Source organism: Bubalus bubalis, chromosome 16 (genome assembly GCF_019923935.1).
Source record: "Bubalus bubalis isolate 160015118507 breed Murrah chromosome 16, NDDB_SH_1, whole genome shotgun sequence".
Classification (NCBI taxonomy): domain Eukaryota; kingdom Metazoa; phylum Chordata; class Mammalia; order Artiodactyla; family Bovidae; genus Bubalus; species Bubalus bubalis.
Window position 1 is genome coordinate 24,141,763 of NC_059172.1, and position 288,358 is coordinate 24,430,120.

The 288,358-nt window shown below is 39.1% G+C and overlaps 1 protein-coding gene, 2 long non-coding RNA genes and 1 pseudogene across 9 annotated transcripts; all 4 read left to right on the forward strand.

Moving 5' to 3' along the window:
* The first annotated feature begins 5,056 nt into the window (after nt 1-5,056).
* On the forward strand, nt 5,057-13,028 carry KCNA4 (potassium voltage-gated channel subfamily A member 4). The gene is made up of 2 exons (XM_006055627.4): nt 5,057-5,503; nt 8,610-13,028. The coding sequence occupies exon 2, from the start codon at nt 9,371-9,373 to the stop codon at nt 11,336-11,338; it is 1,968 nt and encodes a 655-aa protein (XP_006055689.1). The 5' UTR covers nt 5,057-5,503; nt 8,610-9,370; the 3' UTR covers nt 11,339-13,028.
* An 18,077-nt stretch (nt 13,029-31,105) lies between these two features.
* Nucleotides 31,106-238,997, forward strand: LOC112579592. 7 transcript variants are annotated; one of them, XR_006640087.1, is made up of 4 exons: nt 31,106-38,249; nt 231,867-231,957; nt 233,138-233,217; nt 238,260-238,997. It is a non-coding gene; the product is annotated as an uncharacterized LOC112579592 (long non-coding RNA). The 7 variants fall into 7 exon arrangements; XR_006640084.1 differs by lacking the exon at nt 238,260-238,997 and adding an exon at nt 236,726-237,986 and having other exon boundaries at nt 31,114-38,249; nt 231,867-231,936; XR_006545280.2 differs by having other exon boundaries at nt 31,115-38,249; nt 231,867-231,936.
* Nucleotides 106,503-106,619, forward strand: LOC112579738 (annotated as a pseudogene).
* Nucleotides 124,001-169,222, forward strand: LOC123329736. The gene is made up of 3 exons (XR_006545283.1): nt 124,001-124,210; nt 167,152-167,218; nt 168,944-169,222. It is a non-coding gene; the product is annotated as an uncharacterized LOC123329736 (long non-coding RNA).
* Nucleotides 238,998-288,358: the final 49,361 nt, after the last annotated feature.

The window sequence follows — 288,358 nt, forward strand, 5'->3', positions numbered from 1 at the left end:
ATGGAAGAAAAAGATGCTACTGTAGCCAGGAAGCCTGGAAATGTCTGTGACACAGTTTATTTAGTGGATTCTGCAGCTGCTAATCTGGGTTTGCCCAGGGGAGTGTGTCATCCATGTGAACCACATCTGCCCTGTGTGTAAAAGTGGAAAAAGGGTTGAGAATTCAACTATGCAGTATTTTATCATAGATCCTAGTTCAAACTCTTGAATAGAGAGGCATATCTAAGTGTACACTCACTACTTCCTTTTGCCATCCCAATTGGATCCTCTGCCTATCTTTGCTTATTTTTACACTCATTCTTTCTTTTTTTTTTTTAATTATTTATTTGGCTGAGTCGGGTCCCAGTTGTGGCATGCAGAGTCTTTCATTGTTGTGCTCAGGCTTAATTGCTCCAAGGCCTGTGGGTTGTTAGTTTCCTGATGAGGGATTGAACCCATGTCGCCTGCATTGCAAGACAGATACTTTTTTTCTTTAAATTATTTTTAATTTAAGGATAATTGCTTTCCAATATTGTGTTGCTTTCTGCTATACATCAGCGTGAATCAGCTGTAGGTATACATATGTCCCCTCCTTCTTGAACCCCCTTCCACTTCTCAGCCCCTTTCACCATTCTAGGTTGTTACAGAGCCCCAGTTTGAGTTCCCTGAGTCATATAGCAAATTCCCATTGCTTATCTATTTTACATATGGTAATCTATATGTTTCCTTGCTACTTTCTCCATTTGTCCCACCCTCTTTGTCCTCCCTCCTCCTCTGCCTATGTCCATAAGTCTGTTTTCTATGTCTGCGTCTCCATTGCTGCCCTGCAAATAGGTTTATCAGTACCATCTTTGTAGATTCCATATATATGCATTAATATATGATATTTGTTTTTCTCTTTCTGACTTACTTCTCTCTGTATAATAGGCTCTGGTTTTATCCATCTCATTAGCATTGACTCAAATGCTTTCATTTTTATGACTGAGCAATATTCCATTGTATTTATGTACCTCAGCTTCTTTATCCATTCATCTGTCAAAGGACATCTAGGTTGCTTCCATGTCTTGGCTATTGTAAACAGTGCTGCAATGAACGTTGGGGTACATGTGTCTTTTTCAATTTTGGTTTCCTCAGGGTATATGCCTATTAGTGGGAATGCTGGGTCATATGGTTCCAGTTTTTTAAGGAATCTCCATACTAGGAAGATGGATTCTTAACCCCTGGACCAAAAAGGAAGTCCCCTTACAGTTATTCTTGCCATTCTTATCTCATAAGCCTTTGTCCCGTGGCTCCTTCCGCCTTGAGGACCTTTCTAACCTCAGTTAGTGCTGCTTCTCTCTGCTCCTTGTGTGACTTCTATCAGACCCTGACCACATGGGTGCACGGATGCATCTCTCACCCTTTAGAGATGCACAGGTGTCCATCCAGGGCAGAAAGCAGGTATCTGCTTGCTCTACCTGACATTGAGCTGTGCTCAGAGAGTCAGGAAGTGAGTAGTTAGTCTTTCTCTTCAGGACAGATGTTTCCTCACTTTAATGAGAAGTGGTTATGCCTGTTCTGAGGTCTTGAGACCTGACCAGTAGTGGTATGCCTGCAATGGAATGGAAGGTGGTGTGATGAAGTCATTGAAACATCCATCTATAAGGAAAACCTGGCTGAATGATTCATCTTTCATTAGGAATTATGGGCTGCTCAGAACATCTGCATCCATACATTAGGGAAGCATGGAATCAAGTCGATCCCCAGAATTCTTTCCCTATCACATCCCTTCAGAACTTTAAAAAGGCTAATAGCTGCGAGGCTGGGGTAAGCAGGTAAAAAAGCAATCTTCTTTGGGTTTTCTCCCAACACATTCACTGAGCTTTCTTGGCAAATGAAAGCCTCTTCCATTATTCATTCATTTTAGTACATTCTTATCGAGTGCCTACTCTGAGTCAGGTATTGCGCTGGTTGCTTGGGATACAGTGCCTGTATTCAGGGAGGTGTTGTGGGCTTCTTGGGGACAGAGAGGAGGAGTGAACAGAACACTGCAATTCTCTGGAGACCATGGTCCCCAAAGAGAACAAAAGCTTTTATAATGGAGGTAGTTTGTCTGCTTTGTACAAAGGAAAATCTGCTGCCCTTTGCCCTTTTTTTTTTTTTAATATAAGCATAGGCTTCATAGTGTGATCTGGAATATCTGTATTACCACTGAGAGAATTCAAAGCCAGGAAGAAATTATTTGTGGTAATAGGTATATTTGGATGTGTTTGAAGAATTTTGACTAGCTGATGACTAAAAAAGGCAAGAAAATAATTTTCTCCTCTCCAAAGAAAATACAGTTTTGAAACTGAGACAAGGTCAATTTTTGTTGGTCACAGCAAAGAATCTTTCTGCTACTATTTATCTGTGGGAGTTTCTAGGAATCTTTAAGAGAATTTCAGGAAGACAAATGGAATGTTTCTTGTTTTCTTTATCAAGAAATTCTTTTAAAGTTCAAGGAGGGGTGTGTGTGTGTGTGTGTTTGGAAATGGGGGGGATGCCAGGGTAAGGAGAATGCTCTTCTCAATTGGGCCCCAACTACCTCTTAGGTTCCAGTTACTCCGTCCACCTCAGTGCCACATGCCCGTGTATTCTGTATGGCAAGCACTCCAATTCTCACCATTCTTCAGACACATTTCCCCTTTCTTTGTCAGTCCTTGCTTGCTGCCCCCAAATTATATACTACTCCATTGGGGCTTCCCTGGTGGCTCAGATGGTAAAGAATCTGCTTGAAATTCAGGAGACCGGGGTTCCATCCCTGGGTTGGGAAGATTCTCTGGAGAAGGAAGTGGCAACCCACTCTAGTAAGTATTCTTGCCTGGAGAATTCCATGGACAGAGGAGGCTGACAGCCTATAGTCTATGGGGTCACAAAGAGTTGGACACGACTGAGCAACTAACACACACACACACACACACACACACCATTTGCTGCATCTCAGGAACACCATTCTCATATTCCATGGACAGAGGAGCCTGGTGGTCACGGTCCATGGGGCTGCAAAAAGTTGGACAGGACTAAGCAACTATTGGGCATTTTAAACTTTAAAATTCTCTGGGCAGTGATAGGAACGAACAGTAAATGGCATGTGGAAGCATGATACATAAGTTTTAATATGATCCAATTAAAATGTCCAAGCTTCAGTATACATGTTCTCTTTTGTGTATTGTTCAACCTCAGTTTTCATCTCCCTGAAAATATTCCACAGTTGCTTTTTTTGATCTCAAGATCCTATGCTCTCAACCCTGCCTTTACCATCCCAAGAAATATCCTTTTGATGAGATGATAAACTTAATCAGGTGCTTTTGGCACAGTGACTACCCCACATTGTGGAGTAGAGATGGGATCTGGGGCCGGTACCCTGGATGGTTTTGAGCTTTTGGAGGAATCCACCTTCCCTACTTTCTGAAACGGATGATAGTGGGGCATGAATGGAGACAGAGCCTCTCTATCGGGGGAGGAAGCACCATTCTCTCAATTCTCCCACCTGTGGTTGAGGCCAGAGGATCACAGTACATGTGTTCACAACATAGGTTCTAACTTTTGTCACTAACTGGAAGAAGTTAGGAAAATCAGACCTCATATCAGTTAAATTCATTTTTTTCCCTTTTCACCAAATACAATGTGAATTTTTTTAGTTATTTAAAAAGATCCAAAAAATTAAACAGCAAGGAAATGCAGTCCTGATAGTGTCCTTCGCCAAGCCAGCAGCGGTTAGGTGAGTGAGCAGAGGGCATATCTATAATTCAGCTCGGGAATATTTCTCTTAATAATTAATAGAGTGCCACAAAAGGAGGCCCAATAGGGCCCTCGAACAAAGCTGCCAGCTGAGGACGACAGTGGTCGCCTCGGAGCCAACTGACCCGCCCAAGGTCGGATTTGCTCCAGCAGTCCGGGCGCGCGCCGCCACTGCCAGCTTGGCCACAGGGGGAGCCGGGAGAGGCGCCCGGAGCCCCGCCGCCAGTGAGCGCGCGCGCGTGTCTGTGTGTGTCATCTCTCACTTCCCACCGCTAATCTTTCTTTTGGCATATTTATGAGAATTGCGTGTTAACATCCACGTCCTGGGGCACTTCACAAGGAAGCCACCAAATAAGCAATCTGGAGTCCATCGGGGGTGAGGAGACGCTGCCGGCGCACTCGCCCGTCCAAGGGGTGTCGGGGTATGTGGGGGGAGTGCGTTTTTTGTTGTTCAATGGAGGTGGGTGGCATTGGAGATCCGACCACTAGGACAGAGACCTCCCGGGAGCCAAACTTCTCGCCAACGTATTTCTTTTTGCAGCAACAGGTTCCCCGAGGGCTGTCCCCCGCCGCCTGGGCGGACTGGCAACCTGTTCCTAGCCCTTTGACTCTTATAACTCGGACCTCAGCCTCCCTTTCGTAGCCCTTAGCCTGGGCCCGATTCTAATTTCAGTAATCCTTCTCTTCTCCGAGTACAACACCTGTGTAAAGTCGGTCTCCTCCGCTCCGGAGACGTCCGACCCCAGAGCTGAGGCCAACAAACTCTCCACAAGGGAGACGGAGACCGAGGGGTCTGGGCGCGCTGGAGGGCGACCGGACAGCTCCCGGCTGGAGGCCTCGCCAGGGATGCCATCGGGGTTCCCAACCCCACAAACTCGTTATGATGTCGGGGGAAGGGGGGCTGTGTGTGTGTGGTGGAGTGGGGTGGTGGGTGGGGTGCCGGGGGAGATGCAGAGAAAACGCGTCAGGAAGAGGAGGAGAAGACACCCAGAAGCACCTTGCTGTCGAGCTTGGACCTGCCGTCGAAGTCACCTCTTCCAGCGTCTCCTGACGTTTCTGCCCTGCCGTCGGGACCAAAGCTTCAAAGGGGACACCTCTCCCTCTGCGATTAGCTCCTCGCCTCTGGGGGCGCCAGCTAGGGGACCCTGGAATGCTGCCTAGCGGTTCCCGGGAGCTTCGGCGTCTGGGGGCCGGGCCGGGGGGCGGGCAGCCGCGGCTTCGTGACTGCGCCCGCCCCGCCGCTCCTGGAGGCGCCCCTGGCGACCGCGGTGAACGCCCCACCCTCGGACGGCCCTGGCCCCGCCCCCGGCCGGCGCGCGCTCCCGGCCAGGGGAGGCGTGTGCTGCTTCTGCAGCCAGCGAGAGAGCGAGAGGGATGGATATTGGAGGAGGAATTCGGGCTTAACAAGTGATCGCTGCTGTCTAGGATTTTTTTTTTTTTCTGGGGAACCTTGACTTATTTTCCCCGTCGAGCCCTTCTGTGCTGAACTCCAGAGGAAGCAGGAGTCTTGGGGTCTTCCCTGGGGCAGCCCTGATTCTCACCCCCCGGCTCCAGCAGCTAGGACTCTGTGTCCCCCATCCCCCCGCCCCCGACCAGGCAGTAGAACTTGTTCCGTGGATATTTGGGAGCTCCCACCTGCCACACCGGAGCGATTCCTTCCACCCCCAAGATCCTTCTTCCCCTCCTCCAGCTGTTGCAGCTTGAGGGGGAAAAAAAGCCAACCGGGGATTTTCTTTATTTTTATTTTGCACCCCGCCTGGGAATGGTAAGTATGACACCTCTCTTACCCTTCCTCTCCTCTCCTCTTTGGCTATTAAGAAACAGTGGACATTTGAGGGATAAATAATATCGAGAATGTGACAGAAGGGCATGAATGGAAGACGGTTAAAAATAAAACAGGAGGTGGGAGAAGGGAGGTGCAGATGCTGCGCGGCGCTCCGGGGGGCCAACAGTTGTTATTTTTCCAACCCCGGGGATGGGGTGCGTGCGCCCTGGTTAATGTGCCCGAGCGGGAACCTAGGTCTGGAGGCGAGGGCGCGATTAAAGATGTCGTTTCCCAACGAGGTGGGGTTTAGATTTAGCATCGTTTTGTCTCATCTCAGACTCACCGGTTCTATTTCTTTGAGAACAGCTGGTGAAGGGGTTTGAATTGTTGCTTCTCCCAACATTTGGGGTTGAGTGCATTTTCTGAGCATTTGAGCAATACATAGAGACTGTATAAATGGCGTGCGTTGAAGTGTGTATTTCTCACGGTACTGGCCCTTGGAATTCTCTCAATCTCTTTCTCCTTTTCTCTCTCTGATAAGGTTCAGGTACCACCCTACAGTTGCAGGAATTAGCACTGAGTGAGGAAAACAGCCTTGTTATTGGGGGTAGGGTGGGAGGAGGAGGGGCGCGATGCTTGACTCTTGTTTGGGGGCGCAGGGATTGGGGAATAGGTAGTCAGCAAAATTCTATTAGTTCCTGGTGTTAAAGAGGAAAGGATATTCCCCTGCAAGATCTCTTCCTAAAGTCTCCTGCAAGGTCTCCCCCATAAAGTCTCCTGAGAGTCAGCTTCAATAGATTCTCCTAACATGAATACCTTGAGTGGAGAAGGAAGAAAGATTTTAAACTAGTCTGATTTGCTGGTTGGAAGGATTTTTTCCTCTTTTTTCTTTTTCTTTCTTTTTTCTCCCCATTCTCTCCCTTTTTATAGACTCTTCCTCCTTTTCTTCTAAGATGAGAATAGTGAGGTAACTGGTAACAAATTAGAAGGAAGATAATTTGCTCTGTGTACAGTGGGGGAGGGAGTTGGGTAAACAAAAATTAACAAACCCAGGTAAAGAAGTAAGTAAATAAGAAACTATTTGGTGCAAGTCTAGCTCTCCTGCAGAGTTGATTGTGAACTAGAAGACCCTCTAACTCATGACGTTCCCGGAGTCTGTTTGGCGAAAGAGGGGGTGTGCGTAGTATAAGAATTCACAGGCACTTTGGTTACACTGGGGCTGTATTTAACTAGTATATTATAACTGCTTTGAGGGGGTTGGGGAAGAAACTGAGGAAACTCTCAGGCTGTTTGGCTTGTGGAAGTCTTTAAAGGATGTTGGCCTGACCCTCCACAGAGAAGATAGATATTTGGAGACCTTGTGAGAGTGAACATTTCAGAGTAGAAAATGATCTTGGGAGTCAGGCAAAGGAGGATACCATTCCAGAAAGCTTCAGAGGTGTATTTTCTGGGTTCTGTGTCCCAGTCAATCTCACCTCTTGTCCTGGGAGAATGTGACTGATCCAGAAGGGATGTGTGATCCGGAAGACCTTTGCTACTTCCCCGACTGTCACTTGATAAAACCTGGGTGTGTTTAGTCTTCTGGGCCGACAGGATTCAGCAGCAGGTGGTCAAGAGGTGGGTCCTGTTAATGGCGCCAGGAAGCCATTTCTCTTATGCTCCCCAAGAGCTTCCAGTAACTGAGGTTGGTAGCTGCCTGGAATCCTGGCTGTTGTTATCCTCCCCAATTCTCTGGGTCACTCTGCATTCTTGGAAGTCTTATTGGACTCAGGGAAGGGAAGACACAAGAGGAGACAAGGAAGCGAGATTAGGACAGGAACATTTACAGGTTCTGGCAGAGGAGATGAGTTAGTTGGACCTACGGAGAACAAACTAAGGAAGAATGAAGGTCAGGAATACCAGGTGTCGGGGGAACAGAAGAGGGCTGCAGGGAAGATGTGATCAGGAAGTGGCAAATTGGAAATAAAGGGAAGGAGAGAGGGAGGGAAAAGAGAGGGGGATTTGGGCCATGGAAGCTATGGTTAAATTATAGGGAAGAAAGTATCATAGGCTGAAAACAAAGTGCAGACAAACTGGGATTTGAAACATAAGGAGACAGTCCTTGAGCAAAGTGTAGGAGGAAGCATCAAGGTGAACATGGGGGAACTGCAAGGAGAGTAGATGATTATTAGAGAAGTGGAAACTGGGATTAGCTCCTAGGCTGTGGGTGGTAGGGAGTGTTCTGGAGTCTGGGGAACAGAAAAACAACAACAGGGACATGCTTCAGGAGTCAGGGAATGCCAACTTAATACAGACCACTTGCGAGCCTCAAAATGTCCGGAATGACTTCACGTTCTGTCCTTCCCCTGCTTAGACAGTGGTATAAGGACATATGCATTTGGGGGTGGGGAGATTGACCATAAAGTATTATTATGTTATTAATAACTGCAAGCCTTTATTGATATTCCTCATGTACAAGGCACTGTGGTGTTCTGTCAACATCAATTATCTCATTTAATCCTTATACAAGTGGGATGGGAGAGGTTGTATTATTATCTGCACTTTGTAGATGAGGTGACTGATGCTTGTTCGAGTGGTGGAACCTGGATTAAAGAAAACTGGTTTTTCCAACTCCTCTAATCCTGAATCAAGTCAGAGGGGTGGAAGGCCACTGAATTCAGAAATACTTAATGAGTGGAAATTTGAAAAAAATGCCTTGAGATCAATGAATGATGGAAGCAGCTGTAAAGCGACAACACTGTTTATTGTGGAATGAAGAGGGTGACAGTGAGAATTAAGACCTAGCATTAGGGAAAAGGTGGACTGAAAGAAGAACCATATGGGTCGAGAGTGGAGAGAGGAAAAATAATTAAGTTACGATGAAAGTAGACAGTGCTGAAATGATAGCCAAAGAAAAAGGATAGAAGGATATTTAGTGAGAAGGAGATTTAACAACCTGCCCCATTACTACTCCTTGGAAATTTATAGTCGCTTTGGTGCTTTATATAATGGCTTGCTTGCTTGAGGAGAAGAGAAAGAAGTGTATGTAAAGGAAATACTCAGTTTGCTCTTTATTATTTGATTCTTTTTATTTTTCTCCCATGCTTGTTTCCCTTCCTTTTTCCAGGTGAAGTGGCTTCTTCTGCATGATTTTAGATGAAGGATGCTCTTCATTTCCTTGATTTCTATGGAGACCTCAGAGCTGGGCTTGCCCCCCACTGACACCTCATCTTGCATCTACTCTACCTCCCAAGGTCTTTGCCTCTACAGCTAGCTCAACATTGCCCCTAGGTCCAGGAAGCCTGTGATGAACTTAAGGGGAGAGCCGGGAGAATCATCCTGCTAGGCTTTGAGTGGCAATGCCTGGACATACTTCAAATCACATGTTAACATGGGTCAGGCTGTCACTAGAAGGCAAGTGTTAAGACTTAAAGGCTTATTTGCATTTTATTTAAATTTCATGGACTGAGCTTTGGACAATTTCCATGGCAGAAAAAATATATTCCATTCTCTAGGCACAACTGCCTGCAGTCGGCTACTTGCTGTCGTTGAAACTTTCAGCATCAAGACCAATGACATCCTAGTTGTATTTCCAGATTTGAACATCCACCCCAAAACAGGCGTTTGGGAGACCCCGACATTTTCTGACTTTTACTTGAAAGTGCCAGGCCATCTCTCTGGAGAGCAACGTTGAATCCCTGAGAAGAGAGAGCATGGGGCGTGCTGATTTAAAAACAGAAAATGCAAAGTTGGACTGAAAATATCCTTCGTCTTCCAAGCAATCTGCTTAAGGGTTCCAAACTTACCTTAATTTGGTGAGAAAAGAATCTGCCCTATTTTTCTTTCTTCTTCTCCAACTGGAACCAGCCATTTCCCCAAACTGCCACCATGGAGGTTGCAATGGTGAGTGCTGAGAGCTCAGGGTGCAACAGTCACATGCCTTATGGTTACGCGGCTCAGGCCCGGGCGCGGGAGCGCGAGAGGCTGGCTCACTCGAGGGCGGCTGCGGCTGCCGCGGTTGCCGCGGCCACTGCTGCGGTGGAAGGCGGCGGGGGCTCTGGAGGGGGTGCCCACCACCACCACCCATCGCGCGGGGCCTGCACCTCCCACGACCCCCAGAGCGGCGGGGGAAGTCGGAGGAAGCGGCGACAGCGCCCGGAGAAGAAGAAAGTCCACCACCGGCAGAGCAGCTTCCCTCACTGCTCCGACCTGATGCCCAGTGGCTCGGAGGAGAAGATCCTGCGGGATCTGAGTGAGGAGGACGAAGAGGAGGACGACGAAGAGGACGAGGAAGAGGAGGGAAGGTTTTATTACAGCGAGGAGGACCATGGCGAGGAGTGTTCCTACACCGACCTGCTGGCGCAGGACGATGGGGGCGGCGGCGGCGGCGGCTACAGCTCCGTGCGCTACAGCGACTGCTGTGAACGCGTGGTGATCAATGTCTCGGGTCTGCGCTTCGAGACTCAGATGAAAACCCTGGCCCAGTTTCCCGAGACTTTGCTGGGCGACCCTGAGAAGAGGACTCAGTATTTCGACCCTCTGCGCAACGAGTATTTTTTCGACAGGAACAGGCCTAGCTTTGATGCCATCTTATATTATTACCAGTCAGGGGGCCGCCTGAAGAGGCCAGTCAACGTCCCCTTTGATATCTTCACTGAGGAGGTGAAGTTCTACCAGTTGGGGGAGGAGGCCCTGCTCAAGTTTCGGGAGGACGAGGGCTTTGTGAGAGAGGAGGAGGACAGGGCCTTGCCGGAGAATGAATTTAAGAAGCAGATCTGGCTGCTCTTTGAGTATCCGGAGAGCTCCAGTCCAGCGAGGGGCATAGCCATTGTCTCCGTCCTGGTTATCCTCATCTCCATCGTCATCTTCTGCTTGGAAACCTTGCCGGAGTTTCGGGACGACAGGGATCTCATCATGGCCCTGAGCACGGGCGGGCACGGTGGGTTGTTGAACGACACGTCGGCTCCGCACCCGGAGAACTCAGGGCACACGATCTTCAACGACCCCTTCTTCATCGTGGAGACAGTGTGCATCGTGTGGTTTTCTTTCGAGTTTGTGGTTCGCTGCTTTGCTTGTCCCAGCCAAGCCCTCTTCTTCAAAAACATCATGAACATCATTGACATCGTCTCCATTTTGCCTTACTTCATCACGTTGGGCACGGATCTGGCCCAGCAGCAGGGGGGTGGCAACGGGCAGCAGCAGCAGGCCATGTCCTTTGCCATTCTCAGGATCATCCGTCTGGTCCGAGTATTCCGGATCTTCAAGCTCTCCAGACACTCCAAAGGCCTGCAGATCCTGGGCCACACACTCCGAGCCAGCATGCGCGAACTAGGCCTCCTGATCTTCTTCCTCTTCATCGGGGTCATCCTCTTCTCCAGCGCTGTGTATTTCGCGGAGGCAGATGAGCCGACCACCCACTTCCAAAGCATCCCCGATGCATTTTGGTGGGCCGTGGTGACCATGACAACCGTGGGCTACGGGGACATGAAGCCCATCACGGTGGGGGGCAAGATTGTGGGGTCTCTGTGTGCCATTGCAGGTGTCTTAACCATCGCTCTGCCCGTGCCAGTGATTGTCTCTAACTTTAACTATTTCTACCACAGAGAGACTGAAAATGAGGAACAGACACAGCTCACACAGAATGCAGTCAGTTGCCCATACCTCCCTTCTAATTTGCTGAAGAAATTTCGGAGCTCTACTTCTTCTTCCCTGGGGGACAAGTCAGAGTATCTAGAGATGGAAGAAGGAGTTAAGGAATCTCTCTGTGCAAAGGAGAAGTGTCAGGGAAAGGGGGATGACAGTGAGACAGATAAAAACAACTGTTCTAATGCGAAGGCTGTGGAGACCGACGTGTGACTCTCGCTCTCCACCCGACGCCGCCCGCTCCCCCAATCCCAGCATCTCCAAATATATTTATGCATAGAGAGTGCAGTTATGAAAATGATATATGCAAATGAATCCAATGCATACAGTAGTACACCATTTAATGGTTATACATGGCATAATTGTTACTAAACTTGTATTACATATCAAATAAATGATACATCTTGGAGAGGAGGGAGGCTTAAGTAGGAGCAAATCTATCTTTATATTTTTATTAGAATGCAAGAATTTTGCACATTAACTGGAAGAGATGTTAAAAGTAAACACAGTTCCCTGGAGAGAATGTGTGTGTGTGTGTGTGTGTGTGTGTGTGTGTGTGTGCTGTGCGCGCGCATACGTGTGTATGTACAAGTAAATTGTCAACGTTGTTAGTAATCGTGCAGTGATGGGAAAAGTTGGCATTTTGAAGTATTTACTATGTAAGAACTAATGAATTTGAGCAGTTGTTTATTCAGTGCTTTAATAGCATTTCATGTCTTTGGATTCCATAGCTGTTGTTTTTTAAAAATTGTAAGAAATATTATGTAGAAAAAAGAAAGTGAATTATTTAATAGAATATAGGTCACAATTTTATCTTGGATTTAATTAAAGTTTATTTTTAACTGGAAATTAACTTTTAAAAAGGCTGCAGGGGCCTTTAGAAATTGATTATATTTTATTATTAATTTTGGGAAGATGTGACATCAAATGCCTAACAATAATGGAAGAAATGAAATCAGAGAAACTGTAACAAATTTTGTTCACAGATAACAGGACTGAAATTTTCTTTACTTTTTTTTTTCCTTTGCACTACTTTATATGCTGGAGATTGAGAAAGACTTCATACTGTGAATGTTTACAAATGTAACAGTTCAATGACAATCATTGGAAGAATGATTTCTTAGTCTTATTTTATTGTTCTCTTATTTTCTTTGTGTAAGACAGATGGCCACACAGATAGTAGCACATGATTCCCTTCTTTTTTAAAATCTCAATAATTGATCTGCAAAGGGACTATGAAGTCAAATTTAGCAAATGAATATTTTGAAATTGGTCTGTTAACAATGATGCTTCTGAAACCATACTATTTTATATATTCTTCTGCCTTTAAAGCCAGAATAATTTAACCAAAGTTAATGCATGCACTGAAAGAATTCTTGAAGAAATAAGATGCCCAGCAGCTACAGTGATTATGGCTTAAGAGCTTTCTATTAAATGTGCAACATAAATGCTAGATTTACTAAGTTTATTTATTTGTGCAGCGACTTAAGGGCAGAATGTGGGGATTCACCTCAGAATTCAGCATTCTATTTGCTCAGATTGATAGAACTGGTGTCAAAACATTGGGTTTCCACATCACCATCATTATCATTTTTATGAAAGGAATTTATGACACTTAAAACTGAATTTAACTCATGACAAGGTGTTCTAGAATGTGAGGTAACAGCTAGTGATGTGACTTACATTGTTAAGTCATCAAGAGATGTAGGTTAGCAAACTCAGAATGCATAAGAGGCCTTATTCTCCAATATTTTAACTTCTGTTCTTTATAAAATGGTTGTTCTGAGGTCTGGGGGGAAAATGCTATGGAAGGTATCTCAGCACATAATGAACTCTGACAACTGTGAACTTTAAAAAAAAAAAAAAAAAGAGCTACAGTAGCTTTTCTCAAGACTTATAACACCAGGTCATCATTTGGTAATAACATAAATCTTATCTCTCCTTTAATGATACTTAAAATTCAAAGTAAATTCAATGTTGGATTTAAAACCCAAGTTTTATCCCCTTCTCCACCACTATAGAGGTACACCTTTCAAGAACACCTTTTGGAGAATGAAAAACAGCAGCGGTGGGGGAGTATGGGGGTCAGTTGAGTGTGCAGACCAAAAATCTCTAGTGGACAACAGAGAGTTACAGAACAAGGAAATGCCATCTTGTAACAAGACTTCCAAGGTGGCATTTTAATATATTTTGGATTTAGAGCAAAAAATGTAGCAAACATTAGACTAGGGTAACACTCTTCAGGTTGGTCACCGTTCATTTGGAAAGGTTTCTCTGTTCATCTCTGCCCCTGCAGTTTCCTCTTACTGAAAAAGAGGACACATGGTGCATTTGTTATGTCAGAGTTTTTACAGAAGGCAAATGAGAACATGTGAAAACTCTGAAATGCAGAGTTCCGTATAAGTGCCTGATGTTACGTCTGCAGTGCTTCATGCTCCTCTGGGAGAAAAAGAGGTTTAGAACCCTTGAGTTACATGGTTTATTAGGATATTGTAAAAATCATGGATAGTTTCTTTAATTTTGAGCTCCTTACAAGCAGAGGGTTTGCAGACACAAGATAGCCTGTCATTGAATGATTACTTCAGTTTCTTCTCTTGGGGGAGGATCCCAGGCATGTTGTAGTATAAAAAATTGGCTCTGTGGACAAGATACCATGTATCTTTTGCTGTACCCAACTAGGTCAGATTATATCTTAAAATAGTTTAAATGTCACTGTGGCATTGGTTGTTTACTGACCATGCTATAATAGCAATAGCAATGATTTGGCTGTTGAGAAAATGTATTTTGTTGGTTCTACAGCATCTCCTTTTTAAATCTGAAAAGTTACATTAAATTGTATTGATATGTATTGGAATTGGTAATTCTGAGAATCCAGAATTTAGGAAATTCTGTAATATAGTCATTTAGGGACCCTAAGGGTTGTTTCTTTATCTTACATGGTTTTCTTAAGGGTCACGAAGTGACAGCAGCAGCTTCCAAACCAAATATTACTAGGTTATCACTAAATGTTTGTTTGTGCTTTTCTTCCTGCAAGACACATTTATTTTAGGATGTCTGGATCTTGATTCCACACTAGGAAGGAAGCATTTAAGCCCTCAAAACTTGTATAGGAACACTTTGGTGTGGAACATTTCCCTTATAGAGAATGTGTGAAGGTAGATTCCTCAGTGCAGCTGAGTTTTTTCTTTCCAAATAACAGCTAGACAAAGTTCTTTAGTACCGTTTGTGAATGTTTTATACTAAAATATGCTTCTAGGGGTTATTTGTAACTGATTTAGCAAACGGTATTTTCTTCAAGGCCACCATACACATTTGATTGTAACATAAAAGAAAGATGACCCCATTTAGAGATTTGAATTCTTGGGATCTGGGATCCTTTTGTTGCTTTTTAGATGATAATAAATGTTACCAAAAGTACAATGTTTGAGGGTTATCCTAATCAGAGTCTTTTCAAGGGTAGATGCATTGTTCTCTTTTGCAAATCCTTGGGAAGGAAACAGTTATGCATAACAGTTATGGGAGAGACAGGGGATTTAAATACTCCTTTGATTTTCTGTGAAAAGGGAGCTTGTGGGTTCCTGAGGTGTGACAGCTGGTTTAGGGGTCCAGAGTCAACTTGTTGACTGTGGGCACATCATTTCTAGTCCCTGATTCTCAGGTTTTTGTTTTTAAATGTACAGTCAGGTGCCTAGGCTACATATCAAGCTAATTTAGTGTTTTCTTCAATTCCACAGAATGTTGGTGCTGGAAGGAATTAAATGATAATGTAGCCCAATCAAATGATAATGTATCCCTCAACTCATATCAGCCTTGGTTTTATAGTTAAGTAGTAAGAACAAAACAGGTTTTAAATCTCCCTGTTAGGTTAAATGCAGAACCAGGAGTTTCAAATTTAGCTTTAGAGTGTGAACTAAACCAAATAAATTGGGTTTATGTTGAAGCTATTTATTCTAGCAACTTCTAAAGCAAAGAGATTCACTTATTAAAAAATAACTCCTCAGTCTCCAGTTGAATACACATGGTGAAAGTTGGTAAGTAAACATTTTGATTTCTTGCTTTGTTACAGTACAGTCTTGTCAGTAGACAGTGTGCCAACCTGTGCTGGGGAACTCATTTGATGCTTAGACACATGCAGAGTTTCACAAGTGCTGCTGCTTTCCTTGTCAAATTTGTTTGAAACAGGATCGCCGAAGCTCTGAAAATCTTCATTAAGCATGTGTTGAAATAGAATTCAATATATGGAATAAGAAATATCTAAGGAAAATACTCTGAGTTACATACATACATATATACTTTTTCCCCCATTTTTTTTGGAAGTCAATATTAACCAGTGGAAAATTCTTTTTAATTGCATCGGAATCATAAACATTAGCACCTCCATGTCCGAAGAGAATCAGGCAAGGTTGTTGATTTTCAGATTGTGATACATCTTCAGCACTAACATTGCAGCTATTCCTTGGTAAAGTGGGAAATAAATACACCTCGGTTCAGTTTACGTTTTTAAGTGAACGTGTGATGTTCTTATGCACACGATGCAGAGTGTAACATCCCTCTCTATTTTTTTTTTTTTTTTATTGATACAGTTTAGAATGATTACGGGTTGTCATTCAGTGACAAAGGGGCCTGTTCCAGGAAATCTTCCTGACCCAAAAGCCATTTTGAATTCTGCAAGGGACATTTGGTGTGAACAAAAGGTACCTCTTGGTTTTCCTGCCTGAAAAGAAGCTTGACTCAAAACACAGAGTTGCTTAGGCCAATGTTAGAAGGCTATCCTATTTTCTAGGATGGAGATCAAAAAGATCTGTTTGAAAGAAGGTTGATGGAGTGGTTTAAGTTTAAGATTGAAGGGACCAGACCTGTTTATTCAGTAAGTGGGAATATGTACTTTTGAACTGTGGATTAAGATTAAGACTGTGATATAAGTGTTATTTCTGACTTAGTTTTCTGTTTCCATAGCATCCCTAATTTCTCATTAGTGTCTTCCCAAAGTATGCTAATACATATTAGACCATATGGCCCAACTGGAGGTTCAGAAAATATGGTTACTTTATGGTAAATAAATTAATCCCAGAGTATGAGTTAGGTGATTTGAAAAACAGCACGTACGGAATGAGCTGCAGCTCTGAGTGAGACCCTAGCACATCCCCTTTCAGGCCTGTAGGTAATACTACGTGGAATTGGTGTATAAAGCAAGTGATGTGCTAAATAAGAAGTTAAAATCCTATGGATGGAGGAGCCTGGTAGGCTGCATGGGGTCGCTGAGGGTCGGACATGACTGAGCGACTTCACTTTCACTTTTCACTTTCATGCATTGGAGAAAGAAATGGCAACCCACTCCAGTGTTCTTGCCTGGAGAATCCCAGGGACGGGGGAGCCTGGTGGGCTGCCGTCTATGGGGTTGCACAGAGTCGAACATGACTGAGGCGACTTAGCAGCAACAGCAGCAGTAAAGAATAGTTCCACATTCCTTTGTCATGGTGTTGCTGATCTGCAATTCAGTTTTTAATCCATTTGCTATCATTGGTATCTGTGAAGGAGAATTTGTATCTTGAGTACTAGGAACTAAGTGATAGTTGACCCACAGATATTCAACTTTTGTTTCCTGACCTGCAAATTATCTATTGTACAGATTTTCCATAGCTAGTTTCTCATTTGAGGCTGGCTTTACTCAAACTCAGAACCATTGTCTCCCATTAAACAGCCAGTCTAGAAATGCAATATCATAAAAAGAAAACAATCCAGTACAAAGAATCAAAAAATATACAGAAATCAGAAAGCCAAGAAAACCCTATCTGGGAAGCCAAGTCTATTGTTCAGATCAGTGTGTCACTTAGGTTAGAGTGAAGTATGGAGGATTTAGGGGTATCCTTTGTCATGGCTTCTCACCAGTAGCAGAGATAACTAAGTGGTGACTGTCATGGTGGATGACATAAAGCAGAGATAAGTCACTGGAAGAATATACATTGTGAACATTTTCTGTGAAGACAGTGGAAATCCCAACATACTTTTGTTGTTCTGTCACTAAGTCATGTCTGACTCTTTGCCACCTTATGGACTGCAGCCCGCCAGGCTTCTCTGTCCCTTACTACTCCCAAAGTTTGCCCAACTTCATGTCTACTGAATTGGTGATACTATCCAACCATCTCACCCTTTGCTGCCCTCTTCTCCTTTTGCTTTCAGTCTTTCTCAGCATCAGGGTCTTTTCCAATGAGTCAGCTGTTTGCATCAGGTGGCCAAAGTATTGGAGCTTCTTTAACAACTTACTTTAACAATGATCTTAACAGGAATTTGTAGGAATAATTAATAAACATGGAAAATATGCTGTCTTTCTCCAGTTTTTGGTATTATGTGGAAATGCACTTGGATTGTTTTTGATGATTCTGTAGACCAGAGACATATGTTTAAAGCCAAAGAGCATGAAGGCATTTTTATCCACAGTAAGCTACTTGCTGTTGAGGGGTTGATCAGTCACCTCTTAAATCAAAGTACTTAAATAAATAGCCCCTGTGGATATCACCTAAAGTTGTGTCAATGCTGAGCCAAAGAATTATGTTTGTTTTAGCATAATTAGATTAATATATTCATATGTTTATATATCATATGTGTCATTTTCTGCCTTTATTCTGGCAAAGATATATAAGCAAATGAACGGTCTGAGGCACTAAAAGAAACTTCTTAAAGTGAAATGACAATGTGTAAATATCATGTGTTTGGGGAAATGGTAACACTTAAGGATGGAAGAGTCTTCATACTCTACGTTGGATTTTTATGCCATACAGCCACTGTGGTATTAGGGTTAAGCTCTGAGCCATTCCACTGGGTAAGAAGATGTGGAGTTCATTGTCAGGCAAGGTGTTTATATTTTATGGAACATTGTAAAATGTCTATTTTACTCTTCATGGACATTATATGAAGGATGTATATCAACTGGACTATATGGAAACTGGACTATACGGCTCCGCGGATCTACTCTGTGCTCTCTAGAAGTAGATTGACTTGAACCCATATCTTTCTGCATTTTTGTTGTACCTGTTGTTTGTCCTTAATTCTCTTAGGTTCAGTTATAGGATTAAAAGTGTCAGGTTATTTTTTGTTTTTGCTTTGGTGAATGTTCTAGTATCTTTCAGCCTCTGAGGGCACTCACATACAAAACTGGAAAGTGGAAAGTTCTGTATCTTTCAGAGACCAGGCCTGTATTCTCTGAACTCTCTCAGTGATAGATGCCACATTTGTAACATGGACGATGCAAGCTATTCTGTTTATAAACTTAATTCACTCATACCTGAATAGACTGGTGATTCTCCTCCCTGGAGAGCGCTAGCGGTGTTGATGGCACCTGAGCGAGTCTTTTTTTTCTCCTTCAATTGGTAGGGATCATGAGCCAAATGAGGCTTTCATTTGCTATCAGGCAGGGTAGGAAATAATTAATGAAGCTCCTTCTGGACTGAAATCTATCGAAAGGTGATGGAATCTCTAGGGATGTAGTAAGATTTTTATATTTGTGTGTTTTTTTTTTTTTTTTTTCAATTTCTTGTCAGTGTCTTATTGGCATTACTATTGGAAGATAGATTTTAGTTTTTGGATAGTTTACCTAATATTAACAGGACTTTTGATAAGAAAATAGAGACTGTGAGTTCTACATTATCTTATTAGCTTTAAGAGTATCTCTGATTAAATACTTTTAGAAATTAATTTGAGATTTGGAGATTGCAGTATCTATCTAGAGCCATTTATTTGGAGGGAGAGTTATCCCATAAATAATGATTCATTTATTCAGATTTTGTGAGACGATAATGTTTTTCTTCTCTTTATTGTGTCTTCCACATTTTATTTAAATTTATGATTATATTTAAATTGGTGGATATAAATGTTTATCTTCCAGCAGACCAGGTGAAATAGTTGGTTATGAATGACTAGAGAATGACAAGAATGTTTGATGATCTGTTTTGCAGCTTTGGCTGTTAAATGATCTAGAAACTGATTTCAGTATATTTGAAACGTGACATAGGGAAATACATATATAACATAATACCATCTAGATGACAGAGAAGGAGTGCTAGGAATAAATTTTCCTTCTGGGTTTAGAAATCTTAGAGTTCTTGACCTGTTTCTTCCAGACCTGATGCAGCCAATGAGAAGCTAGTAAACTGCTTTTTTTTTTTTTTTTTTTTTTTCTTGCAGTAGCAGCAGGATATAAGAAGGATAGGAACTAAGTGGGAGATAAGGGAGTAAGAGAGAGGGGGTAAGGGACAAAGAGTTATGCCTAAATGAAGTCCTTAACTGGATGGCAAAAATAGCTAGGTCAGTCTAAACAGTACTTTGTTTGATAGTGCTGCCTACTAATATGTGTTAACCCAATAAATACAGAAAAGTGAGTTTATCACTTGGTATTGGTACCAGACTTAGTAGGCCTGTGTTTGTACAGGTCGCAATACCCTAATTCCCTTTGCTCCTAGTCTTTGAGAGCACTCACATTCAAAACCATAAATCTGTTGCTGAGAATTAAAGCTATCTGTCTTATTAAACTCACCTTTCCCTTCAGAGCAAGGGATTCTTTCACGTCCTCAGACGATTACCACTTGGGCAATTACTATATTTCACAGGGAATAATTCCCTCCTCTCACCTCACTCCCTCATCCTAATACAGAATGTTATTGTGGTAGGGTATTAAAACCAGTACAGAATTAAGCAACCAACTGAAGCCCTGGGAGTGAATGTCACTAATACAGAGCTGAATGATGTGTTTATGTTGGTTAACGCCGGTGTGCAATTCTTAGAGGAATGAAAAAAAAATCATAAAATCTGTGCAGCAACAAAATTAGAACTCCTTGCTGCTGTCATATGCTCCTTGCTGATTTAGCTGCTGCTCATCCACAGAGAAGAGGTGTTAATTTCACTACTAGAATTCACATACTTCACAAGCTGCAAGGCAGTGTGACAAACAGCGGAGAAAGGGTTAGATTGGACAGATGAAGATAAAGTAATGTACAGTATTTTAAGGGGAGAATCGTCTTGTGTCTCCAGAGTATATTTACCCATTCAAGGGACTAAATTGACTCTTTGGAGGGGAAAGGTTACTTAGGAATTACTGTTTCTTTTTTGTTTGTCCATGGTATCACTGTTGGAGATCAGTCTAGCATGGGATAAATCCTGCTGTCATTGCTAAAATAAGCTGAAAATAATATGCTGGAAACACTTTTTTTTGGTTTGTTTGTTTCTGTTATGTAAAGCTGTAGTTACGTTATAAGCTTTGCAAGAGAGATTAGAGAGTCATTCGACTTTCAAAAATTTTACTGCATCCCTAAAGAATTTGAAAAGGAAAAAGAAGATTCTAATATAAGTTCCAACCAAGTATAAACTGGTTCCAGGTAAACTGTTCAAAGCTTTCCTTTTTAGTTTCCTCTTTGAGTTCCCCCCCTCAGTTATTAGGCCTGTTGCTTTTAAACAGCAGAGATCGACATGTGAAATGCTTGGCACCCCCTCACTTTTGATTCAACAAAAGCCCAAATTGGGAATGCTTCTGCCATCCCAGGTTCACAGATTTCTCAGGGAAAGCTTTTTTTGTATGATCTAGGTAGATGTCTTCCCATTTTATAAATCAGGTCATGCCAGTGCATACCCAGAAAGCTTCTATGATCACCTGAAATGTGAGGCTGTTAGGTTCAGTTATTATGGTTAGGTTATTTTCTGCCTATTACGGAACAGCTGGGATTTTAGAAACAGCTGGATGATTAGTTGTGTATTTCCCTTTTTTTTTCACACAGATGCTTTATTACTGTGTAGAAACAACCCCAGTGTGGAATGAGCTGGGAGTATAATAGCAAAAATCTTGCTTTGATGCCACTGTTGTTATTAGGAACATAATGAAGAAAATTAAGGGCAAACAGTTTTGACTGTAGTTTACTTTAAATGCATGTTGTTAGAGGCAATGCACTCATTTCCATTCCTGGACAAAGCAACTGATTTACCAACTTTTTAAATGGCTCTCGCGATAGTCCTCAGGCTGCTGAAGTTCTGCTTTGGCTGTTACATTTTACTTGCTTAAGGGGAAATGTCTACACAGGAGGAGACATCACCTGAGTTTTCCATTCACTGTTGGCAAGGGGAGCTGACAGAGCAGGCAGGCTCCGGTCCTCTCACTCACCAGGGTCTATTTTTAGATTGGTCCCTTTGTGACTAACTTCAGCCCTAACTAGAGGGGTTGAAATTCGAAGACAACACCATGTTTTATTATGAACATTTGCAGGTTTATAAAACTGTTTGGAATTGTGAAAGGGACACATTTAATTCAGGCGCTGTTTGTTGGTTCCTCATCCAGGGCTAAAATTAGAATAACTTCTTTTCTTTCACCAATTATTTTTTTCAAAAGAGGTTTGTTAAGCTCACATTAAGTGGCTGGGCTGTGCTTGCATTCCAGTCTCTAAATGGACTAACACTTCAGAGAATAACAGTCTACCTAGAAGGATTTTTGAATTAAGGAAAGATTGATTCTTGTTTATTATTACTATTACCCCCTCTCTTCCCACTAGAATCTATATGTGTGACTGGGTCTGATTTCTCTTTAGAGAATAAATTGCCAAGGTATCATGCTTTATTAATATTTTTTATAAATTCTATCTTGCGTCTGTAAAGTGCTTCCATTTCTGTAATAGCTTCTATTTAAACTGCATAGTAAATGGGACCAGATTCAACTTGCCAATTTTTCAGGATTCTTGCTCATATAATAATAATTTTCAGTGCTTTCAAACAGTAATCACCTCTACAAAGAGTATTTACTTATTTTAATTCCCAGAATTTATATTTCTTCTATTTGATAACATGTGATTATAACTCAGGAGGAGAGAGGCAAAGATTTGACGGAAATAATAAACATCTGTGAAACAGTAAACAATAATTGTATTTTTTAATGCCAAAGTAGATTTTTTTCTAGGACCATGGTCTTTTGTTCCACAAAAAACAGTTGTTAAGCACATCTGTATGTTCCTTTTTCCTTGGGAATAATATGAGTGTCACTGATGGTGCATTTTCAGATTTTGACTTGAGTAAAGACCGGAGTTCTTTGAATAAATGTAAAAAAGATTGTGCTTCTTATGGACTAGCTACCTAGGCAAGCCAGATGAGACTGCGTCAATTACATATCTAAATCAGGGCAGTTGAGGCCGCTGTTCGGAATTTTTCTGAGATGCCTTCTGTCTGCATTGCTTACATCACATAAGTGTTTGCTCAAATGTCTATTTGCTTTCAAGATGCTGTCTTGATTTCTTTCTCTTGGAATTAAGGCTGTCACACTTGAAGTTCGGTTGTAGTAACATGTTTAGCTTTCTACATCTAGCTTTAACTTCTTCAGAACAACTTAAACTTCTATGAGATTTATCTTCAGGAACATCATTTTTTATTTTCTGAGTGTTTCAGAACATACGTTAGAGACCTTGGATTTTAGTCTTCATTCAAGTCAAAAAACCATTATCTTTAGTTGAAGCTGCTTCTGATTTGAAGCCAAAACAATTGGTCGTGTCAGTGAAAGGAAGAAAAAAAAGCCAAGTTGATGTCTGGCATTGTGAGATCACTGATTCAATTCTGCTTCTTAAAAGTCATTAGTATGAAACGCATAATAGATTCTTTTTAAATTTGGGGAGTTTTCAAGTACTATCTGTCCTGTCAGGGAAATACCTTTCATTATAAAACCATTATTTTGTGGGATTTTCTTCTTTTTTTTTTCTCTTTTTACTTGAGCAAATTGCAGCTATTCCTGTCCCTTAGCAATAGGACATTCTGCACACTTAAAAGCAAACAAAGCCATGGTTTATGTGATTTCTTAAAACTAACATGGTTTTCCCTTCACAATTTTTCCTGAAAGTATTTGAAACTTTTAAAAGGTATAGTTTAGCCTAAATTAGCAAAATACATAGTTAATACTTGACGATTTTTAGCCAAATAGCTGAGTTGCTCATTATTTACTGTGAAGAAGGAGAGGACTCTTACAATTTTTTTTACCACATTAGATATTGGAAATGAAAATACATATATTTATTTATAATTTCTGAAAGAGACTGAAGGTAACAGCAAAATGTTTTGTGTGGTTCATTCAGAAGTCCTTAAACAGAAGCCAATTGCACTGAAAATATATCCGATTTATCTATACCTAACAAGAGAATGTAATTTAGAAACGTGATATTACATTAAGTAGGTTGTATTTCTGAAGTTTTAAAATAAATTCATATTATATAACATTACCTATATTTAGAGCCTTTAAAAATACACACTAAATAGTCTAATGGGTGTGTGTGAATGTTCTCAGAATAGAGTTTGACAATTTAAAAACCTATTTCCCTGGAAGAGCTATATGTTTGCAGAAGAAAAGTTACTTTATGTACACATTTGAATATAAATATATGACTCAAATTGTAACTTTTATTTTGGATCTTGATCTTAAATTTGGTTTAAGGTATCAACTGGATAGTTTCTGTGACATTAAATAATCATTAATTATTTGTTTCTATTAGAATAAAACTTTACCTTAAAAATAAGAGGGACTAATAATTTGTACAGATTGACCCCTACAGAATTAGTACATAAAACAAACATTTCTTTTTTCACTGCTCATGTAGAGCCATTTCTCAGTAATTATGTTTTTCTGCTTTTTAAAAATTCGAAACTAACATTATTTAACTAAGTATTTATTGCAATCTACTCATGCTCTTTGTCAAAACCTGACTATTTGCCATAGGAGAAATAAACCTCTTGGCCCCCACAGAGTAGTTTTAAAAGCATCTTGTAATAAAACTCTCACCAGAAAGATGGTTCCATGGTAGATATTCAAGGACAGTATTATAGGCAGCTCTAGGGTCATTTAATGGAAAGTACAACTTAAGTGATTCAATTTCACTTAAAAAAGGAAAAGAAGCCTATATTCTTATCAAGTCGAATGTTACCATAGGTCCAATCTTTTAAATCAGTGGATGGTCAAATGAAAAATTGGGGGTGAGGTATAGATAGTTTTGCTATTAAATAAAATAACATTTTAATTTTAGTTCCATTCTTACCTCAAAACAAATTCTAATTATAGGAGATGCTTAGTTTTCTAACTGGCAGAGAACGAGAGCAAGAAGTTCAAGTCAGATTAATCAGAATAAGCAGAATTTGCTTTTTGTGGTGTTTATGCTTGTGGCTATAACACAAACTGATTATCTTATAATTTGTATCATTTGCATTTTAATATCATATTTTAATAACTTCCAGTGGAAGTTATAACTAATAATTTCCAGGGAAGCCTAGGTGGTAAATTTAGGCTGTGTGCATTGCAGCCAGCTACCATTTAGCAGATGCATAGACATGGTCATAGAGTTTGCCACTGTCTACATCACTATTAGTACTGTAAACCTATTTGTGCTGAAAGCTTATTTTTCATTTCTTCCTTAGGTTCTCTGAGAACAGTGTTTATTTTTTATTTAATTTAAGAAAATCATTATTTTTTTAGGAGAATGTATTGACTCTGTCTGTGAAATGGAGATCATGTGGCAATAGAGTGTGGGAGAAGTAGTTGTGTATTTTTCATAGTTTTGGCCACTTAGGTTGTCTGTTTATTTCCAAATCAAAACTTACATATGTTTTTCCTTGATTGGATAAAGTGGTTGATGTCTGCTTCTTATCCGTGTGAAGTGGTTTAAAAGAAAGTCATACACAGCTGAGAAAAGAGTCATCATTTGTATTCATACTAGGGGAAGATAAGCTTCATACTTAAGCCTGGCTTGTGCTACTACTTAATGACATGGGAAACTCAAGGGGGTGTGGTGTGCCCCCTGCATTCCAGCAAATTGTAAGAGGTTCTGGAATCATTTGAATTGTGCCTTTATCTTGATGAGGTTGACCAAAGTATTTATTCATTGCTTTTGTAGAGGCTGCACAGATGCTTTCATATATTTTTTAAAAGTACTATTGAAGTCTGTTTATTTCATGCTTATATTTCAGAGTATAATATAATGATCACATGTAACCATGAGGGCATATGATCAATAACAAAAAGAATAATAGTTACATAGTTAAGGCCCAAGGAGTTATTTAAAATATTTTTTAAACTAAAATAATATTACCCTGTTTTATTCTCAATATATAGAATAGAGAAAAGGTGAGGGGGTGTTTTGTTATTCTAACTCCTTTTTTCTTATGCATTGTTATCCTACCTCATTATAATTATAATATATTTATAATCTGAGTTGTGTTTTTTCTTGATCATAATATCATTAGCTTTTCCTTAGTGTCACTACTTAGTTTTTTATTATTCTTTTACATTTTGCATGATTTTGTGTCTGCACCATAAGCTGTCAAATCATTGTGCATAGTTTTCTTGTTCATTTCAGTATGAGGTCTATTTTTTAGATTGCTTTATTTATTTAATTTTAAATAAAACGAATATCTTCCTGAATATAATATTTTAAAAAAAGTTACTATTTTTTTAAAACTAGCTTCACAATAGTAGTTGTTTTTAAATAAAGAGATTTTAATTTTAAATGCTATTGCAGTCTTTTCCAATATAATATGTTAAAAATAAATCTAGTGGGGTAAGAAATAAGTTTTGAAAATAATTTATTTGCTGTTCCCTGCAGTTTAGCAAACATTAGTCATTTTACTATTATCAATAATGTAGTGGCTATATACTGACCTTAGCTTTGCCTATTCATATAGCAAATTGTTTTAGATGATAAATATTGCTTGAGCAGCTCATGACAAAGTGGTGCACATTAGTTCTCTGCTCTCCTATTGTAATCAGACTCCTGTACCTTTTCATTTGGTTTTTGGTGATCAAGATAATTATATATTTAGCCCCTAGTATCCACAAGAGATTGGTTCCAGGACTCCCATCAGACACCAAATCCAATTCTTAAGTCCTTTTTATAAAATGGTGTAGTATTTGCATATAATCTACACACACCCTCTTATATACTTTAAATCATTCCTTGATTACTTATAATACCTAATACAAGGTAAGTGTTGCGGACAGAGTTGTACATACAATAGAAGTGCTACGTTAATAGTTGCCAGCATGTGGCGAATTCAAGTTTTGCTTCTTTTGGAATTTGCTAGAATTTTTTTTCTCCAAATATTTTTGATCCATGGTTGGTTGAATCCAAGGATGTGGAATCCATGGATATGGAGGCCCAACTGTACCTCTTTCTGTTTATTACCTGAAGGGCTTGCCTTCAGCTCTCTAATCTCTCTTAACCCTATCATCACTCAAGCCTTTCATCTGTCCTTAAGACAACATACTCTCCTGAACTCCTGATCTCTGTGTGGCTTGTGAATGATTTCATGGTAATTGCATCATGGGATATTTAATAACAGGGGATAGGTTTTATCTCCCTCCATTTCTCCTCTTTCTCTTCTCTTTTTTCTTCTTTTCCTTCAATTCCTTTTCTTCTCTTTCTCTCTTTCTCCATTGAATATCTAGCTTTTCAGATGAAAACAGTTTGAAAACTGTTGAGATTCAAGCCAAGCAGTCTGTCTCTGTAAGAGAACTGAGCTATGTATACTATTGAATTCTACAGAGATTAAATGTTATATTCTTATGGTAGTTGTCTCTGGAAATAATACAGGTTATTCCTGGGAATATTAATTCCTGCTCTTGAGGAATAATCTCTGTTTGATGAACTTCTTGAATTCAGTATTTTAATGAAAAAAACTAGGGGTGGGGAATAGGAATGGATAATTTTTTTTCTTCTTTTCCTTGGCAGTTAAAAGCACATTTTTAGCTACTTTTTCCAGGACTCCTAAATGGATTTATGAAATTTTTGAAAAACTGCTGATTTTAAACTCTGAGCTCATAACGCTTGTTTCTTATTATCTGCTTATCTTTGGAAATACTGGTTTTGGAGAATTTAGCTGTTTCCACTTATTCCTGGAGCCCTCTCTTGCTTTAGGAAGAAATAGTAGAAATAAGCAAGTTTTTTTTTTTTTTTTTTAAGGTTCGAAACAACTTGTAGTATCTCATGGACAGCTTGCTTACTACATTTCTTCTATTGTACCTTTCAGAGAGAGAAGTCTTGGTATCTTAAGCCATAACTATGGGGTTTAAGGGTCAATTGTTCCAATAAAAAGGCAGCAAAGCCAGGAAACAAATCTCGGTTTCTAGAACAAACAAGTAAACAAAGAAATTAGAACATTTTAATTTACTAAGTGAAACAGTGAGATTATGAATAATGCTTACATTTTTGAACATTTACTAGTTGTGTTTGGGGATAATTTCTGTGCACTGGCATGGTTGTACCAATTATTTAAATGCCGAAATGTTGTTTGTACTGATTGGTACCCAGCAGACTCTCTGGAGCTTACCAAGTGCCCCAAAGTCTTGGCTCCTCCCTTAAAATCTCTTCAAGATCCATGAATTAAACTCCTGGCATGTCAGGGGCCCTCTAAAACTCAGCCCCACTGCTAAGGCTATGATTTATCTTAATTGTTCATGCTTTATCAGTTGTAAGTATATTTAAATATCATTCCTGATGTGAGACCAGTCTTCAGGTGATCCAGTAGTTCTAGCATTTCTGGATTTTGTTTCTAGTTCTGACACCAACTTTAGCTTCAGGTATTGTAGATCTACTTCTTCTATGCCTTAGTCTATCCATTTGCACCAGGGTCTGAGGAAACCAGACTCACAGAAACAGGAAACAGGAAATCAATCGCTCAGTCGTGTCCTAGTCTTTGCGACCCCGTAGACTGTAGCCCACCAGGCTCCTCTGTCCATGGGATTCTCCAGGCAAGAATACTGGAGTGGGTTGCCATTTCCTTCTCCAGGGGAATCTTTCTGACCCAGGGATTGAACCCAGGTCTCTCACATTGCAGGCAGACGCTTTAACCTCTGAGCCACCAGGGAAGTCCCAGGGAAGACTCATAGAAAGGATGGACAAATACCAATTGGAATTTGTCTAGTGATCAAAGGTTTTAATTATACCTTGGTTTACATGTTAGTATGTAGATCAATTAGCATTTTCTGTGTATCAGGCCAAAACCTAGTGGCTTAAAACAACAGACAGTTATTAGGCATCATTTTGTAGGGTGACAATTTGGATTAAGTTCCGCTGGTTGGTTTTTATTCTGGTCTTACCCAAGATCCTACATATGAGTACAGTTAGCTGAGTGGACTACTTCTGGCCGATTGATCCCAGATGGCCTCAAACACATATTTTAAATTAATGGGGGTGATCAATCCATGTGCCTCCAGCATTTATTAGTAGCAGGACAATCTGTGCTTCTTCACATGGCAGATGGGTTCCAAAAGCAGCAAAAGAAGGCAAACATGAGGTAAGCACTTCTCAAAGCTCTGCTTACATCTTCTTTGCCAACATCCCATTATCCAAACAAGATACATGGCCAAGCCCAGATTCAAGGGAGTGGAGAAACAGAGTTCTCTTTGTGATTAGAGAAGTTTTGGCCATTTTTCAGTTGATGACAACATGACCAAATTTCTTCTGATAGAGAATCTATCCCAGAACATGGGAATTCCCTGGCGGTCCAGTTAGGATTCCACACGTTCACTGCTGGGGTGCCGGTTCAATCCCTGGTTGGGGAACTAAGATCCTGCAAGCCATGTGGCCCAGCCGCCCACCCCCCAAAACAACAACAATGACAAAAATTTATCCCAGAACAAATAGCTGTCCTTGTCTATAGAGAGAATGCATGGGAAAAAGAATATTTTAATTTAGCTCACTTTTGAAACTCTCTTCTGCCTAGTGTACTTTGGGACATTTATGGACTCTGGGTGATATGTGCTTGTGAAGGAAGTAGATTATAACAAGTGCTTTAAAGTTATTTTTTATCACTTACTTCAAAAAAATTTCTTTCTGAGAAAATTATAAGCTTTAAGAGATAAAGGATTGATTGCTTCTTTTGGTATTCTTTCCCAGTCTGGTAGCCTGCACATAACGTTATTCTCTAATCCATAGTCTCCACTGACTAGACATAGACAAGAATTTCATGTTAAGTGTAATTATATCATTTTATTATGTTTACTTGTGGCTCAGTGCTTTTTAGCAGTTCTTTGAAAGAATTATTTGAAAAATTAATCTTTGCATTAGCTTGAGCTACTTATTTGTGCCTTGAATTTTGAGCCAAGAACACTGGTTTCTACTGTGAATGTAAAGTTTATTTCTTGTGAAATCTGATAAGGAGTGTCCAACTTTGGATCTGTTGTTCTACATGCAGCACACATGAATTTCAATTCTGTCAGCTGCCAATGAAACATCTGGTATTAAAATGTGTTCAATTTGATATCTCTTGAGTGAAGTATTAATCTTGCAATACGTTTTCAAGTGATTTCAGAGTATTCTTTCTGGCTACTTACTGATACCAATAATAGTTATGTTAAACTTGGTACTTTTCTTGCCATGTTATAGTAGATGTCTAGCAGTCACAGAACAAGGAAGCTAATATTTTTTCTAATGTGCCTGTGAGAAAATGACTTAAGAATGACTATATTTTTTGCCCTTCCCTATGGTATTAAGATGCTTTTCCATATGTGTTTGATAATCTTTCTATCAGCAAATCATATAATGTTACAGAGACTTTGGAAAGTACTGTTGGTGGAACAGATAAATCTATGTATTTAGAAAAGTTCTCATCACTACCCATAGTCATATAATAATCAGTTCTGTTCAGTTGCCCCATCGTGTCTACTCTTTGTGACCCCATGGACTACAGCATGGGGAACATCACAAAAATTATAAGTGTGTATTTAATGAAAGAAGATAGTAGTAGTCAAAACCTAAATTTATATTCTGTTTCATTTTATAACATTTATCTTGCTTTTCATAAAAGGAACACATATTATTTTTATAGGTCATTTTTTGTGTATGCTCTTTGCCCAGTGATGTGATGGCTAATATTTCAAAGCAAAAGAAAAAATATTCAGGATCCAGAGGTGACAGGGACCAGGATTGAAAGATCTGGAAGAACTTTCAATTTGGCATATTTGTCAAAAATAGCTGGACAGACTTAGACTTCTGTATCCTTTAACATGCTGCTGGTACTTTCAGACATCTTTTAATATCACTATAAAATGTGAAAAGTCGCAATCCAAAAGCAAGAGTGGGGTAAGAAGCTGTTTTATCGGACCACCTATTGCTGCAGTGCAGTCGTCTACACTGACTGCCCAATTCATGTCCATGCCTCAGTCTTTTCCCTTCTGATGGAGGAAACTGTTGAATTTTGGACCTCTCACTTATCCAATAGTTGTGAAAGAGCTGAACCAATCAATAGGTGAAGCACCCAGGAAATAGGCCCCACCATGCAACTCCACTTCATTAATTCTGTTATGGCAAATGTTAAATGCTTGCTAACTTATCTTGGAAAATATGGCAAAATTAAACCCATATCTATTTTTTCTATTATTTTTAAAAAATCATCTCTACTGAGGTATATATAGCATTTGTAAAATAAGTAGTGCCCACTTAAATGTAGAAGTCAATGAATTTTGACAAATGTATATACCTGTGAATCCACCACTACAGTCAAGATGCAGACATCTGATCCTTGACTCCAGCACCAATGAAATATGCATTTTGTCAGTATAGATTAGTTTTGCAATTTCTAGAACTTTGTATCAATGGAATCATACACTATGGACTCCTATTTTTGGTTACTTTTACTTAGCCTCATGTTTGTGATTCATCCGTGTTGTTGCATGTATCAGTCAGCAGTTGGTTTCTTTTTATTGCTGAGTACAATTTCATTGTATGGACGTACCACATTTTGTTTAATCCATTCACCTCTTGAAGGATATTTAGGTTTTTTAAACTGTGTTTTGTTGACTTTTTTCCACCAAGTCTTGTTCTTGGTGTCATCTGCTAATAGTTTCATGTCCTTAAACCTAAATCTATTCATCCTTTGTTAATTTACTCTACTAATTAGATATATACTTTAGACACTATAAGAAACCAATCTAGGATTAAAATTTTATATAGGATATGTAAGTGGAATTGCTTAATATTTTTTAAAAAATAGTTCTTAATGATTTCTTTCCTGAATGAATTTGCTTCTAATCAAGAATGTATAGTCATTTTTTCCAGGGGTCACTTTTATCTCTGGGCCCTTTCTGTCACTTTGTTGGCAGCAGTGGTGAGGATTTCCCTAGAAATATATGCTGACATATAGGTAGACCAGAAGTGTGCTGACAGAGCCCTTCCTTGCGTCAAAGAAACAGTATATGGCAATTAGAGTGATTTCAGTTATAAAAGTTGATTAATGAAATGTAGTGTTTTCTATATTCCCCACTTGAAATACAAACTCTGAGCTTTTCATAAGTTTTCATTTTTTTTTTAAAGTAACAGCCTTCTTCTAGAAGTTACACTCATGAACTGTAGCCTCTCCACTAAGAATTTAAATTTTTAAATTCACATTTTAATTCCTATTCTCTCTTTCTCTCCAGTTCTCTTTCTTCTGTATTTTCCATCTGCATTTATAGTTCTCTCTTTTTCTTCCCTTTTCCCTCTAGCCACAGATTCTCCAAGGAAGGACTGAGCACCACAAGAGAAACTCTGCTTTGTTTTGCCCATCTTGCCTATGAAATTTTGCTTTCCTAACTCAGAATTCTCAAAGATGTTGCTGGAGTGAGCTCAGTATCTTATACCCTGGCAAAGCTCCTAGAACTGGTCGCAGTGGGATTTCTGTTTTAGAAACTGCCTTAAGATCTTTGTAGCATCATTCAGTTTGCTTTCCTAAAAGAATTTCAGCCAAATTCATTTCCTTGAAATGTTTTGCTGAAGTACATGACCACTTCATCAGTGTAAAGATTATGTATATAAAATGCAAATGTGTGTATGTATATACTTGAATATATATATATATATGTATATACACTTACACAAACTAATTAAGCCACTGAAGCACCTTCCTCTTATACCCCCAAAGCACTTCCTTTTTCCCACTCAGTTGCTTTGACAGCACTGACTGTGTAAGGCTCCTGGGACTCTCATTACATTTCATGTTCAAATAATCATGTATTTTTTACCTTAGTCATAATGATATAACATTTAGGCAGTTGTACTTCTGTTTTAAAAATTTTAATTTATTGTATTGAAATATAGTTGATTTGCAGTGTTGTGTTCAAGCGGAACATAATTGCTTTACAATGTTACATTAATTTCTTCTGTACAACAGGCAGCTGCACTTTTGATTTCAACTGCAGATCAGAACTGTGGTGAACCAGTTGGTTAAGTGGATGGAGGGGTGAATGGAGTGGTGGGAGAGGTATGGGAAAGACGTTCTTATAGGTCAGGGTGGGTTGTCTATGAGCATTAATAAAAGAAAATTGCCAGTTTTAATTTGATTTACAACCATGTTAGCAATCGCTCTTACAGCGGGGAGAAAATATATCAGACTTTGCATGTGGACATTTAAGGGTCTTATAATATTGTTATAATTTGACAAGTCTCACTGATTTTAAAATTTAAGAAGACCACTCATAGTATATCGTATAATCGTTCATTATTCCAGTCGTCAGCTAATATTTAGTGAGTATTTACTATATGAAGACTCCTGTGCTGGATCAGTGGCATGGATGAAACATACTCTTCTTTTTTGATATTAAAAAAAGATGTATACAGAAGTAGCACCACAACACTTGACTTTCTTCAAAAGAAAGAAAATTGACTTTCTTCAAAAGGTCACATCTGACATCCATTTAAATCTTTGTTTTTCTCATCATCTTCTGCAAGTCTTTATTATTAATAGACTGGGGCTTAAGTTTCAATGAAGCATACACTTGACTTCAATGTATATTCAGATCAAAGTCTTTGTCATTAATTCATTAATTTATCATTAAAAAAAAACTCTTAGTGAGTACCTATAGGCACTCATTACTTGCCAACAAATATTTGATGTTCTGGAGATGCACAGAGATCAGGAAGATACTCATTCTTACCCTTGAGCTTACAGTCTTGTGAGAGAGGCAGATGTGGGAACAAATCATGTTGGTCACTGTGAGACATGTAAATGGGAGTATATATCAGTGCTGTGGAAATCTTAAATTTGTCGTTGACTTTGTTGACTTGACATTTCTTTTATACCAGATCTTTATGAAAACGAATTGGGGGAGGAAAACTGATTTTGTCAGCTAAACACAGTCTGCTGCTTTAGGAACATTTCTGTTCAGAGGAAAGCACAAACTTTGCTATTTTTATTTTAGACTGCTGCATATATGTATTTGGATTTAATAATTGTTAAATTTTGTAGATTTAATATTTTTTAAATTTTGTAGCTTATTTTTGAAATAATGGTCCTATTGAAAAGAAGCATTTTATATTTCATAGTTAGAGAGATGATGCAAGAAATTGATTGGAATCAAGTGAAAGCAGGGATATTCTCACATAGGATGAAATATTTTCTTTGCAGAAGATTCTAAAATTGGATATTGACATTTACAATGGAGGGGTCATCTTTTTCCATGACTTCTTCATGTCTCTCTAACTTGATATTTTGTTAGCTGATTATTATATTGCTCCTAGAGATATAACTTTGGTTGTCTCTCAGCATCTATTAGCATCTGTCTCTTGCAACAGTTAGAATTTCACTTATGGCCTTTTGCTCTTCTAAGTAATTGAATTAAATGAGGAAGCATCTAATCAATTGCTGTGCCTTATTTCCCTTCTCTGTCTCTCTTTCTCACACCCACACCCCACCCCCACACGCACAAAATATAATATGAGCTTCAGCCAAGTAATAGTAATACAATTCTTTCCGTAGGAAATATCTAGGTAAATGGATCAATTAAGCGTTTGTTTTCAAGTTGCTGCTCTTGGCTTCTGGGTGATGGCTTTAATACAAAGTATTGTCTGTTTGAGTCTCAAATGGAACAGAGGTTGTCTGATACATTGTAGACTGTGGCTGACTGCTCTGATGTGGAGTCTAATGAGAAGGCTGACCTCATATTTCATGATTGTAGCATGAATTTGTCTCTGAATTAAATCAGAAAAATGGTTTCAGTTCCTCTTTCTGAAGAACAGTATGTAATACTAACTAATCTTGTCTTGCCTTCCTCCTCCATGGCTTCCCACCTTTGGGAAGGAGGTAAGAAGGCAGAAGACAGAGTCATTGAAATCAGAATATGCCTCAACCAAGATAACACACACAAAGTGACTAAATTCTCAGTATTTGTTTATTGTTGTGATTATTATTTTCATTACTCCACTTTTACATGAACATCTCATGATTATAGGATTGAGTAATTTAAGTATTGATACTAATATATCAATTGACAAATGTAAGAAAGATAACATAATATTTCCATATTTTTGTGGTATATCTGATACAAATGGTACTGAAGCATATTCAGGTCTGTGTTAGTTTTCTGTTACCACAGATTTGTGTCTTGAAACAACACAAATTTATTATCTTATAATTATGGAGATCAGAGTTTCTACAATCAAGAAATCAGCAGAGTTGCATTCCTTCTAGAGGCTCCGGTGGAGGACCTACTTCCTTGCATCTTTCAGCTTTTAGGGGCTTCCCACATCCCTAGGCTCCTGGCCCTCTTTCATCTTCACAGCCAGCAGTTGCATCACTCCAGCCTCCACTTCACCTCTTCTCTGACTCTGACCCTTTCAACTCATGCTTACGTGGATCCTGTGATTGCATTGGGCCCATCTGGATAATCTCCCATCTCAAAATCTTTTACTGCATTGCATCTACAAAATTTCTCACACATTCTGGGAATCAGGATGTGAATATATTGGGGGTTCATGATTGTTCCTGAGAGGTCTTCCCTGGTGGCTCAGATGATAAAGAATCTGCCTGCAATGCAGGAGACCCAAGTTCAGTCCATGGGTCAGGATGATCCCCCGGAGAATGGAATGGCAACCCACTCCAGTATTGCCTGGAGAATTCCATGGACAGAGGAGCCTGGGTGGGCTACAGTCCCTGGAGTTGCAAAGAATCAGACATGACTGAGTGACTAAACTTCACACTTATTTTCCCTGATCGAAGTTCTGGTGAAAACCATGACTATTACTTGTTGAGCAGAATCACGGGACTTTAGATCTAAAAGTTACATTAGATCAGTCATTTTAGAGATGAGGTAACTAAAACTTAGTAGATAAGGATTATACTACCTGGGGCTAAACCTAGGTCTTATATCTCTAATCAGATGACTTTTCCAGTTTGTATGTAGCATTTCTTAGCACTGTGCCCATTGTCCAATTAATTACTTTTTTAAAATTAAGAAGCCATATTATAAAATTCTAAATAATTTTAGACTGAATTTGAAGCCACTTTCAAATCTGAAGGCAGTTTATCCTCTTGGACTTCATTTTGACACAGTTAACAAAAGAGCTGGCTATTTCAAAATTAGTGTAGAGACTTGTTTATTAAAGGGAAAAATACTTAAGGCACTCCCAAGAAGCTTATCAAATTTATAACTGTGGGTCCAGCTGGAATAGTGAAACTCAGAATTCTTCCTCTTTAGAGGGGAAAAATATGATCTTTGTGAATGATTCTCCCCATTCAGGCCACAATTAAGAAGCTTCCATATAAAAAAGATAAACAATTGATTTTTATGAAAAGTGGGCCCGATTAGAGCAACGTTATTGCTTATTTTGATAGACTATTTAATGGACTGTTGAGAAAACTCCCAGTACCATTTAATTTCCTATGTTTCATCTGAGTAGTGTGTCAGGATGCTATAGTCAATCAGAACAGTGTGTTCTTATGTACAACATACATGGTTTTTATGGAGCTTATCCAAGGATAAATTAGAAACTGGCTTGCTGCCTCTATTTTATTTTTCTTTTTTACTCTTTTTGAAGTTTGAATTTTTACAGTCTACAGAGGATACATTTAGTCATTTTGATGCTGTTTTATTTTCTGGGCAGGATTTTAGAAGATGCCCTGAAAGATAGACAATTAATCTTGTCGTTTATATTCAGTAGACATTACCTAACCAAATAAGCAAGGGTGTATTGAGCATCTCCTATGTTCAGATAACCATGCTGGGGTTGGTTATCAAGATGAGTTAGATATAATTCTTTATAATGGGATAGCCATCAACTTAAGATTCAACCTAAGTTCCTATCTTCTATCTGTTGTTTAGACACCAAGTCATATCTGACTCTTTTGTGACCTCATGATCTGTAGCCCACCAGGCATCTCTGTCCAGGGGATTTCCCAGGCAAGAATTCTGGAGTAGGTTGCCATTTCCTCTCTGGGGGGATCTTCTCAATCCAGAGGTCCAACCTGCATCTCATGCTTGGCAGGCAGATTCTTTACCACTGAGCCACCACAGCCCTTAGTAAAAGTAAGACTGTGAGCAAAGGCTTCTTTGAACTTCCAGAAATGTGAAAATGAGACCTATCTCCCAGAGGGGTTTATAAGGATTAATTGTGGTAATGCATGTGAAAACACCAAATACAGTACCTTGGGCAGAGCAAGTGATTTACCAAATGTTAGTTTCCATCTTCAAAGAGCTCACAGCCTAGTAGAAAAGATGAGCTATCTATAAATAACTGTAATATAAGGCAGAAGTGAGAAGTGGCACGAGAGAGGTCCAGCCAGATAAGGAGCTGTTGGAGGTCAGACATGAATTTTGTTATGGGGATGAGAGAAGGTTTCTTGGAGTATTTTCATGGCATCTTAGCTAGCCCTTAAAAAGGGAAGAAAATTTAGACACGTCAAGATACAGGCCCTGTGATTTGTGCTTTTATCTCCTGGTTGATCTTCCACTAGCTTGCTTTCTGTGCATTATCCGGTGCTCGGGTTTTCTCTGACTTCTGGCTGTGCTCGTGTATCATTCAGGATTAATATATTTTCCTGCAATGGCACGCTGTCTGGTCTGATGCTTTTACACTTTTTAGAATTTTATCTCATGTAAATAAAATAACTTTATCTGTTTCTAGGAGTCATTTTTTCCCCTGAAATAATTTCTGATAGCAAGATGGATCCAATTAGAGTAATTTCCTGTGGTTGGTGGGCAAAGATCTATGCTAGTTTTGGGGGAAGCTCTTGAAGGGAATTGTTCATGACCCTTGCAATCCAAGTTTTCTTTCAGAGAAAAAGCAACTGTCAGATTTGTTTTTCTTTTCGGTGTGTGATCCTGGATATCCTCGCCATTGTCGCCCACACAACTCGTTTCATTTATGATGCTGCATCGTAGTCCCTTATGATAGCACTGCAGCCTGCATTGACCTCTGCACTTCACCGAAGACCGGATTTAGAAAATTGCATAAGCCGTGGATCAGCTGTTTGGAGTTACTCCTTTCTAGTGACTTACAAATTTGTACTAGATTAAGAGTCCCAGATGTGGCTTTTCCTTCTTCTTTACCTCCAAAGTCATGTAGCCTCTACCAAAATTGATTCAAGATCTCTCACATACCTTTACTCTTGTGAATGTTTGAGTGATCATATTTTCTGAATCCAAAGTTGGAATATATTACATAGAATCCAATTTAAGGGCTGATTTTATCATATATGTGTGTGTGTGTGTGTGTGTTGTGTGCATAGCTCAAACCTGGTTGGTTGCTATATCATTTTTTTACTATTAAGGACCCTTTTCTCCTTTTCAGATGTCAGTTAAAAAAAATTAGTTTCCTTTAAATTGCAACATTGAATTTTGGCCCTAAAGTGGATAACTTTGATTAGAATATAAGGTATTAAGAGTTCTTAATTATTAATAGCTGTTAATAATAATCATGATATAAGAGGATGTATTTAGATTTGGGGGAATGTTCAGATAAGTGACTGTATGGTTGTTTATTCCTGGTTCATAACAAGGCATATCTGAGGGCTGTATTCCTTTTGATTTGGGATCAAACAATTGTTTGCTGATGGGCTTGGCCTTCCTTTCTTGGCTGGCAATTCTCTGCCATTAAAAAGAATCAGTCTCTGAGATCTTAGTGGTAAGGATTCAGAGGGGCAACATCTGCCTCCCTAGATGGGAGCCTGTCATTTTATTTTGTTCTTTTCACGTTTGGGATCCAACAAGTAGGGTTTTGTGGACAGAGAAGGGACTCTACCTTTAATCCTAACATCAGGTGTTGCTTATATGAGTGAGTAGATTAGTGGTGTCTGGGTTATAGAGTAGGTTTCTCTGAAGGACCTGGCTGCTCTCAACTACTGGTTGAAGTTTTGCCTTCGGCTAACTGTCCAGAAGGTAAAAGTAAAAATAAGTGAAAGGTTGGGGCTTTGTGAAATTTTTAGAACCCGCTAGAAATGTCTTTTGGGAGAGACGGAAATTTGGAAACTTGCTAAGAAAATGTGTGAATCCATATAACCAGGTTGTGACACGTGCGAGGGTGGAAGACTTGGGTGGTGAGTACAAGGGCTGGAAGTGGTTTTCTTCATCCTGTTACCACCCTGCTTTCTCATTCAGGTGTTATTTTGCCCTGTCTCAAGTTCTGTCTGCTTTCTTTAAATATACAGATTTGGGTGGTACTGAATCATTAGTCCATTTGAGTATTGGGTCGTACCCTACATTTGAGTAGCTTCCTGATCACAGTTTTCAGGGAGCAATGATGTTTTGATTGTGAACCTGGAAAGATACTCATAAAGATAAGGACAAAACTCAGTATTTGTGAATCATCTTGAGCAGTAAGATCACCCTGAGAACTAATTCTAAAGCATGGAGCAGAGAACATCAAAATCTTTTATTATTATGTTTTTAGGATGTGGCTACTTTTTTGACATGGTTCAGTTTCCAACTCTAGATCTTTATCTGTACTTAGATTCCAGACAAATATATACGAGCTTGTGAATACAGTCTTATATAGCAAAAATTCACTTTGATACAGGTTATTCTGGGGCCTTAGATTTTCATTTTTATTTTATTTTAAGCTTTCAGATATACCAAAAAGACTTCACTATACCTTTGTCTTTGAATAATATAGATCCCAAAGATGAAGTAGGAGGCTTTCATGTGCTGCAGAGTTTTGTGTGCTGCAGGAAATTAGTTTTTAGCAGTTTTCCCACAGGGGCTCATAAACAGTTAATAGTCATTTTTTTGAAAGAGTAAGTTAAACAAAGAGAAACTAGTTTCTTTGTGATGGTACTTTTTAGAGCCTATACTATGCTAATGTATATAGTGAATTTCCAAAAGGTTCATGTATGGGCTTTCATGTTTTTAAACATAACTGTCCCCCTTTCTATCTCTTATTTCTTTTCAGAGAATCTCATTGGGTTTTTTTGTTCCACAGAGCAGAATTTGGTCTACACTGTTTGTAGAATCTAGAAAAGGAAATTTTTGAAAATTTGTATTAAAATTCTGTAACATCTCTCTTGGGTCTGGGCATCTGCAAGTCTAGATAAGTGCTTCTAAAACTTTAATGTGCATACAAATTTGTTCAATAGCCTGTTAATATGCAGAATTTGATTCAGTTGGTCTCAATGAGGGCAGTGATTTTTGCATTTCTAACAAGCTCCCAGGTGATACTAATGCTACTGATCTCTGAAATACAGTTTGATTCAGGGCATTCCCAGGTGAAAAAAGTTAAAATGGTCTTTGCTACCTGGGGCTCCAGAGGTGAGCTGTTTAGAAAGGCATTTCCTCTATGGGACTCGAAGTTTGAACTAAGTAGTTATCGTGCAAGTCAGATAATGCACTTATATATGACTTACATGCTCTTTATTTTTTCTTATAATTTTTTTTTCTGGCTATGAGGGGATATACACATTCATAGATTTACAATGAAGTGGCAAGCAGCTCTGTGCTTTGACACTTGTGTCTAAAGTATTCCATGGCATATTTGAGAAGTCCAGAGTGGGAGAGTTTGAATCTCTGTTCTGTAAATAATAGCTTTGACTGGTAAAGACACATCTAGAGTTCTTAGTTAGACCTACTCACATAAACCCCATCCCATTTCAACACTCATGCACCCTGCCTGGAACAGAGTTTACTGAATCTCATGACAGTTTATCAGCAATTCAGAAAGGATTATCATGATTTAATCTTAAGATGGAAGTAGCAAATAAGGTTCATCTCTTCGACTAACTCCATTCTTTTCTTCTTCAACAGATGTCTATAGAAAGCTTCAGAGACTATAGTCTGAGCTTGATGGAAAAGAGTGGCACAATTGATTAGTGATGTGTATATATGCTGGGCATGGGAAGGGAAATACCCTTACAGTAGTGGAGCTGATAAGGCATTGGGTTATGCTGGAGCCATGTTGTCACCAGATGGTCTTTGCTCCCCACTGTGGTCTGGTTAGCATTCACTGTCAAATACTTAAATACTGGTTAAAGCTATTATAAAAATGATCTGCCTCAAATGCCATTTTATTATTATTTTTCTAAGTACTAAAATTGATTTTTAGGCTTTGTACTCAGAGTAACTGGGCCGAGATTCCAGCAAAATATCTAGATTGTGCTAAAAATAAATGCAATGTTGTTCCTTTAGTTCCCCTCTCAGTGCTTAGCTTGACGACTACTCACATTCCTTGCTAACAAATTCTTTGTAGTAGAGGGCCTATTACAGAATTATTTCAGATTTATTTGTAATTAGAAACTCCTATTTGCAAACAAATGATGGAGTCACTAAAAGTTTCAGTAGATTAGACATATTTTTTGCAGTTTTGATTACAAACACTTTCTTCATGATTGTGACAAAGTTTATCTTTAGTCTACTCCTTAGTCATGTCAAAAAATTTAAATTATTTTAGTTTTATTATATTCCTAGAATAATATAATAAAGCACTAATAATAATAACAATCAAGATGCTTTTTTCATGTATTGCTCTCAGTTTGTTGGAGCAGAAGAGATTCAACATAATATAGGCATCCACTGTGGGGGGAAAAACAGATGCAAAATTATCTAGTGATTTATTCAACTATAAACTACAATTTTTAAGTGACATAAAATATCCTGGGTACTTGTGCATATTCTAGGACATATGTTCTTGTGTTGGTGGTAGCGTATATTATTGTTTTACTTTGTTTAGTTTTCTTGTTCCCCATATAAATCCAAATAAGAGCTTTTCTGACTTGGTAGTAAAAAGTCGGGATAGAGAGCTGGATGAGCTGTCTCCAATTTCTGAGTTGTATATAATCTGTTGGGCTACTCTGTGTCCACCTCTTCAAAAGTTTAGATGGCTGGCTCTGGCTGCTCTAAGAAGGTATGTATCATAGCTCTATAATATAAGAATGCAAAATTTATCATAGTTGTACTACTGTAAGTTCAGCGCCTGTTGCTGTATGATTACCACACTGCTTTTGAAGAAAATAAAAAAAGCTAATTCAAATGTGTGTACAGAATATTGTTTTCTCATTTATATATCACAAAAGATGAGAATGTAGGTTACCAGGCAGAAAAAATAGAGAAATTTATTTCATGTAGCTTTATACAAAGCTTCCCTGATGGTTCAGATGGTAAAGCGTCTGCCGGCAATGCAGGAGACCAGGGTTCGATCCCTGGGTTGGGAAGATCCCCTGGGGAAGGAAATGGCAACCCACTCCAGTACTCTTGCCTGTAAAATCCCATGGACAGAGAAGCCTGGTAGGTTACAGTCCATGGCGTTGCAAACAGTTGGACACGACTGAGCAGCTTCACATAGTCAATGCATAGGGGAGAAGAGATCATAGCATGATGGATAATCTTCTTGGAGAGCAGGACCATGTCTTTCATATTTCTCTTTCTGAATACCCCACATGGGGCTCTCTGCAGAGCAAGTGTATTAATTGTGGAATCCCCAATCATGTCTATTTTTCTTCAGGCTGTAAGGAGGCATAAAATCTGACAAAGGCCATAAGCAGAGTCTAGAACATAAAACAATTCAAGGGAATATTTCAATCAAAATTATATATGGGGAGGAGAGGGAGAAGAAAGAATCAAAAGCTTCAACTCAGTCAAAACAAGTTTTAAATCAATTATTGAAATAAAACTCAAATGGTTATTTGAGTTTGCTCAAATTTTTAAATCTTTTAAAATGTAAATACAATTCCATTCTTCTTTAATTTGTCAGATACAGATACATAATTTCCTTGAGTATGCTTTCTCAGCAGCACTGAGAATGAAAGTTAAGACAAATGCATTATTCACATTTAGAAATCAGCTTTCAGTTATCCAGAAGCCATTACCACTCGTGAACAAAAGGGGAGTGTTGTGCTTTAAAGAGAAATAAAAATTTAAGTATCATTATATAATACTTTACATAAACAGGAAAATGTTTTCACAATACAACCTGATACCAGGCAGTTTATCATGCATGTGTAATTGGTGTCTGTGGTCAACCCATAATATGATAGTCTTCTGTTTGCTGAAAAAGTATGATGGGAAGTAGCTTTAGAGTATGGAACTTTAGCCATAATCCTAATTGAGTTTGCTAAAGTGCTAGTTTAAAAAAATGCAGTAGATTTGAATCAGTGCCACTGTGTTAATTGAAACACAAAACTCAGTCAAGCAAAAATCTTTTACCAAGGTCAGAGAAGGGCTTTAACAAGTTAAAGTATGCTATGATTCCTCAGCAAGGATTATGTATTTTGCTCTACACACAAAATAAAGATAATGGATATTGTGATTAAGTGCCATAAGATAAGAGTCCTGGACATTTATGATGGACCTAAATTCATCTAATGTAGATTTTTCTTCTTGGTTAGCCATTCAACTCCATTTTGTAGGGTGAGAAATAAGGGTATTAGGAGACTTCATTAATTGTTCAAACTCAGCGAGTGGATCCACATTCTGAGTTCTGTGCTTGGATCAAGCTTCTCCTAATGTGTGGTTCTCAACTTCCTAAAAATAGTTTATGTATATTAGTGCTTATAATGCCAGACACTCTGTCAAGCACTTTATGTACCTTACATCATTTTATTCTCAGAACAATATGATGAGGAATATATTATCATTATCTGCATTTAAATAATATCATAGACTGAGGTTCAGAACTTATTTAAGTTTATATGGGTGGGAAATGGTGAAGATGAGATATGACCCCAGTTATCTGGGCTTTCAGGGTCTTTTCCCCTAAGTGACATGTTATACTTCCTCCAGTGTATTAATATGAAACCAGTCAAAAAATGAGACATTCTAAATGGAAGCAAAAGTCTTCATTTCAACTGCATTGGGATTCAGTTCTTTCATAAGGTAATACATGGGACGCAAAATAGAAAATATTGCATCTATTAGTACATTAGATTAGACAGTTTTTCAATTACTTTTAGTCCCGAAAGTCTATGAATCAGTAAAAACAGTTTAGTTGAAACTATTTCCTCTTAGAGCACATTTCAAAACACTTTTCACATAGAGAAGCAAATTCAGCTCCAAATTCAATTCATATCCAAATTTATCTTTTAAGAGCAATACCTAATTTTCTCTCCAAATGAGCTTATAGAGTATTTACTCAAAAAGAACAGATACTGTCTTTTAAAAAATTTTCATATATTCTCCTGAAGTCCTAAAAATGACTACATTTGTGGGGCTTTTTCCTCCATTTTCTTTTTCTTGTGTAAGCAGAAGTCCTTGGTGGGAAAGGGGGGCCTAATTAATTTGGGAAAACATGCTGCAGCACGGTTCCTGAGATGCTATCATAAGCAATTAAAACAAAATTGCTCTTGTCAAAATAAATGAATAAATTTGACGAGATGTTTTCCTTTATTTTACAGATTTGTTCCACTTTATCACTAATTCATAAAATCCACAAAGGCTCTCCAGTCATCAGTGTGATTGGTTAAACTCTGTTGTTGTTGCCCTGTTATGAATGGGAAGTAAAAGTCAGAAGTGTATACCAGGCCAAGTGAATAGAGTGAGAGCACATTCTTGCAAATGAGGATGTATAAGTCCATGGACCATCCCAGGCCAGGGAAGGGGTCACCACCGATGTTCAACATTTGTGGGTACACACTGACTGTAATATTCTTCCCTGGTAGCTCCATCAGTAAAGAATCCGCCTGCAATGCTGGCGACCGGGGTTTGATATCTTGGTTGAGAAAATCCCCTGGAGGAGGATATGTCAACCCACTCCAGTATTCTTGCCTAGAAAATCCCATGGACAGGGGAGCCTGGCAGGCTGCAGTCTGTGGGATTGCAAGAGTCAGACACGACTTCGCAACTAAACCACTAACTGTAATGGAGGCTTCCCAGGTACCGTGGTGGTAAAATATCCGTCTGCCAATCCAGGAGGCACAAGAGATACAAATTCAATCCCTGGGTCAGGAAGATCCCCTGGTGTAGGAAATGGCAACCCACTCCAGTATCCTTGCTTAAAAAGTTACATGGATAGAGGAGCTTGGCAGGCCACAGTCCATGGGGTTGCAGAGTGGATTGCAACTCAGCACACATACACTGACTGTAATAGCAATTTTTCAACATAAGGGACGTTCAGAAAGTACTGAAAATAATACTTTCATAATTGGGAGACAAAACTAAGTTGTGTCATATAATACAAAGTATAGAAATTAAAACTTAATCCTATGTTCTATTCTTGGGTATTGAGAGGTGTTAGAATACTATGGTAAGTGTTGAGTAAAGGAATATCATATTGCATGTGACATATCAGATTTGCACCTATCAAAGAGGGCTTAGGTTAAGAATGATTGAGAAACACAGAAGTGTGATTCATCCAAAAATGATGTTGATGTTCCTGGATATGTAAAGCGAAGAAGGTAATTTTGGGAGAGGTCACACTGTAGCTTGGGTTTCTCTTAGAGGAGCCGGATGGGCTATAGTCCATGGGGTCACAAAGAGTTTGACACGACTGAGCCACTAAGCATGGATGCATAAATACTGTAGCTAGTATTCCTAATTTAAGCCACTCAAAAATTGAAGTTGTCAGTTTGTTGAGTACATACTATTTTCAAGACAGTTTTAAATAGTATGAAAAAGTGTAGTTGCTCAGTTGTGTCTGACTCTCTATGACTCCATGGACTGTAGCCCTCCAGGCTCCTCTGTCCATGGAATTCTCCAGGCAAGAATACTAGAGTGGGTAGCCATTCCTTTCTCCAGGGGATCTTCCCAACCCAGGGATCAAACCCAGGTCTCTTTCATTGCACACAAATTCTTTACTGTCTGAGCCACCAGGGAAGCCCTTTAGATAGTATGGGGGTACCAAAATGAAACATTCATGAGCCTACCTTATAGGCTCTTGTATCCTCATATGGGAGAAAAACAGGTTTGAGTAATTATAATAGCATAAAGCAATATCTGTTGTGGGAGGTTAGAATAAGAAGAGTTTATCTCTGGCTTTGAAGATCAGGGTGGTACTAGGCTGGACCACGAGTAATTGTTAGGTTTTAGATATATGGGCATATAATTATAGGCTGAGGGAATTATAAAAATCCAGAGGTGCAGAACCATTCCTAAGTTTGTGGGACATTATATTCTTTCTTTTGTCTGAAGAATAGTTACAAGATAGAGTATAAACTAGAATACAGGCTTAGAACCTGAACTTGGGAGATCTTAGACCCAGGATAGGAATTCTAATTTGTAAGACAGCTGGCAGGGAGAAGGGAGAGGTTGTTATTGAACAGACGAGGGACATTATAACTTTAGTACTTCAAAAAGAACAATTGGACAGTGAAATAAAATGCAGGAATTTAGAGTTGGGGAGAGTGGGGAAAAGCTATGGCAATAGTTCAGGCAAAAAGCATTGAAGTTCTAAAATAAAGTAGTGAGATAGGAATGATGAGGTGGTGGGGTAGATGGGAGAGAGATCAGGAAACAAAATTGATAAGATTTTACATATGACTTGTTGGGCCTGCTGGCTGAGGGATCGCTTAAAATTTCAGATTCAAATCAGAATTATTAGGAGCACATTCAGGCTACTGGCAAGAGGAGGAAACGGAGGGAAATATAATGTGTGAGGAGGAAGGAAACTGGTGAATGTCTTTTGAACATACTGAATTTGAGGTACCTGGGGATATTTGGTGGCTCAAACGGTAAAGAATCTGCCTGTAATGCAGGAGGTTCTACGCTGGGTGGGGAAGATCTCCTGGAGAAGGAAATGGCAACCCACTCCAGTATTCTTGCCTAGAGAATTCCATGGACAGAGGATTCTAGCAGGCTACAGTTCATGGGACATGACTGAGTAACTAACTTTCACTTTCACTTTGGGCTTCCCAGGTGAGCCAGCAGTTAAGAACCCTCCTGCCAATGCAGGAGACCTAAGAGATGCAGGTTCGATCCCTGGATGGGGAAGATCCCCTGGAGGAGGAAATGGCAACCCACTTCAGTACCCTAGTCTGGAGAATCCCATGGACAGAGAAGCCTATAGTACATAGGGTTGCAAGGGTCAGACACACTGAAATGACTTAGCACACAGCGCTAGCACAGGTGCGGATCTTCGGTTCCAGTTCGTAGGGAAGTTTTTGGAGTCCAATAACACAGCAAAGATTTTATAAATATTATGCATCATTTTAGAGTCTTTAAACAGAAAGATTTAGTCTCTCTAACCTAGAATCTCTTTGGTGAAAGTCAGAACCTGCTCCTTAAATATAGGGGATGTGTCTGTTGAATTAAAGAGATCCACATTACAATGAAGTCAGGGAAAGAAGGTTTTAATAAACAGTCAGGATATCTCCAAACGTTTAACAGCATTTAGGCCGCGTAGAATACAATAATGACAATGATAACTATATTAGTAGTAAAATACTTTCATTAATAATATTAAGAGCTATTTGTTTGCAGCACATGGGTGGACCTAGAGATTTTCATACTGAGTGAAGTAAGTCAGACTAATATCAGATGATATCATTTATATGTGGAATCTAACAAAAAGCCTATAAATGAACTTATCTACAAAACTGAAATAGAGTTACAGATGTAGAACATAAATGTATGGTTATGGGGCAGGGGAGAGGTTAAGGAGGGAGGGATCAATTAGAAGATTGGGATTGACACAAAAACACTATATATAAATATAAATAGATAACTAATAAATATAACTAATAAGTTATAATAGATCACTAAATAAACATAAATAGATAACTAATAAGGACCGGCTACATGGCACAGAGAATTGTATTCAATACTCTGTAATGACCTACATGTTTCCCATGTAGAATCTGAAAATGAGTGAATATATGTATATGTATTATATAGCCTAATTCATTTTGCTGTACACCTGAACCTAACAGAACATTGTAGATCAATTATACTCCAATAAAAATGTAAGCAATCATAAGAGCTAGTAACACAGCTGCTGAGTTGGCGTGTGATATCTCTCTCTGCTGTATGAGCATCATGATCTGTCTCATCTATTCCTCACAGCACCTCATGAAATGGGCTTTTTCCTCTCCTCATTTAACAGATGAGAAAATGGAGAAGTAAAGGATGACCCTTGCTCAAGTTAAACAGCCAGTATGTAATGGGGCTGGAATTGGCTATTTAGAGGCATGGATTCATTTACTCAACTGCACAGACACAAACAGAGGCAGCAAAAGTGAATCCGTATCTCCTATAAAAACTAATTTTTGCCCAGAGCAAATGTGCCATTTTAAGGCTCCCAGTGAAAGGAAGGAAGGAAAGAAAGAAGGAAGGAAGGAAGGGAAGAATCTCTCAATTGCCCACAAAACATCACCTTAATCATTTTCTGAACTTACTCACTTTAAAAGGATATTATTTTCTCTGAAAGCAGAACTTTTTGGTGGGAGGCAGTGTTGATGGAACGTTCATTTCATCGTTCCTAGAACTGATAGTAAGCATAACTGGCAGTGCTCTTGCTATGAGTTGAGTACTTGAGTAAAAAGCCATGTTTTCCCCTCAGTTGACCAGTGTGGACTGGCTTTTGCAGGCTGTCTGTTGGTTGGGATCCTGACGCAGCTGTTGCTAATAAAGATCCTGCCATTTTGGACTACACAGGACACCTCCGAGAGGCCTGGGTTGCCTTGTAGGTTTATAGAAGGTTCAGAGCCTCAGCTTCAGCCAGACTATCAGAGATTTCTAACAGAAACCTGTGATCTTGGGCAAATCACCACTCTTTGTGGGTTTATTGTCATGTAGTCGCTAAGTCCTGTTTGATTTTTTTTGCGATCGCCTGGACTGTAGCCTGTCAGGCTCCTCTGTCTATGGGAGTATCCTGGCAAGAATACTGGAGTGGGTTGCCACTCCCTTCTCCAGGGGATCTGTCCAACCCAATGAATTGAATCCATATCTCTTGTATTGTCAGTCGGATTCTTTACCACTGAGCCGCCAGGGAAGTCCTTCCTAGGTTTATCCTCATCCATAAGAGGGCTGATAGCACCTGTTCTACCTTCCCTGGAGGCTGGTTGGAAAGTTGAAGTCACATGATAGATGGCAATATGTGGCCTAAACTGTGAAGCAAAAATAAGGAGAGGTTGCTTTTATGCTTTCTAAGACTTTTAATTACAATTTGTTTTTTGCAGAGGTAATACATGTTAATGGTTAAAAATCTAAATCACAAAAATATATACTATAAGTATAAGGTTCTTCCTCATCTATTCCAGCTTAATTCCAATTCATTTTCCCGGAGCTATCTGCCATTAACGTTTGGTGTGTGTTCCTTTAGGTTGTGCACGCAGGCATATGAGTTTGTGTTGTGTGAGTGTGATTATGTGTATTTGTATGCATATGTGTGTGTATCATATTAAGCATTTGTTCTAAAATTATTTTCCTCATTAATACATTTTCTTCATTCCATGTTAGTGCCACATTTCCACTTTATATTTTACATGGCTCTATACTATTCCATCGGAGAAGGCAATGGCACCCCACTCTAGTACTCTTGCTTGGAAAATCCCATGGACGGAGGAGCCTGTTAGGCTGCAATCCATGGGGTCGCTAAGAGTCGGACACGACTGAGCGACTTCACTTTGACTTTTGACTTTCATGCATTGGAGAAGGAAATGGCAGCCCACTCCAGTGTTCTTGCCTGGAGAATCCCAGGGACGGGGGAGCCTGGTGGGCTGCTGTCTATGGGGTCGCACAGAGTCGGACACGACTGAAGTGACTTAGCGTACTATTCCATAATATGAGTGCTTTGTGATATCTTTCACCAGTCTTCTATTAATGGATGTTTTGGATATTTCTGTTTTCTCATTATTACAAATAGTGCCCCAGCAAACATTCTTGCACGTAAGCTTTTGAGAATGTGTTCAAACATTTCTGTTGGAAAGATTCTGAAGACTGGAATGGGTAGTCAAAGACTCTACCCGTTTGAAGTTTGATGAGTACTGTCAGATCATCCTCCAAAAGTGTTAGAATGATTTATTCACACTAAAAAAGTGTAAGAGTATATTTCCCTTTATAACTTCTCTAACACTAGATATCAATCTTTTAAAATTTTGCCTGTGTGAAAACTGAAAATCTTTCTTACACATTATTTTAATTTGCTTGAATCCCTTTTCACATCTATTAGTACTCTGTAGTTTTTTCATTGGATGTTAGAAAAGAGACTTTGTCTTCATTTTTTCTAGGACTGCTGTCGTTTTCATTGTTTGTTGATTGGGTACATGGGAGCCCGAGCAGCACAGAAACAGATCTTTGAATCTGGTGGCAATAACAGTGATGCTGTCTAGCAATAATAATTCCCTCAATAATAGTAGTGATTTCTGGCTGGTAGTTTATGATGTTGGGTTAAAGTCTAGGTTCCACAATTTTCTGGAGGAAAACCTTGGACAACAATAGCCTTAGCTTTTGAATATCAGTTTACACATTTTTATTTTCTGAGAAGGCAATGGCACCCCACTCCAGTACTCTTGCCTGGAAAATCCCATGGACGGAGGAGCCTGGTAGGCTGTAGTCCATGGGGTCGTGAAGAGTCAGACACGACTGAGTGACTTCAGTTTCACTTTTCACTTTCATGCATTGGAGAAGGAAATGGCAACCCACTCCAGTGTTCTTGCTTGGAGAATCCCAGGGACGGGGAGCCTGTTGGGCTGCCATCTATGGGGTCGCACAGAGTCGGACACGACTGAAGCGACTTAGCAGCAGCAGCATCTTTATTTTAATAATTTATGTTCAACCATACCACATGGTATGTGGGATCTTAGTTCCTCCACCAAGGATCGAACCTGTGCCCCTTGTAGTGGAAGCACAGAGTCCTAATCACTGGACTGCCAGGGAAATTCCTCATCTTTAAAGATGATGCTCTAACCCTTTCACAGAATTGTGAATAATAAACTTCAACAATATAGTGCATCATGCGAGGTTCTCATTAAATGTGTCAAGGCCATTGGGAATGACTGTCAAGCTGAAGGATGCTTTATGTTGAAATTATTTGAAATGGAACTTGAGACTTTCTGTGATGCCTTCATTGTGGCTGGCAGTGTTCCCTCTTACTGTCACCAACCTTCATGAGTACAGGCCCAGTATAGTGATGTCTCATGAATTCAGAGGCAATATTCTAGAATCATTTATCTCTGCTCATCACAAAGTCGAATGACCCTGGAATGATATGGCCAAAAAGATACAGAAAGTGCAAACAATTCACAAACCAGTAAACATCTAAAAGAATAGGTTTTTTGAAAAGAGGCTTGTGTTTCAAGGGGGACACTAATCTTCCGAGCTAAACATAATTTTTTTCAAGTACAGAAACTCATCCATCAGTTCTCAGGATTACTTGTTGCGGTTATCAGTCACAAGAAATTGGTCATTTTGATCTGGGTTCCTCATAGCCAATACAATATTTTAGAAACCCCATCAAGTGATGTCTTTAAACTCTTTAGGTTTAAGCTTATAATGTGAGCATTAGGAAACATGAGAAAAACAAAGATGGTGAAAACCCAGTATCATATACTGTGAATTAAGCAATTATTTATTCAATCAAATCATGGTTTGAACACCCTGCTAGGTGGTAGGTGCACTGTTGAGTATTAATAGTCTGAAGATAAAGAAGGCCACTCACTTGAGACCTAAGGAACAAGAAGGCAAATGATTAAACATAGTTGATAAGTGATAAAATAGAGGTGTTAAATATCATGGAAGTGGCAAGGAGTGACTGTTGAATAAAACTTCCTGCAAGTTATAGTGATTTAGGTTTAATGGGCAGGCAGTTCACCAAGGAGTGAAGAAGGCAGGGGACGGGTTCAGATGAAGGGCGTAACTGGGATAAAAGCATGAGGAAGCCCAGCATGTTCAGGGAAAATGGATAACAGAAATGAGATAAGTGTTTTGAAGATAGCTCTGTAATTAATCTCATCTCTGCTTCTCTTTCCAAACCATAATCATTGTAGTTCAGATACTATTCACTCCAAAAGACAACGTTATATAGAAGAGCATGCTGCTGCTGCTGCTAAGTCGCTTCAGTCATGTCCGACCCTGTGCGACCCCATAGACGGCAGCCCACCAGGCTCCTCCATCCCTGGGATTCTGTAAGCAAGAACACTGGAGTGGGTTGCCATTTCCTTCTCCAATAGTTTACTCCAAAAGCTGACACGATCTCAGTGAATATAAACTACTCTTTCCTTTTAACTTTCTACACTCAGGATTGATTTTAGTTTGGGCCTATTTTCTTCTTCACTGTGCCTAAAGTCTGGCTTGATAATTTGATCAGGTCAAATGGTTGAATATGAGATGCGGAAGAGCAAATAAAAACAGCAAAATACAGGATGAAGATTCAAACTTCACATTTCATTCAGTGAGATTGGCAGTGGCTTTTTAGAATATTGTGTTGAGATGGCATTTTGGAATCATGCAGAAAAAGTGGGGATGGACTCTAGTGATTAATTATGGAATTCTTCCTTGGACAAGGAAGGAGGGAAAGCCATCCTGTGCTATTCTTTTCAACACTTCCCATCCCACCCCTTCCTCCCCACCAGGCTCTAGTAGATTTATAGTCAGTGATTTTCTGCCAGGTGTATGCTGGAAACAACGACAGTGGTACCCCATTGCCCATCGCTATTGATCATAGTCCTGACACACAGAAATGCTCAGGAGGTATTTGTTGGATGAATGAATCCATGAATAGTTTTTAGTACTTTTGTTTCTTTCCATTATGCATAAAATTTTAAGTTATGTCTGCTTTGTTGACATCTTATATTTTTTTCTATGTGGGTAAAAAGTTTTTTGTTTATACAAATTAAAATACCTGAGATGTTTTTCTCAGAAAAAGCAATACTACTTTTTACTCAGGATGTGAGAATTCCTGTCATATGATGATAATGAACTGGGTTTTTCCTCCCTCATTTTAAAAGTTAGATTCTAATTAACCCAATTCATCTATTTGATCTTTTAAGAGCCTGATTTAATTTTAAAATATGCATTATATTTACTTTAAGATACTGGGTATATTTTAAATTTTAATACTTGTCTTCATTAATTCAACTATTTTTCAAAATCTTGATTTTCCTGGCAGCCTGTTAACAAAGAGAAATGTATTTTTGAAGGGATAATTCCAGCAGAGTTTTCAGATTTATGAACACAATTTCATAAAAAGGGAAGTTTCTGAGCATAACCTGCCTCCTAGCAATTATTGATACTGTTGTCCATCTTCCTTTATCTTCCCTTATCTTTCAGTGTTTAATACTTATCCCAGCTCACCATCACTATTGTGATGGTCATTTGGGTTTAGGCAAAGCCTGACATTATAATCCCACTACCTTTGCTCATTCTTCTAAGCCAGAGTCATTTATTCCCTTTTATTTTCCATTGTTGTCATTGTGTCCATCATAAAAGAGGACTCTATTTCCTTCAAATGTAACTTTTCAATTACATTCTAAACCTGTTCCCATTCAAATGCACTGTTTGGTCATCATAATAGAAACAATTATCCTTTACTTTTTATTCCGAGATATTACTACATGCTGCTGCTGAGTCACTTCAGTCGTGTCTGACTCTGTGTGACCCCATAGACGGCAGCCTACCAGTCTCCCCCGTCCCTGGGATTCTCCAGGCAGGAGTACTGGAGTGGGGTGCCATTGCCTTCTCCGATATTACTACATATCAGATCAGATCAGATCAGTCGCTCAGTCGTGTCCGACTCTTTGCGACCCCATGAATCGCAGCACGCCAGGCCTCCCTGTCCGTCACCAACTCCTGGAGTTCACTGAGACCCACGTCCATTGAGTCAGCGATGCCATCCAGCCATCTCATCCTCTGTCGTCCCCTTCTCCTCCTGCCCCCAATCCCTCCCAGCATCAGAGTCTTTGCCAATGAGTCAACTCTTTGCATGAGGTGGCCAAAGTACTGGAGTTTCAGCTTTAGCATCATTCCTTCCAAAGAAATCCCAGGGCTGATCTCCTTCAGAATAGATTGGTTGGATCTCCTTGCAGTCCAAGGGACTCTCAAAAGTCTTCTCCAACACCACAGTTCAAAAGCATCAATTCTTCGGGGCTCAGCCTTCTTCACAGTCCAACTCTCACATCCATACATGACCACAGGAAAAACCATAGCCTTGACTAGACGGACCTTTGTTGGCAAAGTAATGTCTCTGCTTTTGAATATGCTATCTAGGTTGGTCATAACTTTCCTTCCAAGGAGTAAGCGTCTTTTAATTTCATGGCTGCAGTCACCATCTGCAGTGATTTTGGAGCCCAGAAAAATAAAGTCTGACACTGTTTCCACTGTTTCCCCATCTATTTCCCATGAAGTGATGGGACCAGATGCCATGATCTTCATTTTCTGAATGTTGAGCTTTAAGCCAACTTTTTCACTCTCCACTTTCACTTTCATCAAGAGGCTTTTTAGTTCCTCTTCACTTTCTGCCATAAAAAATCCCAAACCTTACCATTTTATGGGGAAAAAAATAATCAGGCTTTTAGTAAGTATGCTTTGATTTATATAATAAAATAGGGATGCATTGAAATTATATATTTTGCTTTCAGTTTAGTCTACTGTTTGCTCACTGTTTGTTGTTTAGTCGCTAAGTCATGTTTAACTCTTTGGTGACTGCATAGACTGTAGCCCATCAGGCTACTTCTGTCCATGGGATTTCCCAGGCAAGAACACTGGAGCGGATTGCCATTTCCTACTCCAGGTGATCTTCCTGACCCAAGAATTGGGCCCGCATCTCCTGCATTGCAGCTGGATTCTTATGGTCTTATAATTAGATTAGAGTCCCTTTGAGGGCAGGGATGATGTTTTCTTATTTTGTATAACTTTCTCTGCCCATGCTGAGATGAAGTCCATATGAAATGCCAAATAAGTACTTATGAAATTCAGAATCACAAGTACTGAGGCCCTGAGATGATATAACAGACTATTGGCTTCAATTCCTTCATTGTATGGGTGAGAAATCTGTCATTCTCGTATTCTTCCCAAATAGCCATAGCTTTCTGTTGAATGTAGAAATATGCCAGAATTAATTTTTTTAATATGTTAACTTTATTTTTGATGATGTTATATTACATTTTTTTTTCTAATTAAGGTGTGAGAAACAAAACACAGATCACTCTTGGTATTCAAATTGAATTTGAATTCAATTCTTTTTCACTCAGTTCTCTATTAACTCAAATATATTCCTGAATCTTTCTATCTCAACCCTACCACTACTGCTTTAATATGAGCTAGTAACTCCTCTTGTCTGTCAGCATTAATTTTAAATTCCCTACACTCAAAACACAATATTGTGATCTCTTATTATCTATCAAGGAAAGTTTTCAGAAAGCGCAGTTCCTGGCAATCAGTATCATGCCAAAACATATTTTGTTTTTTTTTTTCTGTTTTTATTGAAGTTTAGTGAGTGAGTGAGTGAAGTCGCCCAGTCGTGTCTGACTCTTTGTGACCCCATGGACCATAGCCTGTCAGGCTCCTCCGTCCATGGGATTTTCCAGGCAAGAGTGCTGGAGTGGATTGCCATTTCCTTCTCCAGGGGATGTTCCCGACCCAGGAATCGAACCTAGGTCTCCCACATTGCAGGCAGACGCTTTACCGTCTGAGCCACCAGGGAAGTTTAGTGGACTTAAAATATTATTTTAGTTTCAGGTGTACAACATAACAATTTGATATTTTTATAGATTACATTCCATATGAAGTTATTATAAAATCTATGTGTAAGACTTGAAACCATAAAACTTGTAGAAGAAAATATAGGCAGAATACTCTTTGACTTTGGTTTTAGTAATATTTTTTGGATCTGTCTCCTCAGGCAAGGGAAACAAAAGCAAAAAAAAATAAATGGGATCTAATCAAACTTAAAAGTTTTGCACTGCAAAAGAAACCCTCAACCAAACCAAAAGGCAGCCTGTTGAATAGGAGAGGATATTTGCCAAAGGGATATATCAGATAAGGGTTTAATATTAAAATATATAAAGAACTCATATTAGTGTTAAAGAACAGCCTGATTAAAATATGGGCAGAGGCCCTGAACAGGCATTTCTCCAAAGAAGATATACAGATGACTAACAAACATAAGGAAAGTTGCCCAACACCACCAATCATTAGACAAATGCAAATTAAAACCATGATGCACTATTACCTCACACCAGTCAAAATGGCTATCGTCAAAAAGAAAAGAATAGCAAGTGTTGACCAGAATATTTGTTCTATGAGGCCTTTTCTTAAACCTGATGGCAGATCTCTAGGTTTTATATATCTCCACATTGCACATCTAGTCCCAACTCCTCCTTGGACAGGTGAAGCATCTCAGATCATGTAAGAGAGAGATTTTATCACCATCATAGTAGTGAAGAGAAGGGGTCTGATTCTAGTGTCCTTGATTCTGCCCCTTTCTTTCCAGGCTATCATGGCTGTTTCTCAGGAATGACCTCCAGAGAGCATATCTGAATCACACTGGTTACTTGGAATGTTGAAAAAGATATTTGAAAATCATCTATCATAACATTTCCAGAACTTGCCATTTTAAAACACTTTTCTCCATTGGAATAACTAAATCCATCAAATACTCATTTTATTCAGTTGTAAAATAGGGCTGATACTAATCTATTGGGATTTTGTGAGGTTGAAAACCACACCTACACATGTCTAGACACAGCAAGTTGGTGTTCAAATAAGCTTCGGTGATTATTACCTATAAATTAGACTGCCACAAAATTTCATATGCTTTTGACTTGAAGGTCCTGGAGGTAAGATTGAAGAGATTTATAGGCTAGAGACAAAATAAAAGCTTTCTCCAGAGCTGCCATTCATTTATTCCTTAAATATTTATAGAATATTCATTGTATGGTTGCCACTGTAGTAGGCCCTGGAGATATACCTGTGACCAAAATTGAGATAGTTTTTGCTTTTACAAGACTCATATCCCAGTATAGTAGCTAAGCACAGAACAGACAAATTGGGGTATAAATAAAATGGATGCAACTATAAAGTTCAAAAACACTAAGGTAACAAACATAAGGAACAGAGCTAAAAAATAACAGAAGGGACCTACTTTAAATAAAGTTTTCAGGGAAAGTCTTTATGTAAGCCTATCTCTAAAGGATGGGTAAGAACGACTCATGAGGCAGGTTGGGTGGCAGCATTCCAGACAGAGAGTCATGTGTGGGGGTCCTGAGGCAGAAACGAGTGTGGACTAGCCAAAGAACTGCACGTAGACCAGGGGGCTGCAGTGTGGTGACAAGGGCGAGAGAGGCCAGGAACTAGATGGGCGAAAGGCAGTGAGTTGACCAGGGGGGGATTTTGTTGTTCCTGGTAAGGAGTTTGTTTTTCAGTCTGCAAGTTTCATGGAAAGGCATTGGATGATTTCTAAATACCCTGAGCTAATCAAGTGTGACATAAGAGAGAATTTCTGTTCCGTGTTTCACAGTCCCTTAACATCAGTTTTGTTTTCTGAGCAAAGTTCATACTCTGTCCTTTCCCTCCCCATTCTCTTCCTTTTGTCTCTGTTTACATCTTTTTTCTTCTTTGCTGGGAGGGAGAATAGCTTCTTGAATAAAAGTTCTTCTCACAGGTTGCTTGCAGAATATATCCCTGTATGACACAAAGAGAATGTTAAGATGTCCATCCAACAGATATTTTAAAGTATTTTCATTGTGAAATTATATCCATTTTGTAACAACTTACAACTATCTACCTCATATTGCACATTTTCAGATTTAACTAAGATTTATTCCCTTGAGCAAAGAGGTATTTTGTTTTAGCGTGTATTTTTTTTTTCCTTGCCTGTTGTAAAAGTGACTCATTTCAGATATGAGTTCTTTAAAAATGGCATTCAATGTGTTGGGCCATCCAGGCTTATGTTCTTAGATTCTCACAGACTTTTTCTATATTTTTCTTCTTCACTATATAGAGAAATATGGGCCTCTTCTCATGTGCTAACTGATCATTTGGAAGTTGTTGACTATGCTGAGAGGGAGCCAGTTAGTATATGTTCTTAGCAAGAAAAAGAACCATTGGGTTAAGCAAGTGGGGTCCCCTGTATTGCCAAACATTCTTTAAAATGTGAAACATTTCATAGGGTGAAGATGAACTGACACACAGCAGGTATATGAACTGAAATACCGTAGTTAAGTGTTTATTAAAAGACCGAGTCTCTATGCTAACCTAGATTTATATTAAGAAAACATGATTAAAGTTGTCTGAGAAGTTAGAAATACTGCTGAATACTTGGAGGGGTCATTCTCAATTAAATTATAGAATGATCAGAGACAAGACATATGTTTGTGGTATAATAGAGAAGAAATCATAGTCAGTGCTAACTTTGTCACCGAAGAGTTTATGGTTAAAAAACAAACAAACCCTGGAATGTGAAACACATCATGATCAAGAACATAGATTTTGCCATCAGGTATCTGGATAATTCTGTCTCTGGCACCAGTTAACTGTGGCAGACAACTTCAGTTTGTTCCTTCAGATCCACACTCTGCTCTTCTCCATCCTACTGTTTGCTCCAGGAGTCTAATCTAAATGGAATACTTGGATAGGCCCTCTATTGTTTGATTTCTAGTTAGTTCAGCCAGTGGTAGCCCTAGCAGGAGATCAGGAAGAAAGAAGAGAATGAAGATGGTATAATGTGTTCCTCTAGTTTTGTCCTCAAAGAGTTGCCTAAGGCTAACTCTGCCTTTCAAATATAAATTGCATCTCTTCTTAGGTGACCTTTTCTACATGATTCTCTCCTTACAACTTCACGTAACTATTTCCTCTCCTTCCCTTTTCAGGCCTAAATTACCAACTCCATGAGACTGCAGCATCTCTTGTCTGTTTGGAAACCCTGCCTGTACCTTTGTAATAGTCCCTGTATTAACTCCTCTTTAATTATCCGAAGGTGGCTGTGCCATCTGTTTCCTAAAGGAACTTGGACGCACTGTGTGTATAATCCTTACAAGTGATTTTAAACTGTGCTTCAGTATCCTCATCTATAAAGTAGAGGGCAAGTCATTTCTCTCCTCATAGACCATTTGTATATGTAAAATCAGGAAGTAGATTAGAATCGTTGTATTCCAATACTACATTATGAAGCTTTTAAGATTCTGCCTCAATTGCCTTCCATATGCTTTCCCCAGCAATAACTTTTACTTCCTCAGTTATACTAAAGGTCTGAACAATTTTATCTGAAGCAAGGACTTCATGACTAAAACAGCTTGAACACGGCTGTCCTTAGATGATTGTAGGGCTCTTTCCAGTCCTAAAAATCCAATACGTTTTTTTCCTGGCGGTTATTTTATGGAGAGAAACTACCATTCTTTACATCACAGCCTCTGACTAGGGCTGGAAATTCAGTAGGCTGTAGGCTGTCTAGTCTCATGATTTACTATCTGGGCAGAGGGAAGAGTCTAGTTAATTCCCCAGGATCATATTCTCTTTTACAAAATGTTTTCATGGCTTAGGATAGAAAGCCATGGGGGCCAATAAATAGAGAGCCAGTAGGAAATCAGAAAGCTCCGCAGTGGTTTCATTGTGGCCTTCTTGGCACTTAGAGCTTCAGGCAGTAATTGCTTGGCCGTGTTCTGAGCACTGAACCCAGCCTATAGTGGCTGTTAAACTTTGTAAGTTGTACAAGGCCAGGCATACTTTTGGAACACTCCATCCCTTGGCTTGTTGCTTCAAACCCCATCATTAACATCTTTTACTTCCTTTTCTGTGTGAAGGAGTAGAGGAAAGGTGTGAGCAATTTTCTTGGGAGTACTGTAAACTCGACATGTCCAGAGATTTATTGCAGCATTGACTGGGATGATGAAGTACTCAGAATCACTGCCAATACTTCCTGTCAAAGAAAAGCTCTAGAAAACTATTGATGACAATGAGTTAGATTTGCTCTTGAAAGCCATGTTAGTGCCTGTTTGTTCTTTTAGTTAACATGTATTCAGAAAATATATCTGAGGACCTCCAAGGAGTGTGTTAGATATTGTGTAAGATGAAATGAATTTGATAAGGCCCCTGGGCTCAAGAAGCCTAAGTCTGGGATGTATTCAGATACCTGCGATAGGACTGGCTGGCTAGAGGCAGCCTCCTAATCATCTTGTCCCCTAGAGCAGGGGTCTCCAACCCCCTGTAAGGAAGCAGGCTGCACAGCAGGAGGTGAACAGCGGGTGAGCAAAGCTTAATCTGTCATTCCCTATCACTCCCATTGGTCCCTATTGTTCTCCATTGCTCACATTACTGCCTAACCATCACCCCTTTTCCCCACCCCCCAGAGTCCGTGGAAGAATTGTCTTCCAAGGAACCAGTCACTGATGCCGAAAAGGTTGGAAACCGCTGCCCCATGGACTACAGCCCACCAAGCTCCTCTGTTCATGGGATTATCCTGGCAAGAATACTGGAGTGCGTTGCCATTTCCTCCTGCAGGGGATCTTCTCAACCCAGAGATTGAACCAGTGTCTCTTGCACCTTCTGTATTGGCAGTGGGATTCTTTACCACTACACTACCTAGGAAGCCCTTCAGTACATCCCTGGCTATATCTTAAGGCAGGGGTTTACCCTCGTGAGCCTTCTTTTTCCTGTACCTTTCATTGCTACAGTCCAGTTTCTTTCACTTCAGGCAGCTTTGTTGTCACAACACACACATATCCCTTTTAGTGCTTTTTCCTCTGCTGTTCATACCAAGACATCTTCATGGCCTTTCCCCCTTCTCCTTCCATTTGTGAGCCAATGAAACACCCTAGTCCTAGACAAGTGTATATGAGGAAAGGAAAGTCAGTAAAATTAGTTAGAAAGAATCATAGCTGCAACCACTTGGGCTCTTGTAAATCACCATCAGAATTTTGGCAAATTTATTTTCTGATTCTCTTACCTTCCTGAGCATGGACATTCAAGATGTTAAAACAAAAAGTGAAATATATATTTTTGATTTATTTATTAGGAATTTTCACTACAATTTTGGAGGGGGCACTCACCAAAGAGGGGAAGAAACATATCCAGATGATTATGAGCAAGATTTCATGAAGGAAATGGCGTTTGAACTTGATTCTCTGGGATATATTGGTTTGGCCAAAAAGTTTGTTTGGGTTTTCTCCATAACATCTGACAGAAAAATCCAAATGAACTTTTTGGCCAATAAAAATAGTTATAGGAAGATGAAAGTACAGGTTGTGGGAGGCATATCAGCAAAAAGGCAAACAAAAAAACCCAATTATAAACTGAAAACTCAGAGCTTGTCTTGGTTCCCACTGTACTTTGACCAGCCTTAGTTAGGCAATCCATTTCCTTGACTGAAATCACTTGTTTGCATGTCTGTATGTCTAAGCTTCTTTAAAAAAACAGAGAGTCTCTTTCATGCTTGTATTTTCAGTGTTTAACACAATGTCAGGTACTCATTAAGTACTCATTAAGTACTCATAGGTACTCAGTAAGTGGTGAAGAATGAAGTATAAATGGCAACGTGTATATTGAGGACAGGAAGTTATCTAGTTTGACAGGAGCAAGGATTTGTGAGAAAAGAACTGGGATCTTATGTTAGGAAGGTATATTAGAACAGATTATGGAGGGTTTATGTACCAAGGCATTAAACAGACTGTGGGGAGTCACAGGAGGTTGTGGAGTGAGGTCAAAGCACAAAGCAATTAGTCTTCAGGAAGGTGAATGTGGTAGCAGTGAGCAGTATAGGTTGGTGAAAGGAATAGGGAGACAGGAAACGTGGAGACCAGAGATGGTGAATAAAGCAGAACATGTGTCAGAATGATCCAAAGGATATAAAAAAGTTACTTGGCAGTTTAATACCCTAAACAACTTGCTTCAGTCTTCTCCCTCCAGAGTACTGTCAGTCTCCTCAGGCCTGAATCCTAGTCTGACAGTGGTCACGTGACCTTGACAAGTTACCTAAGTTCTTAAACTCATTTCTAATGTGAATTTACTATGTAGATCAATGAGAAAACACACACACACACACACACACAAACTATAAAATATCTGGCATTGTGCTTGATAAATGGGAAATAGTCAATACATGATAATTATTAGTATTATTACTATTATTATTTGTGAAGCCTTTAGCTAACAGTTTAATGCTGTAGGAGGAAATGAATCTTCTGTATGAGTTTTTTCCTTGTGCATTATAAGTAAAAAAATTGTGATTCACAAGATTTGATTGATTTGATGAAAATGATTCCTTCCTTTTTGCCTATTAGCAAAAGAAGAATAAGCTTTCAAGCAATTAGTACTCATGAAGGAATTATAGGTGACAGGGTGTCATGGAAAATTCTAGTCCAAAATTTGTCTCAGAGGAGCAATGTGACCTTGGGCAAGTCTCTTCATCAATCTATATCTCCATTTTTCAAGCTAGAAAAATGAAGGGATTGGATTAAATGATCTTTAAGTTCCTTCCCAGCCAAATATTAAATGATTTTTCAAGTTGCTCATTACATTTCCAAGCTCCATCAAACAGCTCATTATGCCTACTTGCTCATATGATGCCTTTGTATATATTTCATCCCATTTTTCAGTCTGGATTTCAATTTGGTACTTTTTCCTTGATACAACAGTTTTTTGAACAGTGCTTTCTATAGGTATAGTTGTGTGAGTTTGTATGAAGTTGTGTGCATGTGTTTTAGTGCATATTGCCTAGGTCTAGGGCTCAAATTGTATGTGAGATGATTGCTTTATCAGTTTTCTCAAACCGATTTGAGAAATATCTATTAACTTGCAGCTTGGAGGCTGTAGGGTGAAGTAGGCAGCATCACTTTTACTTGAATTTATTTGCATCTACTAATTTACATGAGAAGGAAGGGCTTCTAGAGAAGAGATTTGGCCTGGCTCCTCTTTCTTTAAGGCTGAAAGATATCGAAATATGGCTGATGGATTAGGATGACCTTAATAAAGGCCAAATTATGGGAAAGAGCAATGAAGTGCTTGAGAGGCAACTCATCCTGCAGGCATAAAAAATTGAGGGAGCCTTTCTTTCATCAGTGGGTTAAACTATGGAGGGGAAGGAGTCCTGATTCCATGCCCAGGAATGAATATTCCATGCCTTCAATATCTTGGATATGCCTTGGGAAAAACATTTGTATATGTTTGAATTGAAAGGACTTCTCTACTTAAACATGGAAACTCTTAGGCCTCAGCCAGCTTTTCTTTGAGACTCTTGACTAAGTGTAGCTGAAAGCTAGCAACACTATTCCTCTACCACACATCATGGAACCATCTTTGTCTGGGAAATCTGTGGAACTCTCTATTAAAAGCAATGTGAGAATATATGCAGCACCACCACAATGAGGGATGGAAGCCCAGCCTCTTCACCAGATACTCGGTGACAGTCATGGTAATTCAAATTAACAAGGAGACCTGTAGGGGGCCAGCAAATATCAATGCTAATTTCAGTGGGTATCAAGTTTAATATTATCAGTTGTGTTCTCTTCAGATAGGAAGCAGCAAACAAGCAATGGCTCTTGGACCCATGAGCATGCCTGAAGATCCTTAGAGATCTTTGGGTGAGGATACTTATGAATGTATTAGAATTATTACTCAAAGAATAAGTTAGAATGCAGTGCAACTGAAAATACTGTATAAAATGTGTGACTACTTCATTCAAATACAGACCCATATTAATATACATGCACTCACCAAGCACAGAGAAATGTTTTGAGAGTGAGGTATACTTACTAATTAATGTAAAATAGAAACAGGGCAATCAGTCAATTCTAAAGGAAATCAACCCTGAATATTCACTGGAAGGACTGATGCTGAAGATTAAGCTCCAATACTTTGACCACCTGATGCGAATAGCCAAGTCATTGGAAAAGACTCTGATGCTGAGAATGATTTAGGCAAGGAGGAGAAGTGGGTGACAGAGGATGAGATGGTTGAATGGCATCATCGACTCAATGGACATGAGTTTGAGCAAACTCCAGGAGATTGTGCAGGACAGGGAAGCCTGTCATGGTGTGCTGCAGTCCATTTGGTCGCAAAGGTCTGACATGATTTAGCGACTGAACAACAACAAGTCTAGAATTACCTAATGGTTAATATGAAGCTACAAAGGATAGATCCCCTTTTAGTATACTAACAGGCCAGATTTTTAGTATAGACTTTTGAGTAAGGCTGAGCAAAATACCTTACAGATCTGTCCAAGTGGCTAGCCTATCTCTATCAGGTGATAGCCCAAATCCCTGTATACTTTTTATTTTTTATCTGTGTACCAATGGTCATCTAAAAATCTTTGTGAGTTGGAAGTATATGTAATATTATTTTTAAATGGACTTGAACAAGTGGTCAGTAAAGACCTAGAGTTTGCCCAAAGTCACCTTGGGATTAATGGTGGAATGTGGACTCAAATTTGATCTTCAGACTCTAAGCACTGTGCTTTTTGATCTCATCTTCTTCGAGCCTGAAGCCTGGAAGTATAACTGAAAAGTGTGGAGGGAAGTCTCTCTTTTCATTGGAAAAGGGGCAGTAATTCTAGACACACTGTTGAAACTAGAGTTAAGCCTTTAAAACAAATCCCCTTTTTTTCATCATCCTGGAAGTCTGGTTGTGTGTGTGTGTGTGTGTCTGTGTGTGTGTGTTGGGATGTGCAAGGGATTCTGGGATTGTTTCTGTGATTAACTCACTGTATTTTACAAGTAGCTCTGGCAAGCATGGTGGGATAATAATAATTTGTCCCTTGTTGATTTCAGTCACAAAGGAGAATTAATAAAAGTCTGGGTCATTTAGTTTTCTCCTGAAGCTTGGAAATTTATTTATCTTATTTTTTCCCTTTCTGTTTTAATCCAAGTAATCCAAGTAGTCTATTATTAATTTTCCAATGTATTTACTTTTTTCTTTTTGCAACATTTTTGGGTTACATATGAATTTAACCATCAGACTGGAATCAAATTATGGCTAAATTTGGATGTTCTCTGCCCCAGTGCCTGAGAAACAATATTTGGATCAACATCTTTGACAATAAGAAATGTAGAATTTCTCTCTCTCTCTCTCTCACACACACACACAAACACACACATGTGTCTTCTTAAATTTTATTTATTTTAATGAGTCCTTTTGTGGTTAAGGGAGTATATGCTTGTTTGACTTTCTGTTGAAAATAAATACCTCAGAGAAGGAAAATGCATGGATTCTCTATCACTCTTGTATTCCATGGGAGTTGGCTTTTTGAATTAGTGATTATTTTAGGAGACTTTGAGGAATCAGACATAAAAAAAAACACATTTCCCTGGGAGGGTTAGATCCAGAATATAGGTAATAGCTCAAGCAAGAGTCAGCATGGCAGATGAAAGAGAGTGTGCTGAGGTCAGAAGAACTGGGTTTAAATTGTGATGCCGTATTATATACTGAATATTATACTTTGAATGATAGAATTAAATAATCTGAGCCTTCATTCTCTGTAAAATGAGATTGATGTTATTTCTCCACCCAACTTCAAAGGATTTTTCTGGAGTCAAGTAAAAGAAATGAATCTGAAACTGCTTTATAAAAGCTTGTATCGTTTAGGATTCTTTAGATATAAGCAGCAGATTCTAACTTAAGTTAAAAAAAAATTATTCTAAGGCCCTAAAGTAAGTCACGGGCTCCCCAGGGTGGTGTTGGTGGTAAAGAACCTGCCTGCCAATGCAAGCGACCTAAAAGACATAGGTTCGATCACTGGGTCAGGCAGATTCCCTGGAGCAGGGCATGGCAACTTACTCCAGTATTCCTGCTTGGAGAATCCCATGGACAGAGGAACTTGGAGGGCTACAGTCCATAGGGTTGCAAAGAGTCAGACACAACTGAAGCAACTTAGCACGCACACAAAAGATAAGTCACTAAGTGAAAAGACACAACTGGGGTACCGGGTGCAGAAGCACAGTAACCCCGGTGCTGGACCAGGGATCTAAATTACAGCAGCTAATGGGTGGTCCTGCCGGGATACTTTCACCAGGAGGAATCAGTTCTGCCTTTCTCTCTTTGAGTTCTTCTGCTCAAGATTTAGAATCTCTGGAGAGAGAGAGACCAAGAGGGCACCTTGATTAACAGACCATGAAGACTGCCAACACTGAAGGACAGGAAATGCTATCAGGAGAAAGCCGGGAATAGAGGCTGGGTGGCAAAACCACAATAGTCACTGGCATGACTATACAAGTATTTGTTCCAGTGGGAGGGCAGGATGCTGAGAGGATGCAGTGATGACAGTAGGGCAAAGGGGTGGAAGGGGAGCTCTGGCTAGCTAAGGCCTCCCTTATAGGGGTGCTCACTTTGGTGAAAAGGGGGAGGGTGTATTAAGGAAGGGGGAGGGTGTATTAAGGAAGGGGGAGGGTGAGTGGTTAAGGAAATAGAGGTGGGAGGACACTTTCCCTTATACCATTTGTTTGTGCCCAAATGGATTTCATATAACATTGCAAGGTAAACATAGACGTCATCAGTTCATGTTTTGGAATTGGTTTTCCTAGTTTCTCAAAAATGGAAAAGCGTATCTTGCTCGCATCCTAGGGTTGCAGGAAGGAAAGTGCCTGAGAGGACTCAGAAGGGGTATTTGGAATGGCTTGGCCCCTGCCACATGTCAGACAGAAATGCTTCTATTTATATCTTTTATGAATTGGGTTTTCATGTGTGAATCTCTTCAGGGTAGGGTAAAAAAAAAAAAAAAAAAAAAGAGTTCGCTGCTAAAAATAGCACCAGAAAACCAGTGTGTGCTAAAGGAAAATATGAAGAATGTTTTTGAATAACCCGTTTAGGCTCTTCAAACTGTCTCAGTCTCTATCGACAGCTGGGCAGCTGGGTACACAAACACAATATTGCTTTATTGTTTGATTCATATCAATATTACTTCAGCATTGTTCATACAATTTATTTTGCAATAGCCAGAAAGAGCTGCAGTCTGCAGAAAATGTTTACCTGCCAAGAGGGTTTATTGAAATAAGCCTGAATTGTGCTTGAACTGTTTGGTCAACGGGGAAATTAATAGGTTCAGACAGATTGGGCTTCTTTGTTGAAAAAAAATCTTCTTGCTTAGCGTGTACCCAGAAAAGTTGGAGCTCAGCTGCCCTGGAATTTTCAGTCCTCCTTGAAATCTGGGAATTCTTTTTGCTCATTCATTTGCCCTCAATAGCCACTAGCACTTTGCAGAGTGAATGAATCTGTCTGGTGAGCTAAGGTGAGTTTGAGAAGTATGTACTGGAGGGAAGGATGGCTGACTTTAGGAAATGCATATTCTTAGCTTTGCCCCCAAGCAAAACAAATTGTGTGAATATTCTTAGATTGCTCAAAATAAACTGAGCAGAGAATTTCATGTAAGGTCAAACCAGTGACTCAAACAATGATACCTTAGACATACCTTAGACATACAACAACCATTTGGCTTTCAAGATGTTACATAACATACTTTTGAATTGTACATTTACTTTAATTATATAACTACATTCTCAGGATCAGAGTGGAAGTAATGTTATATCTGTCTATCTCCCTGACTATTGTATCTACCTATCATAGCTGTCTACTATCTACCTACCTCTTTCCCAAATATACCACTATAGTTGTTTTAGTCTATTAGCCTTACAGAATTCTTTCTTTGAATTTTAACTAAGAATATCCAAAACAGTATATGCAGATGCCTCTGGAAGGGGGTTAAAAAGGTCTGTGCCTTATGATTTCTAATTGCTTGATAGAGGTTGTCTAGTGAAGAGGAGAGACCAAACAAATTAACAGAGGCGGATATGAAAAAGGGAAGACTAGGAAAATTTTAGAAAGAAGATTATAGGATATAGAATACTACTTATATTAAATATTTTTCTTCTTTTTTAAATATGTTAAATCTTAAATACATGCTCATTTTTTAAAAATGTTGAAAATATTAAAAAACATGAAAATATTAAAGGAGCAGAAAAATACGGCACGAATCCCACCAACCTCAAGACAACTGATGGCATTTCTGTATATTTCTTTCCAGACTTTTATCTCTTTTTTCTTTAATGTTCACATAATTGTGTTTATTCAACATATGCACTTTTGTTGTTTGCTTTGTCCAATAAATACTATAACATGGAATCAGTGTCTTTGTGAATAAATATTTGTTTAGTATTTTAGATTATCTTGAAATCTAGATTTTTCAGTAGTGAAGTTAATAGGTTAAATATGTAGGCATTTTTAGGTTCTTAACCTCTAGAAGATTCTGCTAATTTACATTTCCATTTTATATTTCAATTTACACCCATTTGCAAGTTCTAAAGCCCCAGTGGGACTTTGTGTCCTAGGGTAGCATAATTGACTTTCATCAACACTGAATTGATCACTTTTATTTAATTTGTGGATTTAATGTAAATTGATAAAAATTTATGCTTTGCTTTTCAGTTGTGCGTTTTTTTGATTATTAGTAATGCTTTTTTGCTTTTTATGTGATTGTTGGCCATCAATATTATACTTTTTGTGAATTTTCTAAGCATATGGTTGTATCTTTTAATTCTCATATTTTAATATTTGAATTCATATATTTTAATTTTTTTTATGGATTATAAAGATTTTTACACTTTGTTAAATTAATTGTATATTTTTTCAAAGCTTGTCACAGGCTTTTTAATTTTATTGTTAAAGTTTATTTATCATTATTTTTGTTTTTTAAGAATTATTTTATTGAAATATAGTTGATTTATTATGTTGTAATGTGCTTTTTAATGCATGAGCATTTTAACGTGCCGTGTGTTCACATGCATCTACCTATTCCTTTATTCTTTTTTGCCTTTAATTTTATGCTTAAGAAGCTTTTCATCATTCCTGAATCAGATAATTCCCCACGTTATCTTGTGTGTTTCATGTTTTATATTCAACCCTTTGATCTCTCTGGAACTTATCTGGGTGTATGGCCATGATGCAGGGATTTGCTTTGATTTATTCCCCTCTGAACTCCTTGTCCTAGCCCTTAAGGCCCCACATGACCTGGTCCCTGCCTATCTCACTAACTCCATTATCTCTGTCGTGGTCTGGGTGTAGGTTGGAAAATAATTTCCAGACATGGGACAGAATAAGAGGGAAATAAAATTTATTAGAGTGGGAGACGCTGTTAGAACAGTGGGCCAGCTCAAGGGAGAACTGACATTGAATAGGGGTATTTAGTCCACTTTTATACCCAGGGTACAAGGAGTGGGATAGGGGTCTTGCGGATCATTTGCTGATTGGATGAGGCATGTATACTGGGTGGGGAAGAGTAGGGCAAATACCTTCTCCCTGTGGGGTAGGAGGGGAGACAGGTTATACTGTTCCATTAATAGTTACAACATGGGGGAGGGAAGGATGATAAGGGTCTGGTTTTTCTGATTCCAAGACCCTCCTTGGTTTTATCTGCTCTTTTGTCCTTGGGTCACCACATTCCTCCCTCTCTTTATTTTTAGGGCCAATTCTTTGGCCCCTTTTGATACCCTGCTTGTGTCTAACTATCTACCTATTTGCCTTCTCAGGCATTTAGGAACCCAGTTTCAGGGGGAAAAGGGGCGATGACCACTCTGGCTTCTTCAGGCTGTACAGGGGCATCATGGGGCTCTGGGTTTCCTTTGCCTGCTCTCTGTCAGGGTGCATTTACGGAGGGAGAGGAGAGTCCATGGAATGATAAGGTGGCTTGTTTCAGCATCCTCTGGGTGTTGGCCAGGAAATATTCTTGTCAAACTATCACTTGGAGATTTGTTGTATTCTAGAAGAAACAAACTTAACAAGAAATTTAAAGATACATGGCCCAAAGATTAATAGAAGCAGAAAAGCTGCTGAGGAGCTAGCCAGGAGAATCAGGACTAGACATTGGTTTGTGATGGTAGTGTTTCTCCCAGGGATGGGGGAGCCTGGTGGGCTGACATCTATGGGGTCGCACAGAGTCGGACATGACTGACGTGACTTAGCAGCAGCAGCAGCAGGTACGAGAAGATGCAAGGATTTGGGCTCATTAAATCTTTACCTGAAAACATCTGACTCTCTGAAGGCTGGTTCTTCCGTTTTTGTTTTTGTTTTTTTTTTCCCCCAGAGCACAGAGCGCCTTATTTCTGCTCTCCATCCTAAACTCTGTTCAGGGAGTGTTGAAGGTCAGCAGCTTGCAGTGGTCATGATGTAATCTTTGTAGAGGCAGCTGGCAAGTGCCAGCTTCCAATCAGTAAGGTCCCTTCATAGACACATATTTTACCGTGCTTTGGGGGCATTTCATGGCCGTTGTGTCCCGCAGTGCTGGGAAGGCTCATTCCCAGGTCTAATGAAGATTCCATTGACAGGCCACACATTGAGCTGTTACTAAACCAGACCTTGCAAATAGCAAAAGTCTCTGGACCATACCTGTCTTACTAGCCTCTTGGCCCAGGAAAATATTCCCTCTTTTTGCTTCTTCCCATATCTGCTGCTGCTGCTGCTAAGTCTCTTTAGTCGTTTCCGACTCTGTGCGACCCCATAGACGACAGCCCACCAGGCTCCCCCGTCCCTGGGATTCTCCAGGCAAGAACACTGGAGTGGGTTGCCATTTCCTTCTCCAATGCATGAAAGTGAAAAGTGAAAGTGAAGTCGCTCAGTCATGTCCGACTCTTAGCGACCCCATGGACTGCAACCTACCAGGCTCCTCCATCCATGGGATTTTCCAGGCAAGAGTACTGGAGTGGGTGCCATTGCCTTCTCTGCTTCCCATATCTAGAGTTACATTATTACAATCATTGATCGCATATGGAACTGCGTATCAGTATTTTATTACAGGTTCAGTCACACATTTACTAACGTAAGAAACAATCTTCTGAAACTAGCAGCATAAAAAGTAATATAACTAGCAGTTACTAGTAAGATCACAAGCAAGAATTTAAGTCAAGAACTTTCATTAGATAAATAGCCCAGTATACCCAGGTCATCTGACTTAGTTAAATGATTACAGCCAGGTGTTAATCTCCTGGTTGTACATCATGGAGCATCTGACCTTTATCCAAAGATTGGTTACTGAGACAAGCTTTGGAAACAAACTTAGAGTGTCCTTTTTAATAACTTAATTAAATCTTTTAGCAATATTACATAACAGCAAGGAGCTATCTCAAAAGTGACTCTTAAGTAAACACTAGACCTTAATTAACAAAACTAGAAACTTAGTTTAACAATTAACAAAACTTAATATCCAGTGAAACATAATTTTTTTCATTATGAGGGTATTAACCTGTAGCCAGGGAAGGCTTTAACCCATCAAAAAAAAAAAAAAAAATGAGGTTTGTCAGGGAGCTGGGAAAATCCAAGTGGCCGTCTTTGGATTTCCCATAGCCATGACTCTGATTTACAGCTATCGTTCACCCATTTTTAATTCCCTGATTTAGAAGTAGACTGTTGCCATGTTTTAAGGACCTCAGGATAGCAAAAGTCTACCCATGAGGGCTTAATTTTTATAGAAACAGAATGAGCTTTGTCTACATGTACCATAATCTTAAATAATGTTTACTTTACCAAAGTAACAAAAGATTTTACAAACAAATATAAATCACTTAAAGGCCAAGAAATTCATAATCTGTTATCAAAAGCTTCATCCTAAGAAAGCTTTGTTCTCTTAACATAGAGAGTAGACTGAATTCCAGTTTGGTACCAGTTTACCAGATAACAAACAAAATTTGTTTATCAGTTAATCTTAGAAAAACCTTTTTAATAAATCTTGAACTAGCAGTATTTTTCTAAAGGCGTGAGAGTGAAACCATAGAAGGCATGTTTAAAATCTAATGAAATTGCAGTTGACAAAGTAGCCTGGTTACTGCTGTGACTTGTAACACTTTAACATGATAACTAGAATTATAACTGAAAACATTTTATCAGAATGTTAGGTAGGTAGAAGGGGGAAAAGGAGTCCAAAATGGCGGTGGCTGAAAGACAAGGAAGGGAAAAGCCCACGAAAATAAAACAAAAGGAAGGTCCGAGGACCAGAGTGAGGACCTCAGGTAAAACAAACAACACTCCTGGCTGGCCCAATTTACACAGGACAGGCCCAGGGAGAGAAAAACATATAAAAAGAAGAGCCAAAGCTCGCTCGCTCTCTCTTCTGCGTGCTGGGGTGCTCTTCTCTTCGCGTCTTTGGATCGACATGCCCTCACGCCTTGAAGATGGATTTTCCTGCTATCTTCTAAATAAAATAGAGCTGTAACACTGAGCTGTAACACTGATTGTCTAAGAGCTATAACACGGTCCGTTCGAGACCTGAGAGCTGTAACACAGTCTGTCCAAGACCCCAGAGCTGTGACACGCTGAGGGGGCTTTAATGTCCGTCACTTCAAATCTTTGCTTTGACAAGACAAAAACCGAGGAGCATACACTCGCATGACATCTATGGTGCCGTGACTCGGATCAGATTTTCATGAAATTCACACAATTTCTAAGATATCTATATTAGTAATATCAACCATAATATTTAACCTGAGAAGATTCATCACTCCTCTAACAATACTTCCCATGCAATTTAACATGTTAAATGAACTCAGGCAGTTAAAAAGCTCTTTGGGATGTCTCAGGGGCCCTCTGAAGCATCCCAAAGTTAGCTAGAAGTTGTTATTTAGGAATTTTTGTCAGTAAATATCAAAAGGGTTTATAACACTCAGAATCTTATAGATCACTGTGAAACAATATATTCACTTAGCCAAAGTAAGAAAGAAGATTTCAAAGGTAAACATAGAACAGATCACTTCAGAGGTAAAGAAACTTAAAATCCATTATCAAAGGCAGTTCAACATCTCAAGAAAACTTGTATTTATACATAAAACTCTTCCGCTGGGGTGCACTTTTCATCAAACCTTCTTATCACTCTCTGTACCCATTACTTTGTTCTCCCATCCTGAAAGAGCCACCTATAAGTCAGACCTATTTCCTTTTCCTTTCATAAAATGTAATTTCATTCTTCATACCTTCTTTACTGAAAACACACATCCTACTTTCCTTAAGCAACCAAGAACTGATCTTTATATTAGCATTCCATAGACTGGTGAACATAAATACCAGTGATAATTAAAAAAAAAATTCTAGAGAACATCTCAGGATGCGACCAAACATTATTCATTAATAGTCCAAAATCTCTTTAGTTTCTGTGTAAGAGGAAGTTAGTGTTAAGTAGCAAATGCTTCAGAATCTTATTTTACTTGGAAATGACCTAGCTATTCAATAAACTTCTGTCACTTAGTTTAGCACAACCCTAGAAATTCAGGTTACCAAAATCTAGAGAGACTATTTTAGACAGACATTTCTAAAGTATAATTATTCTTAATAGTTTATCTAAAAGCTCTTGTCTCATTTATATTTTTCTTTTTTAAAAAAGTTTCTTCACTTGAGTTACTTTCCTTGCTGACAAACTTATACCAGATACAACAATATAACACTATCTAACTTATAATAAACCTAGGCACAATGAAAATATTACGCTTAATGTTAATGACTCTTAGACATGTCTATATTAGATTAGCAAACAAACAGTAATACCAGATATTTAATATTGATTATTTCCCAGTTCATGTGAATCTGATATTCAATTAGGTTAATTATTTCTTGTATTTAGAATTGTCTGATTTGTAAGCACTTACTTTTCTTTAGGTCAATTAAACTAGAACTCATTTACAACTTCAGCAATATTATCAGAAAGACCAAATGACACACACTGAGACATACATAAATCCAAACAGACAGACAGAGATCTCATAGTTTTCTGCTTGGGATTTAAAATGTCTCTTTGCCCCCCTTTTTTTTTTTTGGCTTGGAGTTCTAATTTGTCCAAGGATGAGGTCTCAGACAAAGTGGGCTGTGTATTTCAAGGACATGGAAAGGGTTAATTTCAAGCTTTCCCCTAGGCAGGCCTTTAAACAAGCTAGTTGTTTTTAATTGCATATGCAAAAAGAACTGGTTTTGCAGTTTCCAAGAAAAAAAAAATCATTTTAACCAGTTTTCTCTAGAGTCTAAAGAATATCATGGCCACCCTGTGTCAAAAAGTCATCTTTCCTTTCTGTAGTCATAGTTTTATAGTTAAAATATAGACCAAATAGTGCTCAAATTGACTCTGATATCAGGGGCAGATCAGCTGATCAAAATCTTAGATTGTCCCTCTGGTGTGAAGGGAGGTCTCTGTCCCATCAGAAGAATCTGAAGGGTTAAGGGAATTTGCAGGAGTGGAGAAGCTTGGTCCTTCCCTACCCTGAGAAACAGGAGTAGGTAGAAGGGAATTCTTTAGGATGCTCAGGAAGGGGAGAAACTTAGTTCCCTCTCCACCTGAGAGAGAAGCATAGTTAGAAGGGGAGTCTTTAGAATGTTAAGGGAGTTGTTTCCTTCAGGCTTTTGAATATAGGAGAAAGACTTGGACCAAAGGGAACCTCAGAATCCTTTCCTAGTGATCATTTGGATATGAAAGGTTGAGTAGGGGTCATCTAGAAAATCTGATGAAGAGAGACAGAGGGGGAGAGGAGATAGGGAAGCAACAGAACATAAGGAAATTCTGAGTCCTTTCCCTCTTTTGGCAAAAGCTAGTGTGCCATTCAGAGGCCATTTTTGGTGGGGGGTGTCTCCCAGTTTGTGTTGCGGCCAGGCCTTTTACAGGTTCAAAATTTCCAGTTTCTGAGAATGTGGCTAAGGGATGAGTCTGAGAGAGGCCCCTGAGACATATCAGAACCCATCCTTAGCCTGTGTACTGTAGAATGGGGTACTGAGAGTCACCGACTGGCAAAAAGTCACCCCTTTTTGTCTCAGTGATGTCTCCATGTAACTAATGGCACAAAATGGCCAACCGTCCCAAAAGTCGTGTCCGACAGTGAGAGGTGACCCCTGAGAACCAAGCAGCTAAGGTACCTTGTGACCGGGCAGAGAAAGACAGAGATTCCTGGGAGCACCCAGGTGACTCGCCTTTTGGTGATTCCCTGGAACGTGGAAGGTACTCTTGGGATGGCTCAAAGGCAACATTGGGCTCCTGTAAATCAATCCAGACCAAAACGAAAAGAAATGAAAGTGACAGGGAAGAAGACTGAGGAATCCGCCTTACAATCCCATCGGGGAGGTGGTGGCCAGGGGACGATGGTCTCCGGTTTCCTTCAACCACTCGGGGCCTGACACGGTGCATGGAAGTTGTCTTGCTGGGGGCAGATGCCTTGTGGAATGACCTGTTCCATGTCCCCCTTATCCTTAACACGGGAGTCTTCATGCGGCAAGAGCCCTAATGGCTGTCAAGTGCCTGACACGTGCCCACACAATATTGCTTGGCCTAGTCCTCAGTTGGAAAGGAGACAAAGGAGAGACCCTCACCCATTTGGGCGGCAGCTACTGGGGCTCAGTGAGCAGTGGGGCCTTTGGGACACACCAGAGGATAACCCTGGCCAGAGTTCCTCAGCTGCTTCCACAGCACTTGCCTATTTGCAGAGGGTCCCTATGAAAAAGGAAAAGGGAGGAGGTGGGGGAAAAGACCCCAGATTCCCTGTACAGGCCACCAAAGATGTCGTGGTCTGGGCACGGGTTGGAAAAGAATTTCCAGACATGAGACAGAATGAGAGGGAAATAAAATTTATTAGAGTGGGAGACGCTGTTAGAACAGTGGACCAGCTCAAGGGAGAACTGACATTGAATAGGGGTATTTGGTCCACTTTTATACCCAGGGTACAAGGAGTGGGATAGGGGTCTTGCGGATCATTTGCTGATTGGATGAGGCATGTATACTGGGTGGGGAAGAGTAGGGCAAATACCTTCTCCCTGTGGGGTAGGAGGGGAGACAGGTTATAGTCTTCCATTAATAGTTACAACATGGGGGAGGGAAGGATGATAAGGGTCTGGTTTTTCTGTTCCTGCATTCCAAGACCCTCCTTGGTTTTATCTGCTCTTTCGTCCTTGGGTCACCAATCTCCACTCTTCCCTGATCACTTCTCTTCATCCACACTGTCCTTTTTACTCTTCCTTTACACCCCAAGTTGGTTCCTCCTTCAGTTTTGATTCCTTTGCTTGGAAAGCCCCTCCCTCAATCACTATATGGCTTTTTCCTCATCTCTTTCAAAGAGCCTTACTGACCCCTATGTCTTTTATGAAATGAATTTTTATTGGAGTATAGTTGCTTTAAAATGTTGTGTTAGTTTCTACTGTACAGCAATATACATATATATATATCCCCTCTTTTTTGAATTTCCTTTCTATTTAGGTCACCACAGAGCCTTGAGTAGAGTTCTTGTGCTATACAGGTTCTCATTATTAGTTATTTATTTTATACATAGTATCAACAGTGTGGGGCTTCCCTGGCACCTCAGCTGGTAAAGAATCTGCCTGCAACGTGGGAGATCTGGGTTCGATCTCTGGGTTAGAAAGATCCCCTGGTGAAGGGAAAGGCTACCCACTCCAGTATCCTGGTCTGGAGAATTCTGTGGACTGTATAGTCCATGGGGTTGCAAAGAGTTGGAAACGACTGAGCGACTTTCACTTGACTTGATCAATAGTGTATATATGTCAATCCCAATCTCCCAGTTCATTCCATTGCCTCCTTTCCCCCTTGGTATTCATATATTTGATCTCTACATCTGTGTCTCTATTTCTGCTTTGCAGATAAGATCATCTATATCATTTTTTCTAGATTCCACATATATGCATTAATATACAATATTTATTTTTATCAAAAAATATACAAACAATAAATGCTGGAGAGGATGTGGGAAAAAAAGGAATTCTTTTGCACTGTTGGTAGGAATGTAAATTGTTACAACACTATGGAGAACACTATGGAGATTCCTTAAAAAACTAAAAACAGAACTACCTTATGACCCAGCAATCCGCCTATGGGGCATATATTCAGAGAAAAACATAATTCAAAAAGATGCATGCACCCCAGTGTTCATTGACCACTCTGTCTTAAAGACTGCTCCCCTACCACTACTAGGCTTCCCTGGTGGCTCAGCTGGTAAAGTATCTGCCTGCAATGTGGGAGACCTGGGTTTGATCCCTGGGTTGGGAAGATCCCCTGGAGAAGGGAAAGGCTACCCACTCCAGTATTCTGACCTAGAGAATTCCATGGACCATATAGTTCATGGGGTTGCAAAGAGTCAGACACAACTGAATGACTTTCACTTTCACTTTCTATTGCTACTGGGCCTGTGACTTTATTGTATTTTCTCCCCAGGACTTAGTCATGCCCGAAATTACTTGTCTGTTTGCTTTCTGAAATGAAAATATCCCCTGACATATTAATAAACAAGAAATGTCACAGCCACTAGCGATTTCTGGCCTCCAAACGTGAATGAAAGTGAAAGTGTTAGTAGCTCAGTTCGACTCTTTGCGACCCCATGGAATGTAGCCTGCCAGGCTCCTCCGTCCATGGGATTTCCCAGGCAAGAAATGCGAACGGGGGCTCCCAAAACTGTGATCCATTCAGTGGATTGCTGAGGTGCAGGGGGAGTCCAAGAAGCAAGATGAACAAGGAAACAGGATTGGCTCCAGATAGGTGAGGTGCATATGAAAGGAATGAATTCAGTGAGCCCGGAAGCTTGCATCTTTCCATATGAAGAATGCTAAATTCCTTAACTTGATGATCTTTGACATTCAGACTGCCTGCTCCCTTTGTAGCAAACTTGTGTACAGCCTCACTTTCCCCTCTGCCTCCTTGGAGCAGTTTTCTCAGACCTACTGAGATGATGTCTCCCTGGCTTGAAGTTCTAAACATTCCCACCAAATAAAATAACTCTGTACTTTTAGATTGTGAACTATATTTTTTAGTGGGCAGTTTGTATACTTGTTAATTGTCTCCCACACTAGAATGTAAGTTCTGTGTAAGCCTTGTCTCTGCTTCACTACCATTTCCCCAACATTTAGAATTAGATTGGGCTGTTATGCCGTACCTATTCAATTAACATTTTCCTTGATCAAATGAATGAATAGATTTGCTATGTGTTATTAGCAACTATCATAATATAAAAATTATGACAATAGCAGCTAACATTTACTGAGTGCTTATTCTGTGATAGTCAAACTGTTAAGTGCTTTACAAGTGTTTTTGCACATAATCCACTAAATGTGCATGCTTGATAAATTGCTTCAGTCGTGTCTGACTCTGTGCAACCCCATGGACTGTAACCTGCCAGGCTCCTCTGTCCATGAGATTCTCCAGGCAAGAATACTAGAGTGGGTCCTCCTCCAGGGGGTCTTCCTGACCCAGGGATTGAACCTGTGTCTCTTAATGCTGCATTGGCAATCAGCTTCTTTACCACTAGCGCCTCCTGAAGAGCCCAATCCACCAAATGGAATTCGCTTATTGAGGACATACTGTTCTTTATTACTGCAAATAACACTTAATAATAGTGGGTGCCATTATATCACCCACTTACAGGTAAGAAAACCAGAGGCACTGAGAGTTTAAGTAAATGCTTAAGGTTAAACAGGTAGCAAGGGAGTATGTTGAAGCCTTTTGTTTTGCCTATTTCTCTGGCCAATTCCTCTGGGGAAATTTTATAATTTTGTTTTTATTAGTTTATTCTACCAGATGAACTCCTGGATCTTTCTTTTAGCCTATTTTAGGGGCTTTTTGGATAATCTTACTGGACTTTTGATTACAATTTCATGAAATCTCTTCATTAATTTGGAAAGAGCGTAATCGTTTCAAAATGAAGTCACTCTCTTCTAGGAACATAGTCTCTATCTCTGTTATGTTATGACCTTTGAGAAAAGAAGAAGGCTGAGTGCCAAAGAATTGATGCTTTTGAACTGTGGTGTTGGAGTAGACTCTTGAGAGTCCCTTGGACTGCAAGGAGATCAAACCAGTCCATTCTGAAGGAGATCAGCCCTGGGATTTCTTTGGAAGGAATGATGCTGAAGCTGAAACTCCAGTACTTTGGCCACCTCATGCGAAGAGTTGACTCATTGGAAAAGACTCTGATGCTGGGAGGGATTGGGAGCAGGAGGAGAAGGGGACGACAGAGGATGAGATGGCTGGATGGCATCTCTGACTCAATGGACGTGGGTCTGAGTGAACTCCGGGAGTTGGTGATGGACAGGGAGGCCTGGCATGCTGTGATTCATGGGGTCGCAAAGAGTCGGACACGACTGAGCAACTGATTTGATCTGATCTGATTGGGAAAAGAAAGTTTGGGAATTTTTTTTAACAGATCTTCCTTATTTAAACTTAATTTTATAATTAGCCATTTATATTTTTGGTCACTCTTACAAATAGGATATTTTATGTCACATTTTGAATTATTTATTGTAAATTCTTATCATTAAGTGATTGTGCAAAGCCCTATATTTGAAAGGATTGGGTATTTGTTTTAGAGTCATTGTGTGCTCTGTTGGCATCTTTGGAGAAAAATACTCACTGCCCTGACAGATGGGTAAAAACAAATATTAAAATCAGAAAACTACCAATAGAATGACTGCTAAAAGTATGGGATTAGAGCAGGGCAGACCTGGGCTCAAGTCCTAGCTTTTGACTCTGAATAAGTTACTTAGCCTCCCTAAACTTACTTTCATTTGTAAAGTAGGTGTAATGATACCTTCCACCCGCAAGATTGTTGTAATACTCTGTCAAAGATTTAGCATGCTGAAAGATACACACTAAATGTTTAATAAGCATTGGCTATTGTTAATAGGGCTACCAGTTCATAAGTGATTTCCAAAGCTGTTCCTCCAGATTAATTAAACTATGAAGGGATCATCATATTATGAAGTTTCACATTCCCTGGTGGAAGATGATGCAGAGAAGCCTCATAAAGAAACCAGTGTTGCTAAACTCACTTTTACTGTGATGTCTTTGGTTGTAAAAATGAATGGAGATATAAGACTTCGTTTGCATTTTCAGCTCCTTCTGTGTTTATGACCATAAATATGTAGATACACATACATCATTCATTTAACTATTTTTTTGATAAAGTATTACATGGCAGAATTTTTTCATCTCATAAAATTTCTGTTGCTCCCTATTGACCATTCACCTCTTCATGATAATTATCCATGTCTCCTTATGCTAACTCTGAGAAATGTACCCAGTGCTACTCCATGCAAAAAAAGAAAAAAAAAACAAGAAAGAATGGGATGTCAAAAACTTTTCCTATTTAATTTGAATCTGACCCTGTTTCATCTCACTGGGTATATCTTGGTTCTTTTCAAACCTCTATTACTGTGGCCATAAGCACTTTCCTGTTGGTGGGGAGGGCTGTCTTGGGGTTTAGACTATGGTTCACTTAGTCTAAACCAAAATTCCTTCCTCTGGTTTTGATCTTTTTGTTGTAGCTTTCATTAGAATATTATTCTATTTTCCAAATTAGATGGGTCAGTCTACCCTTTTCTCTGAGTAAATAATATATAGTGGCCATAGTTTACTCTTGGAATGTTGAAGTTATTGCTATGCCTGGAAAGGTCCTCTCCAATATATATTATATATGTATATATAATATATATACTTTTTTTTTGCTCCTCTAAGGGCTCATTTTTATTTTTAAAATTATTTATTTTAATTGGTGGCTAATTGCTTTATAATATTGCAGTGGTTTTTGCCATACATTGACTTGAATCAGCCACAGGTGTACATGTGTTCCCCATCCTGAACCCCACCCACCCTGCCCCCACCTCCCTCCCCATCCCATCCCTCAGGTCATCCCAGTGCACCAGCTTTGAGTGTCCTGTTTCATGCATTGAACTTAGACTGGTGATCTATTTTACATATGGTAATATACATGTTTCAATGCTATTCTCTCAGATTATCCCATCCTCGCCTTCTCCCACAGAGTCCAAAAGTCTGTTCTTTATATCTGTGTCTCTTTTGCTGCCTCTCATATGGGGTCATCATTACCATCTTTCTAAATTCCACGTGATGGTGATCTAGTTGCTAAGTTGTATCCGACTCTTTCGACCCCATGGACTGTAGCCTGCCAGGCTCCTCTGTCCTTGGGATTCTTCAGGAAAGAATACTGGAGTGTGTTGCCATTTCCTTCTCTAGGGAAATTCCATATATATGTGTTAATATACTGTATTGGTGTTTTTCTTTCTGACTTACTTCACTCTGTATAATAGGCTCCAGTTTCATCTACCTCATTAGAACTGATTCAAATGTGTTCTTTTTAATAGCTGAGTAATATGCCATTGTGTATATGTACCACAACTTTCTTATCCATTTGTTTGCTGATGGACATTTAGGTTGCTTCTGTGTCCTGGCTATTATAAACAGTGCTGCGATGAACATTGGGGTACACGTGTCTCTTTCAATTCTGGTTTCCACAGGGTGTATGCCCAGCAGTGGGATTGCTGGGTCATAAGGCAGTTCTATTTCCAGTTTTTTAAGGAATCTCCACACTGTTCTCCATAGTGGCTGTACTAGTTTGCATTCCCACCAACAGTGTAAGGGGGTTCCCTTTTCTCCACACCCTCTCCAGCATATATTGTTTGTAGACTTTTCGATAGCAGTCATTCTGACTGGCATGAGATGGTACCTCGCTGTGGTTTTGATTTGCATTTCCCTGATAACGAGTGATGTTGAGCATCTTTTCGTGTGTTTGTTAGCTATCTGTATGTCTTCTTTGGAGAAATGTCTGTTAGTTCTTTGGCCCATTTTTTGATTGGGTCGTTTATTTTTCTGGAATTGAGCTGCATGAGCTGCTTGTATATTTTTGAGATTAATTATTTGTCAGTTGCTTCGTTTGCTATTATTTTCTCCCATTCCAAAGGCTGCCTTTTCACCTTGCTTACGGGTTCCTTCATTGTGCAAAAACTTTTAAGTTTAATTAGGTCCCATTTGTTTATATTTGCTTCTATTTCTGTCACTCTGGGGGTGGGTCATAGAGAATCCTGCTGTGTCTTTTTGTTACGCAGCCACAACTCAGACTTAGAGAAGCTGATAGGGTAGGGCTGTACTATTTGTGAGGACAAGTCCTAGGAGAGCCCTGCATTCAGGTGAAGTAGATTCTAGTGAATGGATGATCAGCTTAGCCCCAAGGAACAAGCATAGATTTTAGAGTCAGACAGCCCTTGACATAAATTCTGTCACTAGCACTTATCAGCTCTGTTATCTTAAGTAACTGAACTTTCCTAAGCTTTAATTTCTATAGCTACTATTTGGGAGAGAATAGTACTCACCCATGTGCTTGCCCTAGGGATTAAACAAGCCTTTGCATGTAAATGTAAAGTGCTTAGCATAGCACCTGACACTTGCAATGTCAAAGACATCATGACGCTGAGAATTATCATACACATTCAGGTCAGGTACAGGGAAGGAAATTATCAGGGTCTGATGAAGAGATGTAGTTTGGTAGTAAAATGTGCTTCGTAGTAGAACCATTTTCCTCAAAGAGAGATCAATCTCTCCAAATTGTGAATCTACAGTGTGTGGAAAAGGCAAGGTGACTTTCAGCCTCCCTATATTTTGATAGCTTTGCTTATGAATGGTGACTGGTAAATGTTTTCTAGAATTTGCTTTCACACTGACATTTGATGGTTTCTTAATAATTTTCCATTTCTTCATCGTGTTAAATCATAAACTATAGCTATTTTGTTGGTCCGTGGCAGGCCTATCTGTGATGTTGAGTAATTGCTTGGCACACAGGAAAGATTGCCTTCTATATTTAAACATGTTTATCAATCATGCCTTCCAGACACCATCTGCCCAAGGAGGGACACAACAAGTGGAGGTCCAGAGAAGGATGACTTTGGAAGGAAGCCTTTCCCAGGAGCTTAGAACAGAACCCGTCTGGCTCTAATGATTGTTCAAGGTGGATAAGGAGAGGGGAAGGGGAATGTGCGCTCAGATGAAACCCTTACTTGCTTATTAATCGAACAAGGCAGGTGCCAGGCTGCCTTGAATTCTGCTGGCAGGCTGCAAAATATGCCATTTTCCCTGCTAATAAATCCTTCAACACAGGAGACATCTCTAGCAATCTTTACAGCAAGCAATAAAGGAAAAATTCAATTAATATGAACCCTGAGGTTAACTTTTAAAATCTCATAGCCTGTTCTCCTATAGGGCAGAAGGCCGAAAGGAAAGATAAGAAAAGGAAAGGGAAGGGAGAAATGGAGCCCACTGTTATTAGGGGTTAATTCAAGAGCGCATTGGCAAGATTTAGTCCAGATCCATCTGCCTGGCCTTCAAGGTCACTTTTATGTCCATAGTACCCTACCTTGCACACTACGACCTCTGAAGCCTTGGTACCAAAGGCATCTGGGCCCTGAGAGTGAGACTGGAGGAGGAAAGAAGCTCACTTTCCATTTATTTTATGACACTTTCCACATTCACCCTCAGAGATTTTCTCATTTCTATTTATTAGCTAAGATTCAAAGAAAGTTTAGGGAACTTGCTCAAGGAATACAGGTGGTGAATGATTGAAGTGGGACTTAATCTACTAACATCATCACTATTTGCTTTCATGTCTTCTCCCTTCTAATTATCTGAAGGTTCCTTGAGGCCAAGGTTGATTATATAACATTTTCAGCTTATTCTTTAATATTACTAATAATATATGCTCTACTCGGAAAACTTGGTAACAACGAAAAGCCAAAGAGAGTTAAGCACTTAAACTTGAATGGATTTTTATTAATAATTTGATTTGCATGCTTTCATTCATTCATCCGTGTGTGCATGTATGTGTAAGTGCTTGTACATAATGCCACCATTTAGAAACTTGCATAATGGCTAAGAGTGAATAGAATAAATTCACACAAATCTAGACTGGGGTCTGAATCCTTTACTGTTATATTACATTGGGTAAATTTCATTACCTTTTTGACCTTCAGTTTTCTCATCTGGGGAAAATAAAAGCCTTTCTAAATTTCCATTTCCTCATTTCTAAAGTGGGCGTAATAACACCTCATAAGTCCTTTTTGAGAATTAAACCACATTGTTTATGTTAAAGCACATAACATGGGGCTTATTTGATTAGCTATTTTTATAAAAACAGCACCAAAGATTACTGTGGTTATTATAATTATTTATCAGGAATATTTTCTTTGTCAATAGATTTTCTTCCACAGTATCATTTCGCAAGCTTTGGTCCATTATTGTTCTGCAAAGAAGCTTTTTAAGACATTTCCCCTACAAATTTCTCCCCCCATATGATTTTAATACCACAGATGTACTGCATATCTGTTTATGTACTATATATACACTTGTGTTTTATACAAAGAACAAGATTTTTTTCACCCCTGCAAAGCAGCAATTTTAAGCCCCATTGAAAATGCGTATGTATTTCTGTGCTGTGCTCAGTTGCTCTGTTGTGTCTGACTCTTTGCAACACTTTGGATTGTAGCCCACCAGGTTCCTCTGTCCGTGGGATTTTCCAGCCAAGAATACTGGAGTGAGTTGCCATTTCCTCCTCCGGGGGATCTTCCCAACCAGGGATTGAACTCTCATCTCTTGCATCTCCTGTATTGGCAGGCGAATCTTTATCACTGGGCCACCTGGAAAGCCCCTTATAATAGCACATCACATTCTATTACATAGATAAATTGTAATTTAGATCTTTAAGACGGTTAATAAATATTTTGGTTATTTTGAATGTTTCCCTATTTTTAGCTACATTATAATGAATACATTGTACATACATAGATCCTTGTATATATTAACAGATCTTTCTGTATATATCTACAGTTTTTTCTCAGAATACATACCTCATAATGAAATATCTTGACCAAAGGTTATGGATTGTTAAAGTAATTTTGATATATTTTGTTGAGTGACTCTTCAGAAATCTTGATACCATACCGTACTTTGAGTAGCAGTGTCTGAATGTGCCTATCTTGCTAAATCTTAACTAAATTGGGAATTAAAATGTAAAAGTCTTGGAGAAGGTTTAGTTTTGAGTCAGTTTTGCATCCGCACTACACCTAGGGCTGAGCCTAACTCCATGGCGTGTCTCACATGGCCCAACAGCTTCAACTGCAGGCTTTCCCTTCAGACTTTCATTGCCTACCTCGTACATAACCCTCCACATCCCAGCATAATGAATGCTATGCAGCGCTGAACCAATCCATGTGTTTCTTTTCTTTCCTGTTCTTGTATATTTCACTCAGTAGTGGGTTGTCAACAGGGTGAGGTTAAGTCAGATACTAAGAATTCTAACTGCTTCAATATAAGTATCCATATTTCTGCACAATGGTGGAGAAGTTTTTAGTTTGGCCTCTAATTCAGAAGCACTTCTTCCAGCTCTACTGAAAGTACATTAAAGAGGCACAAACTAGGAAGACTATATAGACATAGAAATAAATTTGGGGAAAAGGATCTGGTTTGTTTTTTTTGAGGGAAAGTATATGGTTTCTTTAAGGGCTTCTCTGGTGGCTCAGATGGTAAAGAATCTGCCTGCAAGGCAGGAGACCCAGGTTCAGAAAAATTTCCTAGAGAAGTGAATGGCTACCCACTCCAGTATTTTTGCCTGAAGAATTGCATGGACAGAGGAGCCTGGCATTCTACAATATATGGGGTCGCAAAGAGTCAGACATGACTGAGCTCCTAACACACACTTATAGTTTGTTTATAAATCAAATGTTTATTGAGAGCCTACTATGTGCCAAGCACATTAAAGTTTTAGTTTCTGCAAGTATGACAGTGAACAAGACAAATGGTGTCATGGTCACAGAGATGGAAAGTATCCGGAAATAGTAGGAACAATCCCAGTTCAAGAAAGTAATATCACCTTAGTCTGGCAAACCAAAAGAACAGTATGCAACAGAAAAACGTGGAAAATGCAAGAAGAGAAATCAAAACAGTGCTAAAACATTGGCCTGCTAAAGATTTTAATCAGTTTCTTAGAGAGGAGAGAAGTGAAACTTCTTGGAATCACACTGTTAATCTTTCATAGTTTGTTTTATTAGTTTTCCTAGTTCAGCTCTTGAGTGAAATGTAGGTCATTCTCATTTCATAGGGAGAGCTCACTCATTCTTAGAGAAACCTTTTGTGAATTTTATAAAGCTCTAAATTAAACAACTTTTTTTTTTTGAGTTGAGGACTAACTTGAGAATCTGACTTTGAAAATTCTTGTGCTTCATGGGCCAGTTTAGGAAAGTATTTCCTCATGTACAAATGGCTTTAGAAAGGCTTATTTAAGACTGAAGGTGTTATGTTTTGTATTTGCACACTCTTTGAATATCCATGTATTTTGCACGGGCTTGCTATATCCATCACTGCTCACAAGACTATCCTCAGCCTCCTATTCTGATTCAGCAATAACTTAGAAAACACATGTCATAAGCTGATTTCCCAGTTCACAACTGATATTTTACTTCTCTCTTTTCTGCAGTAGACTCTGACTATGACTTTCCTGAAGCATGAACTGTGTTTTACTTTCTTTACCACAAACACATGACGTAGCCTAATCACAGCATAGCTGCTCAATGTAGATCTGTTAGGAAAGAAGAAAGGAGGGAATGAGGGAAAGAAGAAACAGCAGTGGTTCTGACTACATGTCCAGTCCAGTGTCTAATCCTTTGATACTTATAGTTCTGGCTTGGTTTGATAACTCTGAGAACTTGCTAGATCACAAATCACTACTTGCTAAGGCTGAAGAGGGAATGAACAGATTTTAGAAATCTTTTCCATATTATATTTGCTCAATTATTTCCTTTCAAAAAATCAACACTTTTTGAGCACTTATTGCATACTAAGCACCAGACCCTAGATGCTATGATATCACCATCTCAGCTTAACTCATAATAATTCTGTAAGGTATTATCATCTTTGTTTTAGTCGAGAGAAATTGGAGGCTTATAGAAGAGAAATAGGTAGCGTAAGTGCATGTGGCTATTAAGTATTAGGGTAGAAATGTAACAGCTGTCCTGATTTGAAAGTTCCCTTATACACTAAATGTGAGGCTCTATTTCTTTTCCCATAGACATTCCATTCAATCAATGTTTCATGAGCTTTGCAAAAACAAGGGCTTTGGGAGCATCATACAGGTATATGACTTCTAGACAAGCAGCTTAAGGTCTTGTCTCACCTTGAGACCTTTTGGGTAGCTGTATATGACTTTTATTCTTTGTTCTCAGGAAAATACATATATGAAGTAAGTATGCAGTCTGTGTGTCTGAGACAGAGAAATGAAGGAGGGAGAAAGAGAGGGAGAGAAAAAGATAGATGGGGGATGGGACATCTCACTTTTCTCTCTGGAAACATTTACTTAAAATGAGCTGTAAAAACTCCTTTCCTACCTTTCCTCCTGCTGCATTTACAGTAAATATAATGGATTATGGCTTTGAACAAATGAGTCAGCAGTAGGAGTCCGACCGGCACTGGATCACTGCAGTAGAAGACCTCCTGGCCCCTAAGGGGAGGATAGCCACCCTGTGGGAGTGTCTGTGCTCCATGCATTGTCTTACTCTCAGTGGGGATAATGCTGTCCTCAACATTTTCCTGTCTCATAAGATCACAGACGTGGGGGTCAGATATTTTAAAACCCTGTGTTCTACTCAAAGGTACTGTACTTTTCCTTTACTACCAAATTCCTTTGTGGATAGATACAGTCTCTCTTGTACTTTTAATGGAAATTCTGCAGGAAAATGTAATGGAATATATTTAGCCTGCTTTTGGTTGGTACCCAGTGTATTATTTCATCATTTATAAGGGTGGTAAAATTGACTTAACCTTTCTGCCTTTCCCAGAAGCTACCTTGTATATATATATTGTGTGTAGTTCTTCCAACTGGGAATTCAATCAATGAAGAAACAGAATTCTAAAATACAAGTTTATGGCTTCTCTTCTTCCACTCTGGTTTTATGTACAGTTCTTTGTATGCAGAGCCCATGTTCAAATTTGAATTTCTCATACAACTTACAAGGTCCTTTCTCACAGTAAGTGCTCATATGTTTTTAAAAAATAATTTAGAATGATGATTTATTAAAAAATTTAAATGATGTGGCAATTAGAGAAAATGTATATATCTATTAGAACGAAGGATGCCATGAAAGGAATTATTTCATTTTATAATATGTGATGTTTATTTCCTCCAAATTGAAATGATTTGGGCCTCTATAGCTAGGTCTAAATTTTCTAGAATTTTATATTATGTATGTTTTTGTATAACATACTTTTTCTGTAATATAAATAGAATATTCTTCAAATGGAGAAAAAAAAGAAGGATTTGCTATCCTGCAAAGATTTATCATCATATCAATATTAAGCCCTGAGTTTTTCTTTCTCCAGTGGAGAAAAGGAGGGAGAGTTTTATGTGATCCAGCATTTTAGTCTGTTGGCAAAATGCGGTGATAAACTCTCCTGTGTTCCTGTGACGACACTGAAGCCTTGAGGGGTACTTTCCTTGGGGATGATGGTCACACTGGGTAACAGGAAATAGAGCCACTAGATAAAATCCTGTTTAGAAACAAAGTTTTAGTACTGGGCCAACTGAACAATTAATTCAATTCAGAAAAGTGCATGAAAAGAGCATTAGGCATATGAGTCAATCAAGTGAAGCTGAAGAAGGTCAAAGTATGACACAGAATCTTCTGCTAATCTGTAAAAGTAGAATTCCTCAGGTATCAGGAAGCATTTTTGTCAGTGAAAGACTTTCTGGGCTGGAGTGTGGCGGAGAATCAAATGATTAGCTTCAAGTCCCCGTTTTACTCCTTGGAAGAAAAGCTATGACAAAACGAGACGGCGTATTAAAAGGTAGAGGTATCACTTTGCTGACAAAGGTCCGTATAGGCAAAGCTATCATTTTTCCAATAGTCATATACAGATGTGAGTGTTGGACCATAAAGAAGGCTGAGAGCCGAAGAATTGATACTTTCAAATTGTGGTGTTGGAGAAGACTCTTCAAAGTCTCTTGGACTGCAAGGAGATCAAACCAGTCAATCCTAAAGGAAATCAACCCCGAATATTCATTGGAGGGACTAACGCTGAAGCTGGCACTGCAATATTTTGGCCACCTGATGCAGAGCTGATTCATTGGCAAAGACCCTGATGTTGGGAAAGATTGAGGGCAGGAAGAGAAGTGGGCAACAGAGGATGAAATGGTTGGATGGTATCACCAACTCAATGAATATGAATTTGAGCAAACATCAGGAGATAGTGAAGGACAGGGGAACCTGGTGTGCTGCAGTCCATGGGGTTGCAAAGAGTTGGACATGACTTAGTGACTGGAAAACAACAGGTAACATTATTTTGGTGATTGATTTAAGACTCATTCTCCCTGCACCTTTTCCTTTTAATAAAATTATATATTTAGGGTGTACAACTGGAGAAGGAAATGGCAACCTACTCCAGTGTTCTTGCCTGGAGAATCCCAGGGATGGGGGAGCCTGGTGGGCTGCCGTCTATGGGGTCGCACAGAGTCGGACACGACTGAAGCGACTTAGCAGCAGGGTGTACAACATGATGATTTAACACATATGTGTACTGAAATGGTTACTACTATAGTCAAACTAATTAACATACCCATCTCCTTATGTAGTTATCTTTTTCTTTTTTGTTTATGAGAGTAATCTAATCTCAACAAATTTCCATAGTTTATTAACTCTATTTATCATGCTGTGCATTATACCTCTAGATTTATTTATTGTACATAACTTTAACTTTGTAACATTTACCAACATCTCACTGTGCCCCTCCCCACCTCCATTACCAAGGTTCTACTTTTTGCTTCTACACATTTGACCTTTTTAGATGTCACATATAAGTGAGATTGCATGCACCTGTTTTGATTCATATATTCTGTGTGTGTCTCTGTGTGTGTATATGTGTGTGTGAGACCTACAGATACTCAGGATCAGAGGTGTTTGCATATTTCATTTTTATTCTGATAGCTAAGTTGATGTGACAATGAAGACTGCTTTAGTGAGGATAACATAAAACTCAACTCACAGCAGCGGAGCCTTGAAATGAATTAAGAAAATGTGTATCATTAAAATAATTAAAGAAGCAAACCCCAAATTCTAACCCAGAGAGTTTCTGTTTTGAAGTGCAGAATTTTATGTTTGTATATTTCCCAAGAAGAGTACCATTGTTTCACTGTTTGACTGCAAAAGAAGACAAAGTTTTATTTTTTCTTAGGAAAGGAGCTGTAGCATTGTGGACCACCTAGTGAAGCTTAAAAGCAAAACAAAACAGAGAACTTATTCCCTTAAAGTATCATTTGTCACTAGAGATGATTTTTCTATAGTGTTCATTTATAGGAAACCTGTTTGAAATATGATATCTGTTTTCATATGAGGAAATAAATATCTTATGTATCCTCCCTAATTAGACAAGAAACTGAAGACTGTGAATTATAAGGAAGGTTTTTATTAAAGAAAATCCCAAGAAATTAGATGAAGTAGCCTAAGCAAATGAAAGAAAAATTATTATTGTAGGGCTGGGGACAAAATTAAACCTCTTGGATGAACCCTACTGGGAATGAACTGGGATGTATTATTGCTGTTTTCTGTGTTGGCCTTTCAGGTCTGTATATGATAGTCCTACAAAGTGGGATGTGTAATTGAGACAGGAGGGAATGATTCAATCCTCCCCAATCTGACATGTATAGAGTTTGATCAGAATTGACAACCCTTTATTCAACATCTGCCACTAGCTTTGTGCCATGATAGACATTGCAAAGGCTTAGAAAGGAGGATGAGACTTGGTCTTTGCTTTTTATAATTTATAAAATTGGAGGTGAAAAAAGAAAACAATGGTTATTATGTAACCTGTATTCAGTAGACTGAAGATATATATATATATATACATATATATCCTAATCCCCAGAATCTATGCATATATTACCTTACATGGTAGAAGAGACTGTGTGGATATCACATAAAGAAGCATTTAGAGCTAAGGAAATTTTCCTGGAATATCAGGAGGGTTCAGTGTGTTCACAAGGGTTCTTATCAGTGATAGCAGGATTCAGGAGAGTCAGAGTGGAAACATGACCATAAAAGCAGAGGTTGGAATGATATGAGGTCATAAGCTAAGGAAATAGGCAGCTTATAGAGGCTAAAAAAGGAAAAGAAAAGGTTTCCATTTTAGACCCTTCACAAGAAACACAGGTCTGCCTGCCTACTCTAAATCTCTAATTTCCTAAACTGTAAGATAATATATTTGTATTATTTAAAACACTAAGCTCAAGGCAGTTTGTTGTTTCATCAATAATAAACTAATATACTATTAAGTTCTCTACCATTTCTATTAACACCATGAATATGTTATTGATATTCCTCTGAAGTAACTCAAACTGTGCTCATCAGTTCAGATAAGTTCAGTCACTCAGTCATGTCCAACTCTTTGGGACCCAGTGAACTGCAGCACGCCAGGCCTCCCTGTCCATCACCAACTTCCGGAGTCCACCCAAACCCATGTCCATTGATTCGGAGATGCCATCCAACCGTCTCATCCTCTGTCGTCCCCTTCTCCTCGTGCCCTCAATCTTTCCCAGCATCAGGGTCTTTTCAAATGAGTCAGCTCTTTGCATCAGGTGGCCAAGGTATTGGAGTTTCAGCTTCAGCATCAGTCCTTCCAATGGACACCCAGGACTAACCTCCTTTAGGATGGACTGGTTGGATCTCCTTGAAGTCCAAGGGACTCTCAAGAATCTTCTCCAACACCACAGTTCAAAAGCATCAATTCTTTGGCGCTCAGCTTTCTTCACAGTCCAACTCTCACATCCATACATGACCACTGGAAAAACCATAGCCTTGACTAGACGGACCTTTGTTGGCAAGGTAATATCTCTGCTTTTGAATATGCTGTCTAGGTTGGTCATAACTTTCCTTCCAAGGAGTAAGCGTCTTTTAATTACATGGCTGCAATCACCATCTGCAGTGATTTTGGAGCCCCCCAAAATAGTCAGTCACTGTTTCCACTGTTTCCCCATCTATTTGCCATGAAGTGATGGGACCAGATGCCATGACCTTCATTTTCTGAATGTTGAGCTTTAAGCCAACTCTTCACTCTCCTCTTTCACTTTCATCAAGAGGCTCTTTAATTCTTCTTCACTTTCTGCCATAAGGGTGATGTCATCTGCATATTTGAGATTATTGATATTTCTCCTGGCAATCTTAACTCCAGCTTGTGCTTCCTCCAGCCTAGCTGTGCTCATATATGTGTATAAATTTTTGCAAGCTATACATCGTAGTAGGTAGCAAGGCAAACATTTGAGGTCTAGTTAGACAATTTCCAAACTGTGTCAAAATGGAGATTATTGAATTAAGGACAAATAATTTTAGACTACATCATTAAGTGCTGAATTACATCATAAAGGCAAAAGAGTGAGATAAACTAATGTGTATATGGACTGGAATATTGATTTGGATGTTTCACAGAAGAGATTGCTTTTGGCAGGGTCTAGAAGGATGGTAAAATTTCATTAGGCAGAGGGAGAGAACAGGAGATTAATAGGCAAAGTGAGTATGGCCAAGTAAGTGGACAATGAGGTGATTCACTGGGTAGTGGAATGTAAAGTACACCCTATGAAACAGTAACTTAACTAGGAATGAAACCCAGAAGGACTCTGTGAGGCCTCCTTAGCTCACCAGAGATTTATGACTCAGATAATGTTCCAACCACAAGTGAGATCTGATAGCCTCTTGGAACTGTGTGATTGAGACAATCATCTCTCAAAATAGAAGATTACCTTCTCCCTAGCACATAGAACTTCCTCTTTTCCCTATATAACCTTCGAGCAAAACCTGGAGAGTTGAGTGTTGGTTCTTTGGCACACGAGTCCATCTTCTCCCCAGGATGACCAGCTTCCTCAAAAAAGCTATATTTCCTTTTACGCAACACCTGTCTCTCAGTATCGAGGGAGGAGCAGCCAAACCTGAGTTCGGTAATAGGAAGAGTGGATTCAAATTACACCGTATCTCAAATCCAGATACAAAAAATTTAGATTTGATTTAGTAAGCAGTAAGGAATAATGGATTTACTTGAGTTTTCATGAAAGATTTCTGCTGTTCATTTCCAATAATAATTTTATTTTAAAATAGGGCTTATAGATTTCAAGCACTACACTATTAAAGGTTGATCTTCCAGCAATTTTTAAGAAAGACTGAAATCAGGGAAACTAAACTAAGACCATTCAGGTAATCCAACAGTGACATGGTGAGGACCCACGTGAGGGTGATGTCAGTTCAAACTTAGGGGAAGTTTATGGATGTCATATTGAAAGGACAAACAACATATAAATCAGAGATGAATCAGCGATATTGAGCCTAATTTCTTAGGCAAATAGTTGGGTCAGTGAAAATGTTACAGAGATGAAGGGAAGCCTGATGAATCATATTTGAAAATGCTGAGTTTTTAATGAAAGCAAGACATGTGAATGAAAATTTTCACTAGGTTTCTAGGTAAGACATTTTAAGACTCAGCTCAAAGCATATAAGTGGAAGTATAATTTGGAAGGTCATAGGTAAGCTGGCTTTTCAGGAGCAGGACTGTAAATGGACAAGGAATAGGATAATGTGTTAAGTCTTAGGAAACACCACAGTTTAGATGTAGAAGAAGAAAGTGGAGTGATTTACAGAGGAGCTGATTAAGGTAAAGAGTAGGAATCAGATTGTATGTGGCATAGACACCAAGTGTGAGGAGTTTCAAAAACAATGGGTTAAGTAGTATCATCAACTATAGCAGAAGCTTCTTGACAAAGAGGTTTGAAAAATACCACTGGACTTTGGGATTCTGTACAAATGGATTGAATAATATATGAAAAATTTGAGAAAATTAGTATATTTTTCACTTTGCAGGTGAAACAAAGACAACAGTAACAGTAATCAGAAAGGGTAGTTGGGGTAATCCCAAGGCGTCTCTCTCCTCCTCCTTTCTCCCCACCCTCTCTTTCTCTGTGTGTGTGTACTTGTGTGTATATATATATACATAAACATATGTATATGCAGATATGCATTTGTCTGTGGGTGTTTATGTGTACAGATATACATACATGAAGACATTCATACGTATATATACACACACACATAACCACTCATAGACATACCAAGGAACAGTTAGGGCTATAGAAGAAGTCGGAGAAGAAAGGTAACTGGAAATGAGTTTAAGCAACAATAGAAACAGCAAAAATGCCTATTAGAGCATGGGAATCCTTTGGAGAATACATTCCTAAGGAACTTTCATGCTCCAGAAGGCAATCTGTTAGATTCATCTCTCTCTCTCTCTCTCTCTTTCTTTTTCACTGCATTTCCTGGGGGTAGGGACTTAGGTAGGTAATTCTAGGGGTCTCCTGCAGTGCTTTGTACATTTAATGCTCATTAAAAATTAGTGATCTACATGAATAAGTGAATCCTATTTATTTCAAGTATTGCTCCAAAGGGATAATAAAAACACATTTTCTGAAAAAGAAGAAAACCTTAACTGGTGCTCACATAGTTTCATAAAAGAACACTGAGAAGTTGGAGAGTGCTTTTAATTTAATGAAAAGGCCCATAAACAGTCCAGGAGTTCTCTAGTTGAAAGATTTGGATTTATTTCTCATCAAGACAATAAACTTTGATACTCATGATTCCTCTAACCTTCTTTTTTTCCAATGTGAATTAACACAGAAATGACTTAAAAATATGTGTACCAGTCTCTAAAATATCAGGGAAAAAGAGTTGAGGTGAGTTCACAGTTGCATTTGTCAGATGCTTTTTTGGTGCTTGATAATTTTATCTAATTAAATCTTTAAGATTTTGTGTATGTGTGTGTATGTGTGTGTTATATAATGAAATTTACGATTTAAATCATTTTGAGTATACAATTCAATGGTATTAGATATATTTGCAGTGTTATACAAACATTACCATTATTCATTTCCAGAACTTTTCCATCATCCCAAACAAAACTTCTGTACCCACTAAACAAGAACGCCCCATGCAGCCCTCCCTCCCTCTTTCAGCCCCTGTTCTACTCTCTGTCTCTATGGATCTGCCCATTCTAGGTACCTCATAAAAGTGGAATTGTGCAATATTTGTCCTTTTGTGTTTGACTTATTTCACTTTGCATGTTTTCAAGTTTCACTCAAGCTGTAACTTGTATCAAAATTTCATTCATTTTACGGTTGAATAATATCTATTGTCTGTGTATACTACATTTTGTTAACCTGTTCATCTATTGATAGATACTTGGCTTGTTTCCACCTTCTGTTTATTTGAATTACCTTGGTATGAACAATATTGCACAAGTATCTGAGTCCCTGCTTTAAACTCTTTTGGGTATATGCCTAGAAATGGAACTTCTGGAAGCAAATGCTTTTATATATATTTTTTTCTGATAAAAAATTGGGACTCAAAAATATTAATTTTCTCAAAGTCGTATATAAGTGGCTGAGCTGGGATTCCAACCTGACAGGTATGTCTGATTCTAAAACACGTATGCTCTTTTTTTAATATCGTGTTGACTTATGAGTTTTAATATACTTTCACTCTGATATTATGAAAAGCTTTTATTTTCCCATAGGGCACTTCTGCTTTTCAAATAACCAAGAATATGTTGGTATGAAAAAATGATTTTATTAAAGTGGTAGTTATTGATGTTGTCATCATTGTTTTTATCCTGTTTAGAAAGTATCATGTATTCCAAAAGTAGAAAGGAAATATAAAACTATGAAGAGCAACATTTCAGGAATCTGGTTCTTTTAAGATTTATGTAAATGAAAATTTAGGCTAGATTTATTCCCAACTCATTCAGATTTCATATTGTACTTTCCTGAGGGAGATTGCTTGACAATACTGTTTTTCCGTACATATATAAATAATTAAATAGGATTACCTTTTAATCCTATAATTTGCATTTCTTAGTATTAATCACTGAATTATTTATATGTAAGAAGAAACTTAGACAAGGAAAACAAATAGTGGTGAATGAAATGGAAAAGGACAAAAATGAATATTGCCCAGGAGACCAGTCAAACATCAAAGTATATTATCACATACAATGATACCTGCTCTCATGAAATGCATTTTTTTTTTCAAATACTCCTACAGTCTTCCAACAGTGACAGTAAGTTGATGGGTGTCATGCTTGTACAGGACGTGTACTAATGCTTAGAACAGAAAATGACATTCACTCCCACTATTCTGAATTACAAGAAGTCAAATTTGGAAATCTGCCCCCCACCCTCCCATAAAGTAAACTTTCTCTCTGCTAATCCTGGGCTTAATTTCCTTCCATAAACTGCTGGAAAAACATATATTTATTTTCTTAATAACAACCCTCGTGGATTATGTATTTTCAAAGTACAGATTACATGAACCTAATCCAGGCAAATCCAAAAGATGTGAACATAATGGAGAATTGAATTTTGATTGTGGAATTAGTATCCTATTGTACAGTATTCTTTTGTAAAGTATAATAATTCTGACCAACTTTTGAATGGTCGTAACATTTTTATTTTATTGTTCCTATTGTTTTCCAAAGACATAGGAAATTTAAGTGTCTTTGGCAATACATCCTATCACATTTGGAGCTCAGAAATTGATAAAGCATAAGGGAGACTTATCTCCAGTCACAGTAACTTTGTTGTAAGTAAAAACAGTTACTGGTCAGTCTGAGATGCTTCAGGGACAGTTGTCAGTACTTTCACAAATTGTCAATAATTTCACATTTTCTTTTTGGCTTGATTTCAAGGCTTCTTGTTCCATATGGAGTGATTGGTGATAATATATTTTATCTGAGTGTTTTTGCCTAAATTTTGAGCAGTCTCATTTTTGCAATCTTTCTGTAGAAACACTAAAGATAAAGATTTATCCTCAACTTAGCTGTGATTCTCTCTCTTTCATATTGTACTCAGAGAGGGTACCAGCTGATTCTATTTTATTTAAACATATTTCTCACATCCTGGGATAAAGCTTTCTGGAACCCTTAAGTACACTTATATGAAAAAAGCATTTTGTCTCTCCCTATGGGATGCGTCAAGCATCTTCACATTAAATATGAAATATATTCCTCTATTTTTTTTTACTTAATTTAACTTCCCTGCAATAGTGGCTTGCGTCTTCTGTATTTTATATATCATAATATTTCTAGTGCTTTTTTATAGACTTTAGCTCACAAAATTCTTTATGTTATGTATATTATATAAAATGGGTTTTATTTATGATTACAGTCTTTAAATGTTTATCACAGAATTATAGTAGGGGCCAGTCCTACTCTCCTCCTAATTAAATAATACTTGCTGAGCATCAGGATGGTCAAAGGAAATCTGTTCTATGAGTTTTTTTTTGGTGAATGTACACATGACAAGGTAAGACAAATGTGCTATATTTAGGTCATTAGCATCACCCTTACATTAACATATACTGGGTTCCTTCTGTGTCTTGGTACCAGAATGTTATGAGTATCATATTTTTCATTATTCTTCTTGCCAACAAAGTTGGCAAGAAATTTGTTACTATCCTGATTTTATAAATAAGAAAAAATGAGGCTTAGAAAGATTCAGTAACTTGCTCAAAGATCTTACACCTAATAACAGAAACAGGATTTGAAACTATATAACTGTATGTTTTTTTACTTTAAAGAATGATGTTAACCATTAGATTCCTCTCCCTAAAGTTCTAATGGACATTGAAAAATGTAGGATGGTTGGTCAGGTTAAAGCCCAGTGATTAGTCTCAGGACTGAGACATAAACATTTCAGGTTAAAAACTTCTGTGTTTGCATAATATGCCAAGAAGGAGGGAAATGTTCTTTGCTAGAACAGAGTCCATTATCAGTAGAGACATAAACTGGATTTTGAGATTGGAGGAAGATCATTTTGAGTATCTCTCTTTTAGAGTCTTACTGGCTTTGTCTTTCGGAGAAGGCAGTGGCACCCCACTCCAGTACTCTTGCCTGGAAAATCCCATGGGTGGAGGAGCCTGGTAGGCTGCAGTCCATTGGGTCGGGAAAAGTCGGATACAACTGAACGACTTCCCTTTCACTTTTCACTTTTATGCATTGGAGAAGGAAATGGCAACCCACTCCATTGTTCTTGCCTGGAGAATCCCAGGGACGGGGGAGCCTGGTGGGCTGCCGTCTATGGGGTCGCGCAGAATCAGACACAACTGAAGTGACTTAGTAGTAGTAGTAGTAGGCTTTGTCTTTGACCTCATTCATCAGGAAACAGCCCTCTCTTCATGAGAGAAACAAATAACTGAGAAATGACAAGGTCAAAGCAATTAGCTAACTTGCAACACCAGGGACAGAATCTAAAAGACGGAAACTTTTTTGTTTGGGATCTCATATGAGTCACAGAAATGTTGGGGAAACCCTTTCCTTTCTCATGGAGATAAGAATTGGTTGCTTTGGGGATGATGACTTCAGTATCAGAACCACAGGAGCCATGGGTTTAGTGCAGGGGATGAAAGAAGTAATACCTCGAGGGGACACAAAGCTCCAAAGTCCTGACAAAGGGCAACTGGTGCCATAAAGAGAGAAGCAAGGTGGTTGTTAATTCTCAAAATGTGTCTCAGTCTGCCTGGGCTGCTATAACAAAATACCATGTACTAGCTGGCTAACAAACAATAGAAGTTTATTTCTTGTGGTTCTGGAGGCTGGAATCCTGAATTTAGGGTACTGGTATGGTTGAGTGACAGCTTCCAAGGAGCACAGTAGTAAAGAATCCACTTCCAATGCAGGAGATGCAAGAGGTGTGAGTTTGATCCCTGGCTCCGGAAGATCCCGTGGAGTAGCAAATGGCAACCTGCTCTAATATTCTTGCCTGGAAAATTCCATGGACTGATGAGACTGGCAGGCTATAGTCCCTGTAGTAGCAAGAGTCGGACTTGACTGAGTGAGTGCATGCCTGTGCACGTACCTGCGTGTGGGCGCGTGCGCGCGTGCGCTTGGGCACACACACACACACACACACACACACACACACACAGAGACACACACACACGATTGAATGAAGGCCTGATTCTGGGTTGCAGACTTCTCATTGTGTTCTCACATACTATAAGAGGCTAGGAATCTCAGTGAAACCTCTTTAATAAGAGCACTAATCCCATTCAAGAGGGCTCCACTCTCATGATCTAATACCCTCCCAAATGGCCCACTTCCTAATACTATCACATTGTGTACTAAGATTTAACATATGAATTTTTGGAGTAATAGGCATTCAGACCATAGCCAGGAGGAATGCAAAGAGAGACAACTTCATCTCCAGAGGTCTACCTTATTAAGTTGTCTTGGGGTCCTATCAGGGGAAAGCCTGGACTTGAAAGAATTTGAGTTTAAAGTTTATATTGCTGGAAACAGTAAAACAGAAACTGCTTTTATATTCTCTCTTGTTATAATCACATTATAATCATACATGGCAAATGTTAATATTGTTATCCTGGTATATAACTCTAATATCTCCTTTTCTGTTTAATATGCATTATTCATCTTAATTTAATAGTTAAACTTTCCCTCAATTTTGATACTTGATGGATTGCCATTTAGTGGGTGGAATTCATTAATTTCTTCAGTATCTCTCCAAGTTTTGCTTTCAAATTAACTGGGTCTGTTCTGGAACAAATCAAGTCAGAAATACTTGTACACCTTTCCCTGATGCCCACTGGACCACCTAATGGATATTACTTGCTTATTTTATGATCTGAGTTGAAGCCACTTTTCTGAGTACTATCTAGGTGTAGATACTTTGTGCATTCTTCATGATTCTGTTTAATTATGTCTTCCAAAGCTGGATGATTTTAGAGCATGATATTACTTTGCCAAATTTTCTATTCTTTCCTTAGCCACCATCCCCCATCCCCCGCCCCATTACATCAAGTAACAAGTTTGTTCTGAGTCTTCTGTATTTACATATTGCTATTATCATTACCGCCCTTCATCCTTCATATTTACTCCTTCAGCTCACACATAACCACAGAATGATTGATTGATCATTGTAAATGCTCACACAGCTGCATTTTCCTTGATTAACCACCTAGTAAACTTTATACATGGCACTGTAACTTTTATTTTGATTGTAAAGTCTTGTGCTTAAAATCTGAGACTTCTGAGACTCAGGTTTCAGCAATGTTTTGATAAAAATTTCTTCAGGTTCGTCAGGAAAGAAATGACTATGACTGATTCCTTCAATCCTGATACAAGTAGCTGAAAAGAGACAGTTTAAAACGTGAGTGTGCATGAATGTACAAGGGAACAATGCCAGGAAGGGGGATTGTCTGATTAACTTCAGTTTTCAGCATTCCAATCTTATTTCTCTCTTAGTCAACTCAGGATCTCATGACAAAATACCATATACTGAGCAGATTAAATGACAGAAACCTATTTTCTCACAGTTCTGGAGGCTACAAGTCCAAGAGCAAGGTCAAGATCAAGACCAAGATCATAGTCAGTTTTTGGCAAGAGTTCTCTTCCTGGCTCTGCTTCCACCAGATGGCTGTCCACCTTCCATGTGGGGACGGAGGTAGAGAAAACTGTTTGATGTCTCTTTTCATAAGGACATTAATCTCATCCTGAGGGTCCTACCTCATGATATCATCTAAACCTGACTGTCTTCCAAAGGCTCCATCTCCAGTTGCCAGCATATTGAGATACAGGGTTTCAACACATGAATTTTGGAGGTACACACTTGAATCTATAGTACCTCTTTGCAGTATAGAATGACTCAAAATGATCAATAAATATTCACTGAGAGACTGAAATGAGCCCAGGACTATGCCGATTTTGCGGGCACTGTATGGCAAAACCAATACAATATTGTAAAGTTAAATAAAATAAAAGAAAAGAAAAGGAAGAAGAGAGGGTTAAACAATTGATTTAGGTTTTTATAAGTTTGGGTATCTTTCAGTAAGAAAACATAGACACAGAGACAGAACTTCTTTTCCAGGATTTTTTAAAATAGAATGCTTTTTAACATTATTGATTGAGAAAGGAAACTTTGAGTCTCAGGTGTGTAAGAAAACATGATGGGAAAATACAAGAGTTCTTCATGTAAGACATTTTCTTTATGATTGTTTAGAATTATCAGAACATGGACCAGAGCAGCTTTGAGAAGTATACGCATCTTCCTTTTACTCTGTGCTCTTTAAGATACTTACATAGCTGTATAGTCAGAGTGCCTGGAATTTAAGTTCATATGTTCTTGTCCAGTTCATAATCCATAACAATACAAAATTGTTTAAGTGATGAGTTAGAGTAACTTAACCAGAAAGGAAACGTATTTAGTTATTTTGTGTCTGTAATGTGTTAGGCACTATACCTGATTTCACTCTCAAAACCTCTCCTACAAGGTATTAATAGCTATTTTTATCCCTATTTTACATACAAAGACACTTTTTGCATTGCTCACAACTGAGACCCAGGAAGATGAAGTAGTTTTCTTTAAACCAGTTTTAGAAAGAAGCACTTGTTCTGTTAAAGTGGTAGAAATAGAATTTTAGTCATACCCTGTTTTCTCTGAAGCTCATAATCTTTTTATCATATCGTACTATTTCCCAGAAGTAACTACACTGAATTTGTATTTGGTAACTGAATATTTGTCCAACTCTGTATGTTTTCTCTGCAAACTCTTCTGCATACTGATAACACTTAATTTCCTCCATCATTCCTCCTCTCCAGTGATCAGGCTTAAACAAGATATTTAAGCATGTTGAAAAGGCTCAAAACATCCTTCCATTATTCTACCAATTGATCTAAATCAATAATTCTATGCAAAGAAATAAGAATGGTGTTTGCTCTCATATGTTGCTTGAAGGACAATGTTCTACAAGAAATATAATAGATACTGTACGAAGATAAGGACTTGAGGTAAAATAATTTGGAAAATTCTTGTTTAAGCAGTTAAGCAGATTTGTACTTTGTAAGATTTTCTACATCATTCAATACTAATGTGCAGTGTAGATTTCCAAGAGAGTAAAATAAGTGGCTGTGTTTTCCTAAATTATTTGACCACAAAACCCTAATCTTATTGAATAACTATTAGTCTTATGGAACTTAGAATTCTCTAGAGCATAGTTTGAAGCACCGGCTTCTGGTAATGAATGACCCCTGTTTCATCGAAGTGGCTTTTCCCATGGTCTCTAGGAGAGGGTGCATTTATCTTGGGAGTTAATATTCAGAAGCCCAGGATGCATATGTGGGTAAGCTAGTTCTCTTATTTCAATTGGTAAAGCAGTTTGGGGAAGATGATAAACAAACCACACAAACACATGCACTGAATTCCACTTGTCTGTGTAGTTTAGAGCAAGGTGACTTTAAGATTTGATTGCACTGATGGAGTGTGACTGTGGGTGGGGCGGGGGTGTGGGTGGGTGGCATTCATTTTCAGCCGCCATTATGAAAGTAGAACTTGCTTGCTTTTACTATCAGTACAATATGTGCCTTTGTAAACAGGACACAATCTGGAACCCGATTCCCATATTAAATACACTTTTCTGTAGTTCATTTTTAGAATTTTGAGCTTAGCTTCCTCATGCTGTTATAGAGCAGACTTAATTTGTACCTACAGAAGGCTATTCTCTTGGAGTCTGGGGTTACTGTGGGGAAATCATAAATGAATTGGCATTGGTGGGGAGAGAGAAAAACTGACTGTCACAGATCACTCTTTTGAGTTTCCAACCATCTAGAGGATGCCACATGGAAGAAGGAAGAGTTCAGAGAGGACCAGCATTTAAACCAGAACGCATTTTAGTCTCTACTGGACTAGCTTTGATCATGAAGAACTGTCTCCCTTACGGCTAGTGGTCTCACACAACACTAGGTTATAAAATAATAGATTCACATTTTACTAGCTGTATGCCTATTTTCAAATTATTTAATTTTTCTAAATATTAATCATCAGTAACATGAGGCTACTACTCACTGAATGAATCTTTTGTTATTTTTAATATTATTAATTAAAATAAAACCACCTATATTTTGTCTTACTCATAACTGATAAAAAAAGAGTGCCATTTTCCTTTTGATCTCATATTTTTGGGTAGGTTGGGAGAACAGAAACTTGATAATTGGGACAAGAAGTATCCAGGTAGAGGGAATATATGCTGATTCTTTCCTATATTTGACACTGCTTTTGTTTTAAGAAAGTTAATCAGTTTTACATCCTAGACAAGAAAAGACAAATGCATTTAATTTCCAGTAGCCTTTTTTTAATACTCATTCTACATTTCCTCTACAGCCCTTGGTAATGGTGAATTCTTTTTCTTTCTTGAATTTCTTCCTTTGGCTTCCACAAGACTCTACCATCTTAGTTTTGCCTAATCACGTGACTGCACTACTTCCTCTAACATTAGGGGGAAAAAATGTGCTCTGGTTATTCATTGCCACAAAATAGACTACCTCCGAACTTCTTGGCTTAAAATGAGAAGTATCATTTTATTTTTATTCCCTATGGTTCTGGATGTTGATTGCTTAATTGGTGGTTCTCACTTATGTTCTCTCATGCAGGTACAATCAGGAATGCAGGGCTGGAATCTTCTGAGAACTTATTCAGGCATGTCTGGCTCCTGAGAAGAGAGGAGGAGATTTGAATAGTTGGGGGTGGGGCTGCAGCAGCTAGGGATCTTTGGATATCTCACTGTATCTGTGTAAGTCCTATTCATAGTCTTTTTAGTGTACAGCTTGCAGGGTAACCATGCTTACATGGTGGCTCAAGGCTTCAAAGATATATTTCTGAGAAAGAGAAAGAAAGCGATAATGTTTCATGATCTCACCTCAAAAATCATGAATTATCACTTCTGAAACATTTTACCCATAAAGAAGATGTGGTAAACATACACAATGGAATATTACTCAGTCATAAAGGAACAGAATTGGGTAATTTGTAGTGATGTGGATGGATGAACCTAGAGCCTGTTATACAGAGTGAAGTCAGAAAGAGGAAAACAAATATCCCATGTTAATACATATATATCAGTTCAGTCAGTTCGGTTCAGTCACTCAGTCATGTCTGACTCTTTGTGACCCCATGGATTGCAGCACGCCAGGCCTCCCTGTCCATCTCCAACTCCTGGAGTTCACTCAAACTCATGTCCATCGAGTCGGTGATGCCATCCAGCCATCTCATCCTCTGTCATCCCCTTCTCCTCCTGCCCCCAATCCCTCCCAGCATCAGAGTCTTTTCCAATGAGTCAACTCGTGGCATCAGGTGGCCAAAGTATTAGAGTTTCAACTTTAGCATCAGTCCTTCCAAAGAACACCCAGGACTGATCTCCTTGAGAATGGACTGGTTGGATCTCCTTGCAGTCCAAGGGACTCTCAAGAGTCTTCTCCAACACCATATATATGCTAAAAAATGGTACTGATGAGCCTATTTTCAGGGCAGGGATAGAGATTCAGACATAGAGAATGGACTAGCGAACCCAGGGAGAAGATGAATTGAAAGAGTAGCACTGATGTATATACACTACTATGTGTAAAATACGTAATTAGCGGGCAGCTGCTATGTAACACAGGGAGCTCAGCCCAGTACTCTGGGAAGACCTAAAGTGGGTAGGATGGGGGACCTGGGAGGCAGGCTCAAGAGGGAGGTAATATATATATACTTATAGCTGATTAATGTTGTTGTAGGGCAGAAACTAACACAATTACACTCCAATTTAAAAAAATCCAAAAAAAATAAAAAAAGTTACAAGGGCTTGTGTAGGTTTGAGGGGAGGAGAAATAGACTCCACTATTGATAAGGATGAGATAAGATTCTGAAAGAGCATGTGGAACCAGAAATATTTTTGTGGCCACGTTGAGACAATGAAATGTACCACAGTCTGTTCTCTGGTGCCGTGATATGTCATTGGGGCAGGGCAGGCACACAGATTGAGTGTGAGACCCTGATGCTGGGGGAAGAGGTCCCACTCCATCAATGGTCAGCCTGCAGTGATCCTCTCAGAAGAGAAAGTGGTGAGAGCGGATCCAGCCTTCTGTCGGGGCCGTCTGGTCTTGGGGCCAGTGTGTGAGCTGGAGACCGGGACTAGCCTGAGGGCTGTGCCCTGCAGAGCTCCCACAGCCCTCACAGTGGCCACCCACTGGTCAGGCCCAGACCTTGAAGATCTCCTTGAATCTCCAGGGTTACAGTCCTTGGAGACCTCTCAGCAACTGGACTATACAGCCACGGACATTAAGATAAGAGCTTCAACCAGCCTCAGTCTTTCTGTTCAAGTTTCAAAAAATGGTCCAGGTAAGATCAGTTGTCTATCCCTAGGAGGTGGTAGGAGGTCAAATTAAGTCACAGGGATGTTGCACAGCATTATTTCAGGTCCAGCTCTGTGGTTGAGGATGTTCTCAGGAGAGGGGCAATTGTTGTAAGCTGGGGATTAACCTGATTGGTATTTCCTACAACGTGTATTCCTCATGCTGCTAATTGTTCAGTTGCTAAGTCGTGTGGGACTCTTTGCAACTTAATGGACTGCAGCATGCCAGGCTTCCCTGGCCTTCATTGTCTCCCAGAGTTTGGTCAGATTCATTTTCATTGAGTCGGTGCTGCTATCTATTCCTTCTCTCCAGTTTAAATGAAAAGTGTGATGATGGTCTTGGTTCTGGGTGCCTGGTTTCCTCAATGATGATGGCTGGGCAGGGTCTGGGGACCTGGCCCTGTGGGCACCTCCAGCTGAGATCTCCCTCTTCAGCTGGGGTGGGACAGTGGAGGGAAGAGCTAGGCTGGGTGCCGGATGAACGTTTGCTCCCAGGTTGGATTACTGGTCCTTGCAGGAATCCCCTCCTCTTAGTCAGGACCTAGACCTCAGAGGGCAAAAGTTGAGCCTTGGGACCTTGCCCATTCTTCTCAGAAGAGAGAATAACATTTGTTTTGGTGAAAGTTTACAGGAAAATTGTGACCTGACCTTAGGAAGAAATGATCTGACACCAAGAAGTTAGCAACAACTAACCATGTCCTTCCCTTCCCTTTGCTATAAAAGTGTTTTGCTGAAAACTTTCAGAATGTTCAGGTTTTTAAGACATGAGTCGGTCTGCTTGCATGGCCCTGCAGTAAACCTTCCTCTGCTCCAAACTCTGACTTCTTGCTAATGTTTGCACCCACTGTGTATTGAGCACACGGACTTGTTTGGTAACAAATCTCTTCTACATGCACAATAGCCTCACTCTGTCCCTAAGACGACCCCCTCCAAAAGTTTCATTCCTTTGTGACAATGGGCCAGGATCTCAGCATATATGTCAGTCAGGTCTAGGTGTGGATGAGCAGTGTGGATCCTTGGGAATAGGTTTTTGAGTATCTTTCTTTTTGATCTAAGACCTGTAAAGGAAAGTGGAATAACCACAGTAAATAATCCTATTTTAAAAGGGGGAAACTGGAAGCACAAAAGTCATTGGTCCATAGCATTGAAAAAAAATAGCCCAGCATATATTGCCAATTCCCTGATGAAGGTTTAATCATACTGTCTGGGAATGATTTTTCACAGCTCTTGGCTTTGCCTTTCCCATAAAATGCAGACTGTGTTTGCAGCTCAATAATTTTTTCAGTCTGTTTCCTGCTAGTAGAAGCTCTATTTGGTATTTTTATTTGGTACTTTTTTGGGGGTATTTTATTTGGTATATTTTAATTTTTTTTATTTTTTGGTCCTTTTCAGTTTAAGCTGATACAATTCCTTAAAAAAAAACTCTGTATTTTTTTTTTAAACTCTGTGTTTTTAAAAGTTTTCATATTTCATATTGGTTGGTGTATAGTTGATTTACAATGTTGTGTTAGTTTCAAGTATACAGCACAGTGATTCAATTACACATATGCATCTATCCTTTTTCAGATTCTTTTCTCATATAGTTATTATAGAGTACTGAGTAGTTCTGTGTGCTATGCAATAGGTTCTTATTGACTATCACATTTATGTATAGAGATGTATGTATAAAATTTGGATTTTTTAATGTACCAATCTCTAATCCATCACATTAGACAAAAGCCACAACCATGGATCTCTTCAGGGCAAACTCTGGGCTACACTGAGCTTCCTTTGCAATTGTTATGGGACAAATGCACTTCCAATACTTAGAAGCCCCATTGTATAAAAGAATCAGTAATATTCCTACAGGTTTTTTGTCTGTTTAAGGTACCTCTTACATGGGTTTTTGCAATGATACTCCTAGCTTTATCTTTAGACCATGTTTCCTGATTGTAGGCTAGACTTTGTCTTTATCCTGAAGTCATTTCTTAATTGTAAAATGATTTTTCTTTCAGAGAGGCTGGGAATAAAAATGGTTTATTTACTCAGTGAATTCTGACTCCTTTATATTTGACACTTCTTTCTTTCGTTTTTCTCCCTCCTGTTGCTCTTTCCTATAGGCAGCTAGAAGGCAGGCACTGACTTCAGTGCTTTGTCTGGAAATCTCATTACTTATATCATCTGGTTTACTACATACATTTTTCTTATTATCCAGATTATAGTAGGCAATAATGTTGTTAACACTTCCTTCAGGACTGCCAGACTTTTTATCAGGCAATTCATGGAACCAAGATACCTGTCTCAAGATAGAGGACCAGGCTTTTATGACTTTTCTTGGAAATCATATATCCTTATGCATACCACCCTGAATGCACCGAATCTTGTCTGATCTCGGGAGTTAAGCAGGGTTTGGCCTGGTTAGTACTTGGATGGGAGACTGCCTGGGAATACCAGGTGCTGTAGGCTTTTGGGAGGGCCTTTTCTGGTGGTTCATCTGGTAAAGAATCTGCCTGCAATGCGGGAGACCTGGGTTTGATCCCTGGGTCAGGAAGATCCCCTTGAGAAGGGAATGGCTACCCACTCCAGTATTTTTGCCTGGAGAATCCCAAGGACAGAGGAGACTGGCAGGCTACAGTCCTTGGGGTCGCAAAGAGTCAGACACAACTGAGCAACTAATGCTTTCACTTTGTTATTTTTCCTCTCACTTCAACTGATCACAAAGACCCACTCAATTTGAGGAGGAAGGGGAATAGTCTCTACTTCTTAATAAGGGGAAGTGGTAAGGATCATAAAAGCATGTAGGAGCAGAAATATTGTTCTGGCCATTTATGTAGAATATAACCTAACACATTCAGAATATAATTGTTTCCAAAGGTTCTGTTCTTCTCCTGCTCCATTTTTATTTTACTAATCTTTCTTTTGTGATGTATTCTATACTCATGGACTGGTTGGACTGCAAGGAGATCCAACCAGTCCATCCTTAAGGAGATCAGTCCTGGGTGTTCACTGGAGGGACTGATGTTGAAGCTGAAACTCCAATACTTTGGTCACCTGATGAGAAGAACTGACTCATTTGAAAAGACCCTGCTGCTGGGAAAGATTGGGGGCAGGAGGAGAAGGGGACCACAGAGGTTGAGATGGTTGGATGGCATCACTGACTTGATAGACATGGGTTTGGGTGGACTCCAGGAGTTGGTGATGGACAGGGAGGCCTGGCGTGCTGCGGTTCATGAGGTTGCAGAGTCGGATCTGACTGAGCGACTGAAATGAACCAATGGCATCCCACTCCAGTACTCTTGCCTGGAAAATCCTATGGATGGAGGAGCCTGGTGGGCTGCAGTCCATGGGGTTCGCTAAGGGTCAGACCCGACTGAGCGACTTCACTTTCACTTTTCACTTTCCTACATTGGAGGAGGAAATGGCAACCCACTCCAGTGTTCTTGCCTGGAGAATCCCAGGGATGGGGGAGCCTGGTGGGCTGCCATCTATGGGGTCGCACAGAGTCGGACACGACTGAAGCGACTTAGCAGCAACAGCAGAACTAAACTCATGGCTTCAAAAAACATATTATGTATATGACTCCCTAAATTAGCTTCATTATTCTAGTCATCATTATCACCCAATAGCTAAAACATGTAAAACACCTATAGTGATCCAGATACTGTATTAAGGGTTTCACATGAACTGTCTTATTAATATATAGTGCCTGCATGACTCTATGATATTGTTTTTGTTTTATAGAGGAGTTTTGGGTGCCTATGTACTTAACCACAGGCATACAGTTCTTAGGTAGAGCAATGTACATTTTATTTAGTTTCTCAAGTCTGACGGTCTAAAAATGACAAATCAATATTTCATACTTAAAAGTTTGGTTTCAGGACATTTAATTTTTGCTCTGGATTAGGCAGTGAAACACATAAGTAGTTTTCTTTGCCCTAAAGAAAAAAGTATTAAAATTAGAAAATTGTGCCTTTTAAGCAAAATCAATACAGTTGTTAGAATGTTTTACCCTTTCCCCTCAAAAACACTATTAGAACCGCAACACTTATAAATTATAAAACTTCAAAGTGATAATTTTGCTAAGTATTAAATATATAAGAAATTGAGGTCCAGAAATTAGGTGGCCTGTAGGAGCTGTACATTCTGTTCTGGAAGAAATGAAACTGGAGCCCAGATGGTTTGAGGGAAGAGTGTATGTAGAGCTGATTTTGTAAAAAAATTTAATTATATTGAAGTATAGATGATTTACAACATTGTGTTAGTTTCAGGTATTCAGCAAAGTGATTCAGTTATACATATATGTGTGTGTATATGTGTATATATATATATATATATATATACATATTTAGATTCTCTTTTCATATAGGTCATCACAGAATTTTTTTTAATTTACTTTTAATTGGAGGATATTGTGTTACAATGTTGTGTTGTTTTCTGCTGTACCACAATGTGAATCAACCATAAGTATACCAACATCTCCTCCCTCTTGAGCTTCCCTTGCACCTCCCCATCCCACCCCTCTAGGTGGTCCCAGAGCACCAGACTGAGCTCTCTGTGTTATACAGCAACCTCTTCCCACTAGCTAGCTATTTTACACATGGCAGTGTATCTGCACTACTGAGTAGGTTCTTGGTTATCTATCTTTTATGTAATAGTGTGTAAATATTCATCCTAAGTTCCTGATTTATCCCTCCCTGCCACATTTTCCCTTTGGTAACCATAAGCTTGCTCTTGATATCTATAAATCTGTTTCTGTTTTACAAACAAATTCATTTGTATCATTAAAAAAATTAGATTCCACATATGAATAATATCATATGATATTTGTCTTTCTTTGTTTGACTTACTTCACTTGGTATGATAATTTCGAGGTACATCCATATTGCTAAAATGTATTTCATTATTTTTATGGCTGAGTAATATTCCACTGTATATATGTGCCACATCTGTATCTGTTCCTCTTAGGTTGCTTCCTTGTCCTGGCTATTATAAATAGTGCTTCAGTGAACACTGGGATGCATGAATCATTTCAAATTATGATTTTCTCCAGATATATGCCTAGGATTGGGATTGATGGATAATATGGCAGTTTCATTTTTAGTGTTTCAAGGAACCCACATTAGATCAGATCAGATCAGATCAGGTCAGTTGCTCAGTCGTGTCCGACTCTTTGCGACCCCATGAATCGCACCATGCCAGTCCTCCCTGTCCTTCATCAACTCCCGGAGTTCACTCAGACTCATGTCCATCGAGTCAGTGATGCCATCCAGCCATCTCATCCTCTGTCGTCCCCTTCTCCTCTTGCCCCCAATCCCTCCCAGCATCAGAGTCTTTTCCAATGAGTCATCTCTTCGCATGAGGTGGCCAAAGTACTGGAGTTTCAGCTTTAGCATCATTCCTTCCAAAGAAATCCCAGGGCTGATCTCCTTTACAATGGACAGGTTGGATCTCCTTGCAGTCCAAGGGACTCTCAAGAGTCTTCTCCACCACAGTTCAAAAGCATCAATCTTCGGCACTCAGCCTTCTTCACAATCCAACTCTCATATCCATATATGACCACAGGAAAAACCATAGCCTTGACTAGACGAACCTTTGTTGGCAAAGTAATGTCTCTGCTTTTGAATATGCTATCTAGGTTGGTCATAACTTTCCTTCCAAGGAGTAAGCGTCTTTTAATTTCATGGCTGCACTCACCATCTGCAGTGATTTTGGAGCCCAGAAAAAGTCTGACACTGTTTCCATTGTTTCCCCATCTATTTCCCATGAAGTGATGGGACCGGATGCCATGATCTTCGTTTTCTGAATGTTGAGCTTTAAGCCAACTTTTTCACTCTCCACTTTCACCTTCATCAAGAAGCTTTTGAGTTCCTCTTCACTTTCTGCCATAAGGGTGGTGTCATCTGCATATCTGAGGTTATTGATATTTCTCCCGGCAATCTTGATTCCAGCTTGTGTTTCTTCCAGTCCAGCGTTTCTCATGATGTACTCTGCATATAAGTTAAATAAGCAGGGTGACAATATACAGCCTTGATGTACTCCTTTTCCGATTTGGAACCAGTCTGTTGTTCCATGTCCAGCCCATACTGTTCTCCATAGTGGTTGTACCAATTTACATTCCCACCAAAGTAAGAGTGTGTAAGTTCCCTTTTCTCTATACTCTCCAGCATTTATTATTATAGACCTTTTGATTATGGGATGAAGTGATACTTCTTTGATTTGTATTTCTCTGATAATTATGCAAGCAAATTTGGAAAATTCAACAGTGGCCACAGGACTGGAAAAGGTCAGTTTTCATTCTAATCTCAAAGAAAGACAATGTCAAAAAATGTTCAAACTACTGCACAATTGCACACATCTTACATGCTAGCAAAGTAATACTCAAAATTCTCCAAGCCTGTCTTCAACAGTACGTGAACTGTGAACTTCCGGATGTTCATGTTGGATTTAGAATAGGCAGCAAAATCAGAGATCAAATTGCCAACATCCGCTGGATCATCGAAAAAGCAAGAGAGTTCCAGAAAAACATCTATTTCTGCTTTATTGACTATGCCAAAGCCTTTGACTGTGTGGATCACAATAAACTGTGGAAAATTCTGAGAGAGATGGGAATACCAGACCGTCTGACCTGCCTCTTGATAAACCTATATGCAGGTCAGGAAGCAACAGTTAGAACTGGACATGGAACAACAGACTGGTTCCAAATCGGAAAAGGAGTATGTCAAGGCTGTATATTGTCACCCTGCTTATTTAACTTATATGCAGAGTACATCATGAGAAATGCTGGGCTGGAAGAAGCACAAGCTGGAATCAAGATTGCTGGGAGAAATATCAATAACCTTAGATAAGAAGATGATACCACTCTTATGGCAGAAAGTGAAGAAGAACTAAAGAGCCTCTTGATGAAAGTGAAAGAGGAGAGTGAAAAAGTTGGCTTAAAACTCAACATTCAGAAAACTAAGATCATGGCATCTGGTCCCATCACTTCATGGCAAATAAATGGGGAAACAATGGAACCAGTGACAGACTTTATTTCTTTGGGCTCCAGTATCACTGCAGATGGTGGCTGCAGCCATGAAAAAGATACTTACTCCTTGGAAGAAAAGTTATGACTAACCTAGACAGCATATTAAAAAGCAGAGACATTACTTTGCCAACTAAGGTCCATCTAGTCAAGGCTATGGTTTTTCCAGTAGTCATGTATGGATGTGAGAGTTGGACTATAAAGAAAGCTGAGCACTGAAGAATTGATGCTTTTGAACTGTGGTGTTGGAGAAAACTCTTGAGAGTCCCTTGGACTGCAAGGAGATCCAACCAGTCCTTCTTAAAGGAAATCAGTCCTAAATATTCACTGGAAGAACTGATACTGAAGCTGAAACTCCAGTACTTTGGCTGCCTGATGAGAAGAACTGACTCATTGGAAAAGACCCTGATACTGGGAAAGATTGAGGGCAGGAGGAGAAGGGGACCACAGAGGATGAGATGGTTGGATGGCATCACCGACTCAATGGACATGTATTTGAGTAAACTCCGGGAGTTGGTGATGCACAGGGAAGCCTGGCATGCTGCAGTCCATGGGGTCACAGATTCGGACATGACTGAGAGACTGAGCTGAACTGAAACATCTTTTTATGTATTTTTTGTCCATCTGTATATCTATTTGGAGAAATGTCTATTTAGATTTTCTGCCCATTTTTTGATTGACTGTGAGGTGATTTTTGGTCGTAGCTCTTTTACCTCCAAAGTCCACTTAGTTAACCACCAAATCAGGTTATCTACTAGGCTTATATCTCTGGTTCTGAGTCCTTTTCCAAGATTGTCCAAATGCTTCCTGGATAATGTCACCTTTTTGAATCTTCTCTCTGGAAAAGAAGATGGCTACAGACGGAGGCCTACAGACTTAGCTGGTGTATACTGAACAGACAGTAGTGAAAGCAACACCCTTCACCTATAGCTGTGAACTTAAAAGACGAGGCAGCATGAGACTCACTCTGGTAGCTGAGCAGAGGATACTGTGTTTTATAAATTAGAGAAGCAGGTTCCAATGTCTTATAAAATGAAAGTGTTCTGGGACAGATTATCAGGAATGATAGTCAAGCATTTGAATAGGGAATTATTGAGCTGGCAAATGGGAGAGAATCTCAGGAAAACATTGCTTATTCATAATAACTGGCCAAATTCACTCAATTTATGTGTTTAGCCATGGAGTAGATGGGCTTTCCTGGTGGCTCAGATGGTAAAGAATCTGCCTGCAATGTGGGAGATCTGGGTTCGATCCCTGAGTTGGGAAGACACCCTGGAGGAGGGCATGGCAACCCACTCCAGTAGACTTGTGTGGAGAATCCCCATGGACAGAGGAGCCTGGCAGGCTATAAGTCCATGGGGTTGCAAAGAGCTGGACATGACTGAGAGACTAAGCACACACACAGATGCTATTATATTTCTCATCATCCCATTATTGTCTCAAATATATTATCTTTTCCATATAAAGACTTAAAAAGTTACTTTCAAAATTGAGAACTTGTTTAAAAGCAATTTGTGCTTCCCAGGTGGAGAAGGAAATGGCAACTCACTCCAGTACTCTTGCCTGGAAACTCCCATGGACAGAGGAGCCTGGTAGGCTGCATTCCATGGGGTTGCTAAGGGTCAGACATGACTGAGCGACTTCACTTTCACTTTTCACTTTCATGCATTGGAGAAGGAAATGGCAACCCACTCCAGTGTTCTTGCCTGGAGAATCCCAGGGATGGGGGAGCCTGGTGGGCTGCCATCTATGGGGTCGCATAGAGTCAGACATGACTGAAGTGACTTAGCAGCAACAGCAGTGCTTCCCGGGTGGCACAGTGTTAAAGAATCTGTCTGCCAGTGCAGGAGATGAAGAGACTTGGGTTCAATCCCTGGGTTAGGAAGATCCTCGAGAGTAGGAAATGGCAACCAGCTCCAGCATTGGTGCCTGGAAAATTCCATGAACAAAGGAGTCTGGCAGTTTATAGTTCATGGGGTCATAGTCAGACATGACTGAGCACACACATCAGAACATTAAAAGCAATTTATGTGAAAAGAGAGTGGAGGTTTTAGTTGACTAATACCTCAGTATGAATCTCCATTGTCCTAACTTTTTTCTTTTACTGCTGAGGTGAAAATAGGTTGCCTTCAAAGATTCTGCAGTGAAAGAAGTGATAATTCCATGCTGCTCTGAATATGTACAACCACTGCTAAAGCTTATACTGTCTTTTGATCAAGGGATTCTCTTGGAGATCAAATCAGTCAATCCTAAAGGAAATCAATCCTGAATATTCATTGGAAAGATTAATGCTGAAGCTCCAATACCATGGCTACCTAATGTGAAGAGCCTATTGATTAAAAAAGGCCCTGATCACTTCATGGGAAATAGATGGGGAAACAGTGGAAACAGTGTCAGACTTTATTTTTTGGGGCTCCAAAATCACTGCAGATGGTGACTGCAGCCATGAAATTAAAAGACACTTACTCCTTGGAAGAAAAGTTATGACCAACCTAGATAGCATATTCAAAAGCAGAGATACTACTTTGCCAACAAAGGTCCATCTAGTCAAGGCTATGGTTTTTCCAGTAGTCATGTATGGATGCGAGAGTTAGACTGTGAAGAAAGCTGAGTGCCGAAGAATTGATGCTTTTGAACTGTGGTGTTGGAGAAGACTCTTGAGAGTCCCTTGGACTGTAAGGAGATCTAACCAGTCCATTCTAAAGGAGATCAGCCCTGGGTGTTCTTTGGAAGGAATGATGCTAAAGCTGAAACTCCAGTACTTTGGCCACCTCATGCGAAGAGTTGACTTATTGGAAAAGACTCTGATGCTGAGAGGGATTGGGGGCAGGAGTAAAAGGGGACGACAGAGGATGAGATGGCTGGATAGCATCACCAACTCGATGGATGTGAGTCTGAGTGAACTCTGGGAGTTGGTGATGGACAGGGAGGCCGGGTGTGCTGCGATTCATGGGGTTGCAAAGAGTCAGACATGACTGAGTGACTGAACTGAACTGAACTGAACTGATGCTGTGAAAGATCGAAGGCAGGAGGAGAAGGGGATGACAGAGTACTAGATGGTTGGATGGCATCACTGACTCAATGGACATGAGTTTGAGCAGGCTCCGCCAGTCCATTGGGTCACAAAGGATCAGACATGACTGAAATAATAAGAACAAATTTTGCCTACCAAAATATATAATCTAACTAGGTGGCTATATGCATAATTTTATATATTTTATAACCACAATGCCATGTGTAACAAAATAAAGATTTATATATAAAATTATAGGTGTGCACACACATATATACAATATAGAAGGGTGGTATGATTTTTATGCATTTGAATGGCCATCCACATCTGGATATCTTCAATGAGCAAAAATAGGACCAGTGATTAGAAAAACCAGGATGCAATGATCATTTAGTTTTTTTTTTTTTTTAATTTCTTGCTACATACCATATTCTTCCCTTAGAGTTTTATTAATCATCTTATAGGAAGGTATAATCCCACTTATAGATGAGAAAATAGAGAATCAGAGAGTTGTGTCTTTAGGTAGTAGTAGAATTGGGATGTAAACATAGGGATAACTGGCTCTTTCTCTGAAAACATCCAATTTTAGAGGGTGGGTTAACTCCACCCGCTGAATTTTGACTTAACATAAAGATGGTGAGATGGAATAGGCATAAACTTTGAAGCCCTTGGAAGGAGTTCCTTCAGACATCAGCTGCTATTGTTGGAGGGACATAAGCACTGAATGGGGTGGGGTATATGAGGTGGAGTTGAATAAAAGTCAAATCTCTATTCTAGTATGAAATTCTATTATGTATTGCTGGAATTTTATAATAATTTCCTAAGCAGTTTCCATCCACCATCTCTAGTTCTTGTAAGAGACCTGAGACAAAATGGCTTAAGTTTAAATTCCAGCTTCTCTACTTCCTAACCCTGAAGCCACTGGGATACTGTGTGTATTCTCTCTTAACTTTGGACTTCTCAACTGTAAGAGAAGCAAAATAATAATTCCAATTTTTAAAGGTGAAATGGAGATTAAATTAACTAATGCAAGTAAAAACCTCATCATAGTATCTGGGCATACATAAACAGCAATTTTTGTCAATTTTTATTGTTGCTGGGTTATTTTACATAAAATATGCATCTCTAAAGCATAGCTCCACCATGTGATTTTCCTAAACATTAAGATTTAGTGTGTGCATGCTAAGTCACTCCAGTCATGTCTGACTCTTTGTGACCCTATGGACTATAGCCTGCCAGGGTCCTCTATCCATGGGATTGTCTAGGCAAGAATACAGGAGTGGGTTGCCGTGCCTTCCTCTGTGGGATCTTCCCAACCCAGAGATTGAACCCTGCATCTCTTATGTTTCCTGCATTTTCAGGTGGGTTCTTGACACTAGTGCCACCTGGGAACCCCAACACTTCGTGCCCCTCACTCCAAGTACTTAAGGAATAAAAGGCAAGAAGCCTTCATTTGACCTGCAGGATCTTCTAGATATGTCTTCAACTAGCATAATCTCCCCTTTGCTTTCAAACCCATACAGTCCAGACTTACTCATTTTCCTTGTACCTGAATATGTATTAATACATGCCACTAGTTTTCCTGTTTAATATCCTTATGTCACAATTCACTTATTCTAGAATGCCCCTCAATCAGACTTCCAAAATCTAAGCCATTCTTTAAGAATAAGCACAAAAATTGTCATCACCATGACTCTTCTGTAGTCCCCAACAAGAAGTGAATTCTTTTTCCTGTTATTACATATACATATAAGTAAGGTGAGATTTTATATATGGCATCTGGTCCCATCACTTCATGGGAAATAGATGGGGAAACAGTGGAAACAGTGTCAGACTTTATTTTTCTGGGCTCCAAAATCACTGCAGATGGTGACTGCAGCCATGAAATTAAAAGACGCTTACTCTTTGGAAGGAAAGTTATGACCAACCTAGACAGAATATTCAAAAGCAGAGACATTACTTTGCCAACAAAGGTCTGTCTAGTCAAGGCTATGGTTTTCCCAGTGGTCATGTATGGATGTGAGAGTTGGACTGTGAAGAAAGCTGAGTGCCGAAGAATTGATGCTTTTGAACTGTGGTGTTGGAGAAGACTCTTGAGAGTCCCTTGTACTGCAAGGAGATCCAACCAGTCCATTCTAAAGGAGATCAGTCCTGGGTGTTCTTTGGAAGGAATGATGCTAAAGCTGAAACCCCAGTACTTTGGCCACCTCATGTGAAGAGTTGACTCACTGGAAAATACTCCGATGCTGGGAGAGATTGGGGGCAGGAGGAGAAGGGGACAACAGAGGATGAGATGGCTGGATGGCATCACTGACTCAATGGACATGAGTCTGAGTGAACTCTGGGAGTTGGCGATGGACAGGGAGGCCTGGCGTGCTGCAATTCATGGGGTTGCAAAGAGTCGGATATGACTGAGCAACTGAACTGAACTGAACTGATAGTAGAGTAAGTATATATTTGCCTTATATTTCCTCTTATACATAATTTAGAACAGAGTTGTGTCTTAATTATAGTTTTATCCTTAATATGCTTTATATGTTTGGCTCAATGGCTACATAAAAAAAGTATATCCCAGAAACAGCTGAATAAATGAGTGAGTTGAAAATTACTTACTTTTTAATCTAATTCCCAGTTACAACATTTGTATATGACTTCCAGCACTGAAATCAATAATAATCACGAATGTTCTCACTTGTCTTGGTTCTTCCTTTCAGGCAAAAATTCGATATGTGAAGTTTAATAAATCAATGGATATTAAGTTCCTAATATGTGGTCAATTGACTCCTTTAGCCTCTTATGTTGACAATCATTGGGTCTGACAATTCTAAGACTTTGAAGGTTGATTGTGTAAACAAATTGTGTTGTAAAACATTCACATTTAACGGAAGATGCAATAGTAAATGGTGTGGCATGATGGACTCAAGACCCAGAAAGACTGGGCTTGAGTCCTGGTTCTACTACTTACTTGCTGTGGACCTTGGGCAAGACTCTGTCCCTCTCTGATTCTCATTTTTTCACCTGTAAAACAATAATGATGATAATAATAAGATAATAATAATGAAAGCAACAATAATATCTATCTCATGTAGTCGTGAAGATTTAGAAAGAAATGGTCATGGCAAAAAGAAGTTAGTCACCCCCAAATCTCTCTCCCCATCTTGAGGTCAGTGCAAATAGGTTGTGCAGACTAAATAAAATTAATCACCGCTTTATTATGCAAACACAGTTTTAAGAACCCTGGCACCACTACAAGGTATACTCTGACTTTATTGCCAATCACTATTCCCACATATATAAATGCTTGAGCCTTCAATAGACAGATTATATGTATAGTATCAATCAAGATGTCTAGTGCATGATGAGTGTTTAGTGAATACTCAGTATGTTTCTTTCCCTGGCAAGGATCCAGGTTTATACCAAGCATCATAGAACATTAAAGGGGGAGAGAATGCAGTGATACCAGGGGGATATTAGATACCATCCAGTGGTGCAGAGTGTTTTACTTGTTGCTCTCTAGAAACTTTTTGAAAGAGGAGAGTGAAAAAGTTGGCTTAAAACTCAACATTCAGAAAACTAAGATCATGGTATCCGGTCCCATCACTTCTTGGCAAATACATGGGGAAACAGTGGCTGACTTTATTTTTTGGGGCTCCAAAATCACTGCAGATGGTGACTACAGTCATGAAATTAAAAGATGCTTCCTCCTTGGAAGAAAAGTTATGACCAACTTAGACAGCATATTAAAAAGCAGAGACATTACTTTGACAACAAAGGTCCATCTAGTCAAGGCTATGGTTTCTCCAGTAGTCATGTATGGGTGTGAGAGTTGGACTATAAAGAAAGCTGAGTGATGAAGAATTGATGCTTTTGAACTGTGGTGTTGGAGAAGACTCTTAAAGACTCCCTTGGACTGCAAGGCTATCCAAACAGTCCATCCTAAAGGAAATCAGCAGTCCTGAATGTTCATTGGAAGGACTGATGTTGAAGCTGAAACTCCAATACTTTGGCCACCTGATGCAAAGAACTGATGCAGTTGAAAAGACCTTGATGCTGGAAAAGATTGAAGGCAGGTAGAGAAGGGGGTGCAGAGGATGAAGATGGTTGCATGGCATCACCGACTCAATGGACATGAGATTGGGTAGACTCCTGGAGTTGGTGATGGACAGGGAGGCATGGTGTTCTGCAGTCCATGGGGTCACACAGAGTCAGACACAACTGAGTGACTGAACTGAACTGAACTGAGAAACTTTAGGTCTCCAGATAGATGTCTCATCTGAGACACCCTGCCAAAACTTCAACCCGAACAAGTCTCCTTTTGCTTATTTTACAAGCAAGAATTCTTGTCCAGATTTTCTTTTGTGATATGTGGCTTTGCTATTAAAAAAATAATAAATGGAAAAATCACAAATAATATCCCCTTCTTTTAAAGATGAAGAAACTGAGACACAGAAAATTGACCTTCTCATGGGCACATACATAATAAGAAACAATAAGCAACACCATTATTAAAGCTCATATCTGATTTGTGTAGAGTATTATCTTGGTACTGGATCATATTCTCCTGCCCTCACCAAATCAGGGTTCCAAGAACAGACTCCCAATTACCTGAATGGGTATCTCTTTGCATGCAGATTTTCCACTCAGAGGCTGCTCCGCCATCTTGAAGGGGCTGAGGAACTAATACCCCTCAAGTTTCAACCAATGAGTAACAGAAGTTGGTATATAAATACCTTAACTCTCTTGTTCCTCACAAGAGATAAGTCTGAGGTATATGTTCTATATTGTTTTTCTAGGATTGCCTTCTGGAATTAAGTTGTGGTTATCCATAGGGATTTACTTGATGATATGCCCCTTATATAATATAATCACTTCTTTCTGTATATAATATACCCTCTTTAAGAGCTTCTTGCTTTCACTGGATCCTTGTCTCAGGATCTGTGTCTGGGAAACACATTGTCTGCCGACTCACCATACAGTGTTGGGACTTGAGTTAACCATTGAGAGATACATCAATTGTACAAAGACAAACTGAGTGAAGGACTGGGTGGAAGGTGGAAAGTGAACAGCTCCATATTTCCTATAGATCATAGAGGACTCTGCCATGTTGGTGTGGGTGGTGGTGGCTTAGTCACTAAGGTTTGTCTGATTCTTGCAACCCTATAGACTGTAGCCTGCCAGGCTACTCTGTCCATGGAATTCTCCAGGCAAGAATATTGAAGTGGGTTGACATTTCCTTTTTCAACCACATTGGTATAAGATCTTTCTAACCCGTGCAACCTTCTTTGCTAGCATCCTGATTTATACTCCTATTGCAGTTTAAGTTCACTTAAGGATCACAATTCCACATCAATAGTCTGATTGTGTTCTGTCTTCTCTGGTTGATCATGACATCCATAAAACCAGTGGCCTTTCACACAAGGAACCTATTGTACAGTGTTTGGCACAGAGAGTTGACTTTGTTCCTGGGAGCTAAGTGAATCCCCTTTCTTGTGTATTGGTGAAATGGGTCAGAAGCTCATCAAACTGGAAAAACAAGTGGAAAATAAAGTGCCTACATGGGATCAGAGAGAAGAGTTTAGTTGTGAAGTTGTAAGAACTCACAAACTACAAAAGGTTTTTGAGTAAGGAGCAACCATATAAAGTTCTATTTAAGGAAGAAATGATTTGAAGCTACACTTAAAATAGATCAGATCAAGCAAGCTGAAAGTCAAGGAGGCTGACAAGAGACCTCTTCTGTAATCTGGCAGGGAGGGAATAGTTTAGGGGTAGGAGGCAGTCTGTGTCCAGGAGAATGGACAGAAAGAGACAGATAAGAAGAAAACTACTGTGCCCAAAATTTTGACAGGAATTGCTAAATGTTTGCAGGTTGAAATATACTCAGTTATAACTATGCAGTTCTTTATTTATTTTTTTTTATAATACTTGACTCAAAAGTTTAGAGCCCCTGGATATTTGATGTTTTTATTGACAAAGGCAAGGATTTTGAGAGCAGGGACCACTGTTGGAGGAGGTTAACAAGTTCAGGTTAGTGACTTTAAATCTGTGGTGACAGCAAATTCTTCAGGTAAGAATATGCTATTCAAATTCAGAGGAAACCAGGACTCCTTAGCTGCTGAAAGCTCCACTAGTTACTGTTTTAGAAACATATAGGGACTTCCCTTGAAGTCCAGTGGTTACAACTCCTTGCTTCCATTTTAGGGGGCACGAGTTCAGTCCCTGGTCAGGGAACTAAGACCCCACAAGCTGCAAGGCAAAGAGAAAAGAGAAGCCAAAACCCACAAGCCAAAAGAGAAAAAAAGAAACATATAGATATGTCAGCTAATTTTAATGAGAAAACAAATATATAAAAATGACTATATTAAAATATTTCTTATTTTCTTTTTATAGTATTCATTAAAAATTCAGTGCTATTATCAGTTTATCCAAAAGTAAGCTTTCACATAAAATACTAATTTTTAAAATCCATGAAAATCATTTAAAAGTTATTGTCAATATTCCCAATTTTTACTTATCATGTGAGGTAGCAAGCATATCATTGTAAAGTCTAGATTGAAGGGTGAGATATAGTTTATGCTTTCATTTCACTTTATTGTATATTAGGCATTCACTGTGTACGTTACTTTGGGGAAATACAAAATAAATAACATTTGTGCTCTCAACAAATTATGATCTAAAGCAGTTTTTGTTGAGACCAAGTGAAAATGGTCACATTGAAATGTCGAGTGTGCATACACAAAATTGATGGGCTTGTAGTGTTTTGTGGGACTGGAGGTTAATGAGAAGAGTCATTTGTATCTGAGTAGGGTCATCTGGAAAGACTCTGCTGGGAAGGTGGCATTTGAGCTGGTCCTGGGATGGCTGGGCTGTCAGTAGTCAGGAGAGGATGTTGCAGGTGGTGGGTAAGTTGGATTGTCTCACTGCAGTAAAAAGTATCAAGATGTCTTTGAGCCGAGCGGTGGACATATGGGTGTGGAGTTTGAAGGCGCTTCAAACATCGGTGAACATCAGTGCTTGCAGGCTGCAGCACTGCCATGACTCAGACCCCGGAGTTTCACAGCTTCCCCTAGCACGCACCCATTCTGTTTCAGAGCAACGTGTGAGTCATCACAGGGAACAGTTGGCCATGTTGTCACCAGTACACTCCAAAGCAATTACAGAATATTTATGCCTTTTAGCAAAGGCAGATCAGTAGTGGGGGCTCAGGATCCACTCCCGTGAAAAGGAATGAGCCTGAAGTCTGTTGGCCCCTTGAGCCTTTCTTACCAGGAAGGTAGCAAACTTGAGAGATGAGAATTGATATAAGAGTATTAACAGGTCATCAGTGCTTCCCTTTATGGAATGTCCTGTGCCCTTTTCAAAGAGTGAAGACATGTTGACTCATTGAAGTAAGTCTTTCACAGCCACCCTGCTGTCAGGAGTCCCAGTTTATGGGACAAAGACTTAGGAAGTTGAATTAGCCTTCCCGTGGTCATACAGCCCCATTATCAGTTGGAATTTGAATCTAGCTGATTCTGACTCAAATGTCATTCTTGTTAAACATCACTGCTTCTCACGAGTAGCTAAGAGCCATAAGTATTCTTGTACGTAGGTCATGGGAGAAATTGCTCATATTGGTACAGTTCTTTAATGTTTTTAATGTGCCAAAATTATTATCATTAATAGTGAGTTAAAAGAGCTTCTCCTAAGTGCCAGGTTTGTTTCTTATAATAACCCTGTCAGGCTGGGTTGAAGTTAACATGCAGAGAAAGCACTGGGCATGACCAAGTATGCAAGGTAATCCTATGAGGTTATTGGTGTCTTGGATCCTAAACAGATACTCAGTCTACAAGTGGTTTTCAAATTTTTCAAAACAAGAAATCTAATCCTTCAAATGAAATATTATGGAGATGCCCAATATGTGATGAAACCAAAGAGAATGAGGCGGCTGAGGCTGAGTTTGGGTTTTAGAAACTTGGAGACCCTGTCTATACAGATTCATCCTCCTCTACTTACTGACTGCTCCAAGGTGCCTCTGTAGAAATCTAGGGCTTCAAAGGCTGAAGTTATAGATATCATGGGGCTTCCCTGGTAGCGGTAAAGAATCTGCCATCAACATAGGAGACCTGGGTTCTATCCCTGGGTGGGAAAGATCCCCTGGAGAAGAGAATGGCTACCCACCTCAGTATTCTTACCTGGAGAATCCTATGGATAGAGGAGCCTGGCAACCTATGGTCCATGGGTCTCAAAGAGTTAGACATGACTGAGCAACTAAGCACACACACATATAGATATCATATCAGGAGCAAGAACTTCTGTCTCTTTCCTAAGGAGATAGAAGGCATCTTCATCTTGCATTTTAATTATTGTTACCAAGAAGACACAGATTCTTGTATCATATTTCACAGACTGAGATTCTAGCTACTTTTTTTTTTTTTTTAAAGATTCTAGCTCTTTGAACAGACTCTGTATGACTTCAATAACTTTGGATCATGAAATTTTTGCACCTTGTTTTATGTCCCTGAATTTGTTCCAGTGTCTCCTATTTTATAGTCTATGGGAACTTGAATAGAATTTATATCCTACTGCTGTGTGAAAATTGTATAAATCTTAGTTATGTCTCATAGTGATCTTCAGGTCTACTATATCCTACTTTTCAATATACTCATTCTATTAATTTTTGAGAGTTCAATATTATAACTCCAACTGAAAACCTAAATTTATCTACTTAAAAATTAATTATATTGTGGAATTATATGTAATTTTGTTCTGTATTTTCCAAGTCTCCTGAAAATGTGTTATCATGATTTCATAATTTAAAAAAAAAGAAAGAAAAAAAGTTGAAAAGATTCTAGCTCTTTAACTTAAGTTGAAAAATAGCCTCCCTCTGTGTTAACCTTTTTATCCCTAAAATGGGAATAACAATGGTAACTGCCACTTTGGACTGCTTTAATAATTAAATTAATACTTCATATAGAAGACTGCTGCTGCTGCTGCCAAGTCGCTTCAGTCGTGTCCAACTCTGTGCGACCCCATAGATGGCAGCCACCAGGCTCCCCCATCCCTGGCATTCTCCAGGCAAGAACACTGGAGTGGGTTGCCATTTCCTTCTCCAGTGCATGAAAGGGAAAAGTGAAAGTGAAGTTGCTCAGTCGTGTCTGACTCTTAGCGACCCCATGGACTGCAGCCTACCAGGCTTCTCTGGCCATGGGATGTTCCAGGCAAGAGTATTGGAGTGGATTGCCAGTGCCTTCTCAAGGACTAAGAACAGTGAATGACACATAAAAAGTGCTTGATAAATACTAGATAATATCATGCATTAAAAAGTCCCAGAGGTTGTTTTTTTGTCTCAGTGAGTCAGTGTGACTCAGTGGACACACACATACAATACCTGTTGATCTGACGCTACACTGATCTAAAACATTATATTAAAAATGAATCTTAGTCTTTCCTTTTCAGGAGCAACCATGCTTGAGTATGGAGATGAGTATTTGCTGCCACACTTTAGGATGGTCATTGAAAAATTAGAATGTATCTATAGGGGACATAGTATACCATGGGATAATGAGCAGGCTTCAGAACAGGAGTGAAAAATGTTTGAGATAGAATGGTTGAACTGGAGAGGAGAGCAGATACTTAATTGGGGGTTATAATGAAATTTAAGTGACACCAGGACCAATAGGTGGAGAGTAGAAGGAAGGCAGGAAATACTTATTTAGTACCTATGATATGTTAATGGAATAGGGAATGGCAACTTACTCCAATATTCTCGCCTGGAAAATCCCATAGACAGAAGAGCCTGGTGGACTGCAGTCCATGGGTTCTCAGAGAATTGGACATGACTGAGAGACTGAGCATAATGTATTAAGCATATGCTTTCACTTATGGCATTTAACTTTTATAACTATCTAATAAAATAAGAATTATTGTCCTTATTTTACGTAGAAGGGAAGCTGGAGTTAAGGACCATCGCCTGCTCAAGTCAGTTGGAGAAGCTAGGATTTCAACCTAGGTCCCTTGGACTGCAAATTCCTGATTTTCTCTGCTGTATCCTTTTCTGTAAGTTGGAAATATCCAATAAAAGATAGGCTGCATATGTGTCTTGTGTACACAGAATGTTGTGGGTAGGTTTCTTCTCTTGATTTGAGTCCTCAGTACATGTCAAGACATTTCACTATCAGTTTTCTTTAAAGTTACATTTCATTGTCCATAATGACTTTTCTTCTACTTTTCTTTCTTGTTTTATTTGAGGTTTTCATTTTCAGGAAATCTGTCAGATTGCCATTGAGTTCCACTTAGATGTCTGTATTAATTTCATTGCAGGGCAAATTTGAAGACAGGGCAGTTACTAAGAGTTTTGTCTTTCTAGCCACTGACTTCACAGATGACAATGAAGCATTTAATGATGGCTTTGGCCATTAGGGCAACCATAATATATTGGTGGAAATCCTCCAGGCCTCCTAGCAGTGAATAAAGACTACAAAATAAGCCCAGAATTTTGCCAGCCTTTCTAAGTGACCCCTTCTGTATTTGTTCCTTTGTTACCTGAATCTGCAACTTGCCAAAATACCAGGGGCTTTCTTCTTCGTTCCGACTTCAGTTTTCTCATCTATATGATGAGGTCAAGCTAAACATCCTTGAAAATTAATCCCCATAGCATTATTTGTGATCTGAGGATTAAACTAAAGTGAATTTCCTGTGTTTTCTTTCTTCCCTCCTTTCTTGTTTTCTTTTTCTTTGGTTCATTTATGTATTGACTTGGCAACTTATTTGATAAGACTTTAGTTTAAATTTAGAGGCGTAATTTTTTAGTTGATAACCTCTAAGTGTGTAGTTCCTAAAACAAGCTGATGCTCTACAAAGAAGAGAGACAATTCTCACTTAAGCAAAACAGCAAAGTTACAGATTGCAGCGATCATCACTAATTAGCTGTCCCAGATGGAGATCTGCCCCGCCCCAAAGTAAGAGCTGGATGGCTTCCTACAGATAACTGGGACATAAATAACTTGCTCCACTGTCTGTCTATAAGAACTTTACTGTAGCTCTTCTCTTGTGAGAGATGTACAGTTGGTTCATTTTAGAACTGGGGAAAAGAGACTTGTTTTGTAATTAGTTTAAATAGCATTTTTAGGTATCAAAAATGTGTAGGTATTTTTTAGGCATATAAATACTATTGTAGAATGTTTAGATGATGTAAAAGACACAAATAAGAAATCACCTGTCATTCTACTATTCAACTATGACTGCTGTTAACATATTGGTATATATCTTTCCACTCCTACTTTGATACCTATATATGAAGTGTAAGTCTACACTGTTCATACTCTTTTGCAAGGTTTTTAACTTAACACTCATCATAAAATTTTCTATGTCATTAATGTTCTTTCACCATGTCATTTTTGACTCATGGGTAGTATTCTGCTATTTGGATATTTCTTACTTTAATCACTTTTAATTTTTGATTTTTAAGTTGTTTTCATTTTTCACTGTTATAAGCAATGTTATAATTATTTTTCTTATAGGTAAATCTTAGTATACATTCACAATTATTCTTTTGGGATAAAATCTTAGTTCTAAAGTTGCTGGGAAAAAAGATAGGCAATTTTTAAGAACAAATCTCTTCAAAAAACAAGGAACACTTTGCATCCTCATGGATTATGAAATGTTGACATTTTCCTTACCCTCTGGCCAACACTATATTATTGTTTGTAAAAATTTTGCCAATATGCTTGGTAAAACATATATATCTTTCTCTCTGTATATACACACATACACATGCACACACACATATATACACACATATAAAAATGTATATACATATATATTAAAATCTCTTTACTCATTTAAGAGGAAATGTTGTATATGCTTTTATTTTGTATTGGAAAATAGCCATACATACACATGTATCCATTCTCCCCCAAACTCTCCTCCCATCCAGGCTGTCACATAAGATTGAGCAGTGTTCTCTTTGTTATATTTATTAGCTTTTACAATTCTGTCATAAATTGCCTCTTGCCCATCTTTTTATCTCTATAAACTCAGACATAATATAGTGAAAATATTGTTTCCCAATTTGTTATTGCCTTTTAATTGTACCTATTATATACTTAGCATAGCATTTAAGAGCACAGACTCTGTATTCATACTGTCTGGGAGCAAATCTGGAACCCAGCCCTTTTGGCTGCTGCTGCTGCTAAGTCGCTTCAGTCGTGTCCGACTCTGTGCGACCCCATAGACGGCAGCCCATCAGGCTCCTCTGTCTCTGGGATTCTCCAGGCAAGAATACTGGAGTGGGTTGCCATTTCCTTCTCCAGCCCTTTTGACTATATGACCTCAAATGAGTTCCTGAATGCCTCAGGTCACTCGCCTATAAAATGGAGGTTATAATAGTATGTATCTTATATGGGTGTAGAATTAAATGGAATGACACTTGAAGAGTGCTTAACATAATCTCTGGAAAGTCATGAGTACCAATAATTATGAAAAAAATATTGCCATTAGCCATATTTGTGTTATTGGTTAGTCGATCAAACTCGCATCTCTTATGTCTCTTGCATTGGCACTCGAGTTCTTTACCGCTAACACTAGCTGGGAAGTCCATTGGTTAGTGAGGAGGGTACAAAATAAGACAGAAGCTTCACTTTATGACTTTCTTGGATTGACATTGAGATCGAAAATCTCAAGTGGATGGGAGGATGGATGTGTATTGCCAGAAAGCTCAGCAAGATGTGCTTGTATCCTTCTTAGCCTTAAGTCAGTGTTAAAAATAGGTGAAGCGTACCTGTACTGTGTGTGTTCAATTGTGTCCAGATCTTTTGCAACCCCGTGGACTGTGGCCTGCCAAGCCCCTCTGTCCATGGGATTTCCCAGGCAAGAATACTGGAGTGGGTTGCCATTTCCTTCTGCAGGGGATCTTCCTAATCCAGGGATTAAACCAGTGTCTCTTGGGTCTCCTGACAGGTGGATTCTTTACCAACTGTGCCACCTGGGAAACTGTATGTTACTGCAAAAGATCCCTGCTGCAGAAGAGGTCAGAAAGGCTGTGAGATGAGGTCCTAGAGAAGCAGATGAATCTAACAAGTTCTTTGACTTCTCTATGCTGCCAACTGTTGAAGCTTAATCAGTTTGCATGTTTTATGATAAAAGATGTTGGCCCTGAGTGGAGAGACAGTCAGCCAAGATTTGGAAATTACTGTGACAGTTAAAAGAGGAAAGTGGATTAGCAATAAAACAATAAATGGTCTAAATAGTAAAAAGTCACTGATGCATAGATATCAAGTCAAGGCAGGGCAATTCTATAAAAGAGGGAATTAGCACAATTTAGAGTGTGTTGCATAGAGTGGCATTTGAGTTTTCAGAAGCATTTTAAAGTTCCCAGAGATGATAATGATACACCAATAGAGTTGCTTTTAAAAAGCCATGAATTCTGAATTGTCTTTAATCAGTTTTAGGGATTAGATCACAAAAATGATCAAAATGGCTGAATTGTTAGGCTGAATAAAAGGCTAATTTATTCATAGGAATGCCTATTGGTATTTGAAACTTGATTTAATAGTATTGGTTCCTTATATTTGAATAGCATCTGTATCTGAAAAACTCAGGGTCATATTAATGCTAGTTTATGCTTCCACTCTATGCAAGAAGTCAGAAAGTTCTTATTTCTTAGATAAAGCTGTAGGAATGCAGAAATTATGTCATTTAGATTTAGATAATGGATGTGTCCATGGTGTTACCAGCAAGAACACTCACAATATTGCTTTAAACATAAAGAATTTGGCAGTAGCAGGTATGCTGGCTAGCTTTCTAACGATAGAACCAAACCAGTGTGGCAATTTTTTTTTTCTGGAAATCTTTTTATTAATAGAGTTGCCAGTAAAGACATGCACATTTCCTACAATGTGTAACGTACAGAGCACAGGAAGCATGATCTTTTTTTTAGCTGGCTGGAAGGCAGATGCTATGTGAGTACAAAAAAATCCAAACTAGCTAGTTTTAAAAAATAATTAAAGAGCTCTTCTAAATCAGCTAAAAACATGAGTTTTCCAATTAAAATATGCACTACAAATATGAACAGTCAAGTCATAAATGAAGCAACGTAAATGAATATAGTCATATGAAAAGGAGAAGTCTCATTATTAATAAAATTATTTTAATATAAAACAAATTCCTTTTATAACTTTAAAAATTGGCATTAAAATGATACAGTTACCTTTTGGCAAGATCGTGATGAAAATAATGTAAATTTTAGAAAGTAAAGCATTTAAAGAGGGCAACATAGTAATATTATGTGAAAGATCTTAAAATAGATTTTCCTTTTAATTTAGCAATTTCATTTCTTGGAGTCTATTCTAGTTTTTTTTTTTTTTTTTTAATTATAGTTTCTTAGGTTCACACAGAAACAATCTCAAAGACAAAAATTCTCAAGTACAGTCATTTATAAGATAGCCAATAAAGGATACATTAGCTACAGTGGGCTGCTGGAGCTTTATCCTGTGGGGAAACTCTTGGAAATTGTATAATATATGCCTCAGAACTATCTCACCTAAGGGGAGAGGGAGTTGGTGTGTTTATACATACACCAACTCTCAAAAGTCATTGGTGGAGAGCTGCTTCTGAGAAAGTTAATTCCCTAGATTTCCAGCCTGCTGTGGACTTGAGTTGAAGGCCTTCCAGAGTTCTGCAGAGAGCATTTATCCATAAAATGCAGAGAGTAATGGTTGGAAACAGGTTATATGCTCCTAAGATATGGACAAGCCAGTGATGATGTCTGCTATATTAAGAAAACAACCAAATGATTTGCAAATACATAGATGCAAGTCTATTTATTATTTGTTGTTGTTGTTCAGTCTCTAAGTCATGTCTGACTCTTCGTGACCCCATGGACTGCAGCATGCCAGGCTTCCCTGTCCTTCACTATATCTTGGAGTTTGCTTTTAAATTTATGTCCATTGAGTTCGTGATGCTTTCTGACCATCTCATCCTCTGCTGCTCCGCCCCTTTCTCCTTTTGCCTTCAATCTTTCCCAGCATGGGGGCCTTTTCCAGTGGTTGGTCCTTTATGGTCCAACTCTCATATCCATACATGACTACTGGAAAAACCATAGGTTTGACTATCTGGGCCTTTGTTAAAAAGTGATGTCTCCGCTTTTTAATATGCTATCTAAGTTTGTCATAGCTTTCCTTCCAAGGAGCCAAGTGTCTTTTAATTCCATGGCTGCAGTCATTTTGGAGCCCAAGAAAATAAAATCTGTCACTGTTATTTACTCTTTTATTATACAGACATATATTTAATCACTAAAACATATGTTGTAGAATAGTTATTGACATGACAGTGCCTTATTCAGGGAAGTAGACAGGTTACAAAGCTGCATTTGTAGAATGTGCATATTTTAGTTTGAAAAAGGAACCCATCATTTAAAAAAAAATTTGCAAGGATACAAAGTAAGAAATTAATAGTAACTTCTCTGGTTACTGTGATAGTGAATGTACTTTTCTCCATCTTCCTCTTCTTCCTTTTTTAAAAAATAATTATACTATGAAACATATATTGCTTCTCCAATAACAAAAGAATAACTTGTAAATTTAGAATTGAGTCATGAATGAGTTAAAAAAATGATGGAAAGCCATTCACTAAGTTCAGAAAATCAAATTTTAAAGGAATTAATTACTGTTTACTTTCTTGAACACAGTTACGATTATTTCCACAAATGTAATCATTTTTTCTTTTGCAGTTTGGCTGGTCATGCCTATCAATTAACAGATATGGTGCATGAAAACAGGCTGGATTTCATCTTGTGCACTTCAAAATCAGCATTGCTTATTTAATTTATTATGTTGACAATACAAAATTTGAATTCTACTTACAGATGTTCAAATCTGGGTACAGAGAATAATATTAAAAACAAAAGTACTTTGACAAGAAATAACTAAGAATAAAAGATAATGTTGAGGAGTGAAAAATCTCTCAGTGTACTTCAAAAGATAGAGATGCTGGACTGTAAAATTCTTTCTTGGGAGGAATTTATATCCTTCCAGTCTGAGGTACTAATAAGTAAGTTCTTATTTGCCCTTTACTATTAAGACTAGTTTAGGGCAAATTTTTCCTTTTCCACAGCCTGAGAGTGCTAGTCAAGAGATGCTAGTATAAATCTAATTAAATGTCAAGTAAGTCAGTTGTCTGTTCTGTGCTTAACTGCTCAGCCGTGTCCGACTTTTTGTGAATCCATGGACTGTAGCCTGCCATGCGCATCTGCCCATGGGGATTCTCCAGGCAAGAATGCTGAAGTGGGTTGCCATGTCCTCCAAGGTATCTTCCCACCCCAGGGATCGAACCTGTGTCTCCTGCATTGCAGGCGGATTCTTTACCATCTAAGCCACCAGGGAAAACCAATTGTCTAGCATACTGCTATATATACAATAGGCCCTCATGTACACTTATCTAATAAACTAATATTGGTTTTAGCAGAAGTCTGCCATAAGTAGGATTTACTGATTTGTTGGATGGTTCATGTTAGTCAAAATTACCAGTTCATTTTTGTGTCAAAGTTTTTTTTTTTTTTTTTCCCAGAGAGTGGGAGATTGTTCTAATCTCTTTTAAGAGCTCATCAATAATGCACCAGATCAAAATTTAGAACAGGCTGTGTAACGATTGGCATATGGGGGATGAAGAAAATTAATTTGATACAAGAGAACAACCAGACAACTTTCCCTCCATAATCCTTCTACTTCTGTGAAGGGAAGATTTGGAAGGTGGTGAGAAGTGGTAAAAGCAGATTTTTAAAACCTGCCTTAATTTTTTAACCGCATAAAGAGGAAATTGCTATAAATAAAATGTATGTTTTCTATCTTCCTCCATTTTTATAGTGATGGATGTCACATTTTATCTTGATGTCAGCGTTTCAATTTTACTATATTTATCCTCTCTCCTCCATTTTGGTGACTCTCTCATGTTCAGATTTTCTTCATCTCTCTGTGGTTATTCAAGTGGACCATATCAAGTGCCCCAGTCACTCCCTAATTCAAATCTATTTTTCTTAATATCATTGTCAAGTTAATCTTGAACAGCACAATTTTTCAGCCTATTGTTTGGTAACACTTCACATTTCATTTTGTATTGAAATCATTTGCAATCATTGTGTTTGTTCTATATTTCAGAGATCAAGGCTAAATTTATGGGCATCTGTGTTCAGAATATTAAGGCTGGAAGGACAGGGCTAGTACTGCAAAAACCCACTTAAATGAAATGTCTAGTATCCTTTGGGCAGTACCTTAAAACATCAGGGTACGTGAGATGAGATCCTTAAGGAAAAGCCCCACTGTTTTGTAGACTTTCTCTTGCTTGACCTAAGTTTCACAATCAGTTCAGTTTAGTCGCTTAGCCATGTCTGATTCTTTGTGACTCCATGACTGCCGCACATGAGGCTTCCGTGTCCATCATAGTATGACCATGCTAACCGCAGAGAGACCTCAAGTACTGGTAACAGACTAAGAATCTTGGGTTTTACTGCCAATCTCTTTTCACAGTAACCACAAGAGCTTGGGAGATGAAAGAATTCATTCAGTAATTCATTTGTCCTAGTGCTCAGGACTGAGCGACTGAGCACAGCACCACACTGCTCACTAGCGTTAGTCACTCAGTCGTGCCTGACTCTTTGCAACGGTATGCACTGTAACCCAGCAGACTTTGTCCATGGAATTCTCCAGACCAGAAGACTGGAATGAGTAGCCATGCCCTTCTCCAGGGGATCTTTCCAGTCCAGGGATCGAACTCAGGTCTCTAGCATTGCAGGCAGATTCTTTACCATCTGAGGTACCAGGGAAGCCTATGAGTCTACTGACTAGCTCCCTGTTCCAGCAATCTTGTTAGGATTTAATAGACTTTTAATAAAGATTAAACAGAGAGTTTAAAGCTTATTTTTCCACTTCCTTCATTTTAGAAGGAGATCAATTTTGTGAACTTATTAAGATCATATAACAACTACTAAAATAATTTTTATTTATAGAGAACATAGAAGGTTCCTTCAATTCTCTGTCATAGGACTATTGTAATCTGTGATTATCTTTCCTTTAGAGCCCTGTGCATGCATGCTTAATCGTTCAGTCATGTTTGACTCTGTGACCCCGTAGACTGTAGCTTGCCAGGCTCCTCTGTCCTTGGGATTCTCCAGGTAAGAATACAGGAGTAGGTAGCCATTTCCCTTCAGGAACTAGAACTCCTGCCTAACTTACCTGTTCCATTTCAACACTGAAAAAATTAAGGTTCAGAGAGATAAAGTAATTTGTTCAAGATTATGCAGCTAGTAAGAAGCCTAGTTAGAATGTAAATTAAAATGTTTGGGGATTCAACACTGTGTTAGTCCCCTGAGGTTGCTATAACAAAATAACATGAATTGTGCAATGTAAACAACAGGCATTATTTATCATAGTCCTGGAGGCTGGAGAGTCCAATATCAAGGTTTCAGCCAGTGTGGTTCCTAGTGAGGACCCTCTTCCTGACTTGCAGATGGCTGTTTTCTAATGTGTTCTGATATAATGGAGCAGGGTGGAGGGGTCGGGGAGAGAATGAATCTGAGTCTCTTATAATAGCATCGATCCTTTCACGAGGGCTCGTCTTATAAATTACCGCCCAATGGCTCCATCTCCAGATACTGTCACATTTAACGTTAGGGCATTAATGTGAATTTTGGGGATGTGCAAATCAATCCATAGCAAATGCCACTGCTGTTTTTATGAGGTTGCCTTCTATGAGGTTAAGTTGCAGGGAAGAACACGCCTGCTTTAATATTTTGCCAATACTAGGCCCTGGATGAACTACCTGTGAGTCTAGGCCTAGATTCATTCCCTTCAATTAAGTCAGTTCCTAAAGTCTTTAGTTAAGACCTAGGAATTTTCTTTAACGTACTTCTGTGAAAGAAGTTTTGATAAAGTCTGAATGAGTCCTTTTTCTTTCAGTTCTCTGAAAAGTTAAAGGTTGTCCTAATGCAATTTTTTTTTCTTCCAGCTAGTTATAACAGGAATATCCAAATGCCAAACTCCTCTATTTGAGTTTTTGGTATAGCTTTTGTGTCTAATAACAAAAGCCAAGATTTATACTGTTGAGTAGAGACATCGGCCATTGCCCCCATACATCAAATGGACCAAGAGGGCATTTTCTATTAAATAAAGACTATGTTGGTTACAGTTTCCATTTCTTCCACACAGAGGTACAGGTAAAGGATAATTTAGATTTTTTTTAAAGCTCCTGATGAGAGAATCATGAGTCTAATCTATTCCCAAAATATTGATCATGAATCTAAGTAAGGGACTCAGTTTTTTAAAAGAAAAGTCCCTTTTCCTCCCCAGATTTCCTTTGGAGGGCTTAGATTTCCCATTAATTTGTTTTAATTGTGAAAACATCTCTTTCTCTTAGGGTGTATGAAGTTTATCTATCAGTACAGATAACATGAAGTGACAGTTTATTTGCAATTGAAATGTTCTTACCCCAAAATTCTTGTAGCTTATGGCAGTGTGTGTATATATATATATATATAGGAAAAGGAAATGGCAACCCACTCCAGTATTCTTGCCTAGAGAATCCTGTGGACAGTATTCTTGCCTAGAGAATCCTGTGGACAGAGGAGCCTGGTGGGCTGCTGTCCATAGGGTTGCACAGCGTCGGACTGAAGCGACTTAGCATGCATGCATGTATGTATATTTACTTTCTAGTGGCGTTTTAATTTATCTGTTTTTGGCTGTGTTGGACCTTTGTTGCTTTGCGCAGGCTTTCTCTGTTTGAGCTGAGCAGGGGCTCTCTTCGGTGTGGAGCACTGGCTTTCTGGGGTGGCTTCTGTTGCACAGCACAGGCTCTCGGTGCACAGGCTTCAGCAGCCACAGGTCACAGGCTCAGTGGTTGTGGCCCTCGGGCTCTAGAGTGCCGGGTCAGTGCTGGCACATGCGATTAGTTGCTTCACAGCATGTGGAATCTTCCCAGACCTGGGATCGTACCTGTGTCCCCTCAACTGGCAGACAGATTCTAATCCACTGTGCCATCAGGGAAGTCCTAGTGACTCTATTTTTTTGTATTTTTGGAAAAAGATTTAGTTTCTATTGGAGTGTAGTTGATTAACAGTGTTGTGTTGTACAGCAAAGTGATTCAGTTATACATATACATGTATCTATTCGTTTTCAAAGTCTTTTCCCATTTAGATTATTATAAAATATTGAGCAGAGTACTCTACAGTAGGTCCTTGTTGGTTATCTTGTTTAAATATAACAATGTGTATGTGTCAACCCCCAGCTCTCATACTTTAAAGTAAAGAAGCACATATTAAAGTCAGTTTAAGGAGGTATCCCTTCCCCCAGATTCTATTTTATTTGTCAGGGCACCTAGGATCCAGTTGGGAAAAACTGTTACCTGTCTATGGATGTGCTAAGTCAGGCTTATAATTTTTTTGGTTTTTTTTTGGGAAAAATCAATTTATGTTGGGTAACATTCTAGAGTCCCTCATCAAAAGTCTACATTTTCCAGCCCTTGAATGAGATAATGTTATACAGAATCCCACTGCTTATATAATATTATATTTGAGAATGCTGTCTTCTTGTCCTGAAAAGATGAGTAGTATGTCACATGTGAGAATGTAGAGCCATTCAGAATTGTTAGAGTTAATGCATTGTTGGAAATAGTTGTCTTTGTTTTTGTGCCAATTTTAATTGCCTATTTGAGCACAAATGCACTTTGAGTTATTTTTAGTCCTGTACGTTGGATTTAGAATGCAATGGATTTACTTTTCACCAATACAAATAAAAAGCCTGTAATACTGGCAGCAAGTAGAGGGTGCAACTCTCTATTTTTAACCCTATATATTCCTCAAAATGATTCATGGAGCTGATTTAAGAGCAACCAGTCAAGGAAACACAGTCTATGAAAAAACACTCCAAGGAAACACATTCCACTTCCTTAAGAAATCATCTGAACCCGGCACTTGTAAAATTTTGGCTTGATAAATATTTTCATTATTGTTAAATCTGGGAGGAGTTAAATACCTTGTTTTGGAAAATGGCTATTGTCAGATTAGCCAGAAAATGGCTAATCTCAGTATTTCTTTGCATAATAAAGGCTTCCCTTCCTGTGGATGTCATAGTCTTTGCCTGTCAGATAGGTTTAGACAGTTGTGGGTTGTAGTTAAAGACTGCCACCCTGCAGGATATTTTTTAGTACTTCATTTATATAATTCTCTTTTGTTTAAAAAAAATAAGAAAATGACTGGTCAGAGCAGATTGTCTCCCAACTGCTTCAATTCAACATTTATGCTCCAAGGAATTCTATTTTGTTGTTATTATTGTTGTGTTTTTTTGTTTGCTTGTTTGTTTTTGTTAAAAAAAAGGGGGGCTTAGCTACAAATCTTGGGCACCTGGGAAGTTACTATGAGTGTGATTCAGTAATACAGTTGAGTGGCTAGACCATCACTATGCCATTGGAAATGGGTGGATTTGATTACACATATGGAACAAACACCAAAAGCTGTTGGAAATTTTTCTTCTGGAATGGTGCCATGAAGAGCTCCATAGACTTGCTCTCACATGAGACAACCGCAACTGGTGAAAATTATTTTAAAAACAGCCACTTATTCAAGAAAATTTTGTAGGGACAGTCATAGTCTGTGGCACTTGAGCCATGGGATGCTTCCTCTCACACATTCCCCCAGCTGAGCTTGATGGCAGCTTCACTGGAACAGGTATGACCAAGGAGATGAGACTAACAGGTTGCAGACCCCCTTACTCCACCTAGTTCTTGTTCATAAGGCAGAGGTTCTAACTCAGGGGGCAGGCTGAGACTACTAGAGCCTGAGCACCTGTACCCAGCTTGCTCGTAGAGCAGAGGTTCCACACTAGGAGAATCAATACAGAGGCTGCTTTCTCCACCTAAAACTCTGTGGTGAAGCACAGATGCCACTTAGGAGTGGGTGGTCATTGTTCCTCTTCCTAGCTCCAGAGCAATGGCTCAGAGATTTTGCCCAGTTGGAGACAAAGACCATAAGAATAGACAGCTAACTCTAAAACTCTCCCTAAAAGAGCTGACTTTATTTGGAGCAGAAATTTGGGAATATGCTGAAGGATAGGGAAGCCTGGCATGCTGCATTCCATGGGGTTGCAAAGAGTCAGACACAACTGAGTGACTGAACAACAAAAGCCTAAATTTACTCTAGAAAACAATGGATATTTTGATGATAAACTGTTAGAAAGTGGGTGGTTTCACAAAGTCAAAAAGCTACACTATGGTCCGACTAATTTATCAGAGAGAACTGAGAAGAGCTATAACTGCCTCAAAAACTGTGGCTGAAAAATGCTCCAAATTTAATCAGATTAGACTGTAGACCAAGTTATACCCAGGGCATTGTTGAAAGCAATAAAGTAATCATTTGGCAACTAGCAGGGCCAAAGAGCTGGATATGATGCCATTGGAGGCAAACAGCTTCACAAAGAGGTCAGGAAAAGAGACAGTCAAAGAAGACTTGATAAAACCACTGTTAACCTAGGGCAACTGTATTCATGCTCAAGGCTGTGTTCTCTGAGCAGTGACAGGGAGTCTTCAAACTGTGGAGGAAATAGACATCACTCAATTAACTAGTTCAGTGAACTCATTAAATAAGAAATGAGAAAATAACAAATCCTGGAAGCATGTGCTTGTGTATGGGGATATATTCAGTTTGTGCAATATTACTTAAAATGTCCAATGTTTAACCAAAAATTATAAGACATGCAATGAAATAGGACTAAGAACAAAAGAAAACAAAAAGTAAAATGGCAGATGTAATTCCAACTATATCAATGACAACAATAATAGTGAATGGATTAAATAATACAATCATAAAAGCAGAGATTGTCAGACTTTGAAAAAAAATTGTCAGTATTTGAAAGTATTTGAAGAAAAAGATGCTACGTGTGTGGTCTACAGAATACAGACTTAATCACAAAGGTATAAATTAATTGTAATTAACAGGATAGAAAAGATATATTGGGCAAATAGCAACCATCGAAATCTGGAGTGATGATTATATTAGAATGAGATAAAATAGACTGTAGAACACAAATGTCCCCAGAGACAAAGAAGGATATAATACTAAATCTATATTTTATGTCGATACATCAGGAGAATATACAACTATATACACCTGTGTACAACATAGCTCCAAAATACCTAAAGTAAAAACCGACAGAGTTAAAGGGGGAAATAATAATTACATATGCACATTTAATAAGAATTTATAAATTAACTATAATAATAATATTTGGAGACTTCAGTGACTCCCTTTCAATAATGCCTGAAAGAACTACAGTCAAGATAAGTAAGGAATCAGAATGAGAAAACTCGAGAGTCACACTATGTAGAAACCTGTTTTATAGTTTCTGAAATTAAGGTTGTCTGGTACTGGCATAAGATCAGTGGAACAGAGTTAATAATACACAAATAGATCCTCACATATATAGTCAACTGATTTTTGACAATGTTGCCAGGATGAATCAATAGAGAAAGACTAGTCTTTTCAGCAAATGGTGTTGGGACAGTTGGATCTTCACATACAAAGAATGACATTGGACCCTTTCCATGTGCCATTTAAAAAATTAACTCAAAATAGATTATAGACTTAAGTAAAAGCTAAAAGTGAAATTAAATGAAATTATAGGACTAAATATTCATGATCTTGGGTTAGGCAAAGCTTTCTTAGATATATCACTAAAGCCTGAGACAAAAGAAAAACATAGATAAGTCATACTTCATTATGTTTTGATATTTTGAAGGATATCATCAAGTAATCAAAAAGACAACTCACAGAATGGGACAAAAATGTTCAAATCATATCTTAGATAAGAGATATGTATCTTGAATAAAGAAATTTTACATCTCAATAGTAAAAGGGCAATCCAATAAAAAATTAACAAATAACATTTGTTCAGAGAAGATATTCAAGTGACCAACAAGCACATGAAAAGATGCACGATGTCATTAATCCATTGGAGAAATTCCAGTCAAAAGCACAATAGGATATCATTTGACATCCAGTGAGGTGACTATAATAAAAAAGATGGGCAATAAGAAATATCGGTGAAAATGTAGAGAAATTTAACCCTTATTCACCCAATAAAACAAGGAAAGGAATGAATGTTGCAAAATGGGAGAAATGACAACAGTATTCCAAGACATCATTCGTGAAAGATGACATATTGTATGATTCTGTCTGTATGAAATGTCCAGAATAGGCAAGTGCTGTGCTGTGCTGTTGCTTCAGTTGTATCTGACTCTTTGTGACCCTATGGACAATAGCCCCAGCAGGGAATTCTCCAGGCAAGAATACTGGAGTGGGTTGCCATGACTTCCTCGAGGGGGTCTTCCCCACCCAGGGATGGAACCTGCATCTCCTGCTGCTTCTGCTATGCAGGCAGATTCTTTTCCACTGAGCCAATTGGGAAGCCCAGAACAGATAAGTATAGAGACAATAAGAAGTAGATTATTGTTTCGCCAGACCTGAGGGAATTGAAAGGAATGGGAATGATCCCTAATTTGTACAAGGTTTCTTTTCTGAAATTTTGAAAGTGTAAAATTGATTGTGTCTATGGTTGCACAATAGTGAATATTCTGAAAACCATTGAATACCTTAAGTGAATGAATTGTATTGTATGTGAATTATATTTCAACAAAGCATACCATTTTATGGATTGGTTGGCCAAAAAGTTCATTCAGGTTTTCCCATAACATTGCCTGAATGAACTTCTTGACCAACTCAATATCTATATGTTTTATATCACCTTTCAGTTTAAATTTACTTCCACACCCACAGATTTCCATAGAATAAAAAATTATACCTTATAAAGTATTTTATCCCTTTAGCCTAATTCCCAATAAACTATTTTTATTTTTTCTTTGTTTTAGTTGCTGATTCCAAAATTCTGCATGGTAAAAAATTAGTTTATGATTACTGATTTATTCCTCAAAGATGAATATGATGAAGCCAAAATTCCCTAGTAGAACACATTAATTGCACATCTTTTATTAGCACTTCGAGGAAGGGGTTTAAATAATTTGTTAATTAAATCAATTGTTTAATTTGTATAAAAGGCACATTTCATAATTGTTTATTAATGATGATGGCAAGGTTATATTGCTATAAACTTTACTTTTGAGATGTGGTATATTATTTTTATGGAGTTCTTTCTCTTTCTCACTCTCTCTATCTCACACACACGCACACACCCCATACATGTTGTTGTTAGCAATTTTAGAACCCTAATATTTGAAGTCAGAATTGTCAAGGTTCTTGAGCCCCAACTCTATGAAACATTAGCTCATTAGCTGTCCATCCAAGTAAGAGAGGTATAAGATTCCAGTTTCTAGATGAAATTCAATTTAGAAATACATTTGGAGAACAGGTCCAATTGCATTACAGTAATTAAATCTGTTAAATGTTTGAAAAATAGCTATGTACCATATGTATATCAAAATTCCATTCAACCTAAATGATAGACACGCAATAAAAGTCTCAACTGCATCAGAAAAGTCATCAAGATTTGAGATACCAGCAACCTCATTTTTCAGAATAATAGATTATCTCAGCTCAAGAATTATCTCTTAACATGGAATATTTGCAGTATCATAAGTGCACTGACTATATAGAGCTATTGGGAATGTCGGCATAGAAGCGATGTATTATTTCCATCAAAGGAAAGAAAGGAAAATTGTACTTGTTAATAATGCTGTAATGGCTTGGGAGTTTCCTATACCTAGATTTTCTTTGCTTTAGCTTTGTATTTTCTCTGAAAATCACCAGACTATGTGAAATTTCTGTAAATAATAGTAGACAACTCAGGAACACAGCAAATAATAGAAACTCTGTTAACATATTCTTGAGACTAAGATATATCTTTTAAATATAGTGAACAACACTTGGGCAAAAGCAAGTAAAATTGAAAATTACATCATGTAACAATTTCTTTTTGAAAAATGAGTTCACAAAACTTGTTTTTGTTTGTGTCTTATTCTTGTAACTACTGAGGTCCTACTAAGAGGCTAGCAAATTTTGATTTATAAGAACCTAGGGCAATCCCATAGATCATTCAGACCACATTTATATCTGTCACTTGTAAAGATTACTGTCAATCAGAATGCATTTAAGGAATGAATTTTGCATTAATACACTAGAGTGTATAAGTAAACTTGAAAGACTGTTTGAATATATAGTCTCCAACTTAGTTATTTTCCACCAAATACCGACTTCTAAACACAGCTTTAATATTGCTAGCTTTTATTTCTTGATCCCTCATTGAGTATAATGAGTTACACTGTAATGCATCCTGCTTAGACTTGCTAATGTAGAGCACATAGTATTTAAAATCACTCAGCAGTGATTTCACATTGGCAACAGAAGTAGTCCATTCTTCATGCTTGCCTTTTTTGACATTGAAGATTGAAGACTGAAGACATTTAGTATTGTTTTAGAGTCAAATAGAAAATGTAATGCTCAAGGCAGTAAGACAAAAATGGGGAAATCAGTATTGGTTATTTTGCAGAACATTTAGAATCACAGTAAAAGAATGAACCCAAATTGATTACTGCATCTATCAGGACTATTTCTGAATGAGGCTTTAGGTATATCAGGAATAATTTTTTATGCATTCTTTTTTTCTTTATTTTCAATTGAAGGATAATTACAATATTGTGTTTGTTTCTGCCATACATCAACATGGATCAGCCATAGGTATACTTATGTTCCCTTCCTCTTGAGCCTCCCTCTCACCTCCCACCCTATCCCACTCCTCTAGGGTGTCACAGACTGCTGATTTGAGATCCCTGAATCATACACCAATAGTTTTAATTGAAACTCTGCACCCTCTTCAGAATAGTGACATCTACGGAAACTGTCTGTGCCACATGTGCAAAGTACTCACAGCTGTATGATGTCTTTTCTGATGATTTATACCTACAAAATTATCAGTTCAATTCAGTCACTCAGTTGTGTCCTACTCTTTGTGACCCCATGGAGAGCAGCACAACAGGCTTCCCTGTCCTTCACCAACTCCCAGAGCTTGCTCAAACTCATGTCCATTGAGTCGGTGATGCCATCCAAACATCCCATCCTCTGTCGTCCCCTTCTTCTCCTGCCTTCAATCTTTCCCAGCATCAGCGTCTTTTCAAATGAGTCAGTTCTCATCAGGTGGCCAAAGTGGCAAAGTATTGGAGCTTCAGCTTTAGCATTGGTCCTTCCAATGAATATTCAGGGCTGATTTCCTTTAGAATTGACTGGTTTGATCTCCTGGCAGTCCAAGGGACTCTCAAGTGTCTTCTCTAACACCACAGTTCAAAATCATCAATTTTTCAGCACTCAGTTTTCTTTATGGTCTAACTCTCACATCCATATATGACTAATGGAAAAACCATATCTTTGACTAGATGGACCTTTGTTGTCAAAGTAATGTCTCTGCTTTTAATTATGCTATCTAGGTTGGTCATAGTTTTTCTTCTAAGGAGCAGGAGTCTTTTACTATCATGGATAAAGTTACCATCTGCAGTGATTGTGGAGCTCAAGAAAGTCTATCACTATTTCCATTGTTTCCCCATCTATTTGTCATGAAGTTATGGGACCTGGTGCCATGATCTCCATTTTTTGACTGTTGAGTTTTAAGCCAGCTTTTTCACTCTCTTCTTTCACTTTCATCAAGAGAGTCTTTAGTTCCTCTTTGCTTTCTGCCACAAGGGTGGTGTCATCTGCATATCTGAGATTACTGATATTTCTCCTATCAGTCTTCATTCCAGGATGGGCTTCATCCAGCCTGGCATGGATGTGCTCTGCATATAAGTTAAATAAGCAGGGTAACAATATACAGCCTTGACGTACTCCTTTCCCAGTTTGGAATTAGGCCATCGTTCCAAAGCAATGGTTCTAACTGTTGCTTCTTGACCCGCGTACAGATTTCTTAGGAGGCAGGTCCGGTGGTCTGGTATTCCCATCTCTTGAAGAATTTTCCACAGTTTGTTGTGATCCACATAATCAGAGGCTTTCGCATAGTCAATGAAGCAGAAGTAGATGTTTTCCTGGAACTCTCTTGCTTTTTCGATGATCCAGTGCATGTTGGCAATTTGATCTCTGGTTCCTCTGCCTTTTCTAAATCTAGCTTAAACATCGAAAGTTCTCAATTCACGGATTGTTGAAGCCTCACTTGGAGAATTTTGAGCATTACTTTCCTAGCGTGTGAGATAAATGCAACTGTGCAGTACTCTTGCCTGGAAAATCCCATGGTCGGAGGAGCCTGGTGGGCTGCAGTCCACGGGGTCGCTAAGAGTCGGACACAACTGAGCGACTTCACTTTCACTTTTCACTTTCATACATTGGAGAAGGAAATGGCAACCCACTCCAGTGTTCTTGCCTGGAGAATCCCAGGGATGGGGGAGCCTGGTGGGCTGCTGTCTCTGGGGTCGCACAGAGTCGGACACGACTGAAGCGACTTAGCAGCAGCAGCAGCAGTGCAGTAGTTTGAGCATTCTTTGGCATTGCCTTTCTTTGAGATTGAAATGAAAACTGACCTTTTCCAGTCCTGTGGCCACTGCTGAGTTTTCCAAATTTGCTGGCATATTGAGTGCAACACTTTCACAGCATCATCCTTTAGGATTTCAAATAGCTCAACTGGAGTTGAGCCTCTTGATGAAAATGAAAGAGGAGAGTGTAAAAGTTGGCTTAAAATTCAACATTCAGAAAACTAAGATCATGGCATCCAACTCCATCACTTTATGGCAAATAGATGGGGAAACAGGGGAAACAGTGGCAGACTTTATTTTTTGGGGCTCCAAAATCACAGCAGATGGTGACTGCAGCCATGAAATTAAAAGGTGCTTATTCCTTGGCAGGAAAGTTACGACCAAACTAGACAGCATATTGAAAAGCAGAGACATTACTTTGCCAACAAAGGTCTATCTAATCAAGGCTATGGCTTTTCCAGTAGCCATGTATGGATGTGAGACTTGGACTCTAAAGAAAGCTGAATGCCAAAGAATTGATACTTTTGAACTATGGTGTTGGAGAAGACCCTTGAGAGTCTGTAAGGAGATCCAACCAGTCCATCCTAAAGGAAATCAGTCCTGAGTGTTCATTGGAAGTACTGATGCTGAAGCTGAAACTTCAGTACTTTGGGCACCTGATGCGCAAAGCTGACTCATTGGAAAAGACCCTGATTCTGGGAAAGATTGAAGGTGTGAAAAGAAGAAGACGACAGAGGATGAGATGTTTGGATGACATCACCGACTCAATGGAGATGAGTTTGGGTAAACTCTGGGAGTTGGTGATGGACAGGGAGGCCTGGGCATGCTGCAGTCCATGGAGGTGCAGAGTCGGACACAACTGAGTGACTGAACTGAACTGAACTGAACTGGAATTCCATCACCTCTACTAACTTGGTTCATAGTGATGCTTCCTAAGGCCCACCTTACTTTGCATTCCAAGATTCTGGCTCTAGGTGAGTGATCACACCATCGTGGTTATCTGGGTCTTTAAGATCTTTTTTCAGAGAAGGCAATGGCACCCCACTCCAGTACTCTTGCCTGGAAAATCCCATGGATGGAGGGGCCTGGTAGGCTGCAGTCCATGGGGTCGCTAGTAGTCGGACATGACTGAGAGACTTCACTTTCACTTTTCACTTTCATACGCTGGAGAAGGAAATGGCAACCCACTCCAGTGTTCTTGCCTGGAGAATCCCAGGGACAGGGGAGCCTGGTGGGCTGCCGTCTCTGGGGTCGCACAGAGTCGGACCCTACTGAAGCAACTTAGCAGCAGCAGCAGCAGCAAAATCTTTTTTGTGTAGCTCAAAATTCTACATTCTATTATTTAATTAACAAGACTTATTACCTTTCCAGTTTATTTACAAAGCATAACTGCTCATATAATCAAGTGTTCTATGAACTGTTATACATTAAAAATGATATTTTATTATAGGCAATTTCAGTGTCATTCTTTAAGCTTAGCAAACTTCTATAATGAAAACCATCAACTGTTCTTTCCTGTAATAAAATTTGAGATTCTCAAAATGAAATATTTCAGTTTTGTATAGCTAGCTAACACCTTTCATGTTTTAATTTTAGTTATTTGGCTCAAAATATAAAGAATTCATTAAAATTAATTTGTCATTTACATGTGGAACATTAAAAATGAGACCAAAGGGAACCTGTCTGAATCAATTTTCTGAAGTAAAATGTGCTTACACAGAAACCATAACAAAATCTGTTATTTTTGCAAAGGAACATATATTCTATTTTCTTTTTTTACATTCTGTTTTTTCCTTCTTTGATCTGTCTTGCAGACAAAGGGAAACTAATATTTATTGAATGCCTTCTTTATGCCAGTATTTCATAAAACACACCAGAAAAGCTTGATTATCAATCATATCTACTTTACTTAAAATAGTGACCAAAATCTAAATGAGATTAAATAAAACCTAAATTGAATCTCCAAAAATTTTACATAATAAGATTAAATGGCTCTCACTACCATCAACCTATGTTTAAAATTATTTAATAAATAAAAAGTGAGAATACAAAACATGAGAAAAGGAAAAGGTGGTATTTTACAGGAAACTCATATTTGAACAAAAATCCTAGTAGAATTTTTAAAATGTAAATTTATTTAAATTTAAAATGTGAAGAATGGAAAATAAATTAATTAAAAACAGTAAAAAAAGTGAAGAATGAATTACATAGTATATAAGACACTGTTGAAGAGAGATTGATTAGACTTTAAGAAAATGACAAAAAATGAATAGTGACATAAATGAAAATTATAAATTAATTGTTGAAAAATATTCAGCACTTATTACCTTCATATTCATTTTTAAAAAATATTTAAAAATTGTTGAAAATGAAGATTAAAAGGTAAAATATGTTAAACAGGAGTTCCAGGAGAAGAGAATAGAGAATGAAAGAGAAAATACGGGCAAAGACATCAGCTAGTATTCTAAAACTATGAATACTTAGCCCCAGAAATTATAATAATTTTTCACCAATTACATTTTAAACACTCTTCAGGCACTTTTCACAGCAGGAAGGAAAAATAAACCTCAAATATTCCTGCAATTGCAGACCTTGCATTTCAGTGAGTGGAGGCAGAAAATAAATATATTTTTAAAAGTAGCATATATTTTTATCTTTATTGGTGGTAAGTTCTCCCAGAAAAAAAGAGTGATTGTAAGTGCAAGAGGTGTACTATTAGAACTATAACTTTGGGTAATGTGATTAGGCAAGGTGTCAATAATGAGGTGACATTTAAGCAAACACATTTGTCTTGATGTGTTTTCTGATCTCCTCTTTCACTGACCCATTTTTGTGTGTGTGACAAGTGTGTGTAGTCTCTATGTATTTGTGTTTTGCCTATTTTTCTTTCTGTAATTAATTTCATTCATTGTTGTCAAACAGATTATTGATATAGTTTCTATCCTCTTAAGTTAGTTGAGGCCTGTTTTGTAGTCTAGCATGTGATGTGTCCTAAAGGATATTTCCTGAGCACTTGAGAGGAATGTGTATTCTGCTATTTGGGGATGGAAAGTCCTGTAGGTATCTATTATGTCCAACTGGACTAATGTGTCATTTAAAATCACTTTCTTTATTGATTTTCTGTCTGGACTATCTGCCCATTGATGGAAGTGGGATGATGGTGTCCCCCAGTAATTTTATATTATTGTCAATTTCTCCATGTCTGTTAATATTTGCTTTATATATTTAGGTGCTCCTATATTGGGAGCATATACGTTAATGGATTCTTTATCTGGTAAATGATTTATTTTTGTTTCATTAGTTTTTTTTTTTTTTTTTCAGGAGGTTTCTCTTATTCTGTCAATTGAAACAAAATCCCTATTATGCTTAGCTCTCTCTGTCTCTATGAAACTGGGTAAGACAATTACCTTTTGTAGCCCTGAAGGGATATTCTTGTGCAGAATCATTCTTATAAAGTCTGTCTGTGCTCAGTGGCTTTAGTGAGAAAGCTAGATATGATGTGGGCATGATTCATCTTTCCCCAGGATATCCTGGCAGCTATCACCTTGGTAGTAGGTGGGGCTAGAGATAGAGGGGCTAGGGCCAGAGTTAGGTGTGACCTGGGGCTTCTCCCTGCTTAGTGGCTAGCACTGCTGTGTTGGGGGCAGGTCCCAATTTGTTGGAGCAGAACAAATTAGGTGGGGTCTGAGTTGGCTCCAGTACCTCTAAGAGTGCACTTTCCCTCTCAGAGCATGGGCATCCTTGCCGCAGGGCTGTGACTGCTCTGGCCCCAGTCAGAGTCCTAGACGGCTTCAGAGGTGCTGCCTCCGTAAGTGCTAGTGATGGCTGCCCCTGCCTACATCCGATGCCCCTCCAGGTCTGCACGGATTCTCTCCCTCACAACTGAGCACTGCCCTTGGCCTCAGCATCCCTTTCCTTAGTGTGGAGCTACACTGTGAGGTATCAGGGGCCTGAGTGGGTGTTCAGCTTAGGCTGAGACGCATGCTGGGGTGGCTGTAGGAAACTTGTCACGGTCCGGTGCAGTTTTGATCTGCTCTCTCTACTTTGTTTTTTTTTTTTTAATTTTTATTTTATTTTTAAACTTTACATAACTGTATTAGTTTTGCCAAATATCAAAATGAATCTGCCACAGGTATACATGTGTTCCCCATCCTGAACCCTCCTCCCTCCTCCCTCCCCATTCCATCCCTCTGGGTCGTCCCAGTGCACCAGCCCCTAGCATCCAGTATCGTGCATCGAACCTGGACTGGCAACTCATTTCATACATGATATTTTACATGTTTCAATGCCATTCTCCCAAATCTTCCCGCCCTCTCCCTCTCCCACAGAGTCCATAAGACTGTTCTATACATCAGTGTCTCTTTTGCTGTCTCGTTTCAAGAGTAATCAAGTGTATCTCCATGAGTAGAGTCTAGGTTTCTTATAGCACTCCTATTAGCCCCACTAGCTTTCCAAACAGCTAAGGGCATTTGTTTTCCCACTGCTGGACCCAGGGCTAGGGCACTCAGTACAGTTCAGTTCAGTCACTCAGTTGTGTCCGACTCTTCGTGACACCATGGACTGCAGCATGCCAGGTCTCCCTGTCCATCCCCAACCGCCAGAGTTTACTCAAACTCATGTCCATTGAGTCGGTGATACCATCCAACCATCTCATCCTCTGTCGTCCCCTTCTCCTTCTGCCTTCAATCTTTCCCAGCATCAAGGTCTTTTCCAATGAGTCGGTTCTTCACATCAGATGGCCAAAGTATTAGAGTTTCAGCTTCACCATTTGTCCTTCCAATGAATATCCAGGACTGATTTCCTTTAGGATGGACTGGTTGGATCTCCTTGCAGTCCAAAGGACTTTCAAGAGTCTTCTTCGACACCACAGTTCAAAAGCATCAATTTTGGGGCATTCAGCTTACTTGAGTTCAACTCTCACATCCATTCATGACTACTGGAAAAGCCATAGCTTTGACTAGATGGACTTTGTTAGCAAAGTAATGTCTCTGTTTTTAATATGCTTTCTAGGTTCGTCATAACTTTTCTTCCAAGGAGAAAGCATCTTTTAATTTTATAACTGCAATCACCATCTGCAGTGATTTTCAGTTCAGTTCAGTTCAGTTCAGTCGCTCAATCATGTCTGACTCTTTGCGACCCCATGAATTGCAGCACGCCAGACCTCCCTGTCCATCAACAACTCCCGGAGATCACCCAAACTCATGTCTATCGAGTTGGTGATGCCATCCAGCCATCTCATCCTCTGTTGTCCCCTTCTCCTCCTGCCTTCACTCTTTCCCAGCATCAGAGTCTTTTCCAATGAGTCAACTCTTCACATGAGGTGGCCAAAGTATTGGAGTTTCAGCTTTAGCATCAGTCCTTCCAAAGAACACCCAGGACTGATCTCCTTTAGAATGGACTGGTTGGATCTCCTTGCAGTCCAAGGGACTCTCAAGAGTCTTCTCCAACACCACAGTTCAAAAGCATCAATTCTTTGGCACTCAGCTTTCTTCACAGTCCAACTCTCACATCCATACATGACCACTGGAAAAACCATAGCCTTGACTAGACGGACCTTTGTTGGCAAAGTAATGTCTTTGCTTTTTAATATGCTATCTAGGTTGGTCTTAACCCCCAAATAAAGTCTGGCACTGTTTCCCACTTCCCCATCTATTTTCCATGAAGTGATGGGGCTGGATGCCATGATCTTAGTTTTCTGAATTTGAGTTTTAAGACAGCTTTTTCACTCTCCTCTTTCACTTTCATCAAGAGGCTCTTTAGTTCCTCTTCACTTTCTACCATAAGGGTAGTATCATCTGCATATCTGAGGTTATTGGTATTTCTCCTGGCAATCTTGATTCCAGCCTGTGCTTCATCCAGCCCAGTATTTCTCATGATGTAGTCTGCATTTAAGTTAAATAAACAGGGTGACGGTATACAGCCTGATATACTCCTTTTATGATTTGGAACCTGTCTGTTCTTCCATGTCCAGTTCTAACTGTTGCTTCCTGACCTGCATACAGATTTCTGGGGAGGCAGGTCAGGTGGTCTGGTGTTTCCATCTCTTGAAGAATTTCCCACAGTTTGTTGTGATCCACACAGTCAAAGGCTTTGGCATAGTCAATAAATAAATGTTTTTATGGAACTCTCTCACTTTTTTGATGATCCAACAGAAGTTGGCAATTTTATCTCTGGTTCCTCTGCCTTTTATAAGTCCAGCTTGAACATCTGGAAGTTCGTGGTTCACCTAGTATTGAAGCCTGAGTTGGAGAATTTTGAGCATCACTTTACTAGCATGTGAGATGAGTGCAATTGTGCGGTAGTTTGAGCATTTTTTGGCATTGCCTTTCTATTGGATTGGAATGAAAACTGACCTTTTCCAGTCCTGTGGCCACTGTGGAGTTTTCCAAATTTGCTGGCATATTGAGTGCAGCACTTTCACAGCATCATCTTTTAGGATTTGAAATAGCTCAACTGGAATCCCATCACGTCCACTAGCTTTGTTCATAGTAATGCTTCCTAAGGCACACTTGACTTCATATTCTAGGATGTCTGGCTCTAGGTGAGTGATCACACCATCATGATTATCTGGTTGTGAAGATCTTTTTTGTATAGTTCTTTTGTGTATTCTCGCCACCTCTTCTTAATATCTTCTGCTTCTCTGAGGTCCATACCATTTCTGTCCTTTATTGTGCCCATCTTTGCATGAAAATTTCCCTTGGTATCTCTAAATTTCTTGAGGAGATCTCTAGTCTTTCCCATTCTACTGTTTCCCTCTATTTATTTGTATTGATCACTGAGGAAGACTTTCTTATCTCTCCTTGCTATTCTCTGGAACTCCACATTCATATGGGTGCCTCTTGCCTTTTCTCCTTTGCCTTTCACTTCTCTTCTTTTCATAGCTATTTGTAAGGACTCCTCAGACAGCCATTTTGCCTTTTTGCATTTCTTTTTCTTTTATCACTGCCTCCTGTGCAGTGTCATGAACCTCTGCCCATAGTTCTTCAGGCTCTCTGTCTCTCAGATCTAATCCTTTGAATCTATTTGTCACTTCCACTGTATAATCGTAAGGGATTTGATTTAAGTCATACCTGAATGGTCTAGTGGTTTTCCCTACTTTTTTAAATTTTGGTTGAATTTGGTAATAAGGAGTTCATGATTTGAGCCACAGTTCGGTCTCAGTCTTATTTTTGCTGACTGTATAGAGCTTCTCCATCTTTGGCTGCAAAGAATATAATCAATCTGATTTTGGTGTTGACCATCTGATGATGTCCATGTGTAGGGTCTTCTCTTGTGTTGTTAGAAGAGGGTGTTTGCTATGACCAGTGCATTCTCTTGGCAAAACTATCAGCCTCTGCCCTGCTTCATTCTGTATTTCAAGGCTAAATTTGCCTGTTACTCCAGGTATCTCTTGACTTCCTACTTTTGCATTCCAGTCCCCTATAATGAAAAGGACATCTCTTTCGGGTGTTCTAGAAAATCTTGTAGGTCTTCATAGAACCATTCAACTTCAACTTCTTCAGCATTTCTGGTTGGGATATAGAATTGCATTATTGTGATATTGAATGATTTGCCTTGGAAATGAACAGAGATCATTCTGTCATTTTTAAGATTGCATCCAAGTACTGCATTTTGGACTTTTTTGTTTGTTGACTATGAGTGCTACTCCATTTCTTTTAAGGGACTCTTGCCCACAGAAGTAGATATAATGGTCATCTGAGTTAAATTCACCCATTCCAGTCCCTTTTAGTTCACTGATTCCTAGAATGTCGATGTTCACTCTTGCCATCTCCGTTTGACCACTTCCAATTTGCTTTGATTCATGGACCTAACATTCCAGGTTCCTATGTAATATTGCTCTTTACAGCATCAGACTTTACTTCCATCACAAGTCACATCTACAACTGGGTGTTGTTTTTGCTTTTGGCCCCATCCTTTCATTCTTTCTGGAGTTATTTCTTGACTGATCTCTAGAAGCGTATTGGGCACCTACCAATCTGGGGAGCTCATCTTTCAGTGTCCTATCTTTTTTTCCTTTTCATACTGTTCATGGGGTTCTTAAGGCAAGAATACTGAAGAGGTTTGCCATTCCCTTCGCCAGTGGACCGTGTTTTGTTAGAACTCTCCATCATGACCCATCCGTCTTGGGTGGCCCTACATGGCATGGCTCATAGATTCTTCGAGTTAGACAAGGCTGTGGTCTGTGTGATCCTATTGATTAATTTTCTGTGATTGTGGTTTTCAGACTGTCTGCCCTCTGATGGAGAGGAATAAAAGGTTTATAGAAGCTTCCTGATGGGAGAGACTGACTGAGGGGGAAACTGGGTCTTATTTGATGGGAGGGGCCATGCTCTGTAAATCTTTAATTCAATTTTCTGTTGATTGGTGGGGCTGTGTTTCTCCCTTTTATTTTACTTGAGGCCAAACTATGGCAGGTAATGAAGATAATAGCCACTTCCTTCAAAAGGTCCCATGCATGCACTACTGCACTCAATCTCCCCAACCCTAGAGCAGGCCACGGCCAACCCACGCCTCTGCCAGAGACTCCTGAACACTCACAGGCAAGTCTGGGTCATCTCTTGTGGGGTCACTGTTCCTTTCTCCTGGGTTCTGGTGCACACAAGGTTCTGTTTGTGCCCTCCAAGAGTCCGTTTCCCCAGTCCTGTGTAAGTTCTGGCAGCTCTATGGTGAAGTTAATGGAGACGTTCTCCATGAGGGCTTATGCCATATCCAGGTCTACTGCACCCAGAGCCCCTGCCTCTGCAGCAGTCCTCTGCTGACCCTTACCTCCCAGGGCACTCAATATGTGGCTCAAATTGCTCACTCCCTCTTTTTCTTTTGTGTGCCCTCCCAGTGGTACAGGTCCTGACCTGACCACTTCTCTTCCCTTCTTACCCAGTTCCATGAGTATCTTTCTCATAGTCTTGGTTGCATAAGAGTCTTTGCCAGTCTCTAGTTCATTTTCGGTGTGATGTATCACATGTAGATGTATTTTTGATGTGTTTGTGGGTAGAGGTGAGTTACACATCCTCCTACTCTGCCATCTTGATCTGAATCCTCAATTCAGTATTTTAAAATGTCTAATATAGGTTTTGTTTTTGTAACTGGATTCTAACTGATACACTCCAAATATGCAATTCAGACCTCTCACAGTATGAAACAACTATACTCTTTTTAATTGTTCTTAAAATTTGTCTTCAATTTTCCTCCATTTGCTAGTCACCAACAGACAGTTTGCATAAAGGGCACATGGCATTCTATACAAGTTGTTTAAAAGCTGTTGAAGTATTTTGGGCCATAATGGAGTAACTATGTTGAAATAAGTAGAAACTTAAATTGAACTTTTACCTTTTTTCTTCCTGTAAATTGTAGCATATGAACTGTCTTAACATAGGACAGGGCTCGCATTTTCCTACTGACACACTAGGTATTTTTGAAGTGTTCTCAAGAATTGAAATGCTATATGGTTTTATATTTAAATGTAGACTTCTGTGGGGGAAGGCACTGCTCCCTGCTGTAGAACTAAGCAACTGTTTTATTTCACTGAGGATAATTAAACGTCCTTTCATTTAACCAAATCAGATGTTCTTTTCTATGCAAGTTTCAGGGAAAGTGTTCTTAAAGTTTCTATTAATCTACATTCTCAAGTAATATGTCCCATTAAATCCTGATAATGAGGGAATTGTTCCTACTGAAAATGTTATCTCTCTGGATGATGTACAAGTATGTAAATTATACAAATGACTGTTTTGGGCCCTTGTGGAAATATTGTATTAAACAAACAAAACCTCACAGTTTAGAGGGAGTATGTCTATGGCTGAACAACAGAGAAATTTGTAATAGGTTACCAAGTTAATTATAGATAGGGCCTCACTAAAAACCTCCAGATAGTGATCTAAACTGCTTTTAGCATCCTTTTATTACTCAGGATAATCTTACTTTTAACATTATAAAAATTGGTCATGACTGAAAGAATTAATCCACTAAATTGTGTTTTCTCTTTCTGACATCAAATTTACCATTTCTTGTGGCTGTCAATGAATTAACCCAATTAATTCAGTATTTTGTCATATACATTCAGCCAAAAATCTAGATTTTGCTAATTTGACACATTCTATATATCATGTTTGAAAAGGAATTTTGATCCTGTTTCAAATATCTCTGTGGCCTTCATCATCTTAAGTACATGGACAATAGAGATTCTTATTTTCACAGTCCTTACCACTTGTCCAAAATTAGTTTAGATTCCCAGGCATTGAAACCTACTTGGTTATAAGGATACAATTCAGTCACATTGGTTATAGCAGGTAGCTTCAGTTGCCTATTCAGCCATCATTCACAACATTTTCCTTGCTAACCACACCTGATTTTTGTATATTTCTGGCAACAAAGTTGTCCAGTGAAAACACGTATGTGAGGCAACACTTACAAGAATGTGAGCCCTGGAGATGTGGCAGTAATTTTGTGAGCATGAAGAGAACAAATCTGAGGGACAAAATCAACATGATGAGGCTTGTTGTGGATGGGAGAGTAAAAAGAAAAGGGACTTCGGCTTTGGTGGTGCTTCAGAGCCATTTATGGAATTATTCTACCTCCAGAGCTCCTTAGCATCTAAGGCAATCAATGACTAATATTTAAACTGCTTTTCACTGGATCTTCGGTGTTCTAATCAACTCTTATAGGTTTTGTAACTCATGATTTGTTATCCACTGGTCACAGGGCTTAAATTAGGTTCCTGGACCCAATTCCAACATGTGTATGTGAAGGCTTCCCCACATGGACGAACAATTCAGTCCCCACAATTCAACACAATCATGACACTTTCTCGCTGGAGAGCATCAGATTCCACAGATTAAGGGCTCAGTCCCATAAGACTGTTATTACCCTGTTCCACTCCCTTTTTCAGATGCCAGCCATAAGTCCAGGTTGTCACTTGTACTTCTGACCCTGTCTGTTGATCAGAGATTCCCACCTCTTCCTTGGGCTCAACTGATTTTCTAGAGAAGCTCAGAAAACTCAGAGAAAGTATATATACAGATACATGCATCCATATATATACTTATATGTATATATTTTATGTATAACTTGGGAGCAGCCTGATGGAAGAGATGCATAGGGCCAGGCGTGGGGAAAGGGTGAGGACCTTCCATGCTCTGCTATGGTGTGCTGCTCCTCCAGCAACCCCATGTATTTGCCAAACCACTCTGAACCCCATTCTCTTGGGGTTTTATGGAGGCTTCATTAATAGGCATGATTGATTACATCCTTGGCTATTGGCAGCTGAGTCAACCTCCATCCTGCCTCCCCTCCCATGAGGTCAAGGTTTCCAATCCTCTAATCACATGTTTTGCTCCAGTTCTCATTTGTAGGTGCTTTCCCAATAGTCAGTTTATTTACATAAGAAAAGATGTATTTATTACTCTTAACATAGGAAATTCCCTGGATTTTGGAAGCTGTGAGCCAGGAACTGTGGACAAAGACCAAATATATATGAGAAATATATGATGGTCATCTGAATTACCAAATATATGTTTCTTATAAATTACAATGTTGCAGGGCCAGAGTGTTAAAGTTGTTCACATCTTCTTTGTGGTCCACACTTAAAAATCATTTTATAAATTACTTAATAAATCCTCCAGTCATAAACCTTAACATTTATATTTCACTTCCTGCCCAACAGAGAATGTCCTCCCCTGACAGCTTTTCACCACTAGTAATAAGAAGGGCTCTGGACCAAGCTCTCCTTTTACTCTTTCTATTTCCTGACCCAAACTGATGCTACTTCATGCAGCCCTTCATGATGTGCATACCTTCTCTTCTTAAACTGTAAGTAATAAATTCGTCTTTCAGTGTTATTGACCTCTCTTGTTACTGAGTCACCTTTATAAATTAAAATCCTGTGGCCCAATCGAGACAGTGGTGCAATGGGCAGGGTGACTTGCTGTTTAATGAAGGTGCCCCTAGCTTGCTCTTGATTTATTAACTGGATTCACCAGAAAATGCTCCCTGGGAAGGCATGGCTGATGCGTGTACTTTAGTTGCAATGGCTTTATCTGTGCTTGCCATTTGTTGCATTAGTGTTCCAATCTAAATTGTAAGAGGACCTCTAAGGTATATGCCTCTATGATATACCTCGTTTAATTTAGATTTATGGAAGGATTAGCCACCTTCTGGGATATATAACTGGTTCCACTGGGTACTGTTGGTTGCTTTAACCTGTGCCTGGGAAGGGGTGGTTAGGTTGATTGGCTAAACTGCAAGGCAAAATGTCCTTGAAAGGAGTGAGGAGAGGCTTCTTCCAGAAGGATTGTGTTGGAGGCAAGTCTGATTCACTGACTCAATAACACTGAAATCAGTGGAAGAGTCAGATTAAGTTCTTTTCTCTGGGAAAGGGGCAAAAAAGTTTGATAGTCATAAATTGCAGGGAGTAATATGTGGAGTAAAGGGACAGTGAGTGTTCTGAGGATAGAAGTACTGCTTTAAATGGTGCTTTAAAAAGGTGCAACAAGCATGTGAATGAAGTAAAGACAGGAGCTATACATTTATCTGGAAGAACATTCCAGGTCGAGGGATTAGCAGATGCAAAATTCTGAAGATGTTTAGTTTGGCTGGAGTCATGAAATGAGGGGGCCAGTCAGAGAAGAGCGTGACTGATTGGTATAAGTATTAAGTGATAAATACACACGGAGCACAGCCCAGTGACATGCAGGTAGTAAACAAGGAATAGCTACTACTTCTCCATTCCATTTTATTGCAATTTAGAATACACACAATCTTGGTATGTTTTTTAATCTACAACTTTGTTCCTTGGTTCACATTTTCTGTACAAGGCAGCTCATTATGGCCTAGAAACACAGTTGTCTTAGATTCAACTTTGTATAACATTTTCCCCATGTCACTCATATGATAATCCTGACATTCATACTTAATAGCTGAGCTTTTAATCTCACCAATGACATTTATGGCACTCATGAAAAATGAAAAGTCCTGAAGTCTGCAGAATTTTCTATTGATTTCTCTTATTTATGGACCAGAGTGGTATATGTAATTTTGACATCCCAAAGCTATTATTATATTATGCCTAAAATTTTTGACCAAAAGAAATGTGAAATGTGGAAAGTTATCAAAGACATGTTAATTGAAAAGGGCAGGTTGCAGAACCATATGTAGAGTATCCATTACTTTAAAACAAGTGATGTGTGTTTAGGCATTCATGAAGGGATGCTAAAATGGTTTTGTCTTGAATGTTAACTGAGTTCTCAGAAATAAGGGGAATGGACGTTAAATTGTAAATACAACCACATCTACATTGAAGTGCTTGACTATCAATGTAGGATATACACTGGGAGTGAAAAAAATTCCTCCCAGGATTAGCTTTTTGCCCATATCAAGGCTAGATTGTGTAATAGACTCTCAGAGAGCTAAAGGTTCTTGAGAGCAGTCAGAGTGTGACTATTTTGGGAGAGACTATAAGTGTATGGAGTGATTCCTGCATCTGTTTGAGGAGAAGTGATAAATAGGCTTTCCTAATCTTGAAGCCAGGTGGAGGGCTCTTTAGAAGAATCATTTAGATAGCCTAGCTTGTGTCCTCTGGGGTTTTATGGCTGTAAGGCCTGACATGTGACTCCTGCCTGAAGTGATCTGTAGCAACAAAGAAATATTCCTGCATTTGCTGAATTCGGTGGGAAATGGATGTGTACTTATGTAGACCCTAAAGGAAGCAAGAGGAGGGGCTTGTCCATGGACACAGAATACATAAAGGGACCACAGAACAATGGGGCATTTGAAGCTGGGAAACAAGCAAAGATGTCATTCACATCTAGGAAACTGCAGTCAGAAATTCCTAGATGGGGATCTCGGAGGATCCCCGGAATGTCTCAGTATAAAACAAGCTTGCAATTGACCAACTCTGAGAACCCTGTTACAGATGATAACCATATCAGCCAAGCAGAGTCTTTCCTGACCTTAGCTTCTCCTTTCCCTGCTTCTTGTAGAGCCAGGAAAGTCCTGGTGGATAAGGAGGTAGAATTGAGGAACAAGATAAGCAAATAATGAAGAGGCCATTATCCCCTCAACTCCTTCCCCACAGCCTCTTTCTTAACCCATGGTGGGTTCCAAGCAGGGGCAAAGGAGAAGCTTTAGGGTACTAAAGAGGTATTGGGTTTTATATCACATTAAAGGATGCTTTTAGAAAGGTAAAATTATGCTTTCGTGCAAATGTAAAATGAACTTGTGCCTAAGATTATGTTTAATTTATAAGTTAATGGGGGAAATAGACTATAACCAGGTCCAAGTTTTGTTATTGTTTTTATCAATCACTAAGTCATGTCTGACTTTTTGTGATCCCATGGACTGTAGCCAACCAGACTCATCTATCCATGGGATTTCCCAGGCAAGAATACTGGAGTACATTCCCATTTCCTTCTACAGGGAATCTTCCTGACCCAGGGATTGAACCTACATCCATGATAGCTCAGTTGGTAAAGAATCCGCCTGCAATGCAGGAGATCCCTATTGGATTCTTGGGTCAGGAAGATACGCTGGAGAAGGGATAGACTACTCACTCCAGTATTCTTGGGCTTCCCTTGTGGCTCAGCTGGTAAAGAATCCACCTTCAATGTGGGAGACCTGGGTTCAATCCCTGGGTTAGGAAGATCCCTTGAGAAGGGAAAGGCTACTCACTCCAGAATTCTGAACTGGAGAATTCCATGGACTGTATAGTCCATGGCATCGCAAAGAGTCGGACACGACTGAGAGATTTTCACTTTCACTTTTTCACTCCTACATTGGCAGGTGGATTCTTTATTGCTGAGCCACTAGGGAAGCCTGGGTGCAAGTTTTGAGAATATATGTGACAAATACTTCAGTGTAAAGCATCTGTCTTTGTCAGGTTGGTGACCTTATGATAAGCAGAGGGAAGACAGGGAGTGGTTCTTAGCAGAAACACTTAAAATAGAGTCTGGAGATCATGTTTCCTAGGGCTGAAGAATCATTTAACTGAAACGGGCTGAAGATTTTAGGAGGAACATGGGAGAATATTAACAGTGTAGGTGAGACAGATGACATCTGCTTTGCTCAGCATTTTAGCCCTAGCCCCAGGCTGGATGCCTGACATTTAATATAGGATTAATAAAAAATTTTTTTTGCATGAATGACTGTTTACATTATTATTAAGTGGAAAAGGCCAGGAAGCTTTGGATCAGCAAAGTGAGCTGGATATTTTAGAAATGTGATGAGTAGTGGTAGAGGCATTGGAGTAAGAAAAATCAGGCATAGGGACTTCCCAGGTGGTCCAGTGGTTAAGACTCCAAGTTTCCAGAGCAGAGGGCTTGGATTTGTTCCCTAGCCGAGGAACTAAGATCCCACATGCTGGGGCGGATGAAAAGTAAAAAAAGAAGAAAACAAAAAACCAAGATCAGGTATAAAATGCTGAGAGCTTAAAACGAGGGTGGGGGCTTTTGGAAAAGTAAAGGAAGAAGCAGGTGTGAACTCTAGGATAGGATTTGTGGGCAGGGCTTGTACATATGAGGGACTTCCTTATAGCTCAGATGGTAAGGAAACTGCCTGCAATGTAGGAGACCCAGGTTTGATCCCTTGGTCAGGAAGATCCCTTGGAGAAGGAAATGGTAATCCACTCCAGTATTCTTGCCTGGAGAATCCCACGGACAGAGGAGCCTGGCAGGCTGCCGTCCATGGGGTCACAAAGAGTTGGACATGACTGTATATGTATATACTAATATATAAAGAGGGCCAAGGGAATAGAGAGAAAAATTAAAGATTACTTCCATATATTTAGTTTATATTGAGGAATCTGTGCTTAGAGCAATATTTCCATTAAATTTCCCAATGTTTAGACATGGAAGACCTTTTTTTTTTCTTTTTTCTGTAGACATACAAATATGGTCATAGGACATCCCAAAGCAAAATTTGAAAGTTGGGAAAATACATTTTCCCTCCTTTTCACACACTATCACCATTTTATTCTTGACCTCTTCCCTCTCATTTGAATGGGACCTTCTGCCCTCTTCCTGAACTTCTCTCTGTAAACTGGAACAGCAACACTTGCTCCTTGGAAGAAAAGCTATGACCAACCTAGACAGCATATTAAAAAGCACAGACATTGCTTTACCAACAAAGATCCGTCTAGTCAAAGCTATGGTTTTCCCAGTAGTCATGTATGGATGTGAGAGTTGGATGATAAAGAAAGCTGAGCACCAAAGAATTGATGCTTTTGAACTGTGGTGTTGGAGAAGACTCTTCAGAGCCCCTTGGACTGCAAGGAGATCCAACCAGTTCATCCTAAAGGAAATCAGTCCTGAATATTCATCGGAAGGACTGATGCTGAAGATGAAACTCCAATACTTTGGCCATCTGTTGCAAAGAACTGACTCATTGGAAAAGCTACTGATGCTGGGAAAGAGTGAAGGCAGGAGGAGAAGGGGACAACACAGGATGAGGTGGCTGGATGGCATCATCGACTCAATGGACATGAGTTTGAGTAAACTCCAGGAGTTAGTGATGGACAGGGAATCCTGGCGTACTGCAGTCCATGGGGTCCCAAAGAGTCAGACACGACTGAGTGACTGAACTGAACTGAATTTAGTCTACATTCCTCCAAAAGGCAGAGTCCAAACACAAGCTTCTGTAATGGTTATTTATTTTAGGGAGTGACCCTAAAGATTAGGATTAGGGGAAGGGGGAGAGTGATAGAGTGAAGTAGGATAGAAAGCCCCTTTAGGGAGGGGCTATCACCTGGTGTCTGCTGTGGACAACAGGGTCTTGATCTTGCTGGAGACTTTTTGAGTTATGTAGAATGCCTGTCAGAATTGTCTGTCTGTGAGACAGAAGAAAAAAGTATTTATCAATAGGCTCCTTTACCTCCTTGATCAAGGCTTGCCTCAGAGTGTATTAACTCTTTCTCACTGAGTTTTGCCCATCAGAATAGGTGAGAGGGATCCTTCAGGTAGTAGAAGTTGTCAGTTTAAAAAAGTTCCAAGATAAAAATCAGAAATGATATGCCACAGTTGAGGCATCATGAAATCAGATTAACCTAACCTACTCATAGCTGAGGACCCAGAGTGCCCTAGCAACAACTGCTGGAGTGAAAATGTGGGTGAGAAGGATGGGAGCTGGGCAAGAGATGTGTCTGATACAGTTCATGCCTTGAACTTGTGCCCTTAATTCAACAAGTTATCCTAATTAAATCATCATGCAGCATTCAAGGCTGGTGACAACACCTAAAAAGATATCCGATACAAAATTAGGATAACCTGTTCTGTGGATATCAGTTTTGTCCTTAGCCATCCCAGAACTTGCTTAATGAATCTATGAACAGAAAATCCAGGTAATGGGTAGAGGCAATGCTTGAGTTTACCATTATAAGTGTCTTTTTTTTCAAGGCTTATCTAACTACAGCTTCTTCTCAATGGCCAGGATGCCAGTATCAGAGATCAATGCTAATTGATATGTTACTGTTCCTCAAGGAAACTAACCAGTCCTTTGGTGATAGATTAATTACATCAGACCCTTTCCACTTTGAAGAAGGCCAAAATTCATTTCTGTGAGAATTAATGCATGCTCTGAATATGGTTTCATCTTCCATGCCTATATATCTGTCATCTTGGCCACCATATACGACCTTTAAAATGCCATATTATTAGACAAGTCTTTGGTAAGTAGCTCAAATTATAGACAACTTTGCCTAGGCTGAGAAATTGCTGCTGATTTATTTTGGCCAGTGAGTGAGTGTAATTCAGGGGGCTTCCACATGGTACTTGCTACCACAACGTTTCTTATTTCTATTTCAGGGAATCACTGTGAAAATTCTGCCAGTTGTTAAGTATACTAATACCAATTATGTACTCAGGAATTGGGGAAGTAACCACAGGGTGAGTCCATGGATTCTTAAGAGCCACTGTGAGATGGACTTGGGCCAGGATTTGATTTATAGTTTGGCCTCCGTAAAGCACCTGATGTAACCAAAGTCCATGTTTATGTTTCTGGTTTCAGATATTAGTAAAAGTTCAGACCCTACAAAGGTCTGTGTATTTTCCCTTCGCAGGGAATAGATATTATGATAGATATCTGTGAGTCCCTTTGTGGGAGAAATGGGAGAATGTTTATTCTGTACTTGACTTGGTTCCAGACTTTCCTCCAGAGAACATGACCTCTACTGCAATCAATGGACTCTGGCGTGAGAATTTACTCACATATGGGATGTAAGTGAGAAATCCTGACTTTTCATTGTAGCAGCTAACTTCAGCCTTTGACTTGTCAGTTCTTTACTTTATTTGATTAAACAAGTACACTTAGACTTCCTGCCTCTTTTTTCATCCTAAGAACACCATCGTCTGTTCCTTCTACCATGGCCCCTCTGTTTATGAACTGACTGAGTTTGAGTTAATAGTTGCGTAAATTGCTTTCTACTTGTGGTCACCTCTGATGTTCATTCATTCAACTGGCAGCACTGATGGAAAGTGGACTGTGTGCCAGCCACGGTTCCAGATACTGGGGGTGCTGTCAGGAACCAAACGATAAAGTCCCATCCTCACAGAGCTTACGTTATAGTTGGACATTCACGTTGTCCAACAATCACTAAATATACTCAGAATTTGTTAGTGTGACTATAATTTGGTGGGAATAGTAAACATTTTAAATGCTGTTTAAGTATCAAATAGAGTGCTGTGAACTCACAATTTATAAATAGTAAAGAACTGCTGTAAGTTGTGAAGGTATAAGTTGTATTTAGTTATGTACTTCATATTTTTTCCTTTTCTACTTCTTGTAGACATTAGAACCATGTTTATGGTAACTGATATGCACAGATGTTGAAAATCCTAGACCATATCTATAATGTTTATAATACATATGTAGTATTATGTTGTTCAAGGCAAAAAAAAAAAAGTGTTTTTAAATTTTAGTGCTGGGCTTGAGCTGTGGTAGAAGGATGTTGAATCTACAAACCACAGCTTCAGAGTCTTGCCTGGAAAATATGCTTGGTTGACCTAGAAATTTAGGTTGGCACATTTGCATGTATAATATGGAAGAGGAGATTAATGTATTATGCACACAGGAAATATCTACTCAGTAATATTAAAAATGAGTGAAATATGTATCATACCAGAGTAGGGATGCTTAACTCGGAGAATGGACAGAATTAACTGAGAGTCTTACACACCTTAAAAGCCTGTAATATGAATTCCAACCATACTGAAACTGGAGGTTCTGATTTTCTGTGGGTTTGTGGTAGAGTCTGGACTTCTGTATTTGTTAGTAGCCCCACAGGTGACTGAGATGCACAACCAGCATGTATAAACAGTGTGCAAAAGGTACAGAAAGTCTGATTTTAATTCTGTGCAAAGAGCTCTCTTACAACTATTTTATCTGTCAAGAGTCAGCATAAGTAGGATATCAAAATAAAATGGAGAAAGTTAGTACTAATATTCAGACATATGCTTATATACATACTATTATTGGCCAAAGTAAACTGTGCTAAACAACTTCTTTTTATTTTCATCATGAACCAGATGTTTCCACCTCATATGATATTGTTTATATTAGTGTAAGTCTAAGACATCCCCATATTTCCTTCTAGACTACTTTTGCCATAAGCTCTACAGCAAAGGCAATACAACCAAATGAGTTTTACTTATACTTCCCATCTTTACCATCCGCCTGTATTCTCATTAATTTTTTTATTCATGTATATAAATGGGTATGGTTGTGATGCGTATTCTTGGACATTATCTTTTTCTCTTGTTTTCTGTTTCTTTGGGGAGGTATCTCCACTGGAAAGCCACCATGAGTCTCTTACCTGATGAATGCTGTGTTGTTCTGTCCAAATCTCCCCCAGCAAGTCATTCATTTTTTTTTTTTTTTTCACCTGCAAGGATGTTGACTGCCCACAGGCCACAGCTGAGTCACACTGTAAGGATGGCCTATATCTGAAGGAGTGGCCTTGCCCGAGGTGTCAGGCACACCCTCTATCCATTTGACTAGTCAATATAAGAGACAAAGGCCTGTCCCTCTTGCTTTAACACAGCTGTGCAAGGCCTCTCCTCCAGAGGTCTTGGAGGATCTGCAGGGGCCTTGGTTGCAATTACATTGCAGTTCAATTTCTCCCACTGCCCAGTCCTGCTTCCATCCGCCCCCACTGTTGTTGAACCCCAGGGAATTCCCCAATAAACCTCCTGTAGTTAGATCTATATCTCCAAGTCTCTTTCTAGGGGACTGGACCTAACACAAGCAGCTTCTGTGATTGGTGAATATGCATGATGTAGGCCTGCATGCATTTCTCAGCCCTCTGAGGGTTTTCTTGTAGATCTCTTGTTTTCTATGAATGCATGCTTAGGCCAGGTCATGTTCTTGTCACTGAAGGATCCTGGCCTTCCAGGAGACAACCATGGTGTATTGCTACCTGAGACAGAGTGGAGTCACTTGCTCCATATCTAAAGTCATGTTCTTTGATCAGCCTTATATATAATAATCATCTTTTGATTTCCATCTAATTGTTTCATCTATCTTCTAATTCGGAACTCAGGCATGGTAAGACATCTATGTGACTTATTGAGCCATCTAAAACTCCACTGAATATTACCTCATAGGGTTATCATGACAAGTAAATGAAATGTGTTTAAATTGCTTAGCATAGCATCTGTGCATGCATGCTAGGTTGCTTCAGTTGTGTCTGACTCTGCGAGCCTATGGACTGTAATCCACCAGGCTCCTCTGTCCATGGGATTCTCCAGGCAAGAATGTGGGAGTGGGTTGCCTTGCCCTCCTCAAGGGGATTTTCCTGACCCAGGGATCAAATGCACGTCTCTTATGTTTCCTGCATTGGTGGGTGGGTTCTTTACCACTTGTGACACCTGAGAAGACCCCAGCATAATATCTAGCATAAAGAAAGTACTTGAAAAATATTGCTTTAAATTATTTAAAATATATGACTCAACATTACATATATTTTTAAGTGTATTCAATTTATCCAGATTCATATCCCTCTGAGTAGTTTTTGGAAGTTTTGATACTGGTATGAAAAATGAAGATCAAGGGGAATTTATGTATTAAATTTTGGTTTTTGGTCAACAACCATCAGACCAACCTATATCTACCACCTCAAAGTCCGGTTACCTGTCTGTGATCTTCAAAGTTTGCACAAAGATGGTTTTATTCCCCCACCCCCCTCCGCTCTGATTAGTAGCACGTATGTTTATAAATCTTTCTAGGCAACAGAAGAAGCATCCAAATGACAGTTCTTTGAGTCTTTGACTCTCATTCATTCATTCAACTAGCGTTCATTCGTCACTTACTCTGCACTAAGCTTTGAGTTAATAAAGCTCACATGTGTTATTTTATTTAATCTCCCAGGAAGAGAACGCCTGTGCTATCATCATTTCCTAATGGCTTAATTGAAATTTCTTTTCTAGAGGACTTTATAAAGCATTGCACATCTTGACACAATTTAAAAACAATTATGTGCAAAGGTAGGGTAATGGGTTGCATTTATTTTCAGTGAGCATCCTTCTGCTTAGAATTAAATAACAGGAATGATGCCAAGAGTGAACTGTGAAGAGGGCTATTTTAAAGATTTATCCATGTGTAGAAACATGGATCATCACATGAACGTGAGATGATTTGGGTTTTGGGATCATGCAGGTAGTGGTAGTGGTGGTTTAGTCACTAAGTTGTATCCAGCTATTTGCAGGCCCACGGATAGTAGCCAGACAGGCTCCTCTGCCCATGGGATTTCCCAGGCAAGAACAGTGGAATGGGTTGCCATTTCCTTCTCCAGGGGACCTTCTCAATCCAGGAGTCGAACCCGCGTCTCCTGCATTGCGGGTGACCTTCTGCACTGCAGGTGGATTCATTACCGACTGAGACACCGGGGAAGCCCGCATGCAGACCTTAGATGAAATCAAACACTAACTATATGAATTACATTGGCCTTTTCAGTCCTTGAAGATCGTTGTATACATTAAACAAAATAGCACAAGAGTTACTACAGTGAATTTCCTGGAAAGGAATACTCCTTCAATAAAAGATGATGGTGTTACTAGTAAGAGTACTAGTAATCATGGTCACACTGGCGATGGTTGCAATTAAGTCAGCAAAATCAAGTCCAGTTATGGCAGATGCCATTCAACAGCTATCACCTTTCGTTTCCTTAACAGAACCCTCATTTTGTACAAGTGCTAGACAGTTCTAGAACTCAGGGAAGTTAGCCTTTCCTACCCCACCAACTCATGAAGATAAGTCATAATTAGTCTGAAGAAGACATTAAGATCTCATTCTCCTTGAGCTGTTTTGCATATGACTGTCTCAAGCTCTCTAGGACAGAAGGAAATTTTCTGAGGAGCTTTTGGGAAATGTTTTTCATTCCTGATAAAAAGGAGAAAGATGCACAGGAATATATCTTGTCGTTACGGCCTCAGCCCCTTCCTCCTCCCTTCCTTCTTTACTCCTGGCTGGGAGATACTCAGAAAGCTATGGTGATTCTGAGGTGACAGGCAGAAGGAAGAGCAGCTACCCTTTAGAGGATGCCAGAGCAGAAAAACTGCAAAAGCAAAACCTCCTGAAGGTGCCTAAGCCATTGGTTGTTGAATATTCTACCACTTAAAATCACGGTTGGCATTCACAAAATAGTCATCAGTAGGCACCTGTTGGCATTCTTCTTCATCTGTTGGCAATAATGATTATGATAGGGAGAGAAATTAGTTCTAGATAGTCATCACAGGATATTGCAGTGATCATTGATATTGCAATGGCCATCTTCCTTATTAAGGTAATGTCTGAAGAACGATTGAAGCACTTTCTGCCAGTTCTGTCTTTGGTGAGGGAAGTAGCACAGCTGTATTCTGGAGTTTTCCCAATGTACTCTGTACTTCTGGAGGATCACACGTGGTCTCTAAAATAATTTTGCATCTGTAGGTCACATCTGCCTGGAGTGGAAGAGGACTCCATGCTGGGCATGGAGTTTACACTGGAGTAGGAATAAGAGGTGCTGAAGTCCAAGCCTTATCTCCTTTCCCTGCTTTCTCCTCTCCTGGTTAATCTCTGCTGAGACTGGCTTGGGGACAGATGAGTGCTCTTTGATGGCTGGGACTGTCTTACAAAAGGGGGCTAGAACACAAATGTTGGTTTCCCACTAATTTTTCAGTACTACTCATTACGGGGCAGGGCCAGGCACTGCTTATACTATGTCACCACCCCAGCTATTAAATGGAGGCCTTCTTTTCCTTCATCTTCTTTCCTCCAGCTTAAACTTCTAGGGCTGCAGAGAACAGTGATCTAAGATCCACAGAGAAACTACGAAACAACAGTATTGGAGAGTTTATAGGAATTCTCTGCTTATTGAGACCGCAAGTCATAGAATGACTATCAGTTAATTGGGGATGTTGTTGGGAGAGTGAATGTGGTTTACCACAATACACTATGGCTCAGATGGGGACATCACTTAGCTAGTGACAACTCTGTCAAACAAAATCACATCAATGATTCAGAAAAATCAACAAATGATTTGGAAATAATTGGAAGACTTGATGCATAATGCATTTCACATAGAAAACAGTTCACTTTCAGCATAAAAGGAAATGTATATTAACTTTTTGAGTCACATTTATTTGTATGTTTACTATATTACTGTCATGGTTGGTGTTTATTTGAAACATCAGTTTTGCTTGCAGTTAAGTGCTTCTAACTGAGGGATTTTGGTGGAGAGAAGGAAGAGCTGTTTCATCCAAGGATCAATATAAAGAGTTGACTCTTCAGTGGAAGTTTTAGTCTGGCAGCAGAGAGATAAAAGACATTCTACCAACACTGGTAAACTTCAGCATCTTTTGAAAATCTCCCTGGCACCACTCTCCTTGTTGTGCCTGTGTCAGGGTTATTTGAAGTTGTCTCTTGCTCAGTCCAACGTGAATGAGAAGACACAGAACCACATTTTTTTTATTAAATGTGAAACTCAGACTTTGGTACATTTCAACTGTGAAAAATAGAGACAGGGAAATAGTCCATGTTTCACTCACCCTTTAATGAAAGACTTTCCATCACAAGTATTTCGTCCTTTGTAAGTAAGCTATACCTAGAATAGTGAGATTAACAAGCTCAGTTTTCACTTGTTGGGAAAACATTACAGGCAGGTACATGGATCTTTAACATCACTTCATATTTTTTCAAAAAATAACCTCTCTGATGTTAATTATACTTTTATATGGGCTAATTATCATATTGAAGAGAAATATGGAAATGATGAAATAAAAATAAGTAAATTTCTTTAAGGCCATTCCTTTAAATAGGTACTGTGAAGTGTCAGTTTTCATTTTTTATTCCATCAAGTCCTAGTTATCCTTCATGGCTTCTTAAAGGGCACTGTGTAAAGGGAAATTCCACCGGGTGAGTCGGCAAGACTTCTATGACTATATCAGACATTGAATCTTTCCTTCTTTTCTTTTTATATATTGGGGTTCCACAGGAGGTTAAACAATATTTTCCTTGATAATCAAATACAGGGACTTCCCTGGTGGTCTGTGGCTAAGACTCTGAGCTCCCAGTGTGGGACCCTGCATTCCATCCCTGGTGAGTAAACTAGATCCCACATGCCTTGAGTAAGAGTTCACATGCCATGGCTAAAGATGCTGCGTGGTGCAGCTAAGGTCTGGCACACCGGATAACTAAACAAATAAAAATCAGAAAACAATCAAATGCATATTCACACTCAGTAAAATACATCTATTTTAAATGTACAGTCTGTGGGTTTGGACAAATGTGTTTATCCATGGACATTAGTGTTGTGAACAGTGTTTAGCTATTATAAGTAAAGTTGTAATGAACATTTGTGTAAAAGTTTTAAATTTGGGTTTTTTTTTCATTTTTTTTTTAAATTTTATTTTATTTTTAAACTTTACAATATTGTATTAGTTTTGCCAAATATTGAAATTAACCACTTGTAAAAGAATGAAACTAGAACACTTTCTAACACCATACACAAAAATAAACTCAAAATGGATTAAAGATCTAAACATAAGACCAGAAACTATAAAACTCCTAGAGGAGAACATAGGCAAAACACTTTCTGACATACATCACAGCTTTTTTCATTTTTCTTGGGTACATACTTAGGAATATAATGGCTGGGTAGCATAATTATAGATTTAATCCTCTAAAGATTTGCAGAACTGTTTTCCAGAATGGTTGTACTATTTTGTACTTTTATATTCCTACCAGTTCTAGTTGTCCCAAATCCTCACCAGGACTTGATATGATGTTAATTTTAGTCATTCTAGTGGATATGTAGAGCTATTTTATTGTGGTTTTAATTTGTTTTTCCCTGATGACCAATGATACTGAGCATCTTTTGATGGATTTAATGGTCATCTGTATGTCAAATCTTATGAAGCATGTTTTTAAATCTTTCATCCACTTTTTAACTGAGTTGTTTTTCTTTGTATAGAGTAGTGTGGGTTCTCTCTATATTTTGGATTTAAGTCTCTTGTTACATATATATATATATAATAGATATATTCTCCCATCTGTGGTTGACTGTTCATTTTCTGAAAGGTGACTTTTAAAGAGCAGAGTTGTTTAATGTTGAAAACATCTAGTTTATCATTTTTTTCCTGGTTAATGTATTTTATTTTCTGAGAAATATTTGCCTGCCCCAAGGTGGTGAAATTTTAGTTTAAATTTTAAGTCAATGATCTCTTTCAAGTTAATTTTAGGATGTTATGGTGGGTAAAGGTCAAGTTGATTTTTCCAAACAGATATCCAATTTCCAGGACCATCCTTAACCATGTATGTGTGGGTCTATTTTTTTGGATTCTCTATTTTTTTCCCTTTCGTCTACATATTTATTCTTTTACCAGTCCCACATTCACTTGATTGCTGTAGCTTTATAGTAAGGATTTAAATTGAGTATAGTCCTCCATGTTTGTTATTTTTCAAAATTCATTTGACTGGTCTAGATTCTTTTTATCTCTATGTAGATTTTAGAATCAGTATGTCAATTTCTATGAAAAGCCTGCTGGAATTCTTACTGGGATAGTACCCCACCCATAAATAATTCTTTTACTTCCCACATATTTCTCATTCTGATTACTACTGCTTGCTTTCTATAGATTCCAGTTCCTATATGCTATCATTTAACTTCTGCTGGGAGATTTTCTTTTACTATTTTTCTTAGCACAGATCAACTGGTAATAAGTCCTATTGACTTCAATCTGTCTGTTAAAATCTTTATTTTATTTTTATTTTGAAAGATATGTTTTATACATGTGTATCTTACAGTTTATGTTTATTTTTCAGGTACGATGTCAACCATTCTTATTGATGCTGCCCTGTTTATAATGTTAGTTTTTCTAAAGCTGCTTCTAAGATTTCCCCCCATTTTGTTCATTGAAAGCCTTGCAACTATGGGTTTACAGTTTTTACCAAATATTGAAAATTTTCAGGTATTATTGCCTCAAATATTTTTCTTCATTTCCTTTCTTTTCTGAGACTCCAATTTCATGGCTGTTACACTGTTGATGTTTTCCCTCAGGTCACTGAGGATTTAATCATTTTTTTAACCTTAAATAAAAATGCTTTAACTTGAATAGTTTCTATTTCTATGTATCCAGATTAGTATTTTTATGTAGTCTCTAATTTGATGTTAAGCCAATTGAATACATTTTTTCAAATATTTTATTTTTCATCTCTAGGAATTCCATTTGGTTCCTTTTTATGTCTTCTATTTCTCTCCTAGTGTGACAAGCAGTAACGTTACCTGCTAATCAGTTTTATCCTTTCAAGTTTAATTTTTAAACTTTGTTATGGCAGGTTTGGGCTTCCTGTGTGGCTCAGCAGAAAAGAACTTGCCTGCAGTGCAGAAGATGCAGGAGACATGGGTTTGACCCCTGGGTCAGGTAGATCCTCTGGAGGAGGGCATGCAACCCACTTCAGTATTCATGCCTGGAGAATCCCATGGACAGAGGAGCCTGGCAGGCTACAGTCCATAGGTCACACAGAGTTGGACACAACTGAAGTGACTGAGCACGAGCACGATGGCAGGTTTGGGCTTCCCAGGTGGTGCTAGAGGTAAAGAACCTGTCAATGCAGGAGATGTAAGAGACACAGGTTCAGTCCCTGGGTTGAGAAGATCCCCTGGAGGAGAGCATGGCAACCCACTCCAGTATTCTTGCCTGAAGCATCCCATAGACAGAGGAGCCTGGCGGGCTACGGTCCATAGGGTCACACAGAGTTGGACACAACTGAAGCAACTTAGCACTCATGCATTTATGGCAGGTTTATAGAAAGGCTAATTTATCCTAAGGATAGTTTAGTCCTAATACTTAAGTGTGAGTTTCTGGGGTCTTCACTATGTGCTCTGTGTGTTCAATGAGGAATTCCCACTCTGACTGCTGGAAACTCAAATGTCCTGTACCCTTGTGTGAGCTTTGGGAGTGAGTGAGCCGCAGTTTCCTGGTACTTTTTCCTTCTCTGGTAATTGTTCTGTGCCCAGCATTATGGAGGAGCAGTGTAAGCCTTTGCAGGTTAGCAGTAAGCCAAGTTTTCGAGGGGCCTTGTCTGCAGTGTCTGGCAGTCATTCTTCGTGAAGCAGTCTCTTTACTGGTACTCTGCTTCATACATTTCAGCCACCTTTACCCCACAACTTGGATTTCTGTCTCCTCATCTCAATGAGAATACAGGATTCTTTTAACATTTCTCTTCCCTGAGAAATGGAACAGAAAGTGCCTATAGGCAGAAAGCCCAGATGATTCTAGGATTCATCTTATTTTCCTTTATTTTGTGACTGCAAAATTCTGTCCTTGTTTTGCTATATTGGAATATGTATATTTTGTCTAATTTTATGGCTGCTTATGACAAGAGGACAAGTCCTGTACCAGTCAATCATTGTGACAAAAAACAATATCTCTAATTTTTAAGGGCATTTCTCCAACTGAAATTATCTGAAAACCATCCCTATATATCTGTTTCTAAACCATATACGCATAAATACTAGGTTGAATTATGTAAATAAAACATTATTTTTTTAAAGAGGTAGTTTGAACTATAAACAAGTCATTGCCATATGTCCAGATATTCTAGAAAAGAAAGTTTTGAATATGTCCCACTTTTGGATCACCATGTCACAATCCTGCTATCACATCATATGCCTATAATCTGAGAAGGACTTATGTAATAAAGAAGACATTATGAAACAAAAAGATTTGGAGGTAAAGAACCACCTAGAAATAAACTCAAAAGCCATGTGTGTGTGTCGTGGGGATTGAGTGCTAAGGGAAGGTGTTGCAAATCTGGTAGCATCTGGAGTTACTGTGCAGAATTAGTTAAGTATTCTGGGAACTGAACATTAGTGGGGCTATCTTGAGAATAAAATCCATTAATGAATTTGCTTCTGGACTCTTTGTTCTATAATTTTAAGTGATTCAGTCAGTTGGAAACTCATTTGGTGATGTAGTTGACCTTTAGTAAACCTCAGTGTACTCACTAATGTATCAAAAGAATTACTGGTAATGCATCCTGATGATAGATTAACACCATAATGTGCCACTGGAGTAGAGCTTTCATACTATATTCCTCCAAAGGACTGTCCAGGGAATGATAGATCCCAAAGATGATTCCACTTAATTAGCCTGGAAAGTGCAATGATACCATGAACTGTTTTACTTCTTTAGATATAGGATCATTCGGAGATAGGTCTAGCATGGAGAGGGCGTCCCTTGTGGTTCAGCTGGTAAAGAATCCACCTGTGATGCAGGAGACCTGGGTTCGATCCCTGGGTTGGGAAGATCCCCTGGAGAAGGGGAAGGCTACTCACTCCCCTATTCCGGCCTGGAGAATTCCATGGACTGTAGAGTCCATGAGGTTGCAGAGTCGGACACGACTGAGCGACTTTCACTTTCACTTTCACTAGCACAGAGAAGTTGATCCCTGTGTCTCCTAGAGAGAGACTGTTCTGTTCTCTAGAATTTTCCTACAGAAAAGTTTCCATTTTGGAGTTTCTTAGCTTTATACGTTCTCAGTAATCAATTTGAATATGTTCTATGCCTAGAATTAGATTGCAAGCATATATCAGAGATGCTGTTAAGCAGCTGTTTTTAATGGAGCCTGGCCAGCCAAACACATACATCAGATATGGTGCAGGGTGTTACTTTCATTCTCTTAGTGTGGAGTGGAGAGGTAGGACTGAGAAAATAATTTGAGAGTCAAGGCTGTGGGTAATGAGCAGATTTTATGGTAGCAGTTACCTAAAAGATTGTTTTGAGAAAGATTCTGAGGCAATAGTCAGGTGCTGCAGGAAGGTATGCCATGATCAATTAATGGTGACTGCTCTCGAAATCTGGGTAGAAGAGAAAGTGGAAGCACTATTTTATCCCTTGCAAGTGGAATCCAAGATTGCTATAAATTATATTTTAAGAAAAGAGAAGCATGGGCCCCACAAGTACAGAGTGAGATTGCAGTGCTATACTGCGATGTGCTTGAAAGTTAAGCTCTAAAATTTCAGTATGGGCTGGGTAAGGAAGGTGATATATATGCAATAGTGAGGGAAGATTAGAGAGAGTATGAATGGCTTTATTGAATGGAAAATATCAGAGTGAATTTTAGATTTCCTTGGAGATGATTTTCATGCATAGAAAAGGCTATTTTTGGTTATTTTAAAGTAATATTCTATTTATTTAATTTATAAATTCAGAAACTTTGTTTTTCCTTTAGTCTTGGTTCATCTTATTTTTCTATTTTTAAGTAGAGCAAATTTTGATTATTATTTTGACTAGTTTGGTTTAATTTACAAGCTTGGTCTATTAAGTTGCTTCAAATCTTTTAAACTTCATTTAACCTATTTCCTTTTTAAACAGTTCAAAGGTACAACTAATAGTCAAAATTGTCCCAAATACTTAAACATTTCCAGAAAATCTAATACATTCTATATGGTGAATCAAAAAGTATTTACCAAGATTAAATACCATTATATTTTTCAAACAGAAAAAGTTTAAGAATAGTTGCTCAGTGAACACAAGGCTAATCTGTTAGATCCTTTGAAGTGTCAAATTATTTTAAATATTAGAGTTAATTTAAATATATAATGTAGACTCCTAAGTTCAAATTAAGTCCTTAGCTTATCATCTTGTAACCTCTTTATTTTAAAAACAGATAAAGATTGTTTGCTTTAATATAGAATTTTTAAAAATCCCCATATAAAAACCCAATAGAAGACAGATATTAAATCTTTCATGGGATATCAAGGTATAAAGTATGAAAGCTAGTTATTCCAGGATTCCAAAGGTCCATGGAAAACACTAGATTTCCATGAAATATATTTTTCAAAAATTACTTCTGTTGCAAACTTGGGCTATAATTATTCAAAACAAAGAAGATTCCTAGCTTCTGGGAATCCCACTGTTTTTTCCAAAGTGAGGTAAGAATCATTATAACACAGAAGTAACCATTTAAAGTGTGCAAATCAGTGGCATTTAACATGTTCACAGTGTCGCACAATCATCACCTTGACTCATTATCAAAATTTTCTCGTCACCCAAAAAGGCAACCTTATACCCATTGATCAATCATTCCCTAGCCCTTTTCCAGGTGGCATTAATAGTAAAGAACACACCTGTGAATGCAGGAGACATGAGATGAGGGTTTGATCCCCAGGTTAGAAAGATCCCCTGGAGAAGGACATGACAAACCACTCCAGTATTCTTGCCTGGAGGATCCCATGGCCAGAGGAGCATACAGGCTACAGTCCATAGGATTGCAAAGAGCTGGACATGATTGAAGCAATTTACCATGTTTGCATGTATCAACCCTTGGCATCTACTATTCTGCCTTCTGTCTCTATGGATTTACCTATTCTGAATATTTCTTATAAATTAAACCATACGATATATTGCCTTTTATGTCTGGCTTCCTTAAACTAGCATAATATCTTCAAGGTTCATTCACCTTGTAGTAGGTATCAATTCTTCATTCCTTTTTATGGCTGACTAATATTCCATTGTATAGATGCACCATGTTTTTATCCTGTCCAAGAACTGATGGACATTTGAGTTATTTTTACTTTTTGGCTATTGTGTATAATAGTGCTTCTCATGTACAAGTTTTTGTTTAAATACCTGTTTTCAACTCCTCATTTTGAGGAGCTAAGAAACTTATTCACATTTAACAGCTAATACTGGAATTGGGATATAAATTTGGACTTCATGGTCTAAAATGTATGCTTTTTCCAGGGGATAGCAATATTTTCCGGGGGAAAAAAGAGCCAAGGAGATAGTCTTTTTTTTTTTTTTTTTTTGCAAAAGGATTTGAAACTACCATTTTCCTTTCATAGAAGAATCTAATGGAATTGGATTATTCCTCACATTCTAAAGTAGTCTATAATTAGAAAGGGATAGAAAAGACTTAGAGAAGAAAGAGATATGATCTATTATAAATCATCCCTATATTTACATATAGACACTGTTTCTCCTACTTTCTTTCAACTCCTGTCACGGGCTTCTGCTTTATAAATATTATTGACTAATATATCAGTTAGCTATTATCTGGAGGAAAAAGTCTCTGAGAGCAAGCAGCATCATGCTTTCATGCTTTGTCAGTGTCCTTTTGTAAATGATTCCCTCTAGTGGCTTGAAATTTTTGTCACTATGTTGACAAGATTTCTGTCTCGAAAAATGTAAGCAAGAGAGACCCAGTATATTTGTTATTGACAGTAATGAAAATCACAAGAGCAAAGCAATAATTCTGAAGGTTTCTGACTGTCATCACATACAGGAAACCAGGGTGATCTTTTAAAATATTTATCACATCAAGCTACGTCCTGACTTTACATTCCAATTAGAATAAACCCCAAACTCTTTTCTGTGCCTTATAAAACCACGAAGACTTGAAGCCTACCTGTTGCTCCGTACTCTTGCTGGAATGTCAACCATCGGGGTTCAGGAACTTCCTGAGTCTGCGTCACTGTTTTGTCTCCAGCACTGGAATAATGCCTGGGAAATGGCTGGTGCCATCAGAAGCATGTGAATGGCTGAATGGATGTCTTCTCTTTCCACTCTCTTGGTCTGATCTCCTCTCCTTTTTCAATACCTTGAGCACATCAAACTCCTTATTGAATCATGGCCTTGGCATTTGCAATCCCCAGTTAGCTGGAATTTTCTTCTCCAGATCATCGCATGTGGAGGAAGATTTTTCACACCCCTCAGGTCCCAGGTACCATGAAGAGATCATGTGAAGTAGATCCCTGCCCCTTTCATTATATCCTGTCACATCCTTCTGTATGATTCCTTCACAGTCACAGTTTGCAAAAGCTTATTGATATATTTGCTTGTTTCACGTTTGATTTCCCTCAAGATGGCAAAATGTCAAGGTCCAAGTCTTGCCTACTCCTTATAGTATATTAAGTACATAAGGCAGTGTGTACTATGTGGTGGTCCCTCTTTCGTTATAAATGCATTGAATAAGTGAACCAATGGCATAACACTGGGGAATTTTCAAAGTAAGTTCAAGTTGATTGACTGTAATAATCTTCAACAATCTCAGTGACCCTGATTTTATCAGAGGTCCACTTGGATTACTACATTTAGGAGGAAGAATAGAGCAGAGTTACTTAGCCCTGTGGCTTCCCTTTGGAACAACATTGGGATGGATCACTTAGCTGACTTGTCATAGGTTGGCCAAGTAGGTGAAGTTTTGAATGATTTCAAACATCCCTTGGCAATGTATGACTTCCATGCCATACTGTGAGAAAGGCCTAAGCCGTATGGCCTTTGGTACACTAATTTTCAGTGGTTAACTCAACTGATGGACCCCAGGAAAGGACTAGATATTCTTACAGCTCTATCAGAGAGCAAAGCAGTTTAAATGCAAAGAGCCCAAACTTTGGAGTTGAAACTTGATTTGAATTTTAGCTCAGATACTGAATAGCAGTATAACCCAAAGTGAAAGAAAGTGAAGTCGCTTAGTTTTGTCCGACTCTTTGCGACCCCATGGACTGTAGCCTACCAGGCTTCTCTGTTGATGGGATTCTCCAGGCAAGAATACTGGAGTGGGTTACCATTTCCTTCTCCAGGGATCCTCCTGACCCAGGTCTCCCACACTGGGGGCAGATGCTTTAACCTCTGAGCCACCAGGCAAGTATAACCCAAGGCAAGTGATTTAACCTCTCTGAACTTTAGTGTGTCTTTACCTAAAATGCATGAAGAATAATGAATGCCACACAGAGTTGTAGAATAATTAAGCTGAGACTAAGGTAAAGATCGGAGAAGGCAATAGCACCCCACTCCAGTACTCTTGCCTGGAAAATCCCATGGACGGAGGAGCCTGGTAGGCTCCAGTCCATGGGGTTGTCAAGAGTTAGGCACGACTGAGTGACTTCACTTTCACTTTTCACTTTCATTCGTTGGAGAAGGAAATGGCAACCCACTCCAGTATTTTTGCCTGGAGAATCCCAGGGACAGAGGAGCCTGGTGGGCTGCTGTCTATGGGGTCGCACAGAGTCGGACACAATTGAAGCGACTTAGCAGCAGCAGCAGCAAGGTAAAGATCCCCTGATATTTGCTGGGGTGCTTAACTGTTTATGTAAAGGAAAGGCACATTCCTAAGGGAACAGGATGTGAAAAGGCTCTGAGACAGGAGACAGACTATGTCCCATCTGAAACACTGAAAGATACATGATCTGAGCCAGTGAGCAAAAAGGAGGCCAATGGGAGATGATGCTGGAGAGGCAGGAGAAGTGAAACATGCAGGGACTTAGAGCAATGGGAAATCAGAAAACAGTTTCAAGCAGGGAGTAACACAATTCACGTTTCACTTTGTCTTTGTTTTAATGTTTTGGCCATGCCATGGGGATCTTAGCTCCCCAACCAGGGACCAAACCTGTGCCCTGCAAAGTGGAAGCTTGGAATCTTGACCATCAGACTGTCAGGGAAGTCTCTCACTTTGTTTTTCATGTGTAACATGCTAAATGTTTCATGATTCATGAACTACTGGGTTAAGTTTTGAATTCAGATCTGCTGACTTCAGAGTTTCACCTTTTCCCCATAAACCACCCTAGCATCCTCAACAGGTCCACATTTGTCCTTTGATAAGGGCTTTAAATGTCAAATCCACTAGCTGTGTGACCTCTGGTAAATTATTTATCCTTGCTATATGCCATTGCTCACATCTCTAAGACTGTCACTATGTGTACTCAGTCGTGTCCAGCTCTTTGTAGCCCCGTGGACTGCAGTGTGCCAGGCTCCTCTGTCCATGAACTTTTCCAGGCAAGAATGGAAATTTTAGTATGAAATTTTTGAAATTTAAGTATGAGTCTTTCTTTGGGTTACTGTGAGGTCAAAATAAGCTAGAGGGGCTTAGAGCTCTTAGAAAGAAAATAACAACATAAATTTAAGGAAGCTGGTGTTGTTTTTAATGTTATGGTTGAAAGGTGATGGATTTACACCATGAATTCCCCTGTATAATTTACTTTGTAACGGCAAAATAAAATGGCCCTGAAGAAGTCTAGACATAGCTGGCCTCCCTGGTATTAGTAAAGCTGAATAATACAGGGGGGTTGCCATTTCCTACTCTAGAGGATATTCTCAGCCCAAGGATCGAACCTGCATCCCCTGTGGTGGCAGGAGGATTCTTTATAACTAAGCCACCTGAGAAGTCCACATTTTGAAACTTAAATGAGTTGTAAATGTTTGGCACAAGGTACATACTAAATATCTATCTGCTACAACATCATGATCATTATTTACCCTTAGAGATAGGGTCAGGGTAAATATAAGATACTTTAGGCGGCTAATGAGGAACTTGTTTTGTGAGAGGTGCTTCTTTCTTTATCTCTCAGTTGAATTCTACCAAACAAGCTGTTTGTACAAGGCGGAAAGTCAAGAGACACGTGTCCTAACCTCACCTCTGCTGAAAATTACTTTCATCTCATTGGACCAGTTATTTATCTCTGATTCTCAGTTTCTCCGTCTGTAATGGGAATTGGAAATTTTAGTATGAGTCTCTCTTTGGGTTACTGTGAGGTCAAAATAAGCTAAAGGGGCTTAGAGTTCTTAGAAAGAAAATAACAACATAAATTTAAGGAAGCTGGTGTTGTTTTTAATATTGTGGTTGAAAGGTGATGGATTTACACCATGAATTCCCCTGTATAATTTGCTTTGTAACGACAAAATGAAATGGCCCTGAAGAAGTCTAGACATAGCTGGCCTCCCTGGTATTAGTAAAGCTGAAGAAATATCAATTAAGATAAATGTCCCAAGACAAAAATATCATTAGCTTTTTGATTCAAGAAGAATCTAAATATCTTCCTCAGAACTCAGATAGTCGTTCATAAATTTCCTCCAGTGTGTTTCTGTGACTCAGAGGCAAGAATGCACTGTATCCATTTTATAAGAGAGCAGCTGACTTGCCTAGGGTCACATAGTAAATCAGCAGCAATTAGAATCTATTATTTCTTGATTTGGAGTTCAGAATCAGAACTTACTAGACTTAATTGATATCGCAGCTTGATTTTGGAATTCAGTTGTCCTTTCTGTTAAACTGTGTCACAAACCATCATGGCAGAATAATTCTGAGATTTCTTCCCACTTAACCTGTCGGTCACAGCCATCTATGTGCTGTGCTGTGCTTAGTCACTCAGTTGTGTCTGACTCATTGAGACCTCACAGACTGTAGCCCACCAGGCTCCTCTGTCCATGGAGATTCTCCAGGCAAGAATACTGGAGTGGGTTGCCATGCCTTCTGCAGGGGATCTTCCCAAACCAGGGATCTAACCCTCATCTTTTATGTCTCCTGCATTGGCAGGCAGGTTCTTTACCCCTAGTGCCCCCCGGGAAGCCCACATATAATATATATGAAAGTAAAAGTCACTCAGTTGTGTCCAACTCTGCAGCCCCATGGACTATACAGTTTGTGTATTTCTCCAGGCCAGAATACTGGAGTGGATAGTCTTTCCCTTCTCCAGGGGATCTTCCCAACCCAGGCAACAAACTCAGGTCTCCCACATTGCAGGTGGATTCTTTACCAGCTGAACCATGAGGGAAGCCCAGGGATACTGCGTTGAGTAGCCTATCCCTTCTCCAGGGTGTCTTCCAAACCCAGGAATTGAACCAGGATCTCCTGCATTGCAGGTGGATTCTTTACCAGCTGAACCATGAGGGAAGCCCAGGGATACTGCGTTGAGTAGCCTATCCCTTCTCCAGGGTGTCTTCCAAACCCAGGAATTGAACCAGGATCTCCTGCATTGCAGGTGGATTCTTTACCAGCTGAGCTACCAGGGAAGCCCCTGTTTATGTGATGAGCTTGCTATTTGCCAGTTATGCTGCTGTTTTTTTAAGGATCTGCAAATACTTGCCTCAGAGCAGGGCCAACTGAAGACCAAGTTGTGAAAGAGGCCAAGCTTGTTTTGTTATTCATCTCCTTGGACCAGTTATTTATCTCTGATTCTCAGTTTCTCCATCTGTAATAGGAATTGGAAATTTCCCATTTCCAGTCCCAAAGCCCCAGTTATTTCTGGTCTCCTTTTATCAAGATCTACTGTAGTTATTCTCCTCCCACCTTTTTACATCAATGTTTACCTTTCCAATGTTCTGTTTCCAGTGCCTGTGAGAAATGAATTCTTAATATGTTAAGGGAGGTAATAAGTACTTAGTTGAACTATCACAAGAATTTTCTGAATCCTAGATTTTTATACCTAAGGATGATTTAATTTTTATTTTTCTGTCTTCTATAGATTCATTTTCTAAAAAAAAGTAGCTTTCAAGCCAACTGCATATATTAAGTAATAATTAATCTGTTTTCTCATATTTAATTAACAAGGGACTTAAACAGCTGCTATACAGAGCTCCTGATCAGCATGAGATCTAAGCAGTATGACCATCCTGAGATTATTCTATCCAGTGAAAAATAAGGAAATTTCCAGCCTTGCCATATGCAAATGGAGAACTTCAATTAGGCTTTAAAAATAGCAAATATTTTGCTCTTGAAAATCTATGTTCTTTTGTTTAAAAATACTTCATTTTTGGAGACCTAGGCTAGGAAACACCGACTTAATCAAAGTCATCGGTCTGGCTAAATGTTAGGGTAAACATTTTTAGGAGTTCTCAAGGTCTATAAAGACTTTTTTTTAGGGTCAGCATCTTAGCTGAATGTTCAGGAAACATTTTTACCATAATGCACAAATATTTGCATTAACTGATAAATGCCAGGAATTAATAAGTCAAGAGAAATAAATTTCTGCCCTTTGCCTTAACAAAATCACAGTGTAGGGAGAGCAGACTTTAAGCATTCTTTATTTATGAGTAGTTTCTGATTTCTAACTTCCACCTCTGAGGAAATGTAAAACAAAATCTATGACCAAATAAAATAATGAGGAAAATGAGGAATGCAGCTACTTTGCCTATAGAAAAGTTTAGTCGTTGTTTGTCAAGAAAGAACCATGGGCCCTTCCTCCTAAAATGTTTCCATTGGGCTTTATAAGATATTTAATTTCATCCTTGGCTAGGATTTCATTTAGCATTGCTACAAGAAACATTCATAAGACTTTTTTTTTTTCTATTTTGTCAATTAATTTGTGGAGAGAAAATCTTTTCTACCTGAAGCTTGATATATAAGAAATGAAACCCTATCATATCCCCACACTGATTGAGCCTTTCAGATTTATTATCCAGATATATCACATCACATCACATTATATCATATCATAGTGTGACTCAAAATTAGTTTTTCCAGTAAGTAAACACTAAACTCTTCAGCCTGACCTAGGAGATGCTATTGTTGTGTTATAGGAGACAGAGTAAATTTAAACCTGACCGCATGTTCTTTAATTCTTAGTTTACTTTCAAGGATCTATTTAAGTACTGCTTCTTCCAAGAAGGACTTCCCAGGTGGCACAGTGGTAAAGAATCCACCTGCTAATGCAGGAGATGTAAGAGATATAGATTCGATCCCTGGGCTGCTGTGGGAAGATCCCATGGAGGAGAAAATGGCAACCCACTGCCATATTCTTGCCTGGAAAATTCCATAGACAGAGCGGTCTAGCGGGCTGCAGTTCATGGGGTTGCAAAGAGTTGGACACAGCTGAGCACAGATGCACAGGGGTCTTCTGAGAACCCTTACCTGCTGGCACTGGCTGGATATGAATGCTTTTTTTCCCCCTGTGAACCCTATATCATTTTAAAATTCTCTTATATGCTGTCTTAAATAAGAGTCATGTACTTATTTTATTTCTTGCAATAGATGGAGGATTCTTTTAAGTGAGGGCCTTTTTTGCAAGACTATGTTCACAAAGAGTGTAGATTAGCAGAGTCCTTGATTATATGTACTCATTGAGTGAGTGAATGAACTCAGTCCTTACTTCTTAATATTGGGGAACCAAAGTACATATATCTCTTAGTGTTCAGTGTATTGTGAGCTATTTACTTGGGCCATAAGATATTTGGAAGAAATGATCTGATGCTGCTGGAAATGGAGATGGGGCTAATGAGGGCATTTAAAATTTTTTTGTTTTGTTTAATAAAAAACTCGCCAAAAACAGTGGGAAGGAGAGAGAAAAGTTTCCATGGCAACCTCCAACGCTGTACCTCTGAAGATTCAGTTTATACATTTAAAAAAATGTGCCTTCATTTATTCTTCCCATGGAGACTGGGCCTTAGTTAACTGCTAAAAAGTTTTATGGAGGAGGTTTTAATGATACCTGCCAATTTGGGGGAAGGTAAAGAGGAAAGAAAGCTTACCATAGCTGGTGAAATATACCCAGATTTCTGCACTTTTTGACTTCCCAGAATAAATGTGTATGAGTGATGACAGGAGGAGTGAAGGTGGGGATGATACCTTGTCCAGAAGAAATATGACTAGAATGACCTAATGCCATGTTTGTACACATTACCCATCTCATTATGTGGTTGTTTTAGTCACTAAGTCAGGTCCAACTCTTTTGTGACCCCATGGACTATAGCCCGCCAGGCTCCAGGCAAGAGTACTGGAGTGGGTTTCCATTTCCTTCTCCAGAGGATCTTCCTGACCCAGGGAACAAACCCATGTATCCTGCGTCTCCTGCATTGGCAGGCAGATTCTTTACCACTGAGCCACTTGGGAAGCCCCCATTTCATCATACTGTTAGCTTGAAAGAAGCCTTAGTAAACACAGTTACATTGATCATCAAATGCAACTCTTTTTTGGTGTAGGAAATACATGAGTTCAAAATCAACATATGTTTATCAAGAAAGGTAGAGGGATAAATCTTGACATTAAAGTTAATTAAAAAATCTTAGCTGCCCAGGCATTTACTAGCCATATGGAATTGAAGAGTTACCTAATTTTCCACAAGCCAATGTTTTGTCATGTGTATAGCAAGGACAGTGCCTACCCCATTGGGGGTTTTGTGACATTTAAAAGACCAGAACAGGTCAAGACATACACTAAGATCTCAGAAAGCGTTAGATGATGATGATAGTGATGTAATGATGGGAGTGATAGTAGTGATGTGGTGATGATTTCCTTCTGTAAATAGTACTATGTTATGCATCGAGAATAAAACAAATCAAATCTTACATAGGAAATGCCCTCATGGAGACTGTGATTTAACCTGGAATATGTGACTGTCACAGTACAATTAAATAGTAATATAGTCCAAACTCCTAAGACAACATCAAAGGCCCTGATTATGTTTCCTACTACCCTTCTCCTCTTCCTTTCCTGCCACCACTCCCAACACAAGTTGACATCCACACGCAAGCCATACCAGTTACTCTCTACCCTCTGAGCCCAACACCAACACCCAGCTCTCATTCCTCTGCCTTACACATACCACTTCTTTTTGATCTGCTCTTCCCCTCTTCATTCACCTGTTGATCTATCCTTCAGAACTCGACTTCTTGAAACTGTCCCTACATCTCTTCTGGGTCCCAGAGCACTCATATTTATCTCTGTTAAGAAGCATTTCATTACATCAACATTTATGATGCATGTGCCACCCACTGAAATAGGAATGGGATACAAAACCCAAGAAATTATGAGATCTGACCTGGGGAATTTTTGCTTTTATTTTTTACTATTCTCCTTGCCCTTAATGACAAATGTTGTCATATTTCTTTATCCTTTTTTTTTTCTTACCTTAAGGATGAATACAGGGTCTGACATGTAATAGATAATAAAGGTTGATGGGATAAAAGAAAAATTGATAGACTAAAAGAAGGGGTTCCCTGGTGACTCAAATAGTAAAGAATCTGTCTTCAATGAAGGAGACCTGGGTTCCATCCCTGGGTCAGGAAGACCCCCTGGAGAAGGAAATGGCTACCCACACCAGCATTCTTGCAGGGAGAATTCCATGGACAGAGGAGCCTGACAAGCTACAGTCCATGGAGTCACAGAGTCAGACAGCACTGGACAACTGACACTGTCACTTTCAGGATAAAAGAAAGAGATGGAGGCATTTAGCACAGAGAATAGTTACACCAAATACACTGTCAGTGGTAGTGAAGAAGGAGAATTCAATAAGTTAGGTGATAGGAGGTGGAGGTTAGGTAGACAGATACTCTGATTCCAACAAGGTTGTGTTCATTTTGAAGGCATGCTTGGTGGGATACTTTTTTCACAAACGAGTGGGCACACCGAATGTAAGCTGTCTCATTTAATCTTATAAGCATATTGGAAAGAGGAACTCAAGCCGGTGGCTGCAGAGGGACAGTTATTGCATGGATTTGAACGTGTCTTGATTCTCTTTCAAAGCCAATTTTGTTGCAGAATATTCATTGTTTTTATAATCATGTGGAAGTTATTCCTCTATTTGTGTAGGCCATGTAGGAGTGAATAAAATTAAAAGTCACCATTTTTATGCCCAGTAAGTGACTGGATTGTACTTTAAGCAAGGGTAAGCCTCCTAAGTAGAGAGGCATGGCTGAAGGACAGGTTCCCAGTATTTGAAACACCAGATGTCTGTCGCCCGGGGGAGAAAGTCTCCACTAGAGAGGAGAGGGTTTTATATTTTTATTTTACTTTTTCCTTTTGGGTGATGCTTGTTTATTTCTTTCTTTTTCATTTGTAGACAATATTTATTGAGCCCCCAGGCTATTTAAGGCACCATGCTAGGTGCTAGGACTGAAGTGGGGCCTAGATCAGATCTGTGCAGAGATATTTAATGTAGATTAACAGAATTTCTAAAAGAGGATAATAGCAGATGTAGGCCTAGTCCCCAGTGTATACCCTGCCACAAAAATCTATCCCCCACCTCTCTTTTCCAACCCCAAAGCAGTTTTATACAAAAGAAGTGACCTATTTTGAACCTGAGTGGTAGGGTGCATTTACTGTTTCACGAGCCTCTGTGTGAAAAAAATAAAAGAAAAAAACAACATTCTGTTGGTTAGAATTGTAAGCAAGTCTTCCCAGCCAGGAGCAAAAATGATGACATCATTTTTCTTGTTTTTTTTTTTTTTTCTTTCTTTTTTCGGTCTCCACTACTATACTGAAGAAAAAGGAATCATTTTCCTTTCTCCCTTTCTCACCAAAGCTGGTGAAGGAGGCTTGTCTTTTGCTATTAACAGAACTCTACCCTATTCTCAAGGAATCTTAATAAGTGTCACCTAAGAAGGACCTCGGAGAAGGCAATGGCACCCCACTCCAGTACTCTTGCCTGGAAAATCCCATGGATGGAGGAGCCTGGTAGGCTGCAGTCCATGGGGTCGCTAAGAGTCAGACACGACCGAGCGACTTCACTTTCACTTTTCTCTTTCGTGCATTGGAGAAGGAAATGGCAACCCACTCCAGTGTTCTTGCCTGGAGAATCCCAGGGACAGGGGAGCCTGGTGGGCTGCCGTCTCTGGGGTCGCACAGAGTTGGACACGACTGAAGCGACTTAACAGTAGCAGCAAGAAGGGCCTAAGGAATGAAACTCCAGGAAGATGCTAGAGGTGAAAACACCAAACTCCTCTCTGCAGAGCTGGCACCGAGTGCCCACCGAGCTCAGCGGAGAGGCTGCACTGGAAATCTGGACTGGGTGCCACGCTTTCTCAAAGCAGGTGTGGTTGATCTATTAAATCCACAAGGAAATACTTCTGTTGTAGTAAGTGACCAACTGCCACATGGATGCAGATGTTAATAAAACATTCTTCCCACCAGATTACTCATTTGTGAAGGCTTTGGTAATAACCAAAATTATCAACATGGTATTACTAAGGGAAAAGGGCTGAGATTTGGTGATAGAACTTTTGGTTGTAGATTAATTTAACCTCTAAATACAACTTATATTTCCTTTTAACAATTGTGTCCTTTATATGTTGTTTTTACCGAAAATCGCCGTATTTGAGCCGTGGAAAAACACATGAACTTTGACATTAAGGCACTAAAATTCCTGCACACTATGGAAGCTGCCCAGGGTTATCAAGTTAGGAAGCGGTGGAGATGGAGCTGAGACTGTTTGCCATCCTTTGCAAATGTGTTGATCTCAGAATATAATACTGCTTATGACTTTTCATTGGTTTCAGGAGTTTCCAGTAGGGCTTCTTAAAATCAGGCAGTATATTTAATATTACTGATGAGGAATTAAACATGATTTAAGACCATGTTGCAGAGATGAGATGATTTGATCATAGGATACAACAAACCGAGGAATTTTCCTCTTAGTAGCACTGTTTATAAAATGAGCTATGATAGATTTTGCACGAGACTACAAAATAATCATACCCTTTATTGTGTATTTCCCCAGCCATTTTGCTTTATTAATGGTTGTACTTTCAAATGTTGAGTTTTTACATCGCTGTTAATATAATATGTCTTTAAATCACTACTTAAAAAAAAAAGAACTATTTAACATTGGCCCCTCTTACATTAACTGCTCTTGCCATGTATTTTAGATGATCTCCAAAGCTTTCTGTCAAACATGCAAAACACAACCCAAAGGACTGTCATTTTCACACAGGAGAACCACGTTGCATCTTTAGTCCACATTAGATTGACATGCCATGGTCTAATTCAATTGAAATGGAAAAATATTTTTATCTTTTATATTCAATATATTGTACTTGGTTTGGGTGAAACAATGAAGGAAAAATGAGTGGGGAGCTTAAAAATTCAGTGGAAGAGAAAGGTATACAAACAAGTAATGGAAATACAAGGCTGGATGAAATACATATTATTTATTCATTCATACATATTATAGGTAAATACATTGCTATGGAAGCAAAAGTGAAAAAGCAATTAAACTTAATAGGAAGACTGGGGAAAGTGTCACAGAACTGTGACAGCTGAGCTGGGTTTTCACGAATGGGTTGGATTTTCTTCTGTAAAGAAGTGGGCAGGGGCTGGCACTCTGGGCTGAGAGAATATCAAGGGCAGGCAAAGATAAAGCAGTGTGAAAGTATGTCTAGGAAACCACACATGGCTAAGGGAATTGGAAATATGACTAGAGAATTGGAATAAAATTGAGGTGGACCAGGGCAGCAGCAGCAGTAGCGGTACTTGGTTTGCCAGACTTAGCAAATAAAATTCTCTTGAAAGGATTCCCTCAATAAATCTATTTCACATAAATTCTTGTTTTAGGTTTTGCTTCTAGGAGGCCTGAACTAAGGCTAAGTCCTGTATGATCTGGTTACTGCATACCTTGCTAATCTCATTTCATACTACTTTTTCTCCTGTGTATTTGATTTCAGCAGTGCTGGCCTCTTTGCTGTGTGTTGGTGTGCTAAGCATCTGCTAATTTTAGGGTATTTATACTTATTCTTCTCTCCATTTGAAACTGTAAATGTCAACAGTTAATGTCAGTCCCCTCTAGATCTTATTTATCTCTCTATCTATCCACATCTGCACCAATACCTACATCTGTATCTATATTTGCATCTGCATCTATCTTTTTATTGTTTTGGCCACATTAGCAGATTTTTGTATCAATGACACCCAATTAGTTAGATGTGTCTCAGATGGTAAAGAATCTGCCTGCGATGCCAGAGACCCAGTTCAATCCCTGGGTTGGGAAGATCCCTTGGAGAAGGGAATGGCAACCCACTCCAGTATCCTCGCCTGGAGAATCCCATGGACAGAGGAGCCTGTCTATAGTCCATGGGGCCACAAAGAGTCAGACACGACTGAGTGATTAAAACACAACACACACCAGTAACCATACCTTTGATTAGTTCCCTCCTAAAGTGACTCTGGGCTTGGTCCTATGGACTTGATCAGTTGGACATCAACACATGACATAAGCAGCAACTTCTTAAGTGCTGAAACATTGAGCTTTATCCTTTAGGATGCTGTTACCAACTTGTTCCAAGCTTGGGCTAGTCTGTTGAAGAGACCATATAGAGGAGTACCTTGGGTCTGACTGATAGCTTTAGATAAGCAACAGCTATGCCACTGAGGCCTCATAGGATCATCTAGCTCCAGTTGAGATGCCAAGTTATTACAGCTTTATCATTCAGGGGTGACCAGCCAAAAGCTGCCCAGCTGAACCCAGCCCAAATTGCAGAATCTTCTGCTTTATTGACTATGACAAAGCCTTTGACTGTGTGGATCACAATAAACTGTGGAAAATTCTTCAAGAGATGGGAATACCAGACCACCTGATCTGCCTCTTGAAAAATTTGTATGCAGGTCAGGAAGCAACAGTTAGAACTGGACATGGAACGATAGACTGGTTCCAAATAGGAAAAGGAGTATGTCAAGGCTGTATATTGTCATCCTGTTTATTTAACTTATATGCAGAGTTCATCATGAGAAACACTGGACTGGAAGAAGCACAAGCTGGAATCGAGATTGCTGGGAGAAATATCAATAACCTCAGATATGCAGATGACACCACCCTTATGGTAGAAAGTGAAGAGGAACTCAAAAGCCTCTTGATGAAAGTGAAAGAGGAGAGTGAAAAAGTTGGCTTAAAGCTCAACATTCAGAAAACGAAGATCATGGCCTCCAGTCCTATCACTTCATGGGAAATAGATGGGGAAACAGTGGAAACAGTGTCAGACTTTATTTTGGGGGGCTCCAAAATCACTGCAGATGGTGACTGCAGCCATGAAATTAAAAGACGCTTACTCCTTGGAAGGAAAGTTATGACCAGCCTAGATAGCATATTGAAAAGCAGAGACATTACTTTGCCATCAAAGGTCCGTCTAGTCAAGGCTATGGTTTTTCCTGTGGTCATGTATGGATGTGAGAGTTGGACTGTGAAGAAGGCTGAGTGCCGAAGAATTGATGCTTTTGAACTGTGGTGTTGGAGAAGACTCTTGAGAGTCCCTTGGACTGCAAGGAGATCCAAGCAGTCCATTCTGAAGGAGATCAGCCCTGGGATTTCTTTGGAAGGACTGATGCTAAAGCTGAAACTCCAGTACTTTGGCCACCTCATGCAAAGAGTTGACTCATTGGAAAAGACTCTGATGCTGGGAGGGATTGGGGGCAGGAGGAGAAGGGGACGACAGAGGATGAGATGGCTGGATGGCATCACTGACTCGATGGATGTGAGTCTGAGTGAACTCCAGGAGTTGGTGAGGGACAGGGAGGCCTGGTGTGCTGTGATTCATGGGGTCGCAAAGAGTTGGACACAACTGAGCGACTGAACTGAACTGAACTGAACTGAAGCAAATCAGTGGTTGTTACTTTAAACCTCTGATTTGAGGGTGTTTGGTTACATAGCAATTGATAAGTGATAGAGTTATAGCATACTTATTTGGAAAATATTTGTCCCTTATATGATCATTCCCAACACCTCTATTGCAGTAACCCTAACCCTAGCCAGAGTCATCTGTCATTTATTCTCTCCATAATCTAACATTACATGGGTTCAATTCCTGGGTGGGGAAGATCCCCTGGAGGAGGGCATGGCAATCCACTCCAGTATTCTTGCCTGGAGAATCCCACAGAGAGAGGAGCCTGGTGGGCTACAGTCCACGGGGTTGCAAAGAGTCAGACACGACTGAAGCGATTTAGCATGCATAATCTAACATTATTCTACGTACTGTAATCTAATTATTTAGGAAATCAAGTGATTTGCTGAAGACTTTGACTTGCAGCCAGATTGTTTCATCACTCTCTTTCCTTAGTTTCCTAAGGGATCTTAACTAGTTTCATTCTACCTTTTTATTCCTCACCAGGTATCTTCCCTTGATCTTGTGGTATTTCTCAAGTTTACTCCAGTTGTATTGACCATAAAGAGTTAAAAGACACTCAGTGCTCAGAGGTGCCTGGAGAATCCCAGGGACGGGGGAGCCTGGTGGGCTGCCGTCTATGGGGTCGCACAGAGTCGGACACGACTGAAGCGATTGAGCAGCAGCAGCAGCAGCAGCAGCAGCAGTGGTCAGAGGACTAATTAGCTAAACTCTTCTAGTTTAAATTTTTTAATCTTTAAAATGGGATGGTTGGGATGTATTTATATTCTTGGTCATCCTCAACCAGGTTCAATATTTAATCTTTAACCCATATGGTAATTTTCCTATTGTTTCTATTTCTGTATTGCTTTTTAAAAAGTCCATCCCATTAGACTTTAATTTCATGGGTAAAGTATTCTGTTTGTTAAAAGGAAAAAAAAAAAGAATTCTAGAGCTATTGAACATAATTTTCAGTTGTGGTGCTTCAGGATTCCAAATTTAGGTATAAAGTTATTACACAAAGCATTTTACTAACTGAGCTGAGCTCCAGTTTTCCAATTTATCTAATGGTCTTTTCCTTTGTAGATTTGCTGATATGATGAAATAATGAAAATATGGGCAGCTCCTATAAGATAAGGTAGGCAATAAATACATGATAATCATTATCATCATGATAAATATTAATTTTAACAAGGTGAGTCTCTCATGCACATTCTTCCAGCTAAGTCTGAAATTATGGACCTATTCTGATACATTTTGAAGAATTTATATGATTTATTTCCCTGACATTTTATGGAAATTGAATGACATTGGAGGACTAATGATAATAATGCCTAGTAATTATTGAGCACATATCACATGGCAGGCACCACTCTAAACATTTCACATGTATTAACTTGTTGAATACTCACAAGAACCCTGTTAGAGAGCATATGGGTTTTCTCCCTCTTTTACAGTAGAGGAAATAAGATGTGAGAAGTTAAGTAACTTTTAAAGGCAGCTCAGCTGATGGGGGCAGAATGAGACTCTTACCCAAATTAGTGTAGTTTTAAATCTATACTCATAAATAGCACTCAGCTGTGTACTCTTGCCTTTCCAAAATTCATTTTGAAGAGTGTTTGATGGATTACCTCTACCACAAACACCAGATTTCTTATTAAAATGGGTTTGTTCTTTGTTCTGTACACAGGCTTTCATTTATGATTTACATTGTTTTTATTCTGATTTCAGCTCAATGGGTAATCACCTTTTCTCAGCATCCATGACTAAATCTTACTCTGTGGAAAATGAAATCCATTGCTGCCTTCTCATCTCTCTCAGTGACAGGAGGAAACACCTGGAGTGAGACAAGAACTCTTTCCTGCTTGAATTATAGAATTGAGAGTACCTTAGAGATCATAATCTAACCCTCTCCCTGCATATACAAAGGAACTGAGGCCACAGATGATTCTGTTAATTTCATTATCTCATTAAGTCATTCATTCTACCATTCAGCAGTAGTTGAAGTGTCCTAAGAACAGTTTATGCGTATGTGTGTTCTCAGCTGCTCAGTCGTGTCCGAGTCTTTGCAGGCCCATGGACTGTAGCCCGCTAGGCTCCTCTGTCCATGGAATTTTCTAGGCAAGAATACTGGAGAGGGTTGCCGTTTCCTTTTCCAGGCGATCTTCCTGCCGTAGGGGTCGAGCCCACATCTCTTGCCTCTCCTGCATTGGCAGGCGGCTTCTTTACCACTAGAGCCCCTTGGGATGCCCAGGAACCAGTCTGTACTTTGCACTGAAACAAGTTATTTCCCTGAGAGCTGTGGAGAATGTCAGTAGATACCCTAGGAGTTGAGGGCAGCTGAGAGCTCACAATCCAACACTAAGAGGACTTTCAGATTGCCACGATTTCTAAAATGCTGGGGTCACATTTTAAATAAAATGCTTCAGAACTTCCCCAAGTATTGCTGGTTTCCCTCCTCTAAGTTGTTTTAAGTCCCCAAGTCATATCATATTTCTAACAAAACATTTTTGCTCAAATCTAAGTTTTTTAAAAGGACACATGTCAATTCGTCATACTCTTGGGGCAAAGACAACTCACTTTGAGCTATTCAGTGCATTTATATTGAGTTTTTAAAATATATGCCATTTTAGTTAACTCATACTGTACTTGAAATTGCTTTTCAGAAGGAGTAAGCGACCATTTCAAACTATGCTATTTAGAAAGAACAATTTCATTTTAAACAATTCGCCACAGGTCAGCTCATTTCAGAACTCCTGGAATCCAGTGGCCTATCATTATGACAGTTAGTTGAAATTCTCCATGGAAGAATTTCTATCCTATATTCTGACATAATGGAAGGATCTAAAATGTTACAGACATATCACTTTCTTCTTTTTCCTAATACAAACATTCATTTGCCTGCAATTTAAAATTTTAAAGTTATTTTTCAAGATCCATCATCCTTGGCTTGCTTACAACAGGGTTGTTATGGGAATTTCATGGGGTGATTTAGTGCTATTGAGGCATTTTTTACTTATATAAGGATACATGCTAGGGGTTACTGTGTGCTGGGAATTATGCTAGGTGTCTGAGCTACAAAGACAAAAACATGGAAGAGAGTTTGACAGAGTGATGGAACTAAATGTTTTAGAGTCTATGAGTCTATGTCTATGAGTCAGACATATTGTTGGGCACTCTATATATGCCAGTTCATCTAGCTTTTTAACCCTATGGGGTATGTATTCTGATTTTTCAGATATAGAAGCTGAGCTCAAAAATATCAGTAAAACTCAGATCACTCAGTTTAATAAATATGATGGAGGATAAATATGGCATCATGTAATATTTATTAGTTTATGTGTATGAATTCTAAAATGGAATTATAAACAAATGACCTGGGAACTAAGGAGAACACAAATTATTCTTTCTAGGGTGCTGCTCTAAAGTTAGGTTTTGGGAGTTGTATGAGAAAGAGGTGGAACTAGTGGACTTCTGGATTAAAAAAATGGAATAAAGAAGTTCTTTCAAAGATGAAACAGTGCGTTAGGGAGTAGTCAGGCATTTCTAAGGTATAGAATACATTGCATGAGGGGTTGCAGAGCAGAGTGGGCCTGCTGCTGCTGCTGCTAAGTCACTTCAGTCATGTCTGACTCTGTGCGACCCCATAGACGGCAGCCCACCAGGCTCCGCTGTCCCTGGGATTCTCCAGGCAACAACGCTGGAGTGGGTTGCCATTTCCTTCTCCAATGTATGAAAGTGAAAAGTGAAAGTAAAGTCACTCAGTTGTGTCCGACTCCTAGCGACCCCATGGACTGCAGCCCACCAGGCTCCTCCATCCATGGGATTTTCCGGGCGAGAGTACTGGAGTGGGGTGCCATTCCCTTCTCCAGAGGGGGCCTAATAAACGCTAATACCGTATCAGTCCACATCCTTAAGTTTTCCTCTGCTTTCCCCTGAAGCTTTTGTAGACTGCTTCTCAATTTCAACAGGAATCTCTGCTTCTCTGCCTGGTAACGTTTTTTGGCAACAGAGACCTTTGTTCAACTGCAGATGGGTGCAACCTGGATGTGTGAGAAGGTTAACAACCTCAGGAATGACCCTCAACCAATGGGAGAAGGGAAATAGGGGTTCATGCTTTAGTCCCTTGGTCCCTTGGAAGGGAAACCTGAGACTGATGCCTCAGGGGCCCTCTGGTAGAACTGAACTGCAGCTGCTTGGCTTTTAAATGAACATTTTAGGGTCTTTTCTCACTTTCCTGTCTTATTATTCTTTACATCTGGTATTCACTTATCCAGGTAAATTTGCCTTTACCTGAGTCCTTGTTTTAGGGTCTGCTTTGTGAGTAGGTGGGACTCACAGTAAGATGGCAGGAAAAGTGGAAGCAGAGAAAGAGATAGGTAGGAGTCCCTCCTTATATGTTAAGAGACATGGACTTTACCCGAAGGAGGGGGAAGTCATTAAAGGCTTTAAAGAGGAAAATAATGTCAAGTTTTAATTACTTTATTTTTTTTTCTTTTTAATTTAATTTTATTTTTAAACTTTACATAATTGTATTAGTTTTGCCAAATATCAAAATGAATCCACCACAGGTATACATGTGTTCCCCATCCTGAACCCTCCTCCCTCCTCCCTCCCCATTCCATCCCTCTGGGTCGTCCCAGTGCACCAGCCCCAAGCATCCAGTATCGTGCATAGAACCTGGACTGGCACAAGTTTTAATTTAGAAAGATTACTCAGGCTATGTGGTTAAGATATAGTGGAAAGGTCAAGGTTGGCCAGGGAGACTATTGGGGGAATTTTTGCAGTCATTGAGTAGATCTCAATTTGAGTTATTGATGTAGGATTGGTGACAGATTGAGACTTTTAAGATAGTATATGAAAGGGGATGGTTAGTGCATGTATCAGCCAAGATAACAGCAAGAAATAGATGTATATTCAAAATAGATTAATTTAAAGAATGTGTAATAAAGGAACTATTATAATAATTGTTTGCAGGATGAAGGAAAACCATGAAAGATAGTATCCCAAGGCAGGTAAAAGCAGAGGAACTTATTCTACCCTAGACTCAAAAGGACACTGCCCAAGAAATGGATTCCAGAGCCTAAAGGAGAGGGTAGTACAGACAAGTCCCCTTGAATGGAGGGTTGACCAGTCCTGAGGCTGAACCAGTCCAATGACACTCTGTGGGGAGGAAGCCAGAGGAAGAAACAACTAGATTTATTTCTCTTCCCATTAGTATCCTGATGCAGCTTTCCACTGACCAAACCAATTGTAAATCAGAGTTTAGGTCACATGTTGATGTAGACCATGCAAATCTGCCACCTGGGATGAAGGGCAGAAGGTCAAAGGAAAAGGGTAGATCTGGAAGGCAAAAGAAAGATAGCGCACAGTGTCCAGCAGCAAGACCTAGGGACCAGAAAGCAGAATCAAATGATTTTGGACAAAAATTAGAGGGAAAAGAAGGGAAGACCCTGCCTGCCTTGCAGAGGCTTTCTTAGTGTGCTCTGTAATGGTCTCCTGTCTAGGTGAGAGGTGGGTAGTGCACTTGGATGGGGTGTGATGGCATGGGCGCTGGGAATAAGCAGGCTGAAAAGAGTGTGAGGCTATGAGATCAGAGATGGGATTAGTGTCTTTGCTTAGTCCAGGGATTGTTGTATCTAGGTGGCCTGAAGCTGCATAGAATATATGTATGAGTGCATGTGTGTGTGTGTGCTCAGTCGCTCAGTCATTCTGACTCTCTGCAACCCCATGGATTGCAGCCAACCAGGCTCCTCTGTCCATGGGATTTTCTAGGCAAGAATACTGGGTGGGTCCCCAAGCCCTCCTCCGGGGCATCTTCCCAACCCAGGGATTGAACTTGTGTCTCTTGCATCTCCTACACTGGCAGGCAGACTCTTTACCACTGTGCCGCCTGGGAAGCCTGTCATGCTGCAGTCCATGGGTCGCAGAGTCAGATACGACCGAGTGACTGAACTGAACACTTGGGAAACCCTGACTTAGACTAAAATGAAACGTCTCTAAAAGTTCCTTTTTTCTCTGAAAATTAAGGTTAGAAATGACACTTTCACATCCCACATGTCTACTTCTCAGCTCTGAAGTACATGTGAAGACACACACAGACACACACACACACACACACACAATTGTGAACTTGTGATGCTGGAAAGTACACTGGTTTTGATAATATTTCTATTAAGCATCTGGTGATACGTCCTAAGAAACTAGAGTATTCATTTTCCTGTTCCTTGCAGGCCAGGGAACATGTAGCCATCTGAAACTTTTTTGTGTTATTACTGTGAATAGTTCAATTGCATATAAGTGGGAAACAGGACTACAGTCATACTGAAGAGGTTTCTGGGCAATCAGTGTACTAGCAAAGACTCCTGCCTTCCTGGGGAACAGAATCCATCAGAACCAGGTCTGTCTCACTTTGCTAGACAGACAGTATGTCTGAGAAAAGCCTTGGTCTTTGAGTTAGCGACTCAAGGTTCAAATCCTGACTTTACGTCTTCCCTATGTAAGATTTAACTGACTACACATACCTTCAGTTTCCTATCTGTAGGATTCAGAAAATGAGTCTGGCTTACTTTCTGCAATTGCTACAAGGCAATTTATGCAAAGCACAGTTGTTTACTGCATATTTCTATATAAGAACTATCTATGTCTATTTATATATAGATAGTTTCCATTGTTTCCCCATCTATATCTATTTCTATACAAAGAATTATCACTATTTATTTTGTTATAACTTTCTACCTGGGAGAACAGAGTCCTTTGTTCCCATGGCTTGTAGACTTTTAGAAGAAAATGCTAAATTCTAGGTGGAAACATTGCTATGAGCATGGGCTATTTGTTCAGATGGATTTGGGTTTTAGGCCAGGCTCCTCCATTTATCAACTGTTCAAATCTAGGCAAGTTCCTTAAATTCCATTCAATTTCCATATCACTAAACTGAGAATAATAATATTCATGTCACAGGATTATTGCAAGTAAGTTAGATAATACACAAAAAGGATTAGCATTCACCACAGAGAGTGAGAGCTCTGCAAATGGTAAATATATTTCATTGGCTGGTTAGCTTCTTTTCTCCTTATCCCAGTCCTATTTCCCAACTCTCCCCATCCCTTCCTTTTTCTCCTCCTCTTGCCTGAGTCTAAACCCTCAGGGATTCTAGACTGAGTATAATAAGACACTTGGCCTAGGGATGAGTCTAGAAACTTTATATATGTTAGTCTATTTCATCCTCACAAGAAACTTAGATATAGTCCCCATTTGACACATGAGTAACCAAGGCTCAGAGAGGGTACATTATTACCAGAGTCACATAGCTGATAATTGGTAACACCAGTTTAAACATGGATTTGCCCAGCTCCACAGTTCTTCCTACATCTCCGTTCTGGCTCATGCAAAATTAAATGCGATTATGTAGCAAAGGAAAACACTTTGTAATGTGTGAAGTGATACATGTGAAATGCTCTTATTTTACATATTGTAAAAATGTTAACAATTACACTACTGGATTGGCACAGAGGCCTTTAACATACAGTCTGACTTGCACTCACCAGGCAGATGAGGCTCTTTGGTTCTACACTGACCGACAGGGTAGACTGAGCAAAAACTTCGAGGGGACTATTCAGTGTTCCCTGTCTTTTCAGGCAGAGGGAAGGACAAGTAAGACAGGCCAGCAGTCTACTTCCTCCCCGTGGTGCCATTGAGAATCAGCTGTGAATGGTGAGGGAGTGGGTCCACATGTGACCCAGAATGTGGTTTCCATCAACAGGCAAGGTGGCTTCCAGGAATCTCAGTCCCAGAATAGTTAAGGAGGGTAACAATGGGAAGCGCACAGCACATCCGGCTTGATACCAGGGTATGGGGATGGCCCACTGCCTGGGTCTATAAAAGCCATTTACTGAGCTAAGAACTTAGCTGAAATAATAATTTAAGCAACCAATTAACACAACAGCTGGATTTTTAATTCTTTTTTTTTTTTTTTAATGTCTTCACAAGTGAACTGCCTTCTAAAAAAACAATGACCTATTTTTAAACTCACATGTTACTGGCAGAGCAAAAATTCTGGTGAAGGTGCACTGGACTGTCACTGGTAGTGATAATGAAGGAAGAAAATAGGAAATGTCTGAATAAATGTCCAATCAGGGATGTTTGATTAGTTTTCACCCTCTCTTGCTTGCCTTTCATCCCTCCTTTCTTCCTTCTTCTTCTATTATTTCTCTTCCTTCCTTATTCTACTGAAAAACAATAATACAAGTTTTTAGGAGAGTGGTGATGGTTTTCTAAGGCTGCTGCTGCTCCTAAGTCACTTCAGTTGTGTCCGACTCTGTACAACCCCATAGACGGCAGCCCACCAGGCTCCCCCGTCCCTGGGATTCTCCAGGCAAGAACACTGGCTAGGGTGATACTAAAACTTTGTGGTTAATTCAGAAGGCCCAGAAGAGGTCAATGTGATTAACTCTGTGACTTTCTTAAATATCTAATCATGTGAATATTTTTTTCCTCCAGAGCATTATCTAAAATCCAGCAGAAGAATTTCAACATTTTCCTTGGAATCTTCTTAAAGTCACCTACCTTCATGCCTCCTCCTTTTAAGTTCACTTAAGCAAATCTGCCATTTTGCACAAAGTTCCATTTAACCTATAATGTTTTACATGGGCTTATTTAATCGAAGGGCTTCCCTGAGAGCTCAGTTGGTAAAGAATCTACCTGCAACTCAGGAGGCCCGGATTTGATTCCTAGGTTGGAAAGATCCACTGGAGAAGGGATAGGCTACCCTGTGGCTCAGCTGGTAAAGAATCTTCCCGCAATGTGGGAGACCTGGATTCGATCCCTGAGTTGGGAAGATCTCCTGGAGAGGGGAAAGGCTACCCACTCCAGTATTCTGGCCTGGAGAATTCCATGGATTGTATAGTTCACGGGGTCTCAAAGAATCGGACACAACCGAGCGACTTTCACTTATTTAATCATAAGTGAAAAATGGGGAAAAAAATGCCTTTGAGATGAGTCTCATAAGCAGTTCTTTTCTGTGAAGTTAATTGGAGTTGGTGGCATTCCTAGTCATTTAATCTATCTGTATATTAATTTATATATATTTATCTATAGGTAGATATATATACATATCAGGATATCAGCTTTATTGGTGAGCACATGGATTCTAAATACAGCTGCTTTATGTGTTACATTCTGTACTAAGAGCACCATATAAATGAGCTCAACTAATTCTCCAGTGATCTGGTAAGAGATATATCACTTATTGCAATTTATAAAAGAAGAAACCTAGGATTAGAGAGGTTAGGCAACTTTCCTAAGTCAGAAAGTGGCAATTTTCATATCAGGATTAATTTCCCAACTCAGGTTCTTTCAAATGTCCATTCTGTTTCCCTCTTTTTTTATTAGAAGACTATAACTTCTTCCCACTTGGTAGCTAAGTAAAGTAAACATAGAAAGCATTGCTATATCTACTATACACATGATAAAACAGTACCAGAGATTCTAAAGTGATCAGTTCATAGCAATACCAGAGACTTCTCTCAGGTAAAGTGAATGAATCACTATGATAATGAATTGTCATATTATCAAGATATTTTATTAGGTTAAAATTTAAAAAGTGTCTTTTTTCTTTGCCCAAGAGAATTCTCTACAGAAAAAGATGATTTTTAATAAAAAATGAAAAGTGTGACAACCAGTGCAACAGGGAGCAAGCAAGTGTGAGCACTCAGTTGTCTCCAACTCTTTGCGACCCTATGAACTGTAGCCCACCAGGCTCCTCTGCCCATGGAATTTTCCAGGCAAGAATACTGGAGTGGGTCGCCATTTCCTACTCCAGGGGATTTTCCTCACCCAGGGATCACACCCGCATCTCTTGCATCTCTTGTGTCTCCTGCATTGGCAGGCAGATTCTTTACCCCTGTGCAACCTGGAAGGCTCGTCATGCAACAGGAAAGTGAAACGTAAATGCTTTTGTAGGATTGATGACTACCTTCTGTCTGCTCTGAAACGACAGGGAACTTTCGTTTGTTTCACCTGCTTGGTTTACCTCTGACTTTGCATCAATAGGTTTCATTTCTTGTGATTGTAACAAGATCGTCATCAATGATATTTCAACTCCCCTTTCACTGCAGGAAGCCCCAGTAGTTCTCACTGCCAGTAGGACTGTGAATCCTACAACAATTTTCTGTAGGATTCCAAGGCAGGTTGTTAAGATACCAACCAAAGCAGTGACAGACTAGAGGTCTTCATGGAAATGCTGAAACTCAGCTCCAAGTCTTTCTTCCCAACTCATCCCCGGTTCTACCACAGAACAGTTTACTCAGATCTTGTTCCCTTTTATTATATTGACTGAACACTGCTGCAAATGGATCCTGATTTGGATTATTCTCTTCTGGCCCTTACTCTGAAAATGAACAATTCACCTGGATTTGTTTTTTTAAAAAAGGTTGTCTAATCATGTCTGGATCAGACCTGTCTAGTATAGTATGAAGCACATGTAAAATTTTCAACGTTTTTTTACTAATGACATTTTTTAAAAGAAAAATGTAAGCTTAGTTTTAATATTTTTTTTTAGCCTAAAATATCACATATAGTATGTAACCAATGTAAAAAAAAATTTAATGAGGTATTTTGCAGTCTTCGTACCAAGTTTGTGAAATATGATGTGTATTTACACTTTTCAGCATATCTCAACTTGAACGAACAACATTAAAAAATGTTCACTAGTCACGTGGTTTAGTGGCTACTGTATTGGACAGTGCAGGCCTAGCTTTGCAATTATGGAGATAAAAATGGGTTTTTGCATGATAAAAACTTGCATTAAGGACTTTGTCATGAAATTTTAATTAAAAACAAGAACCAATCTGTCAAATATTTATTAAGTGCCAACTATGTACCATACTAGGTGCTAAGGATATAGGAAAAGTAAGGTAGACCTCTGAAGGATTTTACATTAGAAAGACATATAAAATAACTTTTTATACATTAAAAATAAAATAACTTTTCCATTCTTCCATCACCAAGGAGCTGAATCCTTCTAAATGGCTGCAATGGGGGAGGGGTCAGTAGGGCAAAGAATATAAACTAATATTACAAAGGGATTTCTTTTAGTACTCATTTCTCTATCCAATGGGAGAGCTATTTTTTATAGCTAGGACAATGATGAAGTCACTCTCCCAACAGCATTCCTTCCCTATTTTCCCTCCACCCAACCCAAAGAACTAAACAAGTTTCCTTTCATTGGGACAGCTTCAGGATAAGAAATTCAGAACAGAGGGACAAGATGCCCCCAGATCATAATGCTCTCAGGGAGAGAACCAAAGACCTAGCCCTCCACAGGGAGAAAATCTGATAATTACTATCAAGCCTTTTTACCAGCTGTGTGATACAATGGGCAAATATTTCTTTATTTTTAAATATAGACTTTGGATTTTTTGATAGAGAACAAAAGACGGTGCTGACTTTATTTAATAATGGCCTTGATATAAGAAAGTGACACCCCTGTGTAGCTTAGCATGAGATGAGATCAACATGGTACAAATCAAGAAATTCAACTCAGCCAGATGAGACCTTCCTGGGTTAAGGTCTTACTTTTCAATAACTCTTCATCGGGAAGAATTTAGGATTCTAAAATAGGACTTGCCTGCATATCTTTTATAAGTCATGGTACTGTAAAATCCTTCCGAGGTCTGGTTTCAGAATTCTTTGCCTATATCCTCTACTTTGTTGTTGTTGTTCAGTCGTTCAGTCATATGTCCAACTCTTTGCAATCCCATGGACTACAGCACGCCAGGCTTCCCTGTCCTTCACCATCTCCCAGAATTTGCTGACTCATGTCCATTGAGTCAGTGATGCCATCCAACCGTCTCATCCTCTGTCACCTCCTTATTCTCCTGTCCTCAGTCTTTCCCATTATGAGGGTCTTTTCCAGTGATTAGGTTCTTCATATCAGGTGGCCAAAGTATTAGAGCTTCAGCTTCAGCATTGGTTCTTCCAATGAATATTCAGGGTTGATTTCCTTTAGGATTGACTGGTTTGATCTCTTTGCAGTACAAGGGACTGTCAAAAGTCCTCTCCAACACCACTGTTTGAAAGTGTCAATTCTTTGGTACTCAGCCTTCTTTATGGTCCAGCTCTCACATCCGTATATGACTACTGGAAAAACCATAGCTTTGACTATATGTATCTTTCTTGGGAAAGTGATGTGTTTGCTTTTTAATATGCTGTCTAGGTTGGTCATATCTTTTCTTCCAAGGAGCAAGTGTCTTTTAATTTCATGGGTGCGGTCTGTCTGCAGAGATTTTGGAGCCCAAGATAATAAAGTCTTTCACTGTTTCCATTGCTTCCCCATCTATTTGCCATGAAGTGATGGGATCGGATGTCATGATCTTTGTTTTTTGAATATTGAGTTTTTAAACCAGCTTTTTCACTGCCCTCTTTCACCTTCATCAAGAGGCTCTTTAGTTCCTTTTCACTTTCTGCCAAAAGGGTGGTGTTATCTGCATATCTGAGGTTATTGATATTTCTCCCATCTATCTTGATTCCAGCTTGAGCTTCATCCAGCTGCCATTTTGCATGATGTACTCTGCATATAAGTTAAATAAGCAGGGTGACAATATACAACCTTGATGTACTCCTCTCCCAGTTTGGAACCAGTCCATGTCTGGTTCTAACTTTTGCTTCTTGACCTACATACAGACTTCTCAAGAGGCAGGTCAGGTGGTCTGGTATTCCCATCTCTTTAAGAATTTTCCACAGTTTGTTGTGATCCACACAGTCCAAGGCTTTAGCGTAGTCAATGAAACAGAAATAGATGTTTTTTTCCTGGAATTCCCTTGCTTTTTCTATGATCCAATAGATATTGGCAATTTAAGCTCTGGTTCCTCTGCCTTTTCTAAATCCAGCTTGTACTTCTGGAAGTTCTAGGATCAAGTACTGTTCCTAGCTTGAAGGATTTTGAGCATTATCTTGCTAGCATGTGAAATGAATGCAATTGTGCAGTAGTTTGGACATTCCTTGGCATTGCCCTTCTTTGGGATTGGAATGAAAACTGACTTTTTCCAGTCCTGTGGTCACTGCTGAGTTTTCCAAATTTGCTGACATATAGAATGCAGCACTCTAACAGCATAATCTTTTAGGATTTGAAATAGCTCAGCTGGAATTCCTAGTTATGCTTCCTAAGGCCCACTTGACCTCACACTCCAGGATGTCTGGCTCTAGGTGAGTGACCACACCATAATGGTTCTGTGGATCATTAAGACATTTTTTGTACAGTTATCCTGTATATTCTTTTTTTTTAATTTTAAATTTATTTATTTTAATTGGAGGCTAATTACTTTACAATATTGTATTGGTTTTGCCATACCTCAACATGAATCCACCACGGGTGTACACGTGTTCCCTATCCTGTATATTCTTGCAGCCTCTTAATCTCTTCTACTTCTGTTAAGTCCATACCATTTCTGTCCTTTTATTGTGCCCATCTTTGCATGAAATGTAAAGATAGACCTTACTTGACACTACAGTCATGATTCTCATCCCCAGGACCACTTAAACAGAGCCTTGCAAGGAAATCTGCTTAAGATTTGTTTCTGATGGACTGTGAATTATACTAATAGTCTACATAGGATGGCAAAAATGTTTATAGAAAAAAATTTATCAAAGCAAATGCCAAATGGATGGAACAGATAATACATGAGTTGAAAGGCAAGAAAGATCAATGTGGGCCTTGTTGGTTGGGAGGTGAGACATGAACTGGACTCGAGAGAATGGGTAGAATGTGTACCATCATAAGCTGGAAAGTCATCAAGCATAAAACCAGAAAGTTTCTCTTGCTGTTTTTATTTATGGGCTGAACATGCACTTTAGGGAGCCCACGTGGCCCTTTCACAGTGTGGATAGCCTCAGTCTGGTCTTAATCAGGCTGAAAGTATTGGCTTCAGACTCTAGCTCAGGTTTTCTTTCCCGGTGTTTTCTGTTGTTTAGAGGAAATGGGAAACACACTCAGCTCTCTGTACTCTGGACTATACCATGGGTATTGCTGTAATTCAATAAGGATTATTAATGAGAGGAGTAATAAAACAGTAGAATAAAACACAGTGATAGCCCAATACCCAGTGACAGAACTGAAACTTACCAGAAACTGTATAGCTTTTGATTCATCTATCAGAGCATCCCCCAAAAACAAAAGTGAAAGAAGGTTAATCAATATCTATAATCCTTTATAAATAATAAATTGTTCTCAATGGAATGTGAGAGACTTGTTTCTTGTTCGCTTTTCCTTTGTTTGGTAATTCAGCAGAGTGCACACCCTGTCAATCCATTCTAACGAGTTCTTGGTTTATGTATTTCATTTGTCCCTGATGTCATATTAATAGTGGATTTGAGGGATTGCACTATTTATAAGAAAACAGGCAAAGGAAGAAAAAATACCTTCCTTTGCCTAAAAGTGAATCTCTACTGCTTAAAGAATCTAATTTTTTCTTTACTTCCCATCCTCCCACCCTCTTGTTCACTTTTTCTCCCTCCCTGCCTCTCTGTTTTGATTTGGTTCCTTTTATTTGTTAGAAGACAGTGATATCGTTCAATCATAACAGAGAATTTACTGTCTTCCAATTTTAAATTATTCTTCAGAAGAATTCAGATGTTCTTAATATATCATGTAAAATGTCATTTATCTTAAAAAAATAAGAAAATCTCCATGCAATTAAGTGTTCTATATAGTATATTAGACCTCATGTTATTCACAAGGATCTCTGGATTCTATCTAGCTCCACTCCTGTGAAATTTCTCTTGGGAAATTGACAAAAGTCCTTAGCTTGTCTGTGTTTAGGTTTCCACATCTGAATGTAAAGGAATGTATTGAGAACCAAATACAACTATATCTGCAGAAGTGTGCTAAGAGCTTATCAAATACCTCCATCTGAAAGTTAATAGTCACATAGGCTATATGGGAAAATGTATTTGATTTTTGTCACATTTTGTTTATTACTGTTTGGCCTAAGAATCGGTATATTTGTTCAAAAGTTAAAGTTCTTTATATAAGTGAGTCTTGTTAATATAATCAGTGGATTTGGAAATTTCATAGAGAGATAAACCAGTGATTTCTTTCTAATTAACTATGTGGCTTAGGCAGTTGGTTTATCCCAGTTTTTGTCTCAATGCACATTCACCTCAAAAAATTCCAGCTTATGTTAAAGGAAGAAGAAAATGAATTGCCTACAGTCCCATACCATTCTTCATCACAGTTAACATTCTAGTGTATATCTTCTAGTAAATACATATATGCATATGCATATATGAATACATGTTTATATGGAATAAAAATGTATAAATTATACATTATATATGTAAGCAAATATTTTTATATAATGTATAAATGTATGTTAGATGTATTATTTATTAACCTATGTGCTGTGCTGTACTGAGTTGCCCAGTCGTGTCCTCCCCTTTGTGACCCCATGGACTATAGCCTGCCAGGCTCTTCTGTCCATAGGGATTCTTCAGGCAAGAAGACTGGAGTGGGTTGTCATGCCTTCCTCCAGGGGCTTGTCCCAGCCCAGGGATTGAACCCAGTCTCCCGCATTGCAGATGATTCTTTACCATCTGAGCTACTAGGGAAACCCATTAAACTATATAAATAATGTATATAAATATATAAATGTACAAATAAATGTATATGCACACATATTTATATACACAATTAAATGTATCTAAATATATATGAATATACATTATAAAATTACCACCAGTATTAGTCATCTAATATATTCCTCTTCGTAATTTTACCTACATATATATGTTTTCTATTTTTACATTACAAAAATGGACTGTGATGAACATTCCCATAGCTAAATTTTACAGGCAATAATTTTTTATAAAATGTACTATTTTCCCAGTTCTGTTTAAGTCACATTTTGAATTGTGCTGTCTCTCTTTATATCATGGAGCTAAAACCAAATGAAAGCAATTTTGGCTGTTTTGGCCTTATTCACATAAAAAGTCCTCAATCCTACTCCTTCCTGTCTTTGTTCTTTGATTCCACTCTGCTTTTAGCACCCTCAGACCTCCTTGGTTTTAGCTGTCATTCCTGATCCCCAATTTAGCTCTTAGTCTTGACAACAGATCTGGCTTCTTTTCTCTAGTTTTAAACCTTGGCATTCTCCTCTGGATGCAGCTTACCCTCCCCAACTGGCTTCATTCCCTCCTGACCATTCTGGGAAACAGTGAAGCTGAATCAAGCCTGAGCTTGGCTGCCCTGTTCAGTCTGGCTGGAATTTAAATGCATGGCAGAATAGAGTGTTTAGAACTCGAGGTTGTGGTCAGATTACAGAGGCCTTGAGTGCCAAATTAAAGGATTGGACTCTTTTCTGTAGATATTGTGGCCTCAATTAAGGATTTTAAACAGGGTGTGCTTTAGGGAGATTAATTTGGGATTTGTATGTAAAATGAAACAGAGGGGGAAAGACCCAAGATGGGAGGCTATCAGAATGGACCAAGTGATGGATACTCTGGGTCTGTAATAAGTTAGAAAAAGAGGAAGAAAGGATGTGACAGTTTTTTTTTTTTTAGTAGAACAGGTGGAACTTGTAAGACACATGGATATTATTATTAGTAGTAATACTACAAACTAATATTATAAAGATTTTACTGTGTACTAGTTACAATACTACGTATTTTACAGGTATTAGCTCATTTAGCTCTTTCAACAATCTGAGGTGAAAACAATTATTTTCCTAATTTTGCAAATGAAGAAATTTAGGATTAGAAAAGTTAATGAACTTGCCCAGGATCACATGGGTTAAGTGGCTTTCTAATCCAGATTACTCAGATTTCAGTGCCCACGCTCCTGATTGAGTTAAAATGGAAGATAATAGCAGAAACAAGGAGCATGAAAGAGTCCTGCATTGCTGCCTGTAAATATAAAGGGGAGGGATTTCTTAGGAGAAATCATTATTTTTAAGTGTAGCTAAAACTTCAATGACTGTTTCTCATTTTCAGGACAGAATGCTTTTTATTCTGTAATAGCTAGGAATAATCATCCCAATCTTCCCCTCCTTTCCTAAAATTTCTCACAGAGCTTCCTATTCTTGTTTACATGGAATTGAGCAGCTTGCATTGTCAGAGCTTTGCCTAAATTGCGGTTGCAGAATTAGCCTCCTGCTGTTATAACTCAGTGTTGTGAAATGAGATCTTGTGATATAGTTACAGTCACCCAGTTGACGCTGATACTTTTCAGTTGCTGTTTCCTCCCATACAAATAAAACTGTTGCCAAACATATTTATTAGTTCCTGATAAAAAGCATCTCTTGATTTTAATCCAATACAGTGCATTAAGTTAAATGTCAAGGTAATATCAGTTTTGTCTTTGAAAGGTATTGTCATACAAAAAACCCTGGGATTGTCTTTTAGGTAAGTGCAAACCCTGTTCTATGTTTTGTAAATGTATTGGGCTGGCCAAAAAGTTCGTTTGGTAAATCCAAACGAAGTTTTTGGCCAGCCCAATAATACAGAAGATTCCCTCTCTTAAGGAGATTCACTTCCATTGTAGCTGCATATATACTGCCAACTTTTCCAGCTAGCTATATCAAAAGTAAAAAAATGACTCTTACAAAAGATTAAATTATTACAATAAAGATTTTTTATCTCTCCTGAATGAATGAATAAATGAATAAAATACATTTTAGCCAATTATTCATCAACCCTATAGCCTGCTTGTAAATAATTGGAGACTAGACCAAGTCAATGAAATGAGAGAAGGAAAGGAAATGACTGATATAGAGATTGGGAAAGAATAGATAAAACTGTTTTTGTTCACAATTGTTTATGTAGAAAATTCCAAGACCAATACAATATTGTAAAGTAATTAGCCTCCAATTAAAATAAATAAATTTATATTAAAAAAGAGAAAATTCCAAGAAAAGTAAAGAACAAAACAAAACACACACACAAAAACTCCTTAGTCAATAAACAATTATAACAAGGCTGTAGAATACAAGGCTAATACACGAAAGTCAGTGATTGTCTATACATCAAAAAATAAGCAATTGGAATTTGAAGTTGAAAACCTGATGCCATTTTTTATTATCACTAAAAAAAAGGTAAGAAATGATTAAGCATAAAACTAATTATATATATATATATATATATATATATATATATATATGTATAGGATCGGTATTAGGAAAACTAGAAAACTTCTGCTTCATTGACTATGCTAAAAAGGTTAACTGTGTGGATCACAACCAACTGTGGAAAATTCCTAAAGAGATGGGAATATCAGACCACCTTACCTGTCTCCTGAGAAATCTGTATGCAGGTCAAGAAGCAACAGTTAGAACTGGACGTGAAACAATGGACTGGTTCCAAATTGAGAAAGGCCATATCAAGGCTGTATATCCATACCCTGCTTATTTAATTTATATGCAGAGTACATCATGCAAAAAGCCAGGCTGGATGAAGCACAAGCTGGAATCAAGATTGCTAGGAGAAATATCAATAACCTCATATAGGCAGATGACACCACTTTCATGGCAGAAAGCAAAGAGGAACTAAAGAGCCCCTTGGTGGAAGTGAAAGAGGAGAGTGGAAAAGCTGGCTTAAAACTCAACATTCAAAAAATGAAGATCATGGAATCCAGTCCCATCACTTCATGGCAAATAGATGGGGAAACAATGGAAACAGTGGCAGACTTTATTTTGGGGGGCAGAAAGTGAAGAGGAACTAAAAAGCCTCTTGATGAAAATGAAAGAAGAGAGTGAAAAAGTTGGCTTAAAGCTCAACATTCAGAAAACGAAGATCATGGCATCTGGTCCCATCATTTCATGGGAAATAGATGGGGAAACAGTGGAAACAGTGTCAGACTTTATTTTTCTGGGCTCCAAAATCACTGCAGATGGTGATTGCAGCCATGAAATTAAAAGACGCTTACTCCTTGGAAGGAAACTTATGACCAACCTAGACAGCATATTCAAAAGCAGAGCTATTACTTTGCCAACAAAGGTCCATCTAGTCAAGGCTATGGTTTTTCCAGTGGTCATGTATGGATATGAGAGTTGGACTGTAAAGAAAGCTGAGTGCCGAAGAATTAATGCTTTTGAAGTATGGTGTTGGAGAAGACTCTTGAGAGTCCTTTGGACTGCAAGGAGATCAAACCAGTCAGTCAATCTAAAGGAAATCAGTCCTGAATATTCATTGGAAGGACTGATGCTGAAGCCAAAACTCCAATACTCTGGCCACCTGATGTGAACAACTGACTCGTGGGAAAAAACCCTGATGCTGGGAAAGATTGAAGGCAGGAGGAGAAGGGGATGACATAAGATGAGATGATTGAATGGCATCACCAGCTTGATGGATATGAGTTGAGCAAGCTCCGGGAGTTGGTGATGGATGAGGAAGTCTGGCCTGCTACAGTGCATGGGGTCGCAAAGAGTTGAACTTGACTGAGTGACTAAACTGAACTGAAGTGAATGAAAGAAATCAAAGATCTAAATAAATGGAGAGATAGTCTATATTCATGGATAAGAAGATTATTAAGATGTTAATTATCCCCAACTTGATCTATAAATTCAATGCAATCTCAGTGACAAATCTCCCAAGTAGCCAACATAATTCTGTGTTGAATAGTACATAATATTGAAGAAAAAGACCAAAATTGGAGAATTAACTTGACCTGACTTCAAGACTTGTTTTAAAACCATAGTAATCAAGACAGATGTTTTGGTGAAAGAATAAACAAATAAATCAGTGGAACAGAATGGAGGGTCAAGAAAGAGACCCTTACAGATTATCTCTGACAAAGTAGCTAAGGCAATTCAATGTAGAAGGGCAATCTTTTCAACAAATGCGGCTAGAACAACTGGACATCGACATGCAAAATATGAACCTAAACACATATCTTACACCATTTATAAAAATTAAATCACTGGCCTAAATGTAAAATGTAAAACTCTAAAATTTATAGATGATAATTTAGGAGAAAATTTAAATTACCTCTATTGGGCAATGAGGTTTTTAAATACCAAAAGCACAATCCCTGAAAGAAAGTTCATAAGGCAAACTTCTTAAAAATAAAATTTCTACTCTGCAAAAGGCACAGGCAAAAATATAAAGACACAAATCACAGGCTGGGAGAAAATATTTGCAGAACACGTACCTGAGAAAAGATTTATATCCAAAATATACACAGAATTCAGCAATTAAACAGCAACAACACAATTATAAAATAGGCTAAGGATCTTAAAGTCACCTCACCAAAGAAGATAAGTGTGGAATAAGCATATTAAAATTTGCTCAACATCATATGTTTTTAGGGAATTTCAAATTCAAACCATGAGACACCATTAATACCTGTTGAAATTACTAAAATCTAATAACATAGCAGCACCAATTGCTAGCAAGGATGTAAAGCAACAGTAACTCTCATTTGTTGTTGGAGAGAATGAAAAATTCTACAACCACTTGAAGAGTTTCAGTTTCTTGCAAAGTGAAATATAGTATTTTACCATGTGATTTTGAGATTACACTTCTAGATATTTACCCAAATGAGTTGAAAATATATACCCACACAAAAGCCTGGACACAAATCTTTACAGTAACTTTATTCATAATTGCCTCAAATTAGAAACAGTCAAAATGTCCTTCAATAGGTGAATGGATATGTAAACTGTGATATGTCTAAGCAATTGTATATAACTAAATGATAAAAAGAAACGAGCTATCTTTTCATCAAGCCATGAAAAGATACGGAGAAAACTTAAAGGCATATTGGGAAGTGACATAAGCCAGCATAAAAAGTCTACCTACTATATGATTCTACCTACATGACATCCTGGAAAAGGCAAAGCTACAGAGATAATTTTAAAAAGGCATGAAGGAGAGGGATGAAGCATAGAAAATTTTAGGGCAGTGAAACTATTCTCTAGGGTGCTGTAATGTGGATACATGACATTACAAATGTGTCCAGACACACAGAAGTGTACAACACAAAGAGTAGAGAGCAATACACACTATGGAATTTAGTTAATAGTAATATATCAGTATGAGTTCATCAGCGTAATGCATGTTCCATACTATTGTGAGATGTTAATAATAGGAGAACCTCTGTAGGGAGATGGAGAATATAGAAACCCTTTAAAAGATCTGCTCAGTTTCTCTCTAAACCTGAAACTTCTAAAATCCAAATGAAGTCTACAAATTAAAAAGATGTGATGGTTATTTCTGCTTTATTGACTATGTCAAAACCTTTGACTGTGTGAATCACAATAAACTGTGGAAAATTCTGAAAGAGATGGGAATACCAGACCACCTGACCTGCCTCTTGAGAAATCTGTATGCAGGTCAGGAAGCAACAGTTAGAACTGGACATGGAACAACAGACTGGTTCCAAACAGGAAAAGGAGTACATCAAGACTGTATATTATCACCCTGCTTATTTAACTTATGTGCAGAGTACATCATGAGAAATGCTGGGCTGGAAGAAACACAAGCTGGAATCGAGATTGCCGGGAGAAATATCAATAACCTCAGATATGCAGATGACACCACCCTTATAGCAGAAAGTGAAGAAGAACTAAAAAGCCTCTTGATTAAAGTAAAAGTGGAGAGTGAAAAAGTTGGCTTAAAGCTCAACATTCAGAAAACTAAGATCATGGCATCCGGCCCCATCACTTCATGGGAAATTCATGGGGAAACAGTGGAAACAGTGTCAGACTTTATTTTGGGGGGGCTCCAAAATCACTGTAGATGGTGACTGCAGCCATGAAATTAAAAGACGCTTACTCCTTGGATGGAAAGTTATGACCAACCTAGACAGCATATTCAAAAGCAGAGACATTACTTTGCCAACAAAGGTTCGTCTAGTCAAGGCTATGGTTTTTCCTGTGGTCATGTATGGATGTGAGAGTTGGACTGTGAAGAAGGCTGAGCGCCGAAGAATTGATGCTTTTGAACTGTGGTGTTGGAGAAGACTCTTGAGAGTCCCTTGGACTGCAAGGACATCCAAGCAGTCCATTCTCAAGGAGATCAGCCCTGGGATTTCTTTGGAAGGAATGCTGCTGAAGCTGAAACTACTCCAGTACTTTGGCCACCTCATGTGAAGAGTTGACTCATTGGAAAAGACTCTGATACTGAGAGGGATTGGGGGCAGGAGGAGAAGGGGATGACAGAGGATGGGATGGCTGGATGGCATCACTGACTCGATGGACATGAGTCTGAGTGAACTCCGGGAGTTGGTGATGGACAGGGAGGCCTGGCATGCTGTGATTCATGGGGTCGCAAAGGGTCAGACATGACTGAGCGACTGAACTGAACTGAGTGAACTGATATCAGAAAAGTCTTTATGTAAAGAAAGCTGTCATGCTCATGGTAGTAGATGCAAATATTCCAAAATTTTGGTTTTTGCTTAAAACTCAAATTTTATCATTGGCAACAAAAGCTGTCTGTTGTGTTCCTTGAAGTGACAGGTTTGTTTCATTTGTTATCAAGAAAACTCTTAGAAAACATCTAAGTCTGAATAACCATAGTATGTCTGTTAGTCGTTCTTTCAAGTAAAAATGGTGATTGATGATAAAAGCAGCTGGCAGGGCTTGTAGCTCAAATTGCACCTGTGCATTTCCTCTTGAGAACCTTATACTATAGTATGCAGCAAAAATGCTCTATGTGTTCTGTCCATTTCATCACAAAAGTATTAAAATGATGTACTCAATGATCAGTATTTAATCAAAATTTTTAGTACCCAATTAGAGGTATTTTTAAGTGAAACTACCTTTTTAAATGCCAGTACTCTTAGTAGTAGTATATTGGAGGTACTGGCTTGATTTGGGTCAAGTTATCAGCAAACTACTGCACAATTGCATTCATCTCACATGCTAGTAAAGTAATGCTCAAAATTCTCCAAGCTAGGCTTCAGCAATACATGAACCGTGAACTTCCAGATGTTCAAGCTGGTTTTAGAAAAGGCAGAGGAACCAGAGATCAAATTGCCAACATCCGCTGATCATGGAAAAAGCAAGAGAGTTCCAGAAAAACATCTATTTCTGCTTTATTGACTATGCCAAAGCCTTTGACTGTGTGGATCACAATAAACTGTGGAAAATTCTTCAAGAGATGGGAATACCAGACTACCTAACCTGTCTCTTGAGAAACCTATATGCAGGTCAGAAAGCAACAGTTAGAACAGGACATGAAACAACAGACTGGTTCCAAATAGGAAAAGGAGTATGTCAAGGCTGTATATTGTTACCCTGCTTCTTTAACTTATATGCAGAGTACATCATGAGAAACACTGGGCTGGAGGAAGCACAAGGTGGAATCAAGATTGCCGGGAGAAATATCAATAACCTCAGATACGCAGATGACACCAGCCTTATGGCAGAAAGTGAAGAAGAACTAAAGAGCCTCTTGATGAAAGTGAAAGAAGAGAGTGAAAAAGTTGGCTTAAAGCTCAACATTCAGAAAACTAAGATCATGGCATCTGGTCCCATCACTGCATGGCAGATAGATGGGGAAACAGTGGAAACAGTGGCTGACTTTATTTTTGGGGGCTCCAAAATCACTGCAGATGGTGATAGCAGCCATGAAATTAAAAGATGCTTACTTCTTGGAAGGAAAGTTATGACCAACCTAGACAGCATATTAAAAAGCAGACATTACTTTGCCAACAAAGGTCCATCTGGTCAAGGCTATGGTTTTTCCAGTAGTCATGTATGGATGTGAGAATTGGACTATAAAGAAAGCTGAGTCCCGAAGAATTGATGCTTTTGAATTGTGGTTTTGGAGAAGACTCTTGAGAGTCCCTTGGACTGCAAGGAGATCCAACCAGTCCATCCTAAAGGAGATCAGTCCTGGGTGTTCATTAGAAGGACTGATGTTGAAGCTGAAATTCCAATACTTTGGCCACCTGATGCGAAGAGCTGATTCATTTGAAAAGACTCTGATGCTGGGAAAGATTGAGGGCAGGAGGAGAAGGGGATGACAGAGGATGAGATGGCTGGATGGCATCATCGACTTGATGGACATGGGTTTGTGTGGACTGTGGCAGTTGGTGATGGACAGGGAGGCCTGGCATGCTGTGATTCATGGCAAAGAGTCAGACATGACTGAGCGACTGAAGTGAACTGAACTGATCAGCAGTCTCATCCTTCCCTCTCCTGCCCCACCATTCCTTTTGTACCAGCAGTAGGAATGTCAACCTGGTGAAGAAGAAAGTTCTGATATTATTATTAAAATAGTTTTGACCTTTAGTTCTTCTGAATGGGTCTTGGAGTCAGTCCTGCAGGCATTGGTGGATCACAATTTGAAAATTTTTGGCTTAAATTTTGGCTCTGTAAATCCTTAATATCTTCTCAGTGTTTAAAAATGTCTCTAAGGAGATTTCAGTATAATTTTTTTCTTTTAATTTCAGCAAATTGGTCTGAATAACCTATCTCATCATCTGAATAATTAGAAAGAGACATTTATTTGACTCGTTTAAAAACACACACACACACAAAACTAACCATTTTTATAGCATTTTGTTATTTATCTATCCTTTGGCTTTTAAGCTCTTTACATTTTTCATATATTTTTATATTTTGAAGTTTTTGTTTTAACTGAGATCAAATAGACCATATTTGGTTGAAATTATGTAAAATTCTGAGGGTATAAATTAGGGATATTCTAGAGGATATTTGTATTTGCCTCTTGCAAAGAGTCAGGTAGTATTAGTCACTGGGGACCATTTTCTTCCCCTTGAGGATCTTGGTTAGTGTGGGGGTATCACATTGGCACTTGTGAACAACTAGAACCACTGCATCCTTCTCTTTGGCTTATTAAGCAAAATGCAAGTTTCAGTTGACTGATTTTTTTCATTTTATTCTTTACTTCCTTTTGAAACAATTGGTATTAGCATGCCTATTTTTCTCTATTCAAGAATCTATTCATGTTTCATGAATGGGAGGGGACAACATTTGGAAAGAAGACCCTGAATTTGCCTGAGATGTTCTTTATTGTTTTCACAGTACTACTTCTGGCAAAAAATTGTATTTTTAAAATGTACCTATCTATTTTCTATCTCTCCCATTAGAATGTAAGCTCCAAAAATGCAGGGAAATTTTTTTCTTGCTCCTTGTTGTTTCCCTGTGTCTAGCCTGGGACATGGCAGATTCCCAGGAAGTGTTTATTGAATGAATGAATGTGTGAAGTTCAAAATTCCATCTACTTATAAAATTAAGCAGTAAAACTGCTGCTCAACTGAAGCTGGCAACTGACAGCCTCAAACCCAGAATCTTGACTCGCAGTTTTCCCCAAGATCTTGTGCTTACTATCTTTGTAGGCTCCTATAGACATTTTAACTGTCTAGTCAATAGCCATTGCTTATGAATGAATTGAGTGTATCCCAGAGAGTGAAGATGATTCGCCTGTGGTCACAAAGGCTGCTTTCCAGCACAACTTGAACCACAAGTTCCTATGCATGTGTCATACACAAATCTTCACTTTTCATAACCGTAAGAGACCAGAAGCATCCCCTAACTGATTAACATCAACTCCAAATGAGGAGTCTAAACAGGAAACACGAATTTGGGATTCATTTAGAGGTTGAGGAGATTTCCAGGTCAAAGTGTGAGTCAAGCAGAAAAAAGAAGGTTTGGGAGTTTGTTCTAAATCCATATTAATGATTACCCCTTTCTGACCATGAAAAGATTTCTTCTTATCAACTCTGGTCAGAGAATTTGAGCTAGGTAGACTAATGGATGTCTTCAAAATGAGTGCTACTTCTTCAATTTGTGAAACATCACATTTAAGCAAATAACAACCTTTCACTTCTTGATTCTGGTGTAGGGATAGATATCCACCTCTCATTTCTCCTGAAAGCCTGTGATAAATATGACTCATATCTGTGTCAGATGAGCAATATCAAACCTTAGTATCATCTGTGTGCCTTTGAAATTCCTCTCTACCTTTCCCTGGTCTTGTCAAACCTGACACTTTAAGGGTAGATCTTTCTTAACAGCCTTGTACAGTTAAACTATATAACAAGCTAGTTTCCAACCATTTAATTTTCTTTTTTAACATTTGCTTTTGAAATTGTTTATTTGTTAGGGCATTCATCAAACAAAACCCACATTTTGACACCCACGTTAATATCAAAAGAGACCATTTAATGAGCAGTGTTCTTATCAAGAAAAATGAAGAACTCTTGAATGGTAGAATAATCTAGATTGCACACATAGTGTAACATTACTTCAGGAGAGGGAGGGAGGGGCTTGAGACCTTCCTAATGCCTGGATGGGGCAAGTCTTTCTGCTGCTATAGCCTTCCTGGGATTATTTCCCTGTTCTGCTGTTGTACTGGTGCATGAGGAGGCAAAATCAAACTAAAACAGCTTCTTGGTTTAGGGAGAGATGAAGAAAGCTGGCCTCCTCCCCCATGACTCACCCAGTTGGCTATGAGGTTGAAGGAGTTTTTTTTAAGGCTGAGAGGAGAGTGGAGGAGGTAAGAGGAAAGCTCAGGAAGGCAATGCAGAAGTTGAGTCTTTTTAATAGTGCATAGGAAGGTGCAGATGTGGAGTAGATGGAAACTTGGACTTGCTAGAAAAGCATGCAGTTTGCAGAGAAGTGATATTTGGAGAAATGAACATCCAAGGTAGATTGTAGGGCAAACCTATAAGGGTTGGTTGACAAGGAATCCCAGAATCCTCTGCGTTCATCCTTTTTGAGCCTGGGAAGTGTCTAGAATAGGACCTGTAGCCTAATAGATGCTCAATAAACAACAGCTGTAATTATTGTCATGGATTCCTTGGGTCTCTGCTTTCCCAGGTGGCACTAGTGGTGAAGAACCTGCCTGCCCAATGCAGGAGGCATAAGTGACACGGGTTTGATCCCTGGGTCGGGAAGATCCTCCAGAGATGGGAATGGCAACCCATTCCAGTATTCTTGCCTGGAGAATCCCATGGACAGAGGAACCTGGCAGGCTTCAGTCCATAGGGTCTCAGAGTCAAACATGACTAAAGCGACTTTGCACACACTTCACGAGTGATGTGGCAAAAAAAACAGTGAGCAACACTTTAAGAAAACAAAGGACCCACATATCCCAAATGCCTCTTCCTAATTACTTGGCTATAGTCAAGTTGTTTAAATTTTCTGGGCTCCAATTTCCCCATCTGAAAAAATGAGAGTAATGCCTGTCCTATTCATCAGCATGCTATGCAGCATTGAAAGAAGGAGAGTGAGATGATGAATATAATGTTTTATTAGAAAAACATACAAAGGATGGCATGTGATGATGGTGATGATGATATTCCTAGCTAATTCTGTGCTATGGAAATTTCACAGCAATAACATGATGTGGTCTGATTAAAAACAACAACAACAACAACAACTCGTGAAGTAAGTATTCCACAGCTAAGGAAATTGAAGCTCAGAGATGATACTCAAGGTTGAATTGGACAAGTAAATAGTAGGATTAGTTTTCTAACTTAGGTCTGTGCTGTTTTTATTATGCCATGCTGCCTCTGCTTCTCACTATTAACTCATATTTATTAAGATTTCACTATAAGCCAGACATTACTCCACGGCCTCTGTATGTTTCACTGCATTTGGATCTTCACAGCACTACCCAGAGGGTATTTAAATAATGTTATCATCATTTTACAGTTGAGGAAATAATATAATCACTTACTGCTATTCTATTCATTGTACACGAGGCCAGCTCCAACCCTCGGAAAGCTTTCCTCTAACTGGGTCACAGAGGGTTCCAGCTGCCCACCCACTACCGGCCCCACAGGGATTCAGGAGAAGGCTATTTATGTCTCCTGCCCTTCCCACAGAGCCTGGCACCCAGCTCCCTGGGGGAGGACTGCTCTTTGGAATTCCTGGCACGGTCTCCATTCTCCTCCTCCTCATACGCTGCTCATCTCTCCCAGTAATGCCTGTGTTCACTGTGTCTTGTAACTCAGGCACAAGCAAGCGTGGTCCTAGCTGAGGGGTAGCAAAATTGGTTACTGATCTCTAGTCTAGCATCTCACTCTTTGGAAAGGGTGCTAAGGGGTGAATTCCCAGCGGCAGGATCCTCACCTGCAGCCGGCCCTCTGGGAAAGTTTGTTGGAAGGATTTCTCCACCTACCAAGTCCAGGTTTTCTGTGCAGCTGGGTTTGCTGCGTGTCTCTGGGCATTTCCTTCCCTTCTCTGCAGCCCTTCTGGGCTTGGGGCTCTGGTAACCTAGGAAATGGCGGGGTGTGGGGGAAGGAGGCTTTGGTTGTGCCGAGAGCTGCCAGTGTGATGCCAGTGTGATTGTCAGCCTGGTGGGCCGGCCCTGAGGTGGTGGGTGTGTGAGAGGGTGTGTGTGGGTGCTGGGAGCCTGCTGCCTGTGGTTGCTGGAGTGCCGGCACAGGGCTGTGGGTGTGACTGCAGTGTGAGTGATGCACGGTGAGGGTAATTGTCAGGCGGCTCAGATTTTTCCTCTGTCTTTTGTCTTCTTCTTCTTCTTTTTTTCTCCTAATTTCTAGTAGGCAAAGAAATCCTCCTCTGCAACAGCGAGGTAATATTTTTGAAAAGCTTCCAAGGGGATGAATTATGTACTGTCTCAATTCCTCAGTGTTATTGATTCTCCAAGGCCTTGTGACTAATACTTCTTGTTGAGGGGGCCTGGGGTCAGGGTGAAATTTGGGAGGCCAGATTTGCCTATTTTTTTGGTTTCACTGTGAAAGGGATGCAAGCCAAAAGCATCCTGGGGAAAACAAAACCTGTAGAGTCAGCCTTAGTTTGTGCATCCAGCATTCGCCCTCCACCCAAGTCTTCTGGTTGTACTAAGTCCAGCTTTGCTTGAGGGGAAACATCCCATCTGTTTATTCAAAACATGAGATTGGGTAAGGCTGGCCCCATGCCAATTTAGGGGTGGGCTCATAACCCAGACTCCAGTATATATCATGTAACTATCACAATGGTTGGCTTAGGGATGAGCCTAGGACTTGATTAAAAACAATGAGGTCACACTTGAACTACTTAAAAATAGAGAAAAATTATTTTTTTATTGATCTCAGAAGTGAATGATGAAATTTAAAATTTTGATAATAATCTTACAGGAAGGCCCTGCATGAAAATGAAGGTAATACTAAAGGATTCAGGAAAAAGGAGACAGTCTAAGTGATGTCATTTGAGACCCTGGATCCAGCTGTTCTTGAGGCAGGTTCTACATCTAAACTTTCTCATCAAGGGAACCCATAAGCTTTGTTCACACCATAATCAGTTTGAACTGGGTTTTCTACTGGGGAAAATCACTGCTTTTCAGCTGGGAGAAATATTGCCCCTAGGGCACCTTTGGTGGTAACTGGAGATATTTTTAGTTGTCATAGGAGGGAATGGGGTTCCTATTGGCATCTAGTGGATGGATGCCAGGCATGTTGCTAAATGTCCTACAGTGCCCAAGACGGCCCCCTGAAAAGAGGTATTTAGTCCAAAATGTCAATATTACCAGTGTTGACAAACCTGATACACATGAATCTGTAAAATCGTGCTAATGGGTAATAAGGCTTTCTTTATCACCTCTGCCTTCCTTCCAGGATCAGTTCATTTTATTAGGGATAAAATCTTGGGTTAGAGACTCATGAGGGTCTTCCCTGGTAGCTCAGTCAGTAAAGAATCTGACTGCAATGCAGGAGACCCAGGTTTGATTTCTGGTCGGGAAGATCCCCTGGAGGAGGGCATGGCAACCCACTGCACTATCTTGCCTGGAGAATCCCATGGACAGAGGAGCCTGGCAGGCTATAGTCCATGAGAACTCAAAGAGTCAGACACAACTGAGCAGCTAACACACAAGCGCACATATACACACAAAACTCATGGAGGATCCTGCAGCCTCTTTGTTGCCCCAGAAGTGAAACTGTGCACAAAGCCAGCCCTGACTTAGCTCCAAGGTCTTTGGCTTCCATATGAAAATTGCAAAAAGCCCAGATAAGGGCTGCATTTGGAGAAGGCAATGGCACCCCACTCCAGTACTCTTGCCTGGAAAATCCCATGGACAGAGGAGCCTGGTAGGCTGCAGTTCATGGGGTCACGAAGAGTTGGACACGACTGAGCGACTTCACTTTCACTTTTCACTTTCATGCGTTGGAGAAGGAAATGGCAACCCACTCCAGTGTTCTTGCCTGGAGAATCCCAGGGACGGTGGAGCCTGGTGGGCTGCCATCTATGGGGTCGCACAGAGTCGGACACAACTGAAGCGACTTAGCAGCAGCAGCAAGTGTCCTCATGGCATGACAGCTGGCTTCTTCTAAATGAATGATCTAGGAGAGAAAGCAAGGAAAATCTGCCCTATTCTTTATGACCTAGTCATACACCATTACTTCCACCATATTCTATTTTTAAAAGGGAGTCACTAAAGTATAGCTCACATCTAAAAGCAGGGGTATCAAACTCTACCACTTGAAGGTTGGAGTATAAAAGAATCTGTGGATATAATCATAGCATACAACTTTCCTGAATGAAATCTATGGCATAGCTCATAACTCTTCTGGTCATTCTCAGATAGTAAAACTGTCAAGCTTCGTCTAACAAACACTCTTACTCAGTTTTAAGTTACTCAATTCCCCCAGCTTGTGTTTATCCACCAAAGGGAAGGGCAATTTGGTTGATCCTGCCTTCTTTCTTTCTTTATTGTTTTCCCCTTTTATCTGCTACTATTGGGGGATTCCCGGTGGGTTGGGGCAAAGAGTTTTAAGAAGGCATAGCCTGATTTTATTGATGTCTGTGTTTAGTTTAGCTGGGGCTTTTCTTATTGGGCCCTTTTTGAGGTCTTTGGGACTTCTTCTTTATAGGAGTCTTTTCAAAAGCAGATGCAGCTTGAAAATGAAATCTCTTCTGTACGGTCACTTACAACTCTCTCCTTGCTGTCTTCTGTCTTCTCTTTGCTCTACTACTACAGGCCACTCGAGCCATAGCCAAACTCTTGAATGATTTCTTAAAACTATTCTTATTTAGCTTTAGGTTAGGAGAAATACTCTTCCTACATTGAGGGTGATGATTAGTGGTTGAGACATTTACACCCAGCACGGTAGAAAAACTGTTCCAAGTAGTCTCCATCTACACCTTCAACCTTCAACTCCAAGGTGCTTGATGAACTAAAGACTAAAGAGAAAATATAACATCTTTTAACATAAACTGATTTATGTACCCTCCTGCCTATAGTATTGCCTTCAGATGTTGAGGCGTCTGTAGAAGTCGAAAAGAATAGAAAAAAAATTTACATTTCACATCCTGTTACATGTCTATAGAGTGACTGACAATTCATCATATTCAGTCAGTTCAGTTCAGTCGCTCAGTCGTGTCCGACTGTTTGTGACCCCATGAATCACAGCACGCCAGGCCTCCCTATCCATTACCAACTCCCGGAGTTCACTCAGATTCATGTCCATTGAGTCAGTCATGCCATCCAGGCATCTCACACTCTGTCATCCCCTTCTCCTCCTCCCCCCAATCCCTCCCAGCATCAGAGTCTTTTCCAATGAGTCAACTCTTCACATGAGGTGGACAAAGTACTGGAGTTTCAGCTTTAGCATCATTCCTTCCAAAGAAATCCCAGGGCTGATCTCCTTGAGAATGGACTGGTTGGATCTCCATGCAGTCCAAGGGACTCTCAAGAGTCTTCTCTAACACCACAGTTCAAAAGCGTCAATTCTTTGGCGCTCAGCTTTCTTCACAGTCCAACTTTCACATCCATATATGACCACTGGGAAAACCATAGCCTTGACTAGACAGACCTTTGTTGGCAAAGTGATGTCTCTGCTTTTGAATATGCTATCTACGTTGGTCATAACTTTCCTTCCAAGAAGTAAGCGTCTTTTAATTTCATGCCTGCAGTCACCATCTGCAGTGATTTTGGAGCCCCCCAAAATAAAGTCTGACACTGTTTCCCCATGAATTTCCCATGAAGTGATGGGACCGGATGCCATGATCTTAGTTTTCTGAATGTTGAGCTTTAAGCCAACTTTTTCACTCTCCACTTTCACTTTCATCAAGAGGCTCTTTAGTTCTTCTTTGCTTTATGCCATAAGGGTGGTGTCATCTGCATATCTGAGGTTATTGTTATTTCACCCGGCAATCTTGATTCCAGCTTGTGTTTCTTCCAGTCCAGCGTTTCTCATGATGTACTCTGCATAGAAGTTAAATAAGCAGGGTGACAATATACAGCCTTGACATACTCCTTTTCCTATTTGGAACCAGTCTGTTGTTCCATGTCCAGTTCTAACTATTGCTTCTTGACCTGCATACAGATTTCTCAAGAGGCAGATCAGGTGGTCTGGTATTCCCATCTCTTTCAGAATTTTCCACAGTTTATTGTGATGCACATAGTCAAAGGCTTTGGCATAGTCAATAAAGCAGAAATAGATGTTTTTCTGGAACTCTCTTGCTTTTTCCATGATCCAGCGGATGTTCCCTGGGATGACCCAGAGGGATGGTACAGGGAGGGAGGAGGGAGGAATGTTCAGGATGGGGAACACGTGTATACCTGTGGCAGATTCATGTTGATATATGGCAAAACCAATACAATATTGTAAAGTTAAAAAATAAAATTAAAATATGACAAACCCACAGCAAACATTATCCTCAATGGTGAAAAATTGAAAGCATTTCCTCTAAAGTCAGGAACAAGACAAGGGTGCCCACTTTCACCATTACTATTCAACATAGTTTTGGAAGTTTTGGCCACAGCAATCTGAGCATAAAAATAAATAAAAGGAATCCAAATTGGAAAAGAAGAAGTAAAACTCTCACTGTTTGCAGATGACATGATCCTCTACATAGAAAACCCTAAAGACTCCACCAGAAAATTACTAGAACTAATCAATGACTATAGTAAAGTTGCAGGATATAAAATCAACACACAGAAATCCCTTGCATTCCTATACACTAATAATGAGAAAACAGAAAGAGAAATTAAGGAAACAATTCCATTCACCATTGCAACGGAAAGAATAAAATACTTAGGAATATATCTACCTAAAGAAACTAAAGACCTATATATAGAAAACTATAAAACACTGGTGAAAGAAATCAAAGAGGACACTAATAGATGGAGAAATATACCATGTTCATGGATTGGAAGAATCAATATAGTGAAAATGAGTATACTACCCAAAGCAATCTATAGATTCAATGCAATCCCTTTCAAGCTACCAACGGTATTCTTCACAGAGCTAGAACAAATAATTTCCCAATTTGTATGGATACAAAAAACCTCGAATAGCCAAAGCTATCTTGAGAAAGAAGAATGGAACTATAGGAATCAACCTACCTGACTTCAGGCTCTACTACAAAGCCACGGTTATCAAGACAGTATGGTACTGGCACAAAGACAGAAATATTGATCAATGGAACAAAATAGAAAGCCCAGAGACAAATCCACGCACATATGGACACCTTATCTTTGACAAAGGAGGCAAGAATATACAATGGATTAAAGACAATCTCTTTAACAAGTGGTGCTGGGAAAACTGGTCAACCACTTGTAAAAGAATGAAACTAGAACACTTTCTAACACCATACACAAAAATAAACTCAAAATGGATTAAAGATCTCAACGTAAGACCAGAAACTATAAAACTCCTAGAGGAGAACATAGGCAAAACACTCTCTGACATACATCACAGCAGGATCCTCTATGACCCACCTCCCAGAATATTGGAAATAAAAGCAAAAATAAACAAATGGGACCTAATTAAACTTAAAAGCTTCTGCACATCAAAGGAAACTATTAGCAAGGTGAAAAGGCAGCCTTCAGAATGGGAGAAAATAATAGCAAATGAAGCAACTGACAAACAACTAATCTGAAAAATATACAAGCAACTCCTACAGCTCAACTCCAGAAAAATAAATGACCCAATAAAAAAATGGGCCAAAGAACTAAATAGACATTTCTCCAAAGAAGACATACAGATGGCTAACAAACACATGAAAAGATGCTCAACATCACTCATTATCAGAGAAATGCAAATCAAAACCACTATGAGATACCATTTCACACCAGTCAGAATGGCTGCAATCCAAAAGTTTACAAGCAATAAATGCTGGAGAGGGTGCGGAGAAAAAGGAACCCTCTTACACTGTTGGTGGGAATGCAAACTAGTACAGCCACTATGGAGAACATTGTGGAGATTCCTTAAAAAACTGAAAATAGACCTGCCTTATGATCCAGCAATCCCACTGCTGGGCATACACACTGAGGAAACCAGAAGGGAAAGAGACACGTGTACCCCAATGTTCATCGCAGCACTGTTTATAATAGCCAGGACATGGAAGCAACCTAGATGTCCATCAGCAGATGAATGGATAAGAAAGCTGTGGTACATATACACAATGGAGTATTATTCAGCCATTAAAAAGAATACATTTGAATCAGTTCTAATGAGGTGGATGAAACTGGAGCCTATTATACAGAGTGAAGTAAGCCAGAAAGAAAAACACCAATACAGTATACTAACGCATATATATGGAATTTAGAAAGATGGTAACAATAACCCTGTGTACGAGACAGCAAAAGAGATACTGATGTACAGAACAGTCTTATGGACTCTGTTGGAGAGGGAGAGGGTGGGAAGATTTGGGAGAATGGCATTGAAACATGTGTAATATCATGTATGAAACGAGTTGCCAGTCCAGGTTCAATGCACAATACTGGATGCTTGGGGCTGGTGCACTGGGACGACCCAGAGGGATGGTGTGGGGAGGGAGGAGGGAGGAGGGTTCAGGATGGGGAGCACATGTATACCTGTGGCGGATTCATTTTGATGTTTGGCAAAACTAATACAGTGTTTCAGGTTTAAAAATAAAATAAAATTTAAATAAATAAATAAATAATAAAATAAAATAAAATTAAAAAAAAAAAAAAAAAACCAGCTTGAAGATTAGGAAGTTCACAGTTCACGTATTGCTGAAGCCTAGCTTGGAGAATTTTGAGCATTACTTTACTAGCATGTGAGATGAGTGCAATTGTGTGGTAGTTTGAGCATTCTTTGGCATTGCCTTTCTTTGGGATTGGAATGAAAACTGACCTTTTCCAGTCCTGTGGCCACTGCTGAGTTTCCAAATTTGCTGCCATATTGAGTGCAGCACTTTCACAGCATCATCTTTCAGGATTTGAAAGAGCTCAACTGGAATTCCATCACCTCCACTAGCTTTGTTCATAGTGATGCTTTCTAAGGCCCACTTGACTTCACATTCCAGGATGTCTGGCTCTAGGTCAGTGATCACACCATCGTGATTATCTGGGTCATGAAGATCTTTTTTGTACAGTTCTTCTGTGTATTCTTGCCACCTCTTCTTGATATCTTCTGCTTCTCTTAGGTCCATACTATATCTGTCCTTTACCGAGCCCATCTTTGCATGAAATGTTCCCTTGGTATCTCTAATTTTCTTGAAGAGATCTCTAATCTTTCCCATTCTGTTGTTTTCCTCGATTTCTTTGTATTGATCGCTGAGGAAGGCTTTCTTATCTCTTCTTGCTATTCTTTGGAACTCTGCAGTCAGATGCTTATATCTTTCCTTTTCTCCTTTGCTTTTTGCTTCTCTTCTTTTCACAGCTATTTGTAAGGCCTCCCCAGACAGCCATTTTGCTTTTTTTGCATTTCTTTTCCATGGGGATGGTCTTGATCCCTGTCTCCTGTACAATGTCATGAACCTCATTCCATAGTTCATCAGGCAGTCTATCTATAAGATCTAGGCCCTTAAATCTATTTCTCACTTCCACTGTATAATAGTAAGGGATTTGATTTAGGTCATACCTGAATGGTCTAGTGGTTTTCCTTACTTTCTTCAATTTCAGTCTGAATTTGGCAATAAGGAGTTCATGATCAGAGCCACTTCATCATATAGAGTCTTAAACATCAGCTTAGATATATTTTCTCCTACTAATGAGGTCCAAAAACTTCACGTCCATGCTCCAGAGCAACAAAGCTTTAATTCTAAAACTCCTAATGTGACTGCTAATTTTTAGATTCAAATTTTGATTATGAAATGTGATTGGGGGAGTGTAAAGTGCTATACCAGTTTAACCCTCTAAGAAAACCTCAGCTCCATGCTTTCGAGCACAGTGGTGTCCTGGCAAAGAAAATAGTCTTTCTGAAGAACCTACCCTATTGACTCTTTGAAAAGTCTGGTTTAATCACAAGCCCTGAGGCATTCACACACATTTATTCTTGACACAGCAATTAACCTTCTGGCCTTCCAACACTTTTTCCTGATAGAACCCTTCACTTTACCTGCTATGCTCATGTTTCTGATGGAAGTTAACTTTGCAGGACGTCATGCAAAGGCTGTGGTAGGCTCACAGTCCTGCCAATGGCTTAGAACCTTAATTTTATCATCACTCTGAGAAATGGGACCAAATATATAATTTATAGAGAAAAAAGCATGTATCTTTCTCTTTGCACTAAAACACTTTAGTGCTCTATTTATGAATCTGTTATGATATTTTAATCTCCATATTATATAGATTCCTCTATATGACTTTTCTTTCCTATCAAACCCTATACTTCCATATTTGTCTCCTAATCACCTACTGTTCCTCATCCCATTCTCCATATCCAGATAGGGAACAGTAGGTATATATTTGACTCTTTAATCAATTATTAATGTGGGTGAGTGTGTGTGTTAGTTGCTCAGTCTAGTCCAACTCTCCATGACCCCTTGGGCTATAGCTCACTAGACTCCTCTGCCCATGGAGTTCTTTATGCAAGAATACTAGAGTGGGCTGCCATTCCCTTCTCTAGGGGATCTTTCCAACCCAGGAATCAAACCAGAGTCTCCAGCATTGGAGACAGATTCTTTACCATCTGAGCCACCAGGGAAGTAAGTGAATGAGTGAATAATTAGATGAACCATTGGAGATCTAAAGAATACAATGTTCTCAACAAATCCACTTTATTAAACTCCACATCTCCATTTTAGAGAATCAACTTTGTCCTCTTGTCATCACCCTATTTCTCAAAAAAAAAAAAAAAAAAACAAACAAAAAAAAAAAAACTTCCCCAAGTGTCCACAGATTGAATCAAGGACAATCATCTGGCCCAAAAGGATTCTTCTTCTGTTTCTTTTTTTCTTCTTCTTTATGACTGTGCTGGGTCTTTGTTGCAGCATACGGGCTTCCTCTAGTTGGAACGCACTTCTCTCATGCCACACGGGTTTTAGTTGCCCCACAGCATGTAGGATCTTAGTTCCCCAAACAGGGATCGAACCCCAAAAGGATTATTCTTGGAATTTGAATTTGTGAAATTATTTGAATTAACCTTTGTCAAGCAGTCCTCATGAAGCATGTTTATGGAGAGTAGAATTTAGGACGAACGTAGACAGAAGCAGCGACAGGATAGTTTGGCCCTTAAGAGAACAGTCAGTTTGGCTTTAAAAGGCTTTTCAGTCTCTGATGATTTTTCAGCTTCTGCTTCTGGGTTCTACACTTCTAATCTAGAGTTCATGGATACTCCTTTCCATGTTGTAACATAGCTGACTTCTCTTGTCATTTTGGTCTCAACTTGAATGAATGTCATCTCCTAGTAGAAGCCTTCTCTTCAGAGTTTCAGTTGTTATGCTCTTTATCCAAAGTCACTCTGCTTTATTTTCTCCAAATCACTTAGCACCACAAATGGATGTTTGACTTTTATATTATGTATTATCCATTTCCCCTACTAGAATTCATCACATGACAACAAATGAAGTGAAGTGAAAGTCGCTCAGTAGTGTCCAACTCTTTGTGACACCATAGACTATACAGTCCATGGAATTCTTTAGGCCAGAATACTGGAGTGGGTAGCTGTTCCCTTCTCTAGGGGATCTTCCTAACAAATACCTCATCAATTTGGTTCACCACTCTTTTCCCAACACTATAAAATACTGTTTTTGTATCAGAGGCCTGAGTAAATCATTTTTGAATAAATAATAGATATAATAAATCCTTCTTGTTACCTCAGCTATTTTGAGGCTTCCATTATTCCAACATAAAAGTACCAACCTCAGAGCATGGAAGCTATAGGGCATATCAGTGCCCATGTTACTGAAAGGTCTCCTAAAATAATCATCCACTTCATCTTCTCCACCAGGTCCAAAGCAAGAAGCCTATAAACAGTCTTCCCAACATCTGATCTGCATTGTCCCTTCAATCCCTTCTGCCCCAGTCTCCTCAAACTGGTCAGTTTTATATTTACCTACATCTGTAGACTACTGGAGAGTATTCTCACACTTTTCTATATTATTAAGCCCTTCAAATCATGTGTCAGTTTTCCTATTATGCAGGTGCTTTGCAAATGGTGATGGTGAGGGTACTGATTTAACTTAGTCTGAAGCCTTTTTATATAATGATAGTCAGGAGTAAATTATCATAAAATGTTGGAGCACAGTTCCCACCTGTTTAATGTTGAAACTCTTCTGAAGGAGTTTCAGGGGAGATTAAAGATGTACAGCCAAGTACTCATCTTGCCTTGGAAGGAAGTGAGAAATTCTACCTTGTAAAGGTCATCCAGAAACTCAGAAGCACTCAGAGTTCTGCATAACAGATGTGGCAGTAAGTCCACCACGTGATTCATTGCACAGTATATTCAGGGCTATTGATCTCCTATTGGCAATCAGAGCCCCACACATCCTCTCAGGAATGAGGTGTGGGAGTGCATTGTTCAGTTCTAAGGTACTGAGTGTGCGGGGGCTGCGCGTGCTGTGGAGCAGGCTCCAAATGAGTCAGATGTCTGTTAGGAATGTTGCTTTGAATCTGTTGCCTGTGCTTTCTGTCTCACATTGCCCAAAAGTACCTTTCCAATAACTTAGACTCACATTTCACAGTTTAAAATGGCCCAGACTGAAGATGACCAATACTGCTGAGTCAAACCCCAAAAAGACCACTTAAGAAATACTGCAATATCCATGGTGTCACAGAGGGACAGAATGGGTAGAGCATGGATTGTCAGAGTCAGATGAGCTTGCATTTGAATCTCAGCTCCGTTATTCCCTAGCTGTCAGACCTTGGGAAAGATATTTCACTTTAAGTCATAATGTTCTTTATGTTCAAATATTATGGGCATGCCAAACAAAATTGACCTCATAGGATTGTGGTGATTAATGACTAAAATGACATAAGCAGATCTCTTCATCACAGTGCTGGGAGATGGTAGACACTCTTTTTTCCCCCCCTGGAACCTCAGTTCCTTTTTTAATAAGAAGAATACTAATAATATATCAGATCAGATCAGTCGTTCAGTCGTGTCCGACTCTTTGTGACCCCATGAATCGCAGCATGCCAGGCCTCCCTGTCCATCACCAACTCCCGGAGTTCATTCAGACTCACGTCCATCGAGTCAGTGATGCCATCCAGCCATCTTATCCTCTGTCCTCCCCTTCTCCTCCTGCCCCCAATCCCTCCCAGTATCAGAGTCTTTTCCAGTGAATCAACTCTTTGCATGAGGTGGCCAAAGTACTGGAGTTTCAGCTTCAACATCATTCCTTCCAAAGAAATCCCAGGGCTGATCTCCTTCAGAATGGACTGGTTGGATCTCCTTGCAGTCCAAGGGACTCTCAAGAGTCTTCTCTAACACCACAGTTCAAAAGCATCAATTCTTCGGCGCTCAGCCTTCTTCACAGTCCAACTCTCACATCTATACATGACCACAGGAAAAACCATAGCCTTGACTAGACGAACCTTTGTTGGCAAGGTAATGTCTCTGCTTTTGAATATGCTATCTAGGTTGGTCATAACTTTCCTTCCAAGGAGTAAGCGTCTTTTAATTTCATGGCTGCAGTCACCATCTGTAGTGATTTTGGAGCCCAGAAAAATAAAGTCTGACACTGTTTCCACTGTTTCCCCATCTATTTCCCATGAAGTGGTGGGACCGGATGCCATGATCTTCGTTTACTGAATGTTGAGCTTTAAGCCAACTTTTTCACTCTCCACTTTCACTTTCATCAAGAGGCTTTTTAGTTCCTCTTCACTTTCTGCCATAAGGGTGGTTTCATCTGCATATCTGAGGTTATTGTTATTTCTCCCCACAATCTTGATTCCAGCTTGTGCTTCTTCCAGTCCAGCGTTTCTCATGATGTACTCTGCATATAAGTTAAACAAACAGGGTGACAATATACAGCCTTGACATACTCCTTTTCCTATTTGGAACCAGTCTGTTGTTCCATGTACAGTTCTAACCATTGCTTCCTGACCTGCATACACATTTCTCAAGAGGCAGATCAGGTGGTCTGGTATTCCCAACTCTTTCAGAATTTTCCACAGTTTATTGTGATCCACACAGTCAAAGGCTTTGGCATAGTCAATAAAGCAGAAATAGATGTTTTTCTGGAACTCTCTTGCTTTTTCTATGATCCAGCGGATGTTGGCAATTTGATCTCTGGTTCCTCTGCCTTTTCTAAAACCAGCTTGAACATCAGGAAGTTCACGGTTCACATATTGCTGAAGCCTGGCTTGCAGAATTTTGAGCATTACTTTACTGGCGTGTGAGATGAGTGAAATTGTGTGGTAGTTTGAGCATTCTTTGGCATTGCCTTTCTTTGGGATTGGAATGAGAACAGACCTTTTCCAGTCCTGCGGCCACTGCTGAGTTTTCCAAATTTGCTGCATATTGAGTGCAGCACTTTCACAGCTAGTATATGCTCATTCATGCACTTTTAATTATTGGGGCAGACATGGTAAATTGTTTTTCCGATTCTATTTTTCTGTGTTAACAGAATCCTAAATAATGTGCCCAGTTTAAAAGCTACATTTCTTATCTTCTCTTGAGACTGGGACCAGTCATGTGATCTGAACTTCGCAACAGTTTTAGACTCAGACGTTTACTATGGATTCTTGGAAACCTCTGCCATTCCTTTGTTGCTTCCTCTTTCTGTTATCCTGCCTGCCATGTACATGTGAGCCTGCTGGGGAGAAGCCCTCTGGCTTCCATCAGGCAGCTACGAGGGTGTAAGCCCCTTATAAGGGATGATGGAACAAGAAGATAGAAGGATCCTGGGGCATTCTGGACTCTCTGTACTAGCCCTGGAATATCTCTAGACTTTTAATTTATGGAAAAGATCTCTTTTATTTGGTTAAACTTTTATAATTGAGTTTTGTATACATGCAACCAAATGCAGTCCCTAACCAATATATGTAATATCTTAATCATTACTCCAATAAGTTTTTTGGCCATTGTTGTTATCAAATCTATTTTATATTAAGGATATTGAGACGTAGGCAAGTAATCTACCCAAGGTCACAAGCAATTCAGCTAGTAAGTGAAGCAGGGGTTTGTACTTAAAATCTGTAAGTATACAACAGAATCTGTGCTTAAAACAGTAAATATAAAATGGGGGATGACAGTGTTTCTTCCCTAGTCTTCCTATTTTACAAATCTTTGAGCTTACATTTGTAACCTCAAAATTTGCTCTGACTGCCTGATCTTTTTGTAAAAATTCTTTGAATTCTCCCAGACCACAGTGCTGTTGGAAGACATTTAAGCTCATGTGGTAATTCTGGCATTAACTAACTGTGATCCTAGGCCAGTCATTTAGCTTCTCTGGTCATTTTATGGTAAGAGGGCAGCAGATTATTTCTAGTCATCCCTTATTTCTAACTGTCTGTGATTCTAAAGGTGAATTTAGTAGATTTCTAATTATTCCATTGGCTGATCATCAAAGTTTTACTTTATCTAGTTTCATCTCATGACCCAGAGGGTACTGAATAAATATTAATTAATGACTGTACTAGGGATAAAGCAACCTTTTTTTTTTTTCATTCTCTCACTTTCCCTCTAAGTCATTGGCTTTTTATTCTTTTTATTTTCATCTAAAATCCAACATCTCATTAGATGATTTGGGGGAACTGATCCAGTCAAGATCAAAGACCATTGCTTCCAAAGGATGAAGCTTACTTCAGTCAGGGAAGAAGCAAAGGGAACAAATCAAAGGCCTTGAAAAGTCATATTTGGGGTAAAAATAAAAAAAGGAAAAGTACAAACCATCCCTTAGGTGAAGGAATGGGGTTGGTATGTGGATTCAGAGAAACAGTCTTCAAATAAGAAATAACAAATCAAAGCAACTTTAGTTGGAAGGAAAAAGAAAGCACAGTAGTAAACAAAAAGGAGGATTGGTATTGTTTTGAAGTTTTTTAGAAAGATAAGCAGTGACCAGAGCATTGAAAATTATTAAAAGAGATTTGAGCTAAAGGAATAATATTTGTATTGTGAATGATCAAAATATATCAATTAAGTAGGTAGAAAGTGCTTTAACTTAAGTAGAATCTATCTGGGGGAGATAATGTCAAGAAAAAGTTTTGAAACTTATAACAAACTGTTGTAATACTGCAATGGGTTAGGATAAGGCTGCTGTCTGCAAGCCAGGGAGAGCATCCTCACCAAGAACAGAACCTGCCAGCACCTTAGTCTTTGGCTTCCCAGCCTCCAGAACTGTGGGAAGTAGATGTGTATTGTTTAAGCAACCTAGTCTGGTATTTTGATATAGCAGCTCAAACTGACTAAGACAGACTTCATGAAGTTCTTACAGAAGATTTAAGTTCAAAATTCTAATAATATATGTTGGCATTGTTGTTGTTGTTGTTCAGTTGCTAAGTCATGTCTAACTCTTTGCGACCCCATGGACTGCAGCATGCCAGACTTTCCCGTTCTTCCCCAACTCATGGAGTTTGTTCAAACTCATGTTCATTGAGTCAGTGATGCCATCCAACCATCTCATCTTCTGTTGCCGCCTTCTCCTCCTGCCCTCAATCTTTCCCAACATCAGGTTCTTTTCCAATGAGTCAACTCTTCACATTAGGTGGCCAAAGTATCAGAGCTTCGGCTTCAGCATTAGTCCTTCCAGTGAATATTCAGGGTTGATTTCCTTTAGGATTGACTGGTTTGATCTCCTTGCTACCTATCCATGGGACTCTCAAGAGTCTTCTCCAACACCACAATTGGAAAGCATCAGTTCTTCTGTTCTCAGCTTTCTTTATGGTCCAGCTCTCACATCCATACATGACTACTGGAAAATCCATAGCTTTGACTGTACAGACCTTTGTCAGCAAAGTAATGTCTCTCTCTAATGCACTGTCTAGGTTAGTCATAGCTCCTCTGTTCTTGGAATTCTCTATGTAAGAATACTGGAGTGGGCAGTCATTCTCTTCTCCAGGGGATCTTCCTGACTCAGGGATCAAATCCAGGTCTCCTGCATTGCCTGCAGATTCTGTACTATCTGAGCCACCAGAGAAGCCCATGTTGGCATTAATACAGAGAAAATCAACGTGGGATAAGGAAAGCAGCATGGGAATTGAAGCCATAGTTACTTTTCAAACTCTTTCTCTAATTAATTTGCTAACATCTTTGAGACTCAATTTACCCATCTAGAAGTAGAGTTAGTAATATCTACAGCAAGGATGATTTGCACTACATAAAAATAACACAAGTCTTCTTGTGAAATGACTGATATGCAGTAGCTATTCAATAAAAACTAATTTTTCATTCTGGTAACAATAGGTAAATTTTCTTCTTTTGTTTCGTGAAACTTCAGTTTTACTTGCTTTAAAGCCCATATTTTAGAATCCAGTTTTCATGCAAAGAAAATCTGTAAGAAGAGGACACTGTAAATAGTTCTGTAATGAAAGATGCATTAAAAAGCATAATAAATTTGTATTTTTATAATATGCTATGTACAGACTGCTTATATCTTATCATACTTATAACTGAAGTTTTCACTTTTCAGGAATTTTGACATTTGTTTGGAGAGCCTCACTTGACCTCTTTTGGGGGAGCTGAATTGGACTGAACGTGAGGTACCATTTTTTTCTCATGAGGTACTGAGTTTTCTCAGAAAATAGAGAAAGCTATTTTCTCCAGAGCAAATATGTTTATTGCACTTCATGTGAAATGAAAGTAAATCACCTTACTAGAAACACCGTGAACATTCTGGATTTAATTAAAAATATGGCAGAGCTAGAGAAATTTGTTTTTGAGTTTCTTAGATAGACTGTATTTCATGGAGTCATTTTTATTTTATCAATTACTCTCTAGGAAATGAACACAGAGTTTAGGCTCTAGTATGGAAAAAAGTGTGTGAAAGACTTAGAGCTTCCTTTGAATACATGTTTTATGCATTTTTTCAGGACACTTTAAGGCTGACATTACTCAGAATTACTAATAGAATTTAACTGGTATATTGGTTGTGGACAATTGGACAATAGTTAGTTTTGTTTTATGTGATACAGGTTTTTAATACATGTATAAATCTGGATAAGAAGCTAACTGGAGAAGTGGACCTGTGAGCTCTAATTGATGCTCACTTTCCTACATCAAGTTAGTTTCATGGAACACTCTAGGCTGCCATTAGATCTAAGCCTCTCAAACTCTGTATTATGGATGGTCCTACTGCATAAAAATAACCCAGTCCTCAGACCCTTTACAAATTCCTTGGGGTACAATGTAGAAATCTCTTTTTTAAAGAAGCTTTCCAGATGATTCCATGAGCATCAATGTGATTTCCTATCACCCTTGTGGTCAAAAATCCCACAGCCTCTGTATGTGATACAGAGGTGGTTACACTGTGATGTTCAGTTATTTAAAGACTTAAACACTGCTTAAGGAAGTGAAATACACCAAAGGTACATGGCAGGGAACCTACAAAGTCACAGAATGAAATCAACATTAGGAACCTTTATGTCTGGCGATGACCACCAGTGCTGAGATAAAAAATAACCGTCATTAGATTCTGTCAGTCACTGGAACTACACCATCTTGAAGAGAGGCTGCTGTAAGTCGTGATGATGAACACCCTGCCAGTATCTTTGGGAACTGCCAATAAGGAAAGAAACTGCCTACTTCTTGTTTCTTTGAACTGCGGAAGAACCTGTCATTACGCATTGATGGGCATCATCACATTTCAGCAGATATTTCTGTTTTATTGGCTTGGGGTTAATTAAGAGAATAATAATTTGTGGGATAACCTTATAATAAAATAATATTATGATTCTATTTCAGAATTCCCTCTGGACTTGATCTCTCAGGAGACTAGAGGTCACTGCCTTTGATGCATTATTCAATAAAGGGAAAGAAATAAGGTAAGGAGGGAGGCTTTGGAATTGCCGGGAACAGATTCTTCCTAACTGGAGAAACCATAAAACTGGCTCCAGCTTTGGATTCCCAGAGTGACTTGAGTAAAGAGGGCTACAGAATAGAGATGAAATCACAGGCTGGATCATTTTCTGAAGGCTGTTGCTATTAAGTAGCACATACTAGGTGGCTTAAAAGATCAGAAATACATTGTCTCACAGTCCTGGAGGCTAGCTGTCCAAAATGAAGCTTTTGGCAGAGCCATGATCTCGCTTAAGACTCTAGGGTAGGAGTGTTCTTTGCTTCTCCCTCATTTCTGCTGACCACAGCCAATCCTCAAATGTTTCTTGGCTTTAGATTCATCATTCCAATCTCTTCTTCCATCGTCACATGACCTCCTCTCTGTGTTTCTCTGTGTTCTGTTTTCTTATAGAGACACTAGTCATTAGATGGGGGTCCACAGTTACGTAGTATGACCACAATTTAATTCTGTCTGCAAAGACCCTATTTGCAAATAAGGTTATACGTTGAAGTTCTGGGTTGACATGAATTTTGGGGGGTGGATGCCATTAAACCAATACACAGACAATTGGTAAGATTTGAATTTCTTTAAAATGCACAACTTTAAATGAGCTAAAGGACAAAATGACCCTTAAAATTGGAAAAACAGCTATTTACAAGGTCTGATTTTTTTTTTTTTTAATTTTTCTGAATGGCTGTGTCCATTGCCCATGTCATACAGATAAACTAGATTGCTTGGATGACAGTACCTGTGTTTTGGACTGAAAACTTGAAAAAGATGTGATTAAGGAGAACTAGATATCCAACCATTTCTCAGAGTCTCCATCATTAGTCTTTTCATGAAAAGAAAAGAATACCAGAAATTAAGAAAGATTTTGCTAGGGAATTCAAAAGAAATTATCTGATTGTCACACATCATACTACAAGGCAAATGAGCTGATGAAATTAGTTGGCCTTTTTAACACAGTTCCAAAAAGTAGATCATAATGTGGGAGTTCAAGATGGTGAACCCTGAATGGCTTCAGAGTCTAAGAAATTTTTCTTAGGGAACAGCTTGAAGATAAGCTTTACATAAATCCCATTTTCCCCTGATATTATTTTTTCATTATCTGATTGCACAAACATCTTATTGGTATAAAACTTTCCAATGCTGCCCATTTTTGTACAAATCATTTTCAGTATGAGAAGAAAAATGATGATGAAGGATTTGGTAGAGTAGTCTATGGTTCTTCATTGTGGCAACAAAAGCTATTTGAGCATTTATTTTTAGAAAAAGCAAACTCTTTTATAATAACAAAATGCTTCCCTGGTGGCTCAGATGGTAAAGAATCTGCCTGCAACTCAGGAGACGTGGGTTCGATCTCTGGTCAGGAAGATCCCCTGGAGAAGGGAATGGCTACCCACTCCAATATTCTTGAGTGGATAATTCCACGGACAGAGGAGCCTGGCGGGCTACAGTCTATGGGGTCGCAAGAGTCGAACACGACTGAGTGACTAACACTTTCACTTTCTTTCAATATAAAAACTGGATAGATTTGTCTAGTAGAATCCAAGTGAAGTGAAGTTGCAAAGTTGTGTCTGACTCTTTGTGATCCTATGGACTGTAGCCCACCAGGCTCCTCCATCCATGAGAGTTTCCAGGCAAGAATACTAGAGTGGGTTGCTATTTTTTCTCCAGGGGATTTTCCCAACCCAGGGATTAAACCTGGGTCTCCTGCATTGCAGTCAGACTCTTTACCATCTGAACCACCAGGGAATCCCCTAGAATCCAAGAGTCAGAGCCTAAAATTCTGGCAGAGACAGAGAGAAGTTAATAAGAATTGACACAATTTATTAAGTAGCTAAACAACTTTCAAAAGGAATTGACCTGAAATCAAATACATTTAACACTTCTGGAAGCACAGAGAGAAATTCCCTTGCACATTTAATGCAGGCATGAATTTATCTTTTGAGAATTTTTTTATGGGCACTTTTGCCCTGATGTTAGTAATTTGTGTCTCTCTGAGGGAGTGATACTTGTTTGGGATGCAAAAAAGACATGATATGATATTATTTTTGTAAAAATTTTTACCATAGAAAATTTTCATTTCTTTAATCAAGGGGATGGACTAGTATACTCTAAATCCATATTATTTTCCTGAGAGAATCTAATCCTCATCTCTCTCCTAGTTCAGGTCTGGAGGCTTTCCATCCTCTGCCTCCACTCCCCAGCCATCCCTCCCTATCAGCCGAACTTCTCTGATCAATGGATCAGAGATCACTAAGCTGAAATGGCCAACTTTGCAATGCCTCTTGGTATAGCCTCACAGGATACTATCTTAAATGTAATATCCAAAGGACTGTGTGTGTTTGGAACTAGTTCCCCAAATTCAGAGCAATCTGCCTGCTGCTTCCGAAAGATCAGTCTGCCTTTAGCAGTTGAGCCTCAGCAATAGAAGCAGCACAGAAGAGATAGTATGATTCTTGTTCCTCTTTATCCTCCAGCTGAATATTATTTTTAGGTCAAGCCTGATTCCTTTCTGTACCCCAAACTATGGGATGATGCTAATTTGTGAAGTTTAGGTGCAGTATAAGCTAATGATTTATTCATGTCAGAAGAAATTGCTCTCTACCTCTGATAATTGTGGATTATATTGAGGAATCACACACTTTAGGGGCATTTAACTCCCTCTTTTGAAGCAGACATATTTGGCTACTGGAATACACCAGATGCTATGGCAATGGAGATGATTGTGACGTTGGTTTCTGATTTGCATATAGAAAAAAATGCTTGTGGCAAAAAAGACAAAGCATGAATAGAAAGGGAAATTCCTTCCAGGACCCTGATGATCAGTAAAATATTAGTACCCATTAATATTTGTTTTGACTAGAGTTTTTTTAAATTCTCTTTAGCTGCAATTTTACATAGAGAATAAGCATAGTAAATGATTATTTTCTAGGTGGAGAATTATCTAGATTATAATTATTTTACTCTGTTACAGAATATTAACTGTAGCTTCCATGGAGTCCACACACACATGGAGAGAGAAGTAATCGTGATAGATATGGACTCAGCTCCATTCTATTTGCAACCTTTGATTAAGCCTATTTTTAGCCATTCTGCATTGACTAATGCTTTATTAATATATGGTATCTATCCTACTTTGGCTTATAAGATGGAGAAAGCAATGACTAATTACTATTCATGCACACACCTATGTAGGATATATTTTTAGAGTCTATATTGAGAAATCTATATTGTAAAGTACCTCTCCAACTTTTCGCTGTAATTACACACAGAAGGTTCAAGTCAATAAAATAATGTTGCTCTCCCCAAAGTGTAGTAAATGGTTGTTTTGAAGCTTTCCCTGTGTCCTTATTTAATTGCCATGGGCCAAGAGAATTGATATGTACTTTTTTTGTTTAAAATAAATTTCCTTAATTAATGAATTTTCATGACCAGAAAGTCCTGTTTAAAGCCTACATACAAACTGACCATTAGTTTTCTAATTCCAGCTAAACCCCTTAAACCTTTGCTTGTTTTTATGTGTGGAGAGACAAGAAGACATGACCCTTCAATTCAGTCTGGATTTTGAGCTCATTCTTGACTGCCACTAACCAAGGTCAAATGTGAAGAGATTTCTCCTACCAAGCATCACACTCTTGAATCTCAGCCAATCTGCTTTCTTGACTTACTTTTTTTAGACTGCTTGCAGCAATAAGCCCATTTGGTTGGTTAAAACAGAGCTAATACATTCATTCATGCAAATAAATATTTATTAAGTACTCTATTGGATTGACTAGTGTCCCTCAAAAATTCATGTCTACCAAGAACCTCAGAAAATGACCTTATTTGGAAACAGGATTGCTGCAGAGGTAATGTATTAAACTGAGGTCATGCTGGATCAGGGTAGGCCTGAAATTCAATAACAGCTGCTGTTATAAGAAGATTTGATGATGGAGACAGAAGTTGGAGGGATGCAGTTACAAACTAAGGAATGTCAAAGGTTGCCAGCAGCCACAAGAAGCTGGAAGGAGCAAGGGAGAATTCTCTAGAGCCTTCTGAGGAAGCATGGCCCTGCCAACACCTTGATTTCAATCTTCTATCCTCCAGACCTGTAGGAGAATAAATTTTTGTTTCTTAAGGTATCAGTTTGTGGTAATTTGTTACAGCAGTCCTAGAACGTTAATACACATTCTTACTGTGGACCACTAATTGTCCCAGCTAATTGTTGTACTGCATGAACTAAGTCAGTAGTCCTTTTTCTCACCTTGATAATGGAGGATATCCTATTCGTTTGTTTGGAAAGGTAGAAGCACAGATCAAAAGTATAGTCAACATTTATTGAAATATTATTTTCATTGTTCTTAAAATGTTATACATTGAATCATCTCACCCAAAAATGTATATATTGAAGCCCTAAGCTCAGAGTTTGACTGTATTTGGAAATAATGCTTGTAGGGGTGCTTACATTAAAATGAAGCTGTCAGGCTGATCTTTAACCCAATCTGACCACTTTTTTAATAAGAAGGGGAACTTTAGTTATACACAGGGCACCAGGGCTGTGCAAGCACAGAGGAAAGATGATGTGATTACCCAGGGAAAAGGAAGCCATCTGCAAGTCAAGGAGATGGGCCTCAGAAGCAACAACCTTGCAGATACCTTGGTCTCAGACTTATAGCTTCCAGACTGTAAGAAAATACGTTTCTATTGTTTAAGCCACCCAGCCCATGGTATTTGTTATGACAGCCCTAGCAAATTAACATAAGGATTTACACATATTAATTCATTTAATTTTTATAACAGTGCAGAGTGGTAGGTTTTATTTTCCCAATTTTAAAAAAGAAAAAAAAAAAAAAACTCTCCTGTGATAATCTGAATAATGTCCCCCCAAAGATATCCAGGTCTAGTCCATGGGCCTTGTGACTATCATCTTATGTTTTAAAAGGGTCTTTGTAGATATGATCAGATTTAGAATCTTGTGTTGAGGGGATTATCCTGGATTATCTTGAGGGGCCCTATGTAATCACAGGTGTCTTTATAAAACAGAAACAACAGACAAGACTGTACAGGACATGATGGGACAACGAAAGCAGTTTGGAGGGATGTGACTATGAGTCCAGGAATAGCAGCAGCCATCAGAGGCTGGAAGAGGCAAGGAACAAATTCCCCTGGAGCCTCCAGAAAGAACCATCCATGCCATTACCTTGATTGCAGCCTTGTGAGACTCATTTCTCACACTGGGCCTTGAGAACTACAAAATTCTCTTTAAAATGTTGTTTTAAGCCCCTATATTAGTGGTGGTAACTTGTTGTAGCAGCAGCAGGATACTAACACATCTTCTAAGATGACACAGTCATTAGGTGGCAGAGCCCTAATGACTTAACCCACCTGGCTCCAGCTTCTTGTGGTTCGCTACTAAATCTATCTCTCTCTCTCTTTCAATATATGGATTTGAGATCACTCATTATAATGTACTGGGATGGGGTTAGTTTAATGTTGTGAACACAAATTTTGTAGTTAAGCTGGACTGGAATTCTAATATTCACTTACCAATTTATTGGTTGTCTTACCTTAGTTCATTTAAACTTTCTGTGCCCCAGTTTTCACAGTTAAGTGTGATTATGCTGGTGTATTGTAGTACTATTTGGAACAGTACATACATAGTGTCCAGTAGGGTATATATTTTGTACTAGGTGAAGGCAATGGCACCCCACTCCAGTACTCTTGCCTGGAAAATCCCATGGACGGAGGAGCCTGGTAGGCTGCAGTCCATGGGGATGCTGAAGGTCGGACACGACTGAACGAATTCACTTTCACTTTTCCCTTTCATGCATTGGAGAAGGAAATGGCAACCCACTCCAGTACTCTTGCCTGGAGAATCCCAGGGACAGGGGAGCCTGGGGGGCTGCCGTCTCTGGGGCCGTACAGAGTCGGACATGACTGAAGTGACTCAGCAGCAGCAGGCACTCAATTAATGTTGCTATTATTTCTCTCATGACTTAAAGACACAAAGTCATCTCTTCATAAAGCTCTCTGTAAAAGTTTCTGAGCCACTTACATTTATGCTTCTTTAAGGCAATCACCATACTTTCATATGCCATTCTTTTTTTTTTTAATTTTTTTATTGAAGGAAAGTTGCTATACAGAATTTTGTTGTTTTCTATCAAACCTCAACATGAATCAGCCATAGGTATACATATATCTCCTCCCTTTTGAACCTCTCTCCCATTTCCCTCCCCATCCCACCCCTCTAGGTTGACACAGAGGCCCTGTTTGAGTTTCCTGAGCCATATTATACAGTGGAAGTGAGAAATAGATTTAAGGGCCTAGATCTGATAGGTAGAGTGCCTGATGAACTATGGAATGAGGTTCGTGACATTGTACAGGAGACAGGGATCAAGACCATTCCCATAGAAAAGAAATGCAAAAAAGCCAAATGGCTGTCTGGGGAGGCCTTACGAATAGCTGTGAAAAGAAGAGAAGCAAAAAGCAAAGGAGAAAAGGAAAGATATAAACATCTGAATGCAGAGTTCCAAAGAATAGCAAGAAGAGATAAGAAAGCCTTCTTCAGCAATCAATGCAAAGAAATAGAGGAAAACAACAGAATGGGAAAGACTAGGGATCTCTTCAAGAAAATCAGATACCAAAGGAACATTTCATGCAAAGATGAGCTCGATAAAGGACAGAAATGGTATGGACCTAACAGAAGCAGAAGATATTAAGAAGAGATAGCAATAATACACAGAACTGTACAAAAAAGATCTTCATGACCCAGATAATCACAATGGTGTGATCACTGACCTAGAGCCAGACATCCTGGAATGTGAAGTCAAGTGGGCCTTAGAAAGCATCACTATGAACAAAGCTAGTGGAGGTGATGGAATTCCAGTTGAACTATTCCAAATCCTGAAAGATGATGTTGTGAAAGTGCTGCACTCAATATGCCAGCAAATTTGGAACACTCAGCAGTGGCCGCAGGACTGGAAAAGGTCCGTTGTCATTCCAATCCCAAAGAAAGGCAATGCCAAGGAATGCTCGAACTACCACACAATTGCACTCATCTCACATGCTAGTAAAGCAATGCTCAAAATTCTCCAAGCCAGGCTTCAGCAATATGTGAACCGTGAACTTCCTGATGTTCAAGCTAGTTTTAGAAAAGGCAGAGGAACCAGAGATCAAATTGCCAACATCTGCTGGATCATAGAAAAAGCAAGAGAGTTCCAGAAAAACATCTATTTCTGCTTTATTGACTATGCCAAAGCCTTTGACTGTGTGGATCACAATAAACTGTGGAAAATTCTTCAAGATATGGGAATACCAGACCACCTGATCTGCCTCTTGAGAAATTTGTATGCAGGTCAGGAAGCAACAGTTAGAACTGGACATGGAACAACAGACTGGTTCCAAATAGGAAAAGGAGTATGTCAAGGCTGTATATTGTCATCCTGCTTATTTAACTTCTATGCAGAGTACATCATGAGAAACGCTGGACTGGAAGAAACACAAACTGGAATCAAGATTGCCGGGAGAAATATCAATAACCTCAGATATGCAGATGAAACCACCCTTATGGCAGAAAGTGAAGAGGAACTCAAAAGCCTCTTGATGAAAGTGAAAGTGGAGAGTGAGAAAGTTGGCTTAAAGCTCAACATTCAGAAAACAAAGATCATGGCATCCAGTCCCACCACTTCATGGGAAATTGCCGAGGTCCAGCCCCGGCTGATCCAGGGTATTCGAAGGAGAGACGACGTAGGCAACACATTCAAATGTTAATTAGAGATATAAAGAGTAATAGAATGAGGATAGCTCAGTAGGAAAATTCAGTGGAGAAAAGAAGCTGAGTAGCTTGGTTTATGTGGAAAATCAATATAACCCGTGACACCAGGTTAGCTCTGACCATGGAGGCCGCAGGCGCCCTCTCGAATAGCGGAAGGTGCCCCACCTTAGACACCTTCTCGAGTGGGTCTTAGAAGCCCAGGCAAATAAATGGTCGCAGAGGATATCCGCGCTCCAGATGGAGACTCAGCTGGAGGTTAAGGGGAAGAATGACATGGGGAGACCAAGCGTTGGTGAGCAAGGCCCGTAGCTTTATTTTCAACAGGGGCTTATATACCCTAAGTTACACATAGAGGATAATAGGGGATGCAAAGTCAGCAGTCTTTGATCCTTATCAAAAACCAGGGTTTCTTTCCTGCAAATTTATTGTATACAAATGGTTTAGGTGATTTACATCATCTTCTGGCCAGAAGGCCTATTAACATTTTATGACTCTTGACAAAGACTTATCAACAAAGTCTTATTTTCTCTAAGAGTAATTATTTTAAGGTTTGGCGCCATCTTCCAAAGATAAAATTACATTCCTATAGGGCAGATGTGTAATGGGTTTACAACAAAGGAAAGAATTTATTACCTTAAGGGTCTAAAGTTACTAACACCAAGGCCACTACTTTTTTTTCTACATACCAACTATATTAATTAATACACATTCAAGGATACAATACAGGGGATGTGAAAACTTGGCAGCAAGCATTGGCTCATCAATGAAATCTTTTACTAGTTTTATTCTGACAGTTTCTAACTCTCTGAGAGGTTCTAAGCTATTTGAATATCTTAAGCTTCCTGTGCCTCTCGAGGCTGGGAGACTGTAAACAATCGTATGCATAACTGTAGGACTCCGGGTAAACTTGTCAGGCGAGTTAGAGAGCCATCTGAGGGGTGTGGATTTAAACACTCCTAATTGCCCAGGAACTTTATTAATTGGAGCTGTAAGTTAACTCTTTGACAGAGAGAGCGAGATGGTGCTGGGGGACAGCCCCCAGTAAAGTCAGAGGTGAGAGCACAAAGCAATAAAGTAAGCAGACTCTGGTTTTTTGGGGGTAGATGCTCAAGAATATCTGGGGGGACTCCCGAGGCTCGATCCCGCCTTTGCGTATGCCAAGCCTCCTTCCTCATGACCTTTGTCATGAGTGGAATGTCTCTCGCCGGCTCCCGGCAGGAAATAGATGGGGAAACAGTAGAAACAGTGTCAGACTTTATTTTTCTGGGCTCCAAAATCACTACAGATGGTGACTGCAGCCATGAAATTAAAAGACGCTTACTCCTTGGAAGGAAAGTTATGACCAACCTAGATAGCATATTCAAAAGCAGAGACATTACTTTGCCATCAAAGGTCCATCTAATCAAGGCTATGGTTTTTCCTATGGTCATGTGTGGATGTGAGAGTTGGACTGTGAAGAAGGCTGAGCACCGAAGAATTGATGCTTTTGAACTGTGGTGTTGGCGAAGACTCTTGAGAGTCCCTTGGACTGCAAGGAGATCCAACCAGTCCATTCTGAAGGAGATCAGCCCTGGAATTTCTTTGGAAGGAATGATGCTAAACCTGAAACTCCAGTACTTTGGCCACCTCATACGAAGAGTTGACTCATTGGAAAAGACTCCGATGCTGGGAGGGATTGGGGGCAGGAGGAGAAGGGGACGACAGAGGATGAGATGGCTGGATGGCATTGCTGACTCGATGGACGTGAGTCTCAGTAAACTCCAGGAGTTAGTGATGGACAGGGAGGCCTGGCGCGCTGCGATTCATGGGGTCGCAAAGAGTTGGACACGACTGAGCGACTGATCTGACCTGATCTATTTTACATGAAAAGTGAAAGTGAAGTCACTCAGTCATGTCCAACTCTTTGCAACCCCATGGACTGTAGCCTACCAGGCTCCTTGGTCCATGGGACTTTCCAGGCATGAATACTGGAGTGGGTTGCCATTTATGATCTTGTAAATTTCCATGTTACTCTTTCCATACATCTCACCCTCTCTTCCCCTCTCCTCATGCCCATAAGTCTATTTTTTATGTCTGTTTCTCCATTGTTGCCTTGTAAATGAATTCTTCAGAACCATTTTTCTAGATTCTGTACATATGTGTTAGAACATGATATTTATCTTTCTCTTTCTGACTCACTTTACTCTGCATAATAGGTTTTAGGTTCATCTACCTCATCAGAACTGACTCAAATGTTTTCCTTTTTATTGCTGAGTAATATTCCATTGTGTATACATAGCACAGTTTCTTTATCCATTCATCTGTTGATAGGCATCCAGGTTGCTTCCATGTTCTAGCTACTGTAAATAGTGCTGCGATGAATAATGAGATACATGTGTCTTTTTCAACCCTGGTTTTCTCAGGGTATATGCCTAGGAGTAGGATTGCTGGGTCATATGGTGGTTTTATTCCTAGTTTTTTAAGGAATCTCCATACCATCTTCCATAGTGGCTGGATCAATTTACATTCCTACCAACAGAATGCAAGAGCAGTCCCTTTTCTCTACACCCTCTCTAGCATTTATTGTTTGTAGACTTTTTGATGATGGCCATTCTGACCAGTGTGAGGTGATATCTCATTGTGGTTTTGACTTTCATAGGCCATTCTTATAGCAACATAAGATGTTGCTGTGTAATTAACTCATAAAAATGATATAGTTGAGTGTTTGTTGTGAAATACAAAGTGAAAAATTTTTGAAAAAAGAAGGAATCTTTAGCCACTTGCACCATTTTTTTGTTTGTTTCTGAATGAGTTTTCTTCTTGGTCTTCTTTATTGGCTGCATGGCTTGTGGAGTCCATCCCAACCATGAATGGAAACCATGTCCCTTGCATTAGAAGCACAGAGTCTTAGCCACTGGACTGCCAGGAAGTCACTCCTCTTCTTGGTCCAATATTCAAATCCACATTTTTGAATTCTGGTTTCATCTGCTCTGATTTCTCATTCACTCTGTCTGCCCTTTGCCTGTTTGCTCTCACAGTCCTTCCCCTCCTGTCCTCTGATCTGCCCTGAATTTTGAAGGGCCAACCATTGTTATTTCTAAGACTTACTTGCCAGCTGGCTTCCTGCTAAATTCAGATAACAGAAGCCCTGGCAAGAGATTGGATGATCAGAGGAAGAAACTAGAATGTTCTTTCCTTCACTCCTCTGCTCCCCATGACATCTCTGCCAGATGCTGTCTCCTTTGCAAATCCAGATTCTGCTGTTAAAGCCCCTCTTTTTGGCCCTGCCTGCTGGGCTTTGATAACGTCCACTCCTAGATACATTTCTTTATGTTCCCAGCCCAAGAATCATTCTGGTTCTGGTGTTGATAAAATTGGGGTTGCCTTGTGTCTCCTTGTTGGATTTCAGCTTGTTCTAGACCTTTTAAACTGCGTCATGCTATTGAAGTACCTCTTCTGAACTAGCATGGATGAGTTCTGTCTCACTGTCTGGATCCTAACAAACAGATCCACTTTCCTCTCCACCTGCCTGAATTTAAACCTGAAACATGATTTATCTCTGTGTCCTCTCTTGACAAGTACCCAGGCCCAAGTGCTCTGTGTGGGCCTGGTTTTTGTGATTTGTATCCATCATCATAAAGGCCTCCTACTTCTTACTCGTTCAGTTTGATTCTGTCTGTGTCTCTACCTGCTTCTTTTTATCATGCTTCACCTACCTGCCTTACGGTCTTGGGTGGGAACCACTTTCCCTGCCTCTTTCCTCACACATGAATTCATTCTGCTCTCACACCTTTCAGTTGTCACCTTTGGACATTTTGATCACCTTGTCTATTTGGCAGTAAAGTCCACACTGAGTTTCATGCTTTGCCTCGGTTCTTTCCATGGCACACGTGCTTATCTCTAGCCTATGTTGGTTAGTTGTTTCTCTCCATTATTTAGACCATGAGCTACTGGAGTTAGAGACTTTCTTTCAACTCTGCATCCCTAGAGTCATCTGTAGTGCCTGGCAAAGGGCATATACTAAGTAAATGAACACACTGTAAAGAGTAGTGGTGGTTTAGCTTAGAGAAGCTGAGGGCGGACTTAATTTCAAGTTTATGTGGGAGATGCTGAGTTTGATAGGGGCATAGAATCTGCAAGCTGGAAGAAATCCTAGAGACCCAAATAGATACATGACAGTTGGTTATTTTTCTAATGTATGAAAATTTAGAATAGGGTTGTTGTTGTTCAGTTGCCAAATCGTGTCTGACTCTTTGTGACCCTGTGGACTGTAGCATGTCAGGCTTCCTTGTCCTTCACTATCTTGCAGAGTTTGCTCAAACTCATGCCCATTGAGTCAGTGATGCCATCCAACGAGTCAGTGATGCCATCCAACCATCTCATCATCTGTTGTCCCCTTCTCCTCCTGCCTTCAATCTTTCCCAACATCAGGGTCTTTGCCAATGAATCGGGTCTTCACGTCAGGTGGCCAAAGCATTGGAACTTCAACTTCAGTCCTTCATACAGGGCAACAAACTTAAAAAGAAGTGTGGTTTTAAATGGAAATACAGAGGTCCATTCTGCCTATCAGAGTGATAACGACCCAAGATACATAACTGAAGGGTCTCTAATCCTGGAAATCTGTGTGAAAATAACATGCAGTTTCCAATCTTGAGTACCTTATAGATTCATTTTGTAAAGACTTCAGGCTGCACCTGAATGTTTCTCAAGGCCCCCTCTGGTTATAGGTTTCTAGATTAGGTTTGAGTTTGAGTAGGTTGGAGAATAAAAGAACCTGATTAACCTTATAATTCACAGCATGAAAATAGACATATAAGTGCTAATTAAGATGTTTATTAAATTGAAATGTGATTGAACTAGGTTAATAGGGACTAGGTTCAGGAGAATTTTGAGATAGGAAAGAGAACACCATCATCTAATCAGTGAGTATAATTGTAAGTTTTGAATAGCTTTCACTCGATATTTATGTTCTTAGCTGAGGGCCATTTGCAGCTAGAAATAGTTTAAAAAACACACACACACACACAAGCAGAGAGGCACCATTTACAATCTCAATTCCAATTCCTTTCTCCTGCTGCTCTGAGAAACATTTTATAAATGAGGCCCTTTATGTGTCCAGCGTTCTTATCCCACTTTCTGTGTGGCCTCACACAGGAGGCCACACACAGGAGTGCTTCCATCTGCTAGGTCCATGCATGAATGAGGCCTGCAGCATTGCAGCCAGCCCCTGGACCGAACTATTCAACCTGGCTTCCAAATGGCAAGTTCTGATGCTGAGTGAAAGGCTGATGACAGAAGCTCTCCAGGCATCTCGGAGTCAGTTAAATCAGTACTTCTAGGAGGCAGAAGAAAACCCCAAGATGTAATAAGGGCTGAAGGAACTGACCTTTCAGAGAGATGCACTCCTCTGTGGCGAAAGGTCTGGCCTGTGAGGCTGGAGAGCTGGGTTTGAAAGCTGGTTCTGCACCTCTCAGGCTGTGGAGCCCTGGATGGGTAATTTGCCTCCTCTTTTCCTCATTTGTGCAATTAGAGAATGGAGTCAGGGAAGATAAGACTGTCTCTGAGTTCCCTTCCAGTGACAACACTCCTGATATGATGGAAACATTTTCTCAGCATCATGGTTGTGGAGATGATGCAAGAAAACCAGAGGATGAGGACACATTAGTGTGCATTTCCAGAGTTGTTCTCTTTTCTGACTCTTTCAATCTCTTACTACCCAAGAGGTTTTGTATTGTTATTTATTTTTGATGTGGAAACATAACTTTTGCATAAGAGAAAGAAGCCTCAGGGCTGCTGCTATAATCACAAGTGTAGGTTTCTTCTGATTCTTCTTGCTGGTAGGTTCACTGTGAGGGTTCAGGTTGATGAACATCCAAATTCAGAGTGATTGAGCAGGCTCAGATGTCATAAACTGACCCATGGCGAGGACATATAGCCTTTATTTCATTGTTTCAGTGAGGACTAATCAAGTACCTACTGTGGGTCAAGATCTGTAAAAGGGGGTTAATCAAGGATGTCTATGGACATTTTCTTTCCCTTATTTCATGTTTTATCTCATTTAAATCAATCACCTAATATCTATCATGTACCTAAATTGTAAAGTCCTAAAGAGAAGGCTTTCATAAAGTCCCAATTGGAATCAGTCACCTGGAATATCTGTAGCAAGTTATTTAGAATGTGATTTTTCATTCCATTTAACACTTTACATTCTGCTTTTTGTTAGAGCTAATTGTTTATGTATTTCCTCACCCTACTAAATAATACGTATTTTTGAAAGTAGGACTGTCTTACTCATTTTTATATTTTCCTTCTTCATTTCTTAATATAATATTCAACATATGATAAAGCTTAAATATTTATGAAATATGTGCAAACTAATAAGAGCTAAAACTGACTGAGTCTTTGCCATATGTTAGGAATGAGTTTTGATACTCTGTATTATCATCATATGTGCTTATAGTTCCATAGTATAGGTACCACTATTATCATCACTTTACCAATGAGGAAACTGAGGCCTAGAAAACTTCAATCCCTTTACCAAGGTCATGTACCAACTAGAAAGCCTGTTCTTTTAGTCTTTATGTTATACAGCTAACATTAGTGTTATGTTCTAGCTAAAAGTGACTAATCCAAATGGATGGAAGTGTAAATGTATATTATCAGCTATTTTTTGGAGGAGCTCCAGTGATGGTATTTGGTAAGAGATTTGACTGACATGCATAATAAGAATTGTGACCTATTTCCCTATTTGGTTGCTTGTTACTGCAGTCAATGTTTAAATCATCATCCTTTCTACAATTCCCTGTATAGTTTAAAGATAAAGTGACTCACTGGATAATTGGAAAAGCCAGCAGCCCACTTTTCATCTCTTTTATGTTCCCTAATAATAGTCAAGAGAATATGAAAGATGGTTGTGACAAGTTTAAGGGTGGTGGCTGGTGGTGATAGACTGTTATGACATGGGTGGCTTACTCACCATAACGACGACAACAGAACTCTTTTAGGATACCTGGGAAATAGGATAAGTGTAGCTTGTGGACTTGGAAACACTGAGTATCACATCCAAGTGTCTGAGCATTTGCATGGATCATGTGACTTGCATGGGGAATTTGGCATGGGCATTCACATGTACATATTATCTCCTGAAACTTACAAGAAAATCATATCTAACCAAGGAATTGTCAGCTGAATCTGTAATGTTTGTCAAACATACCACATCTGTGAGAAATTTCATCATATTAGAATATGCTTTCTTTTCCTGATTTTTGAGAAAGATAACTGGCTGAATTTTCTCACATAGCAACAAAATAGGATCTGGGCTGTGTGTGTAGCTGTTTGGGACTTCATCCTCAAATGTGGACATCTCTCAATCACACACTCATGGGGCTATTTCAGTTAGTTCAGTTCAGTCTCTCAGTCGTGTCTGACTCTTTGAGACCCCATGGGCGGCAGCACACCAAGCCTCCCTGTCCATCACCATTGGTGATGCTATGAAACCATCTCATCCTCCGTAGTCCCCTTCTCCCCTTGCCTTCAATCTTTCCCAGCATGAGGGTTTTTTCAAATGGGTCAGTTCTTCACATCAGATGGCCAAAGTATTGGAGTTTCAGCTTCAGCATCAGTCCTTCCAATGAATATTTAGGACTAATTTCCTTTAGGATGGACTGGTTGGATAGCCTTGCCATCCAAGGGACTCTCAAGAGTCTTCTCCAACACCACAGTTCAGAAGCATCAATTCTTTGGCGGCCAGCTTTGTTTATAGTCCAACTCTCACATCCATGTTCGACTACTGGAAAAACCATAGCTTTGACTAGATGGACCTTTGTTGGCAAAGTAATGTCTCTGCTTTTTAATAAGCTGTCTAGGTTGGTTATAGCTTTTCTTCCAAGGAACAAGTGTCTTTTAATTTCATGGCTGCAGTCACCATCTACAGTGATTTTGGAGCCCCCCCAAAATAAAGTCTGTCATTGTTTTCACATGGAGGTATTTAAGATAAGATAAAAGAAATCAGGTAAGGTCTGGGTACTCTCAGTATTCTTGCCTCCCAAGAGGATTTACAAATTAATATTTATTTTGTTAACTTCACTCCGGGCTTCCCTGGTGGCTCAGTGGTAAAGAATCTGCCTGTCAGATTCAAACCTGCAGGTGCTGCAGGTTTGATCCCTGGGTCTGGAAGATTTCCTGGAGAAGGAAATGGTTCAATCTACTCCAGAATTCTTACTTGGGACATCCCATGGACAGAGGAGCCAGGCCAGCTACCTGGTTGGATGCAAAGAGTTGGACATAGCTGAGTGACTACACAAAAACAACTTCACTCAGGGCCAATATTAGCCCTCTGATTAGGGTGATTTGTAAAAATTTCTAAAAATTCACTATATCTGGGTGGAGTCTCCCTCCTACCAAATCACGTGGCTGGATTTTGGCCTCTGCTCCTCACCTTGACTCAGCGTATACAACGGTATATAGTGGTCCTGGCTCTACTGATCCATGCTTGATCTTTAGTGTAACATACATATTATTCAGAAATCTTTTGGTTAATTAGCTTTGGCTTAAAAAGAAGATAATTAGAAACTTTGCTTGCCTGAGGGCAGGGTAGCAGTGTAGCGGGGACAGGAAACAGTTGTCATGCTTGATAAGTTGATCTTCTCTTTCTTTCCTCTGGTTTTCTCTATGTGCAATTTTGTTTATTACTGTAGACTGACTTGGGTTTTCCTGGTGGCTCAGATGGTAAAGAATCTGCTTGTAGTGCAGGGGACCTGGGTTTGATCCCTTGGTTGGAAAGATCTGGTGGAGAGCGGAATGGCTACCCACTCCAGTATTCTTGCCTGGGGAATCCCGTGACAGAGCAGCCTAGTGGGCTACAGTCCGTAGGATTGCAAAGAGCAACTAATACTTTAGACTGGTTTGTTTCCATGGAGACTGTGGCTGCTCTAGCTCTGAAGTCATATAGTACCATCTTAAGAAAGAACGTGAAGTGCACTGTCTCTTTCTAATGCCAGGTTGAACAGTCCTAGAGACATGCTCCATTTGCAGTATGTGTGCATCTCTGGACACACAACTTGGTTGGTAGATTAAATACTATGATAGGCCTACTGTGGGTCAGCTGCTGACTGTGGTAAGGGAGATAGAATCTGCAAAAGTTTGTAAACTTCCATTCAAAATCCATGCTTAGAGAGGAATGGAATATCTCCTCAGTTGTGAGGTGGTAGAAGTTGTCTCCTCATCCAGGAAGATAAAAACATTAGATGCCCATTTCACAGGTCCATTAGTTCAAACTTGTCAATGTCTCGTTTCTGAAGGTATATTAAACAAACTCACACTAATACTTTACAAGACTAAGATATTATTACCTTAATCGCTAATAGTCAAAAGAATAAGAAAGATAGTTGTGACGAGTTTAAGGGTGGTGGCTGGTTGCAGCAAATAATTGTAATGCCATTAGATTCAACACATCATTTTCCTGTAGGAAAGTTATAGAAGAAACTGAGTTATTAAGGACCACTGGCAAGCCTGGAATCAGAGAAGGGGAAGCCAGCCCTGGGATTGCTATGTTTAATAACTTCAGTTCAATATAGGCTGCTGTGTCTATTTCCATAGTAGGAAGGTGCCTTCCAGTGGGGATGGGTACTTATTTCACAGTTGTGTTATCTTGTACAAATCTACCATCGCATGCCTTCCAGAGTTTCCATTGTCTGTGCTTCCTCTTCGATTGGATATATAGACTGTAGTAGGTTTAAAGGTTCATGTCCTGACTCATTTACTACCTGTGCAAACAAGCAAGCAAGTTGTTTAGTGGCCCTCCGTTTTCTCATCAGAACAAAAGAAGCATGATGCCATTTTTTCTCATAGAGTTTTGTTAGAATTAAATGCAATTGTCATGATAAGTGCTGTACACAGTATCTAACATGCTGTGCATTGATTTAAAATTTTTCTAATCTGTCGCTCATGTTACTATAGTTGCTGTTGACCCTGTGCTTGTAATCTTAACATCCAGTTTTGCTTATGATAACTGCATAAATCTGCTTTGATGCATTTCTGTAGTGATTATATAGTTTAACTCTCAAATAACAACCTTATTTCCATCTTTTTCCATTTCTTTAGGGGGCATCAAGGTGTTGCCCCATGTAGTGACTACAATTTTATGCACTTTTGAGGCAAGTCCTATCGGATCTTGACGTTTCAGCTTCTAAAATTTAAAGACGATTTGCCACAAAGGTGCTTGGAAGGAATCATTGTGTGGAGATTTCCCTGGTAAACTCCTTTCCATCCAGAAGAGATTATCTTGAATCTGCAGGGTGTACATGTGAGACACAATAGAGGTCTCCCAGGATAAATTTGGGACCATTCTTATTTCTGGTCTAGTGGCAAAAGAGTTATACAGAGAAAAAAATGTTCTTTCTGTTTCATGAAACTCAGATGAAAGCAAATCTTAAACTCTCCCCTCCCTTGCCAAGAAAATGTAATTCGCAGGGTTGGCTGGATGAAAAGGTTGAAACACTTTAATTATTGATAAGATAAACTAGAGTAAGAGTGATCAAGGTATCAGACAGAAGACACTTGAAAGGCTAAGTTTGAAAGCAAGTATTACATGGTGGCTCAATTGAAAATGCAGGTGGCTACAGACAGTACAAGTGAGGAGGAAAATTGAAGAGACTTATTTTTATCAAGAAAACCAATTATGGAAACTCCAGGTACTTTCTTCAAGGAGGAGTTATTATCAGTTCAGTCTTTGCCTGGTCCCCTATTTTATGTGAACAGCGACGGCCAGGCCAGAAGTGATTTAGTCTGGATGAAAAAGACTTTCAATAAACAAGCATGAGGACTGACTGAAGTGAGCTGCTGGCAAAATTCAGCTCTGTGAAGACTGTTACAGATGCCAGCGCCACGGCTGAGAAGTAAAAATTTAATAATGCTGAAAGGACTCTTTGCCATTATAACACAAATCAACTTTTATTAATTAAGCTGAAAGGAAATGTGTTTTCTTATAATATCCTGAGGTGTGGATTTTCATTTTCGAGAAGTCCCTTGGCTTTTCTTTTCCTTTCCCCTCTGTGATGGAGGTTTGGCATTCCGAGGCATTCAGACTTTGTATTGACAATTAAATTTGCTGAATCTTTTTCATTTGTCCTTTCACATCCGTGCTCCATTCTTTTCTATCCGGCTTTGTGCGTCTCTGCTGGGAGGCTGATCTTCATGGACTGTAGTGCTGCCTCTGTTGCCCACTGGTTTCCACTTGAGTTCAGCAGGAAACTGATAGGCAGCAAAAAGTGAAGTTGGGGAATTTTTCTATCAATTTGCTACCTAATAAGTTTATAGGCATTGTGATTCTTTAGTGAAGGTCACATCTCCTCATGGGTGGTCTTTTCCTGTAGATAAAGGCCCCTGCCTAGATTGGAGTTCAGTTAATATCTTCCCTCGTGTCTCAGAGGTTAAAGTGTCTGCCTCCAACGCGGGAGACCCGGGTTTGATCCCTGAGTCAGGAAAATCCCCTGGAGAAGGAAATGGTAACCCACTCCAGTATTCTTGCCTGGAGAATCCCATGGACGGAGAAGCCTGGTAGGCTCCAGTCCACAGGGTTGCCAAGAGTCAGACACGACTGAGCAACTTCACTCACTTATACATATAGCTGAGAAATTCGAGGTACTTCTAGGAAGGAATAAAGAGAAATGGATATTGGTGTGGCACCAACAGATATCCTGGATGAAAACCAAACTTCCAAGTCTGAATGAGGAAATTAAATCTAAGACAGATTCAGAAAGTACACGGGTGACATAGAAAGTAATGAAACTGGAATTAAAGCCCATATTTCCTGAATTCAAGGGCTACATTTCTTTGAAAGTGTGCAGCCTTGGCTTGAATTCCAGTGTTATTCTCTTCACTCTAGGGTTCCAAGGACTTGTTTTTATTTGGAAGATAGCATAGTATATCCAGGTGAAGAGTACTGGAACCAAAATGCTAAGTTGCTTCAGTCGTGTCCAACTCTGTGCGACCCCATAGATGGCAGCCCACCGGGCTCCCCCGTCCCTGGGATTCTCCAGGCAAGAACACTGGAGTGGGTTGCCATTTCCTTCTCCAATGCATGAAAGTGAAAAGTGAAAGTGAAGTCAAAAGCTCAGTCATGTCCAACTCCTAAGGACCCCATGGACTGCAGCCCACCAGGCCCCTCCATCCATGGGATTTTCCAGGCAAGAGTACTGGAGTGAGGGTGCCATTGCCTTTGGCTGGGTTCAAATACCAGAACTTCCCTTATCTGTTCTATGGCCTTGAGTAAAATAAGTTAATTCTTGGTCCTGCAGTGTCTGCCTTTGTAAAATGTGAATGAAAATAGTATCTACTTCATAATGTTTTTATAAGGAAAATGAAATAGCCCAATTCTTTAGAACAGTGCCGAACAGATAAGCACATATGTGCATACTCAGTTGCTAAGTGGTGTCTGACTCTTTGTGACCCCATGGACTGTAGCCAGCCAGACTCCTCTGTCCATGGAATTTTCCAGGCAAAAATACTGGTGTGAGTTGCTGCTTCCTTCTCTAGGGGATCGTCCCAAATCAGGGATCAAACCTGTGTCTCCTGCATTGGCAGGTGGATTCTTTACTGCTCTACCACCTGGGAAGCCCTGACAGATAAGTACTAATTGTTAGTTTTATCATTAATATCCTAAGCATCATCACTAGTCATAAGGTATTTTGTGAGTATTAAGTGTTCTGTTGAAAGTTATGGGAAATGGTTGCATTCAAGAATGTGAAAGTGAAAATCACTCAGTCGTGTCTGACTCTTTGCAACCTCATGGACTATACAGTATGTGGAATTCTCCAGGTCAGAATATTCAAGTGGGAGCCTTTCCCTTCTACAGGGGATATTCCCAACCCAGGAATAGAACCAGGTCTCCTGCAGTGCAGGCAGATTCTTTACTAGCTGAGCCACCCAGGGAATGCCCTGGAAGCATTCAAGATTTATACTGAATTTATTGCTATGAGAGTTGGAATATGAAAGAAAGAAAAAACAGCAATCAAATATGGTTCCAAAATTTTGGTTTGAGCAATCAGAAGTCATGATGTGAGATGTGGAGACATTTGATTTGAAAAAGAATTCTGGAGGATGAAACAATTTATCCTCTTTTTATATGTGGGAAAACTGAAACCCATATGGGTTAGGCAACTTGTCTAAGATCATAAGATCAAGAAAAGGTAGAATTGAAATACCAACCCAAGTTTATCTGACTTTACAGCCTATTTTGTAGATTTCAGTTTTAGGCACTAAGTAAGATTTTTTTTTCTGGCAGTTTCTTTTTTTTAAAATATAAATTTATTTATTTTAATTGGAGGTTAATTACTTTACAATATTGTATTGGTTTTGTCATAGATCAACATGAATCTGCCACGAGTGTACACATGTTCCCCATCCTGAACCCCCCTCCCACCTCCCTCCCCGTACCATCCCTTTAGGTCATCCCAGTGCACCAGCCCCAAGCATCCAGTATCATGCATCGAACCTAGACTGGTGGTTTGTTTCATATATGATATTATACATGTTTCAATGCTATTCTCCCAAATCATCCCACCCTCTCCCTCTCCCACAGAGTCCAAAAGACTGTTCTATACATCTGTGTCTCTTTTGCTGTCTCGCTTACATGGTTATCGTTACCATTTTTCTAAATACCATATATATGTGTTAGTATACTATATTGGTGTTTTTATTTCTGGCTTACTTCACTCTGTATAATAGGCTCCAGTTTCATCCACCTCATTAGAACAGATTCAAATGTATTCTTTTTAATGGCTGAGTAATACTCCATTGTGTATATGTACCGCAGCTTTCTTATCCATTCATCTGGCAGTTTCTTAATTCATTCAAAATCTGAATATCAGGACTCTTTTGCCTCTTAATTTATGGCTCAAATGCTCAGTTGTGTCTAACTCTTTGCAATCTGCCAGGTTCCTCTGTCCATGGATTTTTCCAGGGAAGAATACTGAAGTAGGTTGCCATTTCCTTCTCCAGGAGATCTTCCTGACCCAGGGGTCAAACCCACATCTCTTTAGTCTTCTGAGTTGTCAGGCAGATTCTTTACCACTAGTACCACCTGGGAACCCCCTCTAAATGTATAAGTGAATTCATTTACTCTAATCTGTTTCTCACAGCTGTAATATAAAATATATTTCATTTTTACACCCCTCTTTCACTCTCATTTCAAAGATGAAAGGCTTAAAGGATGAAAAGTGACACAACCTGGGTCTTACAACTAGTTTATAATTGAGTTGGATCTTGAATTCAGGTTTTGTGCCTTTAAGCCCTGTTGAGTATTTCCAGTAGGAAAGGACAAAGGCAATATGGTTTGGTCAGAAATGCAGCTTTAATTAGTTGAGAAGCATGGGATATTATTTATGTTCTGTAGATGGAAATAAATGCTAAATGGAACCTTCTAAGGTTACTCTGGGTTTCTAGAGTTAACCGTCTAGACGATGTGAAGAACATACTGATGGGGTTAGGATGATATCATACTGGAAAATATGCAAAATAAATATGGCAAAAAACTCTAAGATTGGCACAAGATTCCTCAGGTACTCAAGAATATATCACTATTAACATAGAAATTAAAGCTAAATTAGAGTAAAGGAATAATTTCCAATTGAGATGATGCCATCTAGCATATACCTTAATGTTTATTCCGTGGGTTTAAACACTCCTTTTATTGTGAGGAGACACTAGTAAGGAGAATAATAAAACATAGATAACACAATTATTATTAATTATTAACAACATTAATTATATTGAATTATATATTAAATAATATAATATTTTATTATGATAATATATTATTATATATAGTAACATAATATATTAATAATAATAATAATAGCTTTTTAATTTCAGAGCAAAGCTGATGCACTCAAATAAATTACTTTTTCTTTTTCTCTTAATCATTTATCAAGAATTTTTAAGAAGTTACATGCCAGTGTGAAAGGAAAACATAAAGCCATTAACTCATTCAATCATTTATTTATTCATGAATTCCACAATGTTTATAAGGTACTTATTATATGTCAGACTCTCTACTAGGTGCTGGGGATCTAAAGATCTCTAAAACATAGCAGTTTGCTCTCAAGGAAATTCTAATGTCAGAAATGTCAAAAAAAACTGCAGTTAAGTCTAATGTTACATTGGTAACAAGAAATAGAAAGAGAGTATTTATTTTGGTGAATTAGATAGATTTAAGGGAAAAGAAGATGGGGCTGAAAATAAGTAGAAATAACCTTGTAGAAAAGTAAAAGTAAAGAATGAGATGGATAGAATATTTGGCAAAACTAATACAATTATGTAAAGTTTAAAAATAAAATAAAATAAAATAAAAAAAGAATTCCAAGGGGGAATTTTATGAACCAAGTATGGAGATTAAAAATATTGGGGAAATGAATGAATTGTAGATATGTCAGTATGACTTAACTGGGTGAGATAGAAGGAAGGAGATGAGGCTAAAAATGAGTCAGGGTCTGCAGTTGTGGCTGCTGCTGCTAAGTCACTTCAGTCATGTCCGACTCTTTGTGACCCCATGGACTGGAGCTCACCAGGTTCCTCTGTCCATGGGATTTTCCATGCAAGGATACTTGAGTGGGTTACCATTTCCTATTCCAGGGGATCTTCCGAACCCAGGGATTGAACCTGCATCTCCTGTGGCTCCTGCATTGCAGGCAGATTCTTTATTGCTAAGCCACCAAAGAAGCCTGAATCAGGGTCTATACCCTATGTAATCTTGAATTCTATCTTAAGAGTTTTAACTTTACATAATAAATAGACAAGAACGTTACAAAATATATGAAGTAAGGAAGGAACTAGAACAAAATGATAGAATATGAAATATTTTGATCTCTCAAGATAGGAGTATAGTCAGTTTATGTTTAGGTTTTGCTGCACTAACAAAGTACTCTCAAATCTCACTGTCTTCCCAAAAGAGATTTATTTCTCACTAACATTACATGTGAACTGTGGCTCTGCTTATGCCTCTTCACACCAAGATCTAGGCCAAAAGAGCAGTCCGTATTTGGGTTCGTAGTACTGGAAAAAACAATGGTAGAAAATGCAGTAGAGACATTCATGGCTTCCTTTCTCAATTTTATTGGTAAAAGCAAGGAACATGGCCAAGCCTGATGTCAATGGGACAAGAACATGTCCTCCTATTACAGGGAGAGGGAGCATTACTAATAATGCTAGGAAGTAATTAATTCGTAATTACTAATTAATAGCTAGGAAGATTCATATAATCTATGACAGCATGGGTATAACGTCTATTTATTTCTGTTTTTTTCTTCTTTTAACCCAGAAGACAATCTTGTATGTGTGTGTTTTGGTATGTGTTTTTATCATATATCATAGTGTTGGCATTGATCATATCCATGTCTTAAACACATTCTCTCCCTGTAACAATGATATCAATATGTATCTAGCACACTTGACATACTCAGAAAGTTAGAGGAAAACAACAGAATGGGAAAGACTAGAGATGTCTTCAAGAAAATTAGAGATACCAAGGGAATATTTCATGCAAAGATGGGCACAATAAAGGACAGAAATTGTATGGACCTAACAGAAGCAGAAGATATTAAGAGGTAGCAAGAATATACAGAAGAACCATACAAAAAAGATCTTCATGACCCAGATCACCATGATGGTGTGATTACTCACCTAGAGCCAGAATTCTGGAATGCGAACTCAAGTGGGCCTTAGGAAGCATATCTACGAACAAAGCTAGTGGAGGTGATGGAATTCCAGTTGAGCTATTTCAAATCCTAAAAGATGATGCTGTGAAAGTGCTGCACTCAATATGCCAGCAAATTTGGAAAGCTCAGCAGTGGCCACAGGACTGGAAAAGGTCAGTTTTCATTCCAATCACAAAGAAAGTCAATGTCAAAGAATGTTCAAACTACTGCATAACTGCACTCATCTCACATGCTAGCAAAGTAATGCTCAAAATTCTCCAAGCCAGGCTTTAACAGTATGTGAACCATGAACTTCCAGATGTCCAAGCTGGATTTAGAAAAGGCAAAGGGACCAGAGATCAAATTGCCAACATCTGATGGATCATTGAAAAAGTAAGAGAGTTCCAGAAAAACATCTACTTCTGCTTCATTGACTACACCAAAGACTTTGACTGTGTGGATCACAACAAACTATGGAAAATTCTGAAAGAGATGGGAATACCAGACCACCTGACCTGCCTCCTGAGAAATCTGTATGCAGGTCAGGAAGCAACAGCTAGAACTGGACATGGAACAACAGACTGGTTCCAAATAGGGAAAGGGGTACATCAAGACTATATATTGTCACCCTGCTTATTTAACTTATGTGCAGAGTACATCATGAGAAATGCTGGGCTGGGTGAAGCACAAGCTGGAATCAAGATTGCTGGGAGAAATATCAGTAACCTCAGATATGCAGATGACACCACCCTTATGGCATAAAACAAAGAAGAACTAAAGAGCCTCTTGATGAAAGTGAAAGAGGAGAGTAAAAAAGTTGGCTTAAAACTCAACATGCAGAAAACTAAGATCATGGCATCTGGTCCCATCACTTCATGGCAAATAGATGGGGAAACAATGAAAACAGTGACAGACTTTATTTTTGGGGGGCTCCAAACTCACAGCAAATGGTGATTGCAGCCATGAAATTAAAAGATGCTTGCTCCTTGGAAGAAAAGTTATGACCAACCTAGACAGCATATTAAAAAGCAGAAACATTTCTTTGCCAACAAAAGTCTAGCTAGTCAAAGCTGTGGTTTTTCCAGTAGTCATGAGAGTTGGACTATAAGGAAAGCTGAGTGCCAAAGAACTGATGCTTTTGTTTGTTTGTTTTTTAATTTTTTTTAAATTATTATTATTTTTTTTTACTTTTGAATTGTACTGTTGGAGAAAACTCTTGAGAGTCCCTTGGACTGCATGGAGATCCTAAAAGAGATCAATCCTGAATATTCATTGGGAGGGTTGATGCTGAAGCTGAAACTCCAATATTTTGGCCACTGATGTGAAGAACTGAATTATTTGAAAAGACCCTGATGCTGGGAAAGATTGAAGGTGGGAGGAGAAGACGGCAACAGAGGATAAAATTGTTGGATGGCATCACCAATTTGATGAATATGAGTTTGAGTAAGCTCCAGGAGTTGATGATGGACAGGGAAGCCTGGCATGCTGCAGTCCATGGGGTCGCAAAGAGTCAGATATGACTGAGTGACTGAACTGAACTGAGCACACTTAACATACTCAGAAAGTTGACTGGTTGTTTGGTATACTAGTATTATAAGTAGAGAGAGAAGTAAGATAAAGCTAAAGTATCTTTGTTCTCCTGATTACTCCCCCAAATATTTTGATCATAAACTTTAGTTTCCTTTTCCAAAACAACTGAAAGCCACTAGGCAGGTAACTTAAGTCCTTATACAATGGCTATGAGACTGACTCTGTTGCCCAGAAACTATCCCCTTCAATCACTGGTCCAATTCACCCCCAAAGCTTCTGGTTGCACACAGTTCCCTTCCTCTTTCTCTTTTGTGGTCAATTATAGAACTTATTACTCAAGGAGTTGCAAACCAAAATGAAAGAGAATGATAACAGCACAGAGAAAATAAGTTATTTTCTGCTTGCAAGAACTATGAGCCTGTGAATTTGGACATCTCAGAAGGGAAGTCAGAGGCTGATATTTGTTACTGCTGAGCCCCGTGTTCATTTTGAAGAAGAGAAAAAGTGAGATGAGGATGTCAATCTTTCCTTTACTGCTCTGCTTCTCCAAAGACCTTAGATTTCTGTGCCATAATTTTAGAGAAATGGATTATTGTTTGAGCTTTGCAAATGCAAAGGACTAGGGGAAGGGACTTGTTTGGGGCAACTTCATAGTAGCTTTTACAGATGGGATAGGTAACCCAGAAGAAATAGGATTGCATGTTACTTGAGGGCATTCATAACTCTCTTTCATGGTCATGGCAGTCATTTTTGACCAAACATGGTTTCATATTTCTTGTATTCAGCTCACTTGGTAGTGGGTGATGAGCATCTTGAATCCTCATTTCTTTTTTCAGGGCTTTTGCCTATCTGAAGATCTTACTTGAGGGAATTTTTAAAGTGCTGAAGTATTAGTAGATATATTCTTTATCTAGATTTCTTGAATGCCTTCTTGCCCCTGTGTGAATTGATAAGGGAATGATGGCAATGAAAACAGACTACTTCCACTTATGGTTCATATGTTCTACTATTTGTTAATTTAACTCACCCAATAATATGTGTTGTCTACTGTAGGTATTGCTAGGCCCTGTGCTAGGTGAGAAAAAGGAAATGAAATTCCTGACCTTCAGGAGCTTATAACTTATTCATGGAAGAGAAACGTAATCCACAGAGTTAGTGTTCTCAACAGTAAAGTCCCTTTTCAGTTGTTTCACACATTTGATGAATGCTTATAAATCACAAAGAACTGTGGCAAGGGGTGGCTGCAAAGGATAGGGTCACATCCTTGTCACTTGTCAGACTTATAGTCCTAATTAAAATTAGCCAAAATATTTTCAAAGGCAGTATATGATATGTTCCATCACACAGGTAATATTTAATAATAATGGTAGTAGAAACAATAGTAACTAACAATCATTTGCTCTTACCATTTGCTAAGCATTCTTCTAAGAGTATTAAATGCTTTAGCACCTTTATTAATACAATAACATGAGGATAAGAATTGTCTTCATTTTGTAGTTGGGATAACTGATGATATCTCAGATAACTGATAGGTTAAAACCATATGGCTAGTGGGAAGTAGGTCCAGATTTTCAACTTCAATAATAAGGCTTCAGGACCTGAATCCTTAAGTGAACCAGAAATAAATAAGACTTGTATTTTATAGGAATCAATAAGGACTTTATTGGAATAAATAAAAACAGGTTGCTTATGGGAACATAGAAATATGGGTGTTTTCAGGCTGAGGTGATCAGAGATGCTTACTGGAGAAGATGGGATTTGAAGCAGGCTTTTGAAAATGGGCACTGCCCCTGAATTGTGACATCAGACAAAATACTAAGGTGATCTCCCGAGCATCTTCTCAAATGGCATTTAAAAAGTCCTTCATACCTATCCTCATGAATAGGAAGCTCTAATTAAATTTGCAGAATGTTTTACAGGAACATCTGAGAGTGAAATATGAATAGTCCTACCTTCCAGAAGGTTTTCTGTGAGGAGCCTCAGAGTGTGAAGAGATTTCACTATAGAGAGAAGACACGATTCCAGGTTTGCCAAATTTAGAAATCACATGAACTGCTGGATGTAGAACAAGTTTTGATTCCTCTTTGGTCTTTTATTCCACTCTCTGTTAAATCAGTGTGAGCTGACCTTGTCTTCCCCTGGACCTCTTTCCCCTCCTTTTATTTTTCTTTCACCTTCTACCTTCTCTTCTTATTCTCTGTCTCCTCTTCTAAATGCATCTCGACCATGAAATCATATGTGAAAGAAAATAAGCGTTTTGCCACAATTAATATGGAATGGGTCAAGATCTAATTTCTGGATCTCATTTCCTAAGATATGAACATGACGTTAAAGTTAGAATAAACATACCACTTCATCGAGCCCACAATATTTTGGCCAAAGATTATCTCCATGCTGGATTTGGTTAGAATTTTATGTTCAGCTAAATAGGCCATACATTTCTGTCAACTAATACTTAATGTCATCAATTTCTTCAAAAGTTCCAGAGAATGAAAATAACCCTTGCATTTTGATATGCTTGTGTGAATATATTGCATAACATTTTCTCTAGGTTACACAGCACCATACTTGGTATTTACGTAAGCAGTATTGAGAATACACTCCCCCTGCCCTCCAGAATGTTCATGTGCTCAACAGCATGGGCCTGCCTACTTTGGGAAAACTTGAGACAGGAGCATATGAACTTTAGGTACAGATAAACTAGAAAGTTTTAAAACAATGTTTGGCTTCAAAGCAACTCTATAATGGAACAATTTTGAATGCGAAGAGATATTCATAGTAGGATTCAATTCCTAGACATTATTTTTTGACATTCAACTTTTCAGTTTCCCACCTATCATGTGAAATGAAGAACACGTATTCATAGAGCAGCTTTCTACTTTAAATTTAAAAGTAATTATGTGGTGTTCCAGGCTTCAAGGTAAAAAAATAGGTAGACACGAGTTTTTATGCAACTCTATGCTTCAAATGTGACATACATGAGTAAGGATGCAATATATATAAGTGGAAAAGTTTAATCAGAACCATGGACACAAAATTCTAACACCGATATAGATTTCTGTGGTTTTTATTCCAGGAAAGGGAAATTTAGTCCTCAAAATAGGATGTGCATTCCCCAAACCAATAATTAACTTGGAAAAAATAGTTGAGGCAGATTTTCTGAGTCACTGGGATATGGTCTTCGAGTCATCTTTCTAATTAGTTGGGGGCATCCATGAGCCCAATTTGCTAAGTTAAATGATATGGTGCAGTGCCGGGAATTTGACAGGTTACTCTATTACTCTTCAGTGAAGACATTTTAACAAAACAAACTTTTGAAAAATAGCATTTTAAATGGTGGATGAAATGAAAAACCACTCAGAACCTCCACAGCCATACTTATTGGAGAAACAGGACAAATATCTACATTCTGAATTATTGCCTAGCACATACAATCACTCCAAAATGGATATGTATTATATCAGTCTATGGAGAAGCAAGATGACAGCTATGGAATGAGGGAAACCACAGGGTATCTCTCGATTAGTCATCCAGCCTTCCCCTCAGCCCAGTTACAATGGCGCTTCTGATTTTATTTTTCCCTATGAACCCTCAAAGCAGTGGGACTACAGACAGGCAGGTACAAGAGTGGCGGTAGAAGACTGGCTTATCAAGGCAGTTTCCCACATACATGACTCAAGGAATCTATCACTGGAGTTGATTCCAGAAGTCTGGTGACAATAGAGAGTAATTAATTGCCAAGGGTACAGGCTATAGAATCAAACAGACCTCTAAGTCAAGTTCTCTTTTACTTTTTTACTGATATGAACTTGGAGAAGTTTTCTTTTTCATGCTTGACTTTCTATAATTGTGCAATGGAGATAAATAATACAGCGGAGAATTTCCTTGAGGATTCGATTACATACGTACAGAGTTATTGTTAATATTACCATTATCACCTTTGCTTTCTTTCAAAATTTCTCATATATATGACTACTCCTCTGAGAGCTCACAAATAAGTCTAAATTTATTATTAAGAGTTGTTAATGGACAACCACATATTCTTTGATGTGCTTTTGCCTAACCAAGAGAATATTTATACTATAAGAAGCACTTCTTACTGTACTTATAAACTACAAGGCAAATAAACAGACTTGTGATTAAACTGAGAAAAAGAGAGTCATGTAGCTCTCTAAAAAGAGACCCAGCTCTTTGCTTGAGCTTTATAATCTCGGCCCCTGGGCTTAAGGCTCATTTCTGATGACTGACTTGATTTGCACTTGGCTGATGTATCCTGCACAGCCATTGCCAGGTCAGAGGATTCAACCATTCATCCTGCAATAGAAGGAGCAGGAGACTCACCCTAGTTCAACTACAGACTGCATTCTCTAAGCAGCTTTCTGCTCAGCAAAATCTTGACTATGGTAGAAATGTGGGTATTATGGATGAATGTCCTGCAGTTTAACTTCCCCTCCCCTTGGTCAGAAGGGGAGGAATGAGAAAGAGATAAATGGTCAGTGACATCTAGGCATTGGCCTGAAACTTTCAAGGCAAGGAATGAAGCCCAGATGGGACCTCTGAAAAATATACCAAGTTCTCTCATTGGAACCTTATGGCTAGACTTTTCCTTCTGTTGTGATGGTTTGTATTCCAAGAGTAGGAAACTGAATTAAGAGGGGAACTAGAGAAATACTGTAATTGGACATAGGCAATTTGGAAACTTTACTCCTGAGTTGATCCTAAGGTAACATACTTGGTCCAGGGATAGGACAGACATCTTGAAAATGTTCCTGGTGAATTTCAGTAAACCAGACTGATTCTTTCCATCTTTATTTTATCCCAGGAAACCCAAGAAAGTTGTGATTGCTGTGGGATGCATGTCCTTTGATGACAGAAGTATAGAAAGTTTTTTTTACATATAAGGATATTCATTATCGAATTATTTTTAGTTGTAAAAATTAGAAAAATTATTTAGCTAATTTTTAAACAGTGTCATGCATATATTAAAAGTTGTCTACAGATATTAAAAACTCAAGTTGTAGCATAATATTTAATAACATGAAGTGTCTTCATGACCATGTTAAATAAAGTAGGCTGTCATGAAACAGCATGTCTAATGTGATTTATATTTGGAGAAGGGAGGATTTTATATGTGTACTCATGTGAAAAAAAATATCTAGCCAGGTATATTCTAAAGCATTAACAGTGTAGATACTTAACTGACAGTCTTATTTTCTTCCTCTATTTTTTTCTGAATTTTGTATGTTGTCTCCAGCAGATACACTACATTTTCCTAAACAAAAATAAAAATGGGGGATAAAATCATCAACCTACCTTAGAAAAAGAATAATAATTAATTTTTGTCTTGATATAAAGTTAAAATAATGACATCCACAAGCTGTGAAATGCATCTCTTTGCATTTCTTCTCTATTCATGGCATTTAAGGTTGTCACCCTTGTGAATCTGTAGAGAATATTATTTATGTGAAGAGGTGTCAATATCTTTTTAAAAGAAGATGCCAATATTCAGGGTCATCAAAAATTCTAATGACTATGGCTGCAATAATAATAATTGCACACATTTGCATAACATTTGGAAGTTAATAAAGATTCTTCAGATTTTTCTATGAAAGAATAGTTCTGCTCAAGGAAAATTTTCTTTATTAAGCATGAGGAGAAAAGTTTAAATAAATGAGGCAATTTAGCCATTTATTATAAAGTAATAATTTAAAATAGAAGAGAATAAAGCATAACTTTTATCTCTCAAAGAGAAATAAAAAACTAAGTCTCAACCAAAGCTTCCTGTAAGTTGCTTGCAAGTGACAGATCTGAACTCTGCCCAGTGGAAATTACTCTGCTGCTACTATATTACCAAGACTCCATACAGCTAATCTTGGATCTAGTCCTCTCCACCCACCTATTTTTCCACTAAGAAAGGCATAATGCATTTTCTAAAACCATGAGAAAGCACAGTTAAATGCACAAAATCGCTCTTTCTAGCCTGCTTCCCCAACCCTACTGCTTTACAAATATTTTGCCAGCCACATTTTAGATGCAGGAGAGTCAGATTTTGGATGTAGCAAAAAGAAAATCAGCTACAGACAATTTGAAGGTCCACCTTTCTCAGAAAAGAGAAATGGTTCTCTTGGTTTAAGTATATGCCATGCAAAGTTATACCCATATAGGTTTATTATATTCTATTTATTAAATGGCATGTCTTCTTATTTCCTTTATTATTTTTTATTCTCAGAATTTATTCTAAGTTCTGATTTTTATCTCTTGAATCAGCCTTAAGACATATACTGAGATCACTCAAGAGTGAGAAGAATGAACTTGAAAAAATAAAAAAAAGTTTGATTGACAGTCCCTTATTGAGCATAACTCTGATTGTCACAAAAAGTACAAGAAAATTATTCCCGTTCTTATAAATAAATGGTTTAACCTGAACTCAAATGGAAGAGAAGAATGAGAATTGAGTCAGTTCGGGGAATTTGCTTCAGAGGGATCAAGGTGAGGATGCGTGTTTAGTTAGAACAGCTTTTGTCCAGTATCTCCAGCTGACTGAAAGAGCGGTTTTACAGAAATCCCATTAATTATTTGGAGTAAAACTATTGCTTGCTGTTCAGTTGCTCAGTAGTGTCCGACTCTTTGCAACCCCATGGACTGCAGCATGCCAGGTTTCCTTGTCGTTCACCATCTCCCGGAACTTGCTCAAACTCATGTCCATCGAGTCAGCGATGCCATCCAACCATCTCGTCCTCTGTCATCCCCTTCTCTTCCTGCCTTCAATCTTTCCCAGCATCGTGTCTTTTCTAACGAGTCAGCTCTTCATATCAGGTGGCCACAGTATTGGAGCTTCAGCTTCAGCATCAGTTCTTCCAATGAATATTCAGGACTAATCTCCTTTAGGATGGACTGGTTTGCTCTCCTTGAAGTCTAAGTGACTCTCAAGAGTCTTCTCCAACACCACAGTTCAAAAGCATCAATTCTTTGGTTCTCAGTCTTCTTTATGGTCCAACACTCACATCCATACATGACTACTGGAAAAACCACAGCTTTGACTATATGGACCTTTGTTGGCAAAGTAATGTCTCTGATTTTTAATATGATATTGAGGTTTGTCATAGCTTTTCATCAAAGGAGCAAGCATCTTTTAATTTTTAGCTTTAAGTGTCTTTTAAAATTATTGCTAGAAGGTCATGAACACTGGTTAAAAACATGAACTTTGAGTTCAGGATGACCACGTTTAAAATTCTGTCACTTCCCTTTCTGAGGTTCAGTTTTCTGGTTTTCTCACTTTTGAAAATGGGATGAGCCTACCTATTTTCCAATATTTTTGCAAGGATTAAATATACTAATGTATGCAAAGTGTTTAGCATAATACCTGGTGCACTCAGTTCAGTCACTCAGTTGTGTCCATTCTTTGAGACCCCATAGACTGCAGCACGCCAGGCTTCCCTGTGTGGCAACAACTCCCAGAGCTTACTCAAATTCATGTCCATCAAGTCAGTGATGCCATCCAAGCATCTCATCCTCTGTTATCTCCTTTTCCTCCCACCTCAATCTTTCCAGCATCAGGGTCTTTTCCAGTGAGTCAGTTCTTCACATCAGGTGGCCAAAGTATTAGAGCTTCAGCTTCAGCATCAGTCCTTCCAATGAGTATTCAGGACTGATTTTCTTTAGGATGGTCTGGTTGGATCTCCTTGCAGTCCAAGGGACTCTCAAGAGTCTTCTCCAACACCACAGTTCAAAAGTATCAATTATTCAGCACTCATCTTTCTTTATAGTCCAAATCACTCATCTGTACACTACTACTGGAAAAACCATAGCTTTGACTAGATGGACTGTTAGCAAAGTTATATCTCTGCTTTTTAGTATTTTGTCTAGGTTAGTCATAATTTTTCTTCCAAGAAGCAAGTGTCTTTTAATTTCATGGCTGCAGTCCCCATCTGCAGTGAGTTTGCTGCTGTTGCTGCTGCTAAGTTGCTTCAGTCGTGTCTGACTCTGTGCAACCCCATAGATGGCAGCCCACCAGGCTCCCCCGTCCCTGGGATTCTCCAGGCAAGAACACTGGAATGGGTTGCCATTTCCTTCTCCAATGCATGAAAGTGAAAAGTGAAAAGGAAGTCGCTAGGTCGTGTCCGACTCTTAGCGACCCCATGGACTGCAGCCTACCAAGCTCCCCTGTCCATGGGATTTTCCAGCAAGAACACTGGAGTGGGGTGCCATCGCCTTCTCCAGTGCATGAAAGTGAAAAGTGAAAAGGAAGTCACTAGGTCATGTACAACTCTTAGCGACCCCATGGACTGCAGCCTTCCAGGCTCCTCCGTCCATGGGATTTTCCAGGCAGTGATTTTGGACCCCCCCCCTAAAATAAAGTCTCTCATTGTTTCCATTGTTTCCCCATCTATTTCCCATGAAGTGATGGGACTAGATGCTATGATCTTAGTTTTCTGAATGTTGAGCTTCAAGCCATCTGTTTCACTCTCCTCTTTCACTTTCATCAAGAGGCTCTTTAGTTCCTCTCCGCTTTCTGCCATTAGGGTGGTGTCATCTGCACATCTGAGGTTACTGATATTTCTCCTGGCAATCTTGATTCCAGTTTGTGCTTCATCCAGCCCAGCATTTCCCATGATGTATTCTGCATATAAGTTAAATTAGAAGGGTGATAATATACAGCCTGATGTACTCCTTTCCCAATTTGGAACCAGTCTGTTGTCCCATGTCCAGTTCTAACTGTTGCTTCTTGACCTGCATACAGATTTCTCAGGAGGCAGGTCAGGTGGTTTTGTATTCCATCTCTTTAAGAATTTTCCATAGTTAGTTGTGACCCACACAGTCATAGGCTTTGGTGTAGTCAATAATGCAGAAGTAGATGTTTTTCTGGAACTATCTTGCTTTTTCGATGATCCAGCAGATGTTGGCAATTTGATATCTGGTTCCTCTCCCTTCTCTAAATCCAGCTTGAACTTCTGGAAGTTAATGGTTTATGTAGTGTTGAAGCTGGGCTTGGAGAATTTTGAGCATTACTTTACTAGCATGTGAGATGAGTGCAATTGTGTGGTAGTTTTAACATTCTTTGGCATTGCCTTTCTTTGTGATTGGAATGAAAACTGTCCTTTTCCAGTCCTGTGGCCACTGCTGAGTTTTCCAAATTTGCTGGCATGTTGAGTGCAGCATTTTCACAGCATCATCTTTTAGTATTTGAAACAGCTCAACTGGAATTATATCACTTCTACTGGCTTTGTTCATAGTAACGCTTCCTAAAGCCCGTTTGATTTTGCATTCCAGGATGTCTAACTCTAGGTGAGTGATCTCACCATCGTGGTTATCTGGGTCATGTATATCTGGGTCATTTTTTGTATAGTTCTTCTGTGTATTCTTACCACCTCTTCTTAATATCTTCTGCTTCTGTTAGGTACATACATTTCTGTCCTTTATTGTGCCCATCTTTGTATGAAATGTTCCACTGGTATCTCTAATTTTCTTGAAAAGAGCTCTAGTCTTTCCCATTCTATTGTTTTCCTCTATTTCTTTGCATTGATCACTGAGAGAGACTTTCTTATCTCTCCTTGCTATTCTTTGGATTTTGCATTCACTAGGGTATATCTTTCCTTTTATCCTTTGCCTTTCACTTATCTTCTTTTAGTAGCTATTTGTAAGGCCTCCTCAGACAACCATTTTGCCTTTTTGCACTTCTTCGATCACTGCCTCCTGTACAATGTCATGAACCTCCATCCATAGTTCTTCAGGCACTCTATCTATCAGATCTAATCACTTGAATCTATTTGTCACTTCTACTGTATAATCATAAGGGATTTGATTTAGGTCATACCTGTATGGTCTAGTGGTTTTTCCTACTTTCTTCAATTTCAGTCTGAATTTGGCAATAAGGAGTTCATGATCTGAGCCACAGTCAGCTCCCGGTCTTGTTTTTGCTGACTGTATTGAGCTTCTCCAACTTTGGCTGCAAAGAATATACTCAGTCTTATTTTGGTATTGACCATCTGGTGATGTCCATATGTAGAGTCTCCTCTTTTATTGCTGGAAGAGGGTATTTGCTATGACCAGTGCATTCTCTTGGCAACACTCTGTTATTTTTGCCCTGTTTCATTTTGTACTCCATGGCCAAATTTGCCTGTTACTCCAGGTATCTCTTGACTTCTTACTTTTGCATTTCAGTCCCCTATAATAAAAAGGACATCTTTTTTGGGTGTTAGTTCTAGAAGGTCTTGTAGGTCTTCATAGAACCGTTCAATGTCAGCTTCTTCAGCATTACTGGTTGGGGCATAGGCTTGGATTATTGTGATATTGAATTGTTTGCCTTGCAAATGAACAGAGATCATTCCGATGTTTTTGAGATTGCATCCAAATATTGCATTTCAGACTCTTTTGTTGACCATGAGTGCTACTCTATTTCTTCTAAGGGATTCTTGCCCACAGTAGTAGATAGAATGGTCATCTAAGTTAAATTCACCCATTCCAGTTCATTTTAGTTCAATCATTCCTAAAATGTCAATGTTGACTCTTGCTATCTCCTGTTTGACCACTTTCTCTTTTTTTAATTTAAATTTATTTATTTTAATTGGAGGCTAATTACTTAACAATATTGTATTGGTTTTGCCATACATCAACATGAATCTGCCATGGGTGTACATGTGTTCCCCATCCTGAACCCCCCTCCTACCTCCCTCCCTGTACCATCCCTCTGGGTCATCCCAGTGCACCAGCCCTAAGCATCCTGTATCCTGCATCGAACCCATTTACCTTGATTCATGGACCTAACATTCCAGGTTCCTATGCAATATTGTTCTTTATAGCATTGGACTTTACCCCATTACAAGTCACATCCCCAACTGGGTGTTGTTTTTGCTTGGCTCCATCTCTTCATTATTTCTGGAGTTATTTTTCCATTGTTCTCCAGTAGCATATTGGGCACCTACCTACCTGGGGAGTTCACCTTTCAGTGTCATCTCTTTTCACCTTTTCACACAGTTCATAGGGTTCTCAAGGTAAGAATACTTATGTGGTTTGCCATTTCCTTCTCCAGTGGACCACATTTTGTTAGAACTCTCCAACATGACCCATCTGTCTTGGGTGGCCCTACATGGTATGGCTCATAGTTTCATTGAATTAGACAAGGCTGTGGTCCACCCAAAAAAGAAATCTTATACCTATTAGTCCTCATTCTGCCTACCACCTCAGCCCCTCAGTCATAAGTCGCTCAGTCGTGTATGACTCTTTGCGACCCCATGGACTGCAGCCTACCAGGCTCCTCCGCCCATGGGATTTTCCAGGCAAGAGTACTGGAGTGAGTTGCCATTGCCTTCTCCATAACTGTTCTTTATATGTGTATATATGCATACTCATTTATGGGCTACTCTTTGCGACCCCATGGACCGTAGCCCGCTAGGATCCTCTGTCCCTGGAAGTCTCCAAGCAAGGATCCTGGAATGGGTAGCCATTCCCTTCTTCAGGAGATCTTCCCCACCCAGGGATTGAATTCGGGTCTCTTGCATTGAAGGCAGATTCTTTACCACCTGAGCCACGAGGGAAGCCCCACTGGGAACCACCTAACTGCCTTTTAGCATGCACTTACTATTTGCTGAGCACTAGGAAAAGAAATTAATGTTCATTATCGTATTTAATTTTCTGAGCAATACTGAAAAGTTAGTGTTGATATTCATACTTTAGGGAGGAAAAATAACAGAGGCTTAGAGAGACTGAGGCTTCCCTGGTGGTTCAGATGATAAAGAATGTGCCTGCAATTCTGGAGGGCCGTGTTTTATCCCTGGGGCAAGAAGATCCTCTGGAGAAGGGAATGGCCACCCACTCCAGTGTTCTTTCCTGGAGAATTCCATGGACAGAGGAACCTGGCAGGCTACAGTCCATGGGGTCATAAAAGAGTCAGATGTATATAAAAAACATTGTATATGGGAAGATTGTTAGAGTAAATCCTAACAGTTCTCATCAGAAGGAAAACTTTATTTTTATTATGTCTATATGAGATGATGGGTGTTAGCTGAGCCTATTGTGATAATCATTTTACAATACATGGAAATCAAACTATAAAGTCATATAAGGATGTTTGTTGATTATTTCTCATTAAAACTGGAGAAAAAAGGAAAACCTATTTTGCAGTATTTACCAGCATGAAGCTGGCTTCTTTGGCAATGGGATATTAAGAACTTCCACAATTACTTAGATATTATCCTTTAGTTCCCAAATCATTTTGATTCCTCAAAGGATTAGATCAGAATAGTCTACATATTTTATATTATATATAGTATAGGCATGGACTGACACCGGTTAAGATCTGGCATAAAGGAGGCACGTGACACTCCAATACTCTTGCCTGGAGAATTCCATGGACAGAGGAGCCTGGTGGGCTATAGTCTGTAGGGTTGCAAAGAGTCAGATACACCCGAGCAGCTGAGCACATAGCACTTACAGGCATTTAACGAATTGCAGGTGAATTAAATTGACTCAAATATTACATTGCTTTTGGTTGGTTGGTTATCTATTCAAAATTATTTTTATTTCAATAAAGTTGAAAACAGAACACAGAAACACACACGTAAAATGAGACAATCTGAGTCAATAGTGGAAAAGAAGAATCAGTAAGTGAGATAAATAGCTTAAAAAGATGGGGATACAATTCGAAGCCAGCTGTGAGTTCCTTACACATTCTTGCATCTAAGTGTTTAACAGTCAAAGAAAAGACAGAAATATAATCAGCTACATAAATCATAGTGGAAAATCATCAGTTTAGGAGGAGCACAAGCAGATCTGGTTCTAAGTTGTTGTTGTTGTTGTTTTTTTTTTTAATGTGTATAAACTTAAGTTATAGCTAGCAAGAGCTTCAGAGTAAATAAGACAATACATTTTCAGATGGTGTTTCTGATACCATCTTCACTAGGAGCTAAATCTATTGTGACCAATGCAAAATAATAAAAGAAACATCATGGGCAAAAGGCAAATATGAAGGATGTAAGGCCGTACACAAACCATTGCTAATTATGTACAGTTTTTGTTTTATTTTCCTGTGGAATTTAGATACTTAGTATTGTGAACTATGTCATGCCTGTTTTTAACTGCCAGAGGATTCAGGGAACATAATCATGTTAGGTATTAAAAAATTTGCAAACAAAGGATTAAAGGAAAACAGTTTAATAAATCCCTTTAAAAATCCTCTGCAGCATTTCTTCTCATATTATTTATTTCAGACAATAGTTAGAATTTGGAACCTTCAGGAAGTTTGCCTTTGCATTTTATGGATCCTTGAATTTTCTGTAAAGATAAGTCCTCTCTTGCATGCTTCCATGGATGTCATTTCCATCTTTTAACAAATTCTCTTTGAAAGAAGCAATGGGTGCATCTCTGGCTATGAGAGGGATGCTCTCATTTAACTCCCTCATCAAGAGGCATGCAACATAATATGGTGTAAAGAGCTTGACCTTTGAGATCAATACACCATAACACACTGGATAGTAGCTTTATGAATTTGAACATGCTTTCATCCTCTCTAATTTCCTAATCTATAATATTACACTGATGATACCAGTTGTGATAGACAGGGTTCATTCATTGTTAGCAACAAATAGTGATTGATAAACTTAATAGAAACTTCATGAGTGTGGAAATTATTGGAAGGATGTTGCAGAAATTTGCTGAATATGTGGGAAGACAGTAAAATGAGATTATAGGTGGGTGTGCAGCAGGGCTACCAAGGGATTCAAGAGGCAGAAACGCTCTGTAATCTCCTCAGAAACTACTACTGTACTGAATGCCCTCCAATGCTTTTCCTTGAATTACTCTGGTCAAGTTTCGTGATTCCTGGAAAGAGAGTCTATTGGCCTAACATGATGGCTTCACTAGGAGAGTGCAGGACACTTTGATTTATAGACTTAGAAAGATTACATACAGAAGATGATAAGTAATTCCCCAAAGGATGTCATCCCCAAGAAGGGGAAATAAGTGCTCAGTTCAGTTCAGTTCAGTCACTCAGTTGTGTCTGACTTTGCGACCCCATGGACTGGAGCACGCCAGGCTTCCCTGTCCATCACGAATTCCCAGAACTTACTCAAACTCATGTCCATCAAGTCGGTGATGCCATCCAACCATCTCATCTTCTGTCATCCCCTTCTCCTCCTGCCTTCAGTCTTTCCCAGCACCATGGTCTTTTCAAATGAGTCAGTTCTTCGAAATCAGGTGGCCAAAGTATTGGAGTTTCAGCTTCAGCATCAGTCCTTCCAATGAATATTCAGGACTGATTTCCTTTAGGATTAACTGGTTGGATCTCTTTGCAGTCCAAGTCACTTTTAAAAACTCTTCTCCAACACCGCAGTTCAAAAGCATCTATTATCTGGTGCTCAGCTGTCTTTATAGTCCAACTCTCACATTCATACATGACTGCTGGAAAAACCATGGCTTTGACTAGATGGACTTTTGTTGGTGAAGTAATGTCTCTGCTTTTTAGTATGCTGTCTAGATTGCTCATAGCTTTTCTCCCAAGAAGCAAGAGATTTTTTAATTTCATGGCTGCAGTCACCATCTGCAGTGATTTTGGAGCCCCCCCAAAATAAACTCTCTCACTGTTTTCAGTGAGAATTCCAGTTGAGCTATTTCAAATCCTAAAAGATGATGCTATCAAAGTGCTGCACTCAATATGTCAGCAAATTTGGAAAACTCAGCAGTGGCCACAGGACTGGAAAATGTCAGATTTCATTCCAGTCCCAAAGAAAGGCAATGCCAAAGAATGTTCAAACTACCACACAATTGCACTCATCTCACATGCTAGCAAGTAATGCTCAAAATTCTCCAAGCCAGACTTCAACATTACGTGAACCATGTACTTCCAGATGTTCAAGCCGGATTTTAAAAAGGCAGAGGAACCACAGATCAAATTGCCAACATCTGTTGGATCATCAAAAAAGCAAGAGAGTTCCAGAAAAACATCTACTTCTGCTTTATTGACAACGCTGAATCCTTTGACTGTGTGGATCACAATAAACTGTGGAAAATTCTTCAAGAGATGGGAATACCAGGCCACCTGACCTGCCTTCTGAGAAATCTGTATTCAGGGCAAGAAGCAACAATTAGAACTGGACGTGGAACAACAGACTGGTTCCAAATAGGGAAAGGAGTACGTCAAGGCTGTATCTTGTCACCCTGCTTGCTTAACTGATATACAAAATACATCATGCGAAATACCAGGCTGGATCAGGCACAAGCTGGAATCAAGATTGCCGGGAGACATATCAATAACCTCAGATATTCAGATGATACCACCCTTGTTGCAGAAAGTGAAGAAGAACTAAAGGGCCTCTTGAGGAAAGTGAAAGAGAAGAGTGAAAAAGTTGGCTTAAAACTCAACATTCAGAAAACTAAAAGAAAAAGTGCTAGTCACTCAAAAAATGAATAAAAGAAAAAACATCTCTACTACATCTACCATGATATTGTCTTGTGGAGATTAAATGCCTGGCACATAGCTATCCTGGAGTGAAAGCTCCATGAGGGAACACACTTGGCTTTATTCATTGCTGCATCTGAAATGCCTCGAATGGTAGCTTGCAAAAGTAGGTGCTCAATTAATATTTACTGAGCATGGATTCAGGGCATTTTTCTTTCCTTCTTTATTTCTGTCATCCTGACTCCCTTTTGGCTAAGCTTGTCAGGAGATGACAATCTCTGGTAACATGTCTTTTGGATAAATGACATTTCATAGCATATGCTACCTGTACTGCATGGTTATCATGATTGTTAGATTTTCATTCATTCATTGAGGCCAAAAGGAAAGCATCGGTAGGGCATTAGAGGATGGTGACATTTCCCTCAACACTTTTAGAAGTGAAAGCTTATCCATTTTCCAATCTGAATGTCTGGTTCTGTTAACCAGAACTCTTTGGCTCTCTGTGTTTGCTCTCCTTTTTCTATTTTCCTCATTATATTTTCATGACTCCATGATCATACCTTATTTATTTTCCTGATGAAAGTTTCTGGGTGGAATCCAGAGTCACAAAAGATGCAGGGCTTGAAAACTGGAATTACAAGTGCAGCATCTAGAAGTTGTCTCTTAAAGACACACCATTTATATCACTTTGTCCTGATAAACGCTGTGGCAAGTTGTCAGTCTCTTTACAGTGCTGAGCAGGCTAGAAGCAAGTCTTTTAAAAAGAAGTGCAGGTTACTTTAATATATCCAAATGAGCATTGGAAAAACTGAATCGTATGGTACAAATGGCTTGTGGTGAATGATGCTACCTTTATGCACAGCCAAAAGCATACTCACAATCCTTTGTGTGTTGAGGGATTGACCCTTTGTGTGTTGAGGGGTTCAGGAGGAAATGAATGAGAAGTATAAGGAATATAGGTTTTTGAATCTTGCTTCTACTTTTACAGGTTGTATGGCTGAGTAAATAACTGTCTTTTCTGAACCTCAGTTTCCTATCCTTAAAAATGGGCATACAACTTCTTGGGTGGTTATTATAAAGATCAATGTATTAGTGATAAAAATTAATCTAGAAAAAGTGAAGCACATGAAAGGTAGTCAGTAATATTACACCTTCAACTCTGTTCCATAAAGAGCTCCAGGGTACTCTGAGAAATCTTTCTACAAATGAAGAAATTTCTACTAATATTCAGAATGCTTCAGATTGAACCCTGTCTTCATTATGAAGTAGCTGTGTGAACTTGGATAATTTTTTTTTAAACTTATTTTAGTCTCAGATACCTCATATATAAAATAGGGGTAAGAATCCCCATTCTGTCTATCCATAATGACAGAGTTTTTATGAGGACCCCCTGAAACATGTGAAGTTGTGAGTGGTGAGTTCTTGTTAGCATTGACAGCATTCAGTTAGAGTAAGCTACATCTTCCGTTATTCAGTATCTGTTGTGTGCTAGGCCCAGTGCTAATATACATTTGTCCCTGCAATCTCACAAGGCTGGTACATTTTGCATTGGAGGAAACTGAGGTTTAAACAATGTAGGAATATTTCCTATGTTAGTTTTCTAGGGATGTTGAAACAAAAGTATCATAAACCAGGTGGTTTAAAACAGCAGAAACTTACTTTCTCAACATTATTCAAAAGCTAGAAATTCAAAATTAAGATGTTGACATGGTCATGCTCCCTCTGAAACCTGTAGGAGAGATTTGTTCTTTTCCTCTTCCTGGGTTCTGGTGGCATCAATCTTTGAAATTCCTTGATTTGCAGATGTATCACTCTAATCTCTGTCTCTGTCATCACATGAAATTCTCTATGTTTCTATGTCTCTGCTTTCCCTTCTTTTAAGGACATCAGTCATGTTAGATTAAAATCTACTCTAATGATCGCATCATAACTTGATTACATCTGCAAAGATCCTATTTCCAAATGAGGTTACATTCACTGGTGCCCCAACAAATCATTTTGGGAATACAATTTACTCTATAACATCACACAAACCCAACTATCTAGAAAGTGTTACAGATTTGATACCAGGAATTCTGTTTCTAGAACTTGAATTCTTAAGCAGTAAGATTTACTAGAAATTCATCTATTTAGATGTTAGTTGAGCTAGAATTGGTACCTGAGCTGCATGAGTCCCAGGTCACTGACTTTCATTCTTTGCCTGACTGCCTTTGAGAAAAAAACTATTCTGAAGTAAAAGTAGCAGGATTTTTTTTTCTCCATTTTAATAGATAATGATTTTCTGTTGTGTTTGAGATCCTGATTTTTAAAGAAAGTAGGGTGAATAATTGGCTATTTTAGTGAATAGTGAGTAAGGATACACCCCTTGTCAACTCTCGGTCTATGTTTTTGGGTGGCGTTGATCTTCCCCAATCCTGTTTTGAGGATGGGCATGTGACATGGGCTCGGTCAGTGAGAATGTCCTATCTCACTGGCTTCACTGATAAGATTGAGTGATGGGCAAGCAAAACCAACCAGGTCAATGGGACACAGAACCGAAAGTCATATCCAAAAATGTTGAAAAGAAAATATTAAAACATTGTTTTCACTCATATCAAGTGGAGTTGATAAACTATGAAGAGGCAAAAGATTGAAGGTGGGAGGAGAAGGGGACAACAGAGGATGAGATGGTTGGATGGCATCACTGACTCAACGGACCTGAGTTTGAGTACACTCCAGGAGTTGATGATTTACAGGGAGGCCTGGCGTGCTGCAGTCCATGGGGTCACAGAGTCGGACACGACTGAGCAACTGAACTGAACTGAACTGAAAGAGGCAAAGCTGACCAACTTCCTACTACAGTATAAATAATCTTCTGGGGTTAAAGTTGACAGAGAAGAAAGTAATGTTGAAAATGAAGAGCATCTAGGTTCGGATGTTGCTGATGTTCATCTATTTCTGAACTTTTAGTTCCGTGAAACCACTATTTAAATTTTTTGCCTAAGCTAGTTTACTCTTTTGTCATTCACAAAATAATACAGTGGTTTCCTGGAATTTGAGACTTGAATATCATTTAGAATGTGTACCTTCCTTGAGACTGATCCCCTATATAAGGGATAAAGAAGTACACTATTATTAGAAATCAAGTTTTTATTAGAAATCAAGTTTTATATCAAATAATTATTAGAAATTATTTGATATAATAAATATTACTGGAATCAAGATTACTAGGTATATATGAATAACCTCAGATATGCAGATGACACCACTCTTATGGCAGAAAGCAAAGAACTAAAGAGCCTCTTGATGAAAGTAAAAGCAGAGAGTAAAAAGCTGGCTTAAAACTCAACATTCATAAAACTAAGATCATGGCATCCAGTCCCATAACTTCATGTCAAATAGATGGGGAAACAGTGGAAACAGTGACAGACTTTATTTTTGGGGCTCCAAAATCACTGCAGATTGTGACTGCAGCCATGAAATGAAAAGACGTCTGCTCCTCGGAAGAAAAGTTATGACCAACCTAGACAGCATACTAGAAAGCAGAGATATAACTTTGCAACAAAGGTCTATGTAGTCAAGGCTACACTAGAAAACTCTTGAGAGTCCCCTGGCCTGCAAGGAGTTCCAACCCGTCCATCCTAAAGGAGATTAGTCCTGAATATTCATTGGAAGGACTGATGTTGAAGCTGAAACTCTGATACTTTGGCCACCTGATGCAAAGAACTGACTTATTTGAAAAGACCTTGATGCTGGGAAAGATTGAAGGCAGGAGGAGAAGAGGACAGCAGAGGATGAGATGGTTGGATGGCATCACCAACTCAACAGACATGAGTTTGAGAAAGCTCCGGGAGTTGGTGATGGACAGGGAAGCCTGGCGTGCTGCAGTCCATGGGGTCACAGAGTCGGACATGACTGGGTGACTGAACTGAGTGACTGAGAGCCTGAACCAATTACTAGAAAAATGTCTGATCTTGATATAATAGAAGAAAAAGATAATGCCATTATCAAACGTAACTTGAATATCCTTTGAGTTATATATATCCTGGGGATAAAATTCAATCACATTCACAATTTTTGTCATTGTTTTTAAAAATTTATTTTTTTAACTGGAGTAAAATTGCTTTAAAATATTATGTTGGTTTCTGCCGTACAACACAAATCAGCCAAAATTATACATGTATCATCTCCCTTTTGAGCCTTCCTTCTGTCTCCCCACCCCAAGCCTCTAGGTCAGAATGCCAGACTGGGCTTCCTGTGTTATACAATAGCTTCTCACCAGCTATCGTACACATGGTAGTGTATATATGGGGCTTGCCTGGTGGCTCAGCAGTAAAGAATCTGCCTGCAATACAAGAGTCGCAGGAGTTGTGGGTTCAATCCCTGGGTCAGGAAACCCCTGAAGGAGGGCATGGCAGCCCACTCCAGTGTTCTTACCTGGAGAATCCCATGGACAGGGAGCCTGGTGGGCTATAGTCCATAGGGTCTCAAAGAGTCGGGCACGACTGAAGCAACTTGGCCTGCACACACACAGTGTGTATATGTCAGTGCCACTTTCACTGCTCATCCCACTCTCTCCTTTCCCCACTGTGCCCACAAGCATTCTCTACATCTCCATTCCTTCCCTGCAAACGGGTTCATCAATACCCTTTTTCTAGATTCCATATATGTGCACTAATATACTATATTTGTTTTTCTTTTTCTGACTTAAAACTGCACTCTGTATAACAGGCTCTAGGTTCATCCACCTCACTAAAACTGACGCACATTTGTTCCTTTTTTATGGCTGAGAAATGAGCTTCCCAGATGGCTCTAGTGGTAAAGAACCCACCTGTCAATGCAGGAGACATGAGAGGTGCAGGTTCGATCTCTGGGTCAGAGACATCCCCTGGATGAGGCATGACGACCCTGGGCATGGCAACCCACTCCAGTATTCTTGCCTGGAGAATCCCTTGGACAGAGTAACTTGGTGGGCTACGGTTCAGAAGGTCGCAGAGTCAGACATGACTGAAGCGACTTAGCACACTCGCACACCTGGCTGAGTAATATTCCACTGTGTGTGTGTACCACACTTCTTTGCCCATCCATCTGTTGATGGACATCTAGATTGCTTCCCACATTCAGAATTTTCAAGTGTGCTCAATAGACAACCCAGCAGCCACTGTGAACTCTCTTGTACTTGCTGATCACTTTATTTCAGACACAGACATTTCTTAAGGCCTCATTTTAATGGGCATATCCTTGAATTAGACCTTTTTGGAAGCCACTTCTCTTCACATCCATTCTCTGCTTGTTTCCAGAAAGTTTGTAAAACAATTTAACTTCAAAGTCACATGAGTTTCACTACAGTTAAGAATTGGGGAAAATGATCAATGAATATGTGCTTAAATTGCTTTATAATTTCAAAACCTGTTGTAACTGATAGATAAGAACCAGTCTCTCAATTGCCAACCAATCTGACAAATTGTAATAATAAAATACAGGCAGTATGAAGGGTCTTCCAAGGAGATATGCACAGCTACTAGGAAGATTTATGGTTGATCATTTTAAAATACAGATGAACTATTTATAACAGTGAAAGGTTCTGAGTGGAAAGATAAAAGTCTTGCTAAAATAAAATGCTAGTGTTTCTTTAGATCAGAATGAAAACAAGACAAATTACTAGATGAGATGTAATATACATTTGAGATGGCTCACATTAGGGCAGAACTGCCGTTTTTACAAATAACTTGGCCACATTTAACTTTGTTAGTCTTGCCAGTCATGTGGAGTAACTTGGAGAAATACTTCAAATTGTACCCAGAATCAGAGTAATTAAGAGCATAAAGTCCCGAGGAGCATTACATGAGTTTAGTCCACTTTCTGAATCCTACCACTTATGAGTTGTGTGATCTCTCTGTAAATCAGGATCCTCCTTGGAAAACCAAGAAAAATCATAGCACTATCTCATAGGGTTCTTATAATTTTAAATGATGGGCACATAAAAGATGAGATTATAGTATGCCTTGTGTATAGTAACTCCTCTATAAATTATAAGAATTAACAATAATATTATTAAACATGCAGATGATGGGGGCAGTTGTTTTTAGTCATAGAAATAATGATCATAATTTTTGTTCTGTGCATCATCTTTGAAGAACAAAGCCTCAAGAAATAGTTGTTCAGCATCCACCATGAGTTAGGCATTGTTTCCACTGGTTTTAATTCACTGAGACAGATCAGTGAACAAAACTGACAATGTTCTCTGCCTTTATAGTATTTTTTTCTAGTGTGGGTGGAGATAGTCAATAAATAATACACTAAGAAAAGAAGTACACTGAGGAGTTGTTTTAATGTGAAGAATTCTATGGGGAAAAATGAATATAGAAAAAACAAGAGGAATTGAAAGTTCTCAGGAGTGTAATTCTAAATAGAGTCATGTATCATTTGGGGTGAAATTCTGCGTGTGTGCGCGCACACACACATACACGCACACACTCCTTAAAAATTCCTTAATGTCTTAAATCTTTATCTGAAGAGAGAGAGACAAAGAAAGACACAAATATGGCATATGTGTTTATATATATATATGTGTGTGTGTGTGTGTGCGTGTGTGTATGTGTGTAAATATAGAGAGACAGAGACAGAGAGATAAAGTAACAGAGGGAGAGAGAGAGCCAGAGAGAGAGCCAGAGAAAGAAAAGAAATATATATATATTAAGAAATTGGCTCATTTGTTTGTGGGAGCTGACCAGTAATAAAATCTGTAGGGCAGATCAGCAGGCGAGAAGCTTGGGCAGGATCTCTTATAAATCTTGAGCCAGAACTCTTTCTTCTCATGGGAACCTCAGTTTTTTGCTCTTATGGCCATCTGCTATGTATGAGTCCCATTCTTATTGTTAAAAGTAACCTCTGAACAACTGATTATAAATGTTAATTACATTTACAACATGCCTTCACAGAAACATCTAGACTGGGCACTATAGCCTAGTCAAGTTGACATTTATAATAATCATCAAAGTAGTCATGGCAGGTCTTAAGAAAAAAGTGACGTTAAACCAATATTTGAAGGATATGGAGGAGTTACTCACATGAATATCTACAAGGAAGAACTTTTCAGGCATAGGGAATATTCAGTGCAAAGCCCTTAACTGTGGAGTGTGACTGGCATGTCTGAGGAACATCAAGGGGACCAGTGTGGCTGGAGTGGAGTGAAACAGTGGGAGCATAACAAAGCATATAGTCAGAGAATAAAGAGGTGACTGATGTAAGGCCTTGTAGACTATTCTAATGAAGAGGAATATGAAATGAAAGAAGAATAACTAGAGAGTCAATGAATATAACACTAAGTTGGTGGGATATAGTAATATAAATATTTACCAATGTTTGAAATCTAGATATGTCTCAGAATGGTCTTGGATGTTACAGCTCTGAAGGCCAAGGAAAGACAAAATTCGGCAATGGAAATAGGGAATATATGTGATTCTCTGAGAAGCCAAATGATACAGTTATGCCTCCCAAAGCAGGGAGTACAGGCCCCTGGAGGCAAGTGCTGAATGTGTCTTGCTCACCATGTATCCTTTTACTAGCACCTAGTAAAGTGCATGGTATGATGTGTCATTAAGATTTTTAAAATGAAAGGTACCTCTACTTACAGCCGGTTTCTTATAGATTGCACCTCAGTTTGGGAAGCTATTACTACTAGTCTATAGGCAAAGGGATGCTCTCCTGACCGTAATCCAGTCCTCTCATTGTTTTCCTGTTCCCAGTGTTGTCTCATTTCTGCTTCATTCTTGATCCTTTTATTCGTCTGCCATTCACAGTCTCTGGCACAGGATTGAGAATGGAACTCACCCCTTGTTATTGATGACTCTAATGTTGGCATACATTTTTCTGGGCTTTCAAAATTCTAAGTTGTAAAGTATTAGTGGATAATCTGAGAGAATATTTTTATCAGATGAATGAATGCTTATCATAGTCTGATTTATAGGAGATTTATGAATAATGGAAACAAGCAAAGGCAGAGAGCCCCAATCATTTAGGTATCTCCATTTTGAAATAATGGAAGCCTAGAGGAAATGTGATTGAAATAGATGGACTCACAAATGGGCAAAATAGGAGCAGGATGAACATAAATTCATCCAATTCTTAAATACTAAAAGTTTTCTACCAACCCAAGGGAATAATGTACACCATAATAATTGACAACACTTACAGCATAAGGAAATGCAAGTTAAAATATAGATAGATTCAAGAATGGATAGATTTAATTCTCAGAGCACAAAGTCATAGTGTTATTGGGAAGCATATTTTTAGAGGAATACTATATAGCTTAGATCTTATAATGTTATATAACCTGTCCTTAAACTGGGGGTGTTTAACACCATGTTCTTGTATAAAAAAGTGTGCTTATATATTGATACTTAAGTTGATAATAAACTTTAAGATATTAATGCTTTATAGCACAAAACCTACAAATAATAAGGAAATAAACAATATACTGTGTATTTCGCATAATCAGTTAATTCTCAATAAATGATTTAATTGATTTTGTTAGTTTTTTCTATTTGCAGCCTACCTATTATTGAAATTCAACAATAATCTGACAGAATCGACTGCAAATAAATGCTTGATTATTATCAGATTTGACAAAGAAGTCACTAATGACATTGATAAATGACTGTAGACCCAATATAAATATTGATTGATATTTTCATTTACTTTAAGGAATAAGGTGAAAGTGAAACAATGAAAATGCTGATTGCAAGTCTATTCATTCTTCAATCATGCAAGTGATTTCTTTGCTAAATGAATAAAAGTTTTTGAATACCAGAAGAATATTTCCTTGTTTTGGGGGGAAATTTATAACGTAACAGCTAGAGACATGATCCACTTTAAATTTAATCTTCATTTATTAACATTTTTCATCACTTTGTGTCTAGACAACCAAAGAAACAATACATCAACCTTTACTTCATAGCATTTGATGGTTTCTGCGGTTTTAATTCTCCCAGAAGAGCCAATTTCAAGCTACCAATGTAATGTCATGGAACTGGGAAAAGATGCACAGAATCTACTATTATATAGTATGTCTTTATAGAGTTAGAATAGATGTAAATAGCCTCAAGAGCATAATTACCAGTAAAATATGGCAAAAAAAAATCAGGAAATGATGAGTTTTGAGTATTTATGACTTTTGTTTCTAATATTTTTAATTGTGAGTTTATGTAACATAACTTTTTTATAGTGGCTGTGTTTCAAAACTAGTTGACAAAATTTCTGAGCATTTAATTTTGGCTTTTGCTGGTCAATACAAGCAGTTCCAGACCACCACTAGATATGGCCACAGGCAAGAAAATCCATCCTTCCCATATACTGTGTTTTGATAGATATCTTAAACACAGAGCCTGGACTCATTAGAAAAAAAAAAATTGATCATATGTGCCATTATTTACATTCTTCTGGTAAGAAATCAATTGATTCTTGTCTCCTAGGCCCTGCTATACTTATAGATTATCTTCTTTAAATGGACAAAAATTATGTAATTCTTTTTTTCCCCATATTTTCATCCAAAATAGTTAGGGAGAAATAACCATACACATTAAAGTTTGTTTTTTTCAAAATATTTTTTTCCAATTTAGAATTAGGTATTTCATAACAGAGTAAATAAAAGCACAGCATAAGAAAATATCATAAAGCCTGATTTTGTCAATCCTCTTTACCTTCCTTTAACATGCATATCATTTTCTTCTCAGAAACCAGTTCAGGATTGCAAGTACTGGCTTGAATACAGTTTGCTTTGCTTTCTTTTGGCTTTCCTAAACTGTCTTGCAAAAATATCTATAGTTTACCACCCATTTTAGTTCTATTTATAGTTCTTAGTACCTTACCCCCAATTTTCAAAAATTATTTCTATCAGACACTAAAAGATCTATAGTAAGCTCTTGAAACATCAGAAACCCTCACTGTAGTTAGTTTTCTGATGAAGTAACTATTTTTGGAGCATATGGTTCTAAAAATCTGTTTTGGGATATTTCCAGCCATTTTGAACATAAACCTATATTCTTGTCCAATATACTGCTTAAAAGTCATTTTATTCCTGAGAAAGAAGTACCAGAGTTAACCATGTAATTTTCAGAGCAGCGCTATTCTCTACTGGAATAGATGTCTTTATTCCTGAAGGTGTTATTGATTCAATTACAAGTGATTTTGCTGTTCTGAGGCCTCAAGTTTTCCAACAATTCACTTCTGGCAAAATTTTATTCTAAGTGTCCCTGTGACAAAGTACATGCATCAGTGATATTGAAGTAACGGTACATTAATCACATCCCAAGTAATGAGTTTGTTGGGCAGAGAAACAAACTGGAAGCATAGATTTTTGTGTTTGTTCAGAATGAGTGTTAACAGATGACATCTTGCAGGCTAATCATTTACAAGCATGCCTATTTTCTTTGGCTGCTTTCCACACTAAGAACTTATGATATTCTAGTTTAGATCTCTGAATAAACACCATATAGGGAAACTGGATAAACTGGACAATAAATACATCTGGTTCTCCCAAATAAACATTCTTTATATTTTCCCAAAGCAATGTTTGAAGTGGGTCATTCTGAGGCACATATGTATTGTAGGCTGATATTAATGCTAAATAGTATTGACATAATGAAAATGAGGCAGGCATTAATTGGACCCAGAAAATGGATATATGATTCCAGAAATTTCAGTGATGTATGAAATCTTTGACTACCATGTGACTAATTGTGATTCTACATGAATTTTGTATGTAACTAGTTTTATGACAATGAGGTTGTGGATAAGAAAATCTTTTGATTGTAAGTTTCTTAAAAGAAACTAATGAAAACTCCGAAATGATTATAATAACTGCCTTCTGCCTCTTCTCCAGGGCCTTTCACATGTAGATCATGTGATGAGATGATAGTGAGACTGCTGTGTGGGGTGTCCAAGAAGTGTCCTTACAGGTAGTGGACATTTTGTCTGTCCTTTGTCCCTTCCTCCTGCTGCCTGAAATTGAAATCCCCAGGCCTCACAGCTTTCTAGAAAAATGAAATAGCCAGGAGAATCGGAACTAAATACTGTAGAGCAAGGGTCCCCAACCTCCAGGATCTAATGCTTGATGATTTGAAGTGGAGCTGATGTAATAATAATAGAAATAAAGTGCACAGTAAGTGTAACGCACTTGAATCATCCTGAAACCACCCCATTTCCCAGTCCCTAGAAGAACTGCCTTTCAGGAAACCATTCCCTGGTGCCAAAAAGGTTGGGGACTGCTGCTATAGAGTAATGAACGAGAAAGAGCTCCCTGATACCATGGAGCCATCACATCACCTGTGGACTTATTTCACTGGGTCTTTGTTTCTCAGAGCTAAATATACTGTAATTAGTACACATGCATTTGCATTAGTCTATTTAATCCATACAAGCAAGGAGGTACTATTATTAACATCGGCATTTTACAGATGAGTAAAGAGTTGCAGAGACAAATGAAGTAACCTGCCTAAAGTCAGATATCTCAGCACAGAGCTAAGTCAGGATTTGAGCCCAGACAATCCTTTTCTAGAGCTTCTTACCTGCAGCTCTCTATGAAAACAAACAGGAAAACTTGACTTAATCTATCTGATAAAAGCAGTGAGCATCTACCATATGAATAAATATAAAGTGGCAGGTACAATACTTCATAATTTTAATGGAACTTTACAAAGCATCATCTAGTTACCTCATCTTCTAGATTCCAGTGAGAGAAACAGCCTCAGTGACGCTGAAGACTTGGAAAGACTTTAATGCTGTGCAAAGTGCTAGGGCTGGTCCTGACAATATGATAATAAGAGAAAGAACTGTTTTTGTCAAAATAATTCAAATGCTGTGGTTTGTAAAGGGCCATAGGGGAAATATGAAATTATTTGTCATAGATGCTCAGGGTACTCTTATTCCTGAAAATTCTTAATAGAATGGCTTGATTTTTAGAGCATAAAAATTGGTAATGAGATGATTGATAGCTGAATAAAAGCATTTGGTCAGAGTGCTTAGCTATTTGATACCAGTTAGAAGAGGTGAGATGCTACATTTCTGGATGAAAATATATTATTTATCTCAAATATATCCCTGGCCCTAGTCAGACTGATTGATTCTTTTTTTTCTTTTTTAATTACTGTTCTGCATCTGTGGTTATTCCCTTTCTAAATCATGTCCAGTTGAACTCATTTCTCCAGATCACACAGACCCCAGTTTCATTCCTGCTTTTTCCAAAAGGGCTTTTCCTGATTAACCTGGTCCAGCATGATCTCTGTCCTCTGCAGAATCTAAAAATGCTCTATTTGTTTTGCTTTGCACAGGTATTATATTGCTTAGAGATCCTTGCAATGGATTCCTGGCATGTCTTTTCAAATGCACAGAGTTCTGTGACTGTGCATTACATCTTCTGTGAGTGTCCAAATGTTAGTTACCTAGGGCTCCTTTGCTTTTCACAGATCTGGCGGTGGTGGTTGGTGGTTTAGTCGCTCAGTTGTCTCTGACTCTTGTGACCCCATGAACTTTTGCCCACCAGACTCCTCTGTCCTTGGAATTTTCCAGGCAAGGATACTGGACTGAGTTGTCATTTCCTTCTCCAGGGGTTCTTCCTGACCCAGAGATTGAACTCAGGTCTCTTACGTCTCCTTTATTGCAGGCAGATTCCTTACTGACTGAGCCACCAGGGAAACCCAGAGATCTAAACATGATTAATTTCAATCCTGGCTAATTCCATGCCTGAGAAATCTGATTTTCTCAGGATTGCTACTCCTTTTTATGGACATTTTCTCTCATCTCTTCTTTACCTCTCATCTTTACATACACATATGCTTATCCCTTATCCTTTTCTCCAGTCTCCACAAGATGTATATTCATGCTACAGATTTTGTGAATTAGTAATGTGAACTGAAGATGCAGGGGTGGGGTGAGGAATGGGAGGCACCTCCTCAAGCAACACTCAGTTAGCTACCATCTTGCCAGCTTGCTTACATCTCTCACTCTCTTATCCTCATCTCCTCCTCCCCAGATTATCCTCTCTAGCTCTAACTTTCCCCCTCTCTTATGCATAGAAAGTCAGCTGTTCTCAGCTTCTGAGTAAAACTTGCAAACCTAAACCCATAAAAGTACAGCAGAACAAGGCAACTTTGAGTTACTAGAATCCATGTTCTTTAAGAAATACTTGGTAAGATAAAAAGGCTTTTTTTCTATTTTACTTGTAGACTTACCAACTTGTATAAGCTGCAGATTAGCTCAGTACCAAGGGATGTATTAGGCCCTGGAAATGCAAAAATGTAAGAGAATATCCTTGACTTCAAAGAACTCCCAGTCTAGGGAAGAGACTGACATAAACAGATTGTATTAATATAATACAGTGAGAATAAATTTAATAAATTAAATGAAGTGATGGAGGTCTAATAGTGTGATATATGAGCCAGTTTGAAGTTTAAAGTAAGTTTCCATCTATGAATACAGAACAGAGCTTGAAGCAAAAAGAGTTACCCAAGCAAATGGAGGTTGAGAGTGGGGCATGAAGGGCATCCTAGGCAGTTGGAAGTTAATTCACAAAAACATGGGGATCTGATGAAACCTGAGATATATGTAGATACTACCACAAATTCAGAATTTTAGGACTGCAAGTGTAAGGAGAAAGCTAGGAGATAAACTTGGATTTAGATGATGGAATACAGGTATATGGGCTTCCCTGGTGGCTCAGATGGTTAGGAATCTGCCTGCAACACAAGAGATCAAGGTTTGATCCCTGGGTCAGATAGATCCCATGGAGAAGGGAACGGCT

Bases quoted from the DNA above. Each gene is read 5' to 3' on its own strand.
- KCNA4 (XM_006055627.4), top strand. From the start codon at position 9,371: ATGGAGGTTGCAATGGTGAGTGCTGAGAGCTCAGGGTGCAACAGTCAC.